At 38.6% G+C, this 288,358-nt stretch overlaps 3 non-coding genes across 3 annotated transcripts; 2 read left to right on the top strand and 1 right to left on the bottom strand.

Annotated features, from left to right (window-relative positions):
* The first annotated feature begins 249,786 nt into the window (after positions 1-249,786).
* On the top strand, positions 249,787-249,890 carry LOC148564361 (small nucleolar RNA R71). The gene has a single exon (XR_015885065.1). It is a non-coding gene; the product is annotated as a small nucleolar RNA R71 (small nucleolar RNA).
* A 9,084-nt stretch (positions 249,891-258,974) lies between these two features.
* LOC148564360 (small nucleolar RNA R71) lies at positions 258,975-259,078 on the top strand. The gene has a single exon (XR_015883949.1). It is a non-coding gene; the product is annotated as a small nucleolar RNA R71 (small nucleolar RNA).
* Positions 259,079-267,459: 8,381 nt separating this feature from the next.
* Positions 267,460-267,566, bottom strand: LOC148564359 (small nucleolar RNA R71). Its single transcript, XR_015884715.1, has one exon. It is a non-coding gene; the product is annotated as a small nucleolar RNA R71 (small nucleolar RNA).
* Positions 267,567-288,358: the final 20,792 nt, after the last annotated feature.

Here is a 288,358-nt window from a genome sequence, read left to right as displayed (position 1 = left end):
TAAAGTGGGGAATCCATTCATTCATGATCACCAGCTCATAATTTATAATTTTTAGTTTTAGATGTAGTTTTTAGAGAGAGAGGTTCTCTCCTCTCTCTTAGGATTTAGGATTAGGATTCCTTTTAATCTTATTGCTTCAATACCAGGTCCAATATTTTTTTTAATTAATGTCTCTCTTCTCTTTTTAATTATTCCAATTCTCTTACTTGTTAATGTTCCAATTTAGCTTATGAACCTTCCCATGTTAAGATTTGAATGTTCTATTTAATATATTTTGAGGTATTTCAGTTTATGATTGTTTTATTCTATTTATGAATGCTTTTTATTTAATTTAGATATTTTCTTCCTTTTGGCTTTGGTGAAGTAATTGGTAACGCTTGAGCTGTCAAATAAAGCAGTGGTTGAAATTGGGAGTTGCTCCAATAACTCTAGTCTTTCCATAGGAATTGACTAGGACCTGAGGATTAAGCTAATTAATCCACTTGATTTACCTTCATGGTTAGAGGTTAACAAAGTGGGATTAAAACTCAATTCTCATCACAATTGATAAGGATAGGACTTCCAATTCTAATACCTTGCCAAGAGTTTATTTTATTATTTCTATTTTATTTTTCTTATCATTTAACATATTGGTTTCTTACTTTCAAAACCCCCAATTTACAAGACTCATAACCAATAATAAGAACATACTTCCCTGAAATTCCTTGAGAAGACGACCCGAGGTTTAAATACTCGGTTATCAATTTTAAAGGGGTTTGTTACCTGTGACAACCAAAACTTTTGTAAGAAATGTTGATTGCTTGGTTTAGTAACTATACTTGCAACGAGAGTTTACTATAACTTCTAAACCATCAATCTTCAGTTCTTCAAAATGGCGCCATTGCCGGGGAATTGCAAATGTGTGCCTTATTATTGGTTATTGTAAATATTTACTTTTTGCTTGTTTATTTGTTTCTATTTTTGTTTTTATTTTTGCTTTTTCGTAAATTAAGAGGTTATTGGTTTTTATTGAGTTATTAAAATTTTTTTTTTCAAAAATTTATTCTTGATGTTCATCTTGATCTTCAAGTTGTTGTTCCTGTTCATCTTGACCTTCAAGTTGTTCTTAGTTGTTTTCTTCGTTTTGATCTAAAAATTTTAAGTTTGGTGTCATTTTATTGTTTTTCTCTTTCCTCATTTAATTCAAAAATTCAAAAAAAATTTAAAATTTAAAATTTCAAAAATTTCAAATTTCAATTTTCAAAATTCAAATTTAAAAATTTAAAATTCAAATTTCAAATTTCAAAATTAAAGAAAAAAAATTTTCAAAGTTTAAATCTTTTTCAAAAAATCATAACTTTTTCAAAATCTTATCTTACCTTATTTCAAAAATCAAATTTCAAAATTCAATATTTAAGTTTCAAATTTCAAATTTCAAATTTCAAAATTCGAATTTCAAAAATTTAAAATTCAAAAATTCAAAATTCAAATTTCAAAATTTAATTTTCAAATTTCAAAATTTAATTTAAAAATTTGTTTTTATTTTCATTTTTAATTTTTATTTACTATTATGAGTTCTCACCCCTCTCGCTTTGAGTTTGGTTCCAATGTTGTTGCAAGGAATGGAAATTATAACAGGAACATGCATCAAGGTCAAAACAATCAGAGATGGATGGAGCCACGAGGATCTGATCAACCCTTTAGGCAACAACACCCTCCAAGATACCATAGACCACGATCATTCCACAATGCATGTCAAAACAATAGTTATGGTGGACCTTTCCGTGACAACCAACACCCACTAACTGCTATAGTCAAGAGCCATTCCGAGGTTCATACCAAGACGATAGATACGGTGGACCCCCATCATATACCTATGACCCACCTCCTTAACATCATTTTGGACCACCATACTCACAAGCCCCTTCCCACCATTCACTTCCATATGACCCTAACCCTCATCCACCATACCAACCACCTTATGAACCATATGAACCATATATAGAACCACCCCAATTCCAACCCAATTACTCCCAAGAACCACCACCTCCATATGCACCATATCCATATCCATCAATCCAAGAGCCTTATGGTCCTACTTGTGATACCCAAGCAAAACAAGAATCAACAAACCGTCTCAAGGAAGCAGTGGATCAATTTCATGCAACTCTATATCAACTAAATCAAGCGATAAATCAATTAGCTTCCCGACGTTCAAACACTCAAGGAACCCCCATGGCTTCATGTGGACAATCTAATGAAGAACGTAGCATGAAGGAGGCATTAGAAAATCCGGTGGATAGCAAGGAGCATGAATTTGTACTGGAACAAGTGGAGGAAGCTAGAATTATTGAAGAAGAAGAAGTGGTTGAAGACTTGGGAGATGCTGAACCTCCATGGGAAAGTCAGGTTATAGAACCTCCTTCCAAGGCGATTGAAATTGATGCTGAGGAGGGTGTACAACCCCCAAGGCATATCATAGTTGAAGACTTGGAAGAGGTTAATCAAGAGATGGAGATTCAAGAAGAAGAAGCACAACCTCCCATGCCCTTGGAAAGCAGTGAAGAGGAGATTGAATTGGAAGAAAGCTACCAAGAGGAAGAGGTTGAAATTGAAGAAGCCTACAAGGAGGTGGAAGTTGTCAAAGAAGAACACAAAGGAGTGGAGCTTGCAAGTTCATTAGAAACCCCTCCCCCTAAGTTGTCATCATCCTTCACAACATTCAAGTGGGTAAAATTCATATCCCTTAGCTTTCTAATTCCACTTGAATATGGGCTACTGGAGACGGATGGTCAACTTAGAGCTCTTTGTGGCATTAAGAGTAAGAAGAAGATGGTCAGTGGTAAGAATTGTCCTACAAGGTTCAATTTGGTTGCATACTCAAAGTTTAAATGCAAAGGTTGGTGTAAAGCTCAACTGAATGGGTCTAGGAAGTTGGTTGGCCGCTTTAGTGAGAATTCAGATTGCTTGCCACCCGGATGAAATCATGATGATCAACAAGAAGACGGGTGCAAAAGCAAGGTTTGGGATCCTAGAGTCTGTTCTGACATTCAGCACACTGGAAGCCTGAGAACCTGTTTAAAACTGCTCAAGGGCTTTACGTGCCTTGTTTGGGATCCCGAAGGCTACTGGAATTACAAACATTGGTGGAGATTCCTGGATGAATTCAAGCACAAGCCACCATAATAGGGAGCTCACCAAATGTCCAACTTAAGGACTTTAACTAAAAGTGCTAGGTGGGAGACAACTCACCATGGTATGATCGTTTCTTTTTTTAATTTTATTTCGTGTTGTTTGTTTTTATTTTATTTTATTTCCATTAAACCTGGAAGTATTGATAGCATCTACATTAGCACTGCATATTGCATACTGCATAATTGCATATAAAAAAAAAGAGCACGCACGCGACGCGGCAGCACCGCTGACGCGTCTGTGTCACCAGTGCATTGGGAAGAAAAGAAATCGAACAGAAAGTCATGCAGAAGCGTGGTTGGAGGCGTGCCTTTGGCATAAATCATCACACGCGACTGAGTCATTGACGCGTCCGCGTCACTCACGCGGCCGCATGACCTGGAAACCGACATAAGAAAGGGTGCACGACCTAAAGTTGTGCTAGAATGGTGCTGGACTTGTGCTGAACGCACAAGCCTTACCACGCGGACGCATGACTCACACGTCTGCATCATACCCCTATAATGCCCACTCACGCGATCGCATCAACCACGCAACTACGTCACCCTGAATTTTGGCAATACTAAGTTTTGAACAGAGAGTTGTGCGAATGCGAGGCTGCCCTCGCGCCAGTAGTACAAAACACGTCACGCGTCCGCGTGACTGACGCGACCGCGTCGATTAATTTAAGCGCAAGTCGCGCGAACGTGTCTTTCATGCGTCCGCGTCGCTTGCGCCGTATAGCTTATCCTAATTTGCCAATTAACTTATCTTTCTCTTCCCCAAATCCTAATTTCTTTCTTTTTCTTTCTTCTTTCTTTCTTTTCTTCTCCCCTCTCTACTTCTTCATTATTATTCCTTTTCTTTTATTCATGTTTTCTTATTACTTTCATTATGCATATTTCCTCTTTCCTTCTTTTTCTTTTAATTGGTGTTGGAAATTTATTTGGTTCATTAGTGTTCCTTATGATTTGCTTATGGATTGTTAATGATTTGTTTGACAATTATTTATTAATTTTATAGGGTTGCTTGCATGTTCAATTTTATATTTTCAATAGCTTATTTACCATGCATGCTATGTGTTTGTGAAAAAGCCCGTATGGCATTGTGCACTATTTTTTGATTTCTTTCTACTGCTCTAAATGCTTGCTTTTCACAAAACCCTTTTTATATTTTATTACTTAAATATAATTGTTATTACAAACATATTGTTAATTTGAAAAACTTGGTAATCTAACTTGGACATTGAATGCTTGATCTATGCTACTCATGCCTTTGCCAGCATGCCAATAAACATCTTGCATTTAATTGTCATTACATGCACTTGCTATATTTCCATTGATGAACTTTTCACATGAAGTCATGACCATGTGTTAACGTCATTCTTCTTTATTGTGCATTGATTACCACCTTTCCCGCTCTCTTCCTTGCTCTAACCCTTAGCTTTAAAAGTTACTTCCTTTTTCCCTTTTTAGGATGGCCACCAAGAAGGGTAAAGAGAAAGCTACTCCCAAACCACCGGCAAGGAAAGGAACAAAAAGAGCCCCAGTTGAGGAACCACAACCCTCATCCACTTGCACATCTTAGCATGCACCGAGGACGGTGCAATCTCTAAGTGTGGGGAGGTCGATACCGATCTCCATGGGTTAGTTACTCCTCTATCTTAACACCAATGGTTTATTTTCCTTGTTAGTTGTTGCGTGTTTGATTGCATGATTATTTGATTTTGTGCATATTTTACCACTTAGTTGAAGTAATATTTTCTTTTTCAAGAAACCTTTTAGAGCATTTCACTAATTTGAATAAAATTTAATGTTACACTTGTTTGAAGAAATATTATACTGGAACATAGTTTAGAGCTCGAACACACAAAACCTGTGAGATTTTGAGCCTATTTGAATTGGTTGCATTTTATCAACCAAAATTTTGTTTTAGTGTGTATTTTTCTCTCTAAAATTGTGATCTTTGTCTTGCTTAATTCTATATTTCCATGGTTTGATGTATGCATGCACTTATATGATTGAGGCCTTTGTTTCACTAAGCTTACATACCCATATGGCCTTAACCTTTCATTATCCCTTGCAAACCAATTTTGAGCCTATTATACCCCTTTTGTTCTTTACTTTAGCACATCATTAACTCTAAGCAAAAAACAATAATGTTCTTAATTTGAATCCTTGGTTAGCTTAGACTAGTGAGAGTGCTTATGATTTAAGTGTGGACAAAGTGGATTTGGAAATATTTGGTTTAAGAATTGGGCATTGTATATCTTTATGAAAATATGAAAGAAATGTTTAGGATATGTTCATGCATTCAATAATTTAATCATATGCATTGAGAAAAAAAATAATAAATAAATAAAAAGAGAGAAAAAGAAAAAGAAAAAAGAAAAAAAAAGAAAATAATAAAAAGGGGACAAAATGCCCCAAATAAGTGGTGAAAGCAATGCATATGTACTGTACTTGAACTTATAATGCATGAATATGTGGAAAACATGGTTAATGGAAAACATGGTTAATGTGAAAAAATCCTACCTTGACCCTAACCCCATTACAACCTTTAAAAGACCTCTTGATATTTGTATCTGTGCATTAAATTTTTGTTGATTGTTAGATGAAGAGCAAGTCTTAGAAAGCAAGATTAGGAGAGAATTGAGGGAATCAAACCTTAAACACATGAGTGATTAGAGTGCATACACTTCCAGTGAGGGTTCGATGCCCAATTCCTTGTTCCCTGCTTTCATGAGCTATTTTCTTCTTGCAAGTCTATTTGTACTTCATTTTCATAATTTGAATTAGTGAAATCCAGTTCATATTTCTTCTTGAAGGATTTGTTTACTTTTAACTAGGTAGGTAGAAACATTCTGCATATAGTTGCATTCATACAGATAGGTTGCATTTCATACATTCTACCATTCCTCTTCACTCCCTTATAGCTTCTCTTGAGCTTAGCATGAGGACATGCTATTGTTTAAGTGTGGGGAGGTTGATAAACCACTATTTTATAGTTTATCTTGTGCTCAATTGAGTGATTTTTATCAACTCTTTACCCACTTATTCATACTATTTGCATGGTTTTACATTTGCCTTCCTAATTATGTGCTTTGATTGAAAACATGCTTCTTTGGCCTTAAGTTCCCTATGTTTAATCCTCTCTTATTACCATTAGATGCCTTGATATGTGAGTTAAGTGATTTCAGAGATTACAGGGCAGGAATGGCTCAGAGGATGGAAAGGAAGCATGCAAAAGTGGAAGGAATACAAGAAGTTGAAGGAACTGCAAAGCCGTCAGCCTGACCCTCTTGCACTAAAACGGTCATAACTTGAGCTACAGAGGTCCAAATGATGCGGTTCCAGTTGCGTTGGAAAGCTAACATCCGGGGCTTCAATTTGATATATAATATACCATAGTTTCCCTGACGCTAAGCAATGCGAACGCGTGCTTCACGTGGACGCGTCGCAGTGACGAAAATTAGCGTGACAGATTTCTTCTCAAGCAATTTCTGGGCTGTTTCTGACCTAGTTTTCGGCCCAGAAAGCACAGATTAGAGGCTATAAAGTGGGAGAAACCATTCATTCATGATCACCAGCTCATAATTCATAATTTTTAGTTTTAGTTGTAGTTTTTAGAGAGAGAGGTTCTCTCCTCTCTCTTAGGATTTTGGATTAGGATTCCTTTTAATTTTATTGCTTCAATACCAGGTCCAATATTTTTCTTTAATTAATGTCTCTCTTCTATTTTTAATTATTCCAATTCTCTTACTTGTTAATGTTCCAATTTAGCTTATGAACCTTCCCATGTTAAGATTTGAATGTTCTATTTAATATATTTTGAGGTATTTCAGTTTATGATTATTTTATTCTATTTATGAATGCTTTTAATTTAATTTAGATATTTTCTTCCTTTTGGCTTTGGTGAAGTAATTGGTAACGCTTGAGCTGTTAGATAAAGCAGTGGTTGAAATTGGGAGTTACTCCAATAACTCTAGTCTTTCCATAGGAATTGACTAGGACCTGAGGATTAAGCTAATTAATCCACTTGATTTACCTTCATAGTTAGAGGTTAACAAAGTGGGATTAAAACCCAATTCTCATCACAGTTCATAAGGATAGGACTTTCAATTCTAATACCTTGCCAAGAGTTTATTTTATTATTTCTATTTTATTTTTCTTATCATTTAACATACTGGTTTCTTACTTTCAAAACCCCCAATTTACAAGACTCATAACCAATAATAAGAACATACTTCCCTGCAATTTCTTGAGAAGACGACCCGAGGTTTAAATATTCGGTTATCAATTTTAAAGGGGTTTGTTACTTGTGACAACCAAAACTTTTGTAAGAAAGGTTGATTGCTTGGTTTAGTAACTATACTTGCAACGAGAGTTTACTATAATTTCTAAACCATCAATCTTCAGTTCTTCAATGTCTCCAACTTGCTGATGGCTCCATTAAATACCCATCAGGCGTGATTGAAGATATGATTGTCAGGGTTGGGCCATTCGCCTTCCCCACTGACTTTGTAGTGCTGGAAATGGAGGAGCACAAGAGTGCTACTCTCATTCTAGGAAGACCCTTCCTAGCAACTGGATGAACTCTCACTGATGTCCAAAAGGAGGTAGTAACCCTGAGAGTCAATAAGGATGAGTTTAAGTTGAATGCTGTCAAAGCCATGCAGCATCCAGACACACCAAAAGACTGCATGAAAGTTAATCTTATTGACTCTTTAATAAAGGAGTTCAACATGGCTGCGAGTCTCGAATTAGAGCTGGAACACATCTTTAAAGATGTTCAGCCTAATCTGGGGGATTCAGAGGAATTGAAAGAGCCTCTGGAAATTCCTCAGGAAGAGGAAAAACCTCCTAAACCCGAGCTCAAACCATTACCACCATCCCTGAAGTATGCATTTCTGGGAGAAGGTGACACTTTTCCAGTGATCATAAGCTCTGCTTTGAATTCACAGGAAGAGGAAGCACTACTTCAAGTGCTAAGGACACACAAGAAAGCTCTTGGGTGGTCCATAAGTGACCTTAAGGGCATAAGCCCAGCTAGATGCATGCACAAGATCCTATTGGAGGATGATGCTAAGTCAGTGGTTCAACCACAGAGGCGGTTAAATCCAACCATGAAGGAAGTAGTGCAGAAAGAGGTCACCAAGTTACTGGAGGCTGGGATTATTTATCCTATTTCTGATAGCCCCTGGGTGAGCCCTGTTCAAGTTGTCCCCAAAAAGGGAGGCATGACAGTGGTTCATAATGAAAAAAATGAACTGGTTCCTACAAGAACAGTTACATGGTGGCGCATGTGTATTGACTACATAAGGCTCAATATAGCCACCAGAAAGGATCATTTTCCTTTACCATTCATAGACCAGATGCTAGAGAGACTAGCAGGTCATGATTTTTACTGCTTTTTGGATGGCTATTCAGGTTACAACCAAATTGCAGTAGATCTCCAGGATCAAGAGAAAACTACATTTACATGTCCATCTGGAGTATTTGCCTACAGAAGGATGTCATTTGGGCTGTGTAATGCACCTGCAACCTTTTAGAGATGCATGCTCTCTATTTTCTCTGATATGGTGGAAAAATTTCTGGAAGTCTTCATGGATGACTTCTCAGTATATGGAGACTCATTCAGCTCCTGTCTTGATCACCTGACACTAGTTCTGAAAAGATGCCAAGAGACTAACCTGGTTTTAAACTGGGAAAAATGTCACTCTATGGTGACTGAAGGGATTGTCCTTGGGCATAAAATTTCAAACAAGGGAATAGAGGTGGATCAAGCTAAAGTGGAAGTAATTAAAAAATTACCACCACCTGTCAATGTTAAGGCAATCAGAAGCTTTCTGGGGCATGCAGGATTCTATAGGATGTTTATAAAGAATTTTTCAAAAATTACAAAACCTCTGAGCAATCTGCTAGCTGCTGACATGCCATTTGTGTTTGACACAGAGTGTCTGCAGGCGTTTGAAACTCTGAAAGCTAAGCTAGTCACAGCACCAGTTATTTCTGCACCAGACTGGACATTACCATTCGAATTGATGTGTGATGCCAGTGATCATGCCATTGGTGTAGTATTGGGGCAGAGGCATGACAAGCTTCTGTATGTCATTTATTATGCTAGCTATGTTTTAAATGACGCCCAAAAAAATTACACAACCACAGAAAAAGAATTGCTTGTAGTGGTTTATGCTATTGACAAGTTTAGATCATACTTAGTAGGATCAAAAGTGATTGTGTACACTGACCATGCTGCTCTTAAATATCTACTTACAAAGCAGGATTCAAAACCCAGGCTTATAAGATGGGTGTTTCTTCTGCAAGAGTTTGATATAGAAATAAGATACAGAAAAGGGACAGAAAACTAAGTGGCTGATCACCTGTCCCGAATAGAACCAGTAGAAGGGGCATTCTTCCCCCCTATTGAGATCTCTGAAACCTTTCCGGATGAGCATTTGTTCGCCATTCAGGAAACACCATGGTTTGTAGACATAGCAAACTATAAAGCTGCAAGGTTCATACCCAAAGAGTACAGCAGGCAACAAAAGAAAAAATTAATTACTGATGCAAAGTACTACTTGTGGGATGAACCCTATCTCTTTAAGAGATGTGCAGACGGAATAATCCGTAGGTGTGTGCCTAGAGAAGAAGCACAGAAGATCTTATGGCATTGCCATGGGTCACAATATGGAGGTCATTTCAGAGGTGAGCGAGCAGCCACCAAGGTACTCCAATGTGGTTTCTACTGGCCTACCCTTTATAAAGATTCCCGAGAGTTTGTACGTAATTGTGATGGTAAGGCCTACAGAACAGCATTCAAGACTCCTATAGGGACCTCTCCATACCAGCTTGTGTATGGTAAGGCCTGTCATTTGCTCGTGGAACTGGAATACAAAGCCTACTAGGCAACCAGATTCCTAAACTTTGATGCCAAATTAGCTGGAGAAAGAAGATTGCTACAGCTGAATGAGCTAGAGGGATTCAGACTCACTGCTTTCGAAAATGCCAAACTCTACAAGGAGAAAGCAAAAAGATGGCATGACAGAAAGCTATCATCTAGAGTCTTTGAACCAGGACAAAAGGTTCTGCTGTTTAACTCTAGGCTCAGGCTATTCCCCGAGAAACTGAAATCCTGGTGGAGGGGACTATATGTGATTACAAGTGTGTCATCATATGGCTATGTGGAGCTTCAACACATTGATTCTAATAAGAAGTTCATTGTTAATGGACAGAGAATCAAACATTATCTTGAAGGCAATGTTGAGCAAGAATGCTTAAAGCTGAGGCTAGATTAAAAAGCTCAGCAAGGTCCAGCTAAAGACAATAAAGAAGCGCTTGCTGGGAGGCAACCCAGCCATTAGCAAAACTCTTTCTGTTATTTTATTTTATTCTTCATTTTATTTATTTTTGAAGCATATAAGTTCAATATTAACAAGGTAAAGAATCAATTGCATAAGTTCACAGGGCTACAGAATGATTCAGAGCACAAAACAGGAAAAAGGAGCTCACTGGCAAGAAAACGCCAATAAGAGGAACAATTGGGCGTTAAACACCCAAAAGGAGCATCTACTGGGCGTTTAACGCCAGTAGAGATAGCCATCTGGGCATTAAACGCCAGAAAGAAGCAGCTTCTGGGCGTTTAACGCCAGATTTACAGCATCCTGGGCGTTCAGAAAAACGCCCAGTAACAAAGGAGTTTCTGGCGTTTAACGCCAGCTGGAAGCAACAGCTGGGCATTAAACGCCCAGACCAAGCACTAAGTGGGCGTTAAATGCCCAAAACATGCAGCAGTTGGGCGTTTAACGCCAGGATTGTGGGGAGTAGGCAATTTCGTTTTCAATTCAATTTTTTTTCATTTTTTATGTTTCAATTCATGATTTCTTGTACAAACATGTTACAAATCCTAATTTTTCAAATCCTTTTTCAAAAGATATCAAATGTATCTTAATTCATAAACCCTTTTTTTATCCTCTTCAAATTATTTTCAAATCCTTTTCAAAACAAATCTATCTCTTCTCCTTCTACAATCTTTTCAACTCATCAATATCTTTTCCAAATCTTCACAACATCGATTAATTTAACAAAGCTATCTTTTTCAAATATCTTCCATATTATTCATATCTTTTAAATTTTAAAGTGCATCTTTTTCCTATCATACTTATCTTTTACAAATCATATCTTTTATCATATCTTCTTCAAAATTTTCGAAAACCCACCCCCCTTCCATTTAAATCCTAGTTCGGCCTCCCCCTCCCCACCTCCATAATTCGGACTTGGCTCTCCTCATATCCCTCTCCTTTCTTTTCTTTTGCTTGAGGACATGTAAACCTCTAAGTTTGGTGTGTTTATCCGTGATCACTAAGCCAATACCCACTAAGATCATGACTCCTAAGGGAAAACAAACCAACTCAAGAGGCAAGAAAGAGAATATTCTAAAACCACTTTGGAATCAAAGGAAGTTCTTAGCCAAAGAACATTCAGACCATTACTACAAAATAATGGGTCTAAGGTCAGTGATCCCGGAAGTTAAATTTGATCTGAAAGAAGACGAATATCCGGAGATCCAAGAGCAAATTCGAAACAGGAGCTGGGAAGTCCTATCTAATCCTGAAACAAAGGTGGGAAAAAACATGGCTCAGGAATTCTATGCAAATCTGTGGCAGACGGACAGGCAGAGAATAGCGGGAACTGCATTCTATGACTATAGAACTCTGGTCAGAGGGAAGATTGTTCACACCCACCCTGATAAAATAAGGGAGATCTTCAAGCTGCCTCAACTGCAAGATGACCCAGACTCCTTTAATAGGAGAATGATGAGATCAAACCTGAACTTGGACAAAATCCTAGAGGACATATGTCTCCCTGGAGCTAAATGGACAACCAACACAAAGGGTACCCTGAACCAACTCAAAAGAGGAGATCTCAAACCAGTCGCCAGAGGCTGGCTGAACTTCATTGGGCGCTTTATACTGCCCACTAGCAACTACTCTGAAGTCACCATCAGAAGAGCAGTAATGATTCATTGTATTATACTGGAAAAAGAAGTGGAAGTTCATCAGCTGATTGCTTGTGAGCTTTACAAAATTGCAAACAAGAACTCCAAAGATGCCAGATTGGCTTATTCAAGCTTGGTCTCTCTGTTATGTAAAGATGATGGGATAAAAATGGGAGTAGATGAGTACATTCCAGTTGAGCTACCAATCACCAAAAAGTCTATGGAAAGACAACAAGTGCAATGACGAACCCATCAAGAGGAGAGCACAGGAGTTCCTCCCGAAAATCCCTCAAATTGAATACTAGGAGCACCTAGAAGCATCTGTCACCAAGTTGCAAGAAGCTGTGGATCAACTGAAGGAAGAACAGCAAAATCAAAATAGCATGCTCTACAAACTGCTTAGAGAACAAGAAGAGCAAGGGCGTGAACTGAAGGAACTGAAGCGCCAGAAGCTATCTCTTGAAGGCCAAGCACTCCACAGACTAAAGAGGCATCCACCTCCCAAATTCAAGGTTGTTGAGTTCTAATCTTAGCCTTAACTCTGTGATAATTGTTCTTATTAGAAATTTACTTTAGAAGTTATATATGAGTAGTAGTAATTAGTATCTCTATTTTGATTTTATCTCCAATTAATCTATAATTTATTTTTCTCATCATCATCAAACATGAATAAAATAGCAGATTTTTTTTAGAATAAGGAGGCAATATTTTTTTTGAGTTCTTAATAAGGAAAATTCTAATTATCTATATGTGGTGGCAATGCTTTTTGTCTTCTGAATGAATGCCTGAACAGTGCATGTTTTTGATATTGAATTTTATGAATGTTAAAATTGTTGGCTCCTGAAAGAATGATGAACAAGAGAAATGTTATTGATGATCTGAAAAATCATGAAATTGATTCTTGAAGAAAGAAAAAGTAGCAAAAAAAAAAAGAGAAGAAGAAGGAGCAGTAGAAAAAGCCAGTAGCCCTTAAAACCAAAAGGCAAGGGTAAAAAGGATCCAAGGCTTTGAGCATTAATGGATAGGAGGGTCTAAAAGGAATAAAATCCTGGCCTAAGCGGCTAAACTAAGCTGTCCCTAACCATGTGCTTGTGGCATGAAGGTGTCAAGTGAAAACTTGAGACTGAGCGGTTAAAGTCGAGGTCCAAAGCAAAAACAGAGTGTGCTTAAGAACTCTGGACACCTCTAATTGGGGACTTTAGCAAAGCTAAGTCACAATCTAAAAAGGTTCACCCAGTTATGTGTCTGTGGCATTTATGTATCCGGTGGTAATACTGGAAAACAAAGTGCTTAGGGCCACGGCCAAGACTCATAAAGTAGCTGTGTTCAAGAATCAACATACTAAACTAGGAGAATCAATAATACTATCTGAATTCTGAGTTCCTATGGACGCCAATCATTCTGAATTTAAAGGGATAAAGTGAGATGCCAAAATTGTTCGGAAACAAAAAGCTACTAGTCCCGCTCATCTAATTAGAATCTAAGCTTCACTTAAAACTCTGAGATATTATCGCTTCTCGATTTCTTTTTATCCTATTCTATTTATCTAGTTGCTTGGGGACAAGCAACAGTTTAAGTTTGGTGTTGTGATGAGCGGATATTTTATACGCTTTTTGGGGGTAATTTCATGTAGTTTTTAGCATGTTTTGGTTAGTTTTTAGTATATTTTAATTAGTTTCTAGGAAAAATTCATATTTCTGGACTTTACTATGAGTTTGTGTATTTTTCTATGATTTCAGGTATTTTCTGGCTGAAATTGAGGGAGCTGAGCAAAAATCTGATTCAGGCTGAAAAAGGACTGCAGATGCTGTTGGATTCTGACCTTCCTGCACTTGAAATGGATTTTCTGGAGCTACATAAGTCGAAATGGCACGCTCTCAATTGCGTTAAAAAGTAGACATCCAGGGCTTTCCAGAAATATATAATATTCCATACTTTTCTCAATGATAAATGACGTAAACTGGCGTTCAACGCCAGTTCCATGTTGCATTCTGGCGTTAAACGCCAGAAACACGTTACAGGTTGGAGTTAAACGCCAGAAACAGGTTACAACCTGTCGTTTAACTCTGGAAATAGCCTAGGCACGTGTAAAGCTCAAGTCTCGGCCCCAGCACACACCAAGTGGGCCCCAGAAGTGGATCTCTGCACTATCTATCTTAGTTTACTCATTTTTTGTAAACCTAAGTTACTAGTTTAGTATTTAAACAACTTTTAGAGATTTATTTTGTACCTGATGACATTTTTAGATCTGAACTTTGTACTCTTTGATGGCATGAGTCTCTAAACTCCATTGTTGGGGGTGAGGAGCTCTGCTGTGTCTCGATGAATTAATGCAATTATTTCTGTTTTTCTATTCAAACACGCTTGTTTCTATCTAAGATGTTCATTCGCACTTCAATATGATGAATGTGATGATCCGTGACACTCATCACCATTCTCAATCTATGAACGCGTGCCTGACAACCACTCCCGTTCTACCTTCGATTGAATGAGTATCTCTTGGATTCCTTAATCAGAATCTTCGTGGTATAAGCTAGAATCCATTGGCAGCATTCTTGAGAATTCGGAAAGTCTAAACCTTGTCTGTGGTATTCCGAGTAGGATTCATGGATTGAATGACTGTGACGAGCTTCAAACTCACAAGGGTTAGGCGTAGTGATAGACGCAAAAGGATCAATGGATCCTATTCCAGCATGAGTGAGAACCGACAGATGATTAGCCGTGGGGTGACAACACACCTGGACCATTTTCACTAAGAGGACGGATGGTAGCCATTGACAACGGTGATCTACCAACACATAGCTTGCCATAGGAGGAACCTTGCATGTGTGAAGAAGAAGACAAGGGGAAAGCAGAGATTCAGAAGACAAAGCATCTCCAAAACTCCAACATATTCTCCATTACTGCATAACAAGTATTTATTTCATGCTCTTTTATTTTTCGCAATTCAAACTGATAATCATAATTAATCTCCTGACTAAGATTTACAAGGTAACCATAGATTGCTTCAAGCTAACAATCTCCGTGGGATCGACCCTTACTCACGTAAGGTATTACTTGGATGACCCAGTGCACTTGCTGGTTAGTTGTGCGGAATTGTGAAAAGTGTGAATCACAATTTCGTGCACCAATGCATTTGAAAATGCAAAGATTTATAAAGAAATGGCCAAGAAGTGGCATGACAGAAAGATTTCTTCTAAAGTCTTTGAACCTAGACAGAAAGTTCTGCTCTTCAATTCTAGACTGAAGCTCTTTCCTGGAAAGCTTAAGTCACGTTGGACAGGATCCTTCCTGATCACTAATATATCACCCTATGGTAATATATAACTCCAGAGTAATTACTCTGACAAAAGATTTACTGTCAATGGCCAGAGAGTGAAACATTACTTGGGTGGTGAAGTTGAGCAAGAAAATCCACCCTCTTTTTGACATGAGAGCCGTAACATCAAACAAGTGACGTTAAAGAAGCGCTTGTTGGGAGGCAACCCAACCATGATTAAAGTTATTTCTGTTTTCATTAAGTATATTTCAATTATATTAATTTAATTTTCTTAATTGTTTCCTTAGGTTTATGATCATGTGCAGTAGTTAAAACAAAAGCAGAAGCAGTTAGAGCAGAAAACAAAGCACCCTGGGAGAAGCCCCTTGCTGGCGTTAAACGCCAGACAAGAGGGAAAAAGGGGTGTTGAACACCCCCAAGGTGCAGAAATTCTAGCGTTGAACGCCAGCCAGGGAGCACTGGCTAGGTGTTCAACGCCCAAAGAAAAGTAGCAGGCTAGCTGATGCACCACTATTTTGTGGTACATTTTGTACTTAATGGAGTGGATTTTTACCCACTAAACTCACACTTATTCATTGAATTAACATGTTTTACATTTTCCTTCCTAATTCTGTGCTTTGATTGAAAACATGCTTCTTTGGCCTTAAATTACTAATTTTAATCCTCTCTTATTACCATTCGATGCCTTGATCTGTGCGTTCAGTGTTTTCAGGCTTTATAGGGCAGGAATGACTTAGAGGATGGAAAGGAAGCTTGAAAAAATAGAAGGAACACAAGAAATAAAGGAGACAATTAGTGAGCATCGACGCGCACGCATGGATCACGCGTGCGCGTGATCTGGAGAAATTCACAGCGACGCATGCGTGTACCTGACGCGTACGCATGGAAGCGAGATTGCATGGAAACGCGTGCGCGTGCCTGACGTGTACGCGTGACACGCGAAGATGACCATCGACGTGTACGCGTGACATGCGCTACCTGCAGAAATCACAGAAAATGCTGAGGGCGATTTCAGGATGAGTTTTGACCCATTTTTCGGCCCAGAAACACAGACTAAATCCAGGGGACAAGTAAAGACTCAACAAACATTCAGACACTTCTCATTATTCACAAATTAGGTTTTAGATGTAGTTTCTTGAGAGAGAGGCTCTCTCCTCTCTCTAGGTTTTAGGATTTCTCTAAGTTCTCTTATACTCTTATTTATTTTAGTACTTTGATTTATCTATTCCTCTTGTTGATACTCTTCTTTTCCAATTTAGTTTATGAACTCCATGTTAGATTCAATTTCCCTATTAATGTAATTTATTTTTTCCGTATTTATGATTTCTTTCTTCGAATTATGTTATTGATGCTTTCAATTTAATTTAGATTTCTCTCCTTTTGGCTTGGGTTGATTAGTTAGAGACTCTTGTGTTATCAAACTCCCTTGTTGATTGAAAATTGTTATGTTTGCTAGTTGATTTGAATTCCACTAACTCTAGTTTTTCCATAGGAGTTGACTAGGACCTGAGGAATCAAATTGATTCATCCACTTGACTTACCTTCATAGTTAGAGGTTGACTAAGCAGAAGCAATGAATAATTGATGTCACAACTGATAAGGATAACTAGGATAGGACTTCTAATTCTCATACCTTGCCAAGAGCTTTATTAGTTATTAATTTAATTCTTGCAATTTACTTTTCCTATTTCTTATTTAAAAATCCCAAAAAAGATACAATCTCATAACCAATAATAACTACACCTCCCTGCAATTCCTTGAGAGATGACTCAAGGTTTAAATACTTCGGTTATTAATTTTATTTGGGTTTGCTTTAATGACAAACAAAATTTTTGTATGAAAGGATTCTTGTTGGTTTAGAAACTATACTTTCAACGAGACTTTAATTGTGAAATTCTTTACTAGCAAAAATCTGTTCATCACGGGCGTTCCAATGGCTGGGCGTTCAACGCCCAGAGAGAGCACCAACATGACATTGAACACCAGAATCATGGCATTCTGGGCGTTCAAACGCCCAACACAGGTTAGGGAAGTTGTTGACTTTTTCAAAACTTATCTTTTCTAATTTTTATCTTTTTAATAAGATTCTTTTAACCATCATATTTTAATGTCAAATTCCTTTCAAATAAAAAATCTTTTCAAATCTTTCCCAATTCTTTTTCAAATCTTTTTCAAAATTTCATATCTTTTTCAATTCTTTTTCAAATCTTTTATTTAACTTTAAAATATTTTTCATACCTTCTATCTTATATTTTTATCTTTTTCATATCTTTTAATTTTAAAAGTTATTTTTTCTTATCTTTTACCAAGGTGTGAATCATATCTTCTTTATCCTTTCTCTAATCAATTTCGAAAACCCCACCCTTCCCTCCCTATATATACCATTCAGCCACCCACTCCCTCATCCTCCTTTCATTCGAATTCTTCTCCTCCTCTTCGTATTCTTTCTTCTCTTTTGCTCAAGGACGAGAAAATCTTTTAAGTTTGGTGTGGAAAGAGCCTTGCCTTCTCACTGCATTCGAATTCCATGGCTCCAAAATGTGGAAATCCCACTTCAAAAAGCAAGAAAGAAGACAACCAAACAGTTGTTTTCAAACCTCTCATATTCTATACAAAGTAGCATGAAAAAAATTATTACAAAATAATGTGCAAGAGGATAGTGATCCCGAAGGCCAAATTCAAATTAAAAGAAGATGAGTAACCGGAGATCCAAGAGCAAATTCGAAAGAGAGGCTAGGAGATCCTAGCTGACCCTGAGATCAATGTTGGAATAACAATGATCCATGAATTCTATGCAAATCTATGGATGACAGATAAGCAAAAGAAAGATGGACAAGGATTCCATACTTTTCGCACCATGGTGCGAGGGAAGACTCTCTATTTTCATCTTGACAAGGTGAGAGAGATCTTTAAGTTGCCTCTACAAAGGGATGATCCAGAATCCTTTAATAGGAGAGTGATAGCTAATCCCAAGCTGGATCAGATTCTAGAAGACATATGTCTACTTGGAACTCAATAGATCAATAACACAAAAGGTAAACCAAACCAACTGAGAAGATTGAATCTCATACCAGTTGCTAGGGGTTGGTTGGACTTCATTGGGCGTTCCATACTCCCTACTCGCAACCGCTCTGAAGTTACCATAAAAAAGATTGTGATGATTCACTGCATCAGGATGGGAAATGAGGTGAAAGTCCACCAACTGATTCCCTTTGAGCTGTACAAGGTTGCAAACAGGATGTCAATTCAAGCCAGATTGGCCTATCCAATCATTATCTTTCGCTTGTGTAAAGAGGCTGGGGTCATGATTAACAAAGACTCCTTTATCCCAACAGAAAGCCCAATCACCAAACAATTGATGAAAAACGCCCAAGTACCAGCTGATCATCCCAAAAGGAAAACACCTGAGCCTCTTCAGATGCATGAGATCCCTCCAATTGAATATTGGACCCATCTGGAAGCATCTATTGCACAATTACAAACCACCTTGGATCAATTAAGAGAGAAGCAAAAAGACCAGACTAGCATTCTTTGTAAACTGGTCAAGGAACAAGAGAAGCATGGGCGTGAGTCAGAAGAATTGAAGTGTAAGAAATTATCCCCTGATGAGTGACACAAAAATTGTTGTCGGTCTAGATTTTCTTCTTAAAGAAAAGAAGGACTTCGCTGTAAGCATAGCTCCAAACCAACAAACAACTCTCACATCAAATTAAAATATGGTTTTGTCACGAGTAACAAACCCCAAATAAGAATTAACTGAAGTATTTAGACTCCGGGTCGTCTCACAAGGAATTGCAATGAAGTGCTCAATTATTGGCTATGAAGGAATATTTTGGGGTTTTTGTAATAATGAACAAGAAATGTAAAATGACAAGAACTAATAAAATAAAGGGGAAAGAACTCTTGGCTAGACATAGGTAATTTGAGATCACCATCCTTGTCTACATACCAAATATTGATAATTATGAGGTACCAACCCATTAAGTCTACTTCTCAAAAGCCTTAAGTACGTAATATCTACTCCTAGGCTTGAAGTACGTCAAATAGGTTTGATCACATCAACCCATAAGTCCCAACCTATCTACTAATTAGATTAGTAGTGGGTTAGTGTCAATGGATATCAAATTGATCACCAAGGGTTCTCAAATCACCAATTCAATGAGACCCAATGACTCAAGGTCACTCAATTCCCTTAGCCTAGGCCAAGATTAAGGAAAACTACTCAAAAACTAGAGAAAACATTTTATCAAACACTTAGAGTGCAATAAAAATAAACATCATAAAATGCAAGAATTAAAAGAAACCATTACTATCATGAACAAGAAATCAATAATAACAATCAAGATCAACATAAAAGAGACATGGAACATAAATTTGCATTAAAGAAAATTAAGATCCAACAAGGGTTCATAAGCATAAAAGTAACAAAATGAAGGAAATGAACAAGTAAAGCTAAAAGAGCAAAGATGTAATACAAGAAACTAAGAAGGAAAACTAAATCAAAACAAGAATTGAAAGAGAAATTTGAGAGTGATTAACCTAAACTACCCTAAATTCTAGAGAAAAGAGAGAGCTTCTCTCTCTAGAATTCTACCCTAAAACATGATGAAAACTAAACTATGACTACTTGGTTCATTCCCCGCTCAATCCTTGGGTTCAATAGCATCAGAAATGAGTTGGATTGGGCCCAAAATGAGCTAGAAATTACCCCAACAAAGTGCAAAAAGTGGACCCACGCTGCTCCATCGGTGTGCACGCGTACATGGCATGTGTGTGCCCCTATACGTTAAGCAACTATAGCAAAGTTTATATCATTTTGAAGCCCCGGATATTAGCTTTCCAACACAACTAGAACCGCCTCATTTAGACCTCTGTAGCTCAAGTTATGGTCGATTGAGTGCGAGGAGGTCAGGCTTGATAGCTTTACGGTTCCTTCATTTCTTCATGAGTTCTCCCACTTTGCATGCTTTTCTCCTCATTTCTTCCATCCAATACTTGCCTTATGGACCTGAAATCACTCAAAAAATATATCAAGGAATCGAATGGAATTAAAGTGAATTAAAATCACCAATTTTAGTGCCTAAAAATATGTTCTTACATTTAAGCACAAATCAAGGGAGAATTGCAAAACCATGCTATTTCATTGAATAAATGTGAGAAAAGTTGATAAAATCTCCCAAATTAAGCACAAGATAAACCAAAAAATCGGGGTTTATCAAATCTCCCCACACTTAAACCAAGCATGTCCTCATGCTAAGAATAAAGAAGGACAAGAAAAGGGATATGAACATTTATTCAATGCAAATAAACTATATAAACCTATCTATATGCATGCAACTAAATGCAATATGATTCTACCTGCATGGTTAAAAGAAAATCAATCTCCAAGAACATATATGAACAAGTAGGGCTAAGATCATTTGACGATTCATGAATCCTACCAATTCAAATATCAAAATGAAGTTCAATTAGGCTTGCAAGAAGAAAGCTCATGAAAGCCGGGAACAAAGAATTGAGCATCAAACCCTCACCGGAAGTGTATCCGCTCTAGTCGCTCAAGTGTATAAGGTTGATCACTCAATTCTCTTCTACTCATGCTTTCCAAGATTTGTTTTTCATCTAACAATCAACAATTATTCAATGCATGCATACATTCATCATGAGGTCTTATTCATAGGTTGTAATGGGGTAGGGTAAAGGTAAGGATGCATATGGTTAAGTGAGCTTGAAATTTGAATCTTTGATTAACCTAAACTCTCACCAAACACATATAACAACATATACAATTCTAATACACAACCTAACTACCCATGATTCCCACTTTTTCACATACTCATGCATTCTCTTTAATTCACATTCCATATGCATTGATTTATATTGAACTTTACTTTGGGGCTTTTTTGTCCCATTTTTATTTCTTTTTCTCTTTTTTCTTATATATATATATATTCATTTCTTCTTATCATATTTTTTAAAAGATATATACAAACGTATCAATGCATATGGTTTTACATATAGTGCATGAATATGTACCAAATTCCCAATATTTTTAACAAAAATACAAAATACATTTTTACCTCAACCAATGTCCCAAGTTTCCCATACCAAAATGATACACACCCTCACTAGCCTAAGCTAATCAAAGATCCAAATTAAGGACATTTATTGTTTTTCGCTTATGGGTAGTGATGTGCTAACATTAAGAACAAAAGGGATTAAATAGGCTCAAAATTGGCTAACAATGGTTGATGAAAGGTAGGCTATTTGGGTCAATGAGCTAAATAAAATGATAGCCTCAATAATATAAATGCATGTATACATGGAATAATGGACATAAAGAATCAAACAAATCAAAGATTACAATCATAGAAAGAGAACAATACACACAAGAATGAAAATAAGTGGTTATATGATGTAACCACATAATTGGGCTCAAAACTCACATGCTTGTGTTCTTAGCTTAAAAACCATGTTCTAAAATAAATTCTTCAAGCAAGTTTGTCACAAATTTTTTTTTTTCGAATTGGTAGGGTGCCCTAAAATAATTTTTCTTGGAAAAAAAATCATCACCCTAACCAAGTAGTCCTAACATAAAAAGAAGTAATAAAATATGTACAAATTCTAACTAACATGCAACCTATCATGCAATGCAACAACTAACTAATAACAAAGCTAAAAATTGAAAAATTGGTGTTGAAAAAGGAAATTGTTACCCATGGAGATCGGTCGGACGATCTCCCCACACTTAGAATTTTGCACCGTCCTCGGTGCATGCAAAGAAGAGCAAGGTGGATGGGTTGCTACAATTGATGAGCTCCTTCAAAAGGTTGTGCTGGTGAACTTGTTTATTGCCCCATTAGAAGCTTTTCCATCCCTTTCCTTCTTGGTGGCCAACCTAAAAGGAAAGACAAAGAAAGGAAATTAAGCCTACAACAAAGATATCAAAGCAATAAAACATAGGCAGGGGCTAATGCCAAATTAGAGTAAGGTTCTCACTACATGTTAGCTACGCATGTAAGTGAGTAAACAATATAGGCAAAGGGCATATCAACTAATACTTGATGCAAGAGAAAAGTCAAAGCAAGGGTACATGACATGAAGAGCATGTTGCATCAAGCTTAATCAATAATTGACATAAACAAGATTAGTGATAAGCGTGAGAGAATTTGGTCCCATCCTAACTCAATGATGATGAGGTGCAAAAAATAAGGGATCATAAGTTAGGAAGGACTAAAGCACTAATCTTATGTGTAGAGCAAATATTACAATTAATGTCAAACAAGTCACAAAGCACCAAGATTAACCAAGAAATTCTCAACAATTGAATATAAGAATCCAACACCATTATTAAAACAAGAACTTAGAAAAAAAGACAAGAACAAGCTATAAAAACAAAATTAAAATGTAATGGGTGATAATATGCAAGTGCAACATATAGAAGAAAATCAAAATAAGAAAAATAAAAAGTGGAATTTTGAAAAGAAAAGAAGAAAGGAAAGAAAGTAAGAAAAGAAGAAAGAAGAAGAAAGAAAACAGGGGAGAAACAGGGCGCGGAGGGCGGCGCGTACGCACACGGCACGCGTGCGCGTGGGTAGGCAGGCTGGACAAGCGACGCGTATGCGCATAGCACGCGTGCGCGTGGATGTGAAGATGGCGACCGACGCATACGCGTCATGCACGCTTGCTCGTGGGTCGCGAACATGGAGTAGGCACAACTTTGGCACAACTCTCTGGTTTTTGTACCAGGAGTGCGATATGCACCACTGGCGCGCACGCCCACAGCACGCTCACGCGCGGATGCCCGTTTTTTTTTATTTTATAGAAGCATAAAAACAGAATTTAACACTCTCCTAACCTATAAACATTCTAAAGCAACCATAAATCAAATTTAACAACAAATCTTTTTAGTTTTTGAAAAATTTTCAAACATATTAAAAACAAAACTTATACTACAAACAAAATGCAATCTAACAACAACTATTCTAATCAAAGCATGAATGCAACAAACAACCTTTTAATAAAAGCAAAATGCATAAGAGTATAGAAAATAACAAAAACTACCTACAATGGCAACTCGAATAACTTATTAACCAAATCTAAAAGAGAGTAGAAAGAGTTTACCATGGTAGGGTGTCTCCCACCTAGCACTTTTAGTTTAAGTCCTTAAGTTTGACATTTGGTGGTGGGTCCTTGCTAGGGTGGTTTATGCTTGAATTCATCCTTGAATTCCCACCATTGCTTGCATCTCCAATGTCCACCGGGATCCCAAATTAGGCACACAAGGCCTTCAAGTAAGCTTAGGTAGATGACAAGGCCCCAAGAGTTTTGATTGTTGAAATGAATTCCGGGGTCCCAAATCTTGTTCTTGCACCCATCTTCTTGTTGACTACCATAGTTAAATCCGGGTGACAAGGTTTGTGAATTCTCAATTGAGCATCCAAACATTCTCCTAGACCCATGCAAATTGGTTCTACACCAACCATTGCTATTCAACTTTGAGCATGTAACCATCATGAACCTAGAATGATGTTTCCAACCACTACATAACTCTCTCCTACTCTTAATTCCACAAAGAGCTCTAAGTTGACCATCATTTTCAATCAAACCATATTCAAGTGAGAAAGTGAAGCTTAGGGATAAGAGTTTTACCCACTTGAATGTTGTGTAGGATGGTGACTTAGGAAGGGAAACCTCCCCACACTTAGCCAATGTGAGATCCATTCCCTTGTGCTCTTCCTTTGCATCTTCCACCTCTTTACAAGCTTCTTTAAGTTCAATTCCTTGCTCACCAACTTCTTCTATACACCCTTCATTGCTCAAACCACGTGTCGGAGGTTGTGCATGGTCCTCCTTGTCATCAATTTCACAACACAATGAAGGAGATTCATCAATTCCAAAAGACTCATTAGTTGGTGTGGAATCATCTTCAATGATGGAGCTTGCTTCTTGCTCAACCTGTTCCTCTTGGTAGCTTCCTTCCAATTCAATCTTTTCTTCATTGCTTACCAAGGGTATGGGAGGTGAGGTATCTTCTTCCTTACCCTCTATGTCAAGCCCAATGGGAGAGGATTCAATTGTAGATAGAAACTTCTCAATGATTGAATCCATCTCTTGGTCAACCTCTTCAAAGGTTTCAACCACTTCTTCTGGCTCAATTATCTCGACTTCCTACCCTTGTGGCAATCCTTGTTTCACTCCTTCTTCTACACCTTGAAGTTCTAAACTCACTCCCTCACTATGCTCCTTGATTGGTTCTCCACATTCAACAATGGGAGTTCCTTGATCGCATAGGCTTAGGCGGGAGGAGACCATATTGCTAACGGCTTCCGCTAGGGTAGCCATCTTAACTTCTAGCTCCTTAAACTCCTTTTGGTTCTCTTCTTGCCTTCGAATATAAGAACTAACACATTCTTGGAGAGGATCATCCATTGGGGGTGGTGTGGAAAAAGAAGGTTTATTGTTTGGCAAGGAGGTTTCATAATTGGAAGTTGGTTCATCTTGGTAAGGGTATGGTGGTGGTTCCATATGTGGTTCATATGGTTCATAAGGTGGTTGGTATGGTGGATAAGAATTAGGGTCATAATTAGGTTCATAGGCATGTGGTGGTGGTTGTTGACAATCACAATAAGGGTCACCATATCCATTAGATTGATATGCATTAGGATTAGAATTATACCCATAAGAAACCGGAGGGGTTGTTGCCAAGAAGGTTGATCAATCCCTTGAGGCTCCTCCCATCTTTGATTCCCAAATCCTTGATGCACGTCTTCATTGTAGCTCCCATTTCCTATTACATAATTTGAACTAAACTCATAGCCAAAGTGGTGAGAATTTATAATAGCAAGAGAAAATAAAAACAAAACTAGTAAGAACTAATAAAAACTAACTCCTAAAACAAGCAAAAACTAGCAAAGAAGCCTATTAACATATATACAATAGCCAATAATATAACACTATTGCAACTCCCCGGCAACGGCGCCATTAATTTGACACAAAAATTGTTGTCGGTCTAGATTTTCTTCTTAAAGAAAAGAAGGACTTCATTGTAAGCATAGCTCCAAACCAACAAACAACTCTCACATCAAATTAAAATATAGTTTTGTCACGAGTAACAAACCCCAAATAAGAATTAACCGAAGTATTTAGACTCCGGGTCGTCTCACAAGGAATTGCAATGAAGTGCTCAATTATTGGCTATGAAGGAATGTTTTGGGGTTTTTGTAATAATGAACAAGAAATGTAAAATGACAAGAACTAATAAAATAAAGGGGAAAGAACTCTTGGCTAGACATAGGTAATTTGAGATCACCATCCTTGTCTACATACCAAATATTGATAATTATGAGGTACCAACCCATTAAGTCTACTTCTCAAAAGCCTTAAGTACGTAATATATACTCCTAGGCTTGAAGTACGTCAAATAGGTTTGATCACATCAACCCATAAGTTCCAACCTATCTACTAATTAGATTAGTAGTGCGTTAGTGTCAATGGATATCAAATTGATCACCAAGGGTTCTCAAATCACCAATTCAATGAGACTCAATGACTCAAGGTCACTCAATTCCCTTAGCCTAGGCCAAGAGTAAGGAAAACTACTCAAAAACTAGAGAAAATATTTTATCAAACACTTAGAGTGCAACAAAAATAAACATCATAAAATGTAAGAATTAAAAAAACCATTACTATCATGAACAAGAAATCAATAATAACAATCAAGATCAATATAAAAGAGACATGGAACATAAATTTGCATTGAAGAAAATTAAGATCCAACAAGGGTTCATAAGCATAAAAGTAAAAAAATGAAGGAAATGAACAAGTAAAACTAAAAGAGCAAAGATGTAATACAAGAAATTAAGAAGGAAAACTAAATCAAAATAAGAATTGAAAGAGAAATTTGAGAGTGATTAACCTAAACTACCCTAAATTCTAGAGAGAAGTGAGAGCTTCTCTCTCTAGAATTCTACCCTAAAACATGATGAAAACTAAACTATGACTACTTGGTTTATTCTCCCCTCAATCCTTGGGTTCAATAGCATCAGAAATGAGTTGGATTGGGCCCAAAATAAGCTAGAAATCGCCCCCAACAAAGTGCAAAAAGTGGACGCACGCTGCTCCATCGGCGTGCATGCGTACATGGCACGTGTGTGCCCCTATACGTCAGGAAACTATGGCAAATTTTATATCATTTTGAAGCCCCAGATGTTAGCTTTCCAACGCAACTGAAACCGCCTCATTTGGACCTCTGTAGCTCAAGTTATGGTCGATTGAGTGCGAGGAGGCCAGGCTTGATAACTTTACGGTTCCTTCATTTCTTCATGAGTTCTCCCACTTTGCATGCTTTTCTCCTCACTTCTTCCATCCAATACTTGTCTTATGGACCTGAAATCACTCAACAAACATATCAAGGCATCTAATGGAATCAAAGTGAATTAAAATCACCAATTTTAGGGCCTAAAAATATGTTTTTACATTTAAGCACAAATCAAGGGAGAATTGCAAAACCATGCTATTTCATTGAATAAATGTGAGAAAAGTTGATAAAATCCCCCAAATTAAGCACAAGATAAACCACAAAATCGGAGTTTACAATGAGCCTAACGCCTCCCATGATTAAGGTGGTTGAGTTCCACCTCTCTTTTTCTGTGGCTATTCTAATTCCTGTTTCTTATGTTTAGATTTACATGATCACTGGTAATATTTAAGATTTCTGTCTTTTAATTTCAGAATTGCATGAGCATTATTAGGATTTAAGTTTATATTTCTTCTTCCAATTAGATATAAAATATTCCTCTTATCATCTCATTGAACTTAAATAAAATGTTAATTTTTTTAGAAGCTGTAATGATATATAAATTTCAAATTATATTAAGAATAATTCAATTATTTGATTTGGTGGCATTGCTTTTGCTTTCTGAATGCATAAATGAACAGTGCATGTTTGATGTTGGAGTTAAGAATGTTGGCTCTTGAAAGAATGATGATAAAAGTGAAGTATTATTGGTGATCTAAAAAATCCAAAAATTGATTCTTGAAGCAAGAAAAAGCAGCAAAAAGCAATATATATATATATATATATATGCGAAAAAAAGAAAAAGAAATAAAAAGTAGAAAAAGCCAAAAGCTCTTTAAGGCAAAAGGCAAGAGAAAAAAGCCAATAGTTCTTTAAACCAAAAGTCAAGAGCAAGGATCCAAGGCTTTGAGCATCAATGGTTAGGAGGGTCTAGAAGCAAAATATTGGCCTAAACAATTCAAATGACCTGCATCCCTAACTATATGCTTGTGGTGTGAATGTGTCAAGTGAAAAAATTGAGACTGAGCAGTTGAAGTCGTGATCCAAAGCAAAGATTGTGCTTAAGAATTCTGGACACCACTTTCTGTGATTCTAGCAAAGCTGAATCACAATCCGAAAGGGTTCGCGCAGTTAAGTGTCTGTGGCGTTTATGTATCTGGTGGTAATACTGGAAAACATAGCGCTTAGGGTCACGGCCAAGACTCAAAAGAAGCTGTGTTCAAGAATAAAAAAGAACTGAACTAGGAGAATCAATAATATCATCTGGATTCTAAGTTTCTAAAAATGCCAACTATTCTGAACTTCAAAGGAAAGTGAGATGCCAAAACTGTTCAGAAGCAAAAAGCTACTAGTCCCGCTCATCTAATTGAAACTGAGCTTCATTAAAAACTCTAAGATTTATTGTATCCTTCTCTTCCTTTTAATCCTACTTTTTTTTGGTTGCTTGGGGACAAGCAATAGTTTAAGTTTGGTGTTTTGATGAGCGGATATTTTATACGCTTTTTGGCATCATTTTCATATAGTTTTCAGTATGTTTTGTTTAAGTTTTATTATATTTTTATAGATTTTAGTGCAAAATTCATATTTTTGGATTCTACTTTGATTTTTTTGTATTTTATAGTGATTTCAAGTATTTTCTGGCTGAAATTGAGGAGCTTGAGTAGAAGTCTGATTTAGAGATAGAGGAAGGAGTACAGATGCTGTCAGGATCTGACCTCCATGCACTCAAAGGAGCATTTCTGGAGCTAAAGAAATTCGAATGGTGCATTCTCAACGGCTATAGAAAGCTAACATCTAGGGCTTTCCAAAAATATATAATAGTTGATATTTTCTTTTGAAATGAAGGCCCAAAATTGGCATTCAACGCCAGCCACCAGCCTCATTTCTGGTGTCCAACGCCCAAAGGGGAGTAGCTGGCATCCCAACGCCCAAAAGAGAGTCCCAAGCTAGTGTTCAATGCCCCTAAGGAGTCCTAGCACGTGAAGACACTCTAAACTCAGCCCAAACACTCACCAAGTGGGCCCAGAAAGTGAATTTTTGCACTACAAGATTAGTTTATCTTATTTTTTGTAATTCTTAGTTAGCAGACTAGTATAAATATAACAAAGATCACCATTGTTACGAACCTTTTGAATTTTTTATCTTTTCCCATTCGAATATCATTATATACAGTATGAGTCACTAACCTTCTAAGGTTAAGGTTAGGAGCTCTGCTGATTCTCATGAATTAATAATATCACTATTTTACTTCAATCTATGCTTGATTCTATTCTAAGATGTATCTTTGTTCTTCATCCTAATGGATTGGGAGTGTAACTTGACCGTCATCCCAATTCCACATGGGTTCTTGCGAGTCCTTAACAGGATAGTATTAAACCACAAGCTTGATTATAATCTCTTAGACGGCTAATCCACGGCTTCGTTGGGTACTTCTCGAGACATCAGTGTAGCCGAGGTGCGGGGTGATTAAGGCCTTTGTCGTATAGGCTAGAACCAATGGAGCAACGTTCTCTGATCTGGAAGATCCGACATTGTCTGTGGTATTTTGAGTAGGATCACCAAGGTAATGGACTGTTAGAGCTTCACCCCCGTTCAGATTGGATAACCGCTGACCCGGCGTTTGATCTAAAGCAAAGGAGATTAATGACCGCTGACCCGGCGTTAATCATATACAGCTTGCCATGGAAAGAATCAATCAGAAGTTGGGGTAGATGGTGAGAAAAGTTAATCCAGAAGAAAGAAGCATCTCCAAAGCCTCAACCGTTCTCTTACCCTAGATTTTACACCTACCTAGTAATGTTTTATTTATTTTATTTGTTTTATGCGTTTCTTGTGACGACTATCTTTTCTATCTGCCTAACTAAGATCTCCAAGGTATCCACTACTTGCTCAAACCAACAATCTCCGTGGGATCAACCCTCACTCACCTGAGCTATTACTTGGACGACCAGGTATACTTGCCGGTCTATCTGTGCGAAACGTGCGGAGTCAGTTTCGAGCACCAAAAACAGAGGTTCAAGTTATGATCCGCCAAAGTTCATCAAAGACAAGGTTTTACCAAAGGAGACAATTCTCAAATTTTTCCAAAACATCCAAACCCAACCAACTCAAACATACTCAAAACACCCCAAAATCATAATAAACACTCCCAAAAATTTATCAATCACTTAACTATCAAATCCTTTTAATACTCACCTCCTTCAACTTCAATTCCTCCTCAAATCAAACCAAAATTCCTCAATCATATATCCTCAACATGAACCACAACAACCAATAATCCATATCATCATCAATAATCATCTTCAACATCAACACCAAATATTATAACTCATCAAGGCATCATACTTATTAATAATCATCATCTACCAACTATATATACATATCATCATATTCAAGCTCATACAACCTCCATCTAAACCACAATCAAACATAGCATTTGTATACAATTAATCATACAACCACATTATTCAAACCTATCTTAAAGGCCACTAGCCTAAGTGTCCAGAAACATTACATATTACATAAAGGAAACCGAAACATACCATGGCCAATTCCCACGCAACTCAAAACACCAAGCTCAAACTCAAATCTCCAAAACCATCAAGCTCACTCCAACAAACACCAAACCTCAATCTAACATCATATAACATACAACACATCATTAGGGCTAACCCAAAACATCAAACCACAAAAGATAAAATTGAATTACCTTACCCAACGAGATTAGAGATAAAACCCAACAATTACCCGCTACTAGAGATCACCTAAATAATCAAAATCACAAATCTTACTCGAAAACCAAACCCAAAAGCACAGAATTATTAGGACTAGAAACTAGAGCTTGATTTTCAATTTTTTACCAACAAAGCTTAACTAGAACCGAAGAGCTCGAGAAGAGCTTCGCGTGGCCGCAAACGGATCGTCAATCAGAGCTCCGTAGCTCAAGATATGGCTAAAAGAAGGAGGAGATGAATAGTAACTTCTCTCTTTTTCCTTCTCTCAAAACAGCGCCCCTCAGTCTTTGGGGGTGCTGAAATGAGCTAAAAGCTCATTAAATGTGTCTTTATATGTTAGATCTTGGGTCCGGTCCAACCCATTACCATTTTTAGCTCGTTTGGCCTATTTTGGGCCAAAACCTTTAAGATTAGCGCCCGGTTTTTTATTTTAAATTATTTTTGTCCTTTCAAAACAATAAATTCAATTTTTCAAAATCTTATTTTCCTAAATACGCAGTACCAAATAGACTAGAGCCAGTATCGCCGGCTTAAGCACCGGGACATGGTGCACGAAACTGGCTCCGTAGAATTCGCACAGATAGACCGGCAAGTATACCGGGTTATCCAAGTAATACCTGAGGTGAGTCAGGGTCGATCCCACGAGGATTGTTGGTTTGAGCAACCAGTGGATACCTTGCAGATCTTAGTTAGGTGGATAGAAAATTATAAGTTGTCACGGAAAGCATATAAAACAGATAATTAAATAGAACATTACTAATGAGATGAGAATTCAGTGGTGATAGAATGGTTGAGGCTTCAGAGATGCTTTGTCTTTCCAGATTAACTTTTCTTACTGTCTTCTTCATTAACCTTCTGATTCCTTCAATGGCAGCCGTAAGTGATTAACTCATGTCCTCTCATCAAATTAACCTCCTCTACTGCAGCAATCCACCACGTTGAGATGACTCATGTCCTCTCATCAAGCCAGTTTTAGGTTTCTCACTGTAGCAGAAGATAAAGCTCCAAGTAGTCCACTCCCCTTCATGATCCTACTCAAGGTGCCACAGACAAGGCAGATCTTCCGGATCAGAAAGTGCTACTTCTCTGAATCTAGCCTTAATGCCACAGAAACATGACGCACCCATAGTCAACGGGATTATATGTCACATATCCAAAGTTGCTCAGATGCTCTATAGGAATCCGCAATGCAATCTCTAGCTTTAGTTCAATGCTTTCCGGGAAAGGAATCGCACGGAACCCATGTAGAATAAGGGTGATTGTCACGGGTAACCCTCAATTCATAACATGAAGAATGAGGTTTCATAAGAGAATAGAATCAGACATATTGAATAAAAACAATAATATTATTAATCCATGAAACTCAGCAGAGCTCCTAACCTTAACCTTAGGAGGTTAGTGACTCATACTGTATAAAATAGTGTTAAAAAATAATGGGGGAGGAAGAAGATCCTAAACATGGTCGATCTTCTCCTGTATATACTAAGCTACTAACTAAAGATTACAGAAATAAGATCAACTAAGTTGATAGTGTGAAAATCCACTTCTGGGGCCCCTTGGTGAGTGTTTGGGCTGAGCTTGAGTGTCTCCCACGTGCTAGTGTCCCTTAGGGGCATTCAACGGTGGCTCGGGACCCCCTTTTGGGCGTTGAACTCCAGTTACTCCCCTGTGGGCGCTGAACGCCAGAAATGGGGCTGGTTGCTGGTGTTGAACATCAATTTTGGGCCTTCAATTCCAAAACAAAGTATAAACTATTATATATTTCTGGAATGTCCTGGATGTTAGCTTTCCATAGTCGTTGAGAGCACGCCATTTGGATTTCGATAGTGCTGGAAAATCTCCTTCGAGTGCATAGAGGTCAGATCCTGACAGCATCTGCAGTCCTTTCTCTGCTTCTAAATCAGACTTCTGCTCAACTCCTCAATTTCAGCCCAAAAATACCTGAAATCACCATAAAACACAAAAACTCAAAGTAGAATCCAAAAATGTAAATTTTGCACTAAAACCTATCAAAACTTAATAAAACTTAAACAAAACATAACAAAAACTATATGAAAACAATGCCAAAAAGCGTATAAAATATCCGCTCATCAGAACCCCAAACTTAAACTGTTGCTTGTCCCCAAGCAACTAAAAACACAGTAGGATAAAAAGAAATAGAAGGATGCAACAAGTTTCTGAGTTCTCAATGAAGCTCAGTTTCAATTAGATGAGCGGGACTAGTAGCTTTTTTCTTCTGAATAGTTCTGGCATCTCACTTTCCATTGAAGCTCAGAATAATTGGCATCTTTAGGAACTTAGAATCCAGATGATACTATTGATTCTCTTAGTTAAGTTCTTTTTTATTCTTGAACACAGCTTCTTTAGAGTCTTGCCCGTGACCCTAAGCACTTTGTTTTTCAGTATTACCACCGGATACATAATGGCCACGGGCACTTTAACTGGGTGAACCCCTTAGGATTATGACTCAGCTTTGCTAGAGTCCCCAGCCAGTGGTGTCCAGAGTTCTTAAGCACACTCTTTGCTTTTAGACCACGACTTTAACTGCTCAGTCTCAAGTTTTTCACTTGACACCTTCACACCACAAGCATATAGTTAGGGAAGCAGCTCAATTGAACTGCCTAGGCTAAGATATTTCTTTTAGGCCTTCCTAACCATTGATACTCAAAGCCTTGGATCCTTGCTCTTGCCTTTTGGTTTAAAGAGCTATTGGCTTTTTCTGCTTTTTATTTCTTTTTCTGCTTGCTATATTTTTTTCGCATTTTTTTTCATATATTTTTTTTTGCATGCTGGTTTTTCTCGCTTCAAGAATCAATTTTAGGATTTTTTAGATCACCAATAATACTTCACTTTTATCCTCATTCTTTCAAGAGCCAACATTCTTAACTCCAACATCAAATATGCATTGTTTATTCATACATTCAGAAAATAAAAGCAATGCCACCAAATCAAATAATTGAACTATTCTTAATGTATAACTCAAAATTCATGCATCTCACTTTTCTTTTTAAAATAAAATAATTTTTCTTTTAAGCCTGGTGAGAGATGCATGGAATATTTCATAGCTTTAAGACATAAAGATGATCATGTACCAGAAACAGACAATAAAACAAAATACATGGAAAATAAAAAAATAACAAAAGCAATAAGGGAGTAAAGGAAATGAATCCACCTTAGTGATGGTGGCTACTACTCCTTCTGGAGGATCCAATGGAGTGCCTCATTTCCTCTATGTCATGTCCCTGCGTCTGTTGTTCTTCCCTTATAAATCTTTGATCTTCCTTCATGGCTATTTGATCTTCTCTTATGTCATGGAGGATGGTGGAATGCTCTTGATGTTCCATCCTTAGTTGGCCCATGCTGGAGCTCAATTCTCCTAGAGAAGTGTGCAATTGGTAAAAAAAAATTTTTTGGGGAGCAAAATGTATCCCATGAGGCATCTCAGGAATTTCTTATTGAGGCAGCTCCCCATACTCTTACTGTGGTCCATGTGCTGGCTTTCTAGTTTACTCCATCCTTCTTTTAGTGATGGGCTTGTCCTCCTTAATGAGGATGTATCCTTCTATGACAATTCCAGCTGAATTGCATAAGTGACACATGAGGTAAGGGAAGCAGAGGCAAGTGCCTTTCCCTTCCTTTTCCTTAAGGTTTCACTAGTCTTTGGTGCCATACATAGGAGTGGTAGAAGTAAAAAAGCAAATCTTTTGCAATATCAAACTTAAAGTTTTGCTCGTCCTTGAGCAAATATGAACAATTGGGAGTGAGAGAGGAGAAGGAGAAGAAGAAAGAGGGAGAGATAGAGGGTGAGATAGGTGGGGTAAGTGGAGTTTCTGTGGGACCCACTGGTCTTGGGAGACTAGAAAATTTGAATTCCCTACCTCCTTTGTAGGTATTGAATGCCCAGCTCTTGCTCCTGGCTGGCGTTCAATGCCAGCTTGATTCTCCTTATAGGGGGTTGAACGCCCATTGAGGTGCTCTTTCCTGGCGTTCAACGCCTGGTCTGTTCCTCTGTTGGGGTGCTGAACGCCCAGGCTCTGCCCCCTGGCTGGCGTTCAACGCCAGCTATATGCTCCCTGGCTGGCGTTTAACACCAGCTTTGCCGTTCCACATGGGCGTTGAACGCCCACTCTGGCCCCCTTGTCTGGCATTCAATTCCAGTAAGGTCTCTGTTCCAGGGTGTTCTGTTTCCAGCTCTGACTATTTTTGTTTCTGTTCTAACTACTGCACATGATCACAAACATTAAAAAGCAAGGAAAAACTATAAAAATAAACTAAAATAAACTCAAATGAAAATAAGCAAAAGAAGTAAGAACAAAAATACTCTACTCATGGTTGGGTTGCCTCCCAACAAGCACTTCTTTAATGCCATTAGCTTGACACTCGATTGCTGACTTTCTTCCTCTTCTTCTAATTGGTTGACAGAAATGACTCCATGGGAAAAGAGGAGGAGATTAGTGCCCTCCGATTTGAATTCCTCCTAACAAGTTTTCTTTTAGTGTGATGAGTTTAATTCTCCTTGCTTGTTAGGGTAGGGGTTGTATTGTTTCTCCATCCCCTATGCATCTTCCTCTTGGGACCTTCCTCCTTGGTGGGTGGTGACTGGCCAACACCAAACTTAAGTTTGATGTCTGGGGAAACTGTATGAGTTTTCACCAAGGGAGGAGGCTTCAGTATCGTACTCTGCATGGAGGTACCTTCTTTGTCAGGGCGTAGTAGAGGTTGAAGGACCTTGATAATCATGTAATCCTTCTGGAACCTCATCACTAATTCGCCTCTCTCGACATCAGAGAGGTTTTTTCCAGTAGATAGAGACCATTGCTCCCAAACCTCAGCAAAAGGAATACTGGATTGTAACTTCTTAGAGCCTTCCAAGGACTGTGAGCAGTGCTCGGCCTTGGTCTCTTTTTGGGGCTTCTAAGGATATGGTACTTCAGGTTTTCTTCTCATAAGAGGGGCGTGTAACATTGTGTTTTCAGCCTCTTCTTGAGTCTCTTCTTCATTTAGTTCCTTAATAGTGTGTACCACCTTAGGCTCAGTCTCCTCCATTTCTTCTGGTGCCTCCAGATCAGGCTTGGCATCATAAAAGATGTCGTCTAGCTCTTCTTCGAGTCTCTTAACTATATTCATCTCTTTTACTAGGGAATCGATGATATCAATGCTCATGTATTTCTCTGGGGTGTTTGGATGCTTGAGGAAAGTATCTTCTGAATTGATTTCTATTACCCCCTCTGGGCGTTGAATTCCCTTGGTAATACTTTCTTGGCGTTCAACGCCAGTGTTGCTCCCTTCTAGGAGTTCAACTTTAGCTATGCTATAGTTGTGAATATCACCTTGAGGGAGGTTATCACTCATATCACAATGAGTATCTGGAGGATCACTATGAATCTTAGCAACTTGATTCTGCATGCTACTGTATATTTGTTCCAACAAAAGTTCATTCCCAACAATCCTTGCAGCTATAGTCTCCTCAGATGAGTATAAGTACTGTTTCTTCATAACTCTCTCAATGAGCTCATCTGCCTCTTTGAATGTCATTTTTCAAGGGTGTAGAGAGTCACCTGTAGAGTGATCCAAGAACATCCTGGCCATCTCAGAGAGACCTTCATAAAAGATCTTTATCCTGCTCTAACATCCGAACATGGTAGGGGGACATTTTCTGATTATCCACTTATACCTTTCCCAAGCATCGTAGATGGATTCTCCCTCTTTCTACCTGATGGTCTGAACGTCTGTCATTAACTTAGTCCATCTCTACAGGGAGGAGAACCTGTTCAGGAATTTGCTAATAGCCTTATCCCAAGTGTTCACACTTTCTCTGGGCTCATAAATCCACCATAGCTTTGCTTGATAATTCAGAGCAAATGGGAAGAGTATTCACTTGCAGACTTCAGGCTCTATTCCACAGGTCTCTACAGTATCACAGAACTACAGGAAGCCAGAGAAGAATTTGTTTGGATTTTCCTGTGGAAGTCCATGAAACTGGCAATGTTGCTGCATCAACATGATCAGGCCGAAGTTGACCCCAAAGTCATCTGGAATAATAGGAGGTCTACTAATATTCCTTCCATAAAATATAGGAGTGGGGGCCATATAGGACCCCAAAGTTCATCTAAACTATTCACTCCCATTTGAATCTATAGTGAACTCTTCCTGTTCCTGCATACATAGAAAAGAAGCAAAGAAAAATGGGAGTCTCTATGTCAAAGAATAGAGGACTTCCTGTGAGATGTGAAGAAGAAAGAAGAATGAGGATGGAGAGAAGAAAAGAAGAATTCGAATGATAGGAGGTAAGGAATTTGAAAATTAAGAAGTGAAAAAAGAAACTAGAATTAAAATGTTTTTGTTTTTATTTTATTTGTTAATTGAATTCAAAAATAAAATCTAATTAACTAAAAAGATTTGAAAATTGAATGATGAATTTTGAAAAAGAAGAGAGAGAAATAGAAGGGAAGTTTTTGAAAATAGGAGAGAAGAATTAGTTAGGAAAAAAGAAGAAAGAGAAAACAAGTAACTAATTAAGAAAGATTTGAAATTAATATAAGATAGAGATTTAAAAAAGATTTAATTTTAAAATTTAAAATTAGAAAAGATAAGATAGAAATTGAAAAGATTTGAAATAGATTTGATTTTGAATTTTGAACTAGAAACAAGATAAGATAAAAATTTGAAAATAAGTTGAAAAGATAAGATTGAAGATTTGAAAAAATTTGAAAAGGTAAGATTTGAAATTTGATTTTTGAAAAAGATTTAATTTTGAAATTTGAATTTTGAATTTTGAATTTTAAAATTTGAATTTTGAAAATTAAATTTGAATTAGGATAAGATGAGATTTCGAAAATTAAATTTTTAAACTTTGAATTTTAAATTTTGAAACAAGATAAGATAAAGATTTGAAAAAGATTTGATTTTTTTGAAAAGATTTGATTTTGAAATTCAAATTTAAGATAAGATAAGATAATGATTTGAAATTTAATGAAAGATAACAAAAGATAAGATAAAGAATTGAAAAGTTTTAAATTTTAAATTTTAAAGAAAGATAAGATAAAACAGAATCAAATTGAAAGAGAGATATGATAAGATATAAAAAGATAAGATTTGAAATTTGATTTTTGAAATTAAGATAAGATAAGATAATGATTTTGGAATTAAAATTTGAAATTTTGTTTGAAATTTTTGAAAATAACTTTGAAATAAAGATAGAAATGATATTTTTTTGATTTTTTGAATTAAGGAAGAAAGAGAAAAACAACCAAAAGACACCAAACTTAAAATTTTTAGATCTAAGACTCTAAATTTTCGAAAATTCAAAAAGAAAAACACCAAAAGACATAAAACTTAAAAATTTTAAGATCATAGCAAGAAAAGAAACAAGAACAACTTGAATACCAAGAAAGAACATAAAGAACAATTCAAAAATTCAAAGGAAACAAAGAACACACAAAGGATACCAAACTTAAGAATTGCCACTAGACTCAAATAAAAGACACTATTTTTGAAATTTTTTTTGAAAATGACACTAAGAAAATTTAAAACTTTAACAAGAACAAGAACAAAAGACTCAAACAAAAGACAAAGATTACTAAAGAAAAGAAAATATTTTGAAAAATTTTTGAAAAAGAAAACAAGAAATAGGTAAGACTCAAAGTAAGAAAGTCAAAAGGAAATACATAGCCAAAACAGAAAAGGTTTTCAAAATTTTTGAAAAGAAAACAAAAGTAAAAAGTACCTAATTTAAGCAACAAGATAATCCCGTAGTTTGTCAAATCTGAACAATCCCCGGTAACGGCACCAAAAACTTGGTGCACAAAACTGGCTCCGCAGAATTCGCAGGATAGAATGGCAAGTATACCGGGTCGTCCAAGTAATTCCTGAGGTGAGTCAGGGTCGATCCCACGAGGATTGTTGGTTTCAGCATGTAGTGGATACCTTGCAAATCTTAGTTAGGCGGATTGAAAATTATAAGTTGTCACAGAAAGCATATAAAATAGATAATTAAATAAAACATTACTAATGAGACGAGAATTCAGTGCTGATAGAATGGTTGAGGCTTTGGAGATGCCTTGTCTTTCCGGATTAACTTTTCTTACTGTCTTCTTCAATAACCTTCTAATTCCTTCAATGGCAGCCGTAAGTGATTAACTCATGTCCTCTCATCAAGTTAACCTCCTCTACTGCAGCAATCCACCACGTTGAGATGACTCATGTCCTCTCATCAAGCCAGCTCTAGGTTTCTTACTGTAGCAGAAGATGAAGCTCTCAGTAGTCCACTCCCCTTCATGATCCTACTCAAGGTGCCACAAACAAGGCAGATCTTCCGGATCAGAAAGTGCCACTTCTCTGAATCTAGCCTTAACGCCACAGAAACTTGACGCACCCATAGTCAACGGACTTATATGTCACATATCCATAGTTGCTCAGATGCTCTATAGGAATCCGTAATGCAATCTCTAGCTTTAGTTCAATGCTTTCCGGGTCAGGAATCGCATGGAACCCATGTAGAACAAGGGTGATTGTCACGGGTCACCCTCAATTCATAAGATGAAGAACGAGGTTGCATAAGAGAATAGAGTTAGACATATTGAATGAAAACAGTAATATTATTGACTCATGAAACTCAGCAGTACTCCTAACCTTAACCTTAGGAGGTTAGTGACTCATACTGTACAAAATAGTGTTCGAAAATAATGGGGGAGGAAGAAGACCCTAAACATGGTTGATCTTCTCCTGTATATACTAAGCTGCTAACTAAGGATTACAAAAATAAGATAAACTAAGTTGATTGTGCAAAAATCTACTTCTGGGGCCCACTTAGTGAGTGTTTGGGCTGAGCTTGAGTGTTTTCCACGAGCTAGTGTCCCTTAGGGGCGTTGAACGGTGGCTAGGGACCCCCTTTTGGGCGTTGAACTCCAGTTGCTCCCCTGTGGGCACTGGACGCTAGGAATGGGGGTTGGTTGCTGGTGTTGAACATCAATTTTGGGCCTTCAATTCCATAACAAAGCATAAACTATTATATATTTCTGGAAAGCCTTGGATGTTAGCTTTCCATAGTCGTTGAGAGCATGCCATTTGGATTTTGGTAGTGCTGGAAAATCTCCTTCGAGTGCACGGAGGTCGGATCCTGACAGCATCTGCAGTCCTTTCTCTGCTTCTGAATCAGACTTCTGCTCAACTCCTCAATTTCAGCCAGAAAATACCTGAAATCACCATAAAACACACAAACTCAAGTAGAATCCAAAAATGTAAAATTTGCTCTAAAACATATGAAAACTTAATAAAACTTAAACAAAACATAACAAAAACTATATGAAAACAATGCCAAAAAGCATATAAAATATTCGCTCATCAGTACACATTTTTATAAAAAAATTTCGCAAAAGATGCATTTTCCAACTCAAAAAAATTCATTGAAATCAAAGTTCGCCTTTTTATTTTCAAAATATCATTTCTATATTTTCAACCTATTTCGGGCAATTAAATTATTATTTTATTAAAGCGGTTAAGTCGGTTCTTACATTCTCCCCTCCTAATTAGGAATTTTGTCCCCAAAATTTGAATCCTGTGATATATCCTCCACGTAGCGTTCTACTATCAACGTTGTCAACCCGAACAAGTTGTCAAAGCATCTCATCCTCCATCGTCCTACCGTGTCGACATTCCTTCTCGCCTTCCACTACGTTACTCTAATTATCGTCATTAAGAATTCGAAATATTTTTTTTCCCTTAAACCAAATACCGATTTTCGTAATATTTTCCAAAACCTTCAAAACAAGTTCAATATAACCAGTTCAATGTCAAGGCTTTCTCAAAGACTAAAAATTATTTACTCGTCGATCAATCAATTTAAATCATGATTTTCTTAAATTCATTAAAATTCTTAAATCATATTTTTTCAATTTGAATCCCTTTTTGATAATTTAAATTAAAAACCAAACTCACAAACCAACAAAATCATAAAACAGAACTCACTTTTTCTGTAAACCATAGCATTTAAACCAAAAGTTCCAAACCAATTTCAAAATCATTCTAAACTTTAAAACTTTTTCAACATGATTCAAGACCATACCCGTTAGAAATTGAAAATCATAATTAAAAACCGCAAAAGCATCAGTCGGTACTTCTCCTGCCACCAGTGCTGAGCCTCACCAATCGACTGATATGCCACAAACTCCACGAACTAGTTTTTCGGAACATGTTGAGCTTGTAACGCATTGGCTAAGTTAGTCATCCTCGATATCTCTCTCTGAACGTAATCAACCTCGTTCGCGAGTTGCCATTCGGGTTTCTCTTCCACACCAAACAATTGATACTGAGGTGATCAGTCTCAATATCTCAAACCTAGTGCTTCAATTATCCCCAAAGGCACTCACAAACAAGCATGCTATGCATATCAAGCAGATAACTTAAATAGCATGAAAGAAAAGTGACCCAGAGTGTGCAACGAAGCACAATCAGTCCATCCCTCAGGCTTACAAGGACGAACCGCTCTGATACCATAAATGCAACACCTCGTTAACCTTGGCCCTAACTCACGCCGTAAAGCAAAGGATAATAGAGTGTCATGACAATTCTAAGGCTCGTGTAATATTACATATATATAGAATGAAATAGTAATACCAGAAGTCTGATGAAGGAATAAAAGCTCAAATTGCATAAAGCGGAATTACAATACGCGAAGTGTTTACACATGAAAACTAAAATGCTTAGGCACGGACAGAACAAGACATAATATATATATATATATATATATATATATAGAACCTTGTAGCTAGCTCCAGGATACACAAGGAATAATTAAATTAAACAAGATGTATATATATAAGTAAGGTGTACCGAAAAGAGGACTATTTACAGCCTGCGGAGTTTAGGTCGGCTAATCAAACTGAAATACAAAAGAGTTTTAAAAATTTTAAAATAGCTTATACAACTTATCTCTCAATTCAAGCCTCTAAGGCCATAAAGTCTAAAATAAAAATGTAAGAGAAAATACTACAACAAATAATCAAAATACAGAGACAACAAAGATCCTCCGCTCTGTCACCATCCGCAAAATAATAATAATTTAATTGCCCAAAATAGGATCCAAAAATTTAGAATTTTAATTAGAAATTTTAAATATGATATTTGGACTTAGTAGATTTTTCTAAGTTGGAAAATGTAATTTTTTGTGGAAAATTATGCAAAAATGGGTAGCGATAAATTAACCGGCAGTACCGGCTTAAATCTGTCGAGTACTGTGCAAGAATAATAAAAATAGTAGAAAACCTTACGAAAACATTTAGATTTAAAAACCGGGAACGAATTTTAAAGGTTTGGCCCAATAAACGGGCTAAAAATGCTAACGGGCTGGACCGGACCCAAGTTCGGCCCAAGCCCAACATATATAAACACACAAATGGACTCATTTCAGCTTCATAAGTCACTAAACGCTAAACCTAGCAGCTGCATGAGTTGAGAGAAGAGGGATGAAGAACACTATTCATTTTGTCCTTCTTTTTCTTATAACTTGAGCTACAGAGTTCTGATTCATGTGCCGTCAGTTGCTACGCGAAGCTCTCGCCGAGCCCGTTACTTTTATCTAACTAAAAAGGTATGAATCTCGAAAATTCCTGCCCAGTTCTTCGACTTAAGAAATTCGAAAATTTAGGTTTTGGTTTTGAGTAGATTTTGTGTTTTTAATTGATTAGGTGGTCGCTAAGGTTGGGCTATTGGTGGTTTGTTCTCCAAACACCATTGAGAAAGGTAAGGAAACTCTTTGCCTTGTGAATTTGTGTATTTAGAAACTCTAGATATTGATTTATGGTAATTTATATGGTTTTAGTTGAGTTCTTGCAATTGTTGGAGTTGATTTGGAGCTTTGAAGGTGGGATTGGTGATTTGTTGGGATCAAAAGCTTGTTTGGACTCAAAGTAGCATTTTGTGTATATTGGGGATCGGCCAAGGTATGGTTTCAATTTTCTCTATGTAATATATAATATTTATGGACACTTAGCCTAGTGACCCATAGGATAGGTTGGATTGAAATGGCTTGTCGAATTTGTTGAATGATGATGTATGATGCATTGATGACTTTGACGATTTAAATGAATAATGTTGTTGAGGTTAATAAATAGTGTTGAATATTAATATTGTGAATGATTGAAGTTGATTATTATGATTGGTAGTGATAAAATGATGATTGATGAGGATGTTGGTGGAGAAATAATTATAGTGTCATGTATTTGATAGTTGAGGTTGAGGATTATGTAATGTGTGTGGAAATTGGTGTGAATGGTAAATTGTGACACGAAGGGTAAGTTATGAGGTAAATTGGAGTTTGATGTAGTTTTGAATTGGTTTTGGTTATGAATTTTAAGGATTTGAGAAATTAGTGAACTTTGGCAAGTTGTGCGTACGCACAACATCATGCGCACGCACACGCTGGGAAGTGCCTTCTGTTGAGGCCGTTCGCACATATCTGTGTGTGCATTAAAAATGGAAACTTTTACTTTCTATGTGTACCCACACCTCTATGCGTATGCACACTTTGAGAAAAATCTTCTAGGGCTGCGTACGCACAATCCTATGCGTACGCACACTATCTTGTTTTCTAAAAAAAACCTTGTCTTTAACTGTTTTACCTTCTCGGCAAGCTTGTAAACTTCTGTAACACTTATTTAAGATTCTTTAACTTGATTTTAGGCTTTGAAACATAGAGAACACCGTAAGTAGGTAAACTAGATAATTTCAGATGAAAAGTTTAGAAGACGGAGTCTTAGGATTCTGGAGTACTGAGAAGAGATTAGTTGAGTGAGATGGCAGAATACTGTAATGATGATTAATGAGATGAGTTGGAGAATGATGACTGTATTGAGTACTGAAAAATGTTTTCTGAAAACCCTTGATATATTATTTTCTACTGAAATTGTTCAGACGCTATGCACCTAGCAAGGACGGCGGTTGGATCCCGCCTGTCGGTGGTTAGTCCCGTTTACGTTAAGATGTGAGGTCCGTGGCAAGAGTATCCTGCTCACATCCCTTTGGAATCAATAGAGTGTGTAGGCACTATATCTTGGACCGTATTCCTGGCACGATATCTCTTCCCATTATGAGATCGAAGGGCGACGTCTCCATGGAGATGTGTTGGGTTGGCAGTTGAACCGACAATATGATATCACAGCCAATAGGATAGGCATTTATCATGTGCATCTTCTATCTGTTTGCTTACTTTGCCAAGTTGAATTGCTTGCCTAATTATATAACATGATTAATTGCTTCTTGAATTTCTTGATATACATGCTATACTTGTGTTTTACTTGCATTGTTACTACTTGTGTTTTCTACTGGGATTGAGGAGGTTTGGAAGGCGGTGGCAATGGGATCGCATGGCGAATAGGCTAGTAAAGGTTGTGGGACAGCGGAGAACTGATAGTTAGAAATCTCTTAAGTTAGTTTACCCCTTTTTATAAATGTTTTAAAGTTATGGTTTTGATTTTAGTTATGCTTCAAGCTTGAATATTATGATGCATATTGTTCATACCCTGGACCGAGCTAGAAGGTTCGGGTTGGACTAAAGCAAATTAACCGACTTCTTTAGAGGTGGGCTCGCCACCGACCTCTTCATAAAGAGCTCGGGTAAACCACTACAGAGGCCCTAGAAGGCCCAGAATGAAAGGACCACCGACTACTAGAAGGCAGTTGGCCAAAGATATGATCTCACTCACAAAAGATAAGATAAGATAACAAACTTATCTCAAAGGAAGATCGTCAAACACTACTATAAATACACTGGAGCACCCAGGTATAACTCATACTCCAATTCTACAAAAAACCTGCCTAAAGCCTGTACTGACTTCACCATCGGAGTCTCTTGCAGGTACCTCCACCCGCGGGTGATCAAGGACTGGGTAGCTCCCTGGCTGCAACAAGTCAGACGTGGCAACCACAACCAAACTAGAAGGTCTCATCCGAAATCGACCACTCATTTTCAGATAACCCTCGAAACGTTGGCGTCGTTGCCGGGGAACCTGGAAGTCATCCCATCGTCATGGCAAACAACTGATGCCAAGGCATCTTAGGCTAGTTTCACTAGCCTTTTTCTTTTATTTTTAGTTGTTTTATGCATTTTCTTGAGCCTTAAGTAATCATTTTGGGCCAAATAGTCATGCTTGTCTTAAATCATTCAACATGAAGATTTTGATGCAAATTCCATGAGTTTTTAGTTATATTCCTTGAAAGCTATGAATGGAAGAATTCTCATGAATTTTTGCAAGACTTTGATGCAATTGTTTGGATGATTTCAGGGAAGAAGAGGCTAGGCAAGGAAGCAACAAAATCAACAAAGGAAGCTTGAATATCACATGTGGAGTTTAAGTTCCAGTTTAAGCCTAAACTAGAGCTTAAACGCCAAAAATCATGAAGGATAAGAAATGCTGGAATTGAAGTTTAACCTCCAGTTTGACCTCAAACTGGAGGTTAAACGCCAGAATGAAAAGCCTCACCAAAGAAGCATTCCACGTTTAACCTCCAGTTTGACCTCAAACTGGAGGTTAAACGCCAGAATAATAATGCCACTCAGGAAGGAGTTCCACGTTTAACCTCCAGTTTGACCTCAAACTGGAGGTTAAACGTGTTCGACACCTCCAGGGCTACCATTCTAAGCTTCCACGTTTAACCTCCAGTTTGACCTCAAACTGGAGGTTAAACGTGTTCGACCTCCAGGGCTGCCCTTCCTTTATCCACGTTTAAGCTTCAGTTTAACCTTAAACTGAAGCTTAAACGTGTTATATGGAACAGCTTGACCATGCCTTCTTCAAACATAAATAACTTGAGCTACAAAACTCCAAATGAGGTGATTCAAAATGCATTGGAAAGAAGACATCTAGAGCTTTCCAAGCATATATGGCATGCATGGTGGATACTAAAAATTGAGGGAGAAAACAGCCCCGTAATGTGCATAGAAGAGCATAGTACCAACATGCAATCAGGCCAGCTGACCTCTTCACCTTCCATGGAGTATAACTCGAGTTGTAGAGATCCAATTGAGGTGCTTCCAGTTGCGTTAGAAAGCTGACATCCATAGCTTTCCAACGAGGTATAATAGTCTATATTTGGCATCAAATTGGCAAGGTTGACAAGAGAACAAAGTGACGACTCAAGAAAGGGGGTGCAACATTTGAGTGTAGTTTAATGGATCATTATCCTTTTTGGATCAATTATGTCACTCAGCCCTTCAAGCAAGCAAGGCCCATCAACAACACCAAATCAAGGCCACAAGAATCATCTAGAATAGTTTATTTTCATTTGATTGTAATTTGCTTTGAATTTCATTTTCATTTTGTAATTTAGGGAGCCTATTTAAAGGCCTTAGTTTTTGCATTTGAAAGGGGGGATTGAAGGGGAATCCAGCCCCTGAGGGGGACTTTTACTTTCACTTTTAGCTAGTTTTCCTTTTCTTTGTAATTGAATTCAGAGCTATGATTCACTAAACCCCCTTTCATTGGGTTAGGGAGCTCTATTGTAATTCAATGAATGCATTGGTTGAGGAAGAGATTTACATGTTTTGATTCGGAGGTTTCAATATCTCCTAAACCCAATGAATTCCCCATTTCTGATTTCCAATTTCTCTTTACATTCTGCAATTCAATTCTTGCAATCACCCCCATTCCCTTTTAATTTCAGCAAATTACATTCTGCTCTTTAATTCATGCAATTTAAGATTCAGCCATTTAATTTTCTTGTCATTTACTTTTCCCGCCAATTTTACATTCCGCAATTCTCATCTCAATTCTTGATTCCGCTCAACTAGAACACACTTCTAATCCGAATTGCTCACTCAACCAATCCTTGTGGGATTCGACCTCACTCTATTGTGAGTTTTTACTTGACGACGATAACCGGTGCACTTGCCGGAAGGAATTTTGCCGATCGTGCAATTTCCTAATCGTAGCATAACTAGTTTATGTGCATCAACAACCCTATTACCAACGACCACACCTCTGGATTAGAAGAAGAAACGCCATTAAAGAACACAGAAGCTACACCAACCTCCCTAAAGGATGCACACCACTCCAAGGGAAAAAAGCAACCCCAGAGCATAGAAGTTTTAGAGGCCACCCGTGAACAGTAGGATCGCCTCAAATAGCTCGAACAAGAACCCGAACGTCAACAAGAAGCCGAACAAAATCTCCAGAGATAAACAAGGTGGCGACGGGAGCTGAAAGACAAGCTCCTAAAACTCGAAGCCGACCTAAAAAATAAAACCACTCGATCCGACCGTGAAACTAGCCCCCACAAGGACCAATACCTGTTCACAAAAGAAATCATGAAAGCTAAGGTCCCAAAAGACTTCAAAGCTCCCGACATGACCCCATATGATGGCACATCCGACCCAAGCCATCACCTCATCAATTTTAGTAGTCAGATGTATCTCACGGATGCCTCAGACGCAACCCGTTGCAAGGCCTTCCCGACCACCCTGACCAAAATAGCTATAAAGTGGTTCGACGGTCTACCACCAAGATCAATCACGATTTTTGATGACCTAGCCAAAAAATTCCTAGCTAAGTTCTCCATACAAAAGGATAAATCCAAACATGCCCCAAGCCTGCTAGGGATCAAGCAGGGGGATCGGGAAAGCCTCCGAAGCTACATGGAAAGGTTCAATAAAGCATGCCTTGACATACAGAACCTCCCTACAGAAGCAGCCATCATGGGACTCATCAATGGTCTATGTGAGGGGCCCTTCAGCCTCTCCATATCTAAGAAACACCCTACGTCCCTAAATGAAATGTAAGAATGGGCTGAGAAATATATCAACATGGAGGAAAACTCGCAATTAGGAGAAACCTCTAAACCTGGATTCTCCTACCCACCTCGGGACAAAGACAAGGAATAAAAAAAATGGAACATTAATCCACAGAGAAGCCCAGGAAATACCATAACTATACTCCCCTTCGGGTATCTTTAGTAGACGTCTACCGGAAAATATGCAACACAAAAAAGATCCGACCTCCCCGCCCAATTAAACACAAGAGGGGAGGAAGTCGGACCGCATACTACGAATACCACCGGATCTACGGACACCCTACTAATGAATGCTATGACTTAAAGAATGTCATAGAAAAACTGGCCCGAGAAGGAAGATTAGATTGATTCCTCACTAACAGAACGGATGAGCCAAAAAAGAGGAAAATAGATGAAGAGGGCGGACGAGCTGAACGTCCCCCCCCCCCACCCACACTCCAGAAAGGCACGTCCATACGATCAGCGGAGGATTTACAGGAGGGGGAATCTCCAAATAATCCCTCAAAAGACACCTTAAAGAAGTATACCACGTCGGGGAAGGGGGCAGGTCACCTGACCTCCCCACTATCGCCTTCACCAAAGAAGACGCCGCGGGTATCATCCCTGAGCATGATGACCCCGTGGTCATTACCATTATACTAGCCAATGCCAACCTCCACTAAACACTGGTTGATCAGGGGAGCTCCGCAGACATCTTATTCAAATCCGCCTTCGACAAGCTCGGACTATAAGAAAAGGAGCTCAGATCATATCCCAACAGCCTGTTTGGACTAGGAGACGCCCCGACCCAGCCCCTCAGGTACATCCCACTGCATAAGACCTTTGGAAAGGGAACCCGGTCTAGAACGCTGAGCATAGATTACATCGTGGTTGATGTGGACTCCGCATACAACGCCCTTATAGGTTGGACGACCTTAAATAAGCTCGCCACGGTAGTCTCCACTCCCCACCTATGCATGAAATTCCCAATCCCAGAAGGCATAGCCACCATAAAAGGAGACCGAAAGCTCACGCGACGCTACTTTAACGAAAGTCTAAACCTTAAAGGTGACCCCAGAGGAAAAGAAGCCAATACCATCAAGTTCGGGAGAACCCGGGCTCACGAAGAATTTTGTCCTCAACCAGAAGGCGAGACTGAAGAGGTCCAAATCGGAGACACTAGAGATAAAACAACAAACATTGGTGAAAACCTAAAAGGAAACCTAAAGGAGCTGCTAATAAAGTTCCTAAAGGAAAACTCTGACCTCTTTGCTTGGAAGGCCGCAGACATGCCTGGCATAGATCCCGGATTAATGTGCCACAAACTGGCGGTGTACCCTGGATCCCGACCACTGCAGCAGAAGCACAGAAAGCTCGAGCCAGAAAGATTGCAAGTCGTAGAGGAACAGGTACAAGCCTTGCTAGAGGCAGGTTTCATAAGGGAAGTCAAGTACCCCCTATGGCTGGCCAACATCGTACTGGTTAAAAAGCCAAATGGAAAATGGCGAATGTGCGTAGACTATACCGATCTCAACAAACCCTGCCCTAAAGATCTCCACCCCCTTGATGAGGGAAAAATGATTCCACACAATCTCACTGGCAAGTGTACCGGGTCGCATCAAGTAGTAATAACTCACAAGAGTGAGGTCGATCCCACAGCGATTGATGGATCAAGCAACTTTAGTGAGGTGATTAGTCGAGTTAAGCTAACAGTGGTGAATTGGGTGAAATTGAAGCAACAGAAAGTAAATTGTAGTGAATTTAAAGTGCAGAATGTAAATCAGCAGAAGCTTAAAGAGCAAGAAAAGTAAATTGCATCAAATGTAAAGGGAATTGGGTGCAGGGAAGTTAAATGAAGCAGTAAATCAAAACTTAGAACAATTGCAGAAGATTTAAATTGTATGAAAGTAAATTTGGAAGCAATAGGAACAAAAATGTAAAATTGCAGAAAAAGAAATTGTAGGAGAAGATTGCAGAAATTGAAATTGCATAAACTAAATTCAATATAACTGAAGTGTAGAAGGTGCAGAAAAGAAAAGTGTATCAAAAAGAGCCTTCTATTTACTCCTACTCCTACTACTATTGCAGCCTACTGTGCGTGATTCCTACCTAACTGCCTTTCTAAAGCCCTTTTATAGGCATTCCTAAATTACAAATGAAATTGAAATTAAAAACAAATTACAACTCAAATGAAATTCCTATTCTAACTGTTTCTTGTGCCTTTGAGTGATGTCAATGCGCTCTGCTTGCTTTGAATTTCCAATGGGCTTTGAATCAGACTAATTGAGCCAACGTTGCACTTCCAGGAGAATGGAGCGTTTTAAAATTGAGCACAGCGTTCATTCACCCACGCGTATGCGTCTTGCACGTTTGCGCCTGCTTTTGCATTTTTTGCTCATCCACGGGTACGCATCACCTACGCGTACGCGTGACCTTCAGAAATTGTACGCGTTCCATACGCCTGCGCGTCCATATCAGCGTTCACTTTGTGAACGTAGCGCTCGCTTTGACAACGCTGTCCCACACGTACACATCACCTACGCGTACGTGTGGTCTTCTGAAATGCCACTCCCCACGCGTACGCGTGGCCTTCCAAAGTTGCAATTTTGACGCGTGCGCGTCATGTACGCGTGCGCGTCGATATCAATTCTTCAATCCCAAATTCAGATATACCCGAAAACGCTCATTTAGTTAACTTAGTGCTCTCTTTGCAAATGAGCGCTGATTATAAAAACAGAGAACGCTTCCTTGATTTAGTCATGGGCCATGCTTTTAAAAGCATGGTCTAAGGCTCCAAAGCATGCTCCAACTTTAAAGTGTGCCCAAAAATTCCTCTTTTCTCCTTTTTAGCTTATTTTGTGCTTTTTTGCTTCTTTTTTCTCTTATTTCCTACAAAGTTTATAAAATCAAAAGATCAAAGAAATATACCATTTAAGCATAAAAGCATTCAATATTTAAGCACTAATCATCAATTTCTTGTATAAAAAAGCATAGAAAAATATGACATGATGACATGTCATCACAACACCAAACTTAAACCTTGCTTGTCCCCAAGCAAGAAAAGAATCATGCAGTAAGTTTTGACAAACCAAGGTGAGAAGAATAGCAATTTGATGTTCATAGTTGGCTAGTTTTCTATGCATGCTACAATCACAAAAGAAATGTAAATGATTGATGCTTCTATCTAGCTCATTTTATGAAATCTTTTCCTTATATTTCTTCCTTTGAAACAAGCTTTTCATTTTCTTATTAGCTTCTCCTTTTGGGTGCTTTGCCCCATGAGTTGATAACAAAGCTACGACTCTAAATGCTTTGTTTTAAAGTATTACCACTTGATACATAAGCACCACAAGCATTTAATTAGAGGACTTCTTTAAGCTCATATGTTTCTTTTCTTTACTCTCTAATCATTGATGCTCAGTGCCTTGAGCTTTAAGGGAGTGCATTTGCACTTGAGTCTAGCCTTGACTCTAAGTGTTTTGTTTTCAAGCTTTTTGCCTGATACATGAACACCACAAGTACTTAACAATTGAATTGTCATTGGTACTTAGAGCCTTCAGCTTTCTCATTCTTTCCCTTTTTTCTTTTCTTGCCTTATTTGCTTCTTCAAGGTTTTCATGATTTTAAAAATTTCATAAAATGTCCTAGATAAAAACTTCAATTAAATAAAATCTAATGCAATTGAGCAACAATTAACCATACTAGCCTTCCAATACTCATAAGCTCATGCTAAGTTCTTTTTTAATGACCTTGTTTGTTTATGATCATGATACTTTATTGCTTAGAACTTACAAAGTTCAAGATGGTAGTCATAATGTCACAACAACATGTTACAATTTATCAATCAAACTATGCTTATTCATACACACATGTATACATAGAAGATAAAGATAATCATGCAATTTACAGTGCTGGAAATAAGTAGGAGGAAAAAGAACTTTACCACCTTGTAGTTCATCTTCACTGTTGTTGCCCTTTTCCTTCCATTCTTCCCCTTCCCATACCAATTTAGAGTGTTTGCTCATTCTCAAGCAACAATTAAAACAGTGGTGATGGGGCTAAAATGGATCATGAGTGTCTTATACAATGAAATGTCAGTAATACATGTGTTTTAAGCAAGCAAAATGAAAAATAACAATCAAGGCACAGGTAAACAGAGACATTGTGATTGCGAAAATAAGAGGGTGTGCATGATACATTACATAAAAGATAAGTGGCACACCAAACTTAGTGTGACACTTTCACTTGGAATTGATGTAAGTATCCAGTAAAAATTAGAAATAAATTTTGTTGCATAGAAACACCAAACTTAGAATGCAATCACATGTCCATTTATTTGAACTAAAGCTAAACAAAGGGAACTGTTATATGTTAAATACAATCACGAAGCGAAAAATCTATCATGAATAAGGAATTCTTGGTGAGGTATTAACAAAAATAGTTAAAGAACAAAATAAAAGAAAGCATTAAAAACAAAGAAATGACTAAAACAAAGAGAAAAAAATGTCAAACTAAAAGAAAGATAACACTGCAAAGGCATTATGATTATGCAGACAAGTGATGTTGTTGGATGAATTGCATAGAAGAATAAGTGGCACACCAAACTTAGAAACTTAGTGTGACACTTCCATTTAGAATTGATGCAATCATCCAGAGGGATTGACAATAGATTGTTGCAGGGCAACACCAAACTTAGAATGTAATCATATGTCAATTTATTGGAATTAAACAAAGCAAAGAGATAAAATAAACAAAGCAGAGAAATAAAATGTTACCTAAAGTTGGGTTGCCTCCCAACAAGCGCTCTTTTAGTGTCATTAGCTTGACATGTTGTTCTTCACTTTCTTCCTCTTCTTCCAGTTTTTTAAGAGAAATGACCTCAAGGGAAAAGAAGATTCAGCTATTGTCCCCTATTTTGGTCTCTCCTCAGCAAGCTTCCTTTTGTTATTTGCTTGATTGAACTTGCTTGTTGGATCAGGGATAGGATTGTTTGCAGTTGACCTTTTCTTAAATGTTGTCCGTGGTATCTTAGTCATAATCCTCTTCTCAGTGCTCTTGTTAGTTGCCTTCACTTCTTGGATATCAAGACTTGGTGGTTGTGTGATTGTTGGAGTGTTTTCTTCATCAAGAGCCTCTTGAATTGGTGGTTCCATGAGCCCTTCCTCTATGCACTTCTCTGCTTCAATTGAGTGTGAATCTTCTTGATTGTCTTCCTCCATTTCTTCTTCATGATTTTCCATTAAGTCCTTTGGGAGGGAATCTTCATGTTCTATTGTCACTTCAATTAGCTTTTGTGAATATAAAATCCTAGGCTCATGTACTTCCACAACCTCATTCTTCATTGAAATTTTACCTAACACATGGACCTCTTTTTCTTGTTCTTCCACTTCCTCCCCCACAAATTGGTCTTCATCCTCACTGTTTGATAGTTCTAAGTTTCTCGTTATTTTCTCTAAGTGCCCATCCATCTTTTTGAGGAGGATTTCTTGCCTTTTCCAGGATTGTTCTTGTCTTTCTGATAATTCTTTGGACTTTTGAAGGAGATCCTCTACTAGCTCAAGGGATGAAGGTTGAGAGTAATTTTGTGGATATGAATGTGTTGTGGTGAGGTTGTTTTGAGGGGTATGGAGTAAATTTTGTGAATTGTGGAATGAATTTTGTGGTTGGTGAGATGAGTTGTATGGATCTTGGAGAAAACTTTGTGTCGAGGCATAATCAAGTGATGAAGAATTCTCAAATGAGAAACTGGGAGGTGAAGGTGGACAATTTTGCATGAATGAATTAGAAGCCTGCTCAAGTGATGATGACTCTTGATAAGTGGAGTATGAACTATTGAATGCTCTTTGACTTTGATTCTCCCACCCACAAATTGAGTAATTGTTGAACTCATCACAATGTGGATCATTTTGTGTCATTGGGGAGTAAATTGCATGAATGTATTATCAGCATGATCAAATGATGATGTTTCTTGATGAGCAAAATATGGATCATTAAGATCTCTTTGGTTTTGACCCTCCCAGCCAGAATTTATGTAATTGTCATAACAATATGAGTCATGTTGTGGCTCTGGGGAGTATTCATGCTCTATTATTCCTTGTTGATACTCCTGTCCACCATTAGCATAATGACATGAATTATTTTGTGGTGTTGGGTAGTATCCCATCTTGATTAGCATATCCCACTGGTTGGATTGCTCATAATCTCTCATTCCTTGGTGATATTCCCAGCCACCATCAGGATAATGACTTGAATCATTTTGTGGTGGTGGACAATATCCCATATGATTGTCTTGCTTATCTTGTGGCTCTGAAGCATATCTCCATTGATTGGATTGCTCAGAATCTGTGATTTGTTGGTGATATTCCCAGCCACCATTAGAATAGTCATTTGGTGATGGTGGGTAATATCCCATAAAATTTTTTTGATCACAGGATGAGTTGAACTCCATTTGAATTTTATAAAAACACAATCACCAAAGAAAATTAAATTTCATAATGTCACAGATGAGAATTTCTAGTGAGGCAAAAAATCAAACACCTTGGCATCAGCCTAAAACAGAAAATTAAAAGAACAAAAACAAAGAAAATGCTTAATCTAGACTTATCACCCACTTAATCATTTTCGATCTATATCAATCCCCGGCAACGGCGCCAAAAACTTGATGAGGGAAAAACGATTTCACACAAACTCACCGGCAAGTGTATCAGGTCGCATCAAGTAGTAATAACTCACAAGAGTGAGGTCGATCCCACAGGGATTGATGGATTGAGCAACTTTAGTATAGTGATGAATTTAGTTAAGCGAATATTTGATGATTTGGGTGAAATTTGATTAACAGAAATGAAATTGCAAGAAAATGAAATGCAGAAAGTAAATTGGCAAAATCTTAAATTGCAGAAGAAGTAAATTGCGGAAACTTAAAGTGCAAGAAATTAAAAGAGTTGAAACTTAAATTGCAAGAAAGGTAAATAACTGAAACTTAAAGTGCAAGTAATTTAAATTGCTGAATCTAAATTGCCAGGAAACTTAAATTGCATGAAGAAAAAAAGGATTTGGGTAATGGAAATCAAAACAGAATTGGAAAATGTAGAGTATAGTAAACTGAAGAAATCTCAGATGAAGAAATTCAAATCAGGATCTTAGTACCAAAACAGAAATTGAAGATTTAAGAAAAAAAATCAAAAGAGAATGAAAACTTAGATCAATTCTAAAATCTTAAAAGCAAAATTGAAAATTGCAGAAGAATAATGAAGCAGAAAGTAAATTTAGATCTCAATTGCTCTCTTAACAAAATAGAAAAGAGGAAATTGCAGAAGAAAGAAAAACAGAAAGTAAACTTTGATCAGATCTCCAACTCATAAAACGATCAAAGGAAAAATAAAAGAAAACTCCACGATGAAGGAATTCAGAAGAATTCTTCAATCCGAAGTCCAAGACCAAAATAAAAGAGTAAAAGTTGCAGAAGAAAGAAAACAAAACAGAAGAGAAAACTCAGATCTGATCTCAATTCTAAAATTCTAAAAGGAAATTAAAAGAGAGCTCCCTAATGAAATCAAATTCCTATCTATTAATACACTTTCCAATTCTGGCTTCCCGTACTTAGAGTGGGCTTTTCGGCATTTTATGAAGTGGATCAGAATGGCACTTTGTTGCAGCTTCCAGGGGAACGTTGCGTTCTCAAAGTGAGCGTAGCGTTCATTCAACCACGCGTGCGCGTCACCTGCGCGTCCGCGTCCTTTTTGCATTTTTGCTAATCGACGCGTACGCGTCATGTACGAGTACGCGTCACTATCAACTTCAGCTCTAAACATGCTTGTGCGCCATACTCACGCGTACGCGTCGTTGATAGCATTCTCTTATCAAGAGCTATGTTTGCTAAATGAACGCTACCCATGCGTGCGCGTCCTCTGTGCGTGTGCGTGGGTAGCAAAATATCCAATCCAGACTTCAGCGCCATCCACGCGTAAGCGTGCTTCATCCCAGGTGACCCATCGACGCGTGCGCGTCGTTTGCAAAAGTTTGCCTCCAAATTTGAACATGCCCGAAAACGCTCGCTTACTGAACGTAGCACTCTCTTCAAAAATGAGCGCCAAACACTCCCAAGCATACGCGTCATGCACGCGTATGCGTGTGTCTTCAAAGATTCATCCCTGACGCTTAAGCGTCCCGTATGCGTGCGCGTCGCAAGTGAGCGTGGCGTTCTTCATTTGAACACAACATTATTCTGCAATGCTTCTCCTTCTCTTGATTTTCTCACCTAAAATCAACCAAACAAGCAATCAAAGTCTCACCAAAATGACAAGGTTTTTGCATCATTCATAATAATCACTTAATTCCTACATAAATATCATGATTTTGTATAAAATAAATAATATTTGATTGAATAAAAATAATCATGAAATTCTACTCCAACCACTTACTTATTGTGCAAGAAAGTGCATAAAACCTAATGAAACAAATGAAAAATACTTGTGAAACTAGCACAAGATGACTTGTCATCACCCCTCCCGAACATTGACACCATGGTCGATGCTTCATCAGCGTACAAGTACCTCTCCTTCATGGACACATACTCAGGGTACAACCAGATCCCAATGCATCAATCCGACCAAGAGAAAATCTTGTTCCTCACCCCAAAGGCAAACTACTGCTACGTAGTCATACCATTTGGACTCAAGAACACGGGGGCTACATATCAGAGGTTGATTAACAAAGTATTTGCCAACCACATCGGGAAGCTGATGGAAGTTTATGTAGATGACATGCTAGTAAAAACCCAAAGGGAAGAAATGCTGCTACCCGACCTCACCAAAGTATTCGATACCATAAGAAAACACGGGATAAGACTAAGTCCCACGAAATGAACTTTCGCGGTAGAAGCTGGCGAATTCCTAGGGTTCATGCTCACCCAAAGAGGGATTGAGGCAAACTTGGACAAATGTCGAGCTATACTCAACATGAAAAGCCTGACCTGTGTCAAGGAGGTCCAACAGTTGAATGGAAGACTAGCAGCCCTGTCTAGATTCCTAGTGATGATATGTCACCATGTCATGTTTTTCTATGCTTATTCATAAAAGAAATTGATGATTTATGCTTGAATAATGAATGCTTTTGTACTTAAATGGTATATTTCCTTGATCTTTTGATTTTATAAATTTTGTAAGAAATAAGAAGAAAAAGAAGCAAAAGCATAAAATAAGCTAAAAAGGAGAAAAAAAGAGCTTTGGGACATACTTTGAAGTTGTAGCACACTTTGGAGGCTTAGGCCATGCTTTTAAAAGCGTGGCCCATGACTAAATTAAAGGAGATTGGCAACCAGCACACAAAGCTCCGCTCTTGCCAAGAGCAGAGCATTATCGTGATGCAAAAATGAGCTTGGAAGTAAAATTTTCGCTAAGTTAAAATCTGGGCGCTCACATCATGACCATGCCTCCTTCAAAGGGCTATAACTTGAGCTATAGATGTTCGATTGATGTGCTTCCAGTTGCGTTGGAAAAGTTGACATTCAGAGCTTTCCAACGATATATGGAAATTTATATTTGGCATGAAATTGTGGCACGAGTGAAACATCTTTAAGGGCCAAAAACAAGCAAAAAAATCAGCCAATGCTTCCACCAAGGTTTGAAGCTGGAGCCTCACTCCAAAGCAAAGTAGCGCTCTCAAGGAGAGCACAGCACTCTCTTGGAGAGCATTGCCGTGCTCTCTCCCAAAGAAAATGCAAGGAAATTGGGCAAGAGTGCAATCCCCAAGGCTTGAACACGGATACCTCACCAAGGAAGCAAGGATGCTACGCTCTTGGGGAGAGCTGAGCGCTACATTGACACAGCCAGGGAGCATTGTTGTGCACACCAAAAGGGCCAAGGAAACAAGCACCAATGCTGCGCTCTTGGTGAGAGCCGAGCATTGCCCTGGGAGTGTCACCCATGGGCCAAAATTCAACCAAAATTCCATTTAAATTCAATTCCTCACCAAATTGAATCAAGGCCAACCAAACCCATCTCTCTTCAAATCCAAAGCAAGCAAAGCCCACATCATCACTCAAAGGCACAAGAACAAACTAGAATTAGGATTTTCATTTAATTTGTTTTTCATTTTAATTTCATTTTATTTTCATTTTGTAAAAAGCCTATATAAAGGCATCATTCTCATTTTCATAGGAAGGCCAGCTCCATTAGAGAGCATAGGAGGTTGGCTCTAATAGAGAGCATTGAAAGGCTGGCTCCAAGAGGGAGAAAGTAGAATATATAGATCTCTCTTAATTTTCTTTGGAGTCTTGGATTGAGAATTGAAGGAATTCTGTTTCATTCTTTATCTAAGACTTCTCTTTGTTTACTTTCTGCATAATTCAAGGAATTGTAATTTGGATCTAAGTTTCTCTATTGATTTTCATCTTTCTTTCTTCTGCAATATTATCTTCTGCTGGATCAAGGAAGGGGTTGAGATCTAGACTTGTTTTCTAGTCTCATTGATCCCCTGAGATCTTCACTTGTCTTTTTGGAATTTGCAATTAAGTTGAGATATCTTGCTGTTTTGAATTTTTCAAGCAATTTCCCTTTTCTGTTTAGATCTGTTGCATGTTATTGCATCTTTTACTTCTTTGTTTGATTGCTATTTACACTTTCTTGTTTGATTTCTTTAATTCCTAGCACCCAACTTCCTTTATTCTTCCTGCAATTTAAATTTCCAGTTGCTTGTTCTTTTTCAATTGCTTGAGCTATTGCTTTCTTTAATTTCCCTGCACCCAACCCCCTTTACATTTGATGCAATTTACATTTCTTGTCATTTAAGATTTTGCCAATTTACATTCCTTGCCCTTTATGTTTATTGTCATTTACTTTCTGCCATTTATATTTCACTGCAATTTACTTTCTGTTGATGAACGTCACACAATTCACTCAATGTTAGCTTGACTAAACTAATCACCCACTAAAGTTGCTTGATCCATCAATCCCTGTGGGATCGACCTCACTCTAAGTGAGTTTTACTACTTGATGCGACCCGGTACACTTGCCGTGAGTTTTGGGTGTTGGAATCCGTTTTCAAAAATAACCCATCAAGTTTTTGGCGCCGTTGCTGGGGATTGATTTAGATCAACAATGATTAAGTGGGTGAGAAGTCTAGATAAAGCATTTTCTTTGTTTTTGTTCTTTGTTTTAAGTTGATAGCAAGGTGTTTGAGCTATTGTCTCACTAAGAAATTCTTTCTCTGTGACATGAATTTCAATTTTCATTGATGTTGCATTTTACAAAATACAAATGGAGTTCAACTCATCTTATGGTCAAAAAATATTTTATGGGATATTACCCACCATCATCAATCTCTAATGGTGGCTGGGAATATCACCAAGAAAATAAAAATTTTTAGCACTCCAATTCATGGAGATTTGCTTTAGAGACACAAGATGACGAAGAGAATCATATAGGATACTTCCCACCACCACAAAATGATTCAAGTCATTATCCTAATGGTGGCTGGGAGTATCACCAAGGAATGAAAGAATATCCACCCTCACTTCCCAGTTTCTCATTTGAAAGTTCTTCATCACTTGATTATGCCTCAACACAAAGTTTCCTCCAAAATCCATACAAGTCATCCCATCAATCACACAAGTCATTCCACACCCCTCAACATAACTTCATCACAATACATCCATGTCACCAAAATTACTCTCAACCTTCATCTCTTGAACCAGCAGATGAGAATTACCTTCAATGGTCCAAAGAACCCTTAGAAAGCCAATGCCAAGCCATTGAAATACACAGAAAACTCGTAGAAAGATAAACACAATCCCAATCCTGGAAAGAAATCATCTTCAAGAAGATGAATGGGCCCTTAAAGCAAACAAGGGGGAACTTAGAACCATCAAACAGTGAGGATGAAGACCAATTTGTGAGTGAGAAAGTGGAAAAACAAGAACAAAAGGTCCCTGTTGCAAGTGAAATTGCAATAAAGGATGAGGGACATGAGCCAAGGATTTTACAATTACAAAAGCTACTTGAGGTGACAATGAAACATAAAGATTCCCTCCCAAAGGAATTAATGGAAAATCATGAAGAAAAAATGGAGGAAGATACTCAAGAGAATTCACACTCAAGTGAAGTAAAGAAGAAAGAGTGAAAGGCTCAGGGAACCACCAATACAAGAGGCTCTTGATGAAAAGAAGACTCCAACAGTCACACAACCACCAAGACTTGGATTCAAGAAAGTGAAGGCAATTAACAAAAGTACCAAGAAGAGGATTGTGACCAAGCTACCAAGGACAATATTCATGAAGAATAAAGGGTCAACCACAAGCAATCCAACCCCTGGACCATTAGCAAGCAAGCTCAATCAAGCCCTGTACAAAAGAAAGCTTGCTGAGAGGAAACTAAGAAAGGGGACAATAGATGAAACCTCTCCCCCCTTGAGGTCATTCCTCTTAACAAATTGGAAGAAGAGGAAGAAAGTGAAGAACAGGTAGACCGTAGGTACATTTCTTTCTTTGCTTTGTTTAAATTCAATAAATTGGCATATGGTTACATTCTAAGTTTGGTGTTGCCATGCAACACTTTGTTTTCAATCCCCCTGGATGATTGCATCAATTTTAAAGTGTCACACTAAGATTCTAAGTTTGGTGTGCCACTTAATTTTCTATGCAAGTCATTCAAGCAACACTACTTGTCTGCATAATCATAATGCCTTTGTAGTTTTATTTTTCTCTTTTGATTTGACACTTTTTCATTCTACTTGCTTTAGTCATTTTTCTGTTTTTAAATGTGTTCATTTATTTTGCTTATTAACTATTTTTGTTAATACATTACCAAGAGATCCTTATTCATGACATATTCTTTGCTTGGTGATTGTAGTTAACAAATAACAGTTTCATTTGCTTAGTTTTATTTCAAATAAATTGACATGTGGTTGCATTCTAAGTTTAGTGTTGCTATGCAACAAAATTTGGTTCCAATCCTTACAAGATACTTGCATCAATTCCAAGTGAAAGTGTCACACTAAGTTTGGTGTGCCACTTATCTTTTATGTAATGTATCATGCACACCCTCTTAGTTTTGCAATCACAATATCTCTGTCTCTTGTGCCTTGATTGTTATCTTTAATTTTGCTTGCTTAAAACACATGTGCTACTAACATTTCATTGTATAAGACATTCATGATCCATCTTAGCCCCATAGCCATTGTTCTAATTATTTTTTGAGGATGAGCAAGCATTCTGAGTTTGGCAAATGAAAGAGGAAGAATAGAGGAAAAAGGACAACAATAATGAAGATGAACTACAAGGTTGTAGAGTTCCTTTTCTCCTCATTTGTTTCTAGCACTTAAATTGCATGATTGTCTTCATCTTTTCTGTTTACATGTGTGTATGAATAAAGCATAGCTTAAATCTTGATTTGTAACATGTTGCTGTAGCATTATGACTACCAAATTGAGTTTTGTGAGTTCAAAAGCAATAAAGCATCATGATCATAAACAAACAAGGAATTAAAGAAGATTTTAGCATGTGCATACAAGTATTGGAAAGCTAGTATGATTAATTGTTGCTCAATTGCATTGGATTTTATTTAATTGAAGTTTTCATCTAGGACATTTTGTGAAATCTTTTGAAAATCATGAAAACCTTGAAGAAGAAAATACAATTAAAGCAAGAAAAGAAAAAGGGAAAGAATGAGAAAGTTGAAGGCTTTGAGTACCAATGGCAATTTATTTGCTAAGTACTTGTGGTGTTTATGTATCAAGTAAAATGCTTGAAAACAAAACACTTAGAAGTCAAGGTTAGGCTCAAAGTGCAAAAAAGCACTCCCTCAAAGCTCAAGGCTCTGAGCATCAATGATTAGAGAGTCAAGAAAAAAAACAAATGAGCTTAATGAAGTCCTCTAGTTAAATGCTTGTGGTGCTTATGTATCAAGTGGTAATACTTGAAAACAAAGCATTTAGAAGTCATAGCTTTGTTATCAACTCATAGGGCAAAGCACCCAAAAGGAGAAGCTAATAAGAAAATCAAAAGCTTGTTTCAAGGAAGAAATATAAGAGAAAGATTTCATAAATTGAGCTAGATAGAAGCGTCAATCATTTACATCTATTTTGTAATTGTAGCATGCTTAGAAAACTAGCTAACCATGAACATTGAGTTGCTATTCTTCTTACCTTGGATTGTCAATCTTTATTGCATGATTCTTTTCTTACTTGAGGACAAGCAAGGTTTAAGTTTGGTATTGTGATGATATGTTACCATTTCATATTTTTCTATGCTTATTCATACAAGAAATTGATCATCTGTGCTTGAATAATGAACGCTTTTGTACTTAAATGGTATATTTCCTTGATCTTTTGATTTTATAAATTTTGTAGGAAATAAGAAGAAAAAGAAGCAAAAAGTACAAAATAAGCTAAAACGGAGAAAAAAAGAGCTTTAGGACACACTTTGAAGTTGGAGCACACTTTGAAGGCTTAGGCCACGCTTTTAAAAGCGTGGCCCATGACCAAATTAAAGGAGATTGGCAACCAGGGTCCACTCTTGCCAAGAGCAGAGCATTATCATGATGCAAAAATGAGCTCGGAAGCAAAATTTTCGCTAAGTTAAAATCTGGGCGCTCACAGCATGACCATGCCTCCTTCAAAGGGCTATAACTTAAGCTACAGACGTCCGATTGATGCGCTTCTAGTTGCGTTGGAAAGATGACATTCAAAGCTTTCCAAAGATATATGGTAATCCATATTTGGCAGGAAATTGAGGCACGAGTGAAATGCATCTTTAAGGGCCAAAAAAAAGCAAAAAAATCAGCCAATACTTCCACCAAGGTTCGAAGCTGGAGCCTCACTCCAAAGCAAAGTAGCGCCCTCAAGGAGAGCACAGCGCTCTCAAGGAGAGCACAGCGCTCTCTCCCAAAGAAAATGCAAGGAAATTGGGCAAGAGTGCAATCCCCAAGGCTTGAACACGGATACCTCACCAAGGAAGCAAGGATGCTACGCTCTTGGGGGGAGCTGAGCGCTACATTGACATAGCCAGGGAGCATTGTTGCGCGCACCAAAAGGGCCAAGGAAACAAGCACCGATGCTGCGCTCTTGGTGAGAGCCGAGCATTGCCCTGGGAGTGTTACCCATGGGCCAAAATTCAACCAAAATTCCGTTTAAATTCAATTCCTCACCAAATTGAATCAAGGCCAACCAAACCCATCTCTCTTCAAATCCAAAGCAAGCAAAGCCCACATCATCACTCAAAGGCACAAGAACAAACTAGAATTAGGATTTTCATTTAATTTGTTTTTCATTTTAATTTCATTTTATTTTCATTTTGTAAAAAGCCTATATAAAGGCATCATTCTCATTTTCATAGGAAGGCCAGCTCCATTAGAGAGCATAGGAGGTTGGCTCTAATAGAGAGCATTGAAAGGCTGGCTCCAAGAGGGAGAAAGTAGAATATATAGATCTCTCTTAATTTTCTTTGGAGTCTTGGATTGAGAATTGAAGGAATTCTGTTTCATTCTTTATCTAAGACTTCTCTTTGTTTACTTTCTGCATAATTCAAGGAATTGTAATTTGGATCTAAGTTTCTCTATTGATTTTCATCTTTCTTTCTTCTGCAATATTATCTTCTGCTGGATCAAGGAAGGGGTTGAGATCTAGACTTGTTTTCTAGTCTCATTGATCCCCTGAGATCTTCACTTGTCTTTTTGGAATTTGCAATTAAGTTGAGATATCTTGCTGTTTTGAATTTTTCAAGCAATTTCCCTTTTCTGTTTAGATCTGTTGCATGTTATTGCATCTTTTACTTCTTTGTTTGATTGCTATTTACACTTTCTTGTTTGATTTCTTTAATTCCTAGCACCCAACTTCCTTTATTCTTCCTGCAATTTAAATTTCCAGTTGCTTGTTCTTTTTCAATTGCTTGAGCTATTGCTTTCTTTAATTTCCCTGCACCCAACCCCCTTTACATTTGATGCAATTTACATTTCTTGTCATTTAAGATTTTGCCAATTTACATTCCTTGCCCTTTATGTTTATTGTCATTTACTTTCTGCCATTTATATTTCACTGCAATTTACTTTCTGTTGATGAACGTCACACAATTCACTCAATGTTAGCTTGACTAAACTAATCACCCACTAAAGTTGCTTGATCCATCAATCCCTGTGGGATCGACCTCACTCTAAGTGAGTTTTACTACTTGATGCGACCCGGTACACTTGCCGTGAGTTTTGGGTGTTGGAATCCGTTTTCAAAAATAACCCATCAAGTTTTTGGCGCCGTTGCTGGGGATTGATTTAGATCAACAATGATTAAGTGGGTGAGAAGTCTAGATAAAGCATTTTCTTTGTTTTTGTTCTTTGTTTTAAGTTGATAGCAAGGTGTTTGAGCTATTGTCTCACTAAGAAATTCTTTCTCTGTGACATGAATTTCAATTTTCATTGATGTTGCATTTTACAAAATACAAATGGAGTTCAACTCATCTTATGGTCAAAAAATATTTTATGGGATATTACCCACCATCATCAATCTCTAATGGTGGCTGGGAATATCACCAAGAAAATAAAAATTTTTAGCACTCCAATTCATGGAGATTTGCTTTAGAGACACAAGATGACGAAGAGAATCATATAGGATACTTCCCACCACCACAAAATGATTCAAGTCATTATCCTAATGGTGGCTGGGAGTATCACCAAGGAATGAAAGAATATCCACCCTCACTTCCCAGTTTCTCATTTGAAAGTTCTTCATCACTTGATTATGCCTCAACACAAAGTTTCCTCCAAAATCCATACAAGTCATCCCATCAATCACACAAGTCATTCCACACCCCTCAACATAACTTCATCACAATACATCCATGTCACCAAAATTACTCTCAACCTTCATCTCTTGAACCAGCAGATGAGAATTACCTTCAATGGTCCAAAGAACCCTTAGAAAGCCAATGCCAAGCCATTGAAATACACAGAAAACTCGTAGAAAGATAAACACAATCCCAATCCTGGAAAGAAATCATCTTCAAGAAGATGAATGGGCCCTTAAAGCAAACAAGGGGGAACTTAGAACCATCAAACAGTGAGGATGAAGACCAATTTGTGAGTGAGAAAGTGGAAAAACAAGAACAAAAGGTCCCTGTTGCAAGTGAAATTGCAATAAAGGATGAGGGACATGAGCCAAGGATTTTACAATTACAAAAGCTACTTGAGGTGACAATGAAACATAAAGATTCCCTCCCAAAGGAATTAATGGAAAATCATGAAGAAAAAATGGAGGAAGATACTCAAGAGAATTCACACTCAAGTGAAGTAAAGAAGAAAGAGTGAAAGGCTCAGGGAACCACCAATACAAGAGGCTCTTGATGAAAAGAAGACTCCAACAGTCACACAACCACCAAGACTTGGATTCAAGAAAGTGAAGGCAATTAACAAAAGTACCAAGAAGAGGATTGTGACCAAGCTACCAAGGACAATATTCATGAAGAATAAAGGGTCAACCACAAGCAATCCAACCCCTGGACCATTAGCAAGCAAGCTCAATCAAGCCCTGTACAAAAGAAAGCTTGCTGAGAGGAAACTAAGAAAGGGGACAATAGATGAAACCTCTCCCCCCTTGAGGTCATTCCTCTTAACAAATTGGAAGAAGAGGAAGAAAGTGAAGAACAGGTAGACCGTAGGTACATTTCTTTCTTTGCTTTGTTTAAATTCAATAAATTGGCATATGGTTACATTCTAAGTTTGGTGTTGCCATGCAACACTTTGTTTTCAATCCCCCTGGATGATTGCATCAATTTTAAAGTGTCACACTAAGATTCTAAGTTTGGTGTGCCACTTAATTTTCTATGCAAGTCATTCAAGCAACACTACTTGTCTGCATAATCATAATGCCTTTGTAGTTTTATTTTTCTCTTTTGATTTGACACTTTTTCATTCTACTTGCTTTAGTCATTTTTCTGTTTTTAAATGTGTTCATTTATTTTGCTTATTAACTATTTTTGTTAATACATTACCAAGAGATCCTTATTCATGACATATTCTTTGCTTGGTGATTGTAGTTAACAAATAACAGTTTCATTTGCTTAGTTTTATTTCAAATAAATTGACATGTGGTTGCATTCTAAGTTTAGTGTTGCTATGCAACAAAATTTGGTTCCAATCCTTACAAGATACTTGCATCAATTCCAAGTGAAAGTGTCACACTAAGTTTGGTGTGCCACTTATCTTTTATGTAATGTATCATGCACACCCTCTTAGTTTTGCAATCACAATATCTCTGTCTCTTGTGCCTTGATTGTTATCTTTAATTTTGCTTGCTTAAAACACATGTGCTACTAACATTTCATTGTATAAGACATTCATGATCCATCTTAGCCCCATAGCCATTGTTCTAATTGTTTTTTGAGGATGAGCAAGCATTCTGAGTTTGGCAAATGAAAGAGGAAGAATAGAGGAAAAAGGACAACAATAATGAAGATGAACTACAAGGTTGTAGAGTTCCTTTTCTCCTCATTTGTTTCTAGCACTTAAATTGCATGATTGTCTTCATCTTTTCTGTTTACATGTGTGTATGAATAAAGCATAGCTTAAATCTTGATTTGTAACATGTTGCTGTAGCATTATGACTACCAAATTGAGTTTTGTGAGTTCAAAAGCAATAAAGCATCATGATCATAAACAAACAAGGAATTAAAGAAGATTTTAGCATGTGCATACAAGTATTGGAAAGCTAGTATGATTAATTGTTGCTCAATTGCATTGGATTTTATTTAATTGAAGTTTTCATCTAGGACATTTTGTGAAATCTTTTGAAAATCATGAAAACCTTGAAGAAGAAAATACAATTAAAGCAAGAAAAGAAAAAGGGAAAGAATGAGAAAGTTGAAGGCTTTGAGTACCAATGGCAATTTATTTGCTAAGTACTTGTGGTGTTTATGTATCAAGTAAAATGCTTGAAAACAAAACACTTAGAAGTCAAGGTTAGGCTCAAAGTGCAAAAAAGCACTCCCTCAAAGCTCAAGGCTCTGAGCATCAATGATTAGAGAGTCAAGAAAAAAAACAAATGAGCTTAATGAAGTCCTCTAGTTAAATGCTTGTGGTGCTTATGTATCAAGTGGTAATACTTGAAAACAAAGCATTTAGAAGTCATAGCTTTGTTATCAACTCATAGGGCAAAGCACCCAAAAGGAGAAGCTAATAAGAAAATCAAAAGCTTGTTTCAAGGAAGAAATATAAGAGAAAGATTTCATAAATTGAGCTAGATAGAAGCGTCAATCATTTACATCTATTTTGTAATTGTAGCATGCTTAGAAAACTAGCTAACCATGAACATTGAGTTGCTATTCTTCTTACCTTGGATTGTCAATCTTTATTGCATGATTCTTTTCTTACTTGAGGACAAGCAAGGTTTAAGTTTGGTATTGTGATGATATGTTACCATTTCATATTTTTCTATGCTTATTCATACAAGAAATTGATCATCTGTGCTTGAATAATGAACGCTTTTGTACTTAAATGGTATATTTCCTTGATCTTTTGATTTTATAAATTTTGTAGGAAATAAGAAGAAAAAGAAGCAAAAAGTACAAAATAAGCTAAAACGGAGAAAAAAAGAGCTTTAGGACACACTTTGAAGTTGGAGCACACTTTGAAGGCTTAGGCCACGCTTTTAAAAGCGTGGCCCATGACCAAATTAAAGGAGATTGGCAACCAGGGTCCACTCTTGCCAAGAGCAGAGCATTATCATGATGCAAAAATGAGCTCGGAAGCAAAATTTTCGCTAAGTTAAAATCTGGGCGCTCACAGCATGACCATGCCTCCTTCAAAGGGCTATAACTTAAGCTACAGACGTCCGATTGATGCGCTTCTAGTTGCGTTGGAAAGATGACATTCAAAGCTTTCCAAAGATATATGGTAATCCATATTTGGCAGGAAATTGAGGCACGAGTGAAATGCATCTTTAAGGGCCAAAAAAAAGCAAAAAAATCAGCCAATACTTCCACCAAGGTTCGAAGCTGGAGCCTCACTCCAAAGCAAAGTAGCGCCCTCAAGGAGAGCACAGCGCTCTCAAGGAGAGCACAGCGCTCTCTCCCAAAGAAAATGCAAGGAAATTGGGCAAGAGTGCAATCCCCAAGGCTTGAACACGGATACCTCACCAAGGAAGCAAGGATGCTACGCTCTTGGGGGGAGCTGAGCGCTACATTGACATAGCCAGGGAGCATTGTTGCGCGCACCAAAAGGGCCAAGGAAACAAGCACCGATGCTGCGCTCTTGGTGAGAGCCGAGCATTGCCCTGGGAGTGTTACCCATGGGCCAAAATTCAACCAAAATTCCGTTTAAATTCAATTCCTCACCAAATTGAATCAAGGCCAACCAAACCCATCTCTCTTCAAATCCAAAGCAAGCAAAGCCCACATCATCACTCAAAGGCACAAGAACAAACTAGAATTAGGATTTTCATTTAATTTGTTTTTCATTTTAATTTCATTTTATTTTCATTTTGTAAAAAGCCTATATAAAGGCATCATTCTCATTTTCATAGGAAGGCCAGCTCCATTAGAGAGCATAGGAGGTTGGCTCTAATAGAGAGCATTGAAAGGCTGGCTCCAAGAGGGAGAAAGTAGAATATATAGATCTCTCTTAATTTTCTTTGGAGTCTTGGATTGAGAATTGAAGGAATTCTGTTTCATTCTTTATCTAAGACTTCTCTTTGTTTACTTTCTGCATAATTCAAGGAATTGTAATTTGGATCTAAGTTTCTCTATTGATTTTCATCTTTCTTTCTTCTGCAATATTATCTTCTGCTGGATCAAGGAAGGGGTTGAGATCTAGACTTGTTTTCTAGTCTCATTGATCCCCTGAGATCTTCACTTGTCTTTTTGGAATTTGCAATTAAGTTGAGATATCTTGCTGTTTTGAATTTTTCAAGCAATTTCCCTTTTCTGTTTAGATCTGTTGCATGTTATTGCATCTTTTACTTCTTTGTTTGATTGCTATTTACACTTTCTTGTTTGATTTCTTTAATTCCTAGCACCCAACTTCCTTTATTCTTCCTGCAATTTAAATTTCCAGTTGCTTGTTCTTTTTCAATTGCTTGAGCTATTGCTTTCTTTAATTTCCCTGCACCCAACCCCCTTTACATTTGATGCAATTTACATTTCTTGTCATTTAAGATTTTGCCAATTTACATTCCTTGCCCTTTATGTTTATTGTCATTTACTTTCTGCCATTTATATTTCACTGCAATTTACTTTCTGTTGATGAACGTCACACAATTCACTCAATGTTAGCTTGACTAAACTAATCACCCACTAAAGTTGCTTGATCCATCAATCCCTGTGGGATCGACCTCACTCTAAGTGAGTTTTACTACTTGATGCGACCCGGTACACTTGCCGTGAGTTTTGGGTGTTGGAATCCGTTTTCAAAAATAACCCATCAAGTTTTTGGCGCCGTTGCTGGGGATTGATTTAGATCAACAATGATTAAGTGGGTGAGAAGTCTAGATAAAGCATTTTCTTTGTTTTTGTTCTTTGTTTTAAGTTGATAGCAAGGTGTTTGAGCTATTGTCTCACTAAGAAATTCTTTCTCTGTGACATGAATTTCAATTTTCATTGATGTTGCATTTTACAAAATACAAATGGAGTTCAACTCATCTTATGGTCAAAAAATATTTTATGGGATATTACCCACCATCATCAATCTCTAATGGTGGCTGGGAATATCACCAAGAAAATAAAAATTTTTAGCACTCCAATTCATGGAGATTTGCTTCAGAGACACAAGATGACGAAGAGAATCATATAGGATACTTCCCACCACCACAAAATGATTCAAGTCATTATCCTAATGGTGGCTGGGAGTATCACCAAGGAATGAAAGAATATCCACCCTCACTTCCCAGTTTCTCATTTGAAAGTTCTTCATCACTTGATTATGCCTCAACACAAAGTTTCCTCCAAAATCCATACAAGTCATCCCATCAATCACACAAGTCATTCCACACCCCTCAACATAACTTCATCACAATACATCCATGTCACCAAAATTACTCTCAACCTTCATCTCTTGAACCAGCAGATGAGAATTACCTTCAATGGTCCAAAGAACCCTTAGAAAGCCAATGCCAAGCCATTGAAATACACAGAAAACTCGTAGAAAGATAAACACAATCCCAATCCTGGAAAGAAATCATCTTCAAGAAGATGAATGGGCCCTTAAAGCAAACAAGGGGGAACTTAGAACCATCAAACAGTGAGGATGAAGACCAATTTGTGAGTGAGAAAGTGGAAAAACAAGAACAAAAGGTCCCTGTTGCAAGTGAAATTGCAATAAAGGATGAGGGACATGAGCCAAGGATTTTACAATTACAAAAGCTACTTGAGGTGACAATGAAACATAAAGATTCCCTCCCAAAGGAATTAATGGAAGAAGAAAAAATGGAGGAAGATACTCAAGAGAATTCACACTCAAGTGAAGTAAAGAAGAAAGAGTGAAAGGCTCAGGGAACCACCAATACAAGAGGCTCTTGATGAAAAGAAGACTCCAACAGTCACACAACCACCAAGACTTGGATTCAAGAAAGTGAAGGCAATTAACAAAAGTACCAAGAAGAGGATTGTGACCAAGCTACCAAGGACAATATTCATGAAGAATAAAGGGTCAACCACAAGCAATCCAACCCCTGGACCATTAGCAAGCAAGCTCAATCAAGCCCTGTACAAAAGAAAGCTTGCTGAGAGGAAACTAAGAAAGGGGACAATAGATGAAACCTCTCCCCCCTTGAGGTCATTCCTCTTAACAAATTGGAAGAAGAGGAAGAAAGTGAAGAACAGGTAGACCGTAGGTACATTTCTTTCTTTGCTTTGTTTAAATTCAATAAATTGGCATATGGTTACATTCTAAGTTTGGTGTTGCCATGCAACACTTTGTTTTCAATCCCCCTGGATGATTGCATCAATTTTAAAGTGTCACACTAAGATTCTAAGTTTGGTGTGCCACTTAATTTTCTATGCAAGTCATTCAAGCAACACTACTTGTCTGCATAATCATAATGCCTTTGTAGTTTTATTTTTCTCTTTTGATTTGACACTTTTTCATTCTACTTGCTTTAGTCATTTTTCTGTTTTTAAATGTGTTCATTTATTTTGCTTATTAACTATTTTTGTTAATACATTACCAAGAGATCCTTATTCATGACATATTCTTTGCTTGGTGATTGTAGTTAACAAATAACAGTTTCATTTGCTTAGTTTTATTTCAAATAAATTGACATGTGGTTGCATTCTAAGTTTAGTGTTGCTATGCAACAAAATTTGGTTCCAATCCTTACAAGATACTTGCATCAATTCCAAGTGAAAGTGTCACACTAAGTTTGGTGTGCCACTTATCTTTTATGTAATGTATCATGCACACCCTCTTAGTTTTGCAATCACAATATCTCTGTCTCTTGTGCCTTGATTGTTATCTTTAATTTTGCTTGCTTAAAACACATGTGCTACTAACATTTCATTGTATAAGACATTCATGATCCATCTTAGCCCCATAGCCATTGTTCTAATTGTTTTTTGAGGATGAGCAAGCATTCTGAGTTTGGCAAATGAAAGAGGAAGAATAGAGGAAAAAGGACAACAATAATGAAGATGAACTACAAGGTTGTAGAGTTCCTTTTCTCCTCATTTGTTTCCAGCACTTAAATTGCATGATTGTCTTCATCTTTTCTGTTTACATGTGTGTATGAATAAAGCATAGCTTAAATCTTGATTTGTAACATGTTGCTGTAGCATTATGACTACCAAATTGAGTTTTGTGAGTTCAAAAGCAATAAAGCATCATGATCATAAACAAACAAGGAATTAAAGAAGATTTTAGCATGTGCATACAAGTATTGGAAAGCTAGTATGATTAATTGTTGCTCAATTGCATTGGATTTTATTTAATTGAAGTTTTCATCTAGGACATTTTGTGAAATCTTTTGAAAATCATGAAAACCTTGAAGAAGAAAATACAATTAAAGCAAGAAAAGAAAAAGGGAAAGAATGAGAAAGTTGAAGGCTTTGAGTACCAATGGCAATTTATTTGCTAAGTACTTGTGGTGTTTATGTATCAAGTAAAATGCTTGAAAACAAAACACTTAGAAGTCAAGGTTAGGCTCAAAGTGCAAAAAAGCACTCCCTCAAAGCTCAAGGCTCTGAGCATCAATGATTAGAGAGTCAAGAAAAAAAACAAATGAGCTTAATGAAGTCCTCTAATTAAATGCTTGTGGTGCTTATGTATCAAGTGGTAATACTTGAAAACAAAGCATTTAGAAGTCATAGCTTTGTTATCAACTCATAGGGCAAAGCACCCAAAAGGAGAAGCTAATAAGAAAATCAAAAGCTTGTTTCAAGGAAGAAATATAAGAGAAAGATTTCATAAATTGAGCTAGATAGAAGCGTCAATCATTTACATCTATTTTGTAATTGTAGCATGCTTAGAAAACTAGCTAACCATGAACATTGAGTTGCTATTCTTCTTACCTTGGATTGTCAATCTTTATTGCATGATTCTTTTCTTACTTGAGGACAAGCAAGGTTTAAGTTTGGTATTGTGATGATATGTCACCATTTCATATTTTTCTATGCTTATTCATACAAGAAATTGATCATCTGTGCTTGAATAATGAACGCTTTTGTACTTAAATGGTATATTTCCTTGATCTTTTGATTTTATAAATTTTGTAGGAAATAAGAAGAAAAAGAAGCAAAAAGTACAAAATAAGCTAAAACGGAGAAAAAAAGAGCTTTAGGACACACTTTGAAGTTGGAGCACACTTTGAAGGCTTAGGCCACGCTTTTAAAAGCGTGGCCCATGACCAAATTAAAGGAGATTGGCAACCAGGCTCCACTCTTGCCAAGAGCAGAGCATTATCATGATGCAAAAATGAGCTCGGAAGCAAAATATTCGCTAAGTTAAAATCTGGGCGCTCACAGCATGACCATGCCTCCTTCAAAGGGCTATAACTTAAGCTACAGACGTCCGATTGATGCGCTTCTAGTTGCGTTGGAAAGATGACATTCAAAGCTTTCCAAAGATATATGGTAATCCATATTTGGCAGGAAATTGAGGCACGAGTGAAATGCATCTTTAAGGGCCAAAAAAAAGCAAAAAAATCAGCCAATACTTCCACCAAGGTTCGAAGCTGGAGCCTCACTCCAAAGCAAAGTAGCGCCCTCAAGGAGAGCACAGCGCTCTCTTGGAGAGCATTGTCATGCTCTCTCCCAAAGAAAATGCAAGGAAATTGGGCAAGAGTGCAATCCCCAAGGCTTGAACACGGATACCTCACCAAGGAAGCAAGGATGCTACGCTCTTGGGGGGAGCTGAGCGCTACATTGACATAGCCAGGGAGCATTGTTGCGCGCACCAAAAGGGCCAAGGAAACAAGCACCGATGCTGCGCTCTTGGTGAGAGCCGAGCATTGCCCTGGGAGTGTCACCCATGGGCCAAAATTCAACCAAAATTCCGTTTAAATTCAATTCCTCACCAAATTGAATCAAGGCCAACCAAACCCATCTCTCTTCAAATCCAAAGCAAGCAAAGCCCACATCATCACTCAAAGGCACAAGAACAAACTAGAATTAGGATTTTCATTTAATTTGTTTTTCATTTTAATTTCATTTTATTTTCATTTTGTAAAAAGCCTATATAAAGGCATCATTCTCATTTTCATAGGAAGGCCAGCTCCATTAGAGAGCATAGGAGGTTGGCTCTAATAGAGAGCATTGAAAGGCTGGCTCCAAGAGGGAGCAAGTAGAATAGATAGCTTTCTCTTAATTTTCTTTGGAGTCTTGGATTGAGAATTGAAGGAATTCTGTTTCATTCTTCATCTAAGACTTCTCTTTGTTTACTTTCTGCATAATTCAAGGACTTGTGTTTTGGATATAAGTTTCTCTACTGATTTTCATCTTTCTTTCTTTTGCAATATTGTCTTCTGCTGGATCAGGGAAGGGTTTGTGATCTAGACTTGTTTTCTAGTCTCATTGATCCCCTGAGATCTTCACTTGTCTTTTTGGAATTCACAATTAAATTGAGATATCTTGCTGTTTTAAATTTTTCAAGCAATTTCCCTTTTCTGTTTAGATCTGTTGCATGTTATTACATCTTTTATTTCTCTGTTTGATTGATATTTATACTTTCTTGTTTGATTTCTTTAATTCCTAACACCCAACTTTCTTTATTCTTCCTGCAATTTAAATTTCCAGTTGCTTGTTCTTTTTCAATTGCTTGAGCTATTGCTTTCTTTAATTTCCCTGCACCCAACCCCCTTTACATTTGATGCAATTTACATTTCTTGTCATTTAAGATTTTGCCAATTTACATTCCTTGCCCTTTACGTTTATTGTCATTTACTTTTTGCCATTTATATTTCACTGCAATTTACTTTCTGTTGATGAACGTCACACAATTCACTCAATGTTAGCTTGACTAAACTAATCACCCACTAAAGTTGCTTGATCCATCAATCCCCATGGGATCGACCTCACTCTAAGTGAGTTTTACTACTTGATGTGACCCGGTACACTTGCCGGTGAGTTTTGGGTGTTGGAATCCATTTTCAAAAATAACCCATCACCTAGCTGGATCGGCCCTAAGATCTCTACCTTTCTATGCAACCTTAAGGATAGGAAATAGGTTCAAATGGACCCAAGAATGCGAACAAGCCTTCCAAGACTTTAAGACATTCCTGGGGCAACCACCTATCCTGACGCTACCTCAACAAGGAGAAGAACTAACCACCTATCCCGACGGCTTCGACCATACTTTCGAGCCCACACCATCGTAGTACAGACCAACCAACCCATGAAAGGTATCCTACAGAAAACTGACTTGACTGGAAGAATCCTACAATGGGCAGTCGAGCTGTCCAAATTTGACCTCAAGTACGAAGCTCGGATGGCCATCAAGTCACAGTACCTGGCTGACTTCGTCACAGAGTACACCGACACCCCAGGAACCCCATTGAATGGAACCTCTACGTTGACGGCTCATCAAACAAAGCCGAGAGTGGAGCCAATGTTATCCTGGAGAGCGACCAAGGGACCCAACTCGAACTCTCCTTAAAGTTCGGGTTCCCCCCTCAAATAATCAAGCCGAGTATGAAGCCCTACTGGCTGGTTTGAAGCTGGCCAAGGAGGTCGGAGCCCAAAAGTTTACCATCTTCAGCGATTCACAAGTAGTCACCTCGCAGATAGAAGGAAGTTACCAGGCAAAGGATCCCACCATGAAGAAATACCTAGACAAAAATAAAGAGCAGCTCGGAAAATTCATCAGATATGAGATCCGACATATACCTCGAGAATAAAATGCCCAAGCCAACGCACTTTCAAAACTAGCCAGCACCAAACCAGGGGGTAATAATAGAAGCCTCATCCAAGAAACCCTACAAAACCCATCGACCTCGGAGGAAGAGAAGGTCCAGAACATATCTAATGAATCCATATTTGATGATGAATTTTGGTTTGATTTGAGTGGATTTCATCACATAAACCCACATTTATTCATCCAAATAGCATACTTTTGTGTTTTCTCTTTAAATTGTGCCTAATTGTGACAACATGCTATTTTGAGCTTAAATTAGTAATTTTAATCCCACTTTTATGCCATTCGATGCCATGACATGTTTGTTGAGTGATTTTAGGTCCTAGAGGCAAGTTTGGCAAGGCAAAAGTGGAAGAAAGCATGTACAAAGGGAGAAAGCATGAAGAAAACAAAGGAGAAGCACACATTGGAGTGTGCATGCGCACAACCCCTTGTGCGTACGCACAAGAACCACACAGCCATGTGTGCGTGCGCACACCATCCTGTGTGCGTGCACAAGAAGAAAATCAGCATGTGTGTGTACGCACAAACCTGTGCGTACGCACACGTCCCAGCACGTGACTCACTTACTAGAAATTGCTGGGGGTGATTTCTGGGCTTCCAGAGCCCAGTTTTTGGAATTTCTGAAACTGATTCTTCCTATATTAATCAAGGCCTCACTCCATGTGAAGAGGGGAGCAATTAGGGTTAGATTGTAGTCATGTAGTTCATTTTCTAGAGAGAGAAGCTCTCCATTCACTCTAAAACCTAGGATTTTTAGTTTAATTTCTTGTAATTTCTATGTTTAATTCTTGTTTTATTCTAGTTTCTTCTACCTTTCTTTGTTTTATTGTCTTAATTTCCTTATGTTATCTTGTTAATTTCTCATTTTCCTTGCTTTTTATGTTTATGCACACTCTTGTTATTTTAATTTACAGTTAATGCAATTTATGTTTCATGTCATCTATTGCTTTATTGAGTTGCTATCTTTACTTTCCTTGCTTGGTAGTTGTAGCATTTATTATTTCTTGTCATTTTATCATGCTTTATTTTTATGCCCACCAAGTGTTTGACAAAATGCTTGGTTAGGTTTTTACTTAGTTTTTCCTCACTCTTGGCTTGAAATTGATGACTTTGGTGATTCTTGAGTCATTGATGTCCATTCTTGTTTGATATATTAGAGTAGTTAGTTGATTTGCTCTCCCTTGACACTATGTGACCCATTAGTGTTGACATAGGACTTAGCGATTCAAATTAACTATGCCTATTTAACTTATCTTCGATGTAAGGTTGACTAAGTAGGATTAACTCTTCATAATCATCATGTGTTTGTGGTCAATGTCTAGGATAGGGAACCTTAGCTCTCAATTACTTGCCAAGAGGTTTCTTGCATTTGAAGTTTCCTTTCCTTGCATTTAATTGCTTTGACTTTTATTGCTTTCATGTTTAATTTCTTGCATGTTTAGTTTTCACACTCTTGGTTGAGAAATTGGGTGTTTGGGTGGAATTGAGTTGTGGATGTCCATTCCACATTGTGTGAGGATTATTAATTGGTTTGGTTTCCCTTGACTCTAAGTGACCCACTAGTGTTGACTTAGGACTTCGGGATTGGAATCAATTATGCCCTTTTGACTAATTCTCAAGTAGGATTGACTAATTGGGATTAATTCCACACAATTGCCATGTTTGTGGTCCATAACTAGGATCGGAATCTTTAATTCCCCAATTCTCACCAAGAGCTCTTTTTAGTACTTAACTTCCATTTCCATTGCTTTACTTGCTTTCCTTTAATTCCTTGCATGTTAAGTTACTTTCTTGCCATTTATATTACTTGCTCTCTTGCAATCATCCAACCCCCACTTCCTCCCATAGCCAATAATATGACATTTCATTGCAACTCCTAGGGAGAACGACCCGAGGTTGAATTACTCTTGATCTCGGTTACTTTAATTTGAATTTAACATTTGATCGTGAGAAGTCATTGTTGGTTTGGACTATGCTACCAACGAATTGATGCTTGTTTTGATTGATTCTAAACTATACAAGAATTCTCGTGTTATCAATATCCCACCAGGACTGATAAACCCATATTTTATGATGTATATTGTGCTCAATTTAAGTGATTTATTCAATCCTTCACCCACTTATTCATGTAAATTGCATGGTTTTACTTTTCCTTCCTTATTATGTGATATATGTGAAAAACATATTTCCTATGCTTTAAAAATGTTTATTTTTAATTACCCTTATTACCACTCGATGCCGTGATTTGTGTGTTAAGTATTTTCAGGTCTCTTAAGGCAGGGATGGCTTAGAGGATAGAAAGGAAACATACAAAAATGGAAGGAAAGCACAAAAATGGAGTTTTGAAGAAAAGGGCAGCGACGCGAACGCATGGACGATGCGGCCGCGTGCCTAGCGCCAAAAGATATCGACGCGAACGCGTGACTGACGCGGACGCGTGCCTTGAGCAGAACGTAAATGACGTGTACGCGTGACCGAAGCGAATGCGTGACAAGAAAAACTCCCAGATGACGCGACCGCGTGACCCACACGGACGCGTGACAGACGCCACGCACCAGAATCTGCAGAAAATGCCCCCAACAATTTCTGGACCCTTTTTTGGCCCAATTATGAATCCAGAAACACAGAATATAAGCCAGAGAATGGAGGAATCAAAGGAGAATATATCATACATTCACTTTTCATATTTTAGATGTAGTTTTTAGAGAGAGAGGTTCTCTCCTCTCTCTTAGGATTCCTCTTAAAGGATTTAGGATTTCAACTCCTTATCAGGTTCAATATTCCTTTTATATTTTTATTTATTCTAATGCTTTTATTCGTATCTAACTTATGTTACCAATTTGGCTTATGAACTCTTTATGTTTAGATTGATTTTCTTTTATTAATATTAAGGTATTTCAGATCTATGATTCTTATTTAGCTTTTTATATTCTTGGCTTTGATTGATTAACTGGAGACTCTTGAGTTGTCAAACTCATCGTGATTGATAATTGTTATTTTTGCTAATTGAATTGAATTCCGATAACTCTAGTCCTTTCTTAGGAGTTGGCTAGGACTTTAGGATCAGACTAATTAGTCCACTTGACTTTCCTCTGCTTTAGTAAAGGTTAACTAAGTGGGATTAAAACTCAATTCTCATCACCATCGATAAGGATAACTAGGATAGGACTTCCCAATTTTCATACCTTGCCAAGAATCTTATTAGTTATTAATTTATTAATTTCTGCAATTTATTTCCCTTTTTCAAACCTTTTAAAACCCAATTTACAAAACTCATAACCAATAATAAGAACATACCTCCCTGCAGTTCCTTGAGAAGACGACCCGAGGTTTAAATACTTCAGTTTATAAATTTTATTGGGTTTGTTACTTGTGACAACCAAACGTTTGTACAAAAGGATTTTTTGTTGGTTTAGTAGCTATACTTACAACGCGATCATATATTTGTGAATTTCTTTACCGATAGGAAATCCGATCGTCAAAATGGCGCCGTTGCCGGGGAATTGCAAATGTGTGCCTTATTATTGGTTATTGTAAATATTTTTCTTTTACTTGTTTATTTGTTTTTGTTTTTCCCTTTTATTTCTATTAGCTACCATGAATTCTCACCCCTCTCGCTTTGAGTTTGGTTCTAAATTTGTTGAAAGGAGTGGAAGTTATAACAAGAATATGCATCAAGGTCTAAGCAATCAAAGAAGGATGGAGCCAAGAGGATCTGATCAACCCTTTAGGCAACAACACCCTCTAAGATATCATGGGCAAGGACCACTAAACAATGCATACCAAGCTGATAGATATGGTGGAACCCCTTTTATTTACCAACAAGCCCAACCCTGTGCTTATAGATCATCCTCTCAACATAGCTTTGAACCACCACACTCACAAGTTCCTTTTCACCATTCACCACCGTATGACCCTTATCCACCACAATCCCAATCCAATTACTCCCAAGAACCACCACATTCTTATTATGAATCCTCTCTCCCAACCAATGAACCCTCATCTCCACCCCAATCTCCAATGGATGACAACCTTTGTGTTCTTCTTCAAGGGCAAGCGAAGATGCAAAGGGACATACTGGAACTCACTACTGCCTTAACCGAGGTAGTAAATATAATAGCTTCCCGATATCTAAGCACTCAAAGTACTCCCATGGTTACATGTGGAGAATCAAAAGAAGAGTGTAGCATGAAGGAGACACTAGAAACTTCGGTGGACAATGAGGAGCATGGCTTTGTATTGGAACAAGTGGAGGAAGCCATAATAGTTGTAGAAGAAGAAGTGGTTGAAGATTTAGGAGATGCTGAACCTCCATGGGAATCGAGAACTTTAAAGGATTCCACCGAGAAGTTCGAATTTGATGCCAAGGAGGACAGTGCACAACCTCCAAAGCATATACCTTGTGAAAAATTGGACGGAACAAACCAAGAATTTGATTCCATAAGCAGTGATATTCATGAATCAAGCTCTCCTAGTCACGAACTTACATCCGCAACTGAACTCCTTGAGCCTGAAGAACCTTATCCAAGTGAATACGAAGATGATGTTGAGGTAGATTTATCTCAACCTCCAACTTATGACTTGAGTGATGAGGAAGACATAGAAGATTTTGATCAAGACGCAGTTGCAGTTGAAGAATTTTGCAAAGAAGTGGAGGAATTCATAGAAGAATACAAGGGATTAGAGCTTACAGAACCACTGGAAACACCTATCCCAAGGCCATTACCACCTAATACAAGCTTCAAGTGGGTACAATCCTTAACCTTTATCTTTACTTTTCCACTCGAATATGGTTTGCTTGAAACAGATGGCCAGCTTAGAGCTCTCTGCGGCTTTAAGAGTAAGAGGGAAATGGCTCAGAGCTAGTGTGCAAGATTCAATAAGGTTCCACGCTTCAATTCGAAGTGCATGGATTGGTATCAAGTTCAATTGAATGGATCTCAGAAGGCGTTTGGTAATCTTGGTGAGAACACAACTTCTAAACCGCCCGGATGGAAGAATATAGATCAAGACAAAGGCGGATTTAAAAGCAAAGTTTGGGATCCTGGAATCTATTCTGACATTCGTCACCCCGGGAGCCTGAGAATCTGTTTGAAGCTGCTCAAAAGCTTTACATGCCTAGTTTGGGACCCCGGAGGCTGTTGGAATTCCAAACATTGGTGGAGATTTCTGGATGAATTTAAGCACAAGCCACCATAGCAGGAAGCTCATCAAATGTCCAACTTAAGGACTTTAACTAAAAGTGCTAGGTGGGAGACAACCCACCATGGTATGATCGTTCTTGTTTCGATTTTATTTCATTTTATTTGTTTTCATATTGTTTTATTTTCATTGAACCTGGATATTATTCGTAGCATTTATATTAGCATTGCATACTGCATAATTGCATAATTGCATCAAAAAAAAAATCACCCCACGCGAGCGCGCAGGCCACGCGTGGACGTGAAATGGAAATCGGTGTAAAGATCCAACGCCCAGAAAGTTGGGATGGAATCGTGCGGCTGGTGTGCATTTAGCACAAAACGGCCCACGCGTTCGCGTCCCTGACGCTAACGCGTTACTTGCAAAACCCTCATCCCACGCGAAAGCGTGAGCGACGCGTCCGCGTCGCGTGGATATCATGGCCCCCTAAATGGAAACAGAGAGTTGCACTGAAACGACGCTGGAAGTGTGCGTTTAGAACAATTTACAGCGACGCGTTCGCGTGCCTCACGCATCCGCGTCACCCATCTTTTACCTAACCCACGCGACTGCGTCGATCACGCGACCGCGTCAAACCCATTTCACCCTAGTCACGCGATCGCGTGACCCATGCGTTCGCGTGGATTTAAATCCACCAACCCCAAGTCACGCGAAACCCTAACCGTCGCGCCCCCATACCCCCCTTCTTCTCCCCTTCTCTGCAACTCCCTCCCTCCTCTGCAACCATCACCACCGCCGCCCTCCTCTGCAACTACCCACACCACCGCAACCACCCAGACCCACCGCGAGACCCCCCATCTTCTTTCTCCCCTTCTTCTCTTCCCTCCCCTTCCACAACCCTCTGCCACTGCCCCCCACCGCGGCCAACCTCAGACCGCCGCCTCCCACCACCGACCACCACCATAGCATCACCACCCTTGTCCCCCTTCTTCCTTCCTTCACCCATTGCCCAACCCTAACCCAACACCTCGCCCTTGCTCCACCACCGTGCCGCCGCGTCACCACCACCATCTCTCTACCCTCTTCTCTGTTCCATACATTTGTACTTCTACACACCAGGTTCCGCCATACTGCGATTCCTCTTTTCGATTCCTTAGTTAGTTTTTCAATTTTTGTTCAGAATAGGATAGTTAGAGATGCATGTTTGTAGTGGATTTTAGGTGGTTAGGTAGCTAGGATATGGTTAGTGGATTTAGGCCTGATAATTGCGCCGTTCTTGTTACTTGTTTTATCTATTTTGCAATTTTGATTTTGCTGTGATGTTCATATTGTTCATACATTGTTCTTCCATGTTTCTTGCTGCTGTTACACTGCTCTTTCATGTTCATGTTATTTGTGTCTCTTTGCAGCTTTATTTAAATTCATATGAATTGTTTTTCTTGTTGTTTATTACCCGGGAACGCCCATTTTAGCCGGAATGTTGCCCAATTTTCTGCAAATTATTTCATTTTCATTCATGTATTGGTTTTGGCAATTTTGCATTTTGCATTACTTAGCTATAACCAAACCAATTCATGAATGCACGGGCTCGCATTCTTATTCCTTTCGATTTCCTGGTTAATAACTTGCATTATTGATGATTTCATTTTAATTTTTGCTACTCTCGTCTCTATTTGAATTATCATCAATACACTGAAATTTTTGCTTGAATATGAGTTGATTAATCTTTAAATTTGTGAATTTCTTGTTACCTAGGAAGCATTTATCATGCCACTTACTTTAACTTTCTTTCTCCTAACTCACTGCTTTCCACTTTCTAACCTCTTTTTCACTCCTAACCATTTTAACCTTCAAACTTCTCTTTTCGGTTTTTAACTAACTACTTTAACTTCCTAACTCAAGGCATGATCATTGTTTTTCCTATTTAACTTGAATTATGCTTATCATATCTTTTGGATTGCATTTTTTCTTTTCAGACTTTTTCACTGATATACAATCCAAACTGCACATATATTAAACTCATTTCATGCTTCTCTTGCTCTTTTGCCACTCTGTGCTTAAATTGCTATAAATCATATTTGCCTACTTATTTTCTTACTTTTGTTCTTCAATTATATCATGGAATTTCTGCTTTTCAGGATGTCTAACCCTCAGCGCAAAGGAAAGGGCAAAGCAACCACTGGCAAAAGGAAAAGAGGCGAATCCTCTATGTCCATCCTGGACATTTTGCATGATGACTCCTGGCGGGGAAAGCACTTTACCCTGCAGAAGAAAGCTGACCAGCTCCTCACTGCCACAGATCCAGTTAAATTTACAAACAGATACTGTAAGCTAAAGTATCCAGTGTTTGCCACTTCCAGGAACCTGTACCTGGAGAGAACTCTGAAAATTCTAGAAGACCTACAGTAGTACACCTCCGAACAGATAAAACAGAGAGGCTGGTTCTTCTTGGAACGAAACTTGACAGAGGTCAATGCTTCCTGGGTAAGAGAGTTTTACTGTAACTATTTCAAGACTTCCCTAGATGTAGTGCACCTCAGAGGGAAACAGATTTTGGTCACTAAGGAAGCTATTGAGGACATCCTCCACCTTCAGCCTAAGTCAGATAAGCCTGACGGTTACCAAAAGGCTGAAGAGGATATGCGCTTTATGAGATTTGACTGAGATGCTGTCAAGCAGAGAATAGCCCTTGATCCTACTATCCCATGGGTCATGGGAAAGAATACAGCAATGCCTAAGGGAATCAAGCCGATTTACCTGAATGATGAGGCTCGGCTCTGGCACCAGATTCTGAGCAACTATGTGATGCCGAGCACTCATGAGACAAAGCTGCCCGATGCTATGATCACCCTCATCTGGTGTGTGATGGAGGGTAAGGACCTGTATCTTCCATATTTCATCCGGTACTATATGGCCAGGGTCCATGTCAGAGGCACTCTCCCTTTCCCTTATCTGATCACCCAGCTCAGCCGTCAAGCTAACGTGCCTTGGGAGCTTGCTGATGAGAAGCCACCTGCTGCAGACTGCAAGAAGATTATCCCTCACAGCAGGAAGTTTCAGGCTTTAGATTAAAGACCTCCATTCCTCACCGCTTCTGATGAGACAGCCACACCTTCAGCTGCCCTTTCTTCATCCACTGCTGCACCAGCTACCACTACTGCCCCTCCACCTGCCTCAGAGCCCATTTACCACCTCGTGCCCCGCCTATTTCAGCATCTAGCCAGATGGAGTGCCGCAACAAGTGGCGATATGAGTGATCTGAGCATTGCAACAAGCAACGCTATGAGCATTTAAAGTTGTTACTCCGCACTGGTCACCATGACATTCCCTCTGAGCCTGACACACCATCAGAGACATCTGAGGAGGAGGCGGATGAGCATGAGGAGGAGACACATGCACAGAGAGAGGCTGAGCAGGCAGGCAGAGAGCAGGCTGCGCCACATCATGAGGAGCACCACCAGCTACAAACCACAGACCCAGAGATTCCTCTACAGTCAGCACCTCCACTGCAGCAGACAGATCCTCCTACACTTATCCAGTCTGCAGACCTTCAGGCTTCCACAGAGACACCAGCAGCCCATCCTTTCGGTGATGGCACTTATTCACACCCAGCTTGAGTGAGCATCGAAGACGATGCTTTATTTTAAGTGTGGGGAGGTAGCCATCTCTGGCTTATCTTTTTGATGAACCACTACATACTCTTCTATCATATTTTGTTTATTTTTCTGTATTTTTATTTTTATTTTTCAGTACTTGCACATTATTCCTTTGCTATATTTTTACTTTATTTTCGCATTTTGCACTTTAGTTTATATCTTAGACATTTAGTTTAGTTTGCAATTTCAAACTTATTAATTATAGAATATGTGGATTAATTAGTATAGTTTACCCTTTTAGCATATAATAGTTTGGTTTAATTAAAAATAAAAGGAGTAAACTAGAAACTTTAGTAAATTAAAACAATCCACACACCTTGTATATATAGCATTACATGTTAGTTTGTTAACAACATTTCTTCAAGGAGGAACACTAAGATTTTAAGGGCCACCCTAAGATTTACATTGAGAATAATAGGAACTCTTGATTTCCACTTGCATGACTTGACTGATATATGATTTTTGAGCTGGAGAACACACAGCCTGTGAGTTTTGAGCTTAATTGTATGGTTACATTTAAACCATAAATTTCATTCTTGTGTGTTTTGTCCTTCTTTTTCATTCTGATGTTCTTTACTTTATTTTAATCTATATGTCCAATATAGAATATAGATACATACCAAGAGATGATTGAGGCCATCCTTTGAATTTTTCCTCACTTATCCCAAATTAGCCTACCTTTTACATCACCCTTGTTAGCCCCCTTGAGCTTTTTAATCCCCTCTTGTTCTATAACCACATTACTAGCCTTAAGCAGAAAAACAAAATAAAAATCCCAAGTTGAATCGTTGGTTAGCTTAAGATAGATATTGTGTATTATTTAAGTGTGGAAAATTTTATGGGAACATGGGATGTTAGAAACAAAGTAGGGATTTAAAATGAATAAGTTGTTTCAAAAATTTGGGAAGCATGCTCATGTGAAATCAAAACAATTAAATTACCATGTGCATAATTGAAAAAAATAAAAAATAAAAAATATTTTCAGTATTTAAATAAGGGGATACAAAAACTCCCCAAATGCAAAATAAAAATCAATGCACATGGGACAAAATTTCAAAAATTAAAAAAATGCATGAGCTTGCAATACAAAGTGGGAAAATTTGGGTCAATAGGTAAAGAAACTTTAAATTATATAAAGTATGTATGTTAGGTGAGATCTTAGACTAATCAAGGATTCACTTATTAGCTCACTTAGCCTTATACATACACCCTTACCTTTACCTTGGCCCGATTACAACCTTGAAAAAGACCTCATGATTTTTGTATGTCTGTATTCCATAATTGTTGATTGGTTAGATGAAGAACAAAGTTTTAGAAAGCAAGGATAGAAAAAGAATAGAGTGATTAACCCAATAAACACTGAGTGACTAGAGAGTAAACACAAAATCCAGTGAGTGTTCAATAGCTCATCACCATATATCTCTGCTTAATTGTAAATTGTCTTGCAGGTTTGTGAAATACTTTTACCTATCTCAATTGTAAAAGTGCTTTAACATTATCTAGGGTCTGACTATGTATATATGATTCCTTGAGGATATTAATTAATTTAACCACATGTAAACTTTATATACAAGTGAATAATAACTAGAATTGCATGACTCATTTAGGTAGCTTGCATTTAGAATAGAATGCATTGCATGAGATTCCACCATTCTAACTTTACCCTTTCTCTTGGATTTAGCATGAGGACATGCTATTGTTTAAGTGTGGGGAGGTTGATAAACCCATATTTTATGATGTATTTTGTGCTCAATTTAAGTGATTTATTCAATCATTCACCCACTTATTCATGTAAATTGCATGGTTTTACTTTCCCTTCCTTATTATGTGATATATGTGAAAAACATGTTTCCTATGCTTTAAAAATGTTTATTTTTAATTACCCTTATTACCACTCGATGTCGTGATTTGTGTGTTAAGTATTTTCAGATCTCTTAAGGCAGGGATGGCTTAGAGGACAAAAAGGAAACATACAAAAATGGAAGGAAAGCACAAAAATGGAGTTTTGAAGAAAAGGGCAGCGACGCGAACGCATGGACGATGCGGCCGCGTGCCTAGCGCGAAAAGGCATCGACGCGAATGCGTGACTGACGCAGACGCGTGCCTTGAGCAGAACGCAAATGATGCGTACGCGTGACCGAAGCGAACGCGTGACAAGGAAAACTCCCAGATGACGCGACCGCGTGACCCACACGGACGCGTGAAAGACGCCATGCACCAGAATCTGCAAAAAGCGCCCCCAGCGATTTCTGGACCCTTTTTCGGCCCAATTCTGAATCCAGAAACACAGAATATAAGCCAGAGAATGGAGGAATCAAAGAAGAACATATCATACATTCACTTTTCATATTTTAGATGTAGTTTTTAGAGAGAGAGGTTCTCTCCTCTCTCTTAGGATTCCTCTTAAAGGATTTAGGATTTCAACTCCATATCAGGTTCAATATTCCTTTTATATTTTTATTTATTCTAATGCTTTTATTCGTATCTGACTTATGTTACCAATTTGGCTTATGAACTCTTTATGTTTAGATTGATTTTCTTTTATTAATATTGAGGTATTTCAGATCTATGATTCTTATTTAGCTTTTTATATTCTTGGCTTTGATTGATTAACTGGAAACTCTTGAGTTGTCAAACTCATCGTGATTGATAATTGTTATTTTTACTAATTGAATTGACCTTCGATAACTCTAGTCCTTTCTTAGGAGTTGGCTAGGACTTTAGGATCAGACTAATTAGTCCACTTGACTTTCCTCTGCTCTAGTAAAGGTTAACTAAGTGGGATTAAAACTCAATTCTCATCACCATCGATAAGGATAACTAGGATAGGACTTCCAAATTTTCATACCTTGCCAAGAATCTTATTAGTTATTAATTTATTAATTTCTACAATTTATTTCCCTTGTTCAAACCTTTTAAAACCCAATTTACAAAACTCATAACCAATAATAAGAACATACCTCCCTACAGTTCCTTGAGAAGACGACCCGAGGTTTAAATACTTTGGTTTATAAATTTTATTGGGTTTGTTACTTGTGACAACCAAACGTTTGTACGAAAGGATTTTCTGTTGGTTTAGAAGCTATACTTACAACGCGATCATATATTTGTGAATTTCTTTACCGATAGGAAATCCGATCGTCAAGGACCAAGCATGGATGACCTCCATCATCAGGTACCTCAAGTCTGAAACGCTCCCCACAGATAAAAAAGAAGCAAAAAAGCTCATAAGGGAAGCACAATATTACACCTTGGTAGGCGACATCCTATATAGAAGAGGGATTTCAACACCCCTCCTCAAGTGCGTCCCGACCTCTTCCACAAGAGAGGTCCTGGAGGAAGTTCACAGTGGCATATGAGGCAACCACCTCGAGGCATAGGCTCTATCCAAAAAGGTCCTCTGAGAGGCTTTTACTGGCCGACCTTGCAGAAGGAAGCAACAGAGTTCGTCAAAACGTGCCCCCGATGCCAAAAATACGCCAACTTCCATATCGCCCCTCCCGAAGAGCTCATCTGCGTCACTTCACCGTGGTCGTTCGCAAAGTGGGGGCTTGATCTCCTCGGACCATTCCCACAGGGGTTAGGGCAAGTCAAATTCCTCCTTGTAGGAGTAGACTACTTCACAAAGTGGACTGAGGCGGAGCCCTTAGCCGCCGCCACGGCCCAAAGAAGCTGGAAGTTTCTATATAGAAACATTGTCACAAGGTTCGGGGTTCCCTACTCCATCACCACGGACAATGGTACTCAGTTCACTGACACATGCTTCAGGAACATGGTGGCTAATCTAAAGATAAAGCACCAGTTCACCTCAGTAGAACACCCACAAGCCAACGGGCAGGCGGAAGCCGCCAACAAGGTCATACGGGCCGGGTTGAAATGCCGTCTGCAGGACGCAAAAGGAGCCTAGGCTGAAGAACTCCCACTAGTCCTATGGGCGTACCGGACGACGCCGCACTCTACCACCGGGGAGTCACCCTTCCGACTTGCTTACGAAATGGAGGCAATGATCCCTGTAGAAATAAAGGAAAGATCCCCTAGGATGATCCTCTACAACGAGGACACCAACCCTCAAGCACAAAAGAAAGAACTCGACCTGCTCCCAGAGGTCCAAGAGAGAGCTCGGATCAGAGACGAAGCCCTGAAGCGTCGAATGGCCACAAGGTACAACCAGAAGGTAATCCAATGAAGTTTTGCTACCAATGACCTCATCCTGATCTGAAATAACATCGGATTAGGTCGGTCAGGAGAAGGAAAGCTAGCAGCTAATTGGAAAGGACCATACCGAGTTACATAAGTACTAGGGAAAGGTTACTATAAGGTGGCCGACCTCCAAGGGCAAGAGTTCCCGAGGTCTTGGCACACCTGTAACCTAAGAAGGTACTATAGTTAGAACAAGGCCTTGAATCAAGGTGCGCTCTTTCCCCCCACCAAAGGGTTTTTTAATAAGGCACCACGCCAAGGCCCAAAGGATGCCCAACTAGCAGGGTACGCCCTCATATGTACATGCTCTTATTTATATCTTATCTTCATATTTTACTACTTAATAGAAATAATAGATTCCCTAAAAAATTTTCCTACTAAGACGCATTAATAACGCAAAGTCCATCGGCTGATCACAAATGTCGACAAGGTGAAGCGACAAAACTCAAATTAATGCAAGAAGTTATACAAAGTAACCCATGTAAAATGACTTGACGAGGTCTGATAAAAACGGTTACTAAAAATAACTTTGAAAGACCCGACAGAGAAGTTGGACCATCCGAAAGGATCACTAAAAAGGGAACAACCCCATACAAAGGCCAAAAAGGTTGAAAAACCTAGCGCCAAAGTGCTAAGCTAGAAAGGTAAAAAGTTCGAAAAGGACATTACTTAAAAAGCAAAAGCATCCCCCAGAAAAGGGCCGAAAAGTTGTCCAAGTAAACCAAAAGGAAAAGGTTCCGCATGAGAACACTACCCAAAAACGGTTGTTGGAAGTCGACTGAAAAGCCTGGGCAACAAGCCGCAAGGATGATATCGCCAAAACAGAAAGTTGACAACACAGCCGAGAAAAGGCGTAATCCAAAAGGCAAAGGTAAAACATCATAAAACAAACACTACCTCAAAGGATGTCAGCCAAGAAAGCTCCAAACATCCCAATCATAGGACACAAGAACCCACGAGGAGATGCCGCTGCCAAACGTAAGGCTGGGCAATGGTTGAAGAAACAACCAAAGGACAAAACACACTCCTCGGATCACCAGCACAGTTAACGCAAAAGATAGCACAAAATGAAAACATTAAAAGCCTAAGGGATTCCCTATGCCCAGGGGCGAAAGTGCTTTGATTAAAAAGAGGTTGCAAAAAAGCAACTATCAAGTGTCAGAAAAAGTATCCAAAGGTGTTACAAAGCCAGAAGTCCAAAGGTCCACTGGTCGGACCACATCAAATACATAATGACAAAGAAAAATAAAAGAAAGAACTACAAAGGGTCCAGCTTCGCTCTAGTCGCTGCATCCTGAGGGCCAAGAGGGATGACAGAGATCGGGACAGCACCAGCCATACCATCAGGTCCATTCAGAACCTCCACATCCAGATCCACCTCGGGTTGGAACGTCTCTGTTGGAGGGGCTGAAGAAGCTTTAGCCGTTGGCACTGAAGGAGGGGCATCATCATCGTCATCAGGGGTTGGCACGATCTTGCTATCCTCCACGACATTATCCATACTAAACAGGCTGAGGTCGGCATCAGGAGCGATAACCCGGACTTGGGCCTTTAAATTTTCATACAAAGCAGTCATACCACTCACCAATATGGCCCTAAAGCTCAGCATAATCGTCATAGGCAGACTGGAGTTTCTTCTTGACTCCAAAAGCTCACCATATGTCCGGGTATAACTCTCCTTGGCCTTTTTAACCATATCTTCAGCCAGATTGGCAGACCCCTCCGTGGTAGTAGCTCGGGTCTTCTCCCTCTCCATAAAAAACTCCAGCCCAACATTCTTTGCCTCCAACTCAAGCCTTAAACTCTCTACCCTATCATAATCAGCCTTGGCCTTCTCAAAAAAGGCACTAATAGCGTGGATAGGGGACTTCTTGAACTCTCTCGAGAGAGTAGTACCGAGGTTAGCCATCCGAATACAATTGCTAGATATAAAGTTGAGATGATGAAGGATGGACACATCATCGATCGGGACCCTGCCATAAGGAGCGATAAGCTCAGTAGCAAAAGTCACGCCATCAAAGTCCTTATCATTGAGATCATAAGTCCCGGCGATCCTCGGCCTCTTGGGTGGAGGGCCAGATGAAATTGGAGAGGAAGCAATATCAGAAGTCGCCAATGGAGGATCGGTAGAGGCTACCGAACTTGAGGTGTCGGGATAATTTTCCTCGGCCCTTAAGGGCCTGAGTCCGACTTCTTTGGTGGAAGCTGAGAAGAACCCTCCCCCGACGTCTTCCTCGACAAATTTCAGGCAGCCACCGCCTTTTTTGACTTGTGAAAAACCTTCATCGAATCAAAACTCGACACCATCTCTGTAAGAAGAAACCAGGAAAATAGTTATGCAACAGATAACAACAAAATCACGGCAAATAAAGAAAATTGGCTAAAAGAAAAGGTCGGGCACTACCTAGCTCAGAACGGAGAAGAGCGGGATCCCCTAAAAACCTCTTAGTATCCAGATAAGGAGGCTCCCCCCTGTGATCCTCCAAGACACGCACAAGGGCCCTCTTCTCCTCATCAAGACTCTCTAAAGGGTACTTAAGAACTACAGGATCCTTCTGCCACCAAAGAGGGAAGGTCGGTTCTTTGTTCTCATCTAAAAAGAAGGGGTGGACATCCTCAACAGCTCGGATTTTGAAATAAAATTTTTTGAAATCATGGAAGCAGTCATCAAAAATAGAAAAGACTTTCTTTCCTTGAGTAGCCCGGAAAGAAATCCAAGAAGCTTTCTTCTTGGTCAACCCCGGTTTGGTCATCACAAATAGATAAAGAAAAAGAGAAATAGTAGGTCAGACACCCAAATCCTGACACAACAACTGGAAAATCTTCATGAAAGCCCAAGAGTTCGAGTGAAGCTGGGAAGGAGCCACATTACAGTTCCAAAGGATATCGGTCTCAAGTGCAGTAAAGGAAAGGGTAATACCCAATTTGGTAAAAAAGCAGTCATAAGCATAAAAGAAGGGACACTCTGCCCGACCTAAAGGGGGAAAACTGACCCTCTCCTCAGGATTGGGCGACAATAGCTCGTAATTCTTTTCATCCTCCCTATTCTCACATATCCTATGGAACCTCTTAAACTTCTCACAATACTCTGGGTCTACTACAGTCACACACATTAACACTATGGAATCTAACTAGTCAGCCATATCGGGAGGGACCTTTGTAGACATCTCAATAATATTCTTACGAGAAGATATAGAAAACTACACCTACAGTAAGGAAAACGAAAGAAGTATCACCATCAAAGTAACTCGGGAAAAAGCAAAAGGTAAAACAGCAAACAAAGAACGCCCCAAGGTTCACAAGAACATAGAAAGTAATAAAAAACCAGGGGCACCCTTTGGAGGCAACAATGCAAACACAGAAAGGAATAAATGCTGCGAGTCAAAACCCTAACTCTCTCAACAAGAGAAACTCAAAGAGAAAATCAGAAATCCAGGCGCCAACATTTCTTCAAAGGTACAGCAAAATAAAAGATCAAAACTTTTCAGGAAATAAACATGCAACATCACCAGGAGCCAATGCAAGGCAGGATCATAGTTATCAACAAATCCAAAAGTACGAAAAGTATGAAACAAACACCAACCTGCGATGAAGAAAAAGTGACAGCAACAGACGAGCGAGACGCGAGCGATCCACACCAAAAAGCTTCAGTGAAGAAGAAAGCCTGGGGCAAAGTTGAAGGAACCGGAGGAAAAGATTTTTTCGCAGAGAAGCGAGAAGCAAAATGAAGCAAAAGGGAACAAAGGAAACTGAAAGAGCAAAAACCCTTTCTTTGATTTCAAACAAAGTTTAAAGAGGGAAAAAGAAATGGCAAAAACAAATAAAAGCCCAATCAATAAGGCCTTAAAGACATTCGCACACTCCCAAGAAATTAACGCCCTCAAAAGTAATGCCGCAATTAAGGAGCGAAGGCAAAAACGCTTTGCATTACTAAAAGAATATTTAAAAACGCAAGACTCGCAGGAGAAGGAGCTAGCCAGGAACAACCAAAGAAAGATGCTTGAGCACGACTTCTCCAAAGAGGTCGAGGCCCATAAAGCACGATCTCATGGAAAGGTCGAAGCTTAAAGCAGGGCCACTGTTCATACCCTGGACCGAGCTAGAAGGTCCGGGTTGGACTAAAGCAAATCGACTGATCTCTTTAGAGGTGGGCTCGCCATCAACCTCTTCATAAAGAGCTCGGGTAAACCACCACAGAGGCCCAAGAAGGCCCAGAATGAAGGGACCACCGACTACTAGAAGGTGGTTGGCCAAAGATATTATCTCAGTCACAAAAGATAAGATAAGATAACAAACTTATCTCAAAGGAAGATCATCAAACACTACTATGAATACACTGAACCTCCCAGGTATAACTCATACTCCAATTCTACAAAAAACCTGCCTAAATCCCGTATTGACTTAAGCATCGGAGTCTCTTGCAGGTACCTCCACCCGCCGGTGATCAAGGTTTGGGCAGCTCCCCCACTACAACAAGTCGGATGTGGCAACCGCAACCAGACTAGAAGGTTTCATCCAAGATTGACCACTCTGTTTCAAATAACCCTCGGAACAAATATGAAGCTCTAGGATTGCCTCTGGTGTCCAAGAGTCTTATATCTTACATTATTGGGCACTGTTACCGTACTGAGAACCTTCGGCTCTCATTCCATACTTTGTTATTATTTTTCAGATGCAGGTCATAACCCACTTCGGTGGGTTGCTTGATGGTGACAGAGCAGAGGACCTTTATCATGTTTTGGAGCCTTTTGATTTATTTTTATTAGTACTCTCACTTTTGTATTTTATTTGCCTTAGAGGCTTACTTTCTGAGCGACAATCTGTATATGTTGTTTTAACTTTCAAAATTTAGTATGTCCGTATAACACTAGTCGGCCTAAACTCCGTGGGCTGAGGCTGGTTTCTTATTACTATTATATTCTCTTATATACTTATATTTTGTTATCTTATACCCTTACCTTGTGCCTTAATTTTGTAGCTTCGTTTAAACGTTTTGCGCTTTTGTAACTCTGTTTTAAGCTTATTCCTTCATCAGGTTTCTAGAATTATTATTCCTTTCTATATATATTTATGCATAAGCTTTAGGATTGTCTTAAACCTTAATTAACCTTTGCGTTACGGCATGAGGTAAGGTTTAGGGTAATTAGGGTGTTACATATAGTGCCCTGCACACTCTTGCGACAGAGGGTCTGCCACGCCAGGGATACAGTGTCCTGCACACTCTTTCAATAACCAACAAGTCCCTCATTCATTTTTGAGTTCCAAACTCATCGTAACAACCATCAGTTCTTAATTTTCAAGCTTATCAACACTTTCAAGTTCTCAGAGTCATCACCCACATGACATTCCACCCATATACTCACAACTTTAGAGACTTAAATCTCCCTCCTCTAAAATCCATAAAAAATTTTACAAATTTATTTCACTAACCCATCTCTATCAGTCTTACAGCCTAATTACTAAGTAGTAATCTCAATCATCGGTTTAAAGAAGTTTAGAAAGCTAGAGAACCATTGAAAAATGAAGAAAAATCATTTTTCAGCAAAATAGGGGCTGTGCGTACGCTCAACCTTCTGTGCGTACGCACACATTAAAAAAAATGCGTGTCCATGTACGTGGCACCTGCTTATGTACGCGAGTGTTCGAACCCAAATGGAATGCTGGCATCGCCTATACTGGGTCGCATACGCATGCTGTTATAAACTTAGAAAAATCTTAAAGCTGCAGAAATCAGATTTTTATGCTAAACTTCAAATGCACATAACATCCTCTACAAAACTCAGTTTTCCTCAAACCTTATATCATTTTAAAGCTCTTAAAATCATCTTTGATTTAAAATAAAAATCATTTAATTTTAATGTTTGAGGCTCAAGTTAAGATCCGTCAAAATTCACCAAAAATCAAGTTTTACACAAAAACATCAAAGTTCTCTAGTTTCTAAATTCCAGAACCAAACCAAACTAAACCAAAACATACCCAATTTCATCACAAAACACTACCACATTCTACATTTTACCATTTCATTTATATGTCAATCAACTCAACCTCCATTTCACTTAATCTTTCCACCCTAATACAACAAAAATTAACAATTCATTACCAAAAATACTACCACACATTTATTGTTACTCCTCAATCATATCACAAGCATTTTCATACCTAATCACTCAATTCATTCTCAAACCCCACCTAAAATTTCTCAATATGTTACCAAAACTCATAGTCATCGTCATTCAACAACAACACCATTAACCACTACTAATCCTCATCAACATCACTAATCATGATCACTCATCATACTCATCAACATTCATTATCACACATTATAATCATCAATATCCATCATCAATCATCATAATCATAAACAATACCAATACTCATCATCTTATCATCATAATTCATATATCACACAATTCAACACTCCATATAATCATCTTCATCATCAAACATAAATTCACATATAATTAATCATACACCAACGTCATTCAATCCTATCTTAGGGTCTACTAGCCTAAGTGTCCAGAAACATTACATATTAAATAAAGGAAACAGAAACCTTACCTTGGCCGATTATCCTCCACGCACAAAATCACTTTACCATAATCTTTCAAGCCTTTACTCAACACCAAAACACTCTAAATCATGAAAAACAACAAGAATCAAAGCTAGGGTTTATGAAATATAACTAAACACAACGGTTTAGTGATATCTTATCTTGCCCAAGGAGTTTTACGGTAAAACTCACTACTCACCCATGCTAGATTACACCTATACAACAAGAACACAAAGAAACTCAACAACCCAAAAGCCATTTTCGAAAAAGACATAGGGAAGAGAAAAGGAGATGGGAATCAGAGTTTCTTACCAACTTTGATGGCTTAAAAAGGAAGAGATCGGCAAGAGCTTCGCGTGGCCATAAACCGTTTGTCAATCCGAGCACCGTAGCTCAAGATATGGCCAAAAAAAGGAGATGATGAATAGTGTCAATGGTGGACACTCTTCTCCCTCAATATCACGTTCCTCTCTCCATATCTATGATGAAAATGATCTTTCTTAGCTCATTTAAGACTTTATATATGTTGGGCTTGGGCCCAACTTGGGCTCGGTCCAACCCGTTGGCGTTTTTAGCCAGTTTGGCCCACTTTGGGCAAAAACCTTTAAGATTAGCACCCGATTTTCGACTCTAAATTATTTTTGTCCTTTCAAAATAATAAAATTCAATTTTCAAAATCTTATTTTTCTCAATACGCGGTTTTGGTCAGACTAGAGCTAGTACTGTCGGCTTATGTGTTGGTACACATTTTTACAAAAATTCTCGGTAAAAGATACCTTTTCCACTTAGAAAAAATCATAGAATTCAAATTTTACCTTCTTATTTTCAAAATATCATTTCTATATTTTTGAACCTATTCTGGATAGTTAACTTATTATTTTATTAAAGCGTTTATTCCGGTTCTTACTGCCAGCATTCAAGTATGGCGCTCTAGGCACCCAAACTGACGCATGAATCACCAATAATGCTACTCAATGCTACTTTTCAGGAACAACAATTTTAGTGCAAAACTTGGCGCTTCAAGTGCCAATCAAGGGTAAAAGGTGAAAAGTGTTGGAAGTTTCAAGCGCCTTCGAAGGCCATATTCAAGCAAGCAACCAAGACAAGCCTCAAAGTGGCGCCTCAAGTACCCACTCCTCAAGATCCAAGTGCCCAACCCTCTAGAGCATTCATGCTGGTCATGAAAATTGTGCTACAAAGTGAGCCACACTTTCTTAAGGAGCACACTCTCTTATTCATGCATTCTAGCTCTAATTGATTATGGAACCCAAGTCAACAAGCCCACAACAAGCCAAATTTCAAAGATCCAATTGATAAGTGTAGAATGTGGAAAGGTGTAAATTGTAAATCTAAGGGAGTGAGTGTTATAAAAAGGGATTTTCGTAGCTAGTTAAGGGTTTACACTCCATACTTCATACTTGACTTCAACTTCTTTTGCTTCCCTTTTGTAATTCCGAAAGCAATTATTCACTAAACCTCTTTCATTAGGGGATGGAGCTCTATTGAAATTTGATGGATCAAGTGTGATTTTATCTTTTTCTCCTCTTCATGTTTCATTTAATTTACTAGAAAGAATCTTCGTTCTTCAATTCAAGGATTCAAATATCTTGGAAAAAAATTTGAATCTACATGGATTCTATGTGAATCTTGGGAAAGGAATCTTAGAATTAGTGCTTAAAGTTCTTTCTCACAATTATGTAAATATGAGTTTGGGATTGATATTGTGACATTTAATCAACCCACAATTTGGGTTTATGGGATTGTGTGGCTCTAAATCAGAAACCATTCTTCATCTCTTCTCATGAGCAATTAGATCAAGGAATTGGTAATTGATCAAGTTAAGAGAGATTGATTCACCAAGGAATTGGGTTTCAATCACTTATGATTTGCCAAGAGATGAATGAATTGCATGATTTAAGATGAGATAAAAAGCAATTTGATCTGGAGAATTCAATATCTCTGTACCCCAATGATCCTCCCTTATTCTATCTTTACCTTTTTGATTAACTGCCTCCAGTTTAATGCTTGTTTCTAGTGATTCCTTTACATTCCAGCAATTTACTTTTCTTATCATTTATTCTTTCCATATTTACATTATTGCGATTTATTTTCCTCCACTTAAAATTCCCAGCTATTTACATTCTCACTCTTTAATTTCAGTCATTTATTTCCTTGTTGTTTACTCTTCAGTCATTTACTTCATTGCTAAGATATTTAGCTCCTTCCTCAAACCACATTGAAGTTGATTTGTTTAACTAGAATAGCCAATTGACTAAATTTGCTTGATCTATCAATCCTCGTGGGATCGACCTCACTCACTGTGAGTTATTACTTGATGCGACCTGGTGCACTTGCCGATGGATTAGGTTTGTAAAATCCGTATCAAGTTTTTGGCACCCTTGCCGGGGATTGATTGAGATTAATAATGACTAAGTTAATTGGCTACCTAGATTAAATATTTTCTTTTCTTTTTCTACTTAGCTTACTCTTTGTTTACTTATTCTACTTTTACAGTTTATGCCATTTACGTTTTCATTGTATATATCCATTTTAGTTTTAGCATATTATTTGTTTGATATATTGCCTCACTTAGCTCTAACTGCACTCTATGATAGAGTGGACTTCACTCTTAGTTTTTGGTTGTTTGTGTATATGCAAGGTGATTTTAGAGGTGAATCAACATCTTACGATCTAGAGTCAGAAAGGACTCTTTGGAGAATAAGAAGAGAATAAAGAGATAAAGAAGTTGTTGAAGAATTTGAAGAAGAGGACTCAAAATATAACATAGCTGAGGGATTTAATCATAATCACAATGTTGAAGTTGGCAATAATAATACTTATGCTCCCCGTATCAGGAGGACATTGGCCTCCTATACCAATCCTAATCCTGGTAATTGTAGGAGTAGCATATTGACTCCCAATGTACATGCCAATAATTTTGAGCTCAAGCCCCAACATATCACCTTAGTCCAACAAAACTATCAATTTAGAGGTAGTGCTCAAGAAGATCCAAATAAACACTTGTCCACTTTTTTCAGAATCTGTGACATTGTAAAAACAAATGGAGGTCTACCAGACACTTATAAATTGCTCTTGTTTCCCTTCTTTCTTAGAGACAGAACATCTCAATGGTTGAAAATATTTCCCAAGGCGAGTATTGCTAATTGGGAGGATTTAATCAACAAGTTCTTGACTAAGTTCTTCCCTCCTCAAAGAATCATCAAGCTTAGAACAGAGCTTTAGAGATTCAAACAACTTGTGGGAGAATCACTATATGAATCATGGGAAAGATGCAAAGGATTATTTCAGGAAGTGCCCACCAAACATGTTCACGGATTGGTCCAATTGCAATTCTTGTATGAGGGTATCAACCAAGCATCAAGGAATTCACTGGACAACTCAGCAGAGGGCTCACTTCATATGAAAACTCCTGATGAAGAAATGGACCTCATTGATATTGTTGCCAACAATCAATACTTCTACTCTTTGAAGAGGAACATGAACATGAAGAGGGGAGTGATGAAGTTTGATACCCTAGATGCTCTCATGGCACAAAACAAGTTCATGGCTCAATGATGAATGGCCAAAAGCATGGGTTGGGAATTTGATTATGAAAAATGGAATTGACGTTGTAAGTATAGTCCTAACCCAACAAATTGACCATCAATCAAATAATAAAGTCAATACAAAATAACCGAGAGTATTTAGCTCCCGAGTCATCTTCCCTAGGAGTTGTAATGAAGTGTACAATTATTAGCTATGAAATAGAGCATGGGGAATTGGGAATGCAAGAGAGCAAGAGATATAAATAGCAAGAAAGCAAATAAACATGCAAGGAATTAAATGAAAGCAATTAAATGATCATGCAAGGAATGTAAATGGTAACTCCTGACAAGAATTGGGGAATTTAGGATTTCTATCCTAGTTATGGACCTCAAACATGGCAATTGTGTGGAATCAATCCAAACTAGTTAATCCTCCTTGAGAAATAGTCAAAAGAGTGTAATTGATCTCAATCCATAAGTCCTAGTCAACTCACTAATTACTTAGTGAAAGACTAGCGTTAATGGAAACCAAACCAATTAACTATTCTCACACAATGTGGAATGGACATCCACAACTCAATTCCACCCAAACATCCAATTTCTCAACCAAGAGTGTGAAAACTAAACATGCAAGAATTTAAACATCAAAGCAATAAAAGTCAAAGCAATTAAATGCAAGGAAAGGAAACTTTAAATGCAAGAAAACATCTTGGTAAGTAATTGAGAGCTAAGGCTACCTATCCTAGCCATTGACCATAAACATATGATGATTATGAAGAGTTAATCCAACTTAGTCAACCTTACATCGAAGATAAGTCAAATAGGCATAGTTAATTTCAATCCCTAAGTCCTATGTCAACACTAAGGGGTCGCATAGAGTCAAGGGAGACCAAATCAACTAACTACTCTAATGTATCAAACAAGAATGGACATCAATAGCTCAAGGGACACCAAAGTCAATAATTTCAAGCCAAGAGTGAAGAAAAACTAAGAGAAAACTAAGCCAAGCATTTTATCAAACACTTGGTGTGTATGAAAATAAAATAATATTAAAATGTGATAAAATAAATTCTAAAACTACCAAAGCATGAAAGTAACAATAACAACTAGAAAAAAGCAATAAATGACATGGAAACATAAATTGCATTAATTGAAATTAAAATAACAAAAGTATCCATAAACATGAAAATTGACATAAAAGAGGAAATAAAAAAAGAGATGAAGAAGATAAAGACAATAAAACATAGAAACATAAATGAAACTATATTAAAGCAAGAATTAAAGTGCTGAAATTAAAAGGAAACTAAGCTAAAAACCCTAATTCTAGAGAGAGGGGGAGCTTCTCTCTCTAGAAACTAAGAGAAAAGCATATAAAATCTAACCCTAATTGTCTCCCCTTCATTCCTCTTCACTTTGGCCTCAAATAGCTTAAAAAATGAGTTGGACTGGGTTTTGGAGGCCCAAAAATCGTCCCTAGTGATTTGCATTAATGACCTCACGTGCATGAATGCGCGCGTACGCACGACCTACTGTGCGTACGCACGGTTGCGCAGAATTCCCATCATGCGTACGCACGACATTTGGTGCGTACGCATCCTTGCACAAAGTCAGCGTTGTGCGTACGCACACATCACTGTGCGTACGCATATTTGCAGCAGCTTCCAAATCTCATTTTCTTCATGATTTCTCCCCCTTTTGGATGCTCTTTCTTCACTTCTTCAACCTAAACTTGCCTTAAAAACCTGAAATCATTTAACAAATACTTCAAGGCACCAAATGGGATTAAAGTGAATTAAAATTGACCAAATTAAGCACAAAAGAGCATGTTTTCACTTTCAAGCACAATTTAGGGAGAAATCTCAAAAGCATGCTATTTAGATGAATAAATGTGGGTTTATGATATGAAATTCACTCAAATCAAACCAAAATATATCGTAAAATATGGACTCATCAATTTTCCCACACTTGAACCTAGCATGTCCTCATGCTAAACACAACCAAAGGAGATGAATGAAGGGGTAAATGATTTATTCAATGCAACTTCTTATATGCATGCATCTACACTAAGTGCTATCTATCTATATCTATACTATGATTCCTATTGAGTTTGGCAAAAACAAACAAAAGAATCTCAATCAATCCAAAGTAGGAACTTAGGGCCCACACAAGGAAAATATAACAATATGATCAATGTCCAAAGATTGATTTGAAATTTTCAAAATTAAGTTCAACAACTTGCAAGAAGATACAAGATAAGTAATGGAATCATAGAATTGAGCAATTGAATCCCTCACAGGATGTGTTTACACTCTAGTCGCTCAGTGTTTAGGGTTTAACTACTCAATCCTCCTTTAATCATGTTTCTCAAAGACTTGCAAGTCGTCTAACAATCAACTAATATTTGATGAATAAATGCAAATATCATGAGGACTTTTGTGGGTTATAATGGGGCTAGGGTAAGGGTAGGATTAATATGGTTAAGTGGGCTAATAGATTGGATCTTTGATTAGCTCAAGTATCCCACCTAATCCTATATCATCCTATATACATGACAAAATCACCTAACTACCTATTTATCCCTTTCTCACCTTCACTCATGCATTTCCTTTCCAATTCAACTACATATGCATCTCTTATTTACATTCTTATTATCATTTCTTTTCTTTTCTTTTTTTTCTTTTTCTCTCTTTCTTTTATATATATATATATACACACAAAGTATGTACATCAAACTTTCTTTCTTTATCATATAAGAGAGATGCATATGTTTTGAGTAATGAATGCATGAGTGTTTACCCATTTTTCCACATATTCTCAATGAACACCCAAAGTAACTTTCTACTAATATTTCCCACAAATTCCCCCACACTTGATTAACACACACACTCAAACCCAAGCTAATCAAAGATACAATTCAAGGACATTCATGGTCTTTCACTTAGGGTTGATGATGTGCTTAAAATTAGAACAAAGGGGGATTAAATGGCTCAAAAGTGGTTTACAAAGGTAGATGTAAGGGTTGGCCATATGGGTGAGTGAGTTTAATTTCAAAAATGGCCTCAATTATACTAAATGCAATTCAAAACAACAAATATAGGACATATAGACTAAAGCAAATCTAAGATCACAATCATAAGAGGAGTATATAACACATAAGAACAAAATTTGTGGTTGAAAATGTGCAACCATACAATTAAAGCTCAAATCTCACTAGGTATTTGTTCAAGCTCTTTTCTATGTTCCATAACAAAGAATACTTCAAGCAAGTTCAAAAATAATTTTCAAACCTAATCAATGGAATGCCCAAAAAGAGATTTCTTGAAAATTCTTTGTTGTTTTACCAAAACTTATTTCCTATATGTATGTATGATGTTATGATGGATGCAAAGTTCAAAAATTTCCTAGTTCTCTTCCTAATTTTCAACAACCAAAAATTAACATGAACAATTAGGACAAAATTAAACTAGGTGCTATACTATTCACATCATCCAATCACAACTTCTTATCTATAAACTATATACCATGCAAAAGATGCAAAATGCAATAACTAGAAATAAACTATGCATAAGCTAAGATATATACTAGATGAAAAAATGCAATGCAACAATCAAAATCACTCTAAATATATACAAGAAATTTACTAAAAGAAATAAAAAATAAAGTGCAAAGTGTTTGGGAAAAGAAAGTTTACACTCCCAAAATGACGAATCCTCCCCCACACTTAAGCGTTGCACGGTCTTCCGTGCATGAACACCATCCGGGGGGAGTGTCTTTCAAGAGCTCCACCTTCGGTTGGCGGATGCGGGAGCTTGGATTGTGTGAAAATTGCCAAGTCCACTGCATGCTCGGCATCTCCCTCTTCGGTGTCCTCCTCCTCTCCCGGCTCCTTGCCTTCATGTCTCATCCTAAAAAAGAATGAATGAAGTATAATTAGGCATCATAGGGCAAGTAGCACAAAAGGATAAAGGAGAGAGTAAATAAGCATCTAATTGAGGAAGTTTTCATAGTGGTATGGAATATACACAATGGCCGGCTAACGTGGCATCCATACAATGAAAAAGTAAGAATGAGTTCCTCAATTAAATGGCCTAAGATGCAATCAATGAGTAAGCATCAATGAAGCACACGTAAACTTAGGTAACAATAATCAATAGTAAATTGAATGTAGGAATTATTGGATATTGAAGTTGTGCAAATGAAAAAGCAAAATTGATATAATAGCGCAACAAACAATAACCAATGCAATGATTAAATGAAAATTACTTATTCATCCTTAGGAAAAATCAAATAATCACATGGTTAAGGTGTTTGTTACAAAAAGTGACAAGTCTTGATGGGAATCAAGTCAAGTCAACTCAAACAAATGCAAAGCATTAACAAGAAACAAGGACCTCGTGATGTGATTATATTGACTTAAAAAAAAACCATGATGAACAATCAATTCAATTCAATTCACTAAATTCATTATGCATTTATAAAAAATTTCACCTAATACGCAACATGTAAATGTGCAAATCCAATTAGGTGTTAGTAACTTAAGGCAAAGTATAAGTGCATGGATGAAATTCAATCAAGCAACCCAATCAATATTAAGCAAACACTTGTAACTTATTTAATTAATAAACAACTAAAGCAATACTAGTATAATTGCTAAAAATGAAATGCAAACAAAACAAAGTAAAGCAAGTAGAGAATAGGGTAAAAGTAAGAGAAAAGAGAGGTGGAAAAAAGAAGAAGAGAAGAAGTAGAGAGAAGAGAAGAAAAGAAATTTAGAGGTGAGAAAACAGGGGTGTGCGTACGCACACTAGGTGGAAAATGCGGTTGTGCGGGCGCACAACAACATGCAGGCGCTGCGAACAGAAGGGGCATAAGGGTCTGTGCGCACGCACAGAGGCGTGTGTGGACACACAGAAGGGAAAAGAGGGGGTGTCCCCACACACAAGGTGTGCGTGTGCTGCGAGCAGAGGGGGTATTGAAGGTTGTGCATGCGCACAAGGCTAGGCGCCCGCACAGGTAGGGTTTTTTTTTTTGACATGGATCATGCGTGCGCGCACACACAGGTCCGTGCGCGTGCACAAGGACGAAAAGGGGCGGAGGTTCATTCACACAGGCTGTGCCAGCACTGCGAACAGAGGGCATAACAATTGGTGTGCGTGCGCACAGGTCGGTGCGCACGCACAGAAAGCAGAAAATAGAAGCTGTGCGCACGCACAGCTGGGTGCGCACGCACAGATGCTCTGTTTTTCAAAAATTTTTTTCTTTCAAAATCTAAGGTACCAAGCCTTAGCTCAACCAAAACTCAACACCAAAACATGCAAGAACCTATAAATTCATGATCCAAACCAAAATTAACTTACAAATCTCAAAACTAAACTACTTCTAAGCTAACCAATCAAACAAACATGCAATATACCAAAATATATACAAAAAAAGAAGAGTTAGAACAATGTTACCAAACACTTTTATTTAATTTCTTTAAGTTAGACAATTGGGAGAGCCCTTGCTATGATGGCTTGTGCTTGACCTTCCCACCAATGCTACAATAGCCAACAACACCACCGTTGCAACTCCCCGGCAACGGCGCCAAATTTGATTAATGGCCAAAAGCATAGGTTGGGAATTTGATTATGAAAAAAGGAATTGACGTTGTAAGTATAGTCCTAACCCAACAAATTGACCATCAATCAAATAATAAAGTCAATACAAAATAACCAAGAGTATTTAGCTCCGGGGTCATCTTCCCTAGGAGTTACAATGAAGTGTACAATTATTGGCTATGAAAGAGAGCATGGGGAATTGGGAATGCAAGAGAGCAAGAGATGTAAATAGCAAGAAAGTAAATAAACATGCAAGGAATTAAATGAAAGCAATTAAATGATCATGCAAGGAATGTAAATGGTAACTCCTGGCAAGAATTGGGGAATTTAGGATTCCTATCCTAGTTATGGACCACAAACATGATAATTGTGTGGAATCAATCCAAACTAGTTAATCCTCCTTGAGAATTAGTCAAAAGAGTGTAATTGATCTCAATCCATCAGTCCTAGTCAACTCACTAATTACTTAGTGAAAGACTAGCGTCAATGGAAACCAAACCAATTAACTATTCTCACACAATGCGGAATGGACATCCACAACTCAATTCCACCTAAACATCCAATTTCTTAACCAAGAGTGTGAAAACTAAACATGCAAGAATTTAAACATCAAAGCAATAAAACTCAACGCAATTAAATGCAAGGAAAGGAAACTTTAAATGCAAGAAAACATCTTGGCAAGTAATTGAGAGCTAAGGCTACCTATCCTAGCCATTGATTACAAACATATAATGATTATGAAGAGTTAATCCTACTTAGTCAACCTTACATCAAAGATAAGTCAAATAGACATAGTTAATTTCAATCCCTAAGTCCTATGTTAACACTAAGGGGTCACATAAAGTCAAGGGAGACCAAATCAACTAACTACTCTAATGTATCAAACAAGAATGGACATCAATAGCTCAAGGGACACCAAAGTCAACAATTTCAAGCCAAGAGTGAAGAAAAACTAAGTGAAAACTAAGCCAAGCATTTTATCAAACACTTGGTATGCATGAAAATAAAAATAAAATAATTTTAAAATGCAATAAAATAAATTCTAAAACTACCAAAGCAAGAAAGTAACAATAACAACTAGAGAAAGCAATAAATGACATGAAAACATAAATTACATTAATTGAAATTAAAATAACAAAAGTATCCATAAACATGAAAATTGACATAAAAGAGGAAATAACAAAAGAGATGAAGAAGATAAAGACAATAAAACATAGAAACATAAATGAAACTACATTAAAGCAAGAATTAAAGTGCTGAAATTAATAGAAAACTAAGGTAAAAACCCTAATTCTAAAGAGATGGGAGAGCTTCTCTCTCTAGAAACTAAGAGAAAAGCATATAAAATCTAACCCTAATTGCCCCCTTCATCCCTCTTCACTTTGGCCTTAAATAGCTTCAGAAAATGAGTTGGACTGGGTTTTGGAGGCCCAAAAATCGTCCCCAGCGATTTGCATTAATGACCTCACGTGCATGCATGCGTGCGTACGCACGACCTACTGTGCGTACGCACGGTTGCGTAGAATTCCCATCGTGCGTACGCATGACATTTGCTGCGTACGCATATTTGCAGCAGCTTCCAAATTTCATTTTCTTCATGATTTCTCCCCTTTTTGATGCACTTTCTTCACTTCTTCAACCCAAACTTGTCTTAAAAACCTGAACTACTTAACAAATACATCAAGACACCAAATGGGATTAAAGTGAATTAAAATTGACCAAATTAAGCACAAAAGAGCATGTTTTCACTTTCAAGCACAATTTAGGGAGAAATCTCAAAAGCATGCTATTTAGATGAATAAATATGGGTTTATGTGATGAAATCCACTCAAATTAAACCAAAATATATCGTAAAGTATGGACTCATCACTCAACAAATGTAGCTCACCTCTCAGCAATTGGCAACACTTAGTAAACAAATGGGAGGATGCAAGTTGCAGCAATCAATTCTCAAATCCCATCTTGTGACATGAATGAGGAGGCTAACTTTGGAGGAAGCTATGACAATTTTAATATGGATCAACCACCAATGGAGTAAGTGAACTTCATGGGACACTCTTCCAGGACATAAAATGACCCTTACTCAAAGACATTCAATCCTAGATGGAGGAACCATCCAAATTTTGGTTGGAGAGGTTAGCAAAACCAAGGACAAAGGAGTAATGATTTCAACAACAATAACTTTCACAACATAAATAATTTCAACCACCAACCAACTACCAAAACCAATTCAAAAACCCACAAAATGTGCCTTTCCAATTCCAAGATAAAATGAAACCATAAAACTACCAATTCTACTTCCAAATTAACCCAAGCCAACAACCACAACCTACACAACCATCTTCAAAATCCCAACGACTTTCTAGGTTAGAACTACTCTTTAAAAAGTTCATGAAAGATACAGAGAGCTCTAGAGAGGAGATGAAAAGCTTTAGAAAATAGACAAGGTCCAACATTCAAAATCAAGGTGCTACAATAAGGAAGTTGGAGGTGCAAATTAGCCAAATCTCTAAGCAACAAGCTAAACTTACCAACATCTCCCCTAGTGACACTGAAAATAACCCACAGGAAGAATGTAAAGCCATTATGCTAAGAAGTGGGAAGGTGGTAAAAGGACCATCCACAAGCCAAGGAATACAAGGTGAAGAAGCTAGCAAAGAAGTGAGAAAATCAAAGGAAAAGGAGGCCCATGAACCAACTCCACCTAAAGAGAAAGAAGCTTTGAAACCCCATGTGCGAAGAGCCCCCTATCCTCAAAGGCTTCAAAAGGATGTGAGGGATAAGCAGTATTTCAAATTCTTTAAAATTTTTAAGAAGCTTCAAATTAATATCCCCTTTACTGAAGTATTAGAGTAAATGCCTCTATATGCCAAGTTCTTGATGGAACTCATGTCTAAGAAGAGGAGTTGGAAGGACAAAGAAACTGTGATTTTAACATAAGAGTGTAGTGCTATTATATAGAAGAGCCTTCCTAAAAAATTGAAGGATTCAGGGATTTTCCAAATTCCATGCACTATAGGGGACATCACAATTGAAAGAGCACTTTATGACCTAGGTGCTAGCATCAACTTGATGCCTCTTTCAATGATGAGGAGCACATTGATTGAAGAAGTTAAACCCATAAGGATGGCACTCCAACTAGCTGATAGATCATTCAAGTTATCTCATGGAGCAGTAGAGAATTTGCTAGTAAAAGTGGGTGAATTTATCTTCTCAGCTGAATTTGTAGTGCTAGATATGGAACAAGATGTCAATGCCTCAATTATCTTGGGAAGATCATTCTTAGCAACTGCCAGAGCTATCATTGATGTTCAAAAGGGAGAACTAGTTCTAAGAGTCCATGAAAAAAAGATGGTGTTCAATGTCTTCAAGGCAATGAACTATCCAAGTGAACCTCCTGAAGAATGCATGAGGATTGACATCATTGAATCCTTGGTGCATGAGGTCTTGGGAGAGGAGAAGTTTGAAGAAGCTTTTGAAGTTGCTCATGAGCCATGTAACGAAGAACCAGAGGAGATCATAGCCACTCCAAGTGTGCTAGAGGAAAAGAAAAAAAAAGAGAAAGAGGAAGCACCCAAGCTTGAACTCAAGCCATTATCCACTAATCTCAAGTATGCAGTTTTGGGAGATGATGACAGCCTCCCAGTGATCATTCGACATCACTTAGTAAGGAAGAAGAGAAGGACTTGCTTGAAGTTCTGAGGAGCCACAAAGATGCCATTGGTTGGACTAACTCTGATCTTAAGGGGATTAGTCCAACAATATGAATGCACAAAATCCTTCTAGAAGATGATGCAAATCCCATGGTTCAACCACAGAAAAGACTGAATCCTACAATGAAATAAGTTGTGCAAAAAGAGGTGTTAAATTGTGGGAGGCCGGGGTGATCTATCCCATCTCAAAGCTCATGGGTGAGCTCGGTCCAAGTGATTCCCAAGAGAGGTGGTGTCACTGTGGTGCCTAATGAAAAGAAGAATTGATCCCATCAAGAACTGTGACTGGTTGGCACATGTGTGATGCACTACTATTTCATGGTACATTTTGTGTTTAATTTAGGTAGATTTTATCCACTTTTCCCACTGATAAACTATTATTTTATAGTTTATATTGTGTTTAATTGTGTGGTTTTATCATATCTTTATCCACTTATTCATTAAATTAGCATGTATTTACAATTCCTTCCCAAAATTATTCCATGGTTGAAAAACTTGCTTCCTAGAGACTTTTTATTATGTATTTTAATTCTCCTTTATTCCATTCGATGCCGTGATCTGTGTATTAAGTGTCTCAGGCTTTATAGGGCATGAATGACTTGGAGATTGGAAAGGAGGCTTGCAAAAATGGAAGGAACACAAGAAATTAAGGAGATGACCAGCAAGAAGCGACGCGGACGCATGGCTCACGCGACCGCGTGAATTAGAGAGAATTGCAGTGATGTGCTCGCGTGCCTGACGCGAACGCGCAAACTGAAAACCGCACAAGCGACGCGAAGGCGTGGACGACGCGCACGCGTGGCAAGGCAAGATGCTGGATGACGCGAATGCGTGGACGACGTGATCGCGTGACGTGCGCGATCTGCAGAATTCGCTCGGGGCGATTTTGGGCCCTGTTTTGACCCAGTTTTCGGCCCAGAAAAGCAGATTAGAGCCAGTGAACATGAGGAGACAGAATAAAACATTCATTCAGCAATAATTTTAGTTTTCAGATCTGATTTTACTCCTCCTCTAGGTTTTCTCTCTACACATTCATAGTTCTTAGGAATTCGTTTTCATTGCTTTTTGGATTGGGATATTGAGAAGATTTTTTACCTCCGCCAAGACTTCATTATTCTAGTTCGTTTCCTTACTTGTCTCTTACTCTTACATGTCCTCAATTTATTCAGAATTATTATTGGATTATTTTTAGAATTTATTAATACAAGAACTATTTTTATTTTTAATTGATCTTTTTTATTATCATTTATCATTTCTTTCTTTATTTCCCTTTCTTATGTTGTGAAGTTTACATTCATAATGAGTGATTAGTTCCATAACTTGATTGGGAGTTGATTGAAAGGAGAACCTTGAGTTGGAACACTCAAGAGAAAAATTGTAATTGGGTTTATTGTTGGATTGCCCTCTAGTCATTGACACTAATCCTTTCCAAGGGAGAAGATTAGGACTTATGAATAGGAATTTCCTTCCAACTTGCTTGACATTTCTTTACATAGTAAAGGCTAACTAAGCAGACAACCTTCAATTATCAATTAATCTTGAGAGTGCTCCAACAAGAACAGGGCTTCCGACTAATCTACTCCCGGTCAATATTTTTATTTAAAATTACATAAATTCTCTAATTTAATTTCTTGTTTATCAACTCAACCATTTTTAGAAAACATCTGATTAATAAAATAGCACATCTTTCTGTAACTCGTTGGGAGACGACCTGGGACTCATACTCCCAGTATTTTAATTCTAATTTTGTGACAACCCTTCTAAATTGATAAACGGATTTTCGGTTGGTTAAGAACTGTACTTCCAATGTATCTCTTATAATAATTTCTTAACTCGCCAATTTCCGCCACGTCACACACATTTATTTAATAAAATAGCATGGTTTCATAATTTTCTCCTAATTTGAGCTCAAGTGTAAAAACATGCTTTTAGGCCCTTAATTGGTTGATTTTAATTCACCTTTGATTTCACTAAATGCCTTGATGTGTTTGTTAGTGAATTCAGGTTGAAAAGCCTAGGAATGGATCAAAGGAATGAAGAAAAAAGCATGCAAAGTGGAGAAATCATGGAAAATCAAAGATTTGGGATGCATTCACTGACGCGCACGCGTAGCAGACGCGCACGCATGGAAATTGAAGTCGCATGGCGACGTGTATGCATGGATAGCAAAACGTCAAGCGACGCGTACGCGTGACCCACGCGTACGCGTCGATGCTCACACGTGACTTCATTAAAGTGAAAATGCTGGGGGGCGAATTCTGGGCTTCCCAGGCCCAAATCCAACTCAGTTTCTGAGCCTATTACATACAGAAATCAAGAGGAGTCAAAGGGGGGGGGAGTCATAATTGAATTTTGGAGGGAATTCTTTAGTTAGTTTCTAGAGAGAGAAGCTCTCTCTTCTCTCTAGGATTAGGTTAGATGTAGATTAGAATTTCTTAGATCTAGGTTAATTTCATGCTTTGATTTACTTTTCCTCTTCAATTCCTTGTTCTTCTACCTTCTCTCTCTGTAGTTTAGCATTTAATTCTTGTAATTCTTTACTTTTATGTTGATGCACTCTTGTTCTTCTATTTTCCTTTAATGCAATTCATGTTTGATTCCTTTCATTGTTTCATTGCTTTGTTGTTGTTAATTTCTTGCAATTAGTAGTTGTAGATTTATATCTCTTGCAATTTGATTTTACTTTCCTTCTATGCCTTCCAAGTGTTTGACAAAATGCTTGGGAGGATGCTAGAGTAGATTTTTCTCCGGCTTTGGTTGAGTAATTGGAGACTCTTCAGTTATCAAACTCTTTTCTTGATTGATAATTAGAAGTTGCTAATTGACTTGAATGACACTAACTCTAGTCTTTCCTTAGGATTTGACTAGGACTTGTAGACTCAAGTTGATTTATCCACTTGACTTTCCTTCATAGTTAGAGGTTGACTAAGTAGGAGCAATGGGTAATTGATGTCACAATTGATGTTGATAATGAGGATAGGACTTCTAATTTTCATACCTTGCCAAGAGCTTTATTAGTTGCTAGTTCATTTCTTTTGCCATTTACTCTTCATGTCCCTTATTCAAAACTATACATCTTATAACCAATAACAAGAACACTTCCCTGCAATTCTTTTGAGAGACGACCCGAGTTTTGAATACTTTGGTTATTTTTTTTATTGGGGTTTGTTACTTGTGACAAACAATTTTTTGCATGAGAGGATTCTTTGTTAGTTTAGAAACTATACTTGCAACGAGAATTTATTGTGAAATTCTTTACCATAAAAAATTTGCTCATCAAAATGGCGCCGTTGCTGGGAAATTGCAAATGTGCGCTTGTTATTGGTTATTGTATATATGTGAATATTGTGAATATGTTTGCCTTTTGTTTCTTTGTTAGTTTTTGCTAGGTTTAGGATTTGGTTTTCTTTGTTTCTTATTAGATTTTGTTTTCCTTTTCTCTTGCTATCATGAATTCTCATTCTTTTGGCTATGAGCGTGGTTATAATTATGTTGTAGGAAATGGAAGCTTCAATGAGGATATTTATCAAAGATGGAACAATCAAGGTTGGGAGGAGCCTCAAGCTTATGGACAACCTTCTTGGTAATAACCTCCACCAGTTCCTTATAGGTATAATTCCACTCCTAATGCGTATCAATCCAATAGCTATGATGGACCTCCTTATAGTTACCAACAAGCCCCACCATATACTTATGAACCTTATCCTCAACATAACCCTCAACCATACTCACAAGCCTCTTTCTACCAAACACCTTCATATGACCCTAATCCTTACCCACCATACCAACAACCATATGAGCCATATGAATCATATATAGAACCACTACCATTCCGATATCAACACTTCCAAGAACCACCCCCTCCATACTATTACCAAGATGAATCATCTCCAATGTATGCAAATTCTCACCCACAAGATGAATTCTACTTTCCACCACAACCCTCCATAGAAAAACATTCATGTCCATCGATCCAAGAGCAATATGATCTCGCTTATCTTAGCATGTTGGAACAAGAATCAAGAAATCACCTCAAGGAAACAATGGATCGGCTTCAAGCAACCATCCGTCAAAAGATAGACTCATGAGATTCATATCACAAGCAAAACGTGTTCAAGGATGATTGTGGAGGGGCAACCGTGGAGTGTGATGTGCAACAAGTAGAAAAAATTGGAGAGTGTTGAACCGCCACAATCCTACCAAAAAGAACCACCTTCCTATTATGAACCCTTCCTCTAAAATAATGAATCCTCCTATCCACCCCAAGCCCAATTGATGATTCTCTCACTTTGATACTTCAAGAACAAAGAGAAATGCAAAGAGAGGCACTAAAATCCATAGCTGCCTTGAATGAGGTGGTAAACCGATTAGCCACACAATGCTTGAGCACTCAAGGAACTCCCATGGCCACATGTGGAGAATCGGTTGAAGAGCATAGCATGAAGGAGAGATTGGAAACTTCGGTGGAAAATGAGGATTGTTGCTTTGTGTTGGAACAATTGGAGGAACCCATGATTGATGAAGACAAGGAAGAAGTGGTTGAAGATTTAGGAGATGCGGAGTCTCCATGGGAATTTAAGGTCATTAAAAATCCCTCCAACAAGATTGAAGTTGATGTTGAGGAGGAAAGTGCACATCCTCCAAAGCATATCCCATATGAAGAATTGGATGGGATAGAGCAAGAATTGAGTTCCCTTGGAATTGAAGATCAAGCATCGAATCTTTGTGGTGAAGAAGATAAAATTGATGAACAAAGGGTTGAATTTGAGAAATCTTGTGAAGGAGTGGAGGTCCTTAGAAAAAGAAGGATGGGAGTTGAATACGCTTTGCCAAGATCCTTGGAAGCTTCTTTACCTAGGTTGTCATCTACTTCTACATTTGAGTTGGTGAAATTCATTTCTATTAGCTTTATTATCCCACTCGAATATGGCTTGCTTGAAACGGATGGTCAACTTAGGGAACTTTGTGTGATGAAGCGTAAGAGAAGGATGTTTCATGGTTGGCGTCGCAAAGCAAGGTTCATTTTGGTTAATACTTCAAGGGTTAAATACAAGGGTTGGACTAGTGCTCAATTAGGTGAGTCTAGAAGGATGTTTAGTCACTTAATTGAAAATTCATCTTGCCTACCACCTGGATGGACTAATGATGATCAACTTGAAGACGGGTGTAGAAACAAGATATGGGATCCGGGAATACATGAGGATCATTTTTGGGAGCCCTTAGCTTGTGAAGAACTCCATCAAGGCTTGGAGCTATTAATTTTGAAGAATGGAGCTTATTGGAAGTCCAAGCATTGGTAGATGTTCCAAGATGAGTACAAGCACAAGCCACCTTGACGAGGAGCTCCCCATAAGTCCAACTTAAGGACAATAAATAAAAGTGTTAGGTGGGAGACACCCCACCATGGTAAAATACTTTCATTTTCTCTTTTATACATATTGGTAAAAGTAGTTTCATTTCATATTTTGATTGGTTTGTTGAGTTTATTTGGTAGTCTAGTATGTTAAATAAGGTTTTATGGTATTTTGGTAGTTGTTTGGAGGTTTAGAATGCTTGGTTTGGTGCAAGAACATGGAAAAATTTTGAAAAACAGAGCACCAACCCACGCGTACGCGTGCCTCACGCGTACGCATGACCCAAGATTTTTCGACCATCCATGCGCACGCGTTACCCACGCGTACGCGTGGATTGAAAATTTCCACCTCCCAGCCAAAAATCCGAGAGTTGCGCGAACATCACGCAAACTTTGTGCCTGAGGCACAAAATCAACCCACGCGTACGCGTGCATCACGCGTACACGTCACTCCCTAAATAACCCATCGATGCGCACGCGTTACCTACGCTTACGCGTGGATAGCCTTCTTTCATCATCTTCTTTTCTTCTCTTCTTTCCATTTCTTCTTCCTTCTTCTTCTCTTTTCTTTCCACCCTTCACCCATCGTCTAACACTACCAAACACCATTTATAACCATTTTTTTAGTTTGTTAGTTGGTTGTTTAGTTAGTGTACTTTTCATTTAATTTTCTAATTTTCACTATAAGTGTTGGATTATTAATCTTGTTTACTGTTAATTGCTGCTGATTATTGATGAGTTGTTAGTTTAACATCATTGTCGTTAATTGCCATTGTCGGATTTTATTGTTGAGGTTAAGACTTGTTACTTGGTTTTGAATTTTTCATGCTTAACTTTTGTGAACACCAAGTACATGTGACATTGCCTTCAAGCTTTCTAAATCTTTTGAATTGCATGACTTGGCCACCATGTGATTTGAATCCTTTTCTTTGAATAGGCAATTTCTTGATGGATGTTGTGCATTTATCTTAATGCATTGTATTTCATGATCATATGCATCCATATATTTTTGGCTTGAATGCTTTTATGCTTCTTTATTGCTTGTTTGGATGTTTTAACCTACAAGTTAAAAGTATTTCAAGCACACTAGAATGAGTGAAGTACATGTTCTTCTTTGTGTAATTGTGACATATCTTTTTATGCTAGTATGTGTTCTAAAGGGTGCCTAATTTAGAATTCACACACATCTCTCCCTTAATGTCACACTAATTCGCTCACCTCATTCCAACAATATACGCTTCCTTGCTTTTGCATTTACTTTTCTTACTATCCTGCCTTCTATTTTCAGGATGAGTCATTATAAGTAAAAAAAGGAAGCAGGAGAAAGAACACGCAGCAACCAGTTGATCCGCCAGCTGAAGGTGGCAACGCAGAAAGTCGCCGTACCCCCCTTGCTCATCTTTGAATGTACCGAGGATGGTGCAAATTTTTAAGTGTGGGGAGGTCGTCCGACCAGTCGGCGTTCTTGGGTGACAAATTTCTAATCCCAACACTTTTGCATCATTTTTAGGTCTTTTTGGAATTTTTAGTTGCATTTTCTTATTTTGCATATATATACATAATAAGCTTAGTCAAAATAATAAAAATTTTCAAGATTTCTATCTATAGGGCATTGACACCCCAATTGACTTGAGTAAAAATTTTTCATTGAACTTGCTTAAGTTATATCTTGTGGAACATGTTTTGAGCTAAGAACACAAGCTTGTGAGTTTTGAGCCTAATGGTGTGGTTACATCTTATAACCACTTTATTTCCTTCTTGTGTGCATTATTCTCTTTCTATGATTGTAATCTTTGATTTGTTTGATTCTTTATGTCCATTATTTTGTGTATACATGCATTTATATGATTGAGGCCATTGTTTCAATTAGCTCACTTACCCAAATAGCTTTACCTTTTATCTTCTATTGTTAGCCAACTTTGAGCCTATGATTAACCCACTTGTTCTTAATTTAGCACATTACAAGCCTTAAAGCGAAAAATAATAAATGTCCTTAATTTGGATCTTTGATTAAAACAATAAATGTCCATAATTTGGATCTTTGATTAGCTTAGGCTAGTGAGTGTGTATCATTTCAAGTGTGGGAAGATTTGGGACATTGGTTGAGAAAAGGTGTGTGTATTGTATTTTTGTTGAAAATATTGGGAATTGGGTACATACTCATGTGTTAATTAAATGTAAAACCATATTCATTGATACTTTTGTAAAAAGAAAAAAAAATAATAAATATGTACACAAAAAAAATAAAAAATGAAAGAAAAAGAAAGAAATAAAAAGGGGACAAAATGCCCCCAAAGTGAAGCTCAATAATAATCAATTCCTATGAGTTATGATCAAGAAAAGAATGCATGAGTATGTGAAAAAGTGAAGAATGGGTAGTTAGGTTTAGCTTTGAAATTGTATAGGTTGTCATAGGTTAGGTGGGAAGTTTAAGTTAATCAAAGATTCAAATCTCAAGTCCACTTGACCATATGCATCCTACCTTAACCCTAGCCCTATTACAACCTATGAAAAGACCTCATGATATATGTATGCATGCATAGAATAATTGTTGATTGTTAGGTGAAAAACAAATCTTGGAAAGCATGATTAGGGGAGAATTGAGTGAATCAACCCTAAACACTTGAGCGACTAGAGTGCAAACACTTCCGGTGAGGGTTCAATTGCTCAATAATATGTTTTCACGTATGAGCATCTTTTCTTGCAAGTTTGTAAAATCTTTAATAACTCAATTCAATTCTGGTTTGGCTTGGTTGTTAATACCCTTAGCCCTTTTGCTTATATTGGTTTTCTTGGAAATTGATTTATTTTGACCAAGTAGTTGCATTCATTTAGATAGTTGCATGTAGGTAGATTACATATAGTTTATTTACATTGAATAAATAATAGTACCCTTTGTTTCTTTCTTGGTTAAGCATGAGGACATGCTTGGTTTAAGTGTGGGGAGATTTGATACACCACCATTTTGTGGTATATTTTGTGCTTAATTTAGGTGGATTTTATCCACTTTTTCCACATTTATTCAATAAAATAGCATGGTTTCATAATTTTCTCCTAATTTGAGCTTAAGTATAAAAACACGCTTTTAGGCCCTTAATTGTTTAATTTTAATTCACCTTTGATTCCACTAGATGTCTTAATGTGTTTGTTAGTGAATTCAAGTTGAAAAGGCTAGGAATGGATCAAAGGAATGAAGAGAAAAGCATGCAAAATAGAGAAATCATGGAAAATCAAGGATTTGGGATGCATTCACCGACGCGCACGCGTGGAAATTGAAGTTGCATGGCGACGCGTACGCGTACATGACACGTGCGCGTGGATAGCAAAACGTCAAGCGACGCGTACGCGTCGATGCTCGCACGTGACTTCATTAAAGTAAAAAACGCTGGGGGTGAATTCTGGGCTTCCCAGGCCCAAATCCAACTCAGTTTCTGAGCCTATTTACATGCAGAAATCAAGAGGAGTCAAAGGGGGGGGAGTCATAATTGAATTTTGGAGGGAATGCTTTAGTTAGTTTCTAGAGAGAGAAGCTCTCTCTTCTCTCTAGGATTAGGTTAGATGTAGATTAGGATTTCTTAGATCTAGGTTAATTTCATGCTTTGATTTACTTTTCCTCTTCAATTCCTTGTTCTTCTACCTTCTCTCTCTAGTTTAGCATTTAACTCTTGTAATTCTTTACTTTTATGTTGATGCACTCTTGTTCTTCTATTTTTCTTTAATACAATTCATGTTTGATTCTTTTCATTGTTTCATTGCTTTGTTGTTGTTAATTTCTTGCAATTAGTAGTTGTAGATTTATATCTCTTGTAATTTGATTTTACTTTCCTTCTACGCCTTCCAAGTGTTTGACAAAATGCTTGAGAGCATGCTAGAGTAGATTTTTCTCCTCTTGGCTTTGGTTGAGTAATTGGAGACTCTTCAGTTATCAAACTCTTTTGTTGATTGATAATTGGAAGTTGCTAATTGAATTGAATGACACTAACTCTAGTCTTTCCTTAGGATTTAACTAGGACTTGTGGACTCAAGTTGATTTATCCACTTGACTTTCCTTCATAGTTAGAGGTTGAATAATTAGGAGTGATAAACCCCAATTTTGTGGTTTATCTTGTACTTATTTTGGGGGATTTTATCAACTTTTCTCACATTTATTCAATGAAATAGCATGGTTTTGCAATTCTCCCTTGATTTGTGCTTGAATGTGAAAATATGCTTTTTAGGCCCTAAAATTGGTGATTTTAATTCACTTTAATTTCATTCGATGCCTTGATATGTTTGTTGAGTAATTTCAGGTTCATAAGGCAAGTCTTGGATGGAAGAAGTGAGGAGAAAAGCATGCAAAGTGGGAGAACTCATGAAGAAATGAAGGAACCGTAAAGCTGTCAAGCCTGACCTCTTCGCACTCAATTGACCATAACTTGAGCTACAGAGGTCCAAATGAGGCGGTTCCAGTTGCGTTGGAAAGCTAACATCCGGGGCTTAGAAATGATATAAAATTTACTCTATGTTGCCTGACGCATAGGGGCGCGCATGTGCCATGTGCGCGCGCGCGCCGATTCTGCCATGGGTCCACTTTAATGAAATCACCCCCAGTGATTTTGCAGCTCATTTTGGGCCCAATCCAACCCATTTCTAATGCTATTGAACCCAAGGATTTAAGGGAGAATGAACCAAGTAGTCATAGTTTAGTTTTCATCATGTTTTAAATTAGAATTCTAGAGAGAGAGGCTCTCTCCTCTCTCTAGATTTAGGGTAGAAATTAGGATAGAGTTATGTTAATCACTCTCAAATTTCTCTTTTAATTCTTGTTTTGATTTCAATTCTCTTTATGTTTTATTGTTCTATTGTCTTTGATCTTGTATTTTCTTTTGTTAATTTCTTATTTTACTCTCTTTTATGTTTATGAACAATTGATGGATCTTAATTTTCTTTAAAGCAATTTTATGTTTGATGTTCTTTTAATTGATGATTTGAATTATTGATTTACTTTTCTTGCAATTGGTAGTTGATAGATTTTACTATTTCTTGTCATTTATTATGTTTTCCTTTTATGCCTTCCAAGTGTTTGATAAAATGCTTGGTTGGTCTTTAGAGTAGATTTTGAGCATTCTTGGTTTGGAAAGAGTAATTAGGCAATCTTGAGTCATGAAAACCCAACTTATTTTGGTGATCTAGAGTTGTTAGCTAATATTGTTTCCATTGATGCTAATCTTTTTCTAATTTAATTAGTAAGTTGATTAGGACTTTTGGATTGAGATTAGCTAGTCTTATTAGACTTTCTCTCATGGAAGGTAATATGATACCTTCTTCCAATGTTGGAGATGACGTAATAAGATAAATTCTTGTTATTATTGTGGTATGATTGATTAGTCTTGTTTGACTTTCTCCCTATTTGTTGGAGTTGACTAAATAAGATGAATTAATCATTGCATGACTAGAATAGAAAGCCTATGATCTCAATCTTTGCCATGAATGTCTCTCTCTTTATTACTTGCTTTCTTTAGTTACTTGTTTGATTTACTCTTCTTGTCATTTAATTTTTCTTGCCATTTATTTTCTTGCAAAAATATAAAACCAACCCCCTTAACCCCTTTATAGCCAATAACACACTTCATTGCAATTCCTTGTGAGACGACCCGGAGTCCAAATACTCCGGTTATAAATTCATTGGGGTTTGTACTTGTGACAACCAAATTTTTGATGTGAGAATTGTTTGTTGGTTTGGAGCTATGCTTACAACGAAGTTGTTATTTCTATGAGAGAAATTCTAAACCATCGAGCAAAACTTCATTATCAGGGAGCAATGGATAATTGATGTCACAATTGATGATGATAATGAGGATAGGACTTCTAATTCTCATACCTTGCCAAGAGCTTTATTAGTTGCTAGTTCATTTCTTTTACCATTTACTCTTCATGTCCCTTATTCAAAACCCCAAAATATACATCTCATAACCAATAACAAGAACACTTCCCTGCAATTCCTTTGAGAGATGACCCGAGGTTTGAAGACTTTGGTTATTATTTTTATTGGGGTGGTTTGTTACTTGTGACAAACAATTTTTTGCATGAGAGGATTCTTTGTTGGTCTGGAAAGTATACTTGCAACGAGAATTTATTATGAAATTCTTTATCATCAAAAATCCGCTCATCAATGTGCATAGACTATTTAGGCTAAAACCAAATTATGGTGGATCCTAAAGACTAGGAGAAAACTTATTTCTCTTGTCCATATGGTATTTTCGCTTATAGGTGCATGTCCTTTGGATTGTGAAATGCCCCTCTCACATTCCAAAAGTGTATGTTGTCCATTTTTTCTGACATGATTGAAAAACTCATAGAGGACTTCATGGATGACTACTTAGTTTTTAAAAATTCATTTTCTAATTGCCTACATCATCTTGCCTCAGTTCTAAAGAGGTACCAAGAAACTAATTTGGTTTTGAACTGGGAAAAGTGTCATTTTATGGTTACTGAGGGTATTGTTCTAGGCCACCGAATTTCTAACAAAGGCATAGAGGTGGACAGAGATAAAATGGAGGTAATTGAAAAATTACCCCCACCTAGCAATGTCAAGGCAATAAGAAGTTTTTTAGGGCATGCTGGGTTCTATAGAAGGTTCATTAAAGAATTTTCTAAGATTGCAAAAACTTTGAGCAACTTATTAGTCTTTGATGTTCCCTTTAAGTTTAATGAAGAATGCATGCTAGCATTTGAAAACCTTAAGAGTAAACTTGCCTCTGCACCTATTATAGCACCACTGCATTAGAATCTACCCTTTGAATTAATGTGTCATGCTAGTGATCTAGCCATTGGTGCAATATTAGGACAGAGGAGAAACAAGCTAATACATGTAATGTATTATGCTAGTAAGGTTCTCAATGAAGCCCAAAAGAACTATACAACAACTGAGAAGGAATTGTTAGCAATAGTTTTTGCTTTTGATAAATTTAAATCCTATTTGATTGGATCTAAAGTTATTGTTTTTACTAACCATGCTGCCTTGAAATACTTGCTAACCAAATAGGATTCAAAGCCAAGATTGATCTGGTGGGTTCTTCTACTCTAAGAATTTGACATAGAGATAAGAGACAGGAAAGGGGCAGAGAACTAGGTTGCTGACCACCTTTCTAGAATCCCTTGTGAAGATAATGAATCATTCAGACCTTGTGTAAATGAGTACTTTTCTGATGAGCAACTATTGATGATTCTAGAAGCTCTATGGTTCATTGACATAGTTAATTTTGAAGCCATTGGAGCAATGCCTCATTCATTCAATAGGCAACAAACAAGGAAGCTAATGCATGATGGTAAGTATTACCTTTGGGATGAGCCTTATCTCTTCAAAAGGTGTTTTGATGGAATGATAAGAAGATGCATATCACATGAAGAAGGTCAAGAGGTGTTATGGCATTGTGACACAAAAATTGTTGTCGGTCTAGAATTTCTCTTGTAGAAATTAGAACTTCGTTGTAAGCATAGCTCCAAACCAACAAACAACTCTCACATCAAATTAAAATTTTGGTTTTGTCACATGTACAAACCCCAATGAAAATTAACCGAAGTATTCAGACTCCGAGTTATCTCACAAGGAATTGCAATGAAGTGTATGATTATTGGCTATAAAGGGACAAAGGGGGTTTGTTTATAAAAGGGCAAGAAAAGTAAATGACAAGAAAAGTAAATCAAACAAGCAATTAAAGAAAGCAATTAATAAAGAGAGACATTCATGGCAAGGTTTGAGATCATAGGCTTTCTATCCTAGTCATTAATCATAACAATACTTAACAAGAATTTATCTTATTTTGTCATCTCCAAGAATGGAAAAAGATATGAGTTATCCTCCATGAGAGAAAGTCAAACAAGACTAGTTAATCTCAATTTAAATGTACTAATCAACTCACTAATTGGACTAGCAAGATATTAGAATCAATGGAAATAATATTAAATAACAACTCTAGATCACCAATATGAGTTGGGTTTAAGGACTCAAGATTGCCCAATTACTCTTTCCAAGCCAAGAATGCTCAAAATCTACTCTAAAGCCCAACCTAGCATTTTATCAAGCACTTGGTGGGTACAAAAGGAAAGAATGGTAAAAGTGCAAGAATAGTAAATCTATCAACTACCAATTGCAGGAAAGTAAATCAACAACTCAAATCAACAATTATAAAACATCAAACATTAAATTTCATTAAAAGAGATCTAAATCCAATATGAGCATTCATGAATAAAAGAGAGACATAAAAGTAAAATTGACAAGAGAACTAAAAAGAATAGAGTAGTAGAAACAAGAAATTGTAAAGAAAACAAGATGAAATCAAGAATTAAACATGGATCTATGATGCAAATATCCTAGGAACCCTAATTCTAGAGAGAAGAGGGAGCTTCTCTCTCTAGAAACTAAACTACATGATGCTAAGTTACAAACAATTGCTCCCCCCTTGCCCAAGCTTGAATTCTGCATGAAATACACTCAGAAACAAGTTGGATTTGGGCCTGGGCAGCTCAGAAATCGCCCCCAGCATTTTGCCTTTAAGTGGGTCATGTGAGAGTATCGGCTTGTACGCGCTATGTGTGCATGCGTGTCGATTGGCAAATTCTTCATCCGTGCGGACGCGTCTAATAAACCCATATTTTATGATATATTTTGTGCTTAATTTGAGTGATTTATTCAATCCTTCACGCACTTATTCATATTAATTGCATGGTTTTACTTTCCCTTCCTTATTATGTGATGTATGTGAAAAACATGTTTCCTATGCTTTAATATTAATTATTTTAATTACCTTTATTTCCATTCGATGCCGTCATTAGTGTGTTGAGTAGTTTCAGATCTTCTAAGGTAGGAATGACTTAAAGGATGGAAAGGAAACATACAAAAATGGAAGGAAAGCACAAAATGGAGCTTCTGAAGAAACTGGCATCCACGCGATCGCATGAACAAAGCGATCGCGCGCCAAGCACGAATCAGCAGCGACGCGGCCGCATGACTGACGCGACCGCGCGCCTTAAGCAGAACGCACATGACGCAGTCGCATGACTGACGCGACCGCGTGGCAAAGAAATGCTCCGAATGACGCGACCGCGTGACCCACGCGGACGCGTGACAGAGGCCACGCACCAGAAATTGCAGAAAACGCTCATAGCGAATTCTGAAGCCCTTTTTGGCCCAAATCCAAGTCCAGAAGGCATAGACCAGAGGTTACAAAGTGGGGGAACACATCCATTCAAAGAGAGAGCTCGCCAATTTTCACTTTCCATGATTTAGATTTAGTTTGAGAGAGGTTCTCTCCTCTCTCTCTCTTAGGATTAGGATTAGGATTTAGGACTTCTCTTAGTTTGTAAGAGTGACTCTCGATCCAGGTTTAATATTTACTTTAATGCTTTTATGCGTACTTATAAATGTTGCCAACTTGACTTATGAACCCTTTCCATATTATGATTTGAATTAATAATGATATTTGAGGTATTTCAGTTATTGATTGATTTCTCTTTAATTTGTGTTACCATTGTTTCCAATCTGAAGATATTCTATTCCAGCAATTTACTTTTTCTCTTTTTGGTCTTGGTTAAGAAATTAGTAACTCAACAGTTATCAAACTCAACATAATTGATAATCGTTATCTTGCTAATTGAACTGAACTTCAATAATCCCAACTTTTTCTTAGGAAATAAATAGGATTCGAAGGTCAAACTAATTAGTCCCTTGACTTTCCTTTACTTTAGTAAAGGTTAACTAAGTGGAATTTAGATTCAACTTTCATTATTGTTGAGAGAGATAACTAAGTTGGACTTCCAATTTCTCTTACCTTGCCAGAAGTTTGCTTTACAGTATTTATTTATTTTAATTGCCATTTACTCTACTTGTCATTCAAATCACTTGCTTCTCACCTTCTAAACCCCGATTACAACCTTTATAGCCAATAATAAGAACATACTTCCTTGTAGTTCCTTGAGAAGACGACCCGAGGTTTGAATACTCGGTTAACAATTTTTAAAAGGGGTTTGTTACTTGTGACACCCAAAACGTTTGTAAGAAAGGTTGATTGCTTGGTTTAGTAACTATACTTACAACAAGAGTTTATTATAATCTCTAAACCATCAATCTTCCGCTCTTTCAAAATGGCGCCGTTGCCGGGGAACTGCTAACGTGTGCCTTATATTGGTTATTGTAAATATTTTTCTTTTGCTTGTTTCTCTATTTTTGTTCTTCCTTTTAATCTTTATTTGCTACCATGAACTCTCACCCCTCTCGCTTTGAGTTTGGTTCTAACTTTGTTGAAAGAAATAGAAGTTACAGCAGGAATGTGCATCAAGTTCAGACCAATCAAGGATGGATGGAGCCAAGAGGATCTAATCAACCCTTTAGGCAGCAACACCCTCCGAGATATCCTGGACAAAGACCATTCTACCGTGCATACCCAGCTGAAGGATATGGTGGACAACCATGTAACTACCAACAAGCCCCACCCCATGCATATAAACCATCCTTTCAACATAACCTCGAACTACCACACTCACGAGCTTCTCTTTACCATTCGCCACCATATGATCCTTCCTTACCCCAGTACCAATCCAATCACTCCCAATCACCACCACTTTCCTATGTATCATGCCCAAGTCCGGCAACCCGAGAAGCAGAGGTTCGCCTAAAGGAAACAATAAATAAATTTCAAACAACCATTCGACAACTGGAGCAAGTAGTAATTCAATGGGTTTCTAGACGCTCAAATACACAAGGATCAGCCACAGCCCCATGTGAACAATCTAACGAAGAGCGTAGCATGAAGGAAATACTAGAAACTCCAGTGGATAAGACAGAGAACAAATTCGTACTAGAACAAATAGAAGAAGCTGTCATTGTTCAAGAAGAAGAGTTGGTTGAAGATCTAGGAGATGCTGAACCTCCATGGGAATCCAGAACTGAGGAGAACTCTGTCAAGGACGCTACAGTTGATGCTAAGGAGGATATTGTACAATCTCCAAGGCAAGTTGTTTATGAAGAATCAGACGGAATAACCCAGGACACAAATTCCCTTGATGATGATAGTCACAAGTCAAATTCTCTTAGTAATGAACTTGCATCCGCAAGTGAATTCTCTGAGATCGAAGAATCTTCCCCAAGTGAATATGAAGATGATGCGGAGGTAGATTTCTCTAAACCTCCAATCTATGACTCAAGTGATGAGGAAGACATAGAAGACTTTGACCAGGGTGATACTATATTTGAAGACTCTTACAAGGAAGTGGAGAAATTCACAGAAGAACCCAAGGGAGTAGAACCTACAGAACCACCAGAAACACCTATCCCAAGGCCATTACCACCAAATACAAGCTTCAAGTGGGTACAATCCTTAACCTATAACTTTACTTATTCTCTTGAATATGGTTTACTTGAAACAGATGGCCAGCTTAGAGCTCTTTGTGGCTTTAAGAGTAAGAGGGAAATGCTCGTACTCAGAGTTGGTGCACAAGGTTCAATAAGGTTCCACGCTTCACCTCGAAGTACACGGATTGGTATCATGCTTCATTGCATGGATCACAGAGAACGTTTGGTCACCATGGTGAGATTCTACTTTTTAAACCGCCCGGATGGAACACATATAGATCAAGACGGAGGCAGATTTAAAAACAAGGCTTGGGATCCTGGAATCTATTCTGACATTCGTCACCCCGGGAGCCTAAAAATCTATTTGAAGCTGCTCAGAAGCTTTACATGCCTAGTTTGGGACCCCGGAGGCTATTGGCATTCCAAGCACTGGTGGAGATTTCTGGATGAATTTAAATACAAGCCACCATAACAGGAAGCCCTTCCAATGTCCAACTTAAGGACTTTAACTAAAAGTGCTAGGTGGGAGACAACCCACCATGGTATGATCGTTCCTTTTGTAATTTTAATTTTATTTCGTTTTGTTTGTTTTTGAATTTTATTTTTATTTTATTTAAACCTGGAATCATGCATAGCATTTACATTAAGCATTGCATCCTGCATTCAGTAAAAAAAAAAAAGGATGCACGACGCGACCGCATGCTCCATGCGATCGCGTCATACTGCGAATACACTATCCACGCGACCGCGTCATCCACGCGGCCGCGTGCCTTAGAGATCGGCATCAAAAATCCAACGTCCAGAGAGTTAGGCTGGAATCGTGCGGCCGTTGTGCGTTTTGCACAAATTGGCCCACGCGATCGCATGCCCCATGCGATCGCGTCACTTGCACAAAACCAATCCCACGAGACCGCGTGAGCGACGCGATCGCGTCGCATGGATTGCACAACACCCTAGGACGAGACAGAGAGTTGTGCTGAAATGGTGCTGGAGTCGTGCGTTTAGCACAATGTCCAGCGACGCGATCGTGCGACCCACGCGATCGCGTCATCCCCTCTTCCACCCCTTTCACGCGATCGCGTCATCCCCTCTCTACCCCTCTCACGCGATCCCGCGACCTACGCGATCGCGTCACCCCCATTTTCACCCCCACCACGCGACCGCGTCCCCCACGCGATCGCGTGGATTTGAAAATATAACCCCCCAGCCACGCGAACCCTATCAGTCGCGCAGCCCCCCAACCCTCTTTTCCCTCTCTTCCTCCTCTTCTCTCAACCACCACCCAGCCACCATTGCCGCCGCCCCGACCACCACCCAGTCGCCGCCGCCGCCGCCCAGACGCCACCGCCACTGACCCCCTTCCTCCCTCCCCTTCTTTCTTTCTCCTTCTTCCTCTTTCTCCCTCCTTCTCCGCCACTGCCCTCCGCCACTGCCCACCTCACACCGCCGCACCCAACCCACCCACAAACCTCCTCCCTTCCTCTATCAAATTACCCTAAACCCTATCCCCATTACCCCCTTCTCCACTGCCCTCTCAGCCGCCACCGCGCCGCCGTACCCGCCACCGCGCCGGACGCCGCCGCAGCCACCACCCAGCTCGCTTTCTTACCCCGTTCTACTCCTCACACCTACCAGGTTCCGATGAACGCTGCCTTTCTGTCCTTCGCAGTTATTTTACAATTTTTTTCTGTTTCTGTTCTTAATAAGGATAGATAGATATGCATGTTGTAGTGGATTTTTAGGTTGTTAGGTAGCTTAGGCTGTGGTTAGTGGATCTAAGTCTATTTACTTGCACTGTTCACGCTTCTGTTTTATCAAAACTGCAATTCTGCTGTTCCTGTGACCTTGTTCATATGCTGTGATTTCCTGCATTTGCTGCTTGTTACTCTGAATTTTCCTGTTTCTATTAATTATAGGTAACTGCAGCGAGTTTTTTTTAATTCATATGAACTGCCTTGTTTGCTGTTTATTTTCCGGGACAATCCAATTTTAGCCGGAATGCTGCCCAAATTTTTTTTTGTGAATTGTTTCATTCATGTTTTGGTTTGGCAATCTAAACTCTGTTGTCCTCTGCCTTACCCAAACCACTTCATGAATGCTATGGCAGACTTTCTTATCCTCTTTGATTTCCTGGTTTATAAACTGCATCTGTGATATTCTGATTCCAATTTTTGCTTTCTTTATATCTCTTTGAATCAATATCACCCTATTTTCCTTGTTCGGTTGTGAGTTAATTCTAGTCATAATTGTGAATCCTTGTTATATGGAATATTTTCTTTATGCCACTTACCTTAACCCACATTTTACTGACTCACTAATTTTAATTTAATAACTTCTTTTTCAAATTCTAACATTACTAACCTTTTCAAAATCTCTTTTCTGATTTTTTTTACTTTCCTCTAACTTTCTAACCATGGCATAATGACAATTTTTCTATTTAACTTGAATTCTGATACATTTTGGATTGTCAATTCTTCCTTTCCAAATTTTAATCTAGTAAACAATCCTTAATGCACATTTACTTGACTCATTTACCTCATTCTTATTCTCCTTTGCCGCTTTGAGTTTTCTTTGTTTAAATTGCCTATCCGCTTCCCTATTTTTATCCATATCCTGGTTTTCCATTTTTCAGGATGTCTGCCTCACAGAGGAAAGAAAAAGGCAAGGCTACTGGCAAGCGCAAGAGAGGAGATTCCTCCCAGTCCATCATTTCCCTCATGCATGATTCCTCATGGCGGGAGAAGAACTTTACACAGCAGGAAAAAGCTGACCAGCTGCTCCCTGCAAATGATTCAATAAAATTTACAAACTGGTACTGTGAGCTGAAGTACCCGGCTTTTGCAAACTCCAGAAATCTATACTTGGAGAGAACTCTAAAGATTCCAGAAGCACTCCAGTAGTACACCACTGAGCAAATCAAGCAAAGAGGCTGGTTCTTTCTGGAGAGAACACTGACAGAGGTCAACGCATCTTGGGTCTGGGAATTCTACTGCAACTACTACCTCACCACCCTAGATACCGTAAACCTGAGAGGAAAACAAATTCTGGTCACTGAGGAGGCCATAGAGGACATTCTCCAGCTCCCCGCCAAGTCCGATCAGCCTAATGGTTATTCAAAGGCTGAGGAGGACATGCGCCTGATGTAGTTTGATTGGGATGCTGTAAAGGCACGGATAGATCTCGACTCGACTGTTTCTTGGGAGATGGGTCAGGACACCACCATGCCTAGAAGGATCAAGAGGGCGTACTTAAATGATGAGGCTCGGTTATGGCACTAGATCTTGAGCAATTACGTCATGCCGAGTACTCATGAGACGGAGATCCCAGCTGCTATGATCACCCTCCTATGGTGTGTGCTGGAGGGTAAGGACCTTTATCTACCACACTTTATCCGGCATTATATGGCCAGGGTCCACGTCCGAGGCACCCTTCCTTTCCCGTATCTGGTTACACAGCTAGGCCGTCGAGCTGACGTGCCATGGGAGGATGCCGATGAGAGACCACCAGCGACAGACTGCAGGAAGGTCATTCCTCACAGCAGGAACTTCCTAGCTTTGGGCTACAGACCACCACCCTTCACTGCTACTGATGAGACAGCCCCACCGTCTGCTGGACCCTCTTCATCCACGGCTGCCCCTGCTGCCCCTACTGCCACCACTGCACCTCCACCTGCCTCTGAGCCCGTATACCGCCTCGTGCACCGCCTATTCCAACAGCTTGATCAGATGGAGCGCTGTAACCGGCGCCGGTATGAGAGATTGGAGCGTCGCAGCCAGTGACGCTATTCACATCTGAAGCTGATGATCCGACAGGGTGGTGACATCCCTTCTGAGCCCGACACACCATCTGAGCCATCAGAGGAGGAGGAGGATGAGCACGAGGAGGAGACTCACTTCCAGGAGGAGACCCATCAGCAGGCAGACACAGAGAAGGCTGCACCACATCAGGAGGTTACGCACCAGATAGAGGCTGCAGATCCGGAGTTCCTGATCCAGTCAGCCCCGCCTCTACAGCAGCCAGACCCTCAGCCCACCACCACCACAGAGCCTCCAGCTACCATCCCTACCAGTGATGACACCCCTTCACACCCGGCTTGACTGAGCATCAGGGACAATGCTTCATTTTAAGTGTGGGGAGGTCGCCATCTCTGGCATTTTATTTTGGTGAACCACTACATCTTTCTTTTCTTTTATTTTGGATATTTTTCTGTATTTTTCTTTCTTTTTTTTCTGAGTACTTATACATTGCTGCTTTTATGTATTTTTACTCTATTTTTGCATTTTGCATTTTTAGTTCATATTTTTAGTTATTTAGTTTAGTTTGCAATTTGATGAGCGGATAATTTATACACTTTTTGGCATTGTTTTTAGTATGTTTTTAGTAGAATCTAGTTACTTTTAGGGATGTTTTTATTAGTTTTTATGTTAAATTCACATTTCTGGACTTTACTATGAGTTTGTGTATTTTTCTGTGATTTCAGGTATTTTCTGGCTGAAATTGAGGGACTTGAGCAAAAATCAGATTCAGAGGTTGAAGAAGGACTGCTGATGCTGTTGGATTCTAACCTCCCTGCACTCAAAATGAATTTTCTAGAGCTACAGAACTCAAAATGGCACGCTTCTAATTGCGTTGGAAAGTAGACATCCAGGGCTTTCCAGAAATATATAATAGTTCATACTTTGCCCAAGTTTAGACGACGCAAACTGCCGTTCAATGCCAGCTCTCTGCCCAATTCTGGCGTCCAGCGCCAGAAACAAGTTGCAAAGTGGAGTTCAACGCCCAAACTTGCACAAAAGCTGGCATTCAACTCCAAGAATGACCTCTCCACGTGTAGACTTCAAGCTCAGCCCAAGCACACACCAAGTGGGCCCCGGAAGTAGATTTATGCATCAATTACTTACTTCTGTAAACCCTAGTAGCTAGTTTATTATAAATAGGACTTTTTACTATTGAATTAGACATCTTTTGATCATTTGTAGATCTCTAGACCTCCATGGGAGGCTGGCAACTCGGCCATGCCTACCCTCTATTCACTTATGTATTTTCATACGGTAGAGTTTCTGCACTCCATAGATTAAGGTGTGGAGCTCTGCTGTTCCTCAAAGATTAATGCAAAGTACTACTGTTTTTCTATTCAATTCAACTTATCCCACTTCTAAGATATTCATTTGCACTTCAACCTGAATATGATGAATGTGACAATCATCATCATTCCCTATGAACACGTGCCTGACAACCACTTCCGTTCTACCTTAGATTGAATGAGTATCTCTTAGATCTCTTAATCAGAATCTTTGTGGTGTAAGCTAGATTGATGGCCGCATTCATGAGAATCTGGAAAGTCTAAACCTTGTTTGTGGTATTTGTAACGGCCTAGCCTTTAGCCTCGAAGAAACGGCGCTTTTTCGGGATCAACCGGAATTTTTATGGAATTTTCAGGAATTTTAGTGCATATAAGCACCTCCACTACACAGGTGTTATGTCATCAAGTTGCTGTGAGTCAGCAGCTTGACTGCACCAGACACCTCTCCTAATCTAAGCAGGCACGTCGCAAAAAGTTGAGTTTTTGAACCACTTCGGGTCCGAATTTCAAAATTCTGATTTCTGTATTTTGTCACTATGTGACGAGCCGGTCTTGAATTTCGAGAAAAAATTATATTAATATAATATTCATATATTATTATTTTATTTGGAATATTATATTATTATTTTCTCTAATGTGGTTAATGTTGATCTATGTTTGATAATATAATAACTGAGCTAGAAATCTACCGGTAATGGATAATACTGGCATTCTTAGATGAACTTAGCAATGCTAATGCTTCATCATATATCTTTTATTCTCAAGATTATCATATTACTAGTATTATTTATACTAGTAAAGCTCATGCTTATCTTTAAGTAGTATAATCTGATGTATCTAATTTTCGTAATTATCTTCAGAATGATATTTTATTATTAAACTCTGATGAGTCAGCACCCAGTGACACGTGGCTCTCCCAGAGTTAGCCACCACATGTTTCCTTTCTTGCTCTCCAAGCAAAGCTTTCTTAAGGAGAAAGTAAGAAATACTTGTGTTCTAATACATCTAGCTTCCGTAATTATCCTTTCTTGAGATATTTTTACACCAAAATTTAGGATAATGCTTATCCAAACCCCACGTTCTACCATGTATCATCATTACTATCATTTTTACTTTCTAAACAAGTTAGAATTCGAAATTCTTGAGAGAGAAATAGAAGAACTTCCATGAAAACTTCCATGAACACCTAAGCTTCTTTCTCCATTCTTTTTCAAACTAAAACCCCTATCAAAAATCTAATCCAACCAAAATGATCACCTCTTCCTCCTCTTCATTTCTATATCAATTTTCATGGAGTAAATCAAGGCATGATGGCTGCTCCTCCTCCTTGAAGTTTCATCCATGGTGGGAACTCAAGCTGATGATGTTTTCTTCATGTTTTCTCTTAAGATCTCTTGTTCAATCACCACAGGCTCTAAGAAAACATGATTTCTAGCTGCCTTGAGGTGAGGAAAACCTACTTTTCACCATCATGAAGCTTCAGCCTTCATGGTTCATATCGTTCTAAAGTTGTTTTTGATGTTAAAATAGGCGTAAAAGTCCTTTTGGAAGCTTGTTCTTGGTTCAATTCTTGGCAGCTGCAAAGGAGGTAAGGTTTGGTAAATTAATCAATAATTGGTTTGGTTCTTGAAGTGTTAAATCAGCTCTTGTTGCTTGAAGCTTGATTATGAGTGTTTGTGTGATGGTTTGATCATGAGATCTTGTTGTTTAATGCTTGAAAATCAAGTTTTTTATGGTTCTGAAGTTGTTGTTGTTGCTGCTGGAAAACGTGGCTTTCCAGCCATGAAATTCATGACATTTGATGTGTTTTTGATGTGTATCTGATGGCTGAAACGTTGCTCTTTGGTTTGGTCAAAATCAGGTAAAAATCGGTTACCGAAAAGATTGAAAAACTAGTTGAAAATCAAGCTGAAATCTGATGAACTTTTGGAAAAATATTTTTGGTCTTTGAAGGACAAGAAAAATGTTGGTTTTGATGATTTTGGGGTCAAATTATAATTATTAAAAAGTTTGGGGTTGAAAGTTAATTAAAGAAATGTTAAGGGGCCAAAGTGCAAATATTAAAAGTTAAGGGGTCAAAATGCAATTTCCAAAAAGTTCAGGGGTCAAAATGCAATTTTTGAAAGTTGAATAAAATATTATTATTTTAATATTAAAATATTAAAATATTATTTTATTGTTAATATTATTTTATTAATAATATTATTTTATTAATAATAATAAAATATTGATAAAAAGATAGTTTTTCCTAAAAGCCTCAGGAAGGTAGTTTTGAGTCCAGAATTCCTTAATTCTCTTTATTAAACACCTAAGGAAGAGTTCAAGAGAAGGTATTGAGGTATGTATGGTAATAAAAGAGGTTTTAGAAACTTTCATACATGTTGGAAAGAAAAGGAATTAAAAGCTATATAGCAATGTGCTTGACCTTACAGAGTAAGCAGAGAATTGTAAAATGAGCTCACTGTGATGTTGTGATGCTTGATTTATGATTGTGAAAAGATGATGAAGATGATTACTAAGTGATGAAAAGTATGGTTATATGTGACTTATGAGCCTTCGGGCGATGCTTGTGAATATTATGCGGGGATGCCCGTATTGTGATGTTGCTTCCCAGACAGGCTGCGGTAGAGATGTACCAGCCCTGCAAGCTGAATGCTTGGTAGAGGCCTGATTCGCATACCTGCGGTATATTGAGATTTGAGCAAATACTAGCCCTGCAAGTCGAGAGCACTTGGTAGAGGGTATGCGGTACTTAATCTGGGATTAAGTTATGGGAAGGCCTTATCTGACTTGGAGGGTCAGATTGCGTCGGGTGCGGGTCAAAACCGACAAATGAGCTCATTACCTGCAGTAGGATCAGACATGCATCATACTTGTTTGTGCATATTTTAATTGGTTTGCCTATGTGAACAACTCTGTTTAATTGCTAACTGCTATACTTGACGTAACTGCTCTTGATTGTGTTTGAACCTCATTACTTGTGTTTGTAACTGATTGTTTGGATTGTGGTGATTGGATGTTGATTGAGTTGTTTGGGCCTAAGGCTGTGGTTGGTTTGTTTGAGGTCTAGCTTTGTATAAAGTATCTGACTGATTCAGCATAGACTTAATGAACCTATGCTTGGAACAAGATGATCATTTATACCGCGTAGGTAACTTCTTTTATGTTTATAGTCTAGTAAAGTATGAAAAATCAAACTCTTACAGCATAGACTTAATTGAACCTATGCTTAGGACAAGTTGGTCATTCATACCATTAGGAAACTTTTCAGATTCTTATATCTGGAAAAGAAGTTTGGATTTATGGTTAATTAACTGATTTCTTTTGAAAAGGTTTTGAATATTTGATTGTTAAACCATCAATTTTCAAAGGATTTAGAAACTTGCAAGCGGACATTATAAATGGACTTAACTATGAACCCCGACCTTACTAAGAACTCCCCAGTTCTTACCCCTTACACCTCTTTAGATGGACACGGGAGTCCTGCCCTACGAGATTAATCATCCGTACATCCATGACGACCCAGTGCGCAGCTACGAGTATTACATCCGATGTGTGGCACCTTGTGTACGTAATTATATAGTACGTGACCCTGAGATCGAGGATATCTCTTCTGGTAGCAATGAGCCAGATGGGGCACCAGCGAGCAGGCATCATCACCTACCCAACGGTTTTCTGTGAGGGGCTTTTGGATCAGAGACGAGGAGACTTTTGAGGCGTCCATTCTAACCACGGTACCTTAGAGTGTTTCGCTCACTTGAACTAGCATGCTCAGAGGGAATAGGCATGTCATAGAGTTAGCCTAGCCTGGGTGCCAGCTTAGGGACTTTTGGACAGGCCAGGCCCCGGGACGTCTTATGTATATATGTGTATATATTATATGAGTCACTAACTGAATGATGCTGTGTTATAATTCCTTACTAGTATAATTGAGCTGCTTCTGCATTATGATGTATATTGTGGTGTGATATTCTATGTATTGCCTTCTACAATTCCTTGAATGTGTGTACCCTTGTTTCGTTGTTATACTCTATGTATGCGACTCTAAACTACTATTGTTTTAAAAAAAATTACTCGAAACTCGCGAGGTGTTAACAACGAAGAGGCTTATATTTATTAAATATTACTTAAGTTGGGGAAACAAGTTGGTAACGTTCAACTTTTAGTATGATCATGACATGCTAGAAGTTGGACCGTTACAATTTGGTATCAGAGCTGTCCTTCCTGTTAGAGCCTGAGGAATGGACTGGATCATGCTTCATTGCATGCTCTGTTGTGTGTCTAATGCTTATAAGATTTGCATGATTGTCTTTGTGCCTTCATTCTGAGAATGTTCACGCCCAACTTGAGGTATTCAGACTGATCACCTTGGTATCGATTGTTTGGTGTGAACAAGATTAGGATGAGTTCACAAAGACACAGCGTTGGGGAGAGACTACCGCTAACATTCCGTACGAAATGATGATAACCTATTTACTGCGATTCACGCTATGGCTGAGGCTGTGCGTGAAACGGCGACTGCTACTACTTCAACAGTTGATCGTTTGGGAAAGCGTAATAGTGGTAATGGAGGAAGAATGAGATAGGATATGGGTAAGCAATCTCAGCAGGCACAAGTGCGACCAGTGTGTAGGCAGTGTGGAAAGGAGCATGGAGGTAGACCTTGTCAACCTGCAGGCATTATCTGTTTTTCTTGTGGTCAACCTGGACATATGGCTAAGGACTGTCCAAAGAAGCCAATAAAAGGAATAGATAGGCCGCGACAGCAGGGACGTGTGTTTGCCATGATTGCTGATGATGCAATGAAATCAGACTCCCTTATCCAAGGTCAGTATTATGTCAAATCTTGACTCTTAACTGTATTGTATGACTCTGGTGCGTCACATTCTTTTATTTCTGCGACTGTTGTGCATGAGTAGGGATTAGATTCTACTATGTTAAATTATGATCTGATTGTCCATACAACTATATTTCATAATGCCTTGACTAGACGAGTGTGTCAACAGGTACCTTTTGTTATTGAGGTTAGGACTTTCATACATGACCTGGTCGACTTGCCTTTATGTGGTATAGATATTATCTTAGGTCTAGATTGGTTGTCTAATCATCATGTTTTCCTTGGTTGTTCTAAACGAAATGCTATATTCTCAAACATTTGGCATGCATATTGAGTGAGTTGAGTCTTGTATGGTCTATTCGAATTCCCTAAGAGTTACCTTTGGTAGTAGTGGATTAGAGGGTTATCTTCTATTATCTGCTAGCTCAAAGAGTGATGAACAAGCTTTGGAGAAAATTTGAGTGGTAAAGGAGTTTCCTGATGTTTTCCCTGATGATATACCTGAACTTCCACCGCAGAGAAAGATAGAATTCAGTATTGACTTGGTGCTTGGAACCAGACCAATTTTTATAGCATTGTATTGGATATCATCATTAGAACTGGCAGAGTGGAAGAAACAGTTAGATGAGTTATTGAGAATGAAGTTTATTCTTCTGAGTGTATCACTATGGGGAGCTCCAGTGTTACTGGTATAGAAGAAAGATAGTGGGACGAGATTGTGTGTAGATTATCTGCAACTGAAAAAGACTACAATCAAGAATAAGTATTCACTACTGAGGATAGATGATCTAATGGACCAGCTGAGAGGTGCGACAGTATTCTCTAAGATTTCTTTGCGGTCGAGTTACCATCAAATTTGAGTGAAGGACTCGGATGGTTAAGACTGCCTTTCAAACTAGATACTAAGAGGATGGAAGCTGTATATGAAACTGTTAAAGTGTGAGCTTTGTTCGGCAAAAGTGGCATTCATGGAACATGTGATCACACAAGACGGTATAATGGTAGATCCTTCAAAGAATGATGCAATGATACAATGGAAACAACCTACAACAGTTAAAAAAGTTCGTAGTTTCTTGGGGTAGCAGGATATTATTTGTGGTTTATTGAAGGTTTTTCACAGATAACTTTACCCTTGACTTACCTCACAAGGAAGGAAGTTCCGTTTGAATGGACAAAAGAGTGCGAAGAAAGTTTTGAAACTTTAAAGGAAAAGTTAACGACGGCATCAGTTTTGGTGTTACCAGACCCACAGGAACCTTTTGAGGTGTAGTATAATGATTCTTTTAAGAGATTTGGATGCGTATTGATACAGCATAGGAATATTGTGGCATATGCTTTGAGACAGCTGAGACCTCATGAAAAGAATTATCCGACACATAATCTAGAATTAGTGGCAGTGGTTTTTGCACTCAAGATCTGGAGACACTATTTGCATGGAGCTCAATTGAAAGTTTTCTCTGATCATAAGAGTTTGAAGTATATCTTTGATCATAAAGACCTTAACATGAGGCAGAGGCGATGGATGGAATTCCTAAAAAATTATGACTTTAAGTTAAGCTATCATCCTGGAAAGGCAAATGTAGTCGCAGATGCTTTGAGTCGAAAGAGTTTGGGCATATCCCTGATGATGATCAAGGAAGAAGAGATGATCTCAGTCTTTGAAAGCTTAAAATTAGGAATAAGAGAGACAAAGCTGCATTTTAGTACAACATATCACATACAGACTGATGAGTAGATAGAACGAACGATTCGTACTTTGGAAGATATGTTGAAATCTTGGGTGAAAGATCAACAAGGTAACAAGGACAAATAGTTGTTGTTGGTTGAGTTTGCTTATTATAATAGTTATCAACAAAGCATCAAAATGGCACCGTATGAAACCTTCTATGAAAGAAAGTGTCAGTCACCATTATGCTGATATGACAAGGATGAAGGTAGGATTTTGGGGCCAGAATTAGTACAAGAGACTGCTGAATGGATTAAGCACATTCAAGAAGAGAATCAAACTGCTCAAAGTTGACAGAAGAACTATGCAGATATTAGGCATAGGCCCTTAGGGTTTAGTAACGATGACCATATTTTCTTAAGAGTGACACCTACAATTGGTATAGGTAGAGCTCTTAGAACTAAGAAATCGAGTCCACGATACTTAGGTACTTTTCAAGTTCTTAAAAGAGTCGATCCAGTAGCATACCAAATAGCCCTCCTTTCTTATTTGTCAAACCTTCACGATATTTTTCCTGTTACACAATTCAAGAAATATAATCCCTACAAAAGCCATATTTTACAACCAAAGATAGCTCAGCTACGAGCCGACTTAACATATCAAACTTTACCAGCCAGAATTGTGGAACGAAGTGACAAACAGCTGAAAAGGAAAACAGTACCATTGGTTAAGGTGGTGTGGGAACAAACTAGTATTGAAGAGTACAAATGGGAACTAGAAGACAAAATGAGGAAAGACTATCTGTTTCTCTTTAGAGGTAATTAAAATTTTGAGGGCAAAATTTTCTTTTAGGAGGGTAGAATGTAACGGCCTAGCCTTTAGCCTCGAAGAAACGGCACTTTTTCGGGATCAACCGGAATTTTTATGGAATTTTTAGGAATTTTAGTGCATATAAGCACCTCCACTACACAGGTGCTATGTCATCAAGTTGCTGAGTCAGCAGCTTGACTGCACCAGACACCTCTCCTAATCTAAGTAGGCACGTCGCAAAAAGTTGCGTTTTTGAACCACTTCGGGTCCGAATTTCAAAATTCTGATTTCCATATTTTGTCTCTATGTGACGAGACGGTCTCAAATTTCGAGAGAAAAATTATATTAATATAATATTCATATATTATTATTTTATTTGGAATATTATATTATTATTTTCTCTAATGTGGTTAATGTTGATCTATGTTTGATAATATAATAACTGAGCTAGAAATCTACCGGAAATGGATAATACCGGCATTCTTAGATGAACTTAGCAATGCTAATGCTTCATCATATATCTTTTATTCTCATGATTATCATGTTACTAGTATTATTTATACTAGTAAAGCTCATGCTTATCTTTAAGTAGTATAATCTGATGTATCTAATTTTCGTAATTATCTTCAGAATGATATTTTATTATTAAACTCTGATGAGTCAGCACCCAGTGACACGTGGCTCTCCCAGAGTTAGCCACCACATGTTTCCTTTCTTGCTCTCCAAGCAAAGCTTTCTTAAGGAGAAAGTAAGAAATACTTGTGTTCTAATACATCTAGCTTCCGTAATTATCCTTTCTTGAGATATTTTTACATCAAAATTTAGGATAATGCTTATCCAAACCCCACGTTCTCCCATGTATCATCATTACTATCATTTTTACTTTCTAAACAAGTTAGAATTCGAAATTCTTGAGAGAAAAATGAAAGAACTTCCATGAAAACTTCCATGAACACCTAAGCTTCTTTCTCCGTTCTTTTTCAAACTAAAACCCCTATCAAAAATCTAATCCGACCAAAATGATCACCTCTTCCTCCTCTTCATTTTTATATCAATTTTCATGGAGTAAATCAAGGCATGATGGCTGCTCCTCCTCCTTGAAGTTTCATCCATGGTGGGAACTCAAGCTGATGATGTTTTCTTCATGTTTTCTCTTAAGATCTCTTGTTCAATCACCACAGGCTCTAAGAAAACATGATTTCTAGCTGCCTTGAGGTGAGGAAAACCTACTTTTCACCATCATGAAGCTTCAGCCTTCATGGTTCATATGGTTCTAAAGTTGTTTTTGATGTTAAAATAGGCGTAAAAGTGCTTTTGGAAGCTTGTTCTTGGTTCAATTCTTGGCAGCTGCAAAGGAGGTAAGGTTTGGTAAATTAATCAATGATTGGTTTCGTTCTTGAAGTGTTAAATCAGCTCTTGTTGCTTGAATCTTGATTTTGAGTGTTTGTGTGATGGTTTGATCATGAGATCTTGTTGTTTAATGCTTGAAAATCAAGTTTTTGATGGTTCTGAAGTTGTTGTTGTTGCTGCTGGAAAACGTGGCTTTCCAGCCATGAAATTCATGATATTTGATGTGTTTTTGATGTGTATTTGATGGCTGAAACGTTGCTCTTTGGTTTGGTCAAAATCAGGTAAAAATCGGTTACCGAAAAGATTGAAAAACTAGTTGAAAATCAAGCTGAAATCTGATGAACTTTTGGAAAAATATTTTTGGTCTTTGAAGGACAAGAAAAACGTTGGTTTTGATGATTTTGGGGTCAAATTATAATTATTAAAAAGTTTGGGGTTGAAAGTTAAGGGGCCAAAGTGTAAATATTAAAAGTTAAAGGGTCAAAATGTAATTTCCAAAAAGTTCAGGGGTCAAAATGCAATTTTTGAAAATAAAATATTATTATTTTAATATTAAAATATTAAAATATTATTTTATTAATAATATTATTTTATTAATAATAATAAAATATTGATAAAAAGACAGTTTTTCCTAAAAGTCTCTGGAAGGCAGTTTTGAGTCCAGAATTCCTTAATTCTCTTTATTAAACACCTAAGGAAGAGTTCAAGAGAAAGTATTGAGGTATGTATGGTAATGAAAGAGGTTTTAGAAACTTTCATACATGTTAGAAAGAAAAGGAATTAAAAGCTATATAGCAGTGTGCTTGACCTTACAGAGTAAGCAGAGAATTGTAAAATGTGCTCACTGTGATATTGTGATGCTTGATTTATGATTGTGGAAAGATGATGAAGATGATTACTAAGTGTTGAAAAGTATGGTTATATGTGACTTATGAGCCTTCGGGCGATGCTTGTGAATATTATGCGGGGACGCCCGTATTGTGATGTTGCTTCCCAGACAGGCTGCGGTAGAGATGTACCAGCCCTGCAAGCTGAATGCTTGGTAGAGGCCTGATTCGCATACCTGCGGTATATTGAGATTTGAGCAAATACTAGCCCTGCAAGTCGAGAGCACTTGGTAGAGGGTATGCGGTACTTAATCTGGGATTAAGTTATGGGAAGGCCTTATCTGACTTGGAGGGTCAGATTGCGTCGGGTGCGGGTCGAAACCGACAAATGAGCTCATTACCTGCAGTAGGATCAGACATGCATCATACTTGTTTGTGCATATTTTAATTGGTTTGCCTATGTGAACAACTCTGTTTAATTGCTAACTGCTATACTTGACGTAACTGCTCTTGATTGTGTTTGAACCTCATTACTTGTGTTTGTAACTGATTGTTTGGATTGTGGTGATTGGATGTTGATTGAGTTGTTTGGGCCTAAGGCTGTGGTTGGTTTGTTTGAGGTCTAGCTTTGTATAAAGTATCTGACTGATTCAGAATAGACTTAATGAACCTATGCTTGGAACAAGATGATCATTTATATCGCGTAGGTAACTTCTTTTATGTTTATAGTCTAGTAAAATATGAAAAATCAAACTCTTACAGCATAGACTTAATTGAACCTATGCTTGGGACAAGTTGGTCATTCATACCATTAGGAAACTTTTCAGATTCTTATATCTGGAAAAGAAGTTTGGATTTATGGTTAATTAACTGATTTCTTTTGAAAAGGTTTTGAATATTTGATTGTTAAACTATCAATTTTCAAAGGATTTAGAAACTTGCAAGCGGACATTATAAATGGACTTAACTATGAACCCCGATCTTACTAAGAACTCCCCAGTTCTTACCCCTTACACCTCTTCAGATGGACACGGGAGTCCTGCCCTACGAGATTAATCATCCGTACATCCACGACGACCCAGTGTGCAGCTACGAGTATTACATCCGATGTGCGGCACCTTGTGTACGTAATTATATAGTACGTGACCCTGAGATCGATGATATCTCTTCTGGTAGCAATGAGCCAGATGGGGCACCAGCGAACAGGCATCATCACCTACCCAACGGTTTTCTGTGAGGAGCTTTTGGATCAGAGACGAGGAGACTTTTGAGGCGTCCATTCTAACCACGATACCTTAGAGTGTTTCCCTCACTTGTACTAGCATGCTCAGAGGGAATAGGCATGTCATAGAGTTAGCCTAGCCTGGGTGCCAGCTTAGGGGCTTTTGGACAGGCCAGGCCCCGGGACGTCTTATGTATATATGTGTATATATTATATGAGTCACTAACTGAAGGATGCTGTGTTATAATTCCTTACTAGTATAACTGAGCTGCTTCTGCATTATGATGTATATTGTGGTGTGATATTCTATGTATTGCCTTCTACAATTCCTTGAATGTGTGTACTCATGTTTCGTTGTTATACTCTATATATGCGACTCTAAACTACTATTGTTTTAAAAAAATTACTCGAAACTCGCGAGGTGTTAACAACAAACAGGCTTAAATTTATTAAATATTACTTAAGTTGGGGAAACAAGTTGGTAACGTTCAACTTTTAGTATGATCATGACATGCTGGAAGTTGGGCCGTTACAGTATTCCGAGTAGGATTCAGGGATTGAATGACTGTGACGAGCTTCAAACTCGCGAGTGCTGGGCGTAGTGACAGATGCAAAAGGAGGGTGAATCCTATTCCAATATGATCGAGAACCTCAGATGATTAGCCGTGCTGTGACAGAGCATTTGGACCATTTTCACAAGAGGATGGGATGTAGCCATTGACAACGGTGATGCCCTTACATAAAGCCAGCCATGGAAAGGAGTAAGACTGATTGGATGAAGACAGCAAGAAAGCAGAGGTTCAGAGGAACGAAAGCATCTCTATACACTTATCTGAAATTCTCACCAATGATATACATAAGTGTTTCTATCCCTATTTTCTGTTTAATTAGTATTATTTTCGAAAACTCCATAATCAATTATTATCCGCCTGACTGAGATTTACAAGGTGACTATAGCTTGCTTCATACCAACAATCTCCGTGGGATCGACCCTTACTCACGTAAGGTTTATTACTTGGACGACCCAGTGCACTTGCTGGTTAGTTGTATCGAAGTTGTGACAAATTATGAATTGAGATTAGAGCACCAAGTTTTTGGAGCCATTACCAGAGATCACAATTTCGTGCACCAAGTTTTTGGTGCCGTTGCCGGGGATTGTTCGAGTTTGGACAACTAACGGTTCATCTTGTTGCTCAGATTGGGTAACTCTCTTTTCGTTTTCTTTTCACAAAGTTTTCAAAAAAAAAATTTTTTTTCAAAAATATTTCAAAAATTTTCTCCTTTGTTTTCGAAAAATTTAAAAAAAAAATGTTTTAAAAAAAATATATTTCTTCTTCAGAATTTTTAAGAATGAATTCTAGTGTTTCATGAAGCATGTTGAAGCCTGGCTGGCTGTAAAGCCATGTCTAATTCTTCTGGATAGGGCATGTTAGGCGTGTCATGTCTGAGTTACATACTAAAGCTTGGCTGGCTATTAAGCCATGCCTGACCCTTTGATTGGAGCTTTAGACTAAAGAGCATAAGATTCCTGGAATTCATATTAAAAATTTTGGAATCCCTATTTTTCTTTTTCACATTAATTTTCGAAAATACAAAAAAAATCATAAAATCATAAAAATCAAAAATATTTCATGTTTCTTGAGTCAAGTTGAAAGTTTGGTGTCAATTGCATATTCATCTTGTATTTTTTTCAAAAATTCATGCATTCATAGTGTTCTTCATGATCTTCAAATTGTTCTTGGTAAGTCTTCTTGTTTGATCTTGATGTTTTCTTGTTTTGTGTTATATGGTGTTTTTCATATGTATTCTTGAATTCTTAGTGCCTAAGCATTAAAGATTTCTAAGTTTAGTGTCTTGCATGTTTTCCTTGCATTAAAAATTTTGCAAAAATAAGTTCTTGATGTTCATCTTGACATTCATAGTGTTCTTGGTGTTCATCTAGACATTCATAGCATTCTTGCATGCATTCATTGTTTTGATCCAAAATTTTCATGCATTGCATCACTTTCATGTTTTTCTCTCTTATCATTAAAAATTCAAAAATCAAAAAATATCTTTCCCTTTTTCTCTCATAAAATTTCGAAAATTAGATTTGACTTTTTCAAAAATTTTTAAAATCTAGTTATTTTTATGAGTCAAATCAAATTTTCAATTTAAAAATCTTATCTTTTTCAAAAATCAAATCTTTTCCATTTTTTTATTTATTTTTGAAAATTATAAAAATATTTTTCAAAAATCTTTTTCTTACTTTTATCTCATAATTTTCGAAAATATCCTCATCAATTAATGTTTTGATTCAAAAATTTCAAGTTTGTTACTTACTTGTTAAGAAAGATTCAAACTTTGAGTTCTAGAATCATATCTTGTGATTTCTTGTGAATCAAGTCATTAATTGTGATTTTTAAAATCAAATCTTTTTCAAAACTAATTTCAATCATATCTTTTCAAAAATATCTTCTTATCTTATCTTTTTCAAAATTTGATTTTAAAATATCTTTTCTAACTTCTTATCTTCTTATCTTTTCAAAATTGATTTTTAAATTTGTTTCAACTAACTAACTAACTTTTTGTTTGTTTCTTATCTTTTTCAAAACTACCTAACTAACTCTCTCTCTCTCTAATTTTCGAAAATATCTTCCCTCTTTTTCAAAAATTCTTTTTAATTAACTAATTATTTTAATTTTTGATTTTTTATTTTTGAAAATTACTAACCTTTTTCAAAAACTATTTTCGAAAATCACTAACTCTTTTTCAAAAATTATTTTCAAAATTTTCCCTCTCTCATCTTATTCTATTTATTTATTCATCTACTAACATCTCCTCACCTCACATCTCTGCTCTCCTCACCCTTGTGTTTCTTTCCTTACATTACATTCTTTGTCCCCTTCCTTTCTTCCACTCAGACAGGAACTTCTATACTGTGGTATAAAGGATCCCTATTATTATTTTTCCTGTGCCCTCTTCTTTGTCATATGAGCAGGAGCAAGGACAAGAATATTTTTGTTGAAGCAAATCCAGAACCTGAAAGGACTCTGAAGAGGAAACTAAGAGAAGCTAAATTACAACAATCCAGAGATAACCTTTTAGAAATTTTCGAACAGGAAGAGGAGATGGCAGCCAAAAATAATAATAATGCAAGGAGAATGCTTGGTGACTTTACTGCACCTAATTCCAATTTACATGGAAGAAGCATCTCCATTCCTGCCATTGGAGCAAACAATTTTGAGCTGAAACCTCAATTAGTTTCTCTGATGCAGCAGAACTGCAAGTTTCATGGACTTCCATCTGAAGATCCTTTTCAGTTCTTAACTGAATTCTTGCAGATATGTGATACTGTTAAGACTAATGGAGTAGATCCTGAAGTCTACAAGCTCATGCTTTTCCCTTTTGCTATAAAAGACAGAGCTAGAGTGTGGTTGGATTCTCAACCCAGAGATAGCCTGAACTCTTGGGACAAGCTGGTCACGGCTTTCTTAGCCAAGTTCTTTCCTCCTCAAAAGCTGAGCAAGCTTAGAGTGGATGTTCAAACCTTCAGACAGAAAGAAGGTGAATCCCCCTATGAAGCTTGGGAAAGATACAAGCAGCTAACTAAAAATTGTCCTTCTGACATGCTTTCAGAATGGACCATCTTGGATATATTCTATGATGGTCTGTCTGAATTAGCTAAAATGTCATGTACACTTCTGAGAGGAATCCTGTGAGTAATGGGACGCCTATGAAGAAGGGAGTTCTTGAAATTGATACTCTGAATACCATATTGGCTCAGAATAAAATATTGACTCAGCAAGTCAATATGATTTCTCAGAGTCTGAATGGAATGCAAGTTGCATCCAACAGTACTCAAGAGGCGTCTTCTGAAAAAGAAGCTTATGATCCTGAGAACCCTGCAATAGCAGAGGTGAATTACTTAGGTGAACCTTATGGAAACACCTATAATCCATCATGGAGAAATCATCCAAATCTCTCATGGAAGGATCAACAAAAGCCTCAACAAGGCTTTAATAATGGTGGAAGAAATAGGTTTAACAATAGTAAACCTTTTCCATCATCCACTATGCAACAGACAGAGAACTCTGAACAAAATACCTCTAATTTAGCAAACTTAGTCTCTGATCTATCTAAGGCCACTGTAAGTTTCATGAATGAAACAAGGTCATCCATTAGAAATCTGGAGGCACAAGTGGGCCAGCTGAGTAAAAGGATCACTGAAATCCCTCCTAGTACCCTCCCAAGCAATACAGAAGAAAATCCAAAAGGAGAGTGCAAGGCCATTGAATTGATCACTATGGCCGAACCTGTAAAGGAAGGAGAGGACGTGAATCCCAAGGAGGAAGACCTCCTGGGACATCCAGTGATCAATAAAGAGTTTCCCTCTGAGGAACCAAAGGAATCTGAGACTCATCTAGAGACCATAGAGATTCCATTGAACCTCCTTATGCCATTTATGAGCTCTGATGAGTATTCCTATTCTGAAGAGAATGAGGATGTTACTGAAGAGCAAACCGCCAAGTTTCTTGGTGCAATCATGAAGCTGAATGCCAAACTATTTGGCATTGAAACTTGGGAAGATGAACCTCCCTTGTTAACCAATGAACTAAGTGATCTGGATCAACTGACATTGCCTCAGAAGAAACAGGATCCTGGAAAGTTCTTAATACCTTGTACCATAGGCACCATGATCTTTAAGGCTCTGTGTGACCTTGGTTCAGGAATAAACCTCATGCCCCTCTCTGTAATAGAGAAACTGGGAATCTTTGGGGTGCAAGCCACTAAAATCTCATTAGAGATGGCAGACAATTCAAGAAAACAGGCTTATGGATAAGTAGAGGACGTGTTAGTAAAGGTTGAAGGCCTTTACATCCCTACTGATTTCATAGTCCTAGATACTGGGAAGGATGAGGATGAATTCATCATCCTCGAAAGACCCTTCCTAGCCACAGCAAGAGCTGTGATTGATGTGGACAGAGGAGAATTGATCCTTCAAATAAATGAGGACAACCTTGTGTTTACAACTCAAGGATCTCTCTCTGCATCCATGGAGAAGAAGCATAAAAAGCTTCTCTCAAAGCAGAGTCAAACAAAGCCCCCACAGTCAAACTCTAAGTTTGGTGTTGGGAGGCCACAACCAAACTCTAAGTTTGGTGTCAAACCCCCATATCCAAACTCTAAGTTTGGTGTTGGGAGGTCTCAACAAATCTCTGCATATCTGTGAGGCTCCATGAGAGCCCACTGTCAAGCTATTGACATTAAAGAAGCGCTTGTTGGAAGGCAACCCAATGTTTATTTATCTAATTTTCATTTTTTTTCATGTTTTATTAGGTTCATGATCATGTGGAGTCACAAAATAAATATAAAAAATTTGAAAACGGAATCAAAAACAGTAGAAGAAAAATCACACCCTGGAGGAAGACCTTACTGGCGTTTAAACGCCAGTAAGAAGCATGTTTTGGGCGTTCAACGCCAGAACAGAGCATGGTTCTGGCGCTGAACGCCAGAAATGGGCAGCATCTGGGCGTTTGAACGCCAGAAATGCACCCTGGAGAAGAGCTGGCGCTGAACGCCCAGAACAAGCATGGTTCTGGCGTTCAACGCCAGAAATGGGCAACAAATGGGCGTTCAACGCCCAGAACAAGCACCAATCTGGCGTTGAATGCCCAGAATTGTGTGCAAGGGCAATTTGCATGCCCAATTTGGTGCAAGGTTGTAAATCCTTAAGCACCTCAGGATCTGTGGATCCCATAGGATCACCTCAGGATCTGTGGACCCCACAGGATCCCCACCTACCTCCACTTACTTCTTCTCACCCCTCTTTCACACAATCCCATAAACACTCTTCCCCAAAACCCTTCACCAATCACCTCAATCTCTCTTCCCCATCACCTCTTCACCACTCACATCCATCCACTCTTCCCCATAAACCTACCTCATAAACTCCACTTACCTTCAAAATTCAAAATCAATTTCCCACCCAAACCCACCCTAAATGGCCGAACTTACCCCCCTCCCTTTCCCTATATATAACCCTCCATTCTTCCTCATTTTCACACAACACAACTCTCTTTTCTCTTCTTGGCCGAAACACACCTCCCCCCCTCCTCTCCATATTTTCTTCTTCTTCTTCATCTATTCTTTCTTCTCTTGCTCAAGGGCGAGCAAAATTCTAAGTTTGGTGTGGTAAAAGCATAAGCTTTTTGTTTTTCCATTACCATTGATGGCATCTAAGACCGGAGAATCCTCTAGAAAAGGGAAAGGGAAGACAAAAGCTTCTACCTCCGAGTTATGGGAGATGGAAAGATTCATCTCCAAAGCTCATCAAGACCACTTCTATGATGTTGTGGCCAAGAAGAAGGCGATCCCTGAGGTCCCTTTCAAGCTCAAGAAGAATGAGTATCCGGAGATCCGACATGAAATCCAAAGAAGAGGTTGGGAAGTTCTAACAAAACGCATCCAACAAGTCGGCATCCTAATGGTTCAAGAGTTCTATGCCAATGCATGGATCACTAGGAACCATGATCAAAGTAAGAACCCGAATCCAAAGAATTATGTTACAATGGTTCGGGGGAAATACTTAGATTTTAGTCCGGAGAATGTGAGGTTGGCGTTTAACTTGCCTATGATGCAAGGAGATGAGCGCCCCTACACTAGAAGGGTCAACTTTAATCAAAGGTTGGACCAAGTCCTCATGGACATATGTGTGGAAGGAGCTCAATGGAAGATTGACTCCAAAGGCAAGCCGGTTCAATTAAGAAGACTGGACCTCAAGCCTGTGGCTAGAGGATGGTTGGAGTTCATCCAACGCTCCATCATCCCCACTAGCAACCGATCTGAAGTTACTGTGGATCAGGCCATCATGATTCATAGAATCATGATTGGAGAGGAAGTAGAAGTTCATGAAGTCATCTCCCTTGAACTCTACAAAATAGCCGAAAAGTCCTCCCCCATGGCAAGGCTAGCTTTTCCTCATCTTATTTGCCATCTATGTTACTCAGCTGGAGCTTTCATAGAAGGAGACATTCCCATTGAGGAAGAGAAGCCCATCACTAAGAAAAGGATGGAGCAAGCAAGAGAGCCCATTCATGGAGCTCAAGAGGCGCAGGAAGCTCATCACCATGAGATCCCGGAGATGCCTCAAATGCATTTTCCTCCACAAAACTATTGGGAGCAAATCAACACCTCCCTAGGAGAATTAAGTTCCAACATGGGACAATTAAGGGTGGAACATCAAGAGCACTCCATCATCCTTCATGAAATAAGAGAAGATCAAAAAGCAATGAGGGAGGAGCAACAAAGACAAGGAAGAGATATAGAAGAGCTCAAGGACATCATTGGTTCCTCTAGAAGGAAACGCCCCCATCACTAAGGTGGACTCATTCCTTGTTCTTACTTTCTCTGTTTTTCGTTTTCTCTGTTAAGTGTTTATCTATGTTTGTGTCTTCATTACATGATCATTAGTAGTTAGTAACTATGTCTTAAAGTTATGAATGTCCTATGAATCCATCACCTCTCTTAAATGAAAACTGTTTTAATTCAAAAGAACAAGAAGTACATGAGTTTTGAATTTATCCTTGAACTTAGTTTAATTATATTGATGTGGTGACAATGCTTCTTGTTTTCTGAATGTATTCTTGAACAGTGCATATGTCTTCTGAAGTTGTTGTTTATGAATGTTAAATATGTTGGCTCTTGAAAGAATGATGATAAGGAGACATGTTATTTGATAATCTGAAAAATCATAAAAATGATTCTTGAATCAAGAAAAAGCAGCAAAGAACAAAGCTTGCAGAAAAAAAAATATAGGCGAAAAAAAATTAGAAAGAAAAAAGAAAAAGCAAGCGGAAAAAGCCAAAAGCTCTTAAAACCAAGAGGCAAGAGCAAAAAGCCAATAACCCTTAAAACCAAAAGGCAAGGGCAAATAAAAAGGATCCCAAGGCTTTGAGCATCAGTGGATAGGAGGGCCTAAAGGAATAAAATCCTGGTCTAAGCGGCTAAACCAAGCTGTCCCTAACCATGTGCTTGTGGCGTGAAGGTGTCAAGTGAAAACTTGAGACTGAGCGGTTAAAGTCAAGGTCCAAAGCAAAAAAAGAGTGTGCTTAAGAACCCTGGACACCTCTAATTGGGGATTTTAGCAAAGCTGAGTCACAATCTGAAAAGGTTCACCCAATTATGTGTCTGTGGCATTTATGTATCCGGTGGTAATACGGAAAAACAAAGTGCTTAGGGCCACGGCCAAGACTCATAAAATAGCTGTGTTCAAGAATCATCATACTAAACTAGGAGAATCAATAACACTATCTGAACTCTGAGTTCCTATAGAAGCCAATCATTCTGAAGTTCAATGGATAAAGTGAGATGCCAAAACTATTCAAGAGGCAAAAAGCTAAAAGTCCCGCTCATCTGATTGGAGCTATGTTTCATTGATAGTTCGGAATTTATAGTATATTCTCTTCTTTTTATCCTATTTGATTTTCAGTTGCTTGGGGACAAGCAACAATTTAATGTTGGTGTTGTGATGAGCGGATAATTTATACGCTTTTTGGCATTGTTTTTAGTATGTTTTTAGTAGAATCTAGTTACTTTTAGGGATGTTTTTATTAGTTTTTATGTTAAATTCACATTTCTGGACTTTACTATGAGTTTGTGTATTTTTATATGATTTCAGGTATTTTCTGGCTGAAATTGAGGGACTTGAGCAAAAATTAGATTCAGAGGTTGAAGAAGGACTGCTGATGCTGTTGGATTCTGACCTCCCTGCACTCAAAATGGCTTTTCTGGAGCTACGGAACTCAAAATGGCGCGCTTCCAATTGCTTTGGAAAGTAGACATCCAGGGCTTTCCAGCAATATATAATAGTCCATACTTTGCCCAAGTTTAGACGACGCAAACTGGCGTTCAACGCCAGCTCTCTGCCCAATTCTGGTGTCCAGCGCCAGAAACAAGTTGCAAAGTGGAGTTCAACGCCCAAACTGGCACAAAAGCTGGCGTTCAACTCCAAGAATGACCTCTCCACGTGTAGACTTCATGCTCAGCACAAGCACACACCAAGTGGGCCCCGGAAGTGGATTTATGGATCAATTACTTACTTCTGTAAACCCTAGTAGCTAGTTTATTATAAATAGGACTTTTTACTATTGTATTAGACATCTTTTGATCATTTGTAGATCTCTAGACCTCCATGGTAGGCTGGCCACTCGGCCATGCCTACCCTCTATTCACTTATGTATTTTCATACGGTAGAGTTTCTGCACTCCATAGATTAAGGTGTGGAGCTCTGCTGTTCGTCAAAGATTAATGCAAAGTACTACTGTTTTTCTATTCAATTCAACTTATCCCGCTTCTAAGATATTCATTTGCACTTCAACCTGAATGTGATGAACGTGACAATCATCATCCTTCCCTATGAACGCGTGCCTGACAACCACTTCCGTTCTACCTTAGATTGAATGAGTATCTCTTAGATCTCTTAATCAGAATCTTCGTGGTGTAAGCTAGATTGATGGCGGCATTCATGAGAATTCGGAAAGTCTAAACCTTGTCTGTGGTATTCCGAGTAGGATTCAGGGATTGAATGACTGTGACGAGCTTCAAACTCGCGAGTGTTGGGCGTAGTGACAGACGCAAAAGGAGGGTGAATCCTATTCCAGTATGATCGAGAACCTCAGATGATTAGCCGTGCTGTGACAGAGCATTTGGATCATTTTCACAAGAGGATGGGATGTAGCCATTGACAACGGTGATGCCCTTACATAAAGCCAGCCATGGAAAGGAGTAAGACTGATTGGATGAAGACAGCAGGAAAGCAGAGGTTCAGAGGAACGAAAGCATCTCTATAAACTTATCTGAAATTCTCACCAATGATATACATAAGTGTTTCTATCCCTATTTTCTGTTTAATTAGTATTATTTTCAAAAACTCCATAATCAATTATTATCCGCCTGACTGAGATTTACAAGGTGACTATAGCTTGTTTAATACCAACAATCTCCGTGGGATCGACCCTTACTCACGTAAGGTTTATTACTTGGACGACCCAGTGCACTTGCTGGTTAGTTGTATCGAAGTTGTGACAAATTATGAATTGAGATTAGAGCACCAAGTTTTTGGAGCCATTACCAGAGATCACAATTTCGTGCACCACAATTTTGACTTATTAGTGGATTAATTAGTATAGTTTACCCTTTTTAGCATAAGATAGCATAGTTAAATTGAAAAATATAAAAAGGAAGTAAGCTAGGAAATTGAACATAACAGATTTAAATCCATAAACCTTGTATATATAGCATTACATCATATAGTTAAGTTGACAACATTTCATCAAGGAGGAACATTAAAACTTTAAAGGATACCCTAAATAATTTTTTTATGAGAATAATGGGAATTTTTAACTAAACCTGCATAACATATATGAATGATATATGATGCTTGAGTTAGAGAACACACAGCATGTGAATATTGAGCTTAATTGTATGGTTGCATTCAAACCATAATTTCATTCCTGTGTGTTTCGCTTCTTTTTATTCTGATGTTCTTTACTTTGCTTTAATCTATATGTCCAATTATAGAATATAGATACATGCCAAAAGAATGATTGAGGCCATCATTTGATTTTAGCTCACTTATCCCAAAATAACCTACCTTTCACATCACCCTTGTTAGCCCCCTTGAGCCTTTAAAATCCCTTTTATTCTATTTAGCCCTACTACTAGCCTTAAGCAGAAAAACAAAATAAAATCTCAAGTTGAATCCTTGGTTAGCTTAAGATAGAAAATTATGAATAGATTAAAATGTGGGAAACCTATTGGGAACATGGATGATAGAAATAAAAGGTAGAAAAGTTGAAAGAAATAAAATAATTCAGAAAAATTGGGAAGCATGCTCATGAGAAATTAAAGTGATTCAATTACCATGTGCATTAAAAAAAAGTTATTTTTCAGCATTTAATAAAAGGGAATACAAAAGAATTCCCCAATGCAAAATAAAAGCAATGCACATGGGATAAAAATAAAATTGAAACATGAGCATGTAACAACAAGTGGGATAATATGGGAAAATTGGTAAAGAAGCTTGTTCTACTAAATATGTATGTTAGGTGAGATCTTAGTCTAATTAAGGATTCACTTATTAGCTCCCTTAGCCTTATACATATATCCTTACCTCTGCCTTGGCCCCGTTACAACCTTAATTAAAGACCTCATGACTTTTGGTATGACTGTACTCTATAATTGTTGATTGGTTAGATGAAGAACAAAGTTATAGGAAGTAAGAATAAAAAGAAAAGTAGAGTGAATAAATCCAATAAACACTGAGTGACTAGAAAGTAAACACAAAATTCAGTGAGGGTTCAATAACTCATCAACATATATTTGTGCTTAATTTACTAATTGTTTTGCAAGTTTGTACAATATTTTTATTTCCCATCTCATTTGCTAAAATGCTTTATTATTTAAGGGTTGGCTATATATATATATATATATATATATATATATATATATATATATATATATATGACTCCTTGAGGATGTAAATTAATTTGACTACATGTAGGCTTTATATATGAGTGGATAAATTGGAACTGCATGACTCATTTAGGTAGATGCATTTAGAATAAGTTGCATTGCATAACATTCCACCACTTTAACCTTACCTTATTCTTTACCTTGGCTTTAGCATGAGGACATGCTATTGTTTAAGTGTGGGGAGGTTAATAAACCCATATTTTCTGATATATTTCGTGCTTAATTTGAATAATTTATTCAATCCTTCACCCACTTATTCATATTAATTGCATGGTTTTACTTTTCCTTCCTTATTATGTGATGTATGTGAAAAACATGTTTCCTATGCTTTAATATTAATTATTTTAATTACCTTTATTTCCATTCGATGCCGTGATTAGTGTGTTGAGTAGTTTCAGATCTTCTAAGGTAGGAATGACTTAAAGGATGGAAAGGAAACATACAAAAATGGAAGGAAAGCACAAAACAGAGCTTCTGAAGAAACTGGCATCCACGCGATCGCATGAACGAAGCGATCGCGCGCCAAGCGCGAATCAGCAGTGACGCGGCCGCATGACTAACGTGACCGTGCGCCTTAAGCAGAACGCACATGACGCGGTCGTATGACTGACGTGACCGCGTGGCAAAGAAATGCTCCGAATGACGCGACCGCGTAACCCACGCGGACGCGTGACAGAGGCCACGCACCAGAAATTGCAGAAAACGCTCATAGCGAATTCTGAAGCCCTTTTTGGCCCAAATCCAAGTCCAGAAGGCATAGACCAGAGGTTACATAGTGGGGAAATGCATCCATTCAAAGAGAGAGCTCGCCAATTTTCACTTTCCATGATTTAGATTTAGTTTGAGAGAGGTTCTCTCCTCTCTCTCTTCGGATTAGGATTAGGATTTAGGACTTCTCTTAGTTTGTAAGAGTGACTCTCGATCCAGGTTTAATATTTACTTTAATGCTTTTATGCGTACTTATAAATGTTGCCAACTTGACTTATAAACCCTTTCCATATTATGATTTGAATTAATAATGATAATTGAGGTATTTCAGTTATTGATTGATTTCTCTTTAATTTGTGTTACCATTGTTTCCAATCTGAAGATATTTTATTCCAGCAATTTACTTTTTCTCTTTTTGGTCTTGGTTAAGAAATCAGTAACTCAACAGTTATCAAACTCAGCATAATTGATAATCGTTATCTTCCTAATTAAACTGAACTTCAATAATCCCAACTTTTTCTTAGGAAATAAATAGGATTCGAAGGTCAAACTAATTAGTCCCTTGACTTTCCTTTACTTTAGTAAAGGTTAACTAAGTGGAATTTAGATTCAACTTTCATTATTGTTGAGAGAGATAACTAAGTTGGACTTCTAATTTCTCTTTCCTTGCCAGAAGTTTGCTTTACAGTATTTATTTATTTTAATTGCCATTTACTCTACTTGCCATTCAAATCACTTGCTTGTCACCTTCTAAACCCCGATTACAACCTTTATAGCCAATAATACGAACATACTTCCTTGCAGTTCTTTGAGAAGACGACCCGAGGTTTGAATACTTGGTTAACAATTTTTAAAAGGGGTTTGTTACTTGTGACACCCAAAACGTTTGTAAGAAAGGTTGATTGCTTGGTTTAGTAACTATACTTACAACGAGAGTTTATTATAATCTCTAAACCATCAATCTTCCGCTCTTTCAGCGTCATGTACGCGTGCGCGTCTCTATGCGAAACCACTTTTGTGCATGCGCGCCTTGTACGCGTGCGCGCCCATTGATGCATTCCCAATCTTTGATTCTTCATGCATTCTCCTCTTTGTATGCTTTTCTCCTCATTTTCCATCCAATACTTGCCTTATGAACCTGAAATCACTCAACAAACACATCAAGGCATCAAATGGAATTTAAGTGAATCAAAATCAACAATTTAAGGGCCTAAAAAGCATGTTTTTACAATTAAGCACAAATCAAGGGAGAATTACAAAACCATGCTATTTTATTGAATAAATGTGGGAAAAGGCGGTAAAATCCCCTAAAAAAGCACAAGATAAATCACGAAATCGGGGTTTATCAAATCTTTCCACACTTAAACTAAGCATGTCCTCATGCTAAAATCAAGAAAGAAGCAAAGGGTATCAATACTTATTCAATGTAAACTAACTAAATGCAATCTATCTACATGCAATCTATCCAAATGAATGCAACTGCTTGGTCAAAATAAGTCAACTTCCAAGAATACATATATAAATATAAGGACTAAAGCCATAGCAGTCAAATCAAGCCCACAATTGAATTGAATTATTAAAAAGATTTTACAAACTTGCAAGAAAAGAGATGATCATGGGTGGAAACGTGTAATTGAGCAATCAAACCCTCACCAGATGTGTATCTGCTCTAGTCACTCAAGTGTATGGGGTTGATTCACTCAATTCTCTCCTAATCATGTTTTCCAAGATTTGTTTTTCATCTAACAATCAATAATTAATTCATGCATGCAAACAAATATCATGAGGACTTTTCCATGGATTGTATTAGGGTTAGGGTCAAGGTAGGATGTATATGGTCAAGTGAGCTTGAAATTTGAATCTTTGATTAACTTAAACTTCCCACCTAATCTATGACAACCTATACAATTCTAAACAAACCTAACTACCCATTCTTCACTTTTCACACACACTCATATATTCTCTTTTTGATCACCACACATATGCATTGACTCTTATTGAACTTCACTTTGGGGCTTTTTGTTCCCTTTTTATTGCTTTTCTTTTACTTTCCTTTCTCTATATATATATATATATATATATATATATATATATATATATATATATATATATATATATGTTTTCTTTTTGTTCTTCTCAATTTTCAAAATATATATATTTTTATCATTATTATTATATAATTTTTTTCTTTTCAAACTAAAATATATACAAGAACATCAATGCATATGGTTTACACATGATTAATACATGAGTATGTACCCAATTCCCATAATTTTTCAACAAAAATGTAAACATACTTTTATCTCTACCCAATGTTCCCAACTTCCCCAAAATCAAATGATAAACACTCTCACTAGCCTAAGCTAATCAAAGATTCAAATTAAGGAATATTTATTGTTTTTTACTTAGGCTTGTAATGTGCTACAATTAAGAACAAATGGGTTAAGCATAGGCTCAAGATTGGCTAACAATGGAAGATAAAAGGTAGGCTATTTGGGTAAGTGAGCTATTTGAAACAATGGCCTCAATCATATAAATGCATGTATACACAAAATAATGGACATAAAGAATCAAACAAATCAAAGATTACAATCATAGGAAGAGAATAATGCACACAAGAATGAAAATAAGTGGCTATATGATGTAGCCACACAATTAGGCTCAAATATCACACACTTCTGTTCTTAGCTCAAAAACATGATCCACAATTGTATAATTCAAGCAAGTTCTAAATTTTTTTTTCAATCAATTGGGGTGCCCTATAGATAAAATTCCTGGAAAATATCATAATTTTGACTAAGCTTAATATATACATATGCAATGCAACCAAAAACCCTAAAATGAAATACAAAAGTGTTGGGATTAGAAACTTGTTACCCAAAAACGCCGAGTGGTCAGACGACCTCCCCACACTTAAAAGTTTGCACCGTCCTCGGTGCATCCAAAGATGAGCAAGGGGGTACGGCGACTTTCCTAGTTGCTATCTTCAGCTGGTAGGTCAACCGATGCTGCGTGTTCTTCTTCTGCTTCCGTTTTTGCTTATGGTGCATCAATCATGAAAAACAAAATAGACACCGTAAGATGAAAACATACAAAATCTAGGAAGCATAAATTGTTAGAATGAGGTGAATCACTAGAATTGAGTGGGTGAATTGGTGTGACAATAATGAGAGATAGGTGCGTGGGTTCTAAAATTGCGCGCGGTTTAGAATACACACACACTAGTACAAAAAGTTATGTCACAATTACACAAAAGAAAACATGCACTTCACTCATTCTAGTGTGCTCGAAATACTTCAAAAGACTTGTAGGTTAAGTCAACCAAACAAGTAGTGAAGAGGCATGAAAGCATTCAAGCAATTAATCAAGCAATTGTGAAATTGGATAATGCATGGACATTGATTGATGTGTAGGTAGACTTAGTGAACGAAATGGTATATGAAACTCACACAACAATCAATGACACATATTGAAGTTGTTGCAATACCTAAGTGACATAGAGGTGAAACACATGGATGTTATGGAACTTAAGAAAAAGAAGATAGAAGTGGAAATCAATCACATAGCAAGCATGGCCCACAAAGCTCCACAAAGCTCAAAAATATGTCACTAGGTAAGCTTTCTATCTAATTTCACAACTTTACAATCTCAATGCATGAAATAAGTGATGTGAATAAGGGTCAATCATAAACAAGCATCACCTAAAAAAATGCATTGACAATGTACAATTGCCTAACAATAGATGATGAATGCATGGTGGCCAAAACATGCAATTCAAAAAAGTTAAGAAGCTTGAAGGCAATGTAACATTCACTTGGTGCTCACAAATGTTAAACATAAAAACTCAAAGCCAAGTAACAAAATATAGCCTCAACAATTAAATCCAACAATAAAAATTAAAAATAATGATGTTAAAATAACATCTCATCAATAATCAGTAGCAAGAAACAGTAAACAATATTAATAATTTAACACTTATAAAGAAAAATAGAAAACAAAATGAAAATATACTAATTAAACAATTAACTAACTAACTAAAAGAAGTGGTTATAGATGGTGTTTGGTAGTGTTGGGTGATGATTGAGGGGTAGAAAGAGAAGAAAAGAAGGAAAGAAATGGAAAGAAGAGAAGGAAAGAAGGTGTGTGAAACAGGGCAATCCACGCATGCGCGTCATGTGCACGTAAGCGTGGATTGATGAAATGGAAGCGACGCGTACGCGCGGCTGACGTGTACGCGTGCATGACAAAGTAGAGAGTCGACGCGTATGCGCAAGGTACGCGTGCGCGTGCCCTGGGGTACAAAGTTGGCACACTTCAGGCATAACTCTTGGGTGAATGTATGGGAAGTGGAAAAATTCAATCCACGCGTACACGTACATGACGCGTGCGCGTGGATGGCCAAAAAAACTTAGGTCATGCGTACGCGTGAAGCATGCGTGCGCGTGGATGGTGTTCTGTTTTTCAAAATTTTTCTATGTTTTTGCACCAAACCAAGCATTCCAAGCCTCCAAACAGCTACTAAAACATCATAAAACCTTATTTAACCTACTAGACTCCCAATTAAACTCAACTAACTAAACAAAACATGAAATTAAACCTAGACTACCAATATTTACAAAAGAGAAAATGAAAAGATGTTACCATGGTGGGGTGTCTCCCACCTAGCACTTTTGTTTATTGTCTTTAAGTTGGATTTATGGGGAGATCCTCATCAAGGTGGCTTGTGCTTGAATCCATTCTTGAACATCCACCAATGCTTGGACTTCCATTGTGCTTCATCATTCAAAGTTAATAACTCCAAGCTTTGCTGTAGTTCTTCACAAACCATGGGCTCCCAAAGTTAATTTTTCTTGTGCGATCCGGGATCCCATACTTTGTTTTCACACCCGTCCTTGAGTTGATCATGGTGATTTCCTCCGGGTGGCAAGAGAGATGAATTCTCATGGAAGCACCAAACCATCCTCCCAGACCTATTCAATTGAGCACTACACCAAGTCATGCTCCTCAATTTTGAGCTTCCAACCATAATGAGCCTAGACTTACAACGCCAACCACTAAACATCCTCCTCTTACGCTTAATTCCACAAAGCGCCCTAAGTTGGCCATTCGTCTCAAGCAAACCATATTCAAGTGGGATAATAAAGCTAAGAGTTAGAAGTTTTACCCACTCAAATGAAGGATTAGATGACAACCTAGGTGGGGGAGTTCCTAACGATCTTGACAAAGCATACTCCACTCCCGTCCATCCTCTCCTAGAGGCTTCTACCGGTTAGCAAGGTTCTTCAAGCTTTACCTCTTGCCAAGCTTCCTCAAGTTCAAGTTCTTCTTCACCAATGTCCTCTAGCTCTTTCCCATCACCCAAATCATAAATAGGAGGTTGAGTAAAAACTACCTCATCATCAATTCCAAATATAGTGGGGAAGGATTCCTCAAGCTCAAAAGGATCATATGTTGGTATGGAATCATCATAAATAGGAGGGCCTATTGATTGGAACACTTCTTCTAATTCTTCAATCATATTGTGTCTTGGAGGTTGTGCACTCTCCTCTTCAACGTCAACTTCAAACTCCATGGAAGAGGGCTCTTCAATTTGTGATTCCTCTATATACTCAACATATCCTAAGGCTCTAACCAATACTTCCTCTTGTTCAATAATCTCTACCTCCTCCTCTTGTTGCATTTCTTGCTTTAACTCCTCCTCTTCACCATGGAGATTCAAGCTCACTCCCTCACTAAGCTCCTTGGTGAATTCTCCATATTCAACAATGGGAGTGCTTTGATCGCATAGACTTAGGTGGGATGAGACCATGTTACCGACGGCTTCTACCATGGTAGCTATTGTTGCTCTTAACTCCGCAAACTGCTTTTCATCCTCCTCTTGTCGCCTTAAGATAAGAGATTTAAGATCTCTTAAATTTCAGCATGGAGGCTTCATCGAGAGGTGGTGGTGGAAGAGAAGACTCATTGTTTGAGGGAAGGTTGTTGTAATTGGAAGGTGGTTCATACTGGTGAATTTCTTGAGGTGGTGTGTATGGATTTTGTAGTTCATGGGAGTATTGGTATTGGAAAGGTGATTGTCCTAGACATGGTTCATATGGTGGTTGGTATGGTGGGTATGGGTTAGGGTCATATGGCGGTAAATGGTGGTAGAAGGCTTGTGAGTGTGGTTGAGGGTTATTGATGACAAGTCATCTTAGCCTAGTTTCACTAGTCTTTTTTTAGTTATTTTCAATTGATTTATGCACTTTCTTGAGCCTTAAGTAAGCCAATTGGGTAGAATTTCATATTTCCTTTGATTCAATCAACCATGGATGAATTAATGCAAGTTCATGAGATTTTGTGCTATAATTGTCATATATTATGAAAGAAACACAATCTCATGATTTGGAGCATAGCTTTGATTGTTTTGATTGATTGATTATAGGTGAAAAGAGTTTTGAAGAAGGTTGAAGAAAGAAGGAATGGCTAGGAGCAAGAGAGAACAAAAAGCTTGAGCCAAAGTTTGCCTCAAACTTTAGTTCAAACTTTTGGAAGAGTTGAAAACACCCTAGAGGAAAAAGGCTTGAGCCAAAGTTTGCCTCAAACTTTAGCTCAAACTTTTGGAAGAGTTGAAAACACCCTGGAGGAAAAAGCTTGAGCCAACGTTTGCCTCAAACTTTTTGGCAAACGTTGGCATCACAAAACCAACACCCTGGAGGAGAAAAGCTTGCGCCAACGTTTGCCTCAAGCTTTTTGGCAAACATTGGCGCCACACATGTACACAAGGGGATCCACGTTTGGCTAAAAGTTTGACCTCAAACTTTAGCTCAAACGTGGATATCAGCAAAAGGAGGGCAGCTGGTATAAAAAGCTTAAGCCAAAGTTTGCCTCAAACTTTGACTTAAGCTTTTGTGATTCTTGGCCCAGTTCACAATGGGTTTCTCTCCAACTCCAAGAGCAATCAACAGAGGCTTTTACCAACCCAATTCCATCAAGAGCAAAGGCCCAATTCAAGGCTTGAAGATCATTTGAAGAAAGTGTATAAATAGCTTAGGATTTAAGTTTTAAGAGAGCTTTTCTTTGGAGAGAATTGGGAACACTTACAGAGAGCTCACCTTTACATTTTTGAATTGTTGCTTTAGAATTCTAGAGAATTGGGAAGGAGAATTGATCTCTCTTCTTCCTTGTTCTTGCTAAGCACTCTTTACTTTTCTTGTTTTGGATCTTGGGTGGAGAATTGAAGAAATTCTGTTTCAATCTCACCTTGAGATCTTGTTTAAATCTCTGCATAATTGAATTTCCATTTCTGTTAATTGCTTCTTCTTCTACTCATTCTGCAACTTACTTTTCTTTATTTCCGATTGCATCGTTCTTGTTGGATCTAGGAAGGCAGTGGGATCTAGACTCAGCTATCTAGTCTCTTGAGTCCTGAGATCTACAGTTTTCAATTTCAATTTCCTTATTTCGTCGCTACACCAAGCTTTTTCTCATTTCCGTTTTAGATATGTTTTAATTCAAGTCATCTTCTAATTTTTTGTTTATTGCATTTTACTTTTCCTTATTTAATTTCTGCAAACCCAATTCCCAATTCCCTTTATAATTCAAGCCATTTACATTTCTTGCACTTTAAGATTCTGCAATTTACATTTCTTGCAATCTAAGTTTCTGCAATTTATATTACTTGCACTTTAAGATTCAGCCTCTTTAATTTCTCTGCACTTTAAATTCTTGCCAATTGCCCCTCTCCCTTTTAATTTCATGCAATTTAGCTTCTATCGAATATAAACCACTCAATTCAACTCTTGATCCGCTAGACTAAGTCATCCACTAAACTAAAATTGCTCAATCCTTCAATCCCTGTGGGATCGACCTCACTCCCGTGAGTTTTATTACTTGATGCCACCCGGTGCACTTGCCGGTGAGTTTCGTGTTGGATCATTTTCCACACATCAAGTTTTTGGCGCCGTTGCCGGGGATTGAAATAGATTGACAATGATTAAGTGAAGTGGAGATCTAGATCTAGCATTTTTATTTTTCTCTAACTTTGGATTAACCCACTAACTGTTTGAAATTTTGCTTAAGCTAACTAAACTTCATTCTAGCAATAGATTGAAGTGTTACTGGTAGTGTTTCTTTTGTTTTGTTTGCATGTCAGGTACAGGGAGAGCCACTCCTGTTTTATCTGAAACTGACCAGAGAACTCTTAGAAGGTTAAGAAGAGCTGAAAGAGGGAAAAATACTGTTGGAGAGGAAGAATCTGAGGAAGAATATCACGAGATGGAAGGAGATCCATCTAATCCAGGAGGAGGGGTTAACAATAACCCACAACAGAGGAGAGTACTGGCCTCCTATACTTTTGCAAATGCTAGACATTGTGGAAGCAGCATTCTCACCCCTAATGTCAATGCAAATAACTTTGAACTGAAGCCACAACTCATCACATTGGTCCAAAACAACTGCTCGTTTGGGGGAGGACCATTGGAGGATCCAAATCAACATTTATCCACTTTCTTGAGAATTTGTGACACAGTTAAAAGCAATGGAGTGCACCCTGACATATACAAGCTGTTGTTATTCCCATTCTCTCTCAGGGACAAGGCCACTCAATGGCCAGAAACATTTCCGAAGGAAAGCATTAACACATGGGATGATTTGGTGAGCAAGTTTCTCGCCAAGTTTTACCCCCCTCAAAGGATCATCAGGTTGAAGACTGAGGTGCAGACATTCACGCAATTGGATGCTGAAAATCTGTATGAAGCATGGGAGAGATATAAGGCTCTGCTGAGGAAATGTCTACCAGAAATGTTCACTGAGTGGGACAAGCTACAGAACTTCTATGAAGGACTCACTCTAAAGGCTCAAGAAGCACTTGATCACTCAGCTGGAGGATCATTGCAACTGATGAAAACTGCAGAAGAAGCTCAAAATCTTATTGACATGGTGGCTAATAATCAGTATTTCTTTGCGCATCAAAGGCAACGCCAACCATCACAAAGGAGAGGAGTAATGGAGCTAGAAGGAGTGGACTCAATCTTGACTCAAAACAAGATGATGCAGCAGCAAATTCAACAACAATTTAAGCAAATAGCCAAGAGGATTGATAGCCTCCAAGTTGCAGCAGTTAACACAAGCCAACCATCATCCACATGGGGGCAAAATGAAGAAACTCAAGAGGAGCAACAGTAAGAACAAGTCCAGTACATGCACAACTAAAATTTTGGACAGAATGAAGTGTATGGTGACACATACAATTCATCCTGGAAGAACCACCCAAACCTCAGATGGGGAGATAATCACAACCAGAACCAACAACCATGGCAGAGGAACTCAAACCAAAACACTTCAAGAAATAACCAAAACCACAACCAGCAGCAAACTAACCAAAACCCTTACAGAAAACCTCAAAATAACTACCCCAACCCCAACCATTACCAATCCAATAACCAACCCACCAACCAAAATGCCTACCATCTACCATCCACATCTCACAACCCATCACAAGCATCACCTGAATCTCAAAGACTCACTAACATGGAAACCTTGATAGACAAAATGTGGAAACACCAGGAAATGACAACCAAGAACCATGAAGCCTCCATGAAGAGCCTAGAGAGGCAGATTGGGCAAATCTCCAAGCAGATTTCTGTTGAGAGACCTTCAAGCTTACTGCCGAGTGACACAATCCCAAATCCTAAGGAAGAATGCAAGGCGATACAATTAAGCAGTGGGAGAACATTGATGAGCAACAATGACACTACAAAGAAGCAAGTAGAGAGCAGCAAAAGACCAATAGAAGATGAAAAGCAAACAAAGGCAGATGAAGCCAAGGATCAAGTTGTGATGCCAAACAAGAGCACTGAGAAACTCAAAGAGAAGAACAACCAACCACACAGTTCAAAAGAAGTGATTCAGGGACAGCAGCAAGTAGGAAAGAGCATCACACCTCCACTGCCATATCCCCAGAGGTTCAGCAAAGAGACTAAGGACCAACATTTTCATAAGTTCCTTGAGACTTTCAAAAAGCTGGAGATCAACATTCCCTTGGCTGAAGCACTTGAGCAAATGCCTCTGTATTCCAAGTTTTTGAAGGAGCTTATCAACAAGAAAAGAAGTTGGGATGAGAAAGAGACCATACTACTTACTGAGGAATGCAGGGCTTTGATTCAAAAAGGGCTTCCTCCTAAGCTTGAAGACCCCGGGAGCTTCTTGCTGCCTTGCACCGTTGGGGAATTAACCATCACTAAGGCAATGTACGATCTAGGAGCAAGTATTAACTTAATTCCCTCCTCTTTGGTGAAAAAGCTGCGTATAAAGGAAGTTAAACCAGTACAGATGTCTCTAGAGCTGGTAGATAAGTCAATGGTATACCCCAGGGGTGTGATTGAAAACCTTCTAGTCAAGGTAGACAAATTCATATACCCTGCAGATTTTGTAGTTCTAGATTCAGATGAGGATGAAAGTGACTCCATCATACTGGGGAGACCTTTCTTAGCCACTGCTAGGGCCATCATAGACGTAGAGCAAGGTGAATTAACTCTCAGAATGCATGATGAGAGTGTCACTCTGAGAGTATTACCAGAAACACAGCTCAGTGATGAGAAGAAAGATTATATGGACCTCGGCAAGGAAGACTCACAGTTGAAGGAAGGAAGTAATAAGACAAGTAACAGCAACCTCCCAGGGCAAGAGATTGTGCAGAATGATGCAGAAATTCAAGAGGATGTTGGAGTATTAGCCACCAAGAATAGAAATCTCCAAAGTAAGCCTACGGCCAAAGAAGAAAGATCAACAAAAGAAAAGAAGAAGCGCAGAAACAAAACAGAAAAGGGTAGGAAGAACAGAAAAATTCCAACAGAAGGGCTTTCCAAAGGTGATAAAGTGCAATTGATTTATCAACAACTAGGAGCAAGCCAACAGACTGATGATTACTACAATGTTAGCAATATACTCTCATTAGAGCATGCTGAAATTGAACACCAAGGAACAAAGAGGAGGATCACAGTCAGGGGAGACAAGTTGAGGCACTACAATCATCAACCACCATAAAAGAAAGCCCCAGTGTCAAGCTAGTGACAATAAAAGAGCACTCCATGGGAGGCAACCCATGATTTAAGATTTATGTCATTTTAAATTCAATAAGCTATGATCACCTGAGCATGATTTTTTTTCTTTTCATGAACGTACTTAATGAATGCATGCACTGTTTTGAAACATATGCTAAGACTTCTAAAGTTTGGTGTGCCTTCAAGCACACCAAACCAGTGTTACAAAGATTTTCATACTATATGCTTAGTTATCCTGATGAAGCATATGACCAAACACTAAGTTTGGTGTTTTTCTTTTCATGAAAATTAAAAATCATGCACCAATGATCATACGTTATCACTTTCTGAGACTTTACAATTGAAAAGAAATCATATTCTGTGATGAAGGCATCAATTGTGATTAACTACTGGCATCTCACATTTACCCCTTAACAAGAGACAAGTTTGGTGTTCATCAAACCTTGATGCACTGATTAAGGGACACAATTGATCCTTCATGAAAAAAAAAAAGAAAAAAAAAGAGAAAAAGAAAAATTATAATGAAAGCATTTCTTATAAATATTTAACCAAGAGTGACATTGGGATTTCAAGAACACTAGTTGGAGGAAGAAACATTTTTAAACTATATGACCAAACATTAAGTTTGGTGTCCTCCAAGAAAAGTCACGGTTAAAATGGATATAAGGAATGAGAGTTCACATAGTTGTTAATAAAGGAAGTATTCTTGCCACGGTTTGATAATGTTGATCTGTGTTGTTTTGTTGTGATGGTTAGGTGGTCAAAGAACACTCAATGAAAGAGACAAGACAAAGGGAGAGCATAGCATGAGGACAAAATTCCATCACATGCCTCAAAAAGTGAATCTGCCCACTTCTTGGAATGATCACGTTGAAAATCATTGAAGAAACAAATTTTGTCCTCATTTACCTTCACATGCACACCTTTGATTTGCATAGTATCCAATTGCATCCCAGCCCTCCATTGTTCATTTAAGTAACTATAACACACCACTTTCAAGCCATGCACATAACTGAAGAGTTGCACACTCCCTGCACTCCAACCATTCAAACTCCATTTCATTTATCACTTTTCATCATATAAGCTCAGCCTCAAACATTTTCCTTCTCAAGAGCAAATCAAAACCTCCAATATTCTTCACAAACCCATTAACCTCTAAGAAGATCAACCAATCAAGTGATCATGGCCTCTTCCTCAAGAACCAAACGGAGAAAAGAAAAAGAACCTGAGGTGGAAGAGAATACACCGGAATACGACCAATGGAGATTTAGATCTTGGTACCATCAATTACAACTTTAATGGATGAATGAGAAGAAGATATATCCAGAGGTTCCACTCTTGCTACCAGATGAAGGGTGCCAAGAAATGAAGGACAAGATTAGAAAGAGGAAATGGGAAGAACTCGTCTCACCTATCACTCGGGTCAATGCAAATATCATAAGAGAGTTCTATGCCAACATCCCAAGACTTAACACGGGTGAAGCCCCAACGTACAAGAGCTATGTACGGGGGATGGAAGTAGACTTTAGTTCAGATGCCATCAAGAAAGTCTTGGGACTAAAATCAGTCCGCTTTGGTGAACCGGGATACCACCAAAGGGTAAATGGAGATCCGGATTATGATAGAATTTCGAGAGATATTTGTATGGTGAACTCAGAGTGGGAAGGAGATGCCAAAAACAAATACAAGTATCTGAGGAGAGGAAACCTTACCCCGGAAGCAAAGGGATGGTATGAGCTATTGAAAAGATCAATTCTGGGCACAGTAAACACCTCAGAAGTCAACAGGAAAAGAGCTGTTATGTTGCATTGCATCATGGTGGGAGGAGAGGTGAAGGTGCATGAAATCCTTGCAAAGGATATTCAAAAACTGGCAGAGAAGAACTCGGCTGGGTCTTGGTTATACTACCCAAGCACCATTTTGAGGTTGTGTGCAAGAGCTAAAGTGCCAATGGAGGAAGATAACCCAACATGGTTGAACCCGGGCATGCCTATAACCATTAAAAGAATGATGATGGTTACTGAAGCGCAGCAGAGCCGAATACCACACGGAAAAAGGCAAAGAGAAGAACCAATGGAGGAAGAAGAGTTACAAGAGGAGGAAGAGCAACAAGAGGAAGAGGAACAGCAACACATTCCACCACATAACACTCTGGATATGACTCAGATGCAGGAAGTAATTGGAAGATTATCACAACAGTATATGAGAATTCAAGAAAGGCAAGAGGAATACCATTCACTGTACATGAAAAACCAACAAGAGCAAGAGGAACGGCAACTAAGAATGATGAACAGACAAAGTGAGTTTGAGTCAAAATTCTTCGTGATGCAAGAGGAGCATGCCTTTCAATCTCACGAATCATTTGGAAAGTTGGCACAAATGCAAGCTGAAAATATGAGGGCTCTCAAAGAGTTCACAACCCTCCAAGATGCAAGATATGAAGTCCAAGCAGACTACAACATAAATAGTCAAATCAAAATGAACTATATTGGAGAGCATCTGCACAACATGGATCCAGCATTTCCAACTTTCGATGAATTCTTCAAAGGGAAAAGTGAGATAGAAGTAAGCAAGGCTATGAGACTTGAAGATAGAGTAGAGGAGGCGATGAATAGAGCTGGGTTCTGGCGGGATCAACAAACAACAGACATGGACACAGAGAACACCAACAACCAAGTGTATGAAAGAAGAAAGAAAAAACATGACAAATGAAAGGTGGACTTGCTCCTTGTTCATCACTACAAAGAAAAAAAAAACATGCATCTTATCCATTTAAAATAGTCTTTGCATTATGTTTGTTTCCCTTAAAATAAGTAACCTAATCTAAGTGTGTGCTTGTGTGTTTAATTTCACTTAACAAAAAGCATGCTTTGTCCCCTGCATCTTTAATTCAATAAAAGAAATGTTTGAATGTGAAGTGAGATAGTTCTCTGTTAGATAGAAGTACAATAAAAGTAAGTGGTGGTATGTATGTGTGATTGTATGATAGCTCACTTTTAGTGAATAAGAGAACTAGGATGTCTCCTTCTAAGTAGAAAGTGGCCTATTGTCTATGAATCTCAATCAAATAAAAGTTCTTGGTTAAAAAGAAAAACAAAAAGAGAAAAGAAAAAGCCAAAAATTGGCAATAGAATAAAAGAAAAAAGAAGTAAAGCTAGACACCAATAGCTTGAACCTTAGAATACATGCCTGTGGTGTCTTTGTACTAGGATCTGCTTGGATTATTAAGTTCTTTGGAGTGCATCAACACTCGGTGACTTGGGTTAACTAACCCGGGATCATCAGCTGAAAGTCCACTATCAAGAGCAACCAAACTACAAGGCATTTAGTAACCCAAAGAGGTGCTGGGCATCAATGTTTAAGAAGGAATGTGAGCCAAGTGTCTATAGTGAATAATGTGTCAAGTATAAAGAAAGAAATGAACTTGTTACACATGACACTGAACTAAAGCTTATAGAAAAAAATAATAGTCAAGGACAAAGGAATAATGAGAGGTCATAGCAGTGTGTTGCTTGATGCTTGAAGGAGACTTTCTAGGCCTAAAAGTCAATAAGAAGTGAGTGTTTACATATCCACATAAAACCCCATGAACTACCAATAATACTCTACTAGCATGAACATCCTCTTCCATTTCATTCTTTTTTCTCAATAATTCTTTTCTTGCTTGGGGACAAGCAAGCTTTAAGTTTGGTGTTGTGATGACAAGTCATCTTAGCCTAGTTTCACTAGTCTTTTTTTACTTATTTTCAATTGATTTATGCACTTTCTTGAGCCTTAAGTAAGCCAATTGGGTAGAATTTCATATTTTCTTTGATTCAATCAACCATGGATGAATTAATGCAAGTTCATGAGATTTTGTGCTATAATTGTCATATATTATGAAAGAACACAATCTCATGATTTGGAGCATAGCTTTGATTGTTTTGATTGATTGATGATAGGTGAAAAGAGTTTTGAAGAAGGTTGAAGAAAGAAGGAATGGCTAGGAGCAAGAGAGAACAAAAAGCTTGAGCCAAAGTTTGCCTCAAACTTTAGCTCAAACTTTTGGAAGAGTTGAAAACACCCTAGAGGAAAAAAGCTTGAGCCAAAGTTTGCCTCAAACTTTAGCTCAAACTTTTGGAAGAGTTGAAAACACCCTGGAGGAAAAAGCTTGAGCCAACGTTTGCCTCAAACTTTTTGGCAAACGTTGGCATCACAAAACCAACATCCTGGAGGAGAAAAGCTTGCGCCAACGTTTGCCTCAAGCTTTTTGGCAAACGTTGGCGCCACACATGTACACAAGGGGATCCACGTTTGGCTAAAAGTTTGACCTCAAACTTTAGCTCAAACGTGGATATCAGCAAAAGGAGGGCAGCTGGTATAATAAGCTTGAGCCAAAGTTTGCCTCAAAATTTGACTCAAGCTTTTGTGATTCTTGGCCCGGTTCACAATGGGTTTCTCTCCATCTCCAAGAGCAATCAACAGAGGCTTTTACCAACCCAATTCCATCAAGAGCAAAGGCCCAATTCAAGGCTTGAAGATCATTTGAAGAAAGTGTATAAATAGCTTAGGATTTAAGTTTTAAGAGAGCTTTTCTTTGGAGAGAATTGGGAACACTTACAGAGAGCTCACCTTTACATTTTTGAATTGTTGCTTTAGAATTCTAGAGAATTGGGAAGGAGAATTGATCTCTCTTTTTCCTTGTTCTTGCTCAGCACTCTTTACTTTTCTTGTTTTGGATCTTGGGTGGAGAATTGAAGAAATTCTGTTTCAATCTCACCTTGAGATCTTGTTTAAATCTCTGCATAATTGAATTTCCATTTCTGTTAATTGCTTCTTATTCTACTCATTCTGCAACTTACTTTTCTTTATTTCCGATTGCATCGTTCTTGTTGGATCTAGGAAGGCAGTGGGATCTAGACTCAGCTATCTAGTCTCTTGAGTCCTGAGATCTACAGTTTTCAATTTCAATTTCCTTATTTTGTCGCTACATCAAGCTTTTTCTCATTTCCGTTTTAGATCTGTTTTAATTCAAGTCATCTTCTAATTTTCTGTTTATTGCATTTTACTTTTCCTTGTTTAATTTCTGCAAACCCAATTTCCAATTCCCTTTACAATTCAAGCCATTTACATTTCTTGCACTTTAAGATTCTGCAATTTACATTTCTTGCAATCTAAGTTTCTGCAATTTTTATTACTTGCACTTTAAGATTCAGCCTCTTTAATTTCTCTGCACTTTAAATTCTTGCCAATTGCCCCTCTCCCTTTTAATTTCATGCAATTTAGCTTCTGTCGAATATAAACCACTCAATTCAACTCTTGATCCGCTAGACTAAGTCATCCACTAAACTAAAATTGCTCAATCCTTCAATCCCTGTGGGATTGACCTCACTCCTGTGAGTTTTATTACTTGATGCGACCCGGTGCACTTGCTGGTGAGTTTTGTGTGTTTGGAATTCGTTTTTTGAAAATACACATTAGTTATGTTGAGGTGAGGGATCATATGCATATGATGATTGCGGTTGACAACCACAATGAGGATCATCACATACATTAGATTGGTATGCATCAGGATTAGGAGTATACCCATAAGAGTTTGGAGGGGGTTGTTGCCAAGAAGGTTGCCCATAAGCTTGAGGTTCCTCCCATCTTTGACTTCCAAATCCTTGACGCACATCCTCATGGAAGCTTCCATTTCCTACAACATAGTTTGAACTACACTCATAGCCAAAGAGGTGAGAATTCATGGTGAAAGGGAAAATAATAAACAAAAGCTAACAAAAAGTAAAGAAAATTAAATCCTACAACTAGCAAAAACCAGCAAGCAAACCAAAATTCACGCTATTCACAGTATATACAATAGCCAATAAGTTAGCACCATTACAACTCCCCGGCAACGGCGCCATTAATTTGACACAAAAATTGTTGTCGGTCTAGAATTTCTCTTGTAGAAATTAGAACTTCGTTGTAAGCATAGCTCCAAACCAACAAACAACTCTCACAGCAAATTAAAATTTTGGTTTTGTCACATGTACAAACCCCAATGAAAATTAACCGAAGTATTCAGATTCTGAGTCATCTCACAAGGAATTGCAATGAAGTGTATGATTATTGGCTATGAAGGGACAAAGGGGGTTTGTTTATAAAAGGGCAAGAAAAGTAAATGACAAGAAAAGTAAATCAAACAAGCAATTAAAGAAAGCAATTAATAAAGAGAGACATTCATGGCAAGGTTTGAGATCATAGGCTTTCTATCCTAGTCATTAATCATAACAATACTTAACAAGAATTTATCTTATTTTGTCATCTCCAATAATGGAAAAAGATATGAGTTATCCTCCATGAGAGAAAGTCAAACAAGACTAGTTAATCTCAATTTAAATGTGCTAATCAACTCACTAATTGGACTAGCAAGATATTAGAGTCAATGGAAATAATATTAAATAACAACTCTAGATCACCAATATGAGTTGGGTTTTAAGGACTCAAGATTGCCCAATTACTCTTTCCAAGCCAAGAATGCTCAAAATCTACTCTAAGGCCCAACCTAGCATTTTATCAAGCACTTGGTGGGTACAAAAGGAAAGAATGGTAAAAGTGCAAGAATAGTAAATCTACCAACTACCAATTGCAAGAAAGTAAATCAACAACTCAAATCAACAATTATAAAACATCAAACATTAAATTTCATTAAAAGATATCTAAATCCAATTTGAGCATTCATGAACAAAAGAGAGACATAAAAGTAAAATTGACAAGAGAACTAAGAAGAATAGAGTAGTAGAAACAAGAAATTGTAAAGGAAACAAGATGAAATCAAGAATTAAACATGGATCTATGATAAAAATATCCTAGGAACCCTAATTCTAGAGAGAAGAGGGAGCTTCTCTCTCTAGAAACTAAACTACATGATGCTAAGTTACAAACAATTACTCTCCCCTTGCCCAAGCTTGAATTCTGCATGAAATACACTCAGAAACAAGTTGGATTTGGGCCTGGGTAGCTCAAAAATTGCCCCCAGTGTTTTGCCTTTAAGTGTGTCACGTGAGAGTATCGGCGCGTACGCGCCATATGCACGTGCGCATCGATTAGCGAATTCTTCATCCGCGCGGATGCGTCATGTACGCATGCGCGTCTCTATGCGAAACCACTTCTACGCATGCGTGCCTTGTACGTGTGCGCGCCCATTGACGCATTCCCAATCTTTGTTTCTTCATGCATTCTGCTCTTTGTATGCTTTTTTCCTCATTTCTTCCATCCAATACTTGCCTTATGAAACTGAAATCACTCAACAAACACATCAAGGTATCGAATGGAATTTAAGTGAATCAAAATCACCAATTTAAGGGCCTAAAAATCATGTTTTTACAATTAAGCATAAATCAAGGGAGAATTACAAAACCATGCTATTTTATTGAATAAATGTGGGAAAAGGTGGTAAAATCCCCTAAAATAAGCACAAGATAAATCACGAAATCAGGGTTTATCACATTGTCATAGGTCACAATTTGGAGGTCATTTTGGGGGAGAGAGAACTACTGCAAAGATGCTTCAATGTGGCTTCTTTTGGACAACCATCTTTAAAGATGCAACAGAATTTATAAGGAGATGTGATGAGTGCCAAAGAATAGGAAGCTTGCCACAAAGAAATGAGATGCCTTAAAATTACATACTGGTATTAGAATTGTTTGATGTATTGGGCATTGATTTTATGGGACCATTCCCAACCTCATACTCAAACAATTACATTCTAGTTGTTGTGGACTACGTTTTCAAATAAGTGGAGGCAATTTCCTGTCCAACAAATGATAACAAGGTGGTTCTCAACTTCCTAAGGAAGAATATTTTCAGCAGATTTGTTATGCCTAGAGCGTTGATTAGTGATAGAAGGAGCTATTTTTGCAACAAACAACTTGAAGATCTCTTCTTTAGATATGGGGTAAAACACAAAGTGCCCACACCATACTACTTCCAAAGAAGTGGACAAGCTGAAATTTCAAACAAGGAGCTCAAGAGGAAGACTATTAGAGCATCCAGAAAAGATTGGTCAAAGAAATTAGATGATATCTTGTCGTCCTACAGAACAGCTTTTAAGACCCCAATTGGTATGTCTCTATATCAATTGATATATAGCAAAGCTTGCCATATCCCAGTAGAGTTGGAACACAAAGCATTTTGGACTACAAGATTCTTGAACTTTGACAACCAAGTTGCTGGTGAAAGAAGGTTTTTGTAATTAAATGAGCTAGAAGAATTCAGAACAGAGGCTTATGAAAGTGCCAGGATATATAAAGAATGAACCAAAAGATGGCATGATCATAAGATAACAGTAAGAAGTTTTGAAGCTGGCCAAAAAGTCCATCTATACAACTCAAGATTGAGGATTTTTCTCAGGAAGTTGAAGTCTAGATGGTCCGGACCTTTCTTAGTCACCAAGGTTTCACCTTATGGGCATGTAGAGATCATGGAAGAGGAATCAAAGAGGACATTTATAGTGAATAGACATACACTCAAACACTACTTGGGTGAGGCAGTAGATAGCCAGAGGGTGAAGTAAAATCTCTATTGAGCAAAGGGTGCACCGTCAAGCTAGTGACGTTAAAGAAGCGCTTGTTGGGAAGTAACCCAACCGGAGGTAACTCTTTCTCAATCTTCTTCCAATAACTGAGTAATTAAGCTTCTGTGTATTGTAAGAAATTAAGTTTGGTGTCTCATACCAATGTGCTAGCAGAGTGAACAAATCAAGGATGAATGTGTTTTACTAAGTTTAGTGTACCACCATGGACCTCAAATAAGCACATTATACCCCTTGAGACATTTCATGAATTGTCACTATGATTCCAAGGAACCGCACAAGCTAATTACCTTTGCAATCTGAATTGTTTACTTTTTAGCTTCTATAATTTTGGTTTTTCATGTTGGTATTGTGCACATATGGTTTCATGCATGCATGCAAGGCTTGAATAGGCACCCTGTTTTTGTATAAAAGAATCAGTAAGAAATTAAGTCTGGTCTCACATTTATATCACATTTCTAAATTATAATTCTATAGTGACAACAAATTTATATCACAATTCCATAATCACACATGAATGTTAAAATTAGATGAAAAAAAAGAAGATGAAGTCGAGAATCAAAGACAAAAGTAATGGATTCTTGATATGAGAATTTATACTGATTCGGAATTTAACAAAATAATTTCGTTGTGAGCATAGCCAAAACTGACAATAGATTCTCAAATCAAAGTTTAATTTTGTTGTCACGAGTCCAACCCAATAAAAGTAACCGAGAGTATTAGTCTCGGGTCGTTCTCCCTAGGAATTACAATCGAGTGCTCAATTATTCGTTATGAGTTGCAAGGGGGTTGGATTGATAAAACAAGAAATTAAAAGGACAAGAGATGTAAAGAAAACAACTAAAGAAAGCAAGTAATAAAGAGAGACATTCATGGAAATGATTGAGAATATAGGATTTCTATCCTAGTCATCAATTATAATACAATAATTAACAAGAGCTAATCCTATTTAGTCATCTCCAACAATGGAAGAAGGTATAATGTTATCTTCACATGAGAGAAAGTCAAATAAGACGAGTTAATCACAATCCATAAGTCTTAATCAACTCACTAAATGGATTAGCAAGAGATTAGAGTCAATGGAAACAATATTAACTAACAACTCTAGATCACCAACTTAAGTTGGGTAATAATGACTCAAGATTGCCTAATTTCTCTTTCCAAGCCAAGAATGATAAAAAACTACTCTAACATCCAACCAAGCATTTTGTCAAACACTTGGAAAGCATAAAAGGAAAGCATCATAAAATTGCAAGAATAATAAAATCTACAACAACCCAAAGCAACGAATCAACAATAAACAAAGCAATTAACCATAAGAACATAAAAGAAACATAAAACATCAAATTGCATTAAAGGAAAATCAAAGTATAAAACATCAAATTGAATTAAAAGAAAATCAAAAAGTAACAAGAGTTCATCAATATAAAAGAAACAAAATAAAGGAAATGACAAGTAAAACCAGAAAAACTAGGATGAAAGAACAATAAATTGCAACAAAAAGTAGATGAAAGCAAGAATTAAACCCTAGATCTAAGATGCAATTAACCTAAAACTCTAATTCTAGAGAGAAGAGCGAGCTTCTCTCTCTAGAAAACTACCCTACATGGTCCTAAGCTAATCTGATTGCTCTCCCTTGACCCATCTTGAATTCTGCATGAAATAGCCTCAGAAAAGAGTTGGATTTGGGCCTGGGAAGCTCAGAAATCGCCCCCAGCGTATTGCCTTTAATGAGGTCACGTGCCTAAGATCACGCATGCGTGTGGTCGACGCGTGCGCGTCGCTGGCAAATTTCCTCCTCACGCGTACGCGTGGGTGATGTGTTCGCATGGCTTGAATGTCCTCTTCACGCGTACGTGTGGGTGGCGCGTGCGTGTGGCCTTCAATTCTCCTAATGCTCATTTCTTCATGAATTCTCCACTTTGCATGCTTTTCTCTTCACCTCTTCCATCCAATACTTGCCTTATGAATCTGAAATCACTCAACAAACATATCAAGGCATCGAATGGAATTAAAGTGAATTCAATTTAGCTATTTTGAGGCCTAAAAAGCATGTTTTTACACTTAATCACAAATTTAGGGAGAATTACAAAACCATGCTATTTCATTGAATAAATATGAGATAAGTTGATAAAATCTCCTAAATTAAGCACAAGATAAACCACAAAATTGGGGTTTATCAATTCTCTTTTTGTTTTATCTTTTCTTTAGTACTTACATTTGGTTGCTTTTATTGTACACAACTTTATTTCCTTGCATATCACATGGGAATAGTTGCTTATGCCATTAGAATAGTAGTGTTTTTTTACATTTATATTTTTTGTCTATTTCATAGACTTTACTATTTTGCATTTATAGCTATAGGTTGCATGAATATGATTGTCCGGTCCTTGGCCTTCTTGCATTTATAGCTTCTTTTCTTCTTTTTCATGAACCTTTAAATCATGCTTCAAAGGCCATGAGTGCACAAATATAGCATTGGTCAATCATGGTTCACTTTTATTTTGTCATTTTCTTTACTTGCATATGAACCGTTGATTCAATTTTCATACATCTCAACCATCCATTATTCACCTTCGGCCATTACAAATAAGCATGTTATCCCATGTCACCTTCACCACACTTCCAAAAAGCTCAAAAGAAAGGAAAAAGAGAGCTAAGATCCAAGGCTTTGAGCATCAATGGTTAGGAGGGTAAAAAATAAGGCCTAAAAAGTTCAAATAAGCTGCTTTCCCTAACTATATACTTGTGGTGTGAAGGTGTCAAGTGAAAAGCTTGAGATTGAGCAGTTAAAGTCGTGATCCAAAGCAAAAGAAAAAAAGATTACGCCTAAGAACACCGGGTACCACTGTCTGGGGATTCTATTAAAGCTGAATCACAATCCAATTAAGTTCACCTAGTTAAGTGCCTATGACGTTTATGTATCCGGTGGTAATACTGAAAAACAAAACGGTTAGGGTCACGACTAGGCTAAAAAAGGTGCAAAGCACCAAAAGAAGCTATGGGTCAAGAATTAAGAAAAAGCTAAACTAGGAGAATCAATAATATCATCTGGATTCTATTTCCAAGAGATGCCAGTACTTCTGAGCTTCAAAGGAAAGTGAGGTACCAAACCTATTCAAAAATCAAGAAGCTAAATGCCCCATTCCAATAATTGGAGCTAAGCTTCATTGAGAGCTCTGAGACTTATTGTATTCTTCTCTTCTTTATCTTGTCTTGTTTTTGGTTGCTTGGGGACAAGCAACAGTTTAAGTTTAGTGTTTTGATGAACGGATATTTTATACACTTTTTGGCACTATTTTCTCAGTATGTTTTGCTATGTTTTATTATCTTTTAGTAGGTTTTAGTGCAAAAATTAATTTTTGGATGCTACTTTAATTTTTTGATGAATTTGGCAAGTTTTGGAAAAGTCTGATTCAGAGGCAAAGAAAGGACTACAGATGTTGTCAACTCCTGACCCCGTGCATTCAAACAAGCCTTTCTGGAGCTAGAGAGGTCCAATTGACGCACTCTTAACGGCATTGGAAAGCTAACTTCAGGGCTTTCCAGGAATATATAATAGTCTATACTTGTCTTCGAAAATGAAGGTCTAAAATGGGAGTTGAACGCTCAAAACACCCCCTTTCTGGCTTTCAACGCCCCAAAGGGAGCAAGCTTGGCGTTTGGACGCCCAAAAGGGATCAAACTCGGCGTACAATGCCCCAAGAGGAGCACTAGGACATGGATTCTCCCCAAGCTCAACCCAAACACTCACCAAGTGGGCCCGGAAGTGGATTTTCGCACTCTTTAGCTTAGTTTATCACATTTTTGTAATTTTTAATTATGAGTACCATCTTTTAGGTCTATTATTTTTATAAATAAGAGACTTCCTTCTTCCTGAGAATTATGCCTCCCAAGAGGGGAGAAGCACAGACACATTACTTCTATTACTTCTGTAAAGCATGAGCAACTATACCTCCTAAGTTAGGGTTAGAAGTTCTACTGATTCTCATGGATTAATAATATTACTGTTTCTATTTCAATACACATTTGACTCCATTTTCTTGTGCATTTTTGGTCTTCATCTCATAAATTGAGGATAAATTGTGACATTCATCCTTGTTCTACATGGGTTTCGTGTGATTCCTGACCTGGATAGCATTGAACCACAGCTAAAGAGTGCACTACGGATTCCAAGAGTGTACCTGGGCGACTTTGGATAAGTGATATAAAATCCCATTGACTGTGGGTTACTAAGGTCTTTGTGGTGTTAAGGCTAGAGTCAGAAAAGAAGCCTTTCCTGATCCGGAAGATCCGACCTTGTCTGTGGCATTTTGAGTAGGATCACGAAGGGGAGTGGATTGCTTAGGTCTTCACCTTCGGCAACAGTGGGAAGCCATGAGTTAACTTGATGAGAGGACATGAGTTGCTCGGATATGGTGGATTGCTATGGTTTAGAAGAGATTAACTTGATGAGAGGACATGAGTTAATCACTTACAACTGCCATTGAATGAATCATTCGTTATTGAAGTAGACAGTAAGAAAAGTTAATCCAGAAAGAATACGCATATCCGAAGCCTTAACTGAATCTCTATCATTGCTTTCACATTAATCTGATATTTCGTTTCCTTTAATTTTTGTTTATGCTTTCAAATAAACAACCACATTTTCTAATCGCCTGACTAAGATCTACAAGATAGCCATTCCTTGCTCAATCCGACAATCTCCGTGGAATTCGACCCTCACTCACCTAAGATATTACATGGACGACCCAGTGCACTTGCCGATTCATCTGTGCGAAACTTGTGGAGTTCAATTTCGCGCACCAAGCTTCATACCAACACAAGATTCAACTTAAAGGATAATTAAAATTAAAACCATAACTTTAAATCCTTTGTGAAATGGGGTAAAATATTTTAAGGGATTTCTAACTATAAGTTCACCGCTATCCCACAGCCTTCACCAGCCTAACCGCCATGCGATCCCATCGCCACCGCCTTCCGAACATCCTCAATCCCAGTAGAAAACACAAGTAATAACAATGCAAGTAAAGCATAAGTATAGCCATGTATATCAAGAAATTCAAGAAGCAAATAATCATGTTATACAATTAGGAAAAAATTTCAAGTTGACAAAGCAAACAAACAGATAGAAGATGCACATGATGAATGCCTGTCCTATTTGGCTGTGATATCACATTGTCGGTTCAACTGCCAACCCGACACATCTCCATGGAGATGTCGCCTTTCGGTCTCAGAATGGGAACCCCCGAGATATCGTGCCCGGAACACGGTCGAAGATATAGTGCCTACACACTCTAGTGATTCCGAAGGGATACGAGCGAGATACTCTTGCCACGGACCTTACATATCAACGTAAGCGGGACTAAGCACAGGCCTTACGCCGCCGCCGCGACCTCGATAGGCAGGATTAACCTACCGTCCCTTCCAGACGCATAGCGTCTCTTCAATCTCAGTATAAAACAGTATTACAGTGATTTTCAAAAATCATTTTCAGTACTCAGTCCACTATGAGTCCTAGAGTCATCTCAAAGCATCATCAAATCCACAACTCCACAATTTCATCATATCAGTCGCCTTTACAGTACCCTATTACTTCACTCAACTAATCCAACCTTAGTACTCCAGAATCCTAAGTCTCCGTCTTCTAAATTCATACAAAAATTCACTAAATTAAATTACTAACTCATCTCTAGAAATATTAGGACCTAAGTACTATGTAGTATTCCTAAACGGCATTTAAAGAATGTTTAGAAAGCATGAGAACCTTTAAAAATGAATAAAAAAACAATTTTTTAGAAAAATAGGGGTCTCCATACACAAGCCTCTGCCTCGCATATGCATGCTGTTGAAAAAGGGGTAGTCGCATACGCAACCCCCTGCTCGCGTACGTGAGATGTCCAACCCGTATGGGTTGCTCGCGTCGCGTGTTACAGTTCGCGTATGCAAGGGTTCATTTTTGAGTAGCTCGCGTACGCATGCAGTGCCTCGCGTACGCGAGATGCCCAACCTGAATGGTTTGGTTGCGTCGCGTACACTGTGTCTCGTACGCAAACCTCACCAGACTTTGAAAATTTTCAAATCTACAGAATTCAGTTTTAAGAACCGAACTTTAAACATTCATAAATTCCTCTACAAAATTCAATTTTTTTGAAACCTTATACCAATTTAAAGCTCTTAAAACAACCTTTAATTTAAAATAAATTTCAACCAATTTCAAAAACTGAGGCTCAAGTTATTATCCGTCAAAGTTCGGTAAAACAAGGTTTTCACAAAATTCAGCAAGGTCCTCAAATTTCCAAAATTCACACCCAAACCAAATAGCCTACAACCAAAACAGTTCCAATTGGCCTAGATGCCATTCATTCATCTTCTATTTCATTCCTCATCCTACCAACATGCAATTTCACTAATTTCTTCCACAAATTCTCACTCACCTTCCTCAAATTCCCAATGGTCACACTCAAAGCATTATTTCTCCAATTCAACATTTATCAATATCCAGAAGCTAATAATTCATCATCAATACCCAAAATCATCATATTCAACTTCAATTTCAATAGCCAATAACAACCTTTAAATTCAATGTCATAATTCATCAAAATCAACAATGCCATCATATATTATCACATTCACCAAACAATACAATCTTATCCTAGGGTCCACTAGCCTAGGTGTCCAGAAATATTATATATTACATAGAGAAAACCGAAACCATACCTTGGCCGATTCGCAATATGCACAATACCCAAATTTGAGTCCAAACAAGCTTTAAACCACAATCCAAATGCTTCAAAATATCTAAAGTAACTCCAACAAGCACCAATGCTCAACTAACATCATATATTTCATAAAAATCAAAACCTAATAATACTCACAATATATTAATTTACAAGAGTTTTTGAGAAACCTTACCTTATCCACTGAAATTTGGGATAGAACCCAACAAACCCTCACTAATGGTTAGTACCTAAACAACCAAAACACAAAATTTCACTCAAAACCAAAACCAAAAATTCGAATTTCACAAGGGCAAAAAAACTGGGTAGGGATTTTCGAAATTCTTACCACTTTGGTTGGATGAAACTAACGGGTTCAGTGAGAGCTTCGCGTAGCCACTGACAGTACGCGAATCGGAGCACCATAGCTCAACTTATGGTTGAATGAAGTTGAAGATGAATAGTGTTTTGTGGAACCTTACCTCTCTTCTCTCAACACGTTGCTGCTGCTGCTTGGTGTTAAAAGTGGCTAAAATAGCAACTTAAATGGCTTTATATATGTTGGGCTTGGGCCTAACTTAGGCCCAGTCTAACCCGTTAGCATTTTTGGCCTGTTTGGCCCAACTTTGGGCCAAACCTTTAAAATTAGTGCCCGATTTTCAATTCTAAATGTTTTCCTAAGGTTTTCTACTGTTTTTATTATTCTTGCACAGTACCGAACAGATTTAAGTCTGTACTGCTGCTTATTTTACCGGTACGCGTTTTTACGCAATTTTTCAAAGAAAATTACATTTTCCAATTCAAAAGAATCTACTGAGTCCAAATATCATATTTAAATTTTTTTAATTAACATTCTAAATTTTTGGAACCAATTTTGGCAATCAATTTATTATTATTTTATATTAACTAATCGTTAAATATTTCTGGTTCTTACAATTTCACTCATTTGATCAACTGCCAGAGGCAAGGTTTGAGCTTGAAAAAAAAGAATATCCTAGGATCCAAGACGAAATCAAGAGAATAGGGTGGAAGAGATTCTATGATCCACCACCTAAGGTGACGCTCTTGTTGATTCAAGAGTTTTATGCCATTTTGACGAACGGAAGATTGATGGTTTAGAATTCACAATAAATTCTCGTTGTAAGTATACTTTCTAAACCAAGCAATAATCCTTTCAAACAAAAGTTTTGGTTGTCACTTAAGCAAACCCAATAAAATTTATAACCGAAGTATTTAAACCTTGGGTCATATCTCAAGGAATTGCAGGGAAGTATGATTTATTATTGGTTATCAAAAAAGGTATATTTTTGGGTTTTTGAAATAAGGAACAAGTAATTTAAATGGCAAGAAAAATAAATTAATAATTAGAAAAACTCTTGGCAAGGTATGAGAACTGGAAATCCCATCCTAGTTATCCTTATCAGGTGTGATGAGAATTGTTGTTGCTTCCACTTAGTTAACCCTTACTAAATAAAAGAAAGTCAAGTGGACTAATCAACTTGATTCCTCAAGTCCTAGTCAACTCCTAAGGAAAGACTAGTTTTAGAGGCATCTAAGTCAATCAGCAATTCCAATTTTCAATCAACTACTGAGTTTGATAACTCAAGTGTCACCAATTACTCAACCAAAGCCAAAAGGGGAAAAATCCAAATTATTTATATCATAAATAAAAGAAAGCAATCATAAATCTGGAATACCTCAAATTGCATTAAATAAGAAATCAAATCTAACATGGAGTTCATAAATCAAATTAGGGAAAATAAACAACTAAGTGATAAAGTAAATAAAAGTAGAAGAGAAATTAAATTAAAGGAACATTGAATCTGTGATTGAAGAAGCAATCCTAAAATTAAGAGAAATCCTAAATCCTAATTCCTAAGAGAGAGGAGAGAGCCTATCACCCTAGAAAACTACATCTAAATCCTAAAATTGTGAATTATGAATGTTGTATGAATTGTGTCTATTGATTCCCCCATTCTCTGGCTTCTATTCTGTGTTTCTAGGCTTGGATTTGGACCGAAAAAGGGCCCAGAAATCGCTGGGGGTGACTTCTACAATTTTCTGCACGTGGCGTCCGTCATGTGTGTGCGTGGGTCACGCGTGCGCGTCATTTAGAGTTTTTCCTTGTCACGCGTACGCGTTAGTCACGTGTACGCGTGACTCGTGCTTTTTGCTTGGCACGCGTTTGCGTCGTCCATGCGTGCGCGTCACCTGTGTTCTGCGCGTTAGTCAAACATCCATTTTGTGTGTTCCTTCCATTTTTGCATGTTTCCTTTCTGTCCTCTAAGCCATTCCTGCCCTATAAAGCCTGGAAATACTTAACACACAGATCACGGCATCAAATGATAATAAAGGATAATTAAAATTAATATTTTTAAAGCATAGGAAACATGTTTTCACATATATCATAAAATAAGGAAGGAATAGTAAAACCATGCAATTCATATAAATAAGTGGGTGAAGAATTGATAAAAACACTCAATTGAGCACAAGATGAATCATAAAATAGGGGTTTATCACCAACATCCCGAGAGAGAACCAAGAAGAGGAAAGCACTTATTTGAGTTTTGTAAGAGGAACGGTGGTGGGCTTTGGACCAGATGCTATCCGGTGAGCTCTTAGGCTAAGAACTCACACTCCCTCTTCAAATGAGATAACCTTTGTGTTCCGAGGGTTACCTGAAACTATAGGTCGATCTCGGATGAGATCTTCTGTACTGGTTGGAGATGACGTGTCCGGCTGGTGGGTGGCGGCCGGAGCTGTCGTGTTTGACTTGTTGGACTGGCTATGCTTCTGATCCTTTGTCACCGAACTTGTACCTCCCTCCTCTGAAGAATTACGAACTTGTACTTCCCTCCTCTGAAGAGAGAGTTTGTTTCTCTACTCGAGTTGCTGGAGACCGTCCTTTTTTCTATGCATATGATTTCTTCTTTGGCCAGATGAGCATCACCATTCCTTTTACTCCTTTTGAGACCAATCTGTTGTGGTCTTGCAATGTAGCTCCGTCCCAACTTCACCCCAATTCTTGGGGCTTTATAAAGATTTTTCAATTGTTGTGTCGTGAACTTGACGTCCCTGCCTCGCAATCCTTTTTCTTTTATTTGTTTGTCTTGACAAAACCTGGGGTAGTGAAGAAAAAGGCTGCCTGGGTTTCTTTCCAAGCTTCGCAAGGGAAGAAAGTTTTTTCTATGTATGACGAGTCGTTTCGTGATTTTGAGAACTATTTCTTCAAGGTCCGAGCTGTTAAAGGAGCTCGGCCTTTTTTTCTGGATGAGAATGATGAGCCCACTTTTCCTTTAGAGTGGCAAAAGAATGTTGTTGTGTCGAGGTATTCATGGGAGATGTTGGACGAGGTCGAGCAAGCCTTTGTGATTGTGTTGGAGGAGAATTGGGGGGAGCCTCCCTATCTTGATACCAAGAAATTTTTAGAGGACCCCTCACTTCTCCAAGATGAGCTGGGTAGTGATCGATTTCCTTTCTTTGTCTGTTGATTTTATTTTTTGCAAGCTCTTTTCTGATTTGTAACTTGATTTCTCACTGTTGTGCTTTGCCTGCAGAGATGATTAAGGATAATGAGTCTATGAAGGCTTTCAAAAGGGCGAAGAAAGCTACGGCAGCAAAAAACATCTCAGCCAAGGTAGCTGGGGAGGGATCTTCCCAGGCTCAGTCGAAGCCGTCCGTTCCGAGCTCACTTGGAGCGAGGAAGGTAATCCCAACTCCCCGGGTTCGTGCGATTGATCCTCCCCAAGCCTCTGTTGTTACTTCTGGTGCTCCTCCCAACAAAAAGCAAAAAAATCTTGAGCCTTTCAACCTTGATGCCCCGGATTTTGAGGCGGTTGAGTTCGTACATCAGCATATCGGTCCTTACGGTGTCCTCCCTATGGATGATGTATCGCTCCTCTGCCATTTGGACTTTATAACTCGGAGTAGTGTTAAGATGGCATACATGGGGGCTGCCTTCTACCGGACTGCCCAAAATCTTCCTCTTCATGCCACCAAAGCCTTCATGGAGGAGGCTAAACAGGAGTTTGATCGGATGAAGGGCTTGAAGGAGGGGCTCGAAGTGAAAGTGACAAAACTGGAGAAGGAGCTGAAGAACGAGAAGGCTAGCTCCCTTGCTTTGGCGGCTTCTGTGAGGTTGGCCGAGGACACGGCATTGAGGCATAAAGACAGCTATGTTACATCCTATCGGGAGGTAATGCGTCTGAGGGAGGAGTTGGAGTCTGCCCGAACTGATTACTCCGAGCTCCAAGGTCACCTTGTCGGCAGTGTGAATGCTGCTTATGAGAACCTGAAGGAGCAGGTTCGAGTTCTGGCTCCCGAGGTCGATCTGTCTCTCTTCAGCCTGGACAATGTTGTGAGGGATGGTAAGATTGTCCCCGATGACTCAGATGATGATGATGTTGAACCTCCCCCTGCACCTGCTGCCAAAGTGTCAACTTCTTCAGTTCCTTCTGCTGAGGCCGGTCATCCCGTATCCGATCCGGACTGTCAAATCCTGAATTGAGATGATGGGACTGTGGATGCTGTGCCCCTTCAAACGCGCCCTCCTTCTCCCCGTGCTGATGCTACTGGGAAGGCTTCTGATGTTTAACTAAACTTTTTTATCTTTGGTTGTGTAGATAGCCCGGCTTGTGGGCTTTTAAACTCTTTATTTTGTAAATTGTATTTTGCTGACTGTTGACACTTATTTAGTTGCTTGTTTAGCAACCTTAGGCTAAAAAACAAAAAATAGCTCCCGAGTTCTTAGGGCTGATTTGGGTAGCCCCTTTGAATTTGTTTTTATCAACTTCATGCCTTTAGTATCATGTCGATCTTTATCTCGTCTAGGCACTTTTTCTAGGCTTTTGGTAGTGCTGGAGCCTTGTTGCTCGATTTCTTTGGGTGGCTCTTGTGCTTTTGGCTTTGATTCTTTTTTGAGGCAAAAAACCTTGTTATTTTGGACCTTTGTGAGGTCTCTGGCAAGTATTATCTTTGTAGCCTTTGCACTCTATATGGATCAACTTCCTCATGTCGAGCCCTTTTAAGTTACCTTTGTAATCCTCTTTTTTGGACCTTGTTCAGGTCCTTTTCAGGGATTTCGTTTGTAACTTTTACGTTTTGGTTCGACCTCGTCATGTCGGATTAAGATATTTTGTAATCCTCTTTTTTGGACTTTGTTCAAGTCTCTTTCAGGGATTAGTTCTATAACTTCGTGTGTTGAACTGACTTCGTCATGTCGGATCAAGTTATTTTGTAATCCTCTTTCTTGGACCTTGTTCAGGTCTCTTTCAGGGATTACTTCTATAACTTTGTGTTTTGGGCCGACTTCGTCATGTCGAGCCCTTCTAAGTTATTTTTGTAATCCTCTTTCTTGGACCTTGTTTGGTCTCTTTCACGGATTACTTCTATAACTTTGTGTTTTGGGCCGACTTCGTCATGTCGGGCCCTTCTAAGTTATTTTTGTAATCCTCTTTCTTGGACCTTGTTCAGGTCTCTTTCAGGGATTACTTCTATAACTTTGTGTTTTGGACCGACTTCGTCATGTCAAGCCCTTCTAAGTTAAAGTAATCCTCTTTTATAGGGTTGGCCAGACCTCTTTCCAGGGTTTACTTATAACTTGGTTTGACTTGGTCCGACTTCTTAACGTCGGCCAGTCTTTTAAGTTATTATTTAGCAATCCATTAGGACCTCGTTAGGTCCTTTCTCCGGATCACTTTCGATAACTTCTTACATTATTCTATTTTCATCTTTGCCGATTTGTGGAAGAGTGGATTAAATCCTCGTTTAGTTGACCTCTAGATGAATTTGGTTTTCACCTTTGTTGGTCTTTATCGTGATCGTGTAGTGAACTTGTTTTTCACTTTCTGCCAATCTGTCGCTTTATAATCGGACGATGAATGTTTCAGATTAATGCGTCTTGAAAACTTTGTAGAATGTCTAATATATTTTATTTAAACCAAAATGAAAATATGTACATATAGAGTTTTTATCCTCTTAATCTCAACTTGGTGCCTCATTAAAAAACCTTTTCAGGAAAAAGAGTGCATCCTATGATGAGATCTTTTACCTTCTCTAGCTATAGTACCTTCTTAGGTTGCAGGCGTGCCACGACCTAGGAAGTTCTTGCCCGTCGAGTTCGGATAGTCTGTAGTAGCCCTTCCCAAGTACTTCTGTGACTCGGTAGGGTCCTTTCCAGTTTGCTGCTAGCTTTCCTTCCCCGGGTCGAGTTGTTCCAATATCATTTCGGAGTAGGATGGGATCATTCTCAACGAAACCTCTTGGCACTACCTTTTGATTATATCTAGAAGTCATTCGTCATTTTAATGCTTCTTCCCTGATCCGAGCTCTTTCTTGAATTTCGGGAAGTAAGTCGAGTTCTTCCTTTTGAAGTTGGGAGTTGGCTTCTTCATTATAGTGGACCACTCTAGGTGACCCTTCCTCGATCTCTACCAGGATCATTGCCTCCGTTCCGTATGCTAATCGGAAGGGTGATTCCTTTGTGGTGGAATGTGGCGTTGTTCGATATGCCCATAGGACTTGTGGAAGTTCTTCGGCCCAAGCTCCCTTTGCCTCTTGTAATCTTCATTTTAGCCCGGCCAATATGACTTTGTTAGCAGCTTTGGCTTGTCCATTGGCTTGGGGATGTTCGACGGAGGTGAACTGGTGCTTTATGTTCAAGTCGGCTACTAATTTTCTGAAGCCTGCATCTGTGAATTGGGTGCCATTGTCTGTGGTGATGGAGTATGGAACCCCGAACCTTGTGACAATGTTCCTATATAGGAATTTTTTACTTCTTTGAGCAGTGGCATTAGCTAGGGGTTCTGCCTCGATCCACTTTGTGAAATAGTCTACTTCTACTATGAGGAATTTAACTTGTCCCGACCCTTGGGGAAAAGGTCCGAGAAGATCGAGTCCCCATTTTGAAAATGGCCAAGGTGAAGTTACGCTGATGAGCTCTTCTGGCGGGGCGATGTGAAAGTTGGCATGTTTCTGGCATGGTGGACATGTCTTTACAAACTCTGTAGCTTCCTTTTGTAGAGTTGGCCAATAAAATCCCGCCCGGAGTACTTTTTTGGTAAGAGCTTGTGCTCTGAGATGATTGCCACAAATGCCACTGTGTACTTCCTCTAAGACTTCCCTTGTGTTGGAGGTCGGCACACATTTTAATAATGGCATTGAAATCCCTCTTTTGTATAGGGTGTTGTTTATGATAGTGTAGTATTGTGCTTTCCGTTTTAACCTCTTTGCCTCCTTTTCATCTGTGGGGAGTGTTTCTGTTTTGAGGTAGTTGATTATGGGTATCATCCATCCTTGATCCTGACTTGTTATGGCTAGGACTTTTTCCTCTTCCGAGATTGACGGGTTCTGTAGCATTTCCTGGATGAGGCTTCTATTGTTGCCCCCTGGTTTGGTGCTGGCTAGTTTTGAGAGTGCGTCAGCTCGGGCATTTTGTTCTTGGGGTATGTGGCGGATCTTATATTCCCCAAGTTGTCCGAGCTGTTCCCTGGTTTTATCCAAATACTTTTTCATGGTGGGATCTTTGGCCTGGTAGCTCCCTGTTATTTGTGAGGTGACTACTTGTGAGTCGCTGAAGATGTTGAGTTTTTGAGCTCCAATCTCCTTTGCCAACTTCAAACCAGCTAATAGTGCTTCATATTCCGCCTGGTTAGTTGAGGCCGGGAACCCGAATTTGAGGGAAAGCTCAATTTGGGTTCCTTGGTTGCTTTTGATTATTACACCTGCCGCGCTTCCAGTCTTATTCGAGGAGCCATCCATGTAAATATTCCATTCTATGGGGGTCTCTGGGGTGTCTATAAATTCTGCAATGAAGTCGGCTAAGTATTGTGATTTAATGGCTGTCTGAGCTTCGTATTGGAGGTTGAATTCGGACAACTCGACTGCCCATTATAGAATTTTGCCTGCTAGATCTATTTTCTGCAATATCCCTTTTATGGGCTGGTTGGTCCGAACCCTAATGGTGTGAGCTTGGAAGTACGGGCGGAGACGTCGAGAAGTTAGTATGAGCGCATAAGCAAATTTTTCTATTTTTTGGTAGTTCAACTCGGATCCTTGTAGTGCTTTACTAATGAAGTATACAGGTTGTTGCCCTTTGTCATCCTCTCGAACCAGTGCCGAGGCTACTGCCCGACTTCCTACTGCGAGGTATAATACGAGTGGTTCTTCCTCTCGTGGCCGAGTTAGGATAGGTGGTTGTCCCAGAAAACTTTTGAAATCTTGGAAGGCTTGCTCACACTCTGTTGTCTATTCAAACTTTTTTCCTTTCCTTAGAGTGGCGTACAAGGGGAGAGACCTTATTGCTGATCCTGCTAGGAATCTGGGTAAGGCCGCCAACCTCCCGTTAAGTTGTTGTACCTCTTTGACACAAGTTGGGCTCTTCATGCTGAGTATAGCCTGGAATTTATCCGGATTTGCCTCGATTCCTCTTTGTGTTAGCATGAAACCCAAGAACTTGCCAGCTTCTACTGTAAAGGTGCATTTTGCAGGATTGAGTCGCATGCTATGCTTCCTTATAGTGTCGAACACTTGGACCAAGTCGGACAATAATGTCTCTTCACTTTGTGTCTTTATCAACATGTCGTCCACATAGACATCCATGATTTTTCCGATATGGTCTGAAAAGACTTTGTTCATTAGCCTTTGATAAGTTGCTCCCGCATTTTTAAGACCAAAAGGCATTACAATGTAGCAATAGTTTGCTTTTGGTGTTAGAAACGAGGTTTTTTCCTTATCAGGTGGATACATTAGGATTTGGTTGTATCCAGAATATGCATCCATAAACGAGAGGTATTTATATCCAAATGAGCCATGCACCAGAGCGTCAATACTTGGGAGTAGATAAGGATCCTTTGGGCAAACTTTGTTGAGATTGTTGTAGTCGGTGCACATTCGCCACTTCCCATTAGATTTTTTCACCAAGACGACGTTGGCTAGCCATAGTGGGTACTTGACTTCTCTTATGAATCCTGCCTCCAGTAATGCTTGTACCTGTTCTTCCACAGCTTGGGATCGTTTTGATCTAAGTTTTCTTCATCTCTACTGTACCGGCCGAGATCTCGGATAGACCACCAACTTATGGCACAATAGTTTGGGGTCTATGCCTGGCATGTCTGCAGCTTTCTATGCGAAGAGATCGACATTATTTCATAAAAACTGTACGAGTGATTCTTTTGCGCCTCCTTGTAGGATCGTGCCAATATTAGTTGTTTTGTCCGAGGTGTCTACGATCTGGACTTTTTCTACTTCACCTTCGGGCTGTGGACGAAGTTCTTCTCGTCTCTGAATTCCACCAAGCTCAATTGTATGGAATTCTTCTCCTCTGCCTTTGAGGTTTAGACTTTCGTTATAACATTGGCGTGCCATCTTTTGATCTGCTTTTATTGTGGCTATCCCTTCTACAGTTGGAAATTTCATACATAGATGCGGAGTTGATACTATTGCGCTGAGTTGATTTAAGGATGTCTGTCCTATTAAGGCATTATAGGCTGAACTCACGTCGACCACGATGTAGTCTATTTTGAGTGTTCTAGATTGGTTTCCATTTCCGAAGGTTGTGTGTAGTGGCACGTATCCTAATGGTTGTACCGGGGTATCTCCTAGTCCGAACAGGCTGTTCGGGTATGCTTTAAGCTCTTTTTCTTCTAAGCCGAGCTTGTCGAAGGCAGTTTTGAATAAGATGTTGGCGGAGCTCCCTTGGTCTATTAATGTGCGGAGGAGGTTGGCGTTTACCAGTATGATGGTGATAACCATGGGATCGTCGTGTCCCAAAATGATACCGGATGCATCTTCCTTGGTGAACGTAATTATAGGGATGTCGGGCGCTTCCTCCTTCCCTTCGACATGATATACTTCTTTAAGATATCTTTTGCAGGATGATTTGGAGATTCCTCCTCCTGCAAATCCTCTGTGTATCATATGAACATGTCTTTCTGGTGTCCGAGGTGATCGCTCGGTTCGTCCGGCTTCTTCATCCCTTCTCCTTTTTCTTTGCTCATCGTCTCGGGTGGCCAAATACCGATCAAGTTTTCCTTCTCTTACTAACTTTTATATGACGTTCTTTAGATCGAAGCATTCATTGGTAGAATGCCCGCAGACACGATGGTATTCGCAATACTCGTTTCGATTTCCTCCTCCTCTTTTGCCTTTGAGTGATCGAGCTGGGGGTATTTTTTCTGTGTGGCAGACTTCTTTGTACACGTCCACAAGAGACACCCGAAGGGGGTGTAATTATGATATTTTTTAATTTTTTCCCCATGTCGGTCTTCCTTCTTTTTGGGCTCTTTATCTTTATCTTGGTAGGAGAATCTGGATTTTGAGGTTTCACCTAGCCGAAAATTTTCCTCCATGTTGATATACTTCTCCGCCCGTTCTTGCACTTCGTCCAAGGATGTGGGGTATTTCTTTGATATAGATTGACTGAAAGGTCCCTCTCGTAAAGAAAGGGATGTTGGGATTTTTGCCAGTAAAGAATTTCATAAAAACAGTCGCGTTGTAGATATAGTCTCTAAACCGACAGAAATCCCTTCGTACAAACGGTTTGGTTGTCACAAGTAACAAACCCCTAAATAAATTGTTAACGGAAGTATTCAAACCTCGAGTCGTCTTCTCAAGGAACTACAGGGAAGTATGTTCTTATTATTGGTTATGGAGATTGCAAATTTGGGGTTTCAAGAATGAGGAACAGATATGACAAATAATTTAAATGGCAATTAAAAATAAATAAATACTGTAAAGCAAACTTTCGGCAAGGGATGAGAAATTGGAAGTCCAGATTAGTTACCCTTCTCAATAATAAAGAAGATTGTATCTTAATTCCACATAGTTGACCTTTACTAAAGCAAAGGAAAGTCAAGGGACTAATTAGCTTGATCTTCAAATCCTATTTATTTCCTAAGAAAAGGTTGGGATTATTGAAGTTCAGTTCAATTAGCAAAGATAATAGTTATCAATTATATTGAGCTGAGATAACTCCTGAGTTACTGATTTCTTAACCAAGACCAAAAGGGAAAAAGTAAATCTATTGGAATAAAGATGTCTTCAGAGTAAAAGAAATAATAGCATAAATAAAAGAAAGCAATATTAAACTGAAATACCTCAAATAACATTAATTCAAATAATCTGGAACATAGAAGAATTCATAAAATAAATGACAAAGTAAATAATCAACTAAAGTAATGGAATGAATAAAAGTGAAAGGGAAGCTTAAAATAAAGGAACATTAAACCTGGGATTGAGAGTCACTCCTAAAACTAAGAGAAGTCCTAAATCCTAAGAGAGAGAGGAGAGAACCTCTCTCAAGACTAACCTAAATCATGAGAAGTAACTAAATTGGCGAGCTCTTCTTGAATGGATGCATTTCCACACTTTATAACCTCTGGTCTATGCCTTCTGGACTTGGATTTGGGCCAAAAAGGGCTTCAGAAATCGCTGGGAGCGTTTTCTGCAATTTCTGGTGCGTGGCCTCTGTCACGCGTCCGTGTGGGTCACGCGGTCACGTCATTCGGAGCTTTTCTTGTCACGCGGTCGCGTCAGTCATGCGGCCGCGTCATATGTGTTTTGCTTAAGGCGTGCGGTTGCGTCAGTCATGCATCCGCGTCGCTGTTGATTCGCGCTTGGCATGCGGTCGCGTCGTCCATGCGATCGCGTGGATGCCGGTTTTTTTAGAAACTCCGTTTTGTGCTTTCCTTCCATTTTTGTATGTTTCCTTTTTCATTCTTTAAGTCATTCTTGCCTTAGAAGATCTGAAACTACTCAACACACTAATCACGGCATCAAATGGAAATAAAGGTAATTAAAATAATTAATTTTAAAGCATAGGAAACATGTTTTTCACATACATCACATAATAAGGAAGGAAAAGTAAAACCATGGAATTAATATGAATAAGTGGGTGAAGGATTGAATAAATCACTCAAATTAAGCACAAAATACATCATAAAATATGGGTTTATCAACCTCCCCACACTTAAACAATAGCATGTTCTCATGCTAAATCCAAGGTAAAAAGTAAGGTTAAAGTGTTGGAATATCATGTAATGCAATTTAATCTAAATGCAACTACCTAGATGAATGATGCATCATGCAATTCCAATTTTTATTCACTTGTATATAAAGCTTGCATATAGTTAAATTAATTCACATTCTCAAGGAGTCATGTATATATATATAGCCAAACTTTAGATAGTAATAAAGTGCCTTTACAATTGAGATGGGCGAGAGAAACATTTTAAAAACTTGCAAGACAATTAATAATTTAAACAGAGATATATGTTAATGAGCTATTGAACCCTCATTGGATTTTGTGTTTACTCTCTAATCACTCAGTGTTTATTGGGTTAATCACTCTATTCTTCTTTTTATTCTTACTTTCTATAACTTTGTTCTTCGTCTAACCAATCAACAATCATAGAATATAGTCATACCAAAAATCATGAGGTCTTAAGTAAGGTTGTAATGGGGCCAAGGTAAAGGTAAGGGTATATGTATAAGGCTAAGTGAGCTAATAAGTGAATCCTTAATTAGTCTAAGATCTCACCTAACATACATACTTTCTAAAGCAAAGCTTCTTTACCTATTTTCCCTTATTTTCCCACTTTGATGTTACATGCTCATGCCTCAATATTTATTTTTATCCCATGTGCATTGCTTTATTTGCATTTGGGGGATCCTTTGGTGTCCCTTTTATTCAAATATTGAAAAATAATAATTTTTTTAATGCACATGGTAATTTAATTCCTTTCACATGAGCATGTTTCCCAAAAATTCTTATTTTGAAATATCTTTATTCTTTTTCAACATTCTACCCTTTGTTTCTATCATCCATGTTCCCAATAGGTTTTCCCATATTTAAACAATTACACAATTTTCTATCTTAAGATAACCAAGGATTCAACTTGGGATTTTATTTTGTTTTTCTGCTTAAGGCTAGTAATGTGGTTATAAAACAAGAGGGGATTTAAAGGCTCAAGGGGGCTAACAAGGGTGATGTAAAAGGTAGGCTATTTTGGGATAAGTGAGCTAAAATCAAATAATGGCCTCAATCACTCTCCTGGTATGTATCTACATTCTATAATCGGACATATAGATTAAAACAAAGTAAAGAACACCAGAATATAAAAGGAGGGCGGAACACACAGGAATAAAAATTATGGTTTGAATGTAACCATACAATTAAGCTCAAAACTCACAGGCTATGTGTTCTCTAGCTCAAAAATTATTTATCACTTATGTATGTCATGCAGGTTTAGTTAAAAATTCCCATTATTCTCAATGTAAAACTTATATTGAATGGCTTTAAAGTTCTAGTGTTTCTCCTTGATGAAGTGTTGTTAACTAACATGTAATGCTATATATACAAGGTGTGGGTTGTTTTGATTCTGTTAAAGTCTCTAGTTTACTTCCTTTTTCTTTTCAATCTATTCTGAGTTATCTTATGCTAAAAAGGGGTAAACTATACTAATCAATCCACAATTTCTATAACTAATAAGTTAGAATTGCAACTAAACTGAGTGGCTAAAATATGAACTAAAAATACAAAATGCAGAAATAGAGTATAAATACATAAACAACAATGTATAAGTACTCAGAAAATAAAAATAAAAATAAAGAGAAAAATATAGAAAAATATCCAAAATAAAAGAAAAAGAGTCTGTAGTGGTTCACCAAAATAATATGCCAGAGATGGCGACCTCCCCACACTTAAAATGTAGCATCGTCCCTGATGCGCAGTCAAGCAGGGTGTGAAGGGGTGTCATCACTGGAAGGGATGGTAGCTGAAGTCTCTGAGGTAGTGATCTGAGGGTCTGACTGCTGTGGAGGGGGTGCTGATTGAAGAGGGATCTCAGGGTCTACAGCCTGAATCTGAGGCGAAGCCTCCTAATGGTGTGCTGCCTGCTGGGTGCCTGCCTGCTCTGCCTCCTACTGTAGGTGGGTCTCTGCCTCGGGCGCATCCGCCTCCTCCTCAGATGCCTCGAATGGTGTGTCGGGCTCGAAGGGAATGTTGCCAGATCGTATCATCAGCTTCAGGTGCTCATAGCGTCACTTGTTGTGACGCCCCATCTAGTCAAGCCGTCGAAACAGGCGGTGCACTAGATGATAGATGGGCTCTGGGGCAGGTGGAGGTGCAGTGGTGGTGGAAGGTGTAGCTGTAGAGGAAGAGGGGCCGGCAGATGGTGTAGCAGTGTCACCAGGAGCAGTGAGGACTGGGGGTCTATAGCCCAAGGCCAGAAAGTTCCTGCTGTGCGGGATGATCTTCTTGCATTCTGCAGCAGGTGGCCTCTCATCAGCATCCTCCCAAGGCACGTCAGCTCGACGGCCCAGCTGTGTAACCAAATAGGGAATGGGAAGAGTGCCTCAGACGTGGACCCTGGCCATGTAGAACCGGATAAAGCGTGGTAGGTACAGGTCCTTACCCTCCATCACACACCATAGGAGGGTGATCATAGCGGCAGGTATATCGGTCTCGTGAGTACTCGGCATAATGAAGTTGCTTAGTATCTGATGCCACAGCCGAGCCTCATCATTCAAGTATGCCCGCTTGATTCCCTTGGGCATGGTGGTGTTCTGACCCATAATCCAAGGAACGGTCGGGTCAAGGGCTATCCGGGACTTGACTGCATCCCAATCAAACTTTAGAAAGCGCATGTCTTCCTCAGCTTTCTGATAACCATCTGGCTGATCAGATTTAGGCAGAAGCTTCAGAACCTCTTCTATTGCCTCTTCAGTAACCAAAATCTGCTTTCCTCTGAGGTTCACGGCATCTAGGGAGGTCTTGAAGTAATTGCAGTAGAATTCTCTAACCCAAGATGCATTGACCTCAGTCAGGGGTCTCTCCAGGAAGAACTAGCCTTTTTGTTTGATCTGATCAGAGGTGTATTGCTGGAGTTCTCCTGGGATCTTCAAGGTCCTTTCCAGGTATAGGTTCCTGGAGTTTGCGAATACTAGATACTTCAACTCACAGTATCAGTTTGCAAACTTTACTGGCTCATTAGCAGGGAGCAGCTGGTCAGCCTTCTCCTGCGGGGTGAAGTTTTTCTCCCGCCAGGAGGCATCATACATGAGATCTATGATAGACATAGATGATTCTCCTCTTTTACGTTTGCCAGTAGTAGCCTTTCCTTTTCCCTTTCTCTGGGAGTTCGACATCCTGAAAAACAGAGAACCAGGATATAATAAAAATAGGAAAACAAATAGACAAATAGTCAAAAGAAACACAAAGTGGCAAAGGAGAATGAGAATGAGGTAAATGAGTTAAGTAAATGTGTATTAAGGATTGTATAGGAGTTAAAAGTTCGAAAGAAAGAATGCAAAATCCAAAATGTAATTGAATTCATGTTAAATAGAAAAATCATCATTATGCCATGGTTAGAGGGTTAAAAGAAAGTGAAAAACCAGAAAAAAGATTTTAAAAGGTTAGTTTCGTTGGAAAGAGTTCAGGAAATTAGAACTATTGAGTTAATGAAAAATGGGTTACGGTAAGTAGCATAAGGATAAGTTTCTAATTAACAAGCATTCATAAACAGAAGCTATAGGTAACTCATAACCAACAAGGAAGACAGGTTGATGATGATTCAAATAGATATAGGAATAGCAAAAATTGGAATCAAACATCAAAAATGCAATATATGAACCAGGAAATCAAAGAGAATAAGAATGCATGCCTGTCATTCATGAATGGGTTTGGGTAAAGCAGAGGCAAGCAGATTTTAAAATGCCAAAACCAAAACATGAATGAAAACATTTTACAGAAATTTGGGCAGCATTCCGGCTAAAATTGGATTGTCCCGAAAAATAAACAGCAGTCAAATAGGTCATATGAATTAAAATTAAAGCTTGCAATTACATATAAGGAATATAAACATGAAAATTCAGTGTAAAGAGCAGCATGAAACAAGAAATCACAGCATATGAACATTACAAACATCACAGCAACAGCAGAATTGCAAATTGGATAAAACAAAAACATGAACAGTGCAAGTAAACAGGCCTAAATCTACTAACCACATCCTAGGCTACCTAACAACCTAAAATCCACTACAACATGCATATCTAACTATCCTAAACATGAACATAAACAGAAAATAATGAAATAACGACTACGGATAGAAGGGGGGCGTTCCTCGGAACCTGGTAGGCCGAATAAAGAGAGTGGACAAAAAGGGGGCTGGGGGTGGTGGTGACGACGTCTGGTGCGGCGGCTGGCGGTGGTGGCATGGCTGTTCGGGGTAGGGGGAAGAAGGGTTGGCTAATGGAGTAGGGGGGTAAGAGGGGAAGGGAGGGGGTAGGTGTGTGTGGCGGATGAGGGTGGCACTGTTGGGACGGGCGGTGGTGGTGGGTGGTGGTTGCGAAGGGGGCAGTGGCGGAGAGGGGGGGGAAGAAGGAGAAAGAAGAAGAAAGAAGGGGGAGGAGGAAGGGGGTCAATGGCAGCGGCGTCTGGGAGGTTGGCGGCGTCTGGGGGTGGCGGTGATGGTGGCTGGATGGTGGTGATTGGATTGGAGGGGAAGAGAGGGAGAAGAGGGTTTCAGGGGGGGCGCGACTGATAGGGTTCGCGTGGTTTGGGAGTTATAAATTTGAATCCACGCGGCCGCGTGGGGCACGCGGTCGCGTGGCTTGAGCAAAATGGGGGTGATGCGATCGCGTGGGTGACGCGATCGCATGGAATGACTAAAAGAGTGAATGACGCGATCGCCTGGGGCATGTGATTGCGTCGCTGGGATTTGTGCTAAACGCACGAATCCAGCGTCGTTTCAGCGTAACTCTCTGTCTCCTTTGGGGTGTTCGTGCAATCCATGCGACGCGGTCGCGTCGCTCACGCGATCGCATGGGGTTGGCATTGTGCAAGTGACGCGATCGCGTGGGTGACGCAATCGCGTGGGTCATTTGTGCGAAACGCACAATGGCCGCACGATTCCAGCCCAACTTTCTGGACGTTGGATGTTTACGCCGATCTCCAGATCACGCGGCCGCATGGATGACACGGTCGCGTGGGTAGTGTTTTTCACAATATGACGCGATCGCATGAGTGATGCGGTCGCGTTGTGCACCCTTTTTTTATATGCAGTATGCAGAATGCAATGATTAATATGAATGCGATGCAAAGTTCCAGGTTCAATATTATAAAATAAAATAAAACTTGAAAACAAGCAAAACGAAATAAAAATTGAAAAATGAACAATCATACCATGGTGGGTTGTCTCCCACCTAGCACTTTTAGTTAAAGTCCTTAAGTTGGACATTGGAAGAGCTTCCTGTTATGGCGGCTTATGTTTAAATTCATCTAAAAATCTCCACCAATGCTTGGAATGCCAATAGCCTCCGGGGTCCCAAACTAGGCATGTAAAGCTTCTGAGCAGCTTCAAACAAATTTTTAGGCTCCCGGAATGACGAATGTCAGAATAGATTCCAGTATCTCAAACCTTGCTTTTAAATCCGCCTCTGTCTTGATCTATATTTTTTCATTCGGGCGGTTTAGAAAGTAGATTCTCACCATGGTGACCAAACGTTTTCCGAGATCTATTCGATTGAATATGATACCAATCAGTGCACTTCAAGTTGAAGCGTGGAACCTTATTGAACCTTGTGCACTAGCTCTGAGCACGAGCCATTTCCCTCTTACTCTTAAAGCCGCAGAGAGCTCTAAGCTGGCCATCTGTTTCAAGAAAACCGTATTCAAGTGAAAAAGTAAAGTTAAAGGTTAAGGATTGTACCCACTTGAAGCTTGTATTGGGTGGTAATGGCCTTGGGGAAGGTGTTTCCGGTGGTTCTGTAAGTTCTACTCCCTTGTGCTCTTCTGTGAATTCCTCCACTTCTTTGCAAGATTCTTCAAATGCATCTGTGTCCTGGTCAAAGTCTTCTGTGTCTTCTTCATCACTTAAGTCATAGATTGGAGGTTGAGAGAAATCTACCTCTGCATCATCTTCGTATTCATTTGGGGAAGATTCTTCGATCTCAGAGAATTCACTTGCGGATGCAAGTTCATTACTAAGAGAGCTTGACTTGTGACTATCATCATCAAGGGAATTTGTGTCCTGGGTTATTCCGTCTAGTTCTTCATAAACGACTTGCCTTGGGGATTGTGCAATGTCCTCCTTAGCATTAACTGTAACGTCCTTGACGGAGTTCTCTTCGGCTCTGAATTCCCATGGAGGTTCAGCGTCTCCTAGATCTTCAACCAACTCTTCTTCTTGCGTAATGACAGCTCCTTCTACTTGTTCTAGTACGAATTCATTCTCTGTCTTGTCCACTGGAGTTTCTAGTAATTCCTTCATGCTATGCTCTTCGTTAGATTGTCCATATGGGGCTGTGGTTGGTCCTTGAATGTTCGAACGTCTAGAAGCTAATTGAATTACTGCTTGCTCCAGTTGTCGAATAGTTGTTTGAAGTTTATTTACTGTTTCCTTGAGGCGAACCTCTGATTCTCGGGGTGATGGATTTGGACATGAAACATGGGGAAGTGGTGATGCTTGGGAGTGATTGGATTGGAAATGGGATAAATAGGGATCATGTGGTGGCGAATGGTGAAGAGAAGCTTGTGAGTGTGGTGGTTCGAGGTTATGTTGAGAGGATGGTTTGTAGGCACGGGGTGGGGCTTGTTGGTAGTTACAAGGATGTCCACCATATATATCAGCTGGGTATGCATTGTAGAATAGTCGTTGTCCATGATATCTTGGAGGGTGTTGTTGCCTAAAGGGTTGATTAGATCCTCTTGGTTCCATCCATCCTTGATTGGTTTGACCTTGATGCATATTCCTGCTGTAACTTCTATTTCCTTCAACAAAGTTAGAACCAAACTCAAAGCGAGAGGGGTGAGAGTTCATAGTAGCAAATAAAATTAAAAAGGAAAAATAGAAATAAATAAACAAGTAAAAGAAAAATATTTACAATAACCAATAATAAGGCACACGTAAGCAGTTCCCCGGCAACGGCACCATTTTGACGTTGGGATTTTTGCCAGTAAAGAATTTCATAAAAACAGTCGCGTTGTAGATATAGTCTCTAAACCGACAGAAATCCCTTCGTACAAACGTTTTGGTTGTCACAAGTAACAAACCCCTAAATAAATTGTTAACCGAAGTATTCAAACCTCGGGTCGTCTTCTCAAGGAACTGCAGGGAAGTATGTTCTTATTATTGGTTATGGAGATTGCAAATTTGGGGTTTCAAGAATGAGGAACAGATATGACAAATAATTTAAATGGCAATTAAAAATAAATAAATACTGTAAAGCAAACTTTCGGCAAGGGATGAGAAATTGGAAGTCCAGATTAGTTACCCTTCTCAATAATAAAGAAGATTGTATCTTAATTCCACTTAGTTGACCTTTACTAAAGCAAAGGAAAGTCAAGGGACTAATTAGCTTGATCTTCGAATCCTATTTATTTCCTAAGAAAAGGTTGGGATTATTGAAGTTCAGTTCAATTAGCAAAGATAATAGTTATCAATTATATTGAGCTGAGATAACTCCTGAGTTACTGATTTCTTAACCAAGACCAAAAGGGGAAAAGTAAATCTATTGGAATAAAGATGTCTTCAGAGTAAAAGCAATAATAGCATAAATAAAAGAAAGCAATATTAAACTGAAATACCTCAAATAACATTAATTCAAATAATCTGGAACATAGAAGAATTCATAAATTAAATGACAAAGTAAATAATCAACTAAAGTAATGGAATGAATAAAAGTGAAAGGGAAGCTTAAAATAAAGGAACATTAAACCTGGGATTGAGAGTCACTCCTAAAACTAAGAGAAGTCCTAAATCCTAAGAGAGAGAGGAGAGAACCTCTCTCAAGACTAACCTAAATCATGAGAAGTAACTAAATTGGCAAGCTCTTCTTGAATGGATGCATTTCCACACTTTATAACCTCTGGTCTATGCCTTCTGAACTTGGATTTGGGCCAAAAAGGGCTTCAGAAATCGCTGGGAGCGTTTTCTGCAATTTTTGGTGCGTGGCCTCTGTCACGCGGTCACGTCATTCGGAGCTTTTCTTGTCACGGGGTCGCGTCAGTCATGCGGCCGCGTCATATGTGTTTTGCTTAAGGTGCGCGGTCGCGTCAGTCATGCGTCTGCGTCGCTGTTGATTCACGCTTGGCATGCGGTCACGTCGTCCATGCGATCGCGTGGATGCCAGTTTCTTTAGAAACTCCGTTTTGTGCTTTCCTTCCATTTTTGTATGTTTCCTTTTTCATTCTTTAAGTCATTTCTGCCTTAGAAGATCTGAAACTACTCAACACACTAATCACGGCATCGAATGGAAATAAAGGTAATTAAAATAATTAATTTTAAAGCATAGGAAACATGTTTTTTACATACATCACATAATAAGGAAGGGAAAGTAAAATCATGCAATTAATATGAATAAGTGGGTGAAGGATTGAATAAATCACTCAAATTAAGCACAAAATACATCATAAAATATGGGTTTATCAGGCCTCTGTTGGTAAAGTTTGTATGTCTAGGCATGTTTTGTTGAATCTCTCCATGTAGTTGCGAAGACTTTCTTGATCTCCTTGCTTGAATCCTAGTAGACTAGGGGCATACCTAGCTTTGTCTTTTTGGATGGAAAATCTGGCCAGGATCTTTTTGGCTAGATCATCAAAGCTTGATATGGAGTTTGGAGGTAGGTTGTCGAACCATCTGATTGCTGTCTTTGTGAGAGTTGTTGGGAAAGCTTTGCAACGGACTACATCTGAGGCGTCGGTGAGGTATATTCTACTTCTGAAATTATTGAGGTGATGGTTGGGATCTGTAGTGCCATCGTACAAGGTCATGTCCGAAAGTTTGAAGTTCTTAGGAATTTTGGTCTTCATAATTTCCCTAGTGAATGGATCTTGGTCTTTGCGTGGGCTGTCCTCTGGGGTGGATCGAGTAGCTTTGGCTTTGAGATCGGCTTCGAGTTTTAGAAGTTTATCTTCTAATTATCGACGTCGCCTTACTTCTCTCTGTAGATCCTTTCCGACTTCCCGTTGATGATGGGTTTCTTTTTCAAGTTGCTTTAAACGATCTTGAAGTGCTTCTATCACTCCCGGATTTGATGAATTCCTGTCCCCGTTGGATTCTGGAGTGTCTTTTAGCGTAGTGTCTGCATTTTTGTGCGGCGTTCTATCCTCTAGATCTGAATCATGGTCGTTGTCGTCATCGTCTGCCATGGTGATGGGATGACTTCCAAGTTCCTCGGCAACGGCGCCAATGTTCCGAGGGTTACCTGAAACTGTAGGTCGATCTCGGACGAGATCTTCTGTACTGGTCGGAGATGATGTGTCCGGCTGGTGGTGGCGGCCAGAGCTGTTGTGTCCGACTTGTTGGACTGGCTATGCTTCTGATCCTTTGTCACCGGAGGGTGGTGGTACCTGCAAGGGACTCCGATGCTTAAGTTAGCAAGGGTATTAAGCAGGTTTTTTGTAGAATCAGAGTATGAGTTATACCTGGGGTGCTCCAGTGTATTTATAATGGTGTAGAGTGACCTTTTTAGATAAGATAAGTTAGTTATCTTATCTTATCTTATCTTTGAGTGAGGTCAGCTTATCTTCAAGGGAATCGCCCTTATCTCTATAGGCTTGGACTGCCTTTGGATTTGGGTCGAGTTCCTCTATTTGGGCCCCTTATTGGGCTTTCCTATCGATTTGGCCGACCTCTTTGAGAAGAGGTCGGATAGCCTGACCTGAAGAGGTCGGTCGCTTTATTACTGAACATCCCGGATCGGATAACTCGACCCAAGGTATGAACACTTTGAAAAAAGGTTGACAAGTGATCCAAGACTTGAGGATATTATTAATGAGATGTGTTCCATAGGGACTAAATGGACTCTAGATAGCTCTGGGAATCCAAACCGACTAAGAAGAAGCGATCTCACTCATATGGATAGAGGGTGGTATGAATTTTTGAGGAGGTCTATCTGGCCTACCTTAAATGTCTCTGAGGTAACAATTGATATAGCTATCTTAGTACATTCCATCACATGTGGAGAAGCCTTGGAGGTGGAGGAGATTATACCTCCAAACATCTAAAGAATAGCTGAGAATATCTCAAAATACACATTTCTAGCATACCCAAGCCTTATCCATCAGCTATTTCAACAAGCTGGAGTGGTGTTTGGGGATGAAGATGAAACCATGGTGCAAACCACTAGACCAATCACTTTGAAAAAGATGGAGAAGGTAGTATTGCAAAAGAGACAAAGGCAACCACCAAGGAGAATCATCACACAAGTCCAAGATGTGGCACCTCAAGAGGGAGCAAGCACAAACCCATGAGCTTCAAATGGGAATCAATATGACTGGAAACAAATGCAAAAATCTCTTGAGGAGATTCAAGAGCACCAAGAACAATAAGACAGAGATTTCTTAGAATACAGAGCATTCTAGGAAGCTAGGCACCAAGATAGAATTGAATGTGATGTCAACACTGAGGCCAAGCTTCACTATTTGTGTGTAGGAATGCCAGCTCTAAACCCACACATTATGCCCTTGGCCAAAGTGATGAAGGACTTAGAGACATTCTAAATTGAGACGGTGTGATAAACCCCAATTTTATGGTTTATATTGTGCTTATTTTGGGGGATTTTATCACCTTTTTTCACATTTATTCAATGAAATAGCATGGTTTTGTAATTCTCCCTTAATTTGTGCTTAAGTGTAAAAACATGCTTTTTAGGCCCCTAAATTGGTGATTTTAATTCACTTTGATTCCATTCGATGCCTTAATGTGTTTGTTAAGTAATTTCAGGTTCATAAGAAAAGTATTGGATGGAAGAAATGAAGAGGAAAGCATGCAAGTGGAGAATTCATGAAGAAATGAGCAAAATGGAGAATTGAGGGCCACACGCACGCGTAACACACGCGTACGCGTGCATTGAAGATTCGACATCCATGCGCACGCATCAAGCACGCGCACGCGTGACGCTTGGCACGTGACCCACTTAAAGTAAAATCACTGGGGGTGATTTCTGAGCTGCCCAGGCCCAAATCCAACTCGTTTCTGAGGGTATTTCATGCAAAATTGAAGATTGAGCAAAGGGGGGGAGCACTTAGTTAGTCATGATGAGCCTTTAGTTAGTTTTCTAGAGAGAGAAGCTCCCTCTTCTCTCTAGAATTAGGTTAGGATTAGGTTAATTTCTCTTAGATTTAGATTTGATTACTTGATTTCATCTTGGTTCCTTTACAATTTCCTGTTTCTACATCTTGATTCTCTTAATTTGTAGTGTTAATTTCCCTTTTCATGCTCTCTTTTATGTTGATGAATCATTGTTGGATCTTGATTTACATTTAATGAAATTTGATGTTTGATGTTCTTTTATTGTTAATTTGAGTTGTGAATTTTTCTTTCCTTGCAATTGGTAGTTGGTAGATTTATATTTCTTGCACTTTTACTATGTTTTCCTTTTATGCCTTCCAAGTGTTTAACAAAATGCTTGGTTGGATGTTAGAGTAGATCTGGAGCATTCTTGGCTTGGAAAGAGTAATTAGGTAATCTTGAGTCATGAATACCCAACTCATGTTGGTGATCTAGAGTTGTTAGCTAGCATTGTTTCCATTAACTCTAATCTCTTGCTAATTCACTTAGTGAGTTGATTAGGACATTTGGATTGAGATTAGCTAGTCTTATTAGACTTTCTTCGAGTGTGAGGATAATATGATACCTTCTTCCATCGTCGAAGATGATGTAATAAGATAAATTCTTGTTTATTATTATGAATTAATTAACTAGTCTTGTTTGATGTTCTCCCTATGTGAAGATAACATGATACCTTCTTCCATTTGTTGGAGTTGACTAAATAAGATGAATTAATCATTGTATGACTAGAATAAAAAGCCTATGTTCTCAACCCTTGCCATGAATGTCTCTCTCTTTATTACTTGATTTCTTTTGTCCCTTGCTCGATTTACTCTTCTTGTCATTTAAATTCTTGCCCTTTTACCAATTAAACCCCTTGTCCCTTCATAGCCAATAATTGAACACTTCATTGCAATTCATTGTGAGATGACCCAGAGTCTAAATACTTCAGTTAATTTTCATTGGGGTTTGTACGTGTGACAAAACCAATTTAAATTTGATGCGAGAGTTGTTTGTTGATTTGGAGCTATGCTTACAACGAAGTAATTCTTTTCTATAAAAGAAAATCTAGACCGACGATAATTTGCGTCCATCATGATGGGCTGCAATAAAGGGAGAGTGAGAAAAATCATGGAGGATAGAGGATTTTGGAGACCAAGAGATGACCAAGCAGGACCAAGCAACAACAACAACAACAATGATTAAAAGAAGGTGGTGAAGTTCGTACTTTTATGTTTCATGAATAAAGAAATGCATGTATGAAATATGACATGCTTTCTACTCTATGCTTGTCCTTATATTTTCCTATATGTCATCTTGCTTGCCCTTATGTTTGTCTTATTATATTGAAATTTTGTGCCACCATTGAAGTCAGCCTCGTCGCTGTCGTACCCATCAAAAGCTGTCGCAGTTGCTGTTTGGGTTTGACCGGAGGAAAGGAGGTGGCGGTGGTGGATGTTGAAACTCTTGCATACGAGAAAGAGAAGTTGGTACGTTGTCACCAAGTTGCTGCATTGCTGCCGAAGCTCTCTACCGTCGCTTTAGTTGCCGGAGTCAACCATTGAAGTTGCGACTACTCGATATTAGGTTCCTTCTTGGTATAGTAAGTCATTTTGCTCCGAAAACTCATTTAGTTACTATTCTCTTATGTTATTGAAGAATTTGCGATGTTATTGCTATAGGGTTGAGTTTCATTTCTTGCACGGTGCGTTTGATGAATGTTGTTGCTGTATGGATGGTCGGATTTGATGCTGCTGCTGCGAAATTAGAGTTTTAAGGGTGTTGTCGCGTAGTTAAGTCGTGATCGAGGTAGCGGCACTTTTCTTAAACTTATTTTACTTTCAGGAATTGTTACAAGTTGATATTAATGCGAAAAATGTATTTTTATGATTTTGTATGTCTTATGGACTAAACTGAGTTACTTTGAATAAATGTAATTGCTTTCCTAGTTAGTTGTTGTTAAAGTGGTCGCTTGATGGTTATATTGGTTTCTTCATTGTGCTAGAGTAATTGAAAATTATGATTTCTTGATTTATTTTGTTAACTTAGTGGTTGCTGAAATAGTTTGAGATTTGTAAATGTTTCGATATTGGAATTGGTTTTGTTCATTTATCGGAAATGATTTTGAGATATCGAAATGATTTGATTTTGGAAGCGGTTTGATTTTGAATTGGTTTGATTTTATAAATGATTTGCTATTGGAGTTGGTTGGTTTTTGGAAAAAAATTAATGTTGGAATTGGTTTGATTTTGAAATGATTTAATATTGGAAATGGTTGAAAGGAGTTTGATAAATGGTTTGGTTGGGAGTCGAGAAGGGTGGCAAAGTCCATGTTTTAGGGGAGATGCTGCCAAACTTTTTATAGAACTTTGAGATTTTGTTTGAAGTATTATTTAAAAGAAAATTTGGTTTAGGAATCGTATTATTTGATTTCGATTTAGTATGGAAAGATGATTTTGGGTCTGTGAAAAGTTATTGAACATGAAAATGAAGTTGATTTGAGACTTTTGTTTTGGTGAAAAGGAGTCTTATGAAAGAGAAATGGATTTGAATTGCTTTTAAAGAGAGATTTTGATATTTGAAACACCTGGGCAGTACGCAAGGGTTGTCTTAGTCCTACTTGCACTGGATCAAGATTTTAAAAGATTGTAGTTTTAAATGTGAGCTTTGACCTGGCAAGGACCGTGGTGGTGTATCGCTTGTCCAGTGTCGCGATGGATGCGGAGATCATGGTTGTTTATCACCCACAGGTTGTGAGAATGTTTGTGGGGATCATGGTTATTTACCGCCCATGAGTATGTGTTTTCCAAATGAAAGTCTTACGAGGATCGTGGTGGTGTACCGCTCACAATGGTGGGGATCGTGGTGGTGTACTACTCCCCAGGTGGGGATCGAGGTGGTATACCATCCACCGATTTTCAAGAGGACAATATCTGGGTTAGCCACCGGATGTGTCCGGTTTTGGAAAAGTGACTGGCACGTGAGCTCACGGCTAGTAGGACAAGCATGCATTTTGTTGCATTTGTTTTCTTTGTTTGGATGTGCTTAAGTGTTTTGGTTTGCCTATCTAATGAATTCTGTTTAACTAGTAACTGTGATATTTACTGTAACTATTCTTTAACTATGTTTAACTTGTATTTGTTTGGGCTTGTGATTGATTTTTGTTTTGATTATTTGGTAGTGGATTAATGATGGTGGTGATTTGTTTTGAACTGGGCTGGAGGCCGAGTTAATTTGATTTGGGCAGAGACTGTGATTGGTTAGATCAGTGGTAAGTTTTGGTTAAAATGGTTTCTTAATAAGCTGTGAAATGTATGGAATATTATTTTGCGTGAAATTTATATAAGAAAAATATAAGTTTGAATGTTGTTTTGCATGAAATTTTTATAAGAAAAATATAAGTTTTAGATTTGGATAATGAACAGATGATCAGTGCGATTGAAAATAGTCTTATTTAAAATATCTTCTTATAATAATTCTTAAAAACCCTCTACTGAGAACCAGCGAGTACGACGTTCTCACCCCCTACAGACTTTTCTTTTCAGAACGAACGAGGAAGTTTGTGAAGTTTTTCTTAAGTTCTTAGATATGCTATTCTGTTTGTATACATATGTTATAGATTTCTCTCGCCTTTATTATTATATTCATATTAGAGGGATAGGAGTCGTGACTGTAATGACATGTATGTATATAATATTTGTAAGTTGCTTGAGTAAGAAGTTTTGTATATATGTATATGCTTGTTTGTTTTCAAGAAAAAGTATTTTCGTTTTTTTTTTAAGAAAACAACGATATGGTTTCGATTCAAAGGCTCCTATCTTATTATTAAATATTTGGAAGTCGTCGTGATATTATCGCTATCAAATGGCGCAGCCAAAAGCGTGACATATTGATTGTAAGGGTGTTACATTATGTGGACTGACTATGCTTCAGTTGTATACTCTAAGCATTTGTCATGTTATAGGTCTTATCCCAATAACGAGAGTTAGAGCTTTATGCACATAATGGTCTACTGATTAATGACGTTAGGCTATCATTGCATATGTCATGGTATTAAGCTTGGCCAACTTAACACTAATGGTTTATGTATATGAGAGCACTAGCGGGTTATCATAGACGAGATAGGACTAATATGTAACGCATATCACGGGTTTTGGGAACTTTAGAAGTTACATCTCGAGGTTACTCGATTACGTTAGTTCTCTAGGATACGATAGGTGCGCGAAAGGCGAAGCTTGTAAGTGTGTGACATCACAAGAAGTTGTGGGGCATTCAATCATGCGAATGGAGTTTTTGTTAAAGCCTGGAAAGTTGAATCTCTAAAGTTAGTATGAGATCAGTATGCAAACATTAATCACGTTGTTTTAATACCACCTTGTTTTGTAACCTTTTTACTTCATTACACTACCATCATATGTTTGAACCATGTAACCCTTTGCATCAAGCCTACCTTGTAGCTTCTGTTTCGCATCACACTTTTACCCTTATACTTTTATGCCATATGAATATCCTGCTATTTGAAAATTGTATGTATATATATATATATATATATATATATATATATATATATATATATATATATATATATATATGCCAAAGCTTTCTGCTTTTTCCTAATGTGTTCAAAAGTGAAGTAACGTAAATCTTTTTTGTTTTGTATCAATTTTTAAGGACAAAAATTTTTATAAGTGGGTTAGAATGTAAAATCCTAGATTTTTAGAAATTAGATTATGATAATTATTTATGATTTTAAAGGAAAAATTAATTTGATTATCTCTAATTTCTGTTGAATTAGTATTTATTTAAAAATAAATTTACAAATTGAAAATAAAAATGGCATTTCAAAGATAATTATTTTGTATTTTAATTTGATAGAAAAAATTGTTGTCGGTCTAGATTTTCTTTTATAGAAAAGAATTAATTCGTTGTAAGCATAGCTCCAAACCAACAAACAACTCTCACATCAAATTAAAATATGGTTGTGTCACGAATAACAAACCCCAAATAAGAATTAACCGAAGTATTTGAACTTCGGGTCGTCTCACAAGGAATTGCAATGAAGTGAATGATTATTGGCTATGAAGGGGTAAAGGGGGTTTTGATTGACAAGAGGGCAAGAAATTAAATGACAATAAAGTAAAATGAGCAATTAAAGAAAGCAATTAATAAAGAGAGACATTCATAGCAAAGACTGAGATCATAGGCTTTCTATCCTAGTCATGCAATGATTAATTCATCTTATTTAGTCAACTCTAACACATAGAGAGAAAGTCAAACAAGACTAATTAATCATACCACAATAATAAACAAGAATTTATCTTATTACATCATCTCCAACATTGGAAGAAGATATAGGTTATCTTCCATGAGAGAAAGTCTAACAAGACTAGCTAATCTCAATCCAAAAGTCCTAATCAACTTACTAATTAAATTAGCAAAGGATTAGCGTCAATGGAAATAATATTAGCTAACAACTCTAGATTACCAACATGAGTTGGGTTCTTATGACTCAAGATTGCCTAATTACTCTTTCCAAGCCAAGAATGCTAAAAAATCTACTCTAACATCCAACCAAGCATTTTATCAAACACTTGGTGGATACAAAGGGAAAGCATGGTAAATGAGCAAGAATAGTAAAATCTACCAACTACCAATTGCAAGAAAAGTAAATCAACAACTCAAATCATCAATAAAAAAACATCAAACATTAAATTTCATTAAAGAAAAGATCCAAATCCAACAAAGGGTTCATGAACATAAAAAAAACATAAAAGTAAAATTGACAAGAGAACTAAGAAGAATAGAGTAGTAGCAACAAGAAATTAAAAGGAGAAACTAAATTAAAACAAGAATTATAACTTGGATTTAAGAAAATTAAACCTAAACTACTCTAAATTCTAGAGAGAAGAGATAGCTTCTCTCCCTAGAATTATACCTAAAACATCATAAAAACTAAACTATCACTACTTGGTTCATTCTCCCTTCAATCCTTGGGTTCAATAGCATCAGAAATGGGTTGGATTGGGCCCAAAATGAGCTGCAAAATCGCTGGGGGCGATTTCACTTTGGTGGGCCATGAGCAGCATCGGCGCATGCGTACATGGCACGTGCGCGCCCCTGAGCGCGAAGAAATATATGGAAAATTTTATTTTATTCGAAGCCCTGGATGTTAGCTTTCAAACGCAACTGGAACCATCTCATTTGGACCTCTGTAGCTCAAGTTATGGTTGATTGAGTGCGAAGAGGTCGGGCTTGACAGCTTTACGGTTCCTTCATTTCTTCATGAGTTCTCCCACTTTGCATGCTTTTCTCCTCACTTCTTCCATCCAATACTTGCCTTATGAACATGAAATCACTCAACAAACATATCAAGGCATCGAATGGAATTAAAGTGAGTTAAATTTAGCTATTTTAAGGCCTAAAAAGCATGTTTTCACGTTTAAGCACAAATCAAGGGAGAATTGCAAAACCATGCTATTTCATTGAATAAATGTGAGAAAAGTTGATAAAATCACCCAAATTAAGCACAAGATAAACCACAAAATTGGGGTTTATCAAATCTCCCCACACTTAAACAAGCATGTCCTCATGCTAAGAATAAAGAAGGACAAGAAAAGGGTATGAACATTTATTCAATGTAAAGAAACTATATGCACCTATCTATATGAATGCAACTAAATGCAAAATGATTCTACCTACTTGGTTAAAAGTAAATCAATCTCCAAGAACATATATAAGCAAGTGGGGCAAAGGTCATATGATGACTCACAAACTCTACCAATTCAAATATCAAAATGAAGTTCAAATAGACTTGCAAGAAGAAAGCTCATGAAAGCCGGAAGCAAGGAATTGAGCATCGAACCCTCACCGGACGTGTATCCGCTCTAGTCGCTCTTGTGTATAGGGTCGATTCACTCAATTCTCTTCTAATCATGCTTTCTACGATTTGTTTTTTATCTAACAATCAACAATTATTCAATGCATGCATACATTCATCATGAGGACTTATTCATAGGTTGTAATGGGGCTAGGGTAAAGGTAAGGATGCATATGGTCAAGTGAGCTTGAAATTTGTATCTTTGATTAGCCTAAGCTCTCACCAAACACATATAACAACCTATACAATTCTAATACACAACCTAGCTACCCATGCTTCCCACTTTTTCACATACTTGTGCATTCTTTTTAATTCACATTCCATATGCATTGTTATTATTACTTTACTTTGGGGCATTTTTGTCCCCTTTTTATTTCTTTTTCTCTTTTTTTTTCTTTTTCTATATTTTTTTCTTATATATATATATATATATATATATATGTTCTTTTTCTTTTTCTTTATCATTTTTTTTCTCTAAAGTATATACAACCGTATCAGTGCATATGGTTTTACATATTTAATGCATAAGCATGTACCCAATTCCCAAAAATCTTCAACAGAAACACAAAAACACACTTTTCTCTCAACCAATGTCCCAAGTTTTCCATACCCAAATGATACACACCTTCACTAGCCTAAGCTAATCAAAGATCCAAATTAAGGGATATTTATTGTTTTTCGCTTATGGGTAGTGATGTGCTAACATTAAGAACAAAAGGGATTAAATAGGCTCAAAATTGGCTAACAATGGTTGATGAAAGGTAGGCTATTAGGGTAAGTGAGCTAAATGAAATGATGGCCTCAATCATATAAATGCATGTATACATGGAATAATGGACATAAAGAATCAAACAAATCAAAGATTACAATCATAGAAAGAGAACAATGCACACAAGAATGGAAATAAGTGGTTATATGATGTAACCACACAATTGGGCTCAAAACTCACATGCTTGTGTTCTTAGCTCAAATACCATGTTCCAAAATAAATTCTTCAAGCAAGTTCAACACAAAATTTTTTTTCAAATTGGTAGCGTGCCCTAAAAATAATTTTTCTTGGAAAAGAAACCATCACCCTAACCAAGTAGTCCTATCATAAAAAGAAGTGGTAAAATATGTACAAATTCTAACTATCATGCAACCTATCATGCAATGCAACAACTAACTAACAAAGACAAAAATTAAGAATTGGTGTTGAAAAAGGAAGTTGTTACCCATGGAGGTCGGTCGGACGACCTCCGCACACTTAAAAATTTGCACCGTCCTCGGTGCATGCAAAAAAGAGTAAAGTGGACGGGTTGCTACAATTGATAAGTTTCTTCAAAGGGTTGTGTGGGTGAACTTGTTTGTTGCCCCGTTTAGAAGCCCTTCCATTCCTTTCCTTCTTGGTGGCCAACCTCAAAGGAGAGAAAAAGAAAGAAAATTAAGCCTACAACAAAGATATGAAAGAAATTAGAACATAGGCGGGGGCTAATGCCAAATACAAGTATGGTTCTCAAATACATGGTAGCTACAACATATAAGTGAGAAAACAATATAAGCTAAGGGCATATCAACTAATACTTGATGCAAGAGTAAAGTCAAAGCATAGGCAAATGACATGAAGAGCATGTTGCATCAAGCTTAATCAATAATTGACACAAACAAGATTAATAATAAGCATGAGAGCATTTGGTCCCATCCTAACTCAATGATGATGAGGTACAAAAACAAGGGATCATGAGTCAGGAAGAAATAAAGAACTAATCTTGTGTGTAGAACAAGTATTACGATTAATGCCAAACAAGTCACGAAGCACCAAGATTAACCAAGAAATTCTCAACAATTGAATAAAAGAATCCCACACCATTATTAAAACAAGAAACTTAGAAAATAAAAGGGAAAACAAGTTACAAAAATAAAATTAAAATGCAATGAATGAAAACAAGGAAATACAATAAAAGAAAATGGAAGAAAAGAAAAAAATTTTTATTATTATTTTTTTAAATTTTTTTAAATTTTTTTAATTATTTTATTATTATTATTATTATTATTATTATTATTATTTTAAAAGAAAGAAAAAAAATTTCCAAGAGAGGAAGAAGAAAGAAAGAAAAAAAAATTAGAAAGAAAGAAGAAGGAAAGAAGAAAGAAGGAGAAAGGAGGAAGGAGAAAAACAGGGTGCAAATCCACGCATATGCGCCATGCGTGCTTGGGCGCGGATGCAGTATGAACAATCCGCTCGCGCGCGCCATGCGTGCTCACGTGCAGATGCGGCAGGGACAATTGGCGTGCGCACGCCATGCGTGCTTACGCGCGGATCGCCTGACACAAAGTAGGCATAAAGTAGGCATAACTCTCGGGTTTTAGTACTAGGAGTTGTGAAACCACATCGGCGCGCATGCGCACTGCGCGCTTGGGCGCCGATGCCCGCTTTTTTTTTTTTTTGAAGCATAAAAACAGAATTTAACACTCCTAACCTATAAACATTCTAAAGCAACCAAAATTCAAATTTAACAAAAATCTTTAAGTTTTTGAAAAATTTTCAAAGACAAAACAAACAAAACTTGTACTTCAAGCAACCTACTTTAACAACAATCAAAACTAATCAAAACACACTACTACAACCTATCATTGAAACAAAATGTATAAGAGTATAGAAAAGCGAAAAAAAATTACCTATAATGGCAACTCCAATCACTTATTAACCAAATCTAAAAGAGAGTGGAAAGAGTTTATGGTGTCTCCCACCTAGCACTTTTGTTTATTGTCCTTAAGTTGGACTTATGGGGAGCTCCTCATCAAGGTGGCTTGTGCTTGTAACCATCTTGGAACATCCACCAATGCTTGAATCTCCAATAATCTCCATTCTTCAATTTTAATATCTTCAAGCTTTGATGGAGTTCTTCACAAACCATGAGCTCCCAAAGTTGATTTTCCTTGTGCGATCTAGGATCCCACACTTTGTTTTGACACCCATCTTCAAATTGATCATCATGATTCAAATTGGGTGGTTTAGCCTTGGAGTTCTCAAAGAAGCCTCCAAACAACTTCCTAGACCCATGTAATTTAGCTCCACACCAAAACCTTGCAATCAAACTTTGAGCATGCAACCATAATGAACCTAGAATGATGCTTCCAACCACTACACAACTCTCTCCTACTCTTAACTCCACAAAGAGCTCTAAGTTGACCATCATTTTCAATCAAACCATATTCAAGTGGGAAAGTGAAGCTTAGGGATAAGAATTTTACCCACTTGAATGTTGTGTAGGATGGTGACTTAGGAAGGGGTGGTTCCAATGATCTTGCAAGCTCCACTCCCTTGTGCTCTTCTTGGACTATCTCCACCTCTTTACAACTTTTCTCAACTTCAACCTCTTCCTCTTGGTGGCTTGCTTCCACTTCAATTTCTTCTTCATTGCTCACCAAAGGCATGAGAGATTGTGCATCTTCTTCTTTGATCTCCATGTCAAACCCAATTGGAGAGGATTCAATTGTACATAAGAATTCTTCAATGATTGAATCCATCTCTTGATCAACCTCTTCAAAGGCTTCAACCACTTCTTTCGGCTCAATTATCTTAACTTCCTCCTCTTGTTGCACTCCTTGCTTCAACTCCTCTTCTTCACCTTGAAGCTCTAAACTCACTCCCTCACTAGGCTCCTTAATTGCTTCTCCACATTCATTAATGGGAGTGCCTTGGTTGCTTAGGCTTAGTCGGGAGGAGATCATATTGCTAACGCCTTCTGCTAGGATAGCTATTTTGGCTTCTAGCTCCTTAAACTCCTTTTGGTTCTCTTCTTGCCTTTGAATATAAGAACTAACATATTCTTGAAGAGAATCATCCATTGGAGGTGGTGTGGAAAAAGAAGGTTCATTGTTTGGGAGGGAAGTTTCATAATTGGAAGGTGGTTCATCTTGGTAAGGTTATGGAGGTGGTGTATATTGAGGTGGTTCTTCAGAGTAATTGTGTTGGAATTGTGGTGGTTCTATGTATGGTTCATATGGCTCATTAGGTGGATGGTAGGGTGGATAAGGATTATGGCCATATGGAGGTGTTTGGTGGTATGGGACTTGTGAGTAAGGTGGTTCAAAATTATGTTGAGGAGGTGGTTCATAGGCATATGGTGGTGGTTGTTGACAATCATAATAAGGGTCACCATATCCATTAGATTGATATGCATTAGGATTGGAAATATACCCATAAGAATCCGGAGGGGGTTGTTGCCAATAAGGTTGATCAATCCTTTGAGGCTCCTCCCACCTTTGATTGTTCCATCCTTGATGCATATTGTCATTGTAGCTTCCATTCCCTACAACATAATTTGAGCCAAACTCATAGCCAAAGGGGTGAAAATTCATAGTAACAAACAAAAACAAAAAATAAAAAAATAAGCAACAAAGTTCTAAGACTAACAAAAACTAACAAATAAGCAAAAAGCAAACATATTCATAATATTCACAATAGCCAACAATATAACACCATTGCAACTCCCCGGCAACGACGCCATTAATTTGATAGCAAATATTATTGTCGGTCTAGATTTTCTTTTATAGAAAAGAATTACTTCGTTGTAAGCATAGCTCCAAACCAACAAATAACTCTCACATCAAATTAAAATATGGTTGTGTCACGAATAACAAACCCCAAATAAGAATTAACCGAAGTATTTGAACTCCGGGTCCTCTCACAAGGAATTGTAATGAAGTGAATGATTATTGGCTATGAAGGGGTAAAGGGGGTTTTGATTGACAAGAGGGCAAGAAATTAAATGACAATAAAGTAAAATGAGCAATTAAAGAAAGCAATTAATAAAGAGAGACATTCATGGCAAAGATTGAGATCATAGGCTTTCTATCCTAGTCATGCAATGATTAATTCATCTTATTTAGTCAACTCCAACACATAGGGAGAAAGTCAAACAAGCCTAATCAATCATACCACAATAATAAATAAGAATTTATCTTATTACGTCATCTCCAACATTGGAAGAAGATATAGGTTATCTTCCATGAGAGAAAGTCTAACAAGACTAGCTAATCTCAATCCAAAAGTCCTAATCAACTTACTAATTAAATTAGCAAAAGATTAGCGTCAATGGAAACAATATTAGCTAACAACTCTAGATCACCAACATGAGTTGGGTTCTTATGACTCAAGATTGCCTAATTACTCTTTTCAAGCCAAGAATGCTCAAAAATCTACTCTAACATCTAACCAAGTATTTTGTCAAACACTTGGTGGATACAAAGGGAAAGCACGGTAAATGAGCAAGAATAGTAAAATCTACCAACTACCAATTGCAAGAAAAGTAAATCAACAACTCAAATCATCAATAAAAGAACATCAAACATTAAATTTCATTAAAGAAAAGATCCAAATCCAACAAAGGGTTTACGAACATAAAAAAAAATATAAAAGTAAAATTGACAAGAGAACTAAGAAGAATAGAGTAGTAGCAACAAGAAATTAAAAGGAGAAACTAAATTAAAACAAGAAGTATAACTTGGATTTAAGAAAATTAAACCTAAACTACCCTAAATTCTAGAGAGAAGAGAGAGCTTCTCTCTCTAGAATTCTACCTAAAACATCATAAAAACTAAACTATCACTACTTGGTTCATTCCCCCTTCAATCCTTGGGTTCAATAGCATTAGAAATGGGTTGGATTGGGCTCAAAATGAGCTGCAAAATCGCTGGGGGCGATTTCACTTTGGTGGGCCACGAGCAGCATCGGTGCGCACGCGTTCATGGCGCGTGCGCGCCCCTGAACTCGAAAAAACATATGGCAAATTTTATATCTTTTTGAAGCCCCGGATGTTAGCTTTCCAACGCAACTAGAACCGTCTCATGTGGATCTCTGTAGCTCAAGTTATGGTCGATTCAGTGCGAAGAGGTCGGGCTTGACAGCTTTACGGTTCCTTCATTTCTTCATGAGTTCTCCCACTTTTCATGCTTTTCTCCTCATTTCTTCCATCCAATACTTGCCTTATGAACATGAAATCACTCAACAAACATATCAAGGCATCGAATGGAATTAAAGTGAGTTAAATTTAGCTATTTTAAGGCCTACAAAGCATGTTTTCACGTTTAAGCACAAATCAAGGGAGAATTTCTAAACCATGCTATTTCATTGAATAAATGTGAGAAAAGTTGATAAAATCACCCAAATTAAGCACAAGATAAACCACAAAATTGGGGTTTATCTGTTTTTAAAATTATTATTCTACTTTTCAATTTATATTAAAATTTGTATTTTACCAAAATCTACAATTTCATACACAATCCCTAATTTACACTACCCAAACCCTAAATCCTAACTTACACACAATTCACTCTAACCCACTACAATATTTTGGGTCTATGGCCATGGTTTTTTTGGTCACGGTAAAAAACCGTGACAAAAAAAGCTATGGTCACGGTTTTTAAAAAAAGAGTGACCATAGAGTACCTATGGTCACTATTTTTGTAAAAGGGTGGCCTAAAAGGGATCTATAGTCATGGTTTCGGGGGTGACCAAAAGGGGTCTATGGTCATGGTTTTTGGGGGTGACCAAAAAGGGGTCTATGGTCACAGTTTTTTCAAAAAAGGTGACCTAAATGGATCTATGGTCACGGTTTTAGGGGGTGACCTAAACACATCTATGGTCACGGTTTTGGGGGTGACCATAGAAGTCTCTATGGTCACGGTTTTGGTGGGTGACCTCAAGGGTCTATGGTCATGGTTTTAGGAAAGGGTAACTTAAAAGGGTCTATGGTCATGGTTTTGGAGAGTAACCTAAAGGTATCTATAGTCACGGTTTTGGAGGATGATGGCCTAAAAGGGTCTATGGTCACGATTTTTTGAAAAAGGGTGACCATAGAGTATCTAAGGTGGTCTATGGTCACGTTTTTTTTTTTTTTTAAATTCGTCCCCAAAATGGCGTGGTTTCCCCTCTCCCAAAATCGCCATTTTTTTCATTTTTTTATTACCTTTCCCTCCCAAAATTCCCATTCACTCGTAGGTCTTAACTTAGAAAAAAAAAGGAAAATAACCCTAGCCAAACCCTTTTTCTTCTTCTAGGTGCAAAACCCTCGTTGTCTTGCTCCAACCCATTTGTGTGTTGTTGCCACCAATTCTTGCCTGCGCTGTTTCGTTCTTCTTATTCTTCTACCTCATTTCATTTCGTTCTTCTGCGCCATGTCATTCTTCTTCTTCCTTCGTGTGAGTTCCGCCTCAACCGTCACCATCGCCGTCGCCATCGCCATAACTGTCACCAACCCATCTTCTCAGACGCAGAACTAGACCCAGTTGCCAGTTGCCAGTTACGCAAAACTGGTTGCATGAAGTTGCCACTCTTTCACCGGTCACCAATTCATCGTCGCTCCGCTACTCCTCTATCGCCTCTTTGCTGTGCTTTATTTCTATCATTGCCGCCATTCTTGGTAAGTGTTTTTTCCTTTTCTTGTGTGATTTTGAACTCTGAAAAATAGAGTTCGTGTGAAATGTGTACTGCTTTTTCCTTCTGAGTTTTTCTTTTTTTTTTTTTGGTTTTGAACATTGAGAATCTTTTGTATACTTGGAATTTTTGCTACATAACAGATGATTTAATAATGGAGTGTTGTAGTTGTTGCATTGTATGATTAGTGTTAAACGAAAACAAGAAAAGAAAAATATGAGAGGCAATGAAAAATAGGAATACATGGGAATGCAGCAAATTAGCTACAAATACAAAATCACATTTATACAAGACTTAATTAGCTAGTAATATATAGAATCTAGTAACATAATATAACAAAATAAGTAATAGATATCAAACTCAAACCATACTCATTATCGTCAAATGAAAACATGCCTCCTGTAACATGTATATAAGTGGAACAGTTTTTGTTCTTAAAATTAAAATTAGATCAAGGTGCTTGACTCTAAAATGTTTTCAACTAAGTTATGAAAATGAAATGAAATTTATACAAGATTAAATGGTGATAGTATACAGAACGAAGTAACAGGAACACAAGAAATTTTAAAAGTAAAATATTGATCACCAAATATACATATCAAATTGCTTTGCACTAAATTGTTTTCAACTAAGTTATGAAGATAAAATATTAATTTGTATCATCAAGAGTTATATACTTAGATTCCTCTCCAAAGAACGTCACAAACTTAGAAGTGCATCAACCCACTTTTTATCATTCAAAACAACATCCCATGTTCTTATTTTTTATCTTTCTTTTGTTCATTTGCTGCTATAAAACAGACAAAGGAAAAAATAAAAATAAAAAATGGAAAGTAATTTTAATTAGTCCACTAATTACTATTTAAACATGATTTGTTATAAAAATGTCAAATAAGTTATAAGCTAACGGTGTAAGTGTAACTGAGTGACATGCAACTCTGTCCAATGACTAAAGTCCAATTGAACTGTGTAATGACTTTGGATTCAAGTCACTTTTTTTTGTGATTTTTTTTTCTTAACCTGTACATGGAGTTTATCATCAGAAAATGATTTTGGGAAAATTAATGGAGTTTATTCAATTTAGATTTTTTGGAGCTGATAACACTCTGATTCTCTACTTTTATATTTTGTTGGCTTTAATTGTTCTTACTTTGCTTCAATGCTGCAAGACTTTTTGCTATGATTCTGACATGCTGGGGGGCTAATTCTTCATATAGATTTCATTGCATCCTTCTATTTTCTTTTTTTCCTTTCTTCTTTTTAAATTTGTTATCACTTTGTTGGGGGGTCAAAATGCATTAGTGTCACTTTGTGCTTTTCATTCTTGAAACCTTGAATGTAATAAAATCGTGATGATGATGCTTTCTTTGTTGATGGGTTTATTCCTCTGTTTTGCACCTATCCTTTATTTTTTATTTCATTTTTTAATTACAGAAATAATGTTATTTTTGAATCAATTTGATGCAGGATTCAAACAGATTAAAGAGGAAGTGATTGAATTTATCAGTGGGTCTTTTCTTTGTCAGCTTTGTTGCAAATTGGATTGACTTTTGGTCATGATGAGTTCATGAATGAAATATTTATTTGGGGTTGCTGTAAAATATTTTTGTGATTGTATATCAGGGTTGACTTGATCTGGAACACTAACTAGATATGTATTGGATGATGATTAGCTTTTGTCTAAATAATTTAGGCCAACGGCAGGGATATAAGGATTCCTCTTAACAAGTTATATATATGTGAGCATGTTAAACTTATATAATTAGTCTTCCCTCTCAATCTTTCCAAAATATTCATTCAATTAATGGTCAAGTAAATATTAATTTACTTCCATTTCCAAGAAAAAAACTTCTTATTTTTAAGATGTATTATTATATGAAAAATTATTATATAAAATGGTAAAATTCTGAATTTTGGTTAATTTAGAAATTATTTGACTAACTCTATGTATTTTTATATTGCAACAAAATGTAGGTTATTTCTGACCAAAATCGTGAAAAACAGATCCAAGCAAAAATGGAATCATCGAATGGGTCCAGTTAGTTTTGAATTAGTACGCGTTGAATTGGTATTATATTTGTGCTTTGCATTTAAGTATTTTTTTTTCATTCTATCTGTGTTAACTTAGTCACATGTTGGTGGTTTCTTTGTAGCGTGCAAAGAAGGAGGAGAATGAAGATCCATCACAATCTGAGATGTTTGTGGTAACTCGTACGAACAAAAAAGGAGAGACTAATTCGGGAACACAAGGGACGATTGTGAATTGTCTAGTTTCTTAGAAATGTATACCAAAGAAGAAATGTGTTAAATATTTTTTATTTTAAGAATTTGGATGCATGAACTTATTTTGATCCTATTTGTGTGTAATAGAATCATCTTTAAAATTTGAAACAAGTAGGATATAGTGATGATGAAGCAATTCAAATAGGTATTGGAAAGGAGAGACATGGTAGAGTTCGTTTCTATGGTCGATCAGTCACAGAATCCTCTCTTAAAAAGGATAAGCAAATCTGACAAATGCAACAACAACATACTGAAGTGGTTTTAACTATGGAGAAAAATCAAAATAACTTAACTTCCAAGTTGGATGATTAAACAAACTTGATTAAAACGTTGTTGCAACAAGTCAATCCTGGTATGAGTGTAGAACAAGTACAAGTAATGATAGAAGCCGCCCTACAATCTCCGCCTAATGCAAGTAGTGCACCAAATGATGCGCGGCGAAGCATTCCTCCTTCACTTGGATCGAACCATGTATCAAAGGATATGGAAATAAGTACTGTTCAAAATTAGTAGTTAAATTAATAGTGGCTGGTTGCTGTTGATGTTAACTTTACTATTGATTTAATGGCCTTACGCGAATCTACAATAGAATCTAGTTTGTTAGCAGAAGGTTGCTTGTTCTTATTGTACTTAGTATGTAATAGACTACTATAGTAGTTAATTATGGAAGTTTTATGTTGGCATGTCTTTTTCACATAAGAAACTCATTAATATCCTCATTATAAAATATCCTTAATTAATTAATATTGGTTAATTGCTGGTACTGCATTATAAAATATCCTCATTAATTTATGTGCGTGATAATTAAGAGGGTAAAACAAGGTACAGACGCAGAAGAATAACTCTCTGTATAGGCTCTAAACAAGCAAACAATTTTTATTACATGTATGTATAGGTTTTGGCTAAGGTTTTCTTTTTATGTGGCTCAAAACCCTAGCAAATGCTCCTTGTTGTTTAGTGATTGAAACTTTAACGTTGATTGACTTATTAAACTTGTGCTGCATATATTCATTACTCAACTGTACTGCATCATCAAAAGCATTTTTGCTCTATTCTAATATGTTTATTTCTTTTGCTAGCAGGAGGACATGATGTGAAGAAAATATGTTCTATACAAATATGACATGGGATGGGTCTTATAATTACTTTAGTTATCTAAATGTAATATTTTGATGTGTTCTGTACTTTTTGAAAAGAGACTTTACCAGGCATTACATGTAATAGATAAATTACACTCTATTCTGATTTGTATTATTTAGACTAAAAATTAAACATATCTAGCTTATAATGAAATTTTTTGTGATTTAGATTTCTTGAATTTCTTATTTTTAGATTTATTTCGTGATTATCATCATTTTCGGATGTGATTATGCTTTAAAAAAAATTAAATCTCATAAAACAAAACAGGCTATGGTCACCATTTTAAAATACGGTGAGCATAGATAAGGCTAAAGAAAACGCATGCAGAAGCTCAAGAACTCATTGACATGGTTGCAAATAACCAGTTCATGTACACTTCTGAAAGGAATCCTGTGAGTAATGGGATGCCTCAGAGGAAGGGAGTTCTTGAAATTGATACTCTGAATGCCATATTGGCTCAGAATAAAATATTGACTCAGCAAGTCAATATGATTTCTCAGAGTCTGAATGGATTGCAAGCTGCATCCAACAGTACTCAAGAGGCATCTTCTGAAGAAGAAGCTTATGATCTTGAGAACCCTGCAATAGCAGAGGTGAATTACATGGGGGAACCCTATGGAAATATCTATAATCCCTCATGGAGAAATCATCCAAATTTCTCATGGAAGGATCAACAAAAGCCTCAACAAGGCTTTAATAATGGTGGAAGAAATAGGTTCAGCAATAGCAAACCTTTTCCATCATCCACTCAGCAACAGACAGAGAATTCTGAGCAGAATCTATCTAGCTTAGCAAATATAGTCTCTGATCTATCTAAGGCCACTTTAAGTTTCATGAATGAAACAAGGTCCTCCATTAGAAATTTGGAGGCACAAGTGGGCCATCTGAGTAAAAGGGTCACTGAAACTCCTCCTAGTACTCTCCCAAGCAATACAGAAGAGAATCCAAAAACAGAGTGCAAGGCCATTACCTTACTTGGTGTGGCCGAACCCAAAGAGGAGGAAGAGGACGTGAAAATCCTAGTGAGGAAGACCTCCTGGGACGCTTAGTAACTAATAAGGAGTTTCCCTTTGAGGAACCAAAGGAATCTGAGGCTCATCTAGAGACCATAGAGATTCCATTGAACCATCTTCTGCCCTTCATGAGCTCTGATGAGTATTCATCCTCTGAAGAGGATGAAGACATTACTGAAGAGCAAATTGCTAAGTACCTTGGTGCAATCATGAAGCTGAATGCCAAATTATTTGGTAATGAGACTTGGGAAGATGAACCTCCCTTGCTCACCAATGAACTAAATGCATTGGATAGGCAGAAATTACCTCAAAAGAAATAGGATCCTGGTAAATTCCTAATTCCCTGTAACATAGGCACCATGACCTTTGAGAAGGCTCTGTGTGACCTGGGGTCAGGAATAAACTTAATGCCACTATCTGTAATGGAGAAACTTGGGATCTTTGAGGTGCAAGCTGCCAGAATCTCTTTAGAGATGGCAGACAACTCAAGAAAATAGGCTTATGGACAAGTAGAGGACGTGTTAGTAAAGGTTGAAGGCCTTTACATCCCTACTGATTTCATAATCCTAGACACTGGAAAGGATGAGGATGAATCCATCATCCTTGGAAGACCCTTCCTAGCCACAGCAAGAGCTGTGATTGATGTGGACAGAGGAGAATTAGTCCTTCAACTGAATGAGGACAACCTTGTGTTTAAAACTCAAGGATCTCCTTCTGTAACCATGGAGAGTAAGCATGAAAAGCTTCTCTCATTGCAGAGTCAACCAAAGCCCCCACAGTCAAACTCTAAGTTTGGTGTTGGGAGGCCACAACCGAACTCTAACTTTGGTGTTGAACCCCCCACATTCAAACTCTAAGTTTGGTGTTGGGAGGTTTCAACAATGCTTTGAACATCTGTGAGGCTCCATGAGAGCTCACTGTCAAGCTATTGACATTAAAGAAGCGCTTGTTGGGAGGCAACCCAATGTTATTTAATTATATCTATTTTATTTTATTGTTATTTTATTTTTTTTTTAGGTTGATGATCATGTGGAGTCACAAAAACTACTAAAAAATCAAAAACAGAATGAAAAACAGCTTTAAAACTAGCTCACCCTGGAGGAAGAACTTACTGGCGTTTAAACGCCAGTAAGAAGCATCAAACTGGCGTTTAACGCCAGAAAAAAGCATCAAGCTGGCGTTAAACACCAGAAACAAGCACCACACTGGCGTTTAATGCCAGAACAGAGCATGGAAGTGGCGTTAAACGCCAAAAACAGGCTACATTTGGGCGTTAAACAAGCAGCAAGCTGGCGTTTAACGCCAGACATGCATGCTAAGGGCGTTTTACACGCCTAATTGGAGCAGAGATGTTAAGTCCTTGACCCCACAGGATCTGTGGACCCTACAGGATCCCCACATTTTCTTCTCTCCTCCTCACACCTTTTCATAACTCTCATCCATAAATACCTTTCACCAATCACCTCAATCACTCTTCCCCATCACCTCTTCACCACTCACATCCATCCTCTCTTCCCCAAAAACCCCACCTACCTCCAAAATTCAAACTCTTTTCCCTCCCAAACCCAACCCTAATGGCCGAACCCTAAACGTTCCCCCACTCCTATATAAACCCCTATTTTCTTCTTCATTTTCATACAACACAACCCTTTCTTCTTCCCCTTGGCCGAATACACACCTTTCTCCCTCTCCTCCATTTTTCTTCTTCTTCTCCTTCTTTCTTTCTTCTTTTGCTCGAGGACGAGCAAACATTTAAGTTTGGTATGGTAAAAGCATAGCTTTTTGTTTTTCCATAACCATTAATGGCACCTAAGGCCAGAGAAACCTCAAGAAAGAGGAAAGGGAAGGCAATTGCTTCCACCTCTGAGTCATGGGAGATAGAGAGATTCATCTCAAAGGTCCATCAAGACCACTTCTATGAAGTTGTGGCCAAGAGGAAAGTGATCCCTGAGGTTCCTTTCAAGCTCAAAAAGAATGAGTATCCAGAGATCCGACATGAGATCCGAAGAAGAGGTTGGGAAGTTCTCACCAACCCCATTCAACAAGTTGGGATCTTAATGGTTCAAGAGTTCTATGCAAACGTATGGATCACTAGGAACCATGATCAAAGTGTGAACCCAAATCCAAAGCATTGGCTTATCATGGTTCGGGGAAAATACTTAGATTTCAGTCTGGAAAATGTAAGGCTGGCGTTCAACTTGCCAATGATGGAAGAAAACGCACACCCCTACACTAGAAGGGTCAACTTTGATCAAAGGTTGGACCAAGTCCTCATGGACATATGTGTGGAAGGAGCTTAATGGAAAGTTGACTCAAGAGGCAAGCCGGTTCAATTGAGAAGACTGGACCTTAAGCCTGTAGTTAGAGGATGGTTGGAGTTTATTCAATGCTCAATCATTCCTACTAGCAACCGGTCTGAAGTTACTATAGACTGGGCCATCATGATCCATAGTATCATGACTGGGGAGGAAGTGGAAGTTCATGAGATTATACCTCAAGAACTCTACAAGGTGGCTGACAAGTCCTACACTTTGGCAAGGTTAGCCTTTCCTCACCTCATTTGTCACCTCTGCAATTCAGTTGGAATTGACATAGAGGGAGACATCCTCATTGAAGAGGACAAGCCCATCACTAAGAAGAGGATGGAGCAAACAAGAGATCATGGACCTCAACAAGAGCATGAGGAAATTCCTCTCCATGAAATTCCTGAGATGCCTCAAGGGATACACTTCCCTCCACAAAACTATTGGGAGCAAATCAACACTTCCCTAGGAGAATTGAGCTCCAACATGGGACAACTAAGGATGGAGCACCAAGAGAACTCCATCATCCTCCATGAGATTAGAGAAGATCAAAGAGCTATGCGGGAGGAGCAACAAAGACAAGGAAGAGACGTAGAGGAGCTCAAGAGCACCATTGGTTCTTCAAGAAGAGGAAGATGATGACATGTCACCATGTCATGTTTTTCTATGCTTTTTCATACAAGAAATTGATAATTAGTGCTTAAATATTGCATTCTTTTGTGCTTAAATGGTATATTTCGTTGATCTTTTAACTTTATAAATTTTGTAGGAAATAAGAAGAAAAAGAAGCAAAGAAGCACAAAATAAGCTAAAAAGGAGAAACAAAGAGCTTTGGGGCACACTTTGAAGTTGGAGCACACTTTAGAGCCTTAGGCCACGCTTTTAAAAGCGTGGCCCATGACCAAATCAAGGAAGCATGAACAATCAGCACACAAAGCTCAGTTCACTAAGTGAACTTAGCTTTGCCGTACAAGAAAAATGTGCTTGGAGGCAAGAAATTTCGCTAAGTTAAAAGTGGGCGTTTACAGCATGACCATGCCTCCTTCAAAGGGCAATAACTTGAGCTACAGACGTCCAATTGATGTGCTTCCAGTTGCGTTGGAAAGCTGATATTCAGAGCTTTCCAACGATGTATCATAGTATATATTTGGCACGAAATTGAGGCACGAGTAAAATGCATCTTTAAGGGCTAAAAATAAGCAAAAAAATCAGCCAATGCTTCCACCAAGGCTCGAAGGGGGAGACACAAGGAAAACAAGGAAAGCAAAATAAAGCTCAGTTCACTTTCTCAACTGAGCTTTATCGGGCTCCCACTCATGAAAATACAAGAAAAAAAGCTCACAAAAGTGCTTCCACCAAGTGTTAAACCTAAGACCTTGAGGCCGAAAGCAAGGCACCACAAAGGAAAGCTCAGTTGGTTTTTCCAACTGAGCACTATCTTCCCCCCTTCTCCCCCACAAATTGACACGGACCCAAGGCACCAAGGAACTTTGGCGCACAATTTTGGCACACAACCAAGGCTGGACGCGCATCAAATGACACGGACAGCACAACTTGAAAGCTAAGTTGGGTTTTCCAACTGAGCTTTGCCCTGGGAGCTGCACCATGGTCCAAAATTCAATTAAAAATCAAATTGGATTTAATTCTTCATCAATTAAACCAAGGCCAACTAGATCCATCTCTCTTCAAATCCAAAGCAAGCCAAGCCCACATCATCACTCAAAGGCACAAGAACAAGCTAGAATTGGGATTTTCATTTAATTTGTTTTTCATTTCAATTTCATTTTTATTTTGTAAAAAGCCTATATAAAGGCATCACTCTCATTTTCAAGGGGGAGCTCAATTAGAAAGGAGGCTAGCTCCAATAGGGAGTTGTGCACTCTTTAGTTTTCATTTTTGCTTTCTCTCTTAGTTTTCTTTTCTGTTTTGAAATTTTGGATTGAGATTGGAAGGAATTCTGTTTTCATTCTCCATCTGCAACTTCTCTTGTTCTTCTTCTGTAATTTACTCTTCCATTTTCATTTTCCAATTGTTCTTGTTGGATCAAGGAAGGATTTGAGATCTAGACTTGTTTTCTAGTCTCTTCCACTCCTGAGATCTTGAACCACTTTTAAATTGCTGCAAATTAAGCACTGCTTTTCTATTTTGAATTCTTCAAGCAATTTCCCTTTTCTGTTTAGATCTGTTGCATGATTTTGCACCTTTTACTTCTCTGTTTGATTGCTATTTACACTTTCCTGTTAAAATTTAATTTCCAACACCCTCTCCCCTTTATATTTCATGCAATTTACATTTCTTGTCATTTAAGATTCTTGCAATTTACAATTCTTGCTCTTTAAGTTTCTGTCTAATTTACTGTCTGCACTTTAATTCCTCTTGTCATTTACTTTCTGTTGTTTCAACTGTCACTCAAATCACTCAATGTTAGCTTGACTAAACTAATTACCCACTAAAGTTGCTTGATCCATCAATCCCTGTGGGATCGACCTCACTCTAAGTGAGTTTTACTACTTGATGCGACCCGGTACACTTGCCGGTTAGTTTTTGGTGTTTTGGAAAATTCAGTTTTCCACAAAAATACCATCAAGTTTTTGGCGCCGTTGCCGGGGATTGATTTAGATCAACAATGATTAAGTGGGTGAGAAGTCTAGATTAAGCATTTTTTGTTTTTGTTCTTGAAACCAAGGTGTTTGAGTTATTGCCTCACTAAGAAATTTATCTCTGAGATATGAATTTCAATTTTCCTTGGTGTTGTATTTTACAAAATTCAAATGGAGTTCAACTCATCTTATGATCAAACAAATTTTATGGGATATTACCCACCATCACCAATCTCTAATGGTGGCTGGGAATATCACCAAGAAAATACCAATTCTGAGCACTCCAATTCATGGAGATTTGCTTCAGAGACACAAGATGAGCAAGAGAATCATATGGGATACTTCCCACCACCACAAAATGATTCAAGTCATTATTCTAATGGTGGCTGGGAGTATCACCAAAGAATGAAAGAGCATCCACCCTCACTTCCCAGTTTCTCATTTGAAAGTTCTTCATCACTTGATTATGCCTCAACACAAAGTTTCCTCCAAAATCCATACAAGTCATCCCATCAATCACACAACTCATTCCACACCCCTCAACACAACTTCACCACAACACATCCATGTCACCAAAATTACTCTCAACCTTCATCTCTTGAACTAGCAGTTGAGGATTACCTTCAATGGTCCAAAGAACCCTTAGAAAGCCAAAGCCAAGCCATTGAAATACATAGAAAACTCGTGGAAAGATACACACAACCCCAATCCTGGAAAGAAATCATCCTCAAGGAGATAAATGGGCCCTTAGAGCAAACAAGGGGGAAGTTAGAACCATCAAACAGTGAGGATGAAGACCAATTTGTGAGTGAGGAAGTGGAAAAACAAGAACAAAAGGTCCCTGTGTCAAGTGAAATTGTACTGAAGAATGAGGAACATGAGCCAAGGATTTTACATTCACAAGAACTAATTGAAGTGACAATAGAACACGAAGATTCCCTCCCAAAGGACTTGATGGAAAGTTGTGAAGAAGGAATGAAGGAGGAAAATCAAGAGAAGTCACACTCAATTGAAGCAGAGAAGTGCATAGAGGAAGGGCTCATGGAACCACTAATTCAAGAGGCTCTGGATGAAGATAAAACTCCAACAATCACACAACCACCAAGACTTGGATTCAAGAAAGTGAAGGCAATTAACAAAAGCACCGAGAAAAGGATTGTGACCAAGCTACAAAGGACAATATTCATGAAGAAAAGAAGGTCAACTACAAGCAATCCTCCCCCTGATCCAGCAAGCAAGCTCAATCAAGCCATTAACAAAAGAAAGCTTGCTGAGGAGAGACCAAGACAGGGGGCAATAGCTGAATCTTCTCCTCCCTTGAGGTCATTCCTCTTAACAAACTGGAAGAAGAGGAAGAAAGTAAAGAACAACATGCCAACAGTAGGTAATGTTTCTCTTCTATGCTTTGTTTTCTTTTTCTTTGCTTTGTTTAGATTCAATAAATTGGCATATGGTTACATTCTAAGTTTGGTGTTGCCTTGCAACAAATTATTTTCAATCTTTTTGGATGATTGCATCAAATCAAAAAAATGAAAGTGACACACCAATATTCTAAGTTTGGTGTGCCACTTATTTTTCTATGCAAATCATTCAGCAACACCACTTGTTTGCATAATCATAATGTTCTTTGCATTGTTATCTTTCTTTTAGTTAGACAATTTTAGTTTTCTCTTTGTTTCTAGTCATTTCCTTGTTTTAAATGCTTTCTTTTATTCACTGTGTTTGTTAATACATCACCAAGAAAGCTTTATTCATGACAGATTCTTGACTTGGTGATTGTACTTAACAAATAACAGTTTCATTTGCTTAGTTTTAATTTAAATAATTTGACATTTGATTGCATTCTAAGTTTGGTGTTGCTATGCAACAAAATTTGATTCCAATTCTTACAAGATACTTGCATTAATTCCAAGTGAAAGTGTCACACTAAGTTTGGTGTGCCACTTATCTTTTTATGCAATGTATTGTGCACACCTTCTTATCTATGCAATCAAAATGTCTCTGTCTCTTGTGTCTTGATTATTATCTTTAATTTTGCTTGCTTAAAACACATGTGCTACTAACATTCCATTGTATAAGACATTCATGATCCATCTTAGCCCCTTAGCCATTGTTCTAATTGTTGCTTGAGGATGAGCAAGCATTCTGAGTTTGTCAAGGGAAAGAGGAAGAATAGAGGAAAAAGGACAACAATAATGAAGATGAACTACAAGGTTGTAGAGTTTCTTTTCTTCTCATTTGTTTCCAGCACTTAAATTGCATGATTGTCTTTATATTCTCTGTTTACATGTGTGTATGAAATAAGCATAGCTTGAATATTAATCTGTAACATGTTGCCATGCCATTATGACTACCAACTTGAGATTTGTAAAGCTTAAAGCAGTAAAGTATCATGATCATAAACAAACAAGGAATTAAAGAAGATTTTAGCATGTGCATACAAGTATTGGAAAGCTAGTATGATTAATTATTGCTCAATTGCATTGGATTTTATTTAATTGAAGTTTTTATCTAGTGCATTTTGTGAAATCTTTTGAAAATCATGAAAACCTTGAAGAAGCAAATACAATTAAAGCAAGAAAAGAAAAAGGGAAAGAATGAGAAAGCTGAAGGCTCTGAGTACCAATGGCAATTTATTTGTTAAGTACTTGTGGTGTTTATGTATCAAGCCAAATGCTTGAAAACAAAACACTTAGAAGTCAAGGCTAGGCTCAAGTGCAAAAGCACTCCCTCAAAGCTCAAGGTTCTGAGCATCAATGATTAGAGAGTCAAGAAAAGAAAAGAAAAGAAAAACGAGCTTAATGAAGTCCTCTAATTCAAATGCTTGTGGTGCTTATGTATCAAGTGGTAATACTTGAAAACAAAGCATTTAGAATCGTAGCTTTGTTATCAACTCATGGGGCAAAGCACCCAAAAGGAGAAGCTAATAAAAAAAAATCTAAAGCTTGTTTCAAGGAAAAATTATAAGAGAAAGATTTCATAAATTGAGCTAGATAGAAGCATCAATCATTTACATCTCTTTTGTGATTGTAGCATGCTTAGAAAACTAGTTAACCATGAACATTGAGTTGCTATTCTTCTTACCTTGGATTGTCAATCTTTAATGCATGATTCTTTTCTTGCTTGAGGACAAGCAAGGTTTAAGTTTGGTGTTGTGATGACATGTCACCATGTCATGTTTTTCTATGCTTTTTCAAATAAGAAATTGATAATTAGTGCTTAAATATTGCATTCTTTTGTGCTTAAATGGTATATTTCCTTGATCTTTTAACTTTATAAATTTTGTAGGAAATAAGAAGAAAAAGAAGCAAAGAAGCACAAAATAAGCTAAAAAGGAGAAACAAAGAGCTTTGGGGCACACTTTGAAGTTGGAGCACACTTTAGAGCCTTAGGCCACGCTTTTAAAAGCGTGGCCCATGACCAAATCAAGGAAGCATGAACAATCAGCACACAAAGCTCAGTTCACTAAGTGAACTTAGCTTTGCCGTACAAAAAAAATGTGCTTGGAGGCAAGAAATTTCGCTAAGTTAAAAGTGGGCGTTTACAGCATGACCATGCCTCCTTCAAAGGGCAATAACTTGAGCTACAGACGTCCAATTGATGTGCTTCTAGTTGCGTTGGAAAGCTAACATTCATTGCTTTCCAACGATGTATCATAGTCTATATTTGGCACGAAATTGAGGCACGAGTAAAATGCATCTTTAAGGGCTAAAAATAAGCAAAAAAATCAGCCAATGCTTCCACCAAGGCTCGAAGGGGGAGACACAAGGAAAACAAGGAAAGCAAAATAAAGCTCAGTTCACTTTCTCAACTGAGCTTTATCGGGCTCCCACTCATGAAAATACAAGAAAAAAAGCTCACAAAAGTGCTTCCACCAAGTGTTAAACCTAAGACCTTGAGGCCGAAAGCAAGGCACCACAAAGGAAAGCTCAGTTGGTTTTTCCAACTGAGCACTATCTCCCCCCTTCTCCCCCACAAATTGACACGGACCCAAGGCACCAAGGAACTTTGGCGCACAATTTTGGCACACAACCAAGGCTGGACGCGCATCAAATGACACGGACAGCACAACTTGAAAGCTAAGTTGGGTTTTCCAACTGAGCTTTGCCCTGGGAGCTGCACCATGGTCCAAAATTCAATTAAAAATCAAATTGGATTTAATTCTTCATCAATTAAACCAAGGCCAACTAGATCCATCTCTCTTCAAATCCAAAGCAAGCCAAGCCCACATCATCACTCAAAGGCACAAGAACAAGCTAGAATTGGGATTTTCATTTAATTTGTTTTTCATTTCAATTTCATTTTTATTTTGTAAAAAGCCTATATAAAGGCATCACTCTCATTTTCAAGGGGGAGCTCAATTAGAAAGGAGGCTAGCTCCAATAGGGAGTTGTGCACTCTTTAGTTTTCATTTTTGCTTTCTCTCTTAGTTTTCTTTTCTGTTTTGAAATTTTGGATTGAGATTGGAAGGAATTCTGTTTTCATTCTCCATCTGCAACTTCTCTTGTTCTTCTTCTGCAATTTACTCTTCCATTTTCATTTTGCAATTGTTCTTGTTGGATCAAGGAAGGATTTGAGATCTAGACTTGTTTTCTAGTCTCTTCTACTCCTGAGATCTTGAACCACTTTTAAATTGCTGCAAATTAAGCACTGCTTTTCTGTTTTGAATTCTTCAAGCAATTTCCCTTTTCTGTTTAGACCTGTTGCATGATTTTGCACCTTTTACTTCTCTGTTTGATTGCTATTTACACTTTCCTGTTAAAATTTAATTTCCAGCACCCTCTCCCCTTTATATTTCATGCAATTTACATTTCTTGTCATTTAAGATTCTTGCAATTTACAATTCTTGCTCTTTAAGTTTCTGTCTAATTTACTGTCTGCACTTTAATTCCTCTTGTCATTTACTTTCTGTTGTTTCAACTGTCACTCAAATCACTCAATGTTAGCTTGACTAAACTAATTACCCACTAAAGTTGCTTGATCCATCAATCCCTGTGGGATCGACCTCACTCTAAGTGAGTTTTACTACTTGATGCGACCCGGTACACTTGCCGGTTAGTTTTTGGTGTTTTGGAAAATTCAGTTTTCCACAAAAATACCATCAGAAGACGCCACCCTCACTAAGGTGGACCTGTTCCTTAATCTCCTTGTTCTTATTTTCCTGTTTTTTGGTTTCTGAGCCTTATGTTTTATTTATGTTTGTGTCTTTTCTATATGATCATTAGTGTTTAAATGTCTATGTCTTAAAGTTATGAATGTCCTATGCATCACCTCTCTTAAATGAAAAATGTTTTAATTACAAAAGAACAAGAAGTACATGGTTTCGAATTCATCCTTGAAACTAGTTTAATTATTTTGATGTGGTGACAATACTTTTTGTTTTCTGAATGAATGCTTGAACAGTGCATATGTCTTTTGATATTGTGGTTTATGAATGTTAAATATGTTGGCTCTTGAAAGAATGATGAAAAAGGAGAAATATTATTGATAATCTGAAAAATCATAAAATTGATTCTTGAAGCAAGAAAAAGCAGTGAATACAAAAGCTTGCAAAAAAAAAAAGAGAAAAAGAAAAGAAAAATGGCGAAAAAAAAAGAAAGAAAGAGAAAAAGCAAGCAAAAAAGCCAAAAGCTCTTTAAACCAAAAGGCAAGAGTAAAAAGCCAATAGCCCTTAAAACCAAAAGGCAAGGGTAATAAAAAGGATCCAAGGCTTTGAGCATCAGTGGATAGGAGGGCCTAAAGGAATAAAATCCTGGCCTAAGCGGCTAAAACTAAGCTGTCCCTAACCATGTGCTTGTGGCGTGAAGGTGTCAAGTGAAAACTTGAGACTGAGCGGTTAAAGTCGAGGTCCAAAGCAAAAGAAGAGTGTGCTTAAGAACCCTGGACACCTCTAATTGGGGACTCTAGCAAAGCTGAGTCACAATCTGAAAAGGTTCACCCAGTTATGAGTCTGTGGCATGTATGTATCCGGTGGTAATACTGGAAAACAAGGTGCTTAGGGCCACGGCCAAGACTCATAAAGTAGCTGTGTTCAAGAATCAACATACTGAACTAGGAGAATCAATAACACTATCTAAAATCTAAGTTCCTATAGATGCCAATCATTCTGAACTTCAATTGATAAAGTGAGATGCCAAAACTATTTAAGAGGCAAAAAGCTACTAGTCCCGCTCATCTGATTAGAGCTAAGTTTCATTGATATTTTGGAATCTATAGTATATTCTCTTCTTTTTATCCTATTTGATTTTCAGTTGCTTAGGGACAAGCAACAATTTAAGCTTGGTGTTGTAATAAGCGGATAATTTATACGCTTTTTGGCATTGTTTTTACATAGTTTTTAGTATGATTTAATTAGTTTTAGTATATTTTTATTAGTTTTTAATTAAAAATCACATTTCTGGACTTTACTATGAGTTTGTGTATTTTTCTGTGATTTTAGGTAATTTCTGGCTGAAATTGAGGGACTTGAGCAAAAATCAGATTTAGAGGCTGAAGAAGGATTGCAGATGCTGTTGGATTCTGACCTTCCTGCACTCAAAGTGGATTTTCTAGGGCTACAAGAGTCCAAATGGTGCGCTCTTAATTGCGTTGGAAATTAGACATCCAGGGCTTTCCAGCAATATATAATAGTCCATACTTTGCCCGAGTTTAGACGACGCAAACTGGCGTTCAACGCCAGCTCTCAGCCTTATTCTGAAGTTAAACGCTAGAAACAGGTTGCAAAGCAGAGTTAAACGCCAGAAACAGGTCACAAACTGGTGTTTAACTCCAAGGAAGACCTCTACACGTGTAAAGCTCAATGCTCAGCCCAAGCACACACCAAGTGGGCCCCGGAAGTGGATTTCTACATCATTTACTTATTTCTGTAACCCTAGTAACTAGTTTAGCATAAATAGAACTCTTTACTATTGTACTAGGGGTCTTTTTCCCTATTTTCGAATTCATATGCCATTTAGGGAGGCTGGCCATTCGGCCATGCCTAGACCTTGTTCTTATGTATTTTCAACGGTAGAGTTTCTACATACCATAGATTAAGGTGCGGAGCTCTGCTATTCTTCATGAATTAATGCAAAGTACTATTGTTTTTCTATTCAATTCAAGCTTATTTCTTCTCTAAGATATTCATTCGCACACAAGAACATGATGAATGTGATGATTATGTGACGCTCATCATCATTCTCACTTATGAACGCGTGCTTGACAAACACTTCCGTTCTACATGCAACCAAGCCTGAATGTGTATCTCTTAGCCTCCTGATCGTGAGATCAGAGTCTTAGTGGTATAGGCTAGAATTATTGGTGGCCATTCTTGAGATCCGGAAAGTATAAACCTTGTCTGTGGTATTCTAAGTAGGATCTAGGAAGGGATGGCTGTGACGAGCTTCAAACTCGGGAGTGCTGGGCGTAGTGACAGACGCAAAAGGATTACTGAATCCTATTCCAGTATGATCGAGAACCGACATATGATTAGCCGTGCGGTGACAGCGCATCTTGGACCATTTTCACTGAGAGGATGGGAAGTAGCCATTGACAACGGTGATGCCCTACATAAAGCTTACCGTGGAAAGGAGTAGGAATGATTGGATGAAGACAGCAGGAAAGCAGAGGTTCAGGAGGAACAAAAGCATCTCTATATGCTTATCTGAAATTCTCACCAATGAATTACATAAGTATTTCTATCCTATTTTATATTTTATTTATCTTTTAATTATTAAAAATATATAACCATTTGAATCCGCCTGACTGAGATCTACAAGGTGACCATAGCTTGCTTCAAGCCGACAATCTCCGTGGGATCGACCCTTACTCACGTAAGGTTTTATTACTTGGATGACCCAGTGCACTTGCTGGTTAGTTGTGCGAAGTTGTGACAAAGAATTAAGATTATGAACGTGCGTATTAAGTTTTTAGCGCCATTACCAAGGAATGAACGATCACGATTTCTGCGCACCAATTCTCCACTTTATATGCTTTTCTCCTCATTTCTTCCATCCAATACTTGCCTTATGAACCTGAAATCACTCAACAAACACATCAAGGCATTGAATGGAATTAAAGTGAGTTAAAATAACCAATTTAAGGGCCTAAAAAGCATGTTTTTACACTTAAGCATAAATTAAGGGAGAATTACAAAACCATGCTATTTCATTGAATAAATGTGGGAAAAGGTGATAAAATCCCCTAAAATAAGCACAAGATAAACCACAAAATTTAGGTTTATCAGAGATCCCATTTATATTTGTGACCGAAAGGTGACATTTGACGATTGGATTTTTTGACGGTTTAGAATTTCACAAATGAAATCTCGTTGAAGTATAGTCTCTAAACCAACAATAATCCTTTCATGCAAAAATTTGTTTGTCACAAGTACAAACCCCTAAAATCTATAAACCGAAGTATTTAAACCTCGGGTCGTCTCTCAAAGGACTTGCAGGGTAGTGTTCTTGTTATTGGTTATGGACTTGTTTATTTTGGGGTTTTGGATGAGGGATGTGAATAGTAATTGGTAGGAAAATAACTATAAAAGGCTCTTGGTAAGGTGTGAGAACTAGAAGTCCTATCCTAGTTATCTTTCTCAATTGTGATGAGAATTGTTCATTGCTACCACTTAGTTAACCCTTACTAATTAAAGGAAAGTCAAGTGGATGAATTGACTTGAGCCACAAGTCCTAGCCAACTTCCAAGGGAAGACTAGCTTTAGTGCACTCCAAACCAATTAGCAATCTCTCCAATTATCAATCAACAAAGGAATTAGATAACTCAAGTGTCACTAATTACTCTACCTAGGCCAAGAGGAACAAAATCTACACTAAAATCCAACCAAACATTTCATCAAACACTTGGAAGGCACAAAAGAAAAGTATAGTCAATCACAACAAGAATGAATTCTAACTACAATTGAATGTAAAGAATTAACAACAACAATCAAGGAAATCACAATTATCATGAATTACCTCAAATTGCATTATTGAAAGAAAACCAAGGAACAACAATATATCCAAAACAAAATGAAGAATTACAATTATTAAAGCACACAACTAGAAAGAGGAAGGGGAGAAGATTAAGATTTGGTAAATGAAAAGTGAATCAAAGCATGAGTTAAACCTAGATCTAAGAAGAGAGATTAACCTAAACCTAATCCTAATCCTAATTCTAGAGAGAGGTGAGAGCTTCTCTCTCTAGGAACTAACTCCCAAAACTAAAACTAAACTAATGGTAACTAACTTCTAAAGTATGAAAAGTATGAAAAATCCTAAGTGATAATGATGCCTTCCCCTTAATCCTTCATCCTTTTATTCCTTTCCCTTAGCAATTTGGCGCCAAAAATGGGTTCAGAAACCCTCTCAAATCGCCAGGCACGTGTTGCATTAATGAGGTCATGTGCCAGCATCGGCGCGTGCGCGCATGGTACGCGTGCGCGTCCCTGGTCGATTCTGCAATGTGCGCGCGAGCACCTTGTGCGCGTGCGCGTGCGTGGCTGACTTTGCTTCTTTGTTTTTTTATGCTTCTCTCCACTTATATGCTTCCTTCCTTGCTTCCTCTGATCCATGCCTAGCCTATTTCAACCTGAGGTTACTAGCGAACATATCAAGGCATCTTATGGAATCAAACAGAAACTAGAATTCACCAAAATAAGGCTTAGAAAGTATGTTTTTACACTTAAGCACAATTATGGAAGAGATAACAAAATCATGCTAATTCTTAGGCTAAATGTGACAAAAGGTTATCAAAATGTTCTAAATTTAATGCAAAACAAACCGTCAAATTGGGGTTTGTCAACCTCCCCACACTTAAGCCTTAGCATGTCCTCATGCTAAAATAAGAAGGAACTAAGGGGTATGGCATTTATTGAATGCAACTAAACTATATGAGTCCTATCTAAATGCAACTATCTAAAGCAATTGGAAATGCTTAGTTCAAACAAATCAATTCCCAAGAGAGCATGTGTAAGTACAAGAGCTAAGTAATAAGGACCAAGTCCAAACCACAATTGTATTGAATTGTTAAAAAGAGTTCAAACTTGCAAGAATATAGATAATGTGGGTGAATACATGTAATTGAACTTTTGAACCCTCACCGGATGTGTATCCGCTCTATTCACTCAAGTGTTTAAGGGTTAATTCACTCAATTCTTTTCTAATCATGTTTTCCAAAATTTGATTTTCTTCTAACAATCAACACTTATTCAATGCGTGCATACATTCATCATGAGGTCTTTCATTTAGGTTGTAATGGGGTTAGGGTCAAGGTAGGATCATTTATGGTCAAGTGGACTAGGATTTGAGTCTTTGATTAGCATAGACTTTCCCACCTAACCTATTTAATGACCTATACAATTAAGTACTAACCTAACTACCCATTCTTCACTTTTTCTTACATACTCATGCATTCTTTTTTTCTTTTTTTTTTTTTTTTCATTTCTCAATACTTATGCATTGATTCTTACTGAGCTTCACCTTGGGGCATTTTGTCCCCTTTTATTTTTTTTCTCTCTTCTTTTTTTTTTCTTTCATTTTATTTTTTTCTTTTCATCATTTTTTTTTCTTTCCTTTATATATATATATATATATATATATTTTCTTTTTCTTCTTTCAAACTAAATACAAGAACATCAATGCATAAGGTCTCTACATTTGATTAATACATGAATATGTGCCCAATTCCTAAACACAAAAGTGTATTGCCCCTTTTTATCCCATCCAATGTTCCCAAGCTTCACCAACTTTGAATAATAAAGCACTCTCACTAGCCTAAGCCAATCAAGGATCCAAACAAGGACTTTTCATTGGTTTTCCGCCTTGGGCTTGTAATGTGCTAAAATAAGAATAAGTTGGTTAAGCATAGGCTCAAAATTGGCTACAATGGAGAGTAAAAGGTTGGCTATTTGGGTAAGTGGCAAATGAAATAATGGCCTCATTCATATAAATGCACAAACACAAGAATTAAACGGATATATAGAATCAAGCAAATTAAGGATCACAATCATGGAAAGAGAACAATTTCACACAAGAATGGGAATAAATGGTTATAAAATGTAACCACATCAATAGGCTCAAGTCTCACAAGCTTGTGTTCTCAATTCAATACATGCTTCACAAGGTATGAAATTCAAGCAAGTTCAAAAATTCTCTTTCAATCAATTGGGTTAATGCCCTATATTTAAACTTCTTGAAAAATCTCAATGTTTGACTAAGAATTGTTGTGATTGAAAAGTTCAAAGATTTTCTTAGTTCACCCTTTTCTTTTTCACTTAGAATCAATATAATATGCAAAAAGGGTGCCTAAGTTTTACTTAAAACATGGTTTCTAATCACAACCGCAAACTAAAAACAAAGATAAACAAAATGTATAAAGAAGAATCCACTAAAAGTACGGAATCTATCATCTAGAAGGTCTAAAAATTTCCAAAAGCATCCAATAATATCTAGAAGCATCAAAATGTCTAAAATCCAAAATAAGCAATAAAAGTATCCAAAGCAAACTAGAAATGCAAATGCATCAAAATATATACAAGGATGTGCAAAATGAGATAACTAGGCCGAAAAAAGTTCACCGGTTCCCAAATAATGCTACCGGTGCCCTCCCCACACTTAAAATTAAGCATCGTCCTCGATGCTAAACCGAAGGATCAGTGGGAGGTACAACGATAGGCTCTGGCTCTGACTGTGGCTGTGGGACCGGCTGAGGCTCCTGTGTCTGAGGTGGTGCCTCCATGTGCGCTGGCTCTGTAGTGTCAGGGGCATCCTGCTGAGCTGGTGCCTCCGCGTCCTCCTCCTGATGATCCTGCTCATCGGAGGCCGGAGAATCGGGAAGCGGAGGTAGCTCGGCGCCCAGAGAGATAAGGGCCTGGTCCATCCGATCCAAACGGCGTCTGACATGGTGTCGCTCTCGCTCTAAGAACCGGAAGAGACGCTGGACCAGGAGATAGGTAGGCTCAGGTGCTGCTGGAGGGTCTGTAGATGGTGAAGGGGCTGCGGCTGTAGAAGAGGATGGGCCAGCTGCAGGGGCTGGTGGTGAAGGTGTCCCTATGACAGCCCTAGCCCGAGAGCGGCGGCTAGCAGGTGGCTTCTCGTGCACCCAAACACCCCAGGGGATAGTAATCTCCCTGTCATCTGCATCAGCTGGTGGTGGTCGCACATCATCATCTGACCACGGGACATCAGCCAGGGCTGCCATACTCGTGACCAATGTAGGAAACGGAAGTAGGCCACGAATATGCGCCCGCCACATGCACTGTCGGATAAGTCTAGGGAAGGAGACATCCTTCCCTTCCATAACACACCCGATCAGCAGAAGCATCTCCATGGGGACCTCAGAAAAGTGGGTGGTAGGCAGGACGTAGTGGGCGAAGATCATCTGCCAAGTCTTGGCCTCCCTAGTCAAATGAGTGAATAACATCCCCTTTGGCTTGGTGTTGCCCGCATCCATAACCCATGAAGCCTCCGATATCCCAATCACGCGCCGAAGCGCCTCATAATCAAAAGTCATGGTATGGATGGCTATCTCAGCCTGATGATGGGCACACTGGTCATGCGGAATGTATCGGCAATGTAATGCCTCCCCAATGGCGGCCTCGGGGAGCATAATCTCTCTACCCCTCAGCTGAACTGAATCCAAGGTTGGACGGAAGAAGTTGCAGTAGAATTCCTTCACCCAAGATATATTAATGTCACCCAAATCCCGGTCAACAAAGTCAATACCTAACTCAAGGATCCGACCATTAATGCGCCGTCTCACATCATTAGGTAGGAGCAACTTCTTCTCAATATTTAGCTTTGTGGTTCGATATCTAGAGAATCGAAGCTCAAAGTAGAGATTGGGGAATTTGCCAGGATTGGTAGAAGGCAACTGCTGATTCTCTCTATCCTCGTCCTGCAATGGATTCCTAGCATAGTTCTTGTAGATGGAAGGAATGGAGGGGGTAGAGTGTTTTCTCTTCTTGGAGGCGGTGGCTATGGCTTTGCCTTTATCCGACATCTTGAAAAAAATGTGATAGAATATATAAAACATTTAGCATGTAACAAAGAAGACATGTTCAGGATACCATTATCAAAGAGCAATCATGATGTTGCACTGAATATGTAAAAGTGAACAAGTAAGCATAAGTGACTGAACCAGAACCGTAATCCTCATTAAAGGTAACACCTCATATGCAAAAGGCACTAATATCATCATATTCATGAAAGAATTTTTAAAGAGGGTTAAAAGTGAGTGTAAGTAAAATGGTGAAAGAAATTAGTTGGTTAGAAAAGTGGATTAGTGATATGATGATATATAGGCTCAATTGAACGAGAAATTGCGGTTCACGTTCACGATGATTGTGCAAATCCGGGAAGTCAAAAAGGGAACGGAAATTTGCCCAAAACTGAAATAAAGATCAAAATGAAACTAATTTCCTTGAAAATCGGGCAGCATTCCGGCTTAAAATCGGACGTTCCCGGATAGCAGAATAGCACAAACAGTAAGAAAGCAGCATCAATTAAGCATAGCAGCAGTGGTACAGCATTCAGGCAACAAGAAGTGCATAAAAAGCAGTCCAAAAGCAGCATACAACAGTCAAACAGACGAACGGCAAGTAAGCACATACGGAGCACTTATCAGGCCTAGAATCCTCTATCCAGTCCTAGCTACCTAACCGCAAGTATTTCTAACTAATCCTAACATACAACATTCCAATTCTAACTAACTAACAGAAAATTAACAGAAATGACGGATTGATAGAAAGCAGAATTAGGGCAGGAACCTGGGAGCTGGGCCGAATAAAAAAAATGAGAAAGGGAATTGGGGTCGGAATGGAAGCAGCAGAATCAGTGAGGCTTGCCGCCGTGGGTGGTGGCGGTAATGGCAGGGCGGTGAAGGCGAGTCGCCGGCGGCGTTCGGAGGCGTGCGAGACTGAGCCTAATGGACGAGTGAGAGAGAGAGAGATGGAGTGATGAGGGAAGGCGAGTCGCCGGCGGTGAAGATGGCGCGGCGTCGAGGATGGTGGCGCGGTGGAAGTTTGGCCGGGAGGAGGAAGAGAGGAGTGAGAAAGAGAGGGAGAACGGGTGGTGGTGATAGAAGAGGGGGAGAAGGACGAGGCTACGGCAGCGGCAGCGACGGGGACGGAGTGCTCGCCGGAGGACGGCCGGTCGGGAGAAGAAGAAGGTGAAGAATGGTGGGGAAAATGGAACGTTAGAGGAAGAGAGAGTTGGGGGTGCGCGACTGCGCAGTGTGCCTCGCGAGCTAGGGTTATCCTTATTTTGAATTGGCGCGCACGCGCACCTTGCGCGTCCGCGCCCATTGAGAGAATGTGGACCCTACGCGTGCGCGTACAACGCGCTTAAGCGGGGATGAGCAGAAAGAGGAAAGGACGCGTGCGCGTACCGTGCGCGCACGCGTGCATGGAGTTGGGCCAGGGGCTTAGAGTTGGCCCAACTCAGGCCTAACTCTCTGGAGAATGGCCTGGGAGTCGCGCCACTAGATTTGCGCGCACGCGGCATATACGCGTCCGCGTGCATTGAGGGGAATGGAGATCTACGCGTGAGCGTACAGTGCGCGTAAACGTGGGGTGGCATATGAGGCAGGGGCGCGTGCGCGTACCATGCGCACACGCGTACATGAGAGTGGGCCTTAGGCTTAGAATGGGCTTGAGGCACGCCCAACTCTCTGGTCCATGGCCTAGTTTGGTGGCACCGCGCAAGGACGCGCACGCGGCAAGTGCGCGTCCGCGTACATTGACGAATTTGTGAAATGGCGCGCTGGCGCGATGCGTGCGCTCGCGCAGATGGGGTTGGGCCTGGGGCCTAGAGCTAGCCCAGAAATGGCTTAACTCTCTGGGGTTTGGCCCAATCATTTGCAGCAGCAAATCGGCGCGGACGCGGTAGGTGCGCGTCCGCGCGAACTTCCAGGATCTAACAGTCGGCGCGCCCACACATAGTGCGCGTCTGCGCCCCTCCTTGTTTTTTTTTTTTTTTTTTTTAACTTGCTGGGTGCTCCCCTTAGTGTTCACAACTCTTATTCACTCAACCATCATAGGATTCACAAAAATGTAATTTTTGATATTATTCATCTACTACTAAACACAACTTGCATGTGACTAAGCTAACAATTAAATTGTACAAACAAATTTGTATGAAACATCTACCTACAATGGTAACTCAAATCACTTATTAGGCAAATTTAAAAGGGAATGGAAAGAGTTTACCATGGTGGGGTGTCTCCCACCTAACACTTTTAGTTTAAGTCCTTAAGTTGGACATTTTGAGATGCTTATTGTCATGGTGGCTTATGTTTGTACTCATCCTTGAATCTCCAAGGATCTTTGCTCCTCAATTGGTTGACAGAATTTCCAACCATATTCATCAAACTTGGGCAAAATTCTACCCAAGACATGAGTCCCCATAGTTGGTCTTTACATAGCGAACCGGGATCCCATATCTTCTCTTCACACCCGTCTTCGATTCGATTTTCGTACATTTTCTTTCCGGGTGGTTGACATGTAGAATTCTCAAAGAAGCTTCCAAACAACTTCCAAGACCCATGCAATTTGGTTCTACACCAACCATTGTTCTTGAATGTTGAGCTTACAACCATCATGAGCTTAGAATGATGTTTCCAACCACTGCACAACTCTCTTATACTTTTAACTCCACAAAGAGCTCTAAGTTGACCATCATTTTCAATTAAACCATATTCAAGTGAGAAATTAAAGCTAAGGGATAAGAGTTTTACCCACTTGATTGTTGCATTGAATGATGACTCAGGAAGGGAGGCTTCCCCACACTTAGACCATGCAAGGTCTACTTCCTTGTGCTCTTCTTTAGTTGTTTCCACCTCTTCACAATTCCCTTCACTTTCAACCTCATCTTCTTTGTTACGTGGCTTGGTGTTATCTTCAAGAACTTCTTCTTGTTTAATGAGAGCCGATTCAACTTTGGATAGAAATTCATTGATGAACAAGGTCATCTCTTGATCAACCTCCTCATATTCTTCAATTTCAATATACACCATGCCAACGTTTTCCTCTTGGTAGCTCTCTTTCTCATTGCTCACCAAGGGTATGGGAGGTTGTGCACACTCTTTTATACTTTCAGCTCTATGTCCAATGGGAGAGGATTCCATTGTAGAGAGAAATTCATCCATGATTGAATCCATTTCTTGATAAACCTCTTCAAAGTCTCCAACGATGAGATGCCTTGGGGGTTGCGCACCTTCTTTAACTTCAATATCAAGCTCCTTGGAAGAGTGCTCCATGAGACTACATTCCCTTGGACTTTCAATATCTCCTAAATCTTCAACCACTTCTTCCTTTTCTTCACTGATTATAGCTTCCTCTAGTTGCTCCAATACAAAATTCAACTCCTCTTTCTCCACCGAATTTTCCAATTTCACCTTCTTACTTTGCTCTTCTTTTGACTTTTCACATGTGGTCACGGAAGTACCTTGAGTATTCAAGCATTGGTGGGCTAAAGTGTGCACCACCTTGGTCAAATTGGTCACAAACTCAAGTGTATCCCGCTTCATGGCTTCTTGTCCTTGGAGTAACAAAGTGAGAGGATCGTCTATTGGGGCTTGGGGTGAATAGGAAGGTTCATTATTTTGGAGAGAGGGTTCATGGTAGGAAGGTGGTTCTTCTTGGTAAGGTTGTGGAGATTGTGTGTATTGAGGTGGTTCTTGGTAGTGATCTTGATAGGGTGGTGGTTCTAAAGGCTCTTGCTCATAATGGCCATAAAAATATGGTATGGATGATTGGTTATATGATGGATATGGATCATAGGGTGGTGTTTGGTGATGAAAGGCTTGTGAGAATGGTTGAGGTTCATGTTGCGGGTACGCGTCATAGGCATATGGTGGTGGTTGGTTGTCATAAAAGGAGCCACCATAGCCATTAAATTGGCATACATTAGGATGGAAATTATACCTATAAGTGTCCGGAGGTTGATGTGATGCACATAAACTTGTTATGCTACGATTTAGGAAATTGCACGATCGGCAAAATTCCTTCCGGCAAGTGCACCGGTTATCGTCGTCAAGTAAAAACTCACAATAGAGTGAGGTCGAATCCCACAAGGATTGGTTGAGTGAGCAATTCGGATTAGAAGTGTGTTCTAGTTGAGCTGAATCAAGATTTGAGATGAGAATTGCGGAATGTAAATTTGGCGGGAAAAGTAAATGACAAGAAAATTAAATGGCTGAATCTTAAATTGCATGAATTAAAGAGCAGAATGTAAATTGCTGAAATTAAAAGGGAATGGGGGTGATTGCAAGAATTGAGTTGCAGAATGTAAAGAGAAAGTGGAAATCAGAAATGGGGAATTCATTGGGTTATAGGAGATATTGAGATCTCCGAATCAAAACATGTTTATCTCTTCCTCAACCAATGCGTTCATTGAATTTTGCTTGGCAATCTTATATGATTGGATCCCAATTCCTTGGCTCACCAATGCTCTCTAAAAACAAACAAATTCCCAATCCCTTGGTTTAAATGTTCATAAGAAGAGATGATGCTTGATCACTGATTATACCACACAATTTCATGAACCACAATTTGGTAGGATTACATGTCACAATATCCATCCAAACCCCAATCCAATCCACTGTGAGAAAGCTTCTCTAGCATGAATCCTCCATTCCTTTCCCAAGGCTCCGAAGGATTCCAAGTATGAGTAGTTTCTTTCCCAAGACAACTACTCAATGGAATTAGATCGAGAAGCTTTCTAACAAAATTCAAGAGAAAAGATTGAAGAAGAAGACAAACTATTATTGATTCATTGAATTACAATAGAGCTCCCTAACCCAATGAAAGGGGGTTTAGTGAATCATAGCTCTGAATTCAATTACAAAGAAAAAGAAAACTAGCTAAAAGTGAAAGTCAAAGTTCCCTCTAACTTAACTTCTATCCTATTTATACACTTTCTATATTGAGCTTCAGTTGTGCTTCTTGGGCTTTGAGGCCTCTCCTTGCTTTCCTTTTGCCTTGGGTTTATGATCCATAATCTTGATGAGGTTGTTGATCCAAATCCTGTAACATTTATTGAGCCAACTTAGTGATAATCAAATAATGACACATGACTCAATAAATTGAGATTTCAAACTCATCAATCCTTCAGGCCCAATCCCATAAACCATGATATTCAATTGGGTTTCATACCAAAGTAAGTTTAAGTTAATAATTGTGCTCAAAGACTAACTTAAATCACAATATTTTTGGCCCAGAAACCTTTTTCAAGAGTGGCGTTTAAGTTGTAGTTTAAGCTTAAACTGCAGCTTAAACGCCAGACACTTCCAGTGAGGCCATTTGTAGAAGCACGTTTAAGCTTCAGTTTAAGGTTAAACTGAAGCTTAAACGTGGAAATGGAAGAAGGTAGCCCTGGAAAGTCATGTAGTCGAACACGTTTAAGCTTCAGTTTAAGGTTAAACTGAAGCTTAAACGTGGAGATAGGGAAGGCAGCCCTGGAGGTCGAACACGTTTAACCTCCAGTTTGAGGTCAAACTGGAGGTTAAACGTGGAAAAGGGTGGAGGCATACTGGAGGTCGAACACGTTTAACCTCCAGTTTGAGGTCAAACTGGAGGTTAAACGTGGAAGCTTGGAATGGTGGCCCTGGAGGTGTCGAACACGTTTAACCTCCAGTTTGAGGTCAAACTGGAGGTTAAACGTGGAGATGGAGAGAGCAACCCTGGAGTAGAAAAGCTATCGAACACGTTTAAGCTCCAGTTTGAGTCAAACTGGAGCTTAAACGTGGAATGGCCCCTGGTACTCTTCCTGGTTCTGGCGTTTAACCTCCAGTTTGAGGTCAAACTGGAGGTTAAACGTGGAACTCCTCCCTGGGTGGCATACTCATTCTGGCGTTTAACCTCCAGTTTGAGGTCAAACTGGAGGTTAAACGTGGAATGCTCCTTAAGTGAGGCTTTTCATTCTGGCGTTTAACCTCCAGTTTGAGGTCAAACTGGAGGTTAAACTTCAATCCCAGCATTTCTTATCCTTCATGATTTTGGTGTTTAAGCTCCAGTTTAGGCTTAAACTGGAACTTAAACTCCACATGTGATATTCAAGCTTCCTTTATTGATTTTGTTGCTTCCTTGCCTAGCCTCTTCTTCCCTGAAATCATCCAAACAATTGCATCAAAGTCTTGCAAAATTTCATGAGAAATCTTTCATTCATAGCATTTAAGTAATAGAACTAAAACTCATGGAATTTGCATCAAAATCATATTGTTTGGATGGTTCATTACTTTGTTCTTCATTTAACCATTTTTGGTTACTTTAAGCTCAAGAAAATGCATAAAACAACTAAAACTAACAGAAAAATGCTAGTGAAACTAGCCTATGATGCCTTGGCATCACAACACCAAACTTAATACTTGCTTGTCCCTAAGCAAGTCCTGAGTTATTTGAGAAGAAAGTATGAAACAGAAAGCAATTACATTGGCTATATTAGCAAGCATTTGAAGTTCATCAGAAGGGTTTTATGCAGAAAGTTGCAGCATCACTTTTTCATACTTATCAGGTAGGATTATCACTTTTTCATTGCATCCATCAAACATTGCTATGGTCTCTTGTTATTCTTATGTCTTTGGCACTTTTTTTTCTTCTTTGTTTTTCTTTTCTTTTTCTTAGAGCTTCTTTTGCTCCTTGTTTGCTTAGTGTCATGTGTTGCACAAGCCTTTGGCATTTTCTTTTTCTTATCAGTGCACTACACATATCCACTTTAGGCATTTAAGTTCACATGTCTTCTTGAGACATTGGTGCCCAGCACCTCTTTGTGTGACTAAATGTTTTGTATTTAGGTTGCTCTTGATAATGGACTTTTGGTTGATAATCCCGGGTTAGTTAACCCAAGTTACCAAGTGTTGAAACACTCCTCAGAACCTATTCATCCAAGCATATCCTTAATACATAAACACCACAGGCATTTGTCTCAGAAGTTCAAACCATTGGTACCTAGCTTATTTTCTCAATTTTTTGCTTTTTGGTTGCCTTTTTCCGTGGCTTTTTCTTTTTCTTTTTCTTTCTTTTTCATGGCCAAAGACATTTATTCATCAAGATCCATAGACAATTTTTACTTTCTACATAAAAAATGATAATTCTACACTCTAATTTTAGTGATCTGACTAAACAATCAAGCATGCATACCACCACTTAATTCTACTTGATTTGTCACTAATTTAGCCAAGTTACTTTTGTTCAAACTTTTTCTTTTATTTTTGGAAACAGAACAAGCATGGCACGCACTTGTTTAAGAAGGTGAAGTTATATCCAAACATCCAGGCATTCACTTTATTCAAAGCACTTAACAAGCACACATACTAAAAAAAAAACGACTCATAAAAAAAAAGACTCCACATAACACTTAAATGACTTATGATGAAAACACGTTCATAAAGACAATTCACCAATTATCATTTGATTATTAAGGAACGAGACCACCTCTTATTTATTGCTTGGTTCTTCTTAATTCTTGGGATCCTGCTTCTTCTTGCTTCCTGCCTCTTTTTGACTACTTGTGCTTCCTTTGTCTTTTCTTATGAGCTTTTTCCAAAATCCAGCCTTTTTCATCGTTTCTTCCACTCCTTTTTCAAGGATCATTGCCTTGTTTATTTCTCCTTCTTTCCTCCCTTTGAAATACTCATCATAAGCTGGGAATGCTGGGTCCATCTTGTGTAGATGTTCCCCTATGTAGTTAAGCTTGATTTGCGAACTGATGTTGTAATCAGCTTGGACTGAGTATCTTGCATTTTGTAAAGTGGTGGCTTCCTTGATTGCTAAGACATTGGCATCTTGGTGTTGGCATATGTGGCTGAAGGATTCCTGTAAGTGTAGATTTTGTTCCCTTTGCAGATCAAAGAATCTTGATTCAAAGTTCCTTTGCATATCCATCATTTTTAGATGAAAGTCTTCTTGTCTCTCCTGAGACCTCATGTATTGTTGAGACATTCCTTCCATGATTTCCTGCATTCTGCTCATATCCATGGGGTCTCTGGGAATTCGTTGTCTTCTTTCAGGAGTTGCTTGTTCTTCTTGCTCTTCTTCTCTATCTTCTCCTTCCTGTCTTTCTTGTTCTGCTTCTTGCTCGGCTTCCACTTGTTGCCCTTCTTCATTTCTTCTTCTTGTATGTCTTGGAGGAGTTGGGCCAAGAGTCATTCTGTGTGCAGTTATGGCCAGTCCAGGATATAGCCAATTAGGTCTTTCATCCTCAAGTGGTACTTGGGCATCGATGCATAGTCTAATGATAGTGCTAGGGAAGTGAAGCCAGGATTCAGGGTCACTTTTCTCACTAAACTCTTGTATCTGTTCAGCAATGAGTTTATGAACTTTGATCTCCCCTCCAACCATAATGCAATGTAGCAAGATGGCTCTTTTAGGGACTATTTCTGAAGAGTTTGCAGTGGGTAGGATGGATCTCCTAACTATTGCATACCACCCTTTAGCTTCAGGTGTTAGGTCTCCCCTTCTCAAGACTCTTGGAGCCCCTCTTGTTTTTCTCACCCATTCAGCTCTGATGGCACAAAGGTCTTCAGCAATAGTTGTATAGTCAGGTTCTCCTATCATCCTTTCTTCATAACTTGCTTGGCTGGAATGTATGTTTTTCAGGCCAAGAGTTTTCATGATTGCTTTGGGACTGAAGTCAACTTCCACCCCTCTCACATAGCTTTTGTATGTGGGGTTCTTGGTTTGATCCTCCCTTACTGCATTTGCATAAAACTCTTTCACCAAGTTGATGTTGATTCTAGTGATTGGCTTAGTTAGGAGCTCCCACTTCCTCTTTTTGATCTTTTCCCAAACACCTGGGAACTCATCCTTTTCAAGGTCAAAGGGAACCTCAGCTAGTACCGTTTTAGGTCTCATCCATTCAGCTTGAATCTCATGGAATACTGATCTGTATCTCCATGCATCGAATTCCCTGTTTCCCTCCATTGGCTGCTTGTCTTTTCTTCTTTTGTGGCTAGATGAAGCTGCCATTGGTTTTTTTTAGTTTTGGTAAGTGACAAGCTAAAGTTGACAAGGTGAAGCAAGAAGTGTTGTTGGAGGTGTGGTGAGGTTGTTTTCGGCAAGAGATAGTTATGCTATGATGAAGGAAAATGTGTATGAAGAAGAATTGGTGGTGTGGGACTCGTTCCCCAAGTGGTTCTTTATAGTGCCCATGAGTGAAAAATGGACGGCTAGGGTGGTTTGTGAAGGGTGGCTTGATGGTAAATATATGAATTATGGATAAGGACGATTTGCTTTTCATTTTCTTGGAAGTATTCTGGGTGCATTAGGTTGTACATGTAGCTTTCTTTTCTTGCAGAACTTCCTTTTCCCATGTGTTAGTTTCAAAGATTTGTGAATTTTCTTTTTGACCAAGCACGTACCTCCCTTTGTCTTTTTCCTCCATTTTTGTCTTTTCTTTTGTACCTGCACAAACAAACAAATTTGCTATCATTTTTCGGTCCATGTGAATTATGAATAGTATTTGCACATGTAAATCAATGCTTGTCTTTATGAGCTTATAGCCGTGACTTCTACATGTATGCACACTTATTATTTGGACACCAAACTTAGTGTTTGGTTAAGTCTCCTGATGACATGAAATCCATATTGGTTGTCCTTAATGAGTGTGCATAATTCTAATAAATCATAGTCACCTTGGCTCTTTGATTCTAAACAAAGTTACTACCCTAAGTAATTGAAACCAAAGTATTAAAACATGTGAATGGTATACTTGTCATGAATTTTGAAATCCAGAGGAACTTCTTGCTTTTCATAAACTGTGTTCAAAAAGAACACCAAACTTAATGTTTGGTTGTGCACCTTGAATGAAAGATGGAATTCAATTTGAGTAAGATTTGGGAGTGCCATCAGGCACACCAAACTTAGAGACCAATTGTAATTTACATGCAAGGTTTAGTGCACTTAATCAATAGTTGTCCTGAGGATTCAAGTTCATGCATAAGAAACCATGCTTTATTAGATGTAAAGCAAAGCACTAAAGATTAAGGATACTAAAAACATGGGTTGCCTCCCATGAAGCGCTTCTTTAACGTCACTAGCTTGACGGTTGTCCCTTGTTAGGGTGGATTGTAGTGCTTGACGTCTTCTCCTCTCACTATGAAAACGTCCCCACTTGATTCATTCATGACCTCTAAATGTTCCATAGAAAGAACTTTCCTGATTGTGAACTCTTGAGGGAGCTAGGAAGGAATGGTTTTGAGGTCAGGTGGAATTTCCAGATAATGACTTGATATCACTTTATCTCCCGGAGAAAAACCTTCAGTGGGAATTTTCTTGTTTCTCCACCCTCTTGGCAATCTCCCTATCACTCTTCCCTTTCTCTTGAGGATTTCTTCATTAACCCTTATGTTAGGAGGATCCTTCTGATCTGTTTCCACTGATTCTTGTGGCTTTAACTCTTGCAGCTCTTGTTTGCCTTCCAAGAACTGTTTTAGAGTTTCAGCTGCTGGATTACTTTCCTCCAAACACAGATGGCTACTATCATCCTTAAGCTTTTCAGGTTCTGGTTCAGGCTCAGATGCAGTTTTGAAAACTTTGAAAATGAGCTGTTCATCATGTATTCTCAGAATTAGTTCTCCTTGTTCTACATCTATGAGTGCTCTAGTAGTGGCTAGAAATGGTCTGCCCAGAATTATAGGGTGCAAGTAGCTTTCCTCCATGTCCACAATGACAAAGTCTGTGGGGCAGTAATAATCCCCCACTTTCACCAGCACATTTTCAACTACCCCTTCAGCTTGCTTCTGAGTTTTGTCAGCCAGTTGTATGATTACATCAGTGGATCTCACCTCATTCAGTTGTAGCCTCTTCATAAGAGTTAGAGGCATCACATTTATGCTAGCTCCTAGATCGCAGAATCCTCTGTCAATTTTTGTTTCCCCTATGATGCAAGGGATATGAAAACTTCCTGGGTCCGTTTTCTTAGAGAGGGTGTCCTTCTTGATGAAAGCACTGCATTCTTTGTTCATTGTTACCGTTTGTCCTCCCTTCAAAACTCTTTTCTTGCTTAACAATTCCTTTAAATACTTGATGTGTGTGGGCATTTGATGAAGAATCTCAAGAAAGGGAATATTGACATGAAGAGAGTTAAATGTCTCTAGAAACCTTGAATAGGTTTTCTTTTTTTCACCTCCTCCTAACCTCTCAGGAAATGGTGCTTTTGGTTGGTATACTTCTATCATGCCTTTTTGCAGATCCTTGGCTTGCTCAATTCCACCTTCCTGCTTAACTTCTTCCACACCTTCCTTCAAGATTTCTGGTTCCTGCTCTGAGGACCTGATTCCTTCTTCTTCTGAGACTTCCTTCAATATGGTGATGGCCTTGCACTCTTCCCATCTTACTCTCTTTTGTTCCCCTTTAGGATTCTTTTCTGTGTCACTAGGGAATACTGCAGTTGATTTGGGTGCCTGTTGAGATAGCTCTCCTACTTGAGATTCCATCCTCTTGATTTTTTCACCATGGTTTCTTAAGGTAGTTCTCACATCATCCCTGAAGCTCTTCAATTCAACTATGTCTTGACTCATGGTTGCCATCATTCCTTCTATCCGGTTTAATTGATCTTGAAATTGTTGGTTCGGATTAGGTTGGGTATGTTGATTATTTTGGCCATGATATGATGATTGGGGGTAAGTGTTTTGTGTGGCTTGGTATGATCTTTGGTTGGAGTTTTGGTATGTGGAATTGTTTTGTTGGTTGTGGTTGTAAGGTTTGTGGTTTTGTGGTTGGGTTTGTTGGTTTCCCCACCCAAAGTTTGGGTGGTTTCTCCAGCCTGGGTTGTAAGTGTTGGAGTGTGGATCATATGATTGCCTTTGTTGGTTTCCCACATAGTTAACCTCATCCCAATCACCTCCTTCAATGCCTACTTCCTCTTGATCTTGTGTGTGTATTGCAGCCACTTGCTTTGTTTCTAATTGCCTGGTAAGCTCTGCTAGTTGCTTGGCAAACACCTTGTTTTGGGCTAGAATTGTATCAACATGGTTCAGCTCCATGACTCCCTTAGTGTTGTGCCTTTCTGATGCATAGTAGTACTCATTCTCAGCCACTGTCTCGATCACTTCAATGGCTTCTTCCACAGTCTTTTTCTTGTTCAATGAACCTCCTGATGAATGGTCTACAGCCTTCCTTGATTCATAAGAAAGCCCATCATAGAAGATGTGCAATTGCACCCAATCATGGAACATGTTTGGTGGGCATTTCCTTGTCAAGTCCTTGAATCTCTCCCATGCCTCGTAGAGAGTTTCACCATCTTGTTGTCTAAAAGTCTGAACCTCAGATCGAAGCCTATTGACCTTTTGTGGAGGGTAGAAACGTGCCAGAAACTTGCTTTCCACCTCATCCCATGTTGTTAGACTCCCCCTTGGGAATGATTCCAGCCACTTAGCTGCTTTGTCCCTAAGTGAAAATGGGAACAAAAGCAGTTTATAGGCATCTTCCTGGACTCCATTGGACTTCACAGTGTCACAAATTCTCAGGAATTTTGTGAGATGTTGGTTTGGGTCTTCATTAGCACTTCCTCCAAAGGAACAATGATTTTCCACAAGTGATATTAGCTGTGGCTTGAGCTCAAAATTGTTGGCCTGAATGGGTGGTTTCTGGATGCTACTACCACAATTCCCAGAGGTTGGGTTTATGTATGAACTAAGAACCCTCCTCTCAGGGATGGCATCGTTTCCATCAGCTCTCTCATGGTTGTGAACTTCTCTATCCATGTTGAGATCTAAAGCTTCCTCAAAATTGTCCTCAGATTCTCCTTCAGATTCCTCTTCTCCCACTACTCTCTTCCCTCTTGCTTCCCTTCTAAGTCTATGAAGGGTCCTCTCTGGTTCGGTATATGGAGGAGTTGATGTCTCTCCTCTCCTACCTGTCATACACGAACACAGCTCAAACACAAACAAGTGAAATACTCTTGGTTAATGGAAGAGTATGGTTAGCTCAATTGAGGAATTAATTCAAACAGTTAGTGAGTCAGTTGCATGAATTTAAAGGCATAAAGAAGGAAAGCATGTAACCAAATGCAGAAATTAAAATTCAACAAGTATCTAGAACAGAATTAACAAAGCAAGAGAAAATTGCTCAATCTAGTTAGCTTCCAATTTGAGAATTGTCAATCGAAAACCAATCCCCGGCAACGGCGCCATAAACTTGATGCACATAAACTTGTTATGCTACGATTTAGGAAATTGCACGATCGGCAAAATTCCTTCCGGCAAGTGCACCGGTTATCGTCGTCAAGTAAAAACTCACAATAGAGTGAGGTCGAATCCCACAAGGATTGGTTGAGTGAGCAATTCGGATTAGAAGTGTGTTCTAGTTGAGCTGAATCAAGATTTGAGATGAGAATTGCGGAATGTAAAATTGGCGGGAAAAGTAAATGACAAGAAAATTAAATGGCTGAATCTTAAATTGCATGAATTAAAGAGCAGAATGTAAATTGCTGAAATTAAAAGGGAATGGGGGTGATTGCAAGAATTGAGTTGCAGAATGTAAAGAGAAAGTGGAAATCAGAAATGGGGAATTCATTGGGTTATAGGAGATATTGAGATCTCCGAATCAAAACATGTTTATCTCTTCCTCAACCAATGCGTTCATTGAATTTTGCTTGGCAATCTTATATGATTGGATCCCAATTCCTTGGCTCACCAATGCTCTCTAAAAACAAACAAATTCCCAATCCCTTGGTTTAAATGTTCATAAGAAGAGATGATGCTTGATCACTGATTATACCACACAATTTCATGAACCACAATTTGGTAGGATTACATGTCACAATATCCATCCAAACCCCAATCCAATCCACTGTGAGAAAGCTTCTCTAGCATGAATCCTCCATTCCTTTCCCAAGGCTCCGAAGGATTCCAAGTATGAGTAGTTTCTTTCCCAAGACAACTACTCAATGGAATTAGATCGAGAAGCTTTCTAACAAAATTCAAGAGAAAAGATTGAAGAAGAAGACAAACTATTATTGATTCATTGAATTACAATAGAGCTCCCTAACCCAATGAAAGGGGGTTTAGTGAATCATAGCTCTGAATTCAATTACAAAGAAAAAGAAAACTAGCTAAAAGTGAAAGTCAAAGTTCCCTCTAACTTAACTTCTATCCTATTTATACACTTTCTATATTGAGCTTCAGTTGTGCTTCTTGGGCTTTGAGGCCTCTCCTTGCTTTCCTTTTGCCTTGGGTTTATGATCCATAATCTTGATGAGGTTGTTGATCCAAATCCTGTAACATTTATTGAGCCAACTTAGTGATAATCAAATAATGACACATGACTCAATAAATTGAGATTTCAAACTCATCAATCCTTCAGGCCCAATCCCATAAACCATGATATTCAATTGGGTTTCATACCAAAGTAAGTTTAAGTTAATAATTGTGCTCAAAGACTAACTTAAATCACAATATTTTTGGCCCAGAAACCTTTTTCAAGAGTGGCGTTTAAGTTGTAGTTTAAGCTTAAACTGCAGCTTAAACGCCAGACACTTCCAGTGAGGCCATTTGTAGAAGCACGTTTAAGCTTCAGTTTAAGGTTAAACTGAAGCTTAAACGTGGAAATGGAAGAAGGTAGCCCTGGAAAGTCATGTAGTCGAACACCTTTAAGCTTCAGTTTAAGGTTAAACTGAAGCTTAAACGTGGAGATAGGGAAGGCAGCCCTGGAGGTCGAACACGTTTAACCTCCAGTTTGAGGTCAAACTGGAGGTTAAACGTGGAAAAGGGTGGAGGCATACTGGAGGTCGAACACGTTTAACCTCCAGTTTGAGGTCAAACTGGAGGTTAAACGTGGAAGCTTGGAATGGTGGCCCTGGAGGTGTCGAACACGTTTAACCTCCAGTTTGAGGTCAAACTGGAGGTTAAACGTGGAGATGGAGAGAGCAACCCTGGAGTAGAAAAGCTATCGAACACGTTTAAGCTCCAGTTTGAGTCAAACTGGAGCTTAAACGTGGAATGGCCCCTGGTACTCTTCCTGGTTCTGGCGTTTAACCTCCAGTTTGAGGTCAAACTGGAGGTTAAATGTGGAACTCCTCCCTGGGTGGCATACTCATTCTGGCGTTTAACCTCCAGTTTGAGGTCAAACTGGAGGTTAAACGTGGAATGCTCCTTAAGTGAGGCTTTTCATTCTGGCGTTTAACCTCCAGTTTGAGGTCAAACTGGAGGTTAAACTTCAATCCCAGCATTTCTTATCCTTCATGATTTTGGCGTTTAAGCTCCAGTTTAGGCTTAAACTGGAACTTAAACTCCACATGTGATATTCAAGCTTCCTTTATTGATTTTGTTGCTTCCTTGCCTAGCCTCTTCTTCCCTGAAATCATCCAAACAATTGCATCAAAGTCTTGCAAAATTTCATGAGAAATCTTTCATTCATAGCATTTAAGTAATAGAACTAAAACTCATGGAATTTGCATCAAAATCATATTGTTTGGATGGTTCATTACTTTGTTCTTCATTTAACCATTTTTGGTTACTTTAAGCTCAAGAAAATGCATAAAACAACTAAAACTAACAGAAAAATGCTAGTGAAACTAGCCTATGATGCCTTGGCATCACAACACCAAACTTAATACTTGCTTGTCCCTAAGCAAGTCCTGAGTTATTTGAGAAGAAAGTATGAAACAGAAAGCAATTACATTGGCTATATTAGCAAGCATTTGAAGTTCATCAGAAGGGTTTTATGCAGAAAGTTGCAGCATCACTTTTTCATACTTATCAGGTAGGATTATCACTTTTTCATTGCATCCATCAAACATTGCTATGGTCTCTTGTTATTCTTATGTCTTTGGCACTTTTTTTTCTTCTTTGTTTTTCTTTTCTTTTTCTTAGAGCTTCTTTTGCTCCTTGTTTGCTTAGTGTCATGTGTTGCACAAGCCTTTGGCATTTTCTTTTTCTTATCAGTGCACTACACATATCCACTTTAGGCATTTAAGTTCACATGTCTTCTTGAGACATTGGTGCCCAGCACCTCTTTGTGTGACTAAATGTTTTGTATTTAGGTTGCTCTTGATAATGGACTTTTGGTTGATAATCCCGGGTTAGTTAACCCAAGTTACCAAGTGTTGAAACACTCCTCAGAACCTATTCATCCAAGCATATCCTTAATACATAAACACCACAGGCATTTGTCTCAGAAGTTCAAACCATTGGTACCTAGCTTATTTTCTCAATTTTTTGCTTTTTGGTTGCCTTTTTCCGTGGCTTTTTCTTTTTCTTTTTCTTTCTTTTTCATGGCCAAAGACATTTATTCATCAAGATCCATAGACAATTTTTACTTTCTACATAAAAAATGATAATTCTACACTCTAATTTTAGTGATCTGACTAAACAATCAAGCATGCATACCACCACTTAATTCTACTTGATTTGTCACTAATTTAGCCAAGTTACTTTTGTTCAAACTTTTTCTTTTATTTTTGGAAACAGAACAAGCATGGCACGCACTTGTTTAAGAAGGTGAAGTTATATCCAAACATCCAGGCATTCACTTTATTCAAAGCACTTAACAAGCACACATACTAAAAAAAAAACGACTCATAAAAAAAAAGACTCCACATAACACTTAAATGACTTATGATGAAAACACGTTCATAAAGACAATTCACCAATTATCATTTGATTATTAAGGAACGAGACCACCTCTTATTTATTGCTTGGTTCTTCTTAATTCTTGGGATCCTGCTTCTTCTTGCTTCCTGCCTCTTTTTGACTACTTGTGCTTCCTTTGTCTTTTCTTATGAGCTTTTTCCAAAATCCAGCCTTTTTCATCGTTTCTTCCACTCCTTTTTCAAGGATCATTGCCTTGTTTATTTCTCCTTCTTTCCTCCCTTTGAAATACTCATCATAAGCTGGGAATGCTGGGTCCATCTTGTGTAGATGTTCCCCTATGTAGTTAAGCTTGATTTGCGAACTGATGTTGTAATCAGCTTGGACTGAGTATCTTGCATTTTGTAAAGTGGTGGCTTCCTTGATTGCTAAGACATTGGCATCTTGGTGTTGGCATATGTGGCTGAAGGATTCCTGTAAGTGTAGATTTTGTTCCCTTTGCAGATCAAAGAATCTTGATTCAAAGTTCCTTTGCATATCCATCATTTTTAGATGAAAGTCTTCTTGTCTCTCCTGAGACCTCATGTATTGTTGAGACATTCCTTCCATGATTTCCTGCATTCTGCTCATATCCATGGGGTCTCTGGGAATTCGTTGTCTTCTTTCAGGAGTTGCTTGTTCTTCTTGCTCTTCTTCTCTATCTTCTCCTTCCTGTCTTTCTTGTTCTGCTTCTTGCTCGGCTTCCACTTGTTGCCCTTCTTCATTTCTTCTTCTTGTATGTCTTGGAGGAGTTGGGCCAAGAGTCATTCTGTGTGCAGTTATGGCCAGTCCAGGATATAGCCAATTAGGTCTTTCATCCTCAAGTGGTACTTGGGCATCGATGCATAGTCTAATGATAGTGCTAGGGAAGTGAAGCCAGGATTCAGGGTCACTTTTCTCACTAAACTCTTGTATCTGTTCAGCAATGAGTTTATGAACTTTGATCTCCCCTCCAACCATAATGCAATGTAGCAAGATGGCTCTTTTAGGGACTATTTCTGAAGAGTTTGCAGTGGGTAGGATGGATCTCCTAACTATTGCATACCACCCTTTAGCTTCAGGTGTTAGGTCTCCCCTTCTCAAGACTCTTGGAGCCCCTCTTGTTTTTCTCACCCATTCAGCTCTGATGGCACAAAGGTCTTCAGCAATAGTTGTATAGTCAGGTTCTCCTATCATCCTTTCTTCATAACTTGCTTGGCTGGAATGTATGTTTTTCAGGCCAAGAGTTTTCATGATTGCTTTGGGACTGAAGTCAACTTCCACCCCTCTCACATAGCTTTTGTATGTGGGGTTCTTGGTTTGATCCTCCCTTACTGCATTTGCATAAAACTCTTTCACCAAGTTGATGTTGATTCTAGTGATTGGCTTAGTTAGGAGCTCCCACTTCCTCTTTTTGATCTTTTCCCAAACACCTGGGAACTCATCCTTTTCAAGGTCAAAGGGAACCTCAGCTAGTACCGTTTTAGGTCTCATCCATTCAGCTTGAATCTCATGGAATACTGATCTGTATCTCCATGCATCGAATTCCCTGTTTCCCTCCATTGGCTGCTTGTCTTTTCTTCTTTTGTGGCTAGATGAAGCTGCCATTGGTTTTTTTTAGTTTTGGTAAGTGACAAGCTAAAGTTGACAAGGTGAAGCAAGAAGTGTTGTTGGAGGTGTGGTGAGGTTGTTTTCGGCAAGAGATAGTTATGCTATGATGAAGGAAAATGTGTATGAAGAAGAATTGGTGGTGTGGGACTCGTTCCCCAAGTGGTTCTTTATAGTGCCCATGAGTGAAAAATGGACGGCTAGGGTGGTTTGTGAAGGGTGGCTTGATGGTAAATATATGAATTATGGATAAGGACGATTTGCTTTTCATTTTCTTGGAAGTATTCTGGGTGCATTAGGTTGTACATGTAGCTTTCTTTTCTTGCAGAACTTCCTTTTCCCATGTGTTAGTTTCAAAGATTTGTGAATTTTCTTTTTGACCAAGCACGTACCTCCCTTTGTCTTTTTCCTCCATTTTTGTCTTTTCTTTTGTACCTGCACAAACAAACAAATTTGCTATCATTTTTCGGTCCATGTGAATTATGAATAGTATTTGCACATGTAAATCAATGCTTGTCTTTATGAGCTTATAGCCGTGACTTCTACATGTATGCACACTTATTATTTGGACACCAAACTTAGTGTTTGGTTAAGTCTCCTGATGACATGAAATCCATATTGGTTGTCCTTAATGAGTGTGCATAATTCTAATAAATCATAGTCACCTTGGCTCTTTGATTCTAAACAAAGTTACTACCCTAAGTAATTGAAACCAAAGTATTAAAACATGTGAATGGTATACTTGTCATGAATTTTGAAATCCAGAGGAACTTCTTGCTTTTCATAAACTGTGTTCAAAAAGAACACCAAACTTAATGTTTGGTTGTGCACCTTGAATGAAAGATGGAATTCAATTTGAGTAAGATTTGGGAGTGCCATCAGGCACACCAAACTTAGAGACCAATTGTAATTTACATGCAAGGTTTAGTGCACTTAATCAATAGTTGTCCTGAGGATTCAAGTTCATGCATAAGAAACCATGCTTTATTAGATGTAAAGCAAAGCACTAAAGATTAAGGATACTAAAAACATGGGTTGCCTCCCATGAAGCGCTTCTTTAACGTCACTAGCTTGACGGTTGTCCCTTGTTAGGGTGGATTGTAGTGCTTGACGTCTTCTCCTCTCACTATGAAAACGTCCCCACTTGATTCATTCATGACCTCTAAATGTTCCATAGAAAGAACTTTCCTGATTGTGAACTCTTGAGGGAGCTAGGAAGGAATGGTTTTGAGGTCAGGTGGAATTTCCAGATAATGACTTGATATCACTTTATCTCCCGGAGAAAAACCTTCAGTGGGAATTTTCTTGTTTCTCCACCCTCTTGGCAATCTCCCTATCACTCTTCCCTTTCTCTTGAGGATTTCTTCATTAACCCTTATGTTAGGAGGATCCTTCTGATCTGTTTCCACTGATTCTTGTGGCTTTAACTCTTGCAGCTCTTGTTTGCCTTCCAAGAACTGTTTTAGAGTTTCAGCTGCTGGATTACTTTCCTCCAAACACAGATGGCTACTATCATCCTTAAGCTTTTCAGGTTCTGGTTCAGGCTCAGATGCAGTTTTGAAAACTTTGAAAATGAGCTGTTCATCATGTATTCTCAGAATTAGTTCTCCTTGTTCTACATCTATGAGCGCTCTAGTAGTGGCTAGAAATGGTCTGCCCAGAATTATAGGGTGCAAGTAGCTTTCCTCCATGTCTACAATGACAAAGTCTGTGGGGCAGTAATAATCCCCCACTTTCACCAGCACATTTTCAACTACCCCTTCAGCTTGCTTCTGAGTTTTGTCAGCCAGTTGTATGATTACATCAGTGGATCTCACCTCATTCAGTTGTAGCCTCTTCATAAGAGTTAGAGGCATCACATTTATGCTAGCTCCTAGATCGCAGAATCCTCTGTCAATTTTTGTTTCCCCTATGATGCAAGGGATATGAAAACTTCCTGGGTCCGTTTTCTTAGAGAGGGTGTCCTTCTTGATGAAAGCACTGCATTCTTTGTTCATTGTTACCGTTTGTCCTCCCTTCAAAACTCTTTTCTTGCTTAACAATTCCTTTAAATACTTGATGTGTGTGGGCATTTGATGAAGAATCTCAAGAAAGGGAATATTGACATGAAGAGAGTTAAATGTCTCTAGAAACCTTGAATAGGTTTTCTTTTTTTCACCTCCTCCTAACCTCTCAGGAAATGGTGCTTTTGGTTGGTATACTTCTATCATGCCTTTTTGCAGATCCTTGGCTTGCTCAATTCCACCTTCCTGCTTAACTTCTTCCACACCTTCCTTCAAGATTTCTGGTTCCTGCTCTGAGGACCTGATTCCTTCTTCTTCTGAGACTTCCTTCAATATGGTGATGGCCTTGCACTCTTCCCATCTTACTCTCTTTTGTTCCCCTTTAGGATTCTTTTCTGTGTCACTAGGGAATACTGCAGTTGATTTGGGTGCCTGTTGAGATAGCTCTCCTACTTGAGATTCCATCCTCTTGATTTTTTCACCATGGTTTCTTAAGGTAGTTCTCACATCATCCCTGAAGCTCTTCAATTCAACTATGTCTTGACTCATGGTTGCCATCATTCCTTCTATCCGGTTTAATTGATCTTGAAATTGTTGGTTCGGATTAGGTTGGGTATGTTGATTATTTTGGCCATGATATGATGATTGGGGGTAAGTGTTTTGTGTGGCTTGGTATGATCTTTGGTTGGAGTTTTGGTATGTGGAATTGTTTTGTTGGTTGTGGTTGTAAGGTTTGTGGTTTTGTGGTTGGGTTTGTTGGTTTCCCCACCCAAAGTTTGGGTGGTTTCTCCAGCCTGGGTTGTAAGTGTTGGAGTGTGGATCATATGATTGCCTTTGTTGGTTTCCCACATAGTTAACCTCATCCCAATCACCTCCTTCAATGCCTACTTCCTCTTGATCTTGTGTGTGTATTGCAGCCACTTGCTTTGTTTCTAATTGCCTGGTAAGCTCTGCTAGTTGCTTGGCAAACACCTTGTTTTGGGCTAGAATTGTATCAACATGGTTCAGCTCCATGACTCCCTTAGTGTTGTGCCTTTCTGATGCATAGTAGTACTCATTCTCAGCCACTGTCTCGATCACTTCAATGGCTTCTTCCACAGTCTTTTTCTTGTTCAATGAACCTCCTGATGAATGGTCTACAGCCTTCCTTGATTCATAAGAAAGCCCATCATAGAAGATGTGCAATTGCACCCAATCATGGAACATGTTTGGTGGGCATTTCCTTGTCAAGTCCTTGAATCTCTCCCATGCCTCGTAGAGAGTTTCACCATCTTGTTGTCTAAAAGTATGAACCTCAGATCGAAGCCTATTGACCTTTTGTGGAGGGTAGAAACGTGCCAGAAACTTGCTTTCCACCTCATCCCATGTTGTTAGACTCCCCCTTGGGAATGATTCCAGCCACTTAGCTGCTTTGTCCCTAAGTGAAAATGGGAACAAAAGCAGTTTATAGGCATCTTCCTGGACTCCATTGGACTTCACAGTGTCACAAATTCTCAGGAATTTTGTGAGATGTTGGTTTGGGTCTTCATTAGCACTTCCTCCAAAGGAACAATGATTTTCCACAAGTGATATTAGCTGTGGCTTGAGCTCAAAATTGTTGGCCTGAATGGGTGGTTTCTGGATGCTACTACCACAATTCCCAGAGGTTGGGTTTATGTATGAACTAAGAACCCTCCTCTCAGGGATGGCATCGTTTCCATCAGCTCTCTCATGGTTGTGAACTTCTCTATCCATGTTGAGATCTAAAGCTTCCTCAAAATTGTCCTCAGATTCTCCTTCAGATTCCTCTTCTCCCACTACTCTCTTCCCTCTTGCTTCCCTTCTAAGTCTATGAAGGGTCCTCTCTGGTTCGGTATATGGAGGAGTTGATGTCTCTCCTCTCCTACCTGTCATACACGAACACAGCTCAAACACAAACAAGTGAAATACTCTTGGTTAATGGAAGAGTATGGTTAGCTCAATTGAGGAATTAATTCAAACAGTTAGTGAGTCAGTTGCATGAATTTAAAGGCATAAAGAAGGAAAGCATGTAACCAAATGCAGAAATTAAAATTCAACAAGTATCTAGAACAGAATTAACAAAGCAAGAGAAAATTGCTCAATCTAGTTAGCTTCCAATTTGAGAATTGTCAATCGAAAACCAATCCCCGGCAACGGCGCCATAAACTTGATGCACATAAACTTGTTATGCTACGATTTAGGAAATTGCACGATCGGCAAAATTCCTTCCGGCAAGTGCACCGGTTATCGTCGTCAAGTAAAAACTCACAATAGAGTGAGGTCGAATCCCACAAGGATTGGTTGAGTGAGCAATTCGGATTAGAAGTGTGTTCTAGTTGAGCTGAATCAAGATTTGAGATGAGAATTGCGGAATGTAAAATTGGCGGGAAAAGTAAATGACAAGAAAATTAAATGGCTGAATCTTAAATTGCATGAATTAAAGAGCAGAATGTAAATTGCTGAAATTAAAAGGGAATGGGGGTGATTGCAAGAATTGAGTTGCAGAATGTAAAGAGAAAGTGGAAATCAGAAATGGGGAATTCATTGGGTTATAGGAGATATTGAGATCTCCGAATCAAAACATGTTTATCTCTTCCTCAACCAATGCGTTCATTGAATTTTGCTTGGCAATCTTATATGATTGGATCCCAATTCCTTGGCTCACCAATGCTCTCTAAAAACAAACAAATTCCCAATCCCTTGGTTTAAATGTTCATAAGAAGAGATGATGCTTGATCACTGATTATACCACACAATTTCATGAACCACAATTTGGTAGGATTACATGTCACAATATCCATCCAAACCCCAATCCAATCCACTGTGAGAAAGCTTCTCTAGCATGAATCCTCCATTCCTTTCCCAAGGCTCCGAAGGATTCCAAGTATGAGTAGTTTCTTTCCCAAGACAACTACTCAATGGAATTAGATCGAGAAGCTTTCTAACAAAATTCAAGAGAAAAGATTGAAGAAGAAGACAAACTATTATTGATTCATTGAATTACAATAGAGCTCCCTAACCCAATGAAAGGGGGTTTAGTGAATCATAGCTCTGAATTCAATTACAAAGAAAAAGAAAACTAGCTAAAAGTGAAAGTCAAAGTTCCCTCTAACTTAACTTCTATCCTATTTATACACTTTCTATATTGAGCTTCAGTTGTGCTTCTTGGGCTTTGAGGCCTCTCCTTGCTTTCCTTTTGCCTTGGGTTTATGATCCATAATCTTGATGAGGTTGTTGATCCAAATCCTGTAACATTTATTGAGCCAACTTAGTGATAATCAAATAATGACACATGACTCAATAAATTGAGATTTCAAACTCATCAATCCTTCAGGCCCAATCCCATAAACCATGATATTCAATTGGGTTTCATACCAAAGTAAGTTTAAGTTAATAATTGTGCTCAAAGACTAACTTAAATCACAATATTTTTGGCCCAGAAACCTTTTTCAAGAGTGGCGTTTAAGTTGTAGTTTAAGCTTAAACTGCAGCTTAAACGCCAGACACTTCCAGTGAGGCCATTTGTAGAAGCACGTTTAAGCTTCAGTTTAAGGTTAAACTGAAGCTTAAACGTGGAAATGGAAGAAGGTAGCCCTGGAAAGTCATGTAGTCGAACACGTTTAAGCTTCAGTTTAAGGTTAAACTGAAGCTTAAACGTGGAGATAGGGAAGGCAGCCCTGGAGGTCGAACATGTTTAACCTCCAGTTTGAGGTCAAACTGGAGGTTAAACGTGGAAAAGGGTGGAGGCATACTGGAGGTCGAACACGTTTAACCTCCAGTTTGAGGTCAAACTGGAGGTTAAACGTGGAAGCTTGGAATGGTGGCCCTGGAGGTGTCGAACACGTTTAACCTCCAGTTTGAGGTCAAACTGGAGGTTAAACGTGGAGATGGAGAGAGCAACCCTGGAGTAGAAAAGCTATCGAACACGTTTAAGCTCCAGTTTGAGTCAAACTGGAGCTTAAACGTGGAATGGCCCCTGGTACTCTTCCTGGTTCTGGCGTTTAACCTCCAGTTTGAGGTCAAACTGGAGGTTAAACGTGGAACTCCTCCCTGGGTGGCATACTCATTCTGGCGTTTAACCTCCAGTTTGAGGTCAAACTGGAGGTTAAACGTGGAATGCTCCTTAAGTGAGGCTTTTCATTCTGGCGTTTAACCTCCAGTTTGAGGTCAAACTGGAGGTTAAACTTCAATCCCAGCATTTCTTATCCTTCATGATTTTGGCGTTTAAGCTCCAGTTTAGGCTTAAACTGGAACTTAAACTCCACATGTGATATTCAAGCTTCCTTTATTGATTTTGTTGCTTCCTTGCCTAGCCTCTTCTTCCCTGAAATCATCCAAACAATTGCATCAAAGTCTTGCAAAATTTCATGAGAAATCTTTCATTCATAGCATTTAAGTAATAGAACTAAAACTCATGGAATTTGCATCAAAATCATATTGTTTGGATGGTTCATTACTTTGTTCTTCATTTAACCATTTTTGGTTACTTTAAGCTCAAGAAAATGCATAAAACAACTAAAACTAACAGAAAAATGCTAGTGAAACTAGCCTATGATGCCTTGGCATCATGATGCCAATAGGAGTGATCAATTCCTTGAGGCTCCTCCCATCTTGGAGTGTTCCAACCTTGGTACATGTTAGCATTGAAGTTCACATTCCCTACAACACAATTAGAGCCAAACTCAAAGCCAAAGTGAGAATTCATTATGGAAAAACAAAAATAAAGCTAACAAAATCTAGTAAACAAGCAAAAGACAAGCTATTTACACTATTCACATATGTACAATAACCAATAACATAACACCATTGCTCATCCCCGGCAACGGCGCCATTTTGACGATTGGATTTTTTGACGGTTTAGAATTTCACAAATAAAATCTCGTTGAAGTATAGTCTCTAAACCAACAATAATCCTTTCATGCAAAAATTTGTTTGTCACAAGTACAAGCCCCTAAAATCTATAAACCGAAGTATTTAAACCTCGGGTCGTCTCTCAAAGGACTTGCAGGGTAGTGTTCTTGTTATTGGTTATGGACTTGTTTATTTTGGGGTTTTGGATGAGGGATGTGAATAGTAATTGGTAGGAAAATAACTATAAAAGGCTCTTGGTAAGGTGTGAGAACTAGAAGTCCTATCCTAGTTATCTTTCTCAATTGTGATGAGAATTGTTCATTGCTACCACTTAGTTAACCCTTACTAATTAAAGGAAAGTCAAGTGGATGAATTGACTTGAGCCACAAGTCCTAGCCAACTTCCAAGGGAAGACTAGCTTTAGTGCACTCCAAACCAATTAGCAATCTCTCCAATTATCAATCAACAAAGGAATTAGATAACTCAAGTGTCACTAATTACTCTACCTAGGCCAAGAGGAACAAAATCTACACTAAAATCCAACCAAGCATTTCATCAAACACTTGGAAGGCACAAAAGAAAAGTATAGTCAATCACAACAAGAATGAATTCTAACTACAATTGAATGTAAAGAATTAACAACAACAATCAAGGAAATCACAATTATCATGAATTACCTCAAATTGCATTATTGAAAGAAAACCAAGGAACAACAATATATCCAAAACAAAATGAAGAATTACAATTATTAAAGCACACAACTAGAAAGAGGAAGGGGAGAAGATTAAGATTTGGTAAATGAAAAGTGAATCAAAGCATGAGTTAAACCTAGATCTAAGAAGAGAGATTAACCTAAACCTAATCCTAATCCTAATTCTAGAGAGAGGTGAGAGCTTCTCTCTCTAGGAACTAACTCCCAAAACTATAACTAAACTAATGGTAACTAACTTCTAAAGTATGAAAAGTATGAAAAATCCTAAGTGATAATGATGCCTTCCCCTTAATCCTTCATCCTTTTATTCCTTTCCCTTAGCAATTTGGCGCCAAAAATGGGTTCAGAAACCCTCTCAAATCGCCAGGCACGTGTTGCATTAATGAGGTCATGTGCCAGCATCGGCGCGTGCGCGCATGGTACGCGTGCGCGTCCCTGGTCGATTCTGCAATGTGCGCGCGAGCGCCTTGTGCGCGTGCGCGTGCATGGCTGACTTTGCTTCTTTGTCTTTTTATGCTTCTTTCCACTTATATGCTTCCTTCCTTGCTTCCTCTGATCCATGCCTAGCCTATTTCAACCTGAGGTTACTAGCGAACACATCAAGGCATCTTATGGAATCAAACAGAAACTAGAATTCACCAAAATAAGGCTTAGAAAGTATGTTTTTACACTTAAGCACAATTATGGAAGAGATAACAAAATCATGCTAATTCTTAGGCTAAATGTGACAAAAGGTTATCAAAATGTTCTAAATTTAATGCAAAACAAACCGTCAAATTGGGGTTTGTCAACATTCTCATGGGGATATGTTAGGTTGGTGGTTGAACCGACAATGTGATATCACAGCCAATAGGACAGACATTCATCATTTGCATCTATATGACATGATGCCAGGGCATTTTGGCCAGTTTCACTGACCTTTTCTTTACTGTTTTTAGGGTAGTTTCATGCATTTCCTTAGGAAATAAGCTGGTTTTGGGTAGATATTCACTTACATCTTGATTCAAGCAAACATTGTGCACTTTACATGATTTCATGAGGATTTTGCATGAATTTAAGGACAAATTGGATGTTGCATTTCCCATGACTTAGACTAGAACTTTGATGCACTTTATTGCTTGATTTCAGGACAAAGGAAGCAAAGAAGAACCACATTAGTGGCTACGTTAGTTACACTAACATTAACACTAACATGGAATGGGAGTAACTTGCAAAGTTAATGAGAAAAGTGATTGCCAATAACGCTCTCGAAGCCATCATTGCCCACGTTAAGAGTCACGTTAACTAAGTTAACGTGAACTCTAACGTGGAAGAAAGGAAATGGAGCCAACGTTAGTGACACTTAACATTATCACTAACGTTGGACCAAGCTCATAAGTGGCCACGTTAGTCACCACGTTAACTTAGTTAACATGGCCTCTAACGTTAAGAAGAAAGGGGGGAAGCCAACGTTAGTGACATTCAACATTATCACTAACGTTGGCCAAGTCACACTAGGCCACGTTAACTCCCACGTTAACCTAGTTAATGTGGAAGCTAACGTGAGGAAGGGAGGTGACGCCAACGTTAGTGACACCCAACATTGTCACTAACGTTGGAAGGAGCCCACACATGCCACCATGAGCCACGTTAACTCCCACGTTAACTTAGTTAATGTGGAAGCTAACATGGATAAGGGAATGTTGAACCAACGTTAGTGACACTCAACTTTGTCACTAACGTTGGAGATGGCTAGCATAGGCCACGTTAGAAGCCACGTTAACCTAGTTAACGTGGACTCTAACGTGGGAGCTAAGGGGCACATTGGAACATTAGTGACAATGTTAAGTGTCACTAACGTTCTCGAAGGTTGGCAAGCCTACGTTAAAAGAGCCACGTTAACTAAGTTAACATGGACTCTAACGTTGGGAAGGGGGAGGCTTCTCAACGTTATTGGGAAAGTTGAGTCCCAATAACGTGCGCGAAGGACAAAGAGGCAACATTAGTGACAACGTTTGTGCCACTAACGTTGAGGTTAACATGGCTCTTACTTGGGTAGGGAACGTTAGTAAAAAAGTTGAATGTCACTAACGTTCTCGAACCCATATTTTCACTGAACGTTAACACCACTAACGTCCTGAGCTAAAGTCTCTGCCCACTTCACAATTTCTCTCTGCAAGTAAAGCCAAGCCCAATGAAGAAGATAACTGCTTCAAACTCAAGATACAAAGGCCCAGACCCAAGACTTGAAGAACCAACTAGAAGAGTAGAAGAGTAGTATATATAGGAGTAACTTTGAATTATTTTGGGAGTTGAAAAAAATAGGGAGCCTCTTGGCATAGAATTACTCTCTGTATTTACTTTCTCTGCTCTTCTAATATCATCATGTATTCTCCATCTTTGTTTTCATTTTCCAGAGCTATGAACAACTAAACCCCTTTCATTGGGTTACGGAGCTCTGTTGTAATTTGATGGATCAATACTAGTTTTCATTATTCTTCTTCTATCTTTTCTCTTGATTTTACTTGAAAGCTTTCGATCTTCATCCAATTGGGTAGTTATCTTGGAAAGAAGCTATTCATACTTGGATCTCTTCTGAACCTTGAAAGAGGAATGAAGAGATCAAGCTAGAAATGCTTTCTTATGCTGGACCAAATTGGGTTTGGATGGATATGTGACTATAATCCTCTCAACACTTGATTTGGGAAATGCATGTGGTATAATCAGTGACCATACTTCATCTCTTCTCATGAGCAATTGACCAAGGAATTGGCTATTGATCAAGATTTGAGAGATTGAATTACAAGAAATTATAATTCAATCACTTAAGATTGCCAAGGAGATCAATGAGTGCATTGATTGAGGAAGAGATGAAAATGAAATTGATCCGGAGAATGCAACATCTCCTAAGCCCAATGAACTCCCCATTTCTGATCTTACCCATTCTCTTTAATTTCTGTTATTTACTCTTATGAGCAATTCCCCCATTCCCATTTACAATTCTGCAATTTACTTCAGTAATTTACTTTCAGTTCTTTAATTCTAGCATTTACTTTTTCTGTCATTTACCTTCCCGCCATTTTATTTTCTGCAATTCTAAACTCAAATCCTGGATTCGCTCAACTAGAACATTCCTCTAATTAAAGTTGCTTGATCAATCAATCCTTGTGGGATTCGACCTCACTCTATTGTGAGTTTTTACTTGACGACAAATTCGGTACACTTGTCGAAGGAAATTTGTTAAGAGACAAGTTTTCCGTTCATCAAGTTTATGGCGCCGTTGCCGGGGATTGATTGTGCATCAACAATGATTAGATTGGAGGATAACTAGATTGAGTATTTTATTTTTGTTTGATTTAATTTTCTGTTTGAGTCATTTACTTTCTATTTTAGTTAATTTCTTCCCTTCCCCCTACTTTTTCTTTGTTATTTACCATTCATCTCACTAACCCACTAACTGTTTGATATATTACATCACTCATACTAACAGTAATTCTGACAGATATACTTTCTGCACCTATTCTCTTTGCTTGTACTTGTTGGTTATATGACAGGGAGAAGAAGCGGGGCTTCAACTTCCTTTGATTCTGAACCTGAGGGAACCTTCTTTAGACTAAGGAGGGAGGCAAGAGAAAAACGTGTAGTTGGTGCTGAACAAGAGGAGGAACACTTTGAAGAATACTTTGAACCAAACATGGAAGAAAACATGGAAAACCATCACGAAGAAGAGACTCACAACCATGGTGGAAGAGGTCGAGCAAATCATGCTGGGGAGGATAGAAGAGTTTTAGGCTCTTACATCAATCCAAACCTAGGAAACTGTGGAAGTAGCATTCAAAAGCCAACCATCCATGCCAACAATTTTGAACTAAAACCACAGCTCATCACCCTTGTTCAGAACAACTGTTCGTTCGGAGGAAGTGTCCAAGAGGACCCCAATCAACATCTAACCACCTTCCTGAGAATATGTGACACAGTGAAGTCTAATGGTGTTCATCCTGACACCTATAGACTGCTCTTATTTCCATTCTCACTCAAGGATAAGGCAGCCAAGTGGCTGGAGTCTTTCCCAAGGGAGAGCTTGACAACTTGGGAAGATGTGGTGAACAAATTCTTAGCAAGATTATACCCTCCTCAACGAATCAATAGGCTGAGAGCTGAGGTCCAAACTTTCAGGCAACAAGATGGTGAGACTCTATATGAAGCATGGGAGAGGTTTAAAGACCTAACAAGGAGGTGCCCACCCGATATGTTCAATGAATGGGTGCAGCTGCACATTTTCTATGAAGGGCTCTCTTATTAGTCAAAGAAGGTCGTAGACCATTCATCTAGAGGATCTTTAAACAAGAAGAAGACCATTGAGGAGGCCATAGATGTCATTGAAACTGTAGCAGAGAATGACTACTTCTATGCTTCCGAAAGAGGGAACACAAGAGGAGTAATGGAGCTAAACAGTGTAGATGCTCTGCTGGCCCAAAACAAGCTCATTACACAGCAGCTGGCTGACCTCACCAAGAAGATGGAGAGGAACCAAGTAGCAGCAATCTCCACTTCGTCAACAACCCAAGAAGGAGTGAATGAAGAAGAAGAGGATAGTCAGGAGCAAGCCAACTACATTGGGAATTCACCTAGGCAAAACCATGATCCATACTCCAAGACCTACAACCCTGGATGGAGGAATCACCCAAACTTTGGGTGAGGAAATCAACAAGACCAAAGCCTTGATAAAAAACGCCCAAATCCAAACAATGCAGCCCACCAACACTTCACATCTAGACCATATCAACACCCCCATAACAACACCTCTCCACATTCATATCAAGGCCAGAATAACCCTCCTCAGCCTAACCTATCATCATTTGATGAAAGAATCTCAAGGATTTAGAATCTACTTGAAGGCATAAGCAAGGAGATTCAAGACAACAAGGTGTTCAAGGAGGAAGTGCGAGCCAGTTTCAAGAACCAAGGAGACACAATCAAGAGGTTGGAATCTCAAGTGGGGTATCTCTCTGAGCAAATTCCCAAACCCACAGATGGATTCCCAAGTGACATAGAGAAGAATCCGAGAGGTGAAACAAAGAAAGTAAGATCGGAAGATTGCAAGATGGTCACTATAAGTGATAAGGAGACTGAGGACAAGCCAAGCAAGCTGTCAGAACAACCTGAAGATACCTCAGTAGAGGAGGGGGAAAAAGATTACCAAGAACCAGAAATCTCAAAACAGGAGCTGCTGAGACTCTATGCACCTTTTCCCCAACTACTCAATGGTGCTGTGGAGAAGAGAATATACTCAAGATTCCTTGACTTGTTTGCATCTTTGCATGTGAACATACCGTTCATCAAGACTATCCAACAAATGCCTGCATACATCAAGTATATGAAGGAGCTGCTTCCCAGGAAAAGCTCACTCAAGGGAGGCCAAACTATAGTGATGAACAAGGAGTGCAGTGCCCTTATTCAACTGCAGTTGCCTACAAAAAGAAAAGATCCAGGGAGCTTTCATGTCCCCTGTGCCATAGGGGAAACAATGTTTGATAGAGCACTCTGCGATTTAAGAGCAAGCATCAACTTAATGCCCTTGTCTCTGGTGAAGAGGCTGCAGATCAATGAGATATTGCCCACAGATGTAGTCATCAGGCTGGCTGACAAAACTCAAAAACAAGCAAGAGGGGTGGTGGAAAACTTGTTGTTAAAGGTGGGGAAATACTTTCTTCCCATAGACTTTGTCATCTTGGACATGGAAGAGAGTCACACTCACCCAATCATATTGGGAAGACCATTTCTAGCTACAGCCAGAGCACTCATAGATGTGGAATGAGGGGAGCTAATATTGAGGATCCATGATGAACGACTCAGCTTTAATGTCTTCAAACTCTCATAAGAAGCAGACCAAGAAAACAAAGAACCAAGCAATGACCATAATGAGATGCTGACAGAGGAAACAAGCACTGAAGCACAACCAACACATCTGAGAACCCCACTGAATGATGAACAAGGCAAACAACAATTGTCACAGCTCAAGGAGAAGCTGGAGGAACCTAAACCACCAGAGGCATGTGAAGACAACAACAAAATTCCCTTAGAAGAAGAAGTCGCCAAGAGCAAGGCAGCATCAAAAGGGTCAAAGAAGAAGGTACCAAGGGGGTGGAGGAACAAGAAGATCCCTACGGAAGGCTTCTCTCCAGGAGATAAAGAGATCTCAGCTTACTTCCCAGATATCCCCCCTAATCTCCCCACTGTACCATCTCAGCTACCTAAGGTCTTCACTATCAACAGAGTTCTCTCCTTGGAACATATAGAGATCGTTGATACAACCAATGGATATAAGTCCAAGGCAAGAGGGGAGGACTTGAAGCATTATCAACCTCCCTGATGAAGTAGAAACGTCAAGCTAGTGACGCTAAAGAAGCACTTCATGGGAGGCAACCCATGTTTTATTAGCTTTTACTAGTGAATAAGTCAATATTCATGAATTCCAACCCAAACTTGGTGAAGTCCTTATATTGCAATATATAGTGAAGAACAAGTTTGGTGTTCAAAGCATGCCAAGAAAGCATGAATGCAATAGAGAGCATGCTAGTCTTGGAGCTTTGAACAGAACTTTTCATCACAGTGCTCCAAACTAAGTTTGGTGTCACCCCATGGTGCCACCAATGTGCATATAAGGATACACAGTTAGTTAGTTAGTTGGAGTTCATGAATAAACAAAATCTTTTCTTCTCTTTATCATTCTAGCCGAAAAGTTTAAAAACCTTTTATGATATTGATTTTTCTTATTTTATTTTTATAGGAAAAAGGAAAGGAGCATTGAAGGAGATAGATTGGACAATTAAAGGAAGAAGGTCCGGACACCACAAAAGGAAGGACTATACACTTGTTTTAAAAAGAGAAGTCATTGGAAAATGTTGCCATGCAACATTGAAAAAAATGGGACCCTTGGAGACCGAGCAATCTTCATCATAAAGTGATGATCCTTGTCCTTTCTACATGCACAACCCCAACCGTCCATCAAACAACCACTCCATCAATCCACACCCTCCATTCACTCACAACCTCTCTATATAAGTGATCCCTGTTCCGTACCCCGCTCTTCACACCTCTCCATTTCGGGTTCCCCTTCACTCCTTTCATTGCAATCAACCCTAAACACCAAAAGTCTCCACACCCCTGCTAACTTCACGCATTAACCTTCATTCATGGCATCTTTGAGCTCTAAAAGAAGGAAGGGAAAGGAACCTATGGAACAACACCCGTATGATGAAAAGAGATTTAGAAGCTTGCACCATGCATTGCAATACGGATGGATGGTGGATAAGGAGATCATTTATGAGCTGGGATTTCAAGTTAGGAAAAATGAGTGTCCCAAAATCACAAAGAAGGTAGAAAAGAGAAGATGGGAGCTCCTTACTGATCCGGTCATTAGGGTGAATGCAAATCTTATAAGAGAGTTTTATGCAAATGCGGTCCGATATGATAAGGCAGATGAGTCATATACAAGCTTTGTGAGAGGAAAGATTGTGGATTTTGTTCCCATGAGTGTCAAAAGGGCATTAAAGCTGCGGTCCATACCATTTGAAGAAGAGAGTTATCATTCAAGAATGGACAACAACCCTGATCATGACCAGATTGTGCAAGACATTTGTGTACCAGGAGCTGACTGGGAAATATATGCAGATAGGAAACCAAGGTTCATCAAAAGAGAAGATCTCACCCCGGAAGCAAAAGGGTGGTTCGAAATTGTAAGGAGGTCCATCCTCCCAACAGCAAACAACTCGGAGGTGAATCTCAAGAGAGCCACACTGGTGCACTATATACTCAAAGGCGGAGAGCTCAAGGTTCATGAACTCATAGCAGAAGGGATTAGAAAAATGGCAGAGAAAAGCGACTCAAGGGGAACGTTAGGTTACCCCAGCACTATCTACCGACTGTGCAAGAAAGCTGGGATAGTGTTTGAAGATGAGGACTCCGTGTGCATAAAAGAGGGCATTCCAATAACCGTTCAATGAATGCATGCCACTGCATCCCCCCTGCCTCAACAGAAGCAAAGGAAGAGGGCATCCCCTCAAGTAGTAGAAGGACAAGCCGTAGAAGGGCAAGCACTAGCCACCTTGGATATGCACCAATTGCAGGAGGCCATTGGTGGACTTTCTCGACAATATTTAGAAAGCCAAGGAGCACAGAGAGAACTTCAACTACAGATGATAGGGCAGCAAGAGGAGTCACTCTCAAGATGGACGACTCAACAAGGGGATTGGCAAAAACAAATGATGGATCAGCAACTGAGTCAAGGACAACAATGGAGTGAAACATTTCACAGGATAGAACAAAGGCAAAATGAGCAACAAGAATCCATCCAGAGGCTAATCAACATCCAAGCACATCAAGGTGCACATCTACATGAGATACATCGAAGACAAATAGAACAGGCAGCACTATTGGACGAGCAAAGGGCATTCGCTGAAGGAGTTTACATGAGCGAGACTGGGCATCATATAAATACTCAAGCCAGGCTCGGTTACTTGGTAGGACAGCTGCCTATATTGCATCCAGGAATCACAAGGTATGAAGAAATGAGGGATGAATTAGCACGAGAAGAAAGACAAAGAGTGGAAGAGAGTCATGAATCAGAAAGGAAGGCACTTGAGGATTGGAAGCAAGCAAGATTGGCACGGATGAAAGGGAATGCAAGAGGACACAAAGAAGACAAACAAGGAGGAAAGCATGGGCATCCACAAGAGTAAAAGGTGGTGGAGTTCCTTCTTTGGTCCATCTTTTTCTATGCTTTAAATAAGGAAGATCTTGTATGAAATAGAACATGCTTCCATGTTAGTTGAACTTTTTAAATTCTGTCTTTAAAGTTTTCTTTCTGAATAGGTCTATGCTTGCTAGTCTTTATGTTACTACATCCTCTCCTTACTTACTTGTATGCCTATCCCTTTGAATCAAATGAAAAGATAATGAGTGTTTTTAAGAGACCAGAGTAGAGTTCATACTATGGAATAAGTTCATGAGTTTATGGTATAGTCATAAGTTAGCTAAGTTGGTTCAACCATAAGGTGGGAGGACAACTGTCTGTCATGAATACTATGCTTGAAACACACCCCATGAGACTAGCTAAATAAGAAGATCCTGATAAGAAAAAGGGAAAGAACAATCAAAGTTGAGGAATAAAAGAAAAAGAGTAAGCAATAAGGCTAGGCACCAATGGTTTTAATCTTGAGGCATGTGTCTGTGGTGTTCCTGTGTGAGGGATCTACTTGGATGAATAAGCTCTTAGGGGTGCCTTATCACTTGGTAACTTAGGTTAAATAACTCGAGAATATCAGCTGAAAGTCCAGTATCAAGAGTAACCCTCACTACAGAGCATTTAGTAACCCAAAGAGGTGCTGGACACTAAGGTCTCAAGAAAAGAAAATAAATAAACTATATGCATGTGGTGTGTATGTATGGGGGAGAGACTTGAGCAAGTAAGTCCTTAGGGGTGTTTAACACCTAGCACCTTGAACCAACTGGTTCGGGAGTGTTGGCTGAAAGCTTATTTTAAAGAGTTGCCCCCTTACAGAACACTTAGCCTAAGGACACAAATAAGCCCTGAAATAACAACAAAAGGATCAATAAATAAAAGTTTCATGGGATGCAATCACAGTGAGTATTCTAGGACATGATAAAGGTCTGAAAGCCAGGAATGAACCTAAGTTGCCATGCATGAAACCACCATAAAACCAGGGACATGACTTCCACAAGAATGACTTACTTCTCTAGCCATTCCATTCATCATTCTCTTGTTCCAGTACTTGCTTAGGGACAAGCAAGCTTTAAGTTTGGTGTTGTGATGCCAGGGCATTTTGGCCAGTTTCACTGATCTTTTCTTTACTGTTTTTAGGGTAATTTCATGCATTTCCTTAGGAAATAAGCTGGTTTTGGGTAGATATTCAATTACATCTTGATTCAAGCAAACATTGTGCACTTTACATGATTTCATGAGGATTTTGCATGAATTTAAGGACAAATTGGATGTTGCATTTCCCATGACTTAGACTAGAACTTTGATGCACTTTATTGCTTAATTTCAGGACAAAGGAAGCAAAGAAGAACCACATTAGTGGCTACGTTAGTTACACTAACGTTAACACTAACGTGGAATGGGAGTAACTTGCAAAGTTAATGAGAAAAGTGATTGCCAATAACGCTCTCGAAGCCATCATTGCCCACGTTAAGAGTCACGTTAACTAAGTTAACGTGAACTCTAACGTGGAAGAAAGGAAATGGAGCCAACGTTAGTGACACTTAACATTATCACTAACGTTGGACCAAGCTCATAAGTGGCCACGTTAGTCACCACGTTAACTTAGTTAACGTGGCCTCTAACGTTAAGAAGAAAGGGGGGAAGCCAACGTTAGTGACATTCAACATTATCACTAACACCAACGTTAGTAACACCCAACATTGTCACTAACGTTGGAAGGAGCCCACACATGCCACCATGAGCCACGTTAACTCCCATGTTAACTTAGTTAACGTGGAAGCTAACGTGGATAAGGGAATGTTGAACCAACGTTAGTGACACTCAACTTTGTCACTAACGTTGGAGATGGCTAGCATAGGCCACGTTAGAAGCCACGTTAACCTAGTTAACATGGACTCTAACGTGGGAGCTAAGGGGCACATTGGAACGTTAGTGATTATACTACATGCATTTTCCAAATCAAGTGTTGAGAGGATTATAGTCACATATCCATCCAAACCCAATTTGGTCCAGCATGAGAAAGCATTTCTAGCTTGATCTCTTCATTCCTCTTTCAAGGTTCAGAAGAGATCCAAGTATGAATAGCTTTTTTTCCAAGATAACTACCCAATTGGATGAAGATCGAAAGCTTTCAAGTAAAATCAAGAGAAAAGATAGAAGAAGAATAATGAAAACTAGTATTGTTCCATCAAATTACAACAGAGCTCCCTAACCCAATGAAAGGGGTTTAGTTGTTCATAGCTCTGGAAAATGAAAACAAAGATGGAGAATACATGATGATACTAGAAGTGCAGAGAAAGTAAATACAGAGAGTAATTCTATGCCAAGAGGCTCCCTATTTTTTTCAACTCCCAAAATAATTCAAAGTTACTCCTATATATACTACTCTTCTACTCTTCTAGTTGGTTCTTCAAGTCTTGGGTCTAGGCCTTTGTATCTTGAGTTTGAAGCAGTTATCTTCTTCATTGGGCTTGGCTTTACTTGCAGAGAGAAATTGTGAAGTGGGCAGAGACTTTAGCTCAGGACGTTAGTGGTGTTAACGTTCAGTGAAAATATAGGTTCGAGAACGTTAGTGACATTCAACTTTTTCACTAACGTTCCCTACCCAAGTAAGAGCCACGTTAACCTCAACATTAGTGGCACAAACGTTGCCACTAACGTTGCCTCTTTGTCTTTCGCGCACATTATTGGGACTCAAATTTCCCAATAACGTTGAGAAGCCTCCCCCTTCCCAACGTTAGAGTCCACGTTAACTTAGTTAACGTGGCTCTTTTAATGTAGGCTTGCCAACCTTCGAGAACGTTAGTGACACTTAACATTGTCACTAACGTTCCAATGTGCCCCTTAGCTCCCACGTTAGAGTCCACGTTAACTAGGTTAACGTGGCTTCTAACGTGGCCTATGCTAGCCATCTCCAACGTTAGTGACAAAGTTGAGTGTCACTAACGTTGGTTCAACATTCCCTTATCCACGTTAGCTTCCACATTAACTAAGTTAATGTGGGAGTTAACGTGGCTCATGGTGGCATGTGTGGGCTCCTTCCAACGTTAGTGACAATGTTGGGTGTCACTAACGTTGGCGTCACCTCCCTTCCTCACGTTAGCTTCCACGTTAACTAGGTTAACGTGGGAGTTAACGTGGCCTAGTGTGACTTGGCCAACGTTAGTGATAATGTTGAATGTCACTAACGTTGGCTTCCCCCCTTTCTTCTTAACGTTAGAGGCCACGTTAACTAAGTTAACGTGGTGACTAACGTGGTCACTTATGAGCTTGGTCCAACGTTAGTGATAATGTTAAGTATCACTAACGTTGGCTCCATTTCCTTTCTTCCACGTTAGAGTTCACGTTAACTTAGTTAACGTGACTCTTAACGTGGGCAATGATGGCTTCGAGAGCGTTATTGGCAATCACTTTTCTCATTAACTTTGCAAGTTACTCCCATTCCGCGTTAGTGTTAACGTTAGTGTAACTAACGTAGCCACTAATGTGGTTTTTCTTTGCTTCCTTTGTCCTGAAATCAAGCAATAAAGTGCATCAAAGTTCTAGTCTAAGTCATGGGAAATGCAACATCCAATTTGTCCTTAAATTCATGTAAAATCCTCATGAAATCATGTAAAATGCACAATGTTTGCTTGAATCAAGATGTAAGTGAATATCTATCCAAAACCAGCTTATTTCCTAAGGAAATGCATGAAACTACCCTAAAAATAGTAAAGAAAAGGTCAGTGAAACTGGCCAAAATGCCCTGGCATCACAACACCAAACTTAAAGCTTGCTTGTCTCTAAGGAAGTACTGGAACAAGAGAATGATGAATGAAATGCCTAGAGAAGTGAGTCATTCTTGTGGAAGTCATGTCCCTGGTTTTATGGTGGTTTCATGCATAGCAACTTAGGTTCATTCCTGGCTTTCAGACCTTTATCATGTCCTAGAATACTCACTATGATTGCATCCCATGAAACTTTTATTTATTGATCCTTTTGTTGTTATTTCAGGGCTTATTTGTGTCCTTAGGCTAAGTGTTCTGTAAGGGGGCAACTCTTTAAAATAAGCTTTCAGCCAACACTCCCGAACCAGTTGGTTCAAGGTGCTAGGTGTTGAAGCACCCCTAAGGACTTACTTGCTCAAGTCTCTCCCCCATACATACACACCACAGGCATATAGTTTATTTATTTTCTTTTCTTGAGACCTTGGTGTCCAGCACCTCTTTGGGTTACTAAATGCTCTGTAGTGAGGGTTACTCTTGATAGTGGACTTTCAGCTGATAATCCCGAGTTATTTAACCCAAGTTACCAAGTGATAAGGCACCCCTAAGAGCTTATTCATCCAAGTAGATCCCTCACACAGGAACACCACAGACACATGCCTCAAGATTAAAACCATTGGTGCCTAGCCTTATTGCTTACTCTTTTTCTTTTATTCCTCAACTTTGATTGTTCTTTCCCTTTTTCTTATCAGGATCTTCTTATTTAGCTAGTCTCATGGGGTGTGTTTCAAGCATAGTATTCATGACAGACAGTTGTCCTCCCACCTTATGGTTGAACCAACTTAGCTAACTTATGACTATACCATAAACTCATGAACTTATTCCATAGTATGAACTCTACTCTGGTCTCTTAAAAACACTCATTCTCTTTTAATTTGATTCAAAGGGACAGGCATACAAGTAAGTAAGGAGAGGATGTAGTAACATAAAGACTAGCAAGCATAGACCTATTCGGAAAGAAAACTTTAAAGACAGAATTTAAAAAGTTCAACTAACATGGAAGCATGTTCTATTTCATACAAGATCTTTCTTATTTAAAGCATAGAAAAAGATTGACCAAAGAAGGAACTCCACCACCTTTTACTCTTGTCGATGCCCATGCTTTCCTCCTTGTTTGTCTTCTTTGTGTCCTCTTGCATTCCCTCTCATCCGTGCCAATCTTGCTTGCTTCCAATCCTCAAGTACCTTCCTCACTGGATGGATTCTTGTTGCTCATTTTGCCTTTGTTCTATCCTGTGGAATGTTTCACTCCATTGTTGTCCTTGACTCAGTTGCTGATCCATCATTTGTTTTTGCCAATCCCCTTGTTGAGTCATCCATCTTGAGAGTGACTCCTCTTGCTGCCCTATCATCTGTAGTTGAAGTTCTCTCTGTGCTCCTTGGCTTTCCAAATATTGTCGAGATAGTCCACCAATGGCCTCCTGCAGTTGGTGCATATCCAAGGTGGCTGGTGCTTGCCCTTCTACGGCTTGTCCTTCTACTACTTGAGGGGCTGCTGGTGCATGAATTGTGAATCACACTTTTCACACTCGTACCACTAACCAGCAAGTGCACTGGGTCGTCCAAGCAATACCTTACGTGAGTAAGGGTCGAATCCCACGGAGATTGTTGGTTTGAAGCAATCTATGGTTATCTTGCAATTCTTAGTCAGGAAGTCAATTATATTTATCAGTTGGGTTACGAATAAACAAGAGAGCATGGATTAAAGGTTACTTATTATGCAGTAATGGATAATATGTTGGAGTTTTGGAGATGCTTTGTCTTCAGAATCTCTGCTTTCCTCTGTCCTCTGATTCATGCACGCACGTCCTCCTATGGCAAGCTGTGTGTAGGTGGATCACCGTTGTCAATGGCTACCATCTATCCTTCCAGTGAAAAGGGTCCAGGTGCGCTGTCACCGCACGGCTAATCATCTGCAGGTTCTCAGTCGTACCGGAATAGGATTTACTATCCTTTTGCGTCTGTCACTACGCCCAGCACTCGCGAGTTTGAAGTTCGTCACAGCCATCCAATCCCAGAATCCTACTCGGAATACCACAGACAAGGTTTAGACTTTCCGGATTCTCATGAATGCCGCCATCAATCTAGCTTATGCCACGGAGATTCTGATTAGGGAATCTAAGAGATATTCATTCAATCTGATGTAGAACGGAAGTGATTGTCAGACACACGTTCATGGATTGAGGAAGGTGATGAGTGTCACTGATCATCACCTTCTCCATAGTTAGGCGTGAATGGATATCTTAGATAGGAACACGCATGTTTGAATGGAAAACAAAAATACTTGCATTAATTCATCGAGACACAGCAGAGCGCCTCACCCCCAACAATGGAGTTTAGAGACTCATGCCATTAAAGAGTATAACGTTTTGACCTAAAAAATGTCATGAGATGCAAAATAAATCTCTAAAAGTTGTTTAAATACTAAACTAGTAACCTAGGTTTACAGAAAGTGGGTAAACTATAACAGATAGTGCAGAAATCCACTTCTGGGGCCCACTTGGTGTGTGCTGGAGCTGAGACTAAAGCTTCTCACGTGCTTGGGGCTGTTTTGGGCGTTCAACGCCAGCTTTGGATCCTTTTCTGGCGTTGAACTCCAACTTGCAACTTGTTTCTGGCGCTGGACGCCAGAATTGGGCAGAGAGCTGGTGTTGAACGCCAGTTTACGTCGTCTATCCTTGAGCAAAGTATGGACTATTATATATTGCTGGAAAGCCCTGGGTGTCTACTTTCCAACGCAATTCGAAGCACGCCATTTGGAGTTCTGTAGCTCCAGAAAATCCATTTTGAGTGAAGGGTGGTCAGAATCCAACAGAATCAGCAGTCCTTTTTCAGCCTGAATCAGATTTTTGCTCAGCTCCCTCAATTTCAGCCAGAAAATACCTGAAATTACAGAAAAACACACAAACTCATAGTAGAGTCCAGAAATGTGGATTTCGCCTAGAAACTAATGAAAATAAACTAAAAACCAACTAAAACATACTAAAATCTATATGAAATTAACCCCAAAAAGCGTATAAAATATCCGCTCATCACAACACCAAACTTGAACTGTTACTTGTCCTCAAGCAACTAGACAAATAAAATAGAAGACTAATAAGTCAAGAAGCAATAATATCTCAGAGTTTTTGAGTGAAGTTCAGATTCTAATTAGATGAGCGGGACTAGTAGCTTTTTGCTTCCGAACAGTTTTGGCATCTCACTTTATCCATTGAAGCTCAGAGTGATTGGCATCTATAGGAACTTAGAATTCAGATAGTGTTATTAATTCTCCTATTTCAGTATGATGATTCTTGAACACAACTACTTTATGAGTGTTGGCCGTGGCCCTAAGCACTTTGTTTTCCAGTATTACCACCGGATACATAAATGCCACAGACACATAATTGGGTGAACCCTTTTAGATTGTGACTCAGCTTTGCTAAAGTCCCCAATTAGAGGTGTCCATGGTTCTTAAGCATACTCTTCTTTTTGCTTTGGACCTTGACTTTAACCGCTCAGTCTCAAGTTTTCACTTGACACCTTCACACCACAAGCACATGGCTAGGGACAGCTTGGTTTAGCCGCTTAGGCCAGGATTTTATTCCTTTAGGCCCCTCCTATCCACTGATGCTCAAAGCCTTGGGATCCTTTCTATTACCCTTGCCTTTTGGTTTTAAGAGCTTTGGCTTTTTCTGCTTGCTTTCTCTTTCTCTCTCTCTCTTTTTTTTTTCTGCAAGCTTTGTTCTTTGCTGCTTTTTCTTGCTTCAAGAATCATTTTTATGATTTTTCAGATTATCAATAACATGTCTTATGTTCATCATTCTTTCAAGAGCCAACATATTTAACAGTCTTAAACAACAAATTCAAAAGACATATGCACTGTTCAAGCATTCATTCAGAAGACAGCAAGCATTGCCACCACATGTTACTAATTAGAATTTTTCTTATTAAAAACTTGAATTTTATTGCCTCTTATTCAAAAGATCTACTATTTTATTCATGTTTGCTGATGATGAGAAAAATAGACTATAACTTAATTGGAGGTAAAATCAAAATAGACACTAATTGCTACTATATGTCTCCTAAGGTAAACTCTTATAACGACAACTATCACAGAGTTAAAGCAGAAATTGGAATTTAACAACCTTTGTTCTGGGAAGTGGATGTTCCTCGGATCTGTGGGGTGCTTGGTCCTTCAAGAGATAACTTCTGGCGCTTCAATTCCCTCAAGTCACGCCCTTGCTCTTCCTGTTCTTTAATCAAATAGCAAAGAATTTGACTTTGTTCCTTCTGTTCCTTTATTATTTGTTCCATAGCTTCTTGCATCTTGGTAACTGATGTTTCAAGATACTCCCAATATTCAGATTGAGGGATTTCTGGGAGAAATTCCTGTGTTTTCTTCTTGATGGGGTCATCCTGTGCTTGTTGTTTTTCCATTGATGCTTTGGTGATTGGTTTCTCAATTGAGATATACTCAGTTATTCCCATCCTTACTCCAGCGTCCTTGCAGAGCAGAGAAATCAAGCTTGGGTAAGCCAACCTGGCCTCTTTAGAATTTTTATTAGCAATTTTATAGAATTCAGTTGAAATCAGTTGATGAACTTCCACTTCTTTTCCCATCATGATGCAATGGATCATCACTGCTCTTTTAACAGTGACTTCAGAACGGTTGCTGGTGGGCAGCAGAGAATGCCCAATGAAGACCAGCCATCATCTGGCGACTGGTTTGAGATCTTCTCTTTTGAGTTGATTTGGGACACCCTTCGTGTTGGTGGTCCACCTGGCTCCAGGGATACATATATCCTCTAGAATCTTATCCAGGCCCTTGTCTGTTCTCATCATTCTCCTGTTGAAAGAGTCTGGATCATCTTTCAGCTGAGGTAGCTTTAAGATCTCCCTGATCTTGTCAGGGTTGGTATGAACAATCTTTCCTCTGACCACGGTCCGATATTCATAGAAAGCAGTTCCAGATAGTTTTTGCTTGTCTGTCTGCCACATGTTAGCATAGAACTCCTGGACCATATTCCTTCCCACTTTCGTCTCAGGATTAGCTAGGACCTCCCAGTTCCTGATTCGAATTTGCTCCTGGATCTCCGGATATTCGTCTTCTTTCAGATCGAATCTAACTTCCGGGATCACTGATCTTAGACCCATTATTTTGTAATAATGGTCTGAATGTTCTTTAGATAAGAACTTCCCTTGATTCCAAAGTGGTTTTGGAACGCTCTCTTTCTTGCCCCTTGAAGTGGGTTGTTTTCCCTTAGGAGCCATGATCTTAATGATCACGGATAAACACACCAAACTTAGAGGTTTGCTTGTCCTCAAGCAAAAGAAAAGAAAGGAGAGGGATAGAAGGAGAGCTAGGTGCAATTGTTGATGGAGGGAGGGAGGCCGAACCCATATTTAAAGGGAGGGGGGGTGGGTTCAAAAATTTAGAAAAGATATGATAAAAAAGATTGATTTGGAAAAGATAAGATAGAAGATATGATAAGAGAGGATATAGTTTAAAATTGAAAAGATATGAAAAATTTTTGAAAAAGATAAATCTAGATTTTGAAAAAGATAATGTGGAAATTTGAAAAAGATATTGATGAGTTGAAAAGATTTTTGGAAAAGAGTTGAATTGGATTGAAAAAAAAGGATTTGTGCTTATGGATTAAGATACATTTGATATTTTTAAGGTAGGATTTTTAGAAATCAGGGTTCTTAACATGTGTATGCAAGAAATCATGATTTGAAACATGAAAATTAAAATTAGAATGAAAAATATGAAGAAGAAACAAATTTACCTCCTTCCCATCATCCTGGCGTTTGAATGCCCAAACGCTGCCTGTTTTGGGCGTTCAACGCCCAAATGCTGCTCTCCTGGGCGTTCAACGCCCAGTTGTTGCCCTTTTCTGGCGCTGAACGCCAGATAGCTATCCTTACTGGCGTTCAGCGCCCACTGGATGCCTCTTTTGGGCGCTGAACGCCCAAAACAGGCTCTTACTGGCGTTTTCTTGCCAGTGAGCTCTTTTTCTCTGTTTTGTGTGCAGATTCCTTCTGTAACCCTGTGAACTTATGCAATTGATTTTTTTACCTTGTTAGTAATGAAATTTATATAAATAAATAAAAATAAAAATAGGGCAAAATGCTTAGAGGATTGATGCCCCATGGCTGGGTTGCCTCCCAGCAAGCGCTTCTTTATTGTCTTTAGCTGGACCTTGCTGAGCTTTTAATCTAGCTTCAGCCTTGAGCACTCTTGCTCAACGTTGCCTTCAAGATAGTGCTTGATTCTCTGTCGATTGACAATGAACTTCTTATCAGAATCAATATCTTGATGCTTCACATAACCATATGGTGATACACTTGTAATCACATATGGTCCCCTCCACCGGGATTTCAGTTTCCCGGGGAATAGTCTGAGTCTAGAGTTAAATAGCAGAACCTTCTGTCCTGGTTCAAAGATTCTAGATGACAGCTTTCTATCATGCCACTTTTTTTATTTCTCTTTATAAAACTTGGCATTTTAGAAAGCAGTGAATCTGAATTCCTCTAGCTCATTTAGCTGGAGCAATCTTTTTTCTCCTGCTAATTTGGCATCAAAGTTTAGGAATCTGGTTGCCTAGTAGGCTTTATGTTCCAGTTCCACGGGCAGGTGACATGCCTTACCATACACAAGTTGGTATGGAGAGGTCCCTATAGGGGTCTTGAATGCTGTTCTGTAAGCCCACAGAGCATCATCCAAGCTCCGTGCCCAATCCTTTCTACGGGTACTTACTGTCCGTTCTAGGATTCTCTTTAATTCTCTGTTAGAGACTTCAGCTTGCCCATTAGTTTGTGGATGATATGGAGTAGCTACCTTGTGGCGAATCCCATACCGAACCATGGCAGAGTAAAGCTGTTTGTTGCAGAAGTGAGTGCCCCCATCACTGATCAATACTCTAGGGACACAAAACCTGCCAAAGATATGTTTCTGGAGGAACTTCAGCACTGTTTTAGTATCATTGGTGGGTGTGGCAATGGCCTCAACCCATTTTGATACATAGTCAACTGCCACCAGAATATAAGTGTTTGAGAATGATGGTGGGAAAGGTCCCATGAAGTCAATTCCCCATACGTCAAACAACTCAATCTCCAAGATTCCTTGTTGAGGCATGGCGTAACCATGGGGCAGATTACCAGCTCTTTGGCAACTGTCACAGTTACGTACAAACTCTCGGGAATCTCTATAGAGTGTGGGCCAATAGAAGCCACATTAGAGGACCTTGGTGGCTGTTCGCTCACCCCCGAAATGGCCTCCATATTGAGATCCATGGCAATGCCATAGGATCCTCTGCGCTTCTTCTCTAGGAACACACCTACGGATTATTCCGTCTGCACATCTCTTAAAAAGATAGGGTTCATCCCACAAGTAGTACTTTGCATCAGTGATTAATTTTTTCTTTTGTTGCCTGTTGTACTCCTTGGGTATGAACCTTGCAGCTTTATAGTTTGCAATATCGGCAAACCATGGTGTTTCCTGGATGGCAAATAAATGCTCATCCGGAAAAGTCTCAGAGATCTCAAGAGAGGGGAGGGACGTCCCTTCTACTTGCTCTATCCGGGACAGATGATCAGCCACTTGGTTCTCTATCCCTTTTCTGTCTCTTATTTCTATATCAAACTCTTGCAGAAGTAACACCCATCTGATGAGCCTGGGTTTTGAATCCTGCTTTGTGAGTAGATATTTAAGAGCAGCATGGTCAGTATACACAATCACTTTTGATCCTACTAAGTATGATCTGAACTTGTCAATGGCATAAACCACTGCAAGTAATTCTTTTTTTGTGGTTGTGTAATTTTTCTGGGCATCATTTAAAACGCGACTAGCATAATAAATGACATGCAGAAGCTTGTCATGCCTCTGTCCCAATACTACACCAATGGCGTGATCACTGGCATCATACATTAGCTCAAATGGTAATGTCCAGTCTGGTGCAGAAATAACTGGTGCTGTAACCAGCTTAGCTTTCAGCATTTCAAACGCCTACAGACACTCTGTGTCAAACACAAATGGCATGTCAGCAGCTAGCAGATTGCTTAGAGGTTTTGCAATTTTTGAAAAATCCTTTATAAACCTCCTATAGAATCCTGCATGCCCCAGAAAGCTTCTGATTGCCTTAACATTGGCAGGTGGTAGTAATTTTTCAATTACCTCTATTTTTGCTTGATCCACCTCTATTCCCTTGTTTGAGATTTTATGCCCAAGGACAATCCCTTCAGTCACCATGAAGTGACATTTTTCCAAGTTTAAGACTAGGTTGGTCTCTTGGCATCTCTTCAGGACAAGTTTTAGGTGATCAAGACAGGAGTTAAATGAGTCTCCATATACTGAGAAGTCATCCATGAAGACTTTCAGAAATTTTTCCACCATATCAGAGAAAATAGAGAGCATGCATCTCTGGAAGGTTGCAGGCGCATTACACAGCCCAAATGGCATCCTTCTATAAGCCAACACTCCAGATGGACATGTGAATGCTGTTTTCTCTTGATCCTGGGGATCTACTGCAATCTGGTTATAGCCTGAGTAGCCATCCAAAAAGCAGTAATAATCATGACCTGCCAGTCTTTCTAGCATCTGGTCTATGAATGGTAAAGGAAAATGATCCTTTCTGGTGGCTGTATTGAGCCTTCTGTAGTCAATACACATGCGCCACCCTGTAACTGTTCTTGTAGGAACCAGTTTATTTTTTTCATTATGAATCACTGTCATGCCTCCCTTTTTGGGGACGACTTGGACAGGGCTCACCCAGGGGCTATCAGAAATAGGATAAATAATCCCAGCCTCTAGTAATTTGGTGACCTCTTTCGGCACCACTTCTTTCATGGCTGGATTTAGCCGCCTCTGTGGTTGAACCACTGGTTTAGCATTATCTTCCAATAAGATTTTGTGCATGCATCTAGCTGGGCTTATGCCCTTAAGGTCACCTATAGACCACCCAAGAGCTGTTTTGTGTGTCCTTAGCACTTGAATAAGTGCTTCCTCTTCCTGTGGATTTAAAGCAGAGCTTATGATCACTGGAAAAGTGTCACCTTCTCCCAGAAATACATATTTCAGGGATGGTGGTAATGGTTCGAGCTCGGGTTTAGGAGGTTTTTCCTCTTCCAGAGGAAATTTCAGAGGCTCTTTCATTTCCTCTGAATCCTCCGAATCAGGCTGAACATCTTTAAAGATGTCTTCCAACTCTGATTCGAGACTCTCAGCCATGTTGATCTCTTCTACCAAAGAGTCAATAAGATCAACTTTCATGCAGTCTTTTGATGTGTCTAGATGCTGCATGGCTTTGACAGCATTCAACTTAAACTCATCATCATTGACTCTCAGGGTTATTTCCTCTTGTTGGACATCAATGAGGGTTCGTCCAGTTGCTAGGAACGGTCTTCCTAGAATGAGAGTAGCACTCTTGTGCTCCTCCATTTCCAGCACTACAAAGTCAGTGGGAAAGGCGAATGGCCCAACTCTGACAATCATGTCTTCAATCACGCCTGATGGGTATTTAATGGAGCCATCAGCAAGTTGGAGACATATCCGGTTGGTTTAACTTCTTCAGTTAAGCCAAGCTTTCTGATAGTGGATGTAGGTATTAGGTTGATGCTTGCCCCCAGATCGCATAAAGCTGTCTTGGTGCAATTACCTTCTAATATGCATGGTATCAGAAAACTCCCAGGGTCTTTAAGCTTTTCAGGAAAGCTTTTTAGAATGACTGCACTGCATTCTTCAGTGAGGAGAACTCTTTTAGTTTCTCTCCAATCCTTTTTATGACTCAGGATCTCTTTCATGAACTTGGCATAAGAAGGTATTTGCTCAAGTGCCTCTGTAAATGGAATCTTTATTTCAAGAGTCCTCAGATAATCTTCAAAGCGAGCAAATTGCTTATCCTGCTCCTCTTTCCGGAGTTTTTGAGGATAAGGTATCTTGGCTTTATATTCCTCAACCTTAGTTGCTGTAGGTTTATTACCTAGAGAAGTGGTTGAAGAAGCCTTTTTAGAGGGGTTGTCATCAGCACTTGTGTGTGTCTGATCCCTTACTGGCAATTGAGTGCCAGAGTTAGAAGCTGGAGTGACGTTAGACGCCAACTCTTTGTCTGTTCCTAGCGTCTGAATGCCAGAACTGTGCCCATTTTGGGCGTTCAACGCCAGATCCTGCCCATTTTGGGCGTTGAACGCCAGATCCTTGCTTGTTTCTGGCGTTGAACGCCAGTCCTTGCTTGTTACTGGCGTTGAACGCCAGTCTTGGGCATGGTCTGGGCGTTCAGCGCCAGCCTTCCACCAGATTGCTGGCGTTTTAATGCCAGAATTACTTTTTCCTGGGCTCTTACTGTCCTCAGGTGAATTTTGGGTGGTTTGCTCATTCCTTAGCTCTTTGCTGCCTTGAGGTGGGGTATTTAATGTTTTTCCACTTCTTAATTGAACTGCTTGGCATTCTTCTGTTATTTGTCTTGCCAGCTGCTGCTTTGTTTGCTTCAATTGTTCTTCCATATTTATATTAGCCATCATTGTCTCTTGTAGTTTATCCTTGAATTCGGCTAACTGCTTTGTTAAAAAGTCCAATTGCTGATTGAATTCAGCAGCTTATTTTACAGGGCTGAGTTCAGCAGTTACTGTTTTAACCTCTTCTTTCATGGAAGGGTCACTGCTTAGGTACAGATGCTGATTCCTGGCAACTGTATCAATGAGCTCTTGAGCCTCTTCAATTGTCTTTCTCATGTGGATAGATCCACCAGCTGAGTAATCTAGAGACATCTGAGCTCCTTCTGCAAGCCCATAATAGAAGATGTCTAACTGAACCCACTCTGAAAACATTTCAGAGGGGCATTTTCGTAGCATCTCTCTGTATCTCTCCCAGGCATCATAAAGAGATTCCTTATCTCCTTGTTTAAAGCCATGGATGTCCAGCCTTAGCTGTGTCATCCGTTTTGGGGGAAAGTATTGATTCAGGAATTTTTCTATCAGCTGTTTCCATGTCCTTATACTGGCCTTAGGTTGGTTATTTAACCACCTCTTAGCTTGATCTTTTACAGCAAATGGAAACAGTAATAGTCTGTAGACATCCTGATCTATTTCCTTATCATGTACTGTGTCAGCAATTTGTAAAAGTTGTGCCAGAAACTCTGTAGGTTCTTCCTGTGGAAGACCGGAATACTGGCAACTTTGCTGCACCATGATAATGAGCTGAGGATTCAACTCAAAGCTGCTGACTCCAATGGAGGATATGCAGATACTACTCCCATATGAAGCAGTAGAGGGGTTAGCATATGACCCCAGAGTCCTCCTGGACTGTTCATTTCCACTTAGATCCATAATGGAGAAAGGGAGATGATGTCAAATAAAAAAAATTTATTTTTATTTATTTATTTATTTATTTAATTCGAAAATGAAATAAATTAAAATAAAATAAACAAAAATGGTTGAAAATTTTTGAAAAAATAAGGAGAGAAAGTGGTTAGGAAGTTTTAAAAAGGATATGATGATTTTTGAAAAAGGTTTTAAATTTTAAAAAAAAATCTAAATTTTTATAGGTAAATTTCGAAAATTTGCTTTAAAATAGAGAGAAAAGATATTTTTGAATTTAAAGAGGAGAGAGAAAAACAATAAGATGGCACAAGATTTAGGATTTTTAGATCTGATGCTCCTTGTTTTTGAAAATTTTGGAGGGAAAACACCAAAGAACACCAAACTTAAAATTTTTAGAAAACTAAACTAAAATTTTCGAAAACCAAAAGGGAAATCAACAAGAAAACACCAAACTTAAAGTTTGGCTCAAAATTTAATAGAGAAATTATTATTTTTGAAAAAGATTTTTAAAAAAAGTATACCAAACTGCCACGGACTTAGACCAACGCTCTAGCCAATTGGGCAGTAAATGTAACACTTGTTTTGTAGAAGTATAAAATTTTAACCAAGAACAATAATAAGAGACTCTAAACCAAAAAGAAAAATTTTCCTAATCTAAGCAACAAAATAAACCGTCAGTTGTTCAAACACGAACAATCCCCGGCAACGGCGCCAAAAACTTGGTGCACGAATTGTGAATCACACTTTTCACACTCGTACCACTAACAAGCAAGTGCACTAGGTTGTCCAAGCAATACCTTATGTGAGTAAGGGTCGAATCCCACGGAGATTGTTGGTTTGAAGCAATCTATGGTTATCTTGCAATTCTTAGTCAGGAAGTCAATTATATTTATCAGTTGGGTTGCGAATAAACAAGAGAGCATGGATTAAAGGTTACTTGTTATGCAGTAATGGATAATATGTTGGAGTTTTGGAGATGCTTTGTCTTCAGAATCTCTGCTTTCCTCTGTCCTCTGATTCATGCACGCACGTCCTCCTATGGCAAGCTGTGTGTAGGTGGATCACCGTTGTCAATGGCTACCATCCATCCTTCCAGTGAAAAGGGTCCAGGTGCGCTGTCACCGCACGGCTAATCATCTGCAGGTTCTCAGTCGTACCGGAATAGGATTTACTATCCTTTTGCGTCTGTCACTACGCCCAGCACTCGCAAGTTTGAAGTTCGTCACAGCCATCCAATC

Source organism: Arachis ipaensis, chromosome B5 (genome assembly GCF_059453495.1).
Source record: "Arachis ipaensis isolate K30076 ecotype BB chromosome B5, ASM5945349v1, whole genome shotgun sequence".
In the NCBI taxonomy this organism is placed as follows: domain Eukaryota; kingdom Viridiplantae; phylum Streptophyta; class Magnoliopsida; order Fabales; family Fabaceae; genus Arachis; species Arachis ipaensis.
The sequence above is the reverse complement of the archived record's forward strand: the minus strand, read 5'-3'. Positions and strand labels throughout refer to the sequence as shown.